This window comes from Hippocampus zosterae, chromosome 2 (genome assembly GCF_025434085.1).
Source record: "Hippocampus zosterae strain Florida chromosome 2, ASM2543408v3, whole genome shotgun sequence".
NCBI classification, from domain to species: domain Eukaryota; kingdom Metazoa; phylum Chordata; class Actinopteri; order Syngnathiformes; family Syngnathidae; genus Hippocampus; species Hippocampus zosterae.
Window position 1 is genome coordinate 6,844,791 of NC_067452.1, and position 213,711 is coordinate 7,058,501.

Here is a 213,711-nt window from a genome sequence, read left to right on the forward strand (position 1 = left end):
TGTGTGTGAGATTTGCCATGTACAGGAGAAGCATCTCTCAAGATGCACAGGAGGTGATATTCCAGTAGGACGTAAGATCCAGCGCGGTGTCATCTGATCCCAGATGAAGTTTTGTCGGCATTCTCACACATACAGCAGCTGTAGTGTGACAGTTGCGTTTAAGAGATGCGCAAGGCTCTCAATCCCACAAAGGGCCTCACAACTGCTCATAGTTTGCTGCTGTACTCTGAGGTGTTTACTTTTCATGGATGCATAGAGTAGAAAGGTGGATGGTAAAAATGAATGGGGGTTGTCGAGGCAATTCATGACTTGTTTCGTTGTTGTTTTTTCCAGCGCTGTATTGTGACAGTTCGACCTGTGAACAACCTTGCTGCTGATTAGTTTGCTCCTGTGATGATTAAGTACACCAGGCCTCTGACCAGCAGCTGTTGGGTCACAAGCTCAATTTTGTATCCCTCCGGGACTCGACACGGTCGGTTTCCTGAGCTCTAACAGAGATTTGCTGCTTGGATGCAGGCATATTCGAAAGGCTTTGAGTGCAGCCTGACCTAGTGGCTCCTTCCGCCTGTGCGGAAAGCTGATAGCTAAAGGTCTGTTTGCTTAGCTGCAGTTTGGATGGCATGTGTAGTGACTCCCATGGCCTTAAAAGAAGTTGCATGTTTACAAAACCAGATCACGGAACTGATGGAGTCATATGTACAGTAAAGTAATCGATTAAAAAAGTGAAGAAAAAAAAACAGGCAACCTTTCCAATATCTCAAATTTACTACTGTTATTTTCAATGAATTAGACCAAAATGTACTCAAAGAACTTGCGTTTTACGTCAAAAAAGAAGAGTGCCAGATTAGAAAAACATAAAATTAAAAAAAATCACAAAATACAATTGTTTGCTATTTCTGTAAAATAAAACAATTTGGGGGAAAAAAATCCATTCATGCGATGCTTGTCATTAATTACGCTACGTAAAAGTGCTGCCAATCAATGCATGTGCTATGCCCGGTCTGTTGCAGTGCACCATGCACAGACCCGACATTTAAAGATTCGGTTCCTCATTGTCTCTAGGGTGCCCACAAAATGACAAAAACAAATTGCATGTACACATAAAACTTTAGCACAACGTGTCTCTAAAATAAAGTAGATTGTCGTTCCTACAAAATACATGCCAGGCAAACACCGCATGTCTACTTTCAAATATGTTATATATGTTCAAATATGTATCGATAAATACTGTTGACTTGACTTGACTATGTTTGGGATTATTTCACAGAATCTCAAATGTATAGAAATTAGGTAGTGTGAAAAAAAAGACAAATGAGTTTTAGCTTCCTCTCTGTGCCCCACCAATGTAAATATATTCAAATACATTTGCTTAATGAGCTGATGCTTGTAGATCTATGAACAGACTTTTGATGCTGCAGTGAACACACACAACACTTCGCCATCCCCCATTTCCGAATTGCAACATAAAAGCACAAGCGTGTTCGTGTATGTGTGTGTGTGTGTGTGTGTGTCTCCACATGTGTGCACCAGCCACCAACGTACCCATCAGTGGTATTTATTGCGCAGACCTTCTGGTAAAAACCTTGTGAGATGAAATATTGATTTCCCCAACCACACTATCACTCTGGCACTCCTCGTCCTCCCTCCTCATAAAACCTCAACCTCCTCGTCGATGTCAGAGCATTTTGTGCCCTTTAGTGCATCTTATAAAGAAGAGATGGTTGGCTGGTTGCTCTAATTGACCTCTGGCCTCTTAACGCTTACCAAGCCACCTGTGAGAGTTACCGCATCTCATAAAAGTAAGGACACTGCTCGCATTTTTGCAAGTGTTTGATTCTATCTTTTCATGGGACAACCCTGAAGCAATGAGACTCAGTCTGCATCTTGTATAAGTGTGTCTATTTATTGTGCCCGTAAAATACCTCAACACAAAGTCGTTAATATCTAAATCGCTGAAAAAGAGAAGTGATTATACCCAACGGCACCGCCCCACCTCTTAGCTGAGCGACATTTCAAGGGACAAAATTCATCCAAGAATTCATCCATTCAAGCATAATCTGAACCGCTCCATCCTTACAAGGGTTGCAGGTGTGCGGGAGCCTATGTCAGCTGACTTCAGGCAAGAGGCGGGGTTCACCCTGAACTCGTTGCCAGCCAATCGCAGAAAATTCAATAGTTAAGATGAAAACAAAGAATTGCAATAAAACAACATAAAAACAGATATCAATGAATAGTATACAGTTATCTCCATGGTCGCAGCACAAAGTGCATCTTGGGACATTCTCCTAGCAAAGTTTTCACAAGTATCCCACGAACAATCTTTGGTTCGAGCAAGTTGACAAAAACGTGATTCTGTGCGTTCTTGGTTGATTCCTACTTTCAATTGGAACAGTGCTTCGGTCGCACCTGACAATGTTTCATGAGATCACGAGAACGTCAGGACCGGACAAGAACGCAAATTGGGGAAATGGCTCGACTTTCATTAAAAGTGTTTCATGCGCAGTAAGGTCCTTATGCAACGCAAACCGTCGGCTGCTGTATTCTGCCCCTCCCAGCCAAAGAAGTGTAAATGGAGTTACCGTTAAGGTCAACGTCCATTTCCTGCTCGGCCATGAGTGAGTCTTCCCAGATCCAATATGGCCGCCACATTGACTGTCCAGCTATATTTGATGTGGCTCAGCCAGGCTTCTACAGTTGAGAGTATCTCATTTTGTCTTCATAGTCAACTGAGCCAAGTCCCTTCAAAGCATCTCGATCGGACGATATGGAGCCTGGGCCACATGGATGAGAGCAGGTATGGTGGATTTATGGACTTAATCATAGGTTTCTTCAACAAAAGTGCAACTACTCTCTGAGGCTAGCTTTCAAAGGTTTTGGCCCTAAGTCACAAATGGTGACGAATAGGTGGGCATGCAGGTTTAGCGCAAATGACTTCAGCAGTGAAGGGTTATGAGCTGCTGGATGAAATGTTTACTTTCGGCTTCAAAAATTGAAATGTCTTTCTTAATTCAAATGTCTTACTTCCAGGTAGAATAATTTTGTACAAACTCAACCTGCCATTATTCATATGACACTGCACAAAACAGTCGCAGCTGTCAGAAAATGCTGTGCATAAATGACAAGAGGCAACAACCAAATAATGCTATCGTTCTTCAAAAACTGCTCAAGCCACCACAACTGTGCATGTGCAAGTCAATACTTTTTGGCATGATGAGAACAAACGCATGAAATTATGGAGAAAATGCAACATTGTTAGCAAACCCCAAATTTTCTCGACAGTAATATGCACAGGAATATGTTCTTTGTGCCTCCGCTAGTCTAAATCAGGCATTCTGAATAATATTGCGTTTGTGGAATATGAGTTGATCACCAAAATGCACCCATTTCTATTCGAACCATTTTGCCACTTGCTGTCGACTGAAAATGACATCACAGTCACTCAGGTAACGATAGATGACGGCTGACCGGTTTTCTGAAGCCGAGTGTGAATGTGGAAAGGAGAGCATTCATCCACAATGATTTTGCTTCATATTGTGGAATAGATAAAAGCGCAGATCGAAGTATTTTCACCAGTTTTCATGCAGCTTGTCGAGATTGTTTCCCACTCGACCAGTGATTGTACCTGGGAATGTGTGTGAATGTGACTGGAGACCTCTTATAGGCCAAGTCCATCGTCAGCTCAGTTCCTGAACAGGATAATTGGCAGAAAACTGAAGGATGAATTCCTAAATCCACATATTTTAAGATGAATGCTCACCGTAGACTGTCAACATTTAGGTTTGAAATCAAATTGTGAAATATATTTATTGTTCAGCTTTTTACATCTGGGTTGGATGCTAAGCGTCTTCATCTTTTGTTTGAATCCACTGAACTGGCACTTATTTTCATTTGTTTGCTGTTGGTATTGAGTAACAGCCCATCACAACTGGTCATTATATCCCGAGGTGCTCTGTCGACATCATACCAACTTTTCATGATTGGATTCAAACCTGGCATCCGTATGCAATGCAACTGTCACTTGACATTCAACGCACAGGGATATGCTCTCATTTTGGGGCATTTGCCACCATTATTTCTGGTGTCAGGACCTCTCATCCTAGTTTGGAAATTGGGCCTCCGTCTGTGTTTTTCACACAAGCGCATGGTGAGACATTTGCTCCTGCATACGAGAGGCTCAACGGGAACCTGACGCCCGCCGAAATGATCTGTCACTTCCTTGTTGCTTGCTGGCTGCAGATCCGCAGCAAGTAAAGGCCTGCGGGATTGGATGGGCGACAAAATCCCAGCAGCAGATGCTTCCATGATTCAAAAAATTGGAAACCAAATCAGTTCAGCACACATATTTATTAACACTGTAGTTTAGCTTGTGGATACAGAAACTGTGCACCAAACATATCTTCGAGGAGCTTTATTATTTTCTACCTGAAATCCATTTTTATGTCTAGTACGAGCAGCAACGATGATATTTTGTGAAATTGTGGCTTCTCTCGCTTTGATTGCGGTCAGGACGGCAGCAAATGAGCCATGACTTCAAATTTTATTAAGTAATGCTCAAATACCAAAAAGATATTGTCATTTGGCGTGATGGTAGAGGACTCAAAAAGCAGGCATGAAGGAGATGCAGGGTGCACTGAACAAAATGGATTAACCAAACACTGGAGAAACTAAGTCCAAAATCAAGAACATTCTAAAAACACCAAGAAACCGAAATAACAAACAAACAAAAACCCATGGCAGAAACAAAAACAACATGCCAGCAATACGATCCGACCTTGACTGGTCGGCGAGGCACTCCTTTTAAAAGAAAACGAATGACATGATAACCAATAAAGTTGGATTCAATTCAATTCAACAGGTACGATGCTGTAGGAGAAGCCCTCCAATGCCACCTGTTGGTCAATAAACAGAACAATCATGACAGGTATCACCATATCGGAAATGCCGCGGTAAGCGATTCAGATGGAAGATTAATGGCAATATTAAAGTTACCCTTCATAAATATTATCTGTGTGAGTCGTAAAGTCAGCCATAAGTTTTCAGAAAATTCATCTAAAAAGCCAGAGTAAGTGCCAGCGGGAGTTGTTAGAACGAGGGTGAGCCTTGCGAGCGGTCCTTCTTGCAAGGACAATCAACAAGCGACGCTCATTTCGTAAAAACTCATTTGACTTTAACTAGGCCGCACAAAGGTCAATCATGGTAATTTAGAGGGTTCCATTCACCTGTCATGAAACCCACACGGGTACGGGGAGGACATGCAAACTCCACACAGGAAGGCCGCAGTCCGGAATTGAACCCTTGACCTCTGCACTTAGAGGTGGACGTGCTAACCGGTTGGCCAACATATGCCGCACCTTGTTTTAGATGAATGCTTTCAAATTGGTCAATCAATCAAATTGCCTGAAAGCAGATTTGTTTTTGCAGCACAGGCAGTAGAGTTAACTCCAGCAAGGGTTTGTGATGCACATCGATACTGTAAGAATACAGTGTTTATTGGGGTACTTTAATGAACATTTGGGTCCGCACGACATGACCAAGGTGTTTTATAAAAAAGGGGTTCATGTGGGTATGCACGCTGAAGATATTTAAAGGGCTCCATTTTCTCACGGTACATTTACGTACCAATCATTTTTTGGGGGAGGAGTGCGGAGCGATAGATGGGGCTCAAGTAGTTTTGTGTCATTCGCAAAGGACTCCATCAAGTTAACGAGTGAGTGAACGTATGGAATGACTTCATGAACTGATTCGTTTCCCTTTCGCTTCAGTTGAGCTCAGCCGCGCGTGTGCGGCACAGGCATCACTCGAGGGGAAGCGACGGTGGCTGAGGGGACGATGCGTCTGATTTTTTGGGGCATCTCGGGCTCACCGACAAGCGGCTGTGACAGTCCATCAAAATATATCTCTCAGTAAAATTGGTCCGTGGTGCAAAACCGACTGGAGACGTCTGCCCAAGAGAACTGTGCCATATCAGATGATCGCGTGGCCCCATACTGTAAGTCAGGGATGGGCTATTCTTTTTTTTTTTTTTTTTAGATGGAGGCATTTGAGAAACTAAAAGAGTTGGTGAGAGCCGCACCAACTCAATCAATCGTTTACAATTTGAATTACCAGGAGTCTTTTTTTTTCTAAAATATTCATGATCCAAACCGCTTACCCTCACCATTCACAATCACAATAAATTGTGTGTGTGTGTGTATACATATATATGTATATATATTATTGTTATAATTTGGAAATAAACACTACAATTAAAACTGGTTAAAAAAAATCACTTTAAAATGACTTATCTGCACAAATTAACATATTACTTTATGTACCGTCCTCCCCTTAATTGACTTTTACCAAATAAATTGGGTGGTGGGTAACAGCAGATTATGAAATTAATGAATTGTTAAAGACTGATGATAGATAATAAATTAAAAAAAAATAAAGGTGGAGACTTGTGCGGTATCATACAATGATTGCAGAATTAAATGGTGCTTTCTTTGCATCCTAAATTAGCGATTGAATATGATTACATCATGGCGTTGTGTGGACATGAGTAGAAATTATGGAATAGCAATCAAAGTTTTGATAAGGCAAGCTGAAATGTCAGAAAGACAGGTCAAGAGCAGCAAACAAGCATTGGTACTCTTTTGAGAGCCATACCAAAATTGCCATGCGCACCCCTATTTTGTAAAACCAAATACATAACCATGAACCACTGGCTGCATTTCCTTGGCAGGATGTACACTACGTGGTTCAATGACCCAATTCGCTCTTCCACCCCTTCATTTGTGGCCTCGCTTGGATATATGAACAAAACCCCGACACATGGAATCTTGTCCTCGGATGCAATAAGGCCTCACTAGATTTAGGCTAAAAATGAAATCTGAATCTGCCAATGCAACTCCAGTGTAAGATGAATTCGATCGTGCGAGACAGATATCCAGATATGACAGACGTCATCACAAATCACACAAAAGCGGCAAAACAATGGCCCGCGGCGGAGTAATTCAGAGGGGATCTGCCTTTTGAGCCATTAAGAGTAAATCCAGGTCAACCTCAACGCTAAGCAATATTTTATATGTCACGTGTGTTGTCGCCGCCTAATGTTGTCATTTGTTTCTGTACTGGCCGATGCATAGACGTTGGTCACTATTTAAACCCAATGGTCACTTAAGTAGCTACACCAAAGCAGGGAAACGCAGCGTGCTGCATTTGTTTATTGCACTTGATTCAAAGATACGAAGGTTCTTCATGAACTTCACTTTTCATAAGGTCTGCCTCTCTGAAAGCAGTTTCTTCACGGGTCCCGACTTTATTGTGTAAATTTGAAGACCAACCAGCAGGGAAAATCTCCAACAAAAATGAGTTGAGGCAGACAAGGAGGAGCGAGTGATGTCCAGTCAAGAATAGCAAATGTAATTTGCCATTTCCCAAAAAATGGGCAAAAGAGAACATGTTTTGACTTTATTGAATTTCATGCAATTGCATTTTCCACATCTATCAAAGCAGCGGTACTTACAGTACACTACGATGACGGTATAAAACATTGTTTAGAATTAAACAGAGCACTGATTTCATCCATAATAATTGAACTGCGGTGTTTTAAATGAGTAGGAAATCGGCGTTGACGCCACTCAGTATTCCTCTCCTTCTTCTCCCTGGTCGTCAATGGAGTCGGCACCGACCTCCTCATAATCCTTCTCCAGGGCCGCCATGTCCTCTCTGGCTTCGGAGAACTCTCCCTCTTCCATGCCCTCACCCACGTACCAGTGAACGAAGGCTCGCTTGGCGTACATCAAGTCAAACTTGTGGTCGAGCCGAGCCCACGCCTCAGCAACAGCGGTGGTGTTGCTCAGCATGCACACTGCCCGCTGGACCTTCGCCAAGTCTCCGCCAGGAACCACGGTGGGAGGCTGGTAGTTAATGCCCACCTTGAAACCAGTGGGGCACCAGTCCACAAACTGGATGGTGCGCTTGTTTTTGATGGTCCCAATAGCAGCGTTGACATCTTTGGGTACCACATCGCCACGGTACAAAAGGCAGCACGCCATGTACTTGCCGTGACGGGGGTCACATTTCACCATCTGATTGGCCGGTTCAAAGCAGGCGTTGGTGATTTCCGCTACAGTTAGTTGCTCATGGTAAGCCTTTTCAGCAGAGATGATGGGAGCATAGGTGGCCAGAGGGAAGTGGATGCGGGGATACGGCACCAAGTTGGTCTGGAACTCTGACAGATCAACGTTGAGCGCACCGTCAAAACGAAGCGAGGCGGTAATGGAGGACACGATTTGACCTATCAGTCTGTTTAGATTCGTGTAAGTAGGCCGCTCGATGTCGAGATTCCTGCGGCAGATATCGTAGATGGCCTCGTTATCCACCATGAAGGCACAGTCGGAGTGCTCCAGGGTGGTGTGGGTGGTCAGGATGGAGTTGTAGGGCTCCACCACAGCGGTGGATACTTGGGGAGCTGGGTAGACGGCAAACTCCAGCTTGGATTTCTTTCCGTAGTCGACGGACAGACGCTCCATCAGGAGGGAGGTGAATCCAGAGCCGGTGCCCCCACCAAAGCTGTGAAACACCAGGAAGCCCTGTAGGCCGGTACATTGGTCCGCCTGGTCAAAGAGAAGGAAGGACTTCAAAGTGGAGCAAGTGGAGTGTTTGCGGTTCAGTCGGAGGTTTCTCACCAGTTTTCGGATCCTGTCCAGCACCAGGTCAATGATCTCTTTGCCGATGGTGTAATGCCCTCGGGCGTAGTTGTTGGCAGCGTCCTCCTTGCCGGTGATCAGCTGCTCAGGGTGGAACAGCTGGCGGTAGGTTCCAGTGCGCACCTCATCTAGGAGATCAAATTGTACTGTCGCTTTACAGAGTCGCTCGTCACCGAGATCCGACGCAATTTAGGGAGTTTACCAATGACCGTGGGCTCCAGGTCAACAAACACAGCTCTGGGCACGTGCTTTCCGGCTCCCGTCTCACTAAAGAAGGTGTTGAAAGAGTCGTCCCCGCCACCAATGGTCTTATCACTGGGCATCTGGCCGTCGGGTTGGATTCCGTGTTCCAGGCAGTAAAGCTCCCAGCAGGCGTTTCCAATCTGAACACCGGCCTGACCCACGTGCACCGAGATACACTCACGCTGTTCGAAATTGGCGGTGGGATGGAAAGCGGAGATAAATGATCGCAGAATGGCCGTGCCTCGGCGTAGCTCCTTCGGGCTACACTCACCATATTTCTTCAAGTTTGAGAGGTCTTTGAGATATGAGACTACAACGGAGAAGTTGCAAGCAGGAGCGTAAACTCACACAGATGGACCTGTAAAAGTCACATTTTCCATTTGATGGCTTGCATTAGCCTTCATCCTTCGGCAGTTTACACGCCCTAAAAAAGGTGGTCCTACCACTCGTTCTCTTTGTAGCTTTGACTTAAAATATCATTCATGCACTAGAATCTCATGTCACATACTCTTATGCAGATGTATCTAAAAGAAGGGCCTTTTCTTTTTTCAAGATTTTATTTTTAAACATCTTTTTGAACAAAGCGAGGAGATACATCTGCGCTTCTGAGTACTGTGGCAAAGGCAAGTGTGTGTACTCTTTGTTTTCATTATTCTAAATTTAAATGTTTTTGTTTTTCTTACCTTAAAAAAAACAGGGTGAATGTTGCTTTTGCAGGTGTTGAGGTCATGAAGTCATGTATGGCAATAAAAGGGAACAATTGCGTATGATTTCTGGTTCAGGACATCCTTGGCTTGATAAAAATTTCAGTTTTTTGACATTTTGTATTTTACGTTATCTGCTGGTGCAAAACGTCTGCTTAATTGGTTGAAGGTGATAACTCTTGTTCAGTGAAATAATGGGGAGGGTTGGGGAATTGGTTGAGTGAACACTAAACGCGCTGCAGGTCAAGTGGCACCAGTATATTAGATACAACAATATTTCAAAACCTCAAAATTGAACAGCACACTGAGAATTCTCAAAGCGGCATGAGTCTCACGAGTGCTGAGGGCTCCTTGTCACGGTTTACAAAAGAAGCATTGCCAAGTACAATTCAGTTGTGTTTAATTTTTAGGTTCAGCACATTTGCATTTAATCTTCAAGAACTGTTTTTAAATATTTAGCTACATGTTTTAATGAACCATTTTTGTGCAATATAATTTTAAAACCCTGTTTTTTCAAAGTAGCATTTCTGTAATTCAGACCTGTGCTAATGTTTAATATTCCAATGGCTTGCAATATTGAGCAAATCTAACATATTGATCCTAAACAAAAATGTGAATGCTGCATCCCAAATTGAACAGTGTTCAACCTTATTGCACAGTATGCTGCAGTCAATATCTCATATCCAGAGCGAATACCATTTAATATTATCAACTATGATAAAGCGCTAAATACCTGGGCACCTTTGGCTACTGAGGAGCGGCACACTGCTTTAAAATGATCATTTTAACATTGGTTTATTATATTAGCACTGTTTTGTTGCATATTCATGCATCATAAAATCATAATATTCACATCTTACGATGACATCCTAATGAAATCCCAACAAATAACATTGATACAAGATATGATATGGTCTGCAATATTGGCCATTATTAGGAAAACCTCCATCGTCAACGTCATTGCATACCAGGAAAAAACCCCACATGCGTACTTACTTTCTATGTGAGCAAACAAGTGTTCCGTTGAGGAGAGAGTCTTTGCAAAAGAGCGACCAGAATTTCTTTGTAACTGAGCAAGTTACTTTTTCACACAGACATGTTTCAGCAAGGACGTTCGCTCACTGAGGGATCGCAGTATTAGCCGTCCTGTGTCAGAGGGCAGGTGGAAGCCTTCATCCATCCCGGACGTCAAAAACGTTTCGCGCCAGCCGCTAGTTGCGTGGAAATGAGTGACGTGATCTGGGCCTGATGTCACCGGAAGCGGTCACGTATTCGCAAACGCGATGCGCGGCGAAAGACGTCTACTGCGAATACGTCGTTTCTTACGTAATCTGAGAAGCGGTCATCACTCCGAATCGTGTGAAGTCATTCGAATACTCTTTGATTAATTACGGCACTGTCATTTGACTCATTTTAATTCGACATACATCATCGCGAGAGCTATTTTGGACCAAATATTTACGTCACCTACGGTTCATCCTTCAAAATAAAATTGATCGATTTCCCAATCTTGGCAGACAACGGAAGTAGCCTTTTTGTTTTGCTGACATACTGCAATTATGAATAATTGTGCTATTGTTCATGATTGTATATAAACCTAAACGCATTTTCTTCAGCATATGCCAGCTGACTGACGGCAAAGCTGGTGCCCTGTCAACTGCAAGGCACAAACCAAAATATTCAGACTCACATCCACAATTATGTTTTCAATCAACCTAAAATGCACATTTTTGGAATTTGAGAGGAAGCCGGATACCTGGAACGGGAATCTGCACAAGCACAGGGTGAACATGCAAGTTTGACACAGGTTTTGAACCCAAGACCTTGGAGATGATGCGCTCACCACAAGTACACCATGTTGCCCTGCAAAGGCAATGCAAAGGTGGATCCTTGCTAAATCGTACCCCACAGCATGACCGATTTCACACATTAAAAAAAAACTACTATGTCGGAGTATATAAGGAATACAGGTATATGCAAACTCAAAACAAACACAAAACACTGGATATCATCACCAGCCACGTTTATCAATCGTGTAATCTAATCTGGTTAATGCATGCAGGCATTCTATCAAACAAGTTTTGCTCTTCCTCGGTTTGAGAATAAAAATGTCCGATTGGGAAATTCAAATCCAAATCACAATGCTGCTCCATGTAGTCATTTCTTGTCTGCAGTGATTTGAAGGACATGCTTGATCCATTTAAGCATTCTTTCTCTTTTTCGACTGGTTCAGGTTAACAGCACCGGGCCTTTAAGAGGGGACATGATTTATTTAGACCGCTTTACGTGAGGGAGCAATGCCCTGCAGAATGGTACGCCTCTAAGTCCCTTCCCTCTTTTAAAAGTCCAGATACCTCCCCTAAAAATAAGATGCACACGCTTTTTATATTCCTCCGCCGCCCACTGGTAGCAGCCCCGCTAGCCACGAAATTCGTTGTGTGTCAGTAGTCATGCATGATTCAATTAAAGTGGCCGACCTGAAGGGAGACCATGAAACAAAAGGAAAACAACATGCCAAATACATGAAACAATGGTATTAAGACAAAGCCCTCGTCCCTGTTTTGTAATATTGCGCAGGCTCTATCTCGGTGTACTTAATAAACTGACATGTGGGAATCAAAGTTACCTGCCGCATGATAAATGTTCCTATCAAAAGTGCTCTTATCGCAGCATTCCCTGCCACCGGAGCTGTCGTACTCAATCAAGTAACTTCAACAAAGAATTGATTTATTTATCTTCAAGCTGCAAAAGAAAATCCTCACTAAAGGGTTAGTGCTTAGTGTGGCTGTATTCAGAGCCCTGCTAAGACCATTTGGCTCATAGAATCACAAGCGCATTCATCTCCTGTGGACAGGAGGGTTATCCTTCTCAGGCTCAAATTAAGTTCAAAGTAAAGGTACTTGGTTGTTGCAAATCTGCAACAACGGCCCTGAGAGTGTTTTAAGGGATAGTTTTGTTTACCAGGAGTAATTCATTCACGTGTTAAGATGTGTTTTACCCCAGCTGGCTTTGCATTGCCAGTACTTATCAAATTTCTGGAGGTTTTTTTGGGGGGTTGACAACGTCAATACTGAGAGTCTTTCTGGCAGTCGATTTTTCAAACATGCAAAATGTTGATGTTGGGTGGTTGTTAAAAAGAAGAAGAATTCATCCATTTCGCTCCATCTTTGCTTCATCACCATGGTTCAGAGCAGGGGTGCCCATTACGTTGATCGTGATCGGACTGGTAGCTCCCAAGTGGATCGTGAGGGGTATAGAGTAAAAACAAAAAACAAACATTTGTGCCTCTCTGTGCATGTTAGTCATACATTTTTGTGTTAATGCGCACTGTACCCTAATCATCCAATCATTCACACTTTGACAAAAAGTATAATAAAAAAAAGAAATAAAGCAGGTCACCTTTAGCCTACGGTGGTGCGTGACCGGTGTCACTGAAAGTTGTTAGCGTTCAGCAGTCTGCAATTGCAGTTTGCGATCAGAGCTGTTATGATATAGCTTTTATTATTATTATCATTATTGTTATTTTTATTATTATCATTATCAGTCAAATTTTGTTTCGTGTACAATTCACAGAGGGTACTGGCAAGGAATAGCAATCATGAAAAAAGATCTAGCTTTAATTGTGAAGGGCTTAGAATGCCTGCTATTCATACCCCCAAACAGTATGCGGCGACAGTGTCCTGCACAGCTAATGTACTCTGGTCATTCCACAGACTGAGGAAAAGCTACATAGTCTGCATAAATTATGGACTTTCATTTCTTGAGGACAAAATAGGGGAACAGCACAGTTTTGCGCAGAGAAGTATTGGCACAAGAAGTACGAAACCTGTCGAGTACTTTCGAAGAAGACTTTAAGGTATCACCAAAGTGTCTTAGTGCTTGAAGCAGGAATAGGCAGGCATGCGTCCTACCAGATAGCAGATCGAATTGGCAGAGGATCTCCTACCTGCGACTATGAGCCAAATTCACATTATACTGGCTGAAGTAACTTTTTGGGATGAATTGTACTTATCTTTGCAGTTTTGATTCAACATCCTGTTTACTTTTACTTGAGTATTTTTCTTTAGAAGAAAGACTAGTTTTACTATGTAACATGGAGCTACATTCCACTAGTACTTATAGTGTATTTTCTTCCTCGAGTATTTATCGTTGCTTGCACCATCTATTTTGGTGTGTCATGCATGACTGTTTGATTAATCCGAAGTGTACAACTAACCTTTGACAAGTATTGGGCTCAGTGTCGTAGATACTGGCTCCAGTATATACTTGGGATCAATCAATACCGAAATCTTAGGTATCGCATCCTTTCATAACATTTTATGTAATTTGTAATTGGTCGACTGGTTAGCACAGTGGTCTCACAGTGCAAAGGGTTCGATTTTGGCTCTGGCCTTCTGTGTGGAGTTTGCATGTTTTCCCCACATTCCAAAAACATGTGTGGTACGTTCGGATCAGAAAGTGGATGGATGGATGTCATTTGTCCTATTAAATATCATGTTTTAAACAACGTCTGAAATGACCCTTTCAGTAAAATGTAATATAGACTGTAAAAACAACTACTGTGACAACCAGGTATATATACAAGGGTGACCCAAAAAAACGGGCCCCAACTCTAATTAGGCCCCGTTTCTTAGTGTCTTGTCCGAATGAAATGAAACTTTGGCCATAACTAGTTTATTATATCCAAAACATCACATCAAAATGTCTTTGGCCTTTTTTTCTTCGTTCTACAGCATATGTTCTAGATGGCCTCCATTTAGCTCTGTGCATTTCTTGAGGCGCAGCACGAAGTTGTCCATGATGTTCTTACAGACTGAATTGGTAATGGCTCTCATCTCCTCCCTGATGGCTTTCTTGAGTTCCGTGATGGTTCTGGGTTTCCCTCCGTAGACTCTGTCCTTAAGATAGCCCCAAAGAAAAAAAATCTGGGGGGCTTAGGGCTCAAAATCAGTCTTGAGACTGATCGCTCGGCCTCTTTCAGCCAATATCCTCTTATTTCTTAAAACAATTTCATTCATTCAAGAAAAGTGCACTGAACAGCAACAGTGCAGCTTCATACTCTCAAATACACTTACACTTCAGTCAATGTAACGGACGCTTCCTAAAACACAAACAGTACTCAGTTTGAATGTGTAATAACCTGTAATAAAAACACAACAAACAAACACATTAAACTAAACCAGGACTCACATTTTATTGAAGCTTATTATGGCTCTGGTCACGATTTCGAAATGCAAAATTAGCCCCCCCCCCTCCCCCATCCTTGTTTCTCTCATGCTTCTTTCTCCTGTGTTGCTGTCAATTGTGCCAAGTGTGTCTCATTCACTCACACATGCGCTGAAGCGGGAACGAAAAACAAACATAATGAAACATTACCTGTGATTTTCTTCGGGTTTATATGAGACACCAAACGCACAACGACAGACAAGAATGGCATCAGCCAAAACTTGGCATCATTTATTGGCTTTGCAAAGTCAACTCGGGAGAATCCAAACTGAAACTTACTTAACGTTCAAGAGGGAGCACAAGGAGTCCACAGGGAGAGGAAATATCCAAGGAGGAATCAAAAACTTCACGAGGTTTCTCCCAGAATACCTGATTTGTTGAATGACCCCCTTATTTTATGAAAAAATACCCCAAACAAATACAAATGGCACTTACCACATCATACCAGTATGCTGCATGTGTACAAATATTTTCAATACAATCAATAATAGTAGAGAAGGGGAACTTTCAATTTCCCCCTTTTATTTAGTTCCTTTCCTAATTTACATGGAATTCATCATTAGTAATTGTCAAATAGTAAATGTACACCTGCGTGCGTCAGTCAAACTAATTCCGCATGATTGCTTTATTGCCAATCATTAATATTGGTCAACAGTAAGCACCAGTGACCATCCTCATTCTTAATGAGGATGGCCACTGGTGTTCTTTTTCAAAACAAAATGAATGAGTGACGAGTAGTTGAGTATCCAATGTTTAAATCCTGACATCACAGAACATTGTTGTTTTTTTTTAACGTGTTTTTTTTTTTTTGGGGGGGGGTTGCATTGATGTATCAATGCAGTCTATGGAGTTAATGCTCAATGAGCACAGACAGGCTGCATTCTGACATGCCACCCTGAAAGACCTTTGCATTCTGCACTTTTGGTGGAACAACCTTTTTTGGAGTGTTTTGGGGACACTCTTTTGAAAATGTATTGTAGTAATTTCTATTATAGTATTTTTTGCTCCGTACAGAGGTAATGTGAATATACTCCATACACACACTGCCCAACCACTCAGCTCATTGCCCTGCGGCTATGTTAAACCCTCAACCCTGCCTGTGCCTCACATTTTCTCGTGCAACTTTGATTTTATACAATTTTAAAAGAGACATTTTAACTCAATTCCCTGTGCAAGGAACTCCCCAACGTACATGCTTGGGGGGGTCTTCGTTAAATTGTCTCCCTTTGTTGCATTCATACCAACATACACAACCGACGTTGTGGCATATCCGCTAATTAATAATTAGAATATCATTGTTGTCGACGGCTCTGGAGGCAGAACAAGAGGAAATTTGTTCGTAAGACCAACAAATACAAATTTGACACAAGTCCTCCCTGCAAACCAACCTCTTTACAAGGCAAACTAAAGCTTTTTTTCCCCCTAACTGTCAGCGATGAAATGGTGGGAAATTGTGTGAAGTCTTATTGTGAGAATTATTAGAGCAATTCAGGGACACCGCCTCCAGTACACATCCTCGGGATATTTACTGAAGTGACAGAAAGAAGAGGAGGATGTCCTGAAATAGATTTGATATCTATCAAATGCAAGACAAGTAAATTGTGTGGGCAAATAACATGCAGATTAAAACCCTACCTGCAGCTTTTTAAAATTTTGCTTTACTACTACTATTACTATTGAGCTAATAAGGAGATAAGAATGGAGGAGGAATTAAAGGTCCAAGGCTAGTGGTATCAGTGATGATGGGAAGATGAGAAATGGCTCACCTGCTGCACTAAATTCTTTATTTTAAATGTAGAAAATACGTCTGTAACAATGTATGACCCCCACCCCTAAAAAAGAGCGATCCATTCATTTGCATCAAATCACTGAGATTTGTCACAGAGAAGAAACATGGTCAAGACTGAATGTCCATTCAAATGGACTTGATGTGCACACCGTGTCAATAACAATATGGCCTGAGGCCTTATAAATGAGATAAGAGAATGCCAATGGTTGCTTGTGTTTTGATTGACCGAGTCCAAGTTGGAAGCTCCAGCTCACTGGTGACCCTGAACAAGGAAAGTAGTAGAAAATCAATGGATGGATAGACGATCGTCTGTAAGTTATGTTTCTAAGCTCTGATGTAATTATTTTTTAAAAAGATCTTATTACCGACGGTTGCCATGGCAAGGAAACATAATAGTGGCTGATGGCCTAACCTCCCCCAATGCATAAGGACAAGTATGGCAGTAACATTTTGTCAGACTTTCACAACAGAGCTGTGAGCTTAGGTGTCAGGTGCCATAATAAAAAGGTCACCAACCCATGCCGGAGATGTCGGCCCAAACTAAATCCAATGATGGTAATGCCTGTTGTCATCTGGCCCACCTCATAGGCAGACATCGGGCCCTATTTTGGTAGACTGGCGCTCGTGCGCTCAACGTGATAATGGGTGAAACCTCATTTTTGTGCAAACGCAAGTGTAGTCCAGCATGTATGTGGCTGTGTTACGCCCATCTGGGCATTTAGGTGCACGGAGTTGCCTCACCCCCCACGCATCCGACAATTTGGTAACTGAAAGCAGTCTGTAGAAATTTATGCAACATCATTTTCATCCGAGGCCAAAGTTCAGTGTGTTTGTGAATTTGGTAGGTGTGCTATGTCTCATGTTTCTTCAGACAAATTCAACGCTCAATGTGCATCGTGGAAGTCATGCTATTCCATTCTTATTTATGACACCAGCCTGAAACAACTCCTCTGAATCATCGTGGAAATCAATTAAACGGATTATAATCATCTCCATCTGAAAAAAATATTTCATCAGCAACTCCAACACTATTGTGGGGTGTGGGGGGAGTCATTCAGAGGGTTCGGGTTTTGCGTACCAGATGTCAGCTTGCATTGTACCCTCCGTTGCTGTTATAAGGGTAGGCGGCGGCCCAGACTTTTAACTCAATGGTTAATGGTCGGCACTCTCAAGCCGCAAGTTGTGTGGTTTTCTGTTTTTGCAGTTTTTGCGCTAGACTTGCACCCGAAAATAGTGCCCATCGTTCCAGCCCCCAACACATTCCGGGAAATAGGAAGCATGTACAGCAGGGATGTCTAACCCAGGTTCTTGAGGGCTTTTATCCAGCATGTTTCAGATGTCTCCCTTCTCCAACACGCCAGATTCAAATACTGTAGTCAGGTTTCTCATCAGGCTTCTCACAGCTTGCTGGCAAGCTAATAATTTGAATCAGGTGTGTTGGAGGAGGGAGACATCGAAAACCTGCGGGATAGGGGCCCTCGAGCACCAGGCTTGGGCACCCCTGATGTACAGTCTCTTTAATGATACAACAGGTCTCGGATAATTCTTGTCAAAAGATCACAATTCTGGTAGATTAATGATCCGGTTTGACGTGATTGAATGTTGTGCATAAAACTAGCAAAAAGACCCACTTGAGCTTCATTCCAAGAAGCACTAATATTAATGAAAGCCATTGTACAGTGATACATACTGGATTGCTTAGGTTCGTCAAAATACATTTTGAAAATTACCTTAGCGGAATTCAGTATGACTCGCTTGATGTTTAAACCTGATTAGTCCAAGTAGGAGACGCAGCCCGTTATCATGTTTCGTATTTTTATGACGTTTCTTGATAAAATGGGAAATGAAACCATTTGCGAGTTTCATTAACGTTCCAGCATTGAACCCCTTGGACTGGGTGAGGGTGGTGGTGGTGGTGGTGGTGGGGGGGGGGGGGGGTCATGTACAACTCAAGGCTGGGATATAGGACTCCAGCTGTGAGAAATTCACCACTCCTACGCCTCACTGACTTTAATCAGGAAAAAAAAAAAACCCCACCAAGAACAACAAATGTCCCAATTTCCATTTAACTGCATATACATAATTCATGTGACCTATGATTGTGGGTGTAATGTACCTACGAAAAACAAGCGGTCTGAAGGGCATTAGTGTGCTTGAAAGGTTCAAAGTCTGACTAAGGTATGTTTTGTATAGCTTTTGAAGGTTTACCTTCCCCATGATTGTCTTTGGGTACTCCGGCTTCCTCTTGCATTCCAAAAACACGCACATTAGGTTCAGACCTGAATTGATCAAAGGCAGGGATTTGGGGCTACAGGTAGGAATGTGAGTGCAAGTGGTTAGCACCGCAATGATGAGTAGCCCTTTGCATTTTACCCAAGAAGTAGCTGTTTCTAAAACAGTGGTGACCCCTGCGATAGATGGATGTTTTCCTCCTCTTAAACTTGCAGCAGCCAAAGGAGGGAACCCAGATCTCACTGTCAACACCCCGGCCAGCACCCCCAGTTCCACCAGGTCAGCTGTTAATTGTCTGACACTTTCCCAGCGAAGGTGTCTAGGAGACATTCAAAAAAGATGCCCAAGCTACATCGATTACAATCTACTAAGACAGGAAACAAAACATGACAGGAGCACATCTATGCTCACATACTCACAGCTCACAATAACCCAACAAAGACTGGCAGAAACTCAGGCAACTAAATACACGCTAAGTGACGAGACAACGAGAAACACCTGGACAACACACAAAGGGTTGAGGGAGCCAATTGGTTACACACATGGAACACTGACAACGAGAACAGGTGGTGAAAAAAGGGCACATGAGGAATCAAAACCAAACGTAGAGATCGAAACAGATCGAAACATAACAAAAGGCAAAGAAAAAAAAATAACTGTGAAATTCTGAAGCTTCGGTTCTGACTCAGGCAAGCCTTGCTGTCAGCTGCAAACTGAGTAAGCAGATGCTGAATGCATAGATGAGAATCTGAGGTTTCCACGCTGGAGAGTGTGGACACTTTTGCCGCACTTAAACAGTCTTTCCATAAGAATTGTTTAAAAAAAAAACTGAGGGTAGCTTTGCTGAATTTGTTGAAATTATCCCCAGGGAATGAGCTTGATTTACGAGTGGCAATAAGAACTAAGCTCAAAAAAAAAAATGCCATGAGGAACACTGACCTTTTAAAATGTTGCTCAACACTCCCTTTTGACATTCCAGAGGCTCTGTCCCATGCTACCATGCTGTGCTAAAAGACGTGTCAGCCGTGTGTCACACAGCATTGCTGTGCATGGGAGGCCGTATTTCATTTTTTCGATCATAATCTCAAAATACGTCCAAAAAATGTCATTTTGGCATTGCGCGTTACTGACATGTGAAAAATCGATGGGGCTTTGAAGACAGTGCAGTTTCCAAAACTGGTTGTTAGCCGGGTTATTAAATCTATAATTCCTTCATTTCAGGTGAAGGGAGTCGTGCCTGTGTGAATAATCACTTCTTTGGAGATTCATCACCTGCTTGCTTGCGCAACAATGCAGATCTCACAATGATTTATGTGGCGCTCCCACCGAAACAAGAGCAGAAACATTGGAAAGAGGGAAAAGCTGAATAGCTATCTGATTGGGATATAAATACAGTCTATGGGGTGTCTGGTTCCGCCAGATTAGCTGCAGTGCAGAGTATACGCAGACAAACAGCGTATGTTTGTGGCACACGCCTGTGACAAAAATACAAAGGGACAGAGAAAGGCAGTGCGCATTCAGAAAAAAAACATCTTGTGGCTTCAGAGATCGGGTAGGAGGCCTAAATATTTCATTTGTCTCCAGAAAGCAAGCTAAGAAATGTTCTAAACAGGCTGCTGTGTCGGCAGGATTCTTCTCCAGTTTTTTTTCTTTTTATCACTGCAAGGTAAGAAGAAATTAAACCGAATGACATTCATAAGAGAGGTGATTTTCAAATTGGATTTCCTTTTTTTGTTGTTCTTATTGTTTTTTTGGTTTCGTCTTTCCTCTTGTCCAGTAATCAACACAACTGACAAACAAAACAGACCAGGTGAAAAAAGTCACAATGTTGCCAATCAACAAGGAGGATGGTGTGATGATGCATGCTTTTTTTTTTTTGGAGGAAGCAGCTCATCAATCACTTTGAAGGTACCAAAGTCAAATAAAATCCAGCCAGTCATCCATCCATCAGTGGAAGGACAACAACAGAAGGAAGCAAAATCAAGACTGTGGAACATAACATAAATGATCCACAGCAGCTGCCTTTTTTTTTCTTTTACAGACAAGACTTTGGGAGTACAGTATGAAGTGTATGTTACAACTCCTATTGCACAAATGTTCTCATACTGTCCATACGTACGACATTCTCGTTCACCTTCACTTCCATAAGCTGGATTTAGTCAGGTCGAACCCCACACATATGGAACATGCAAGACTTTGCTCCGAGTTCCCGTCTTGACAAAGATCACATCCTGTAGTTTGTAATCAGCATTTCACACTGAGTTTTCCCCGAGCCCACGGGAAGAACTTTCAAACCGAGGAATATATCTCAACAGCAACTTCAACCTTTCAAGTTAAAAACAGCAAATATAGTTTTTTTTTTTGTCCTTTTGAAACAATGCTACCGCAAACGCTGATGGAAGTTAATGTGTCTTGACAAAATCAGAATTTAATTTCACTACAGAACCATAAAACCCCCAAAACATTTTAAACTTTCAGCAAAAACCTTTGGAAAAGGGCACTGCAACTTTTGACATGATAAGAGGACAACAATCACAAAAGTAGCTTTGGGATCTACTCTATTGCAGAGATATTTCAACAGGAAGTGTGACAAACTATATTAATCCAAGTTGTGTCCTAACCATGACAAGTTTTACACTTACTCTCCATCACGTGTTGTCTGTTTGAGGTGCAGCTAAACTCAATCCCAGAGCAGACTGCCTCCTTCAGTTGTTGGTTATGGAGTGAAATATTTTGTTCTCACACAGACACTTCACAGCAATACTTGATCAAAACAGTATTTATTCATACACGCAATGTACCACACACTAGAAAAACAGACTGATTTGTCCAGTTCAAAGATATCGGATTTCCTTTGGGAGTACTAATCCATGACCATCTTGGCTTTTTCTTTTCCCAATGATGTGGGAGAAATTACTGTGAAGTGCGTATAGGATACATTTATGACAATACTGCAAATGTCATCTATATATATATTTTTTGAACAAGTGCAAGGAGGTTGCTCATGCTGACCACAGCTCAGTACTCTGATTTAAAAGTGGCTTGTAAACACTGATCAGATTAAAAACTGTGATTTTCTTTTATTAGAGTATCTCACTGGACTCAGACACTTATAAAGTGCAGTACAAATATCAGAGGTGTGGGAGTTTTTGCGTCCAAAGACAAAACTCAGTACACAAAGTCAACACCTCCCATTTAGTAACTACGTATACTATCTCTGGATTGGACACAAACATGTTCAGAGGCCCGATGAATACGTAGAACGTTCAAAAACTGGATTTCGCTAGAAGCCGACATCCATATGGATGAAAAAGGAAACGACAGACTCATACTCTAACTCCCTTCTCTCGCCACACACACACACACACACACACACAAACACACACACACACTCAAAAAACACAACATTTAAGCTAAGCCTGGGTTTCACGTGTGTCCGTATGTCTTCATAGGTCGCATCAATTTTACATCGTGGTTGTTGTTTGAATGAGTCCATCCCCAACCATCCAGACTCCTCCATTTTTCAACACTGCTCTCTCTTTCTTTCTCTCGCTCTCTCGTGGCCTACATTGGACCTATAGTACGCATATATTTTACAGCACCTCGGCTGTTGCTGGCCCAACACGAGAGGCAGCTTAGGGTCCCACAAATGGCAGGGCAACACAAATTCCCTTTATTTTTTATAAGGGGGGAAAAAATCTCATGTGTTTATAATTTACCTTGTGAAACTGAATGGATGGAACTTCATACCATTAGCACTGCTAAGACTAATAAAAAAAATACCTGTTTGAGGAAAGATCATTTTGTAGTTATGCAGCGCTTGTGCATCCCATTAATGTAAATTGTATTGTCTGCTAGGGTCTTCAGAAAACAAGACCAATAACTCGGTGGCATTTTGTTATGATAAAGAACTACTGCACTTGTAAAGTACCACACAATGCATGGTGAGCGTCTTAGCATTTCCTGTCCCGAGAACCATGCTGGTTTCATCAAGGAGTGAAATTAAAAAATAAATAAAACCATTGGCATGCGGCGGCGTGATGGATGAGCTAATAAAAACAACAATGCTGCGGTGGCCTTGTGCACCCTTTTCTGAAGAAGGCACTATGGGTGCTCTGCCACGGTGTGGCCCAAAATACCGCGTTGCCACCCAGATAGATGTCTACAGTCTGCGTCGAGTCCTGAAAAGGACAGGTCCATTCCCGTTTTTGTCCCTCCTTCTCATCAACTCTAAAAAGAACAATGGCCCTTTCTCCACTTCATAGGAGCTCCAATGCAAGAGTGTGACTAAAGATAGAGGTAGCTGACCCAGTAAACAATGTTGAAGAGCAAGAAGGAAGTCGGGAAGAATACCCGCGAGTAGGAATCCAGTTCACGAATGTTGACATGGATGCGACCTTTCTTCCAGCCGCCTTCTTTACATTCCTCGTAGCAGCAGAAAAAACTCTTGCAATCTTTCCCATCTAGGCACTGGTCCAGGCAGTCCTCGTCATAGTCCTGCCAGAAGAGAGCATTGCCTGTGGGAATCATGTGCCGACGAGGGGGCCGACCGGTGCCGAGGGACGAATATGCCTGTAGAGGGAGAGAGAAATGTGTCGATTTTTACACAAGTCTGAGTCTTGACCTGAGTATTGACCTGCCACTGTACACTGCATGTTGCACAAGCAGTAGCAAGCACGTATGCATGGGAGTCAGCAAACACCTGCTACAATGTGCCGAGTGCCTGTGATTATCCACACAGCCACTTTCCTGATATTTTGCTTCATATCAGCAGGAGCCCGAAGGTTTCCTTTTGCCACCTCTGACTGCTATGATGCACTTTTCTTACTTCCTTTGACGACGGCCCCAGTTTCAACTGACGAAAAAACGAGCCCCAAACAATGATGCTGCTGCCATCAGGATTCGCTGTAGAGATGTTGTTGCGTTGATGATGAACAATCTTGTGTTTGCGCCAAAAAAGTTCAACTTTCATTTCAACCATTGTTGACAAAATCTCCAAACTTATTATGGCCAAAAGCAATCTTTCCCACTAAAACCATATTTGTAAAATTAGACAGTTTCACCAGAGATTAACGCGGGGTGGGGTGGCAACATGCACACCCCCTAAAAGTTATAGCATAAAGAATAGAAATGCAGTGCCCGTTTTATGATATAAGAGCCGTCGATTGACTAATTTCATATTTTGAATTGCAAGGGCAAACTGGAATACGTGTGGTGTATGGTGGAGGGTGACTCAACTCACTTCACAACAAGTGGCGGTTTGGCGGATTTGATTTTAATTTGTAAATTTTCTTCAGAAAATTAGGGTTGAAGATTATGTCAATGTCAGCTGAACTTTACTGTCAAGCTACCGTAAGCATAATATGAAGAGAATTACTTTTGTGACCCTCTGCTGACTCGAATGCTAACATATGGGAAACTCCATACACACACAAATTAGCTTTTTTTTTTTTTTTTAAGCAACGAGTATGTTCAAGCGGTGCATTAAAAATAAATACTACAAAAGATGTTGTTTTTCTTTTTTGGGGGATTTTTCAAAGGATTAATTACATTTTCGGTCAGTTCGTTGGTTAGAGATGATTCAAGTTCGAGAGTTGACAAGGAAAGAATTAATCTCATATATCACTACGGTTAGTGTTAACAGAACAGAGGAATGACTTCAGAGTAAAGTGTCAAGTCACAAGCTATGAAATGAAGCCCAAAGACTGTTGGAAACAAATGATTGCAATTACATGTAAGATATACAGTATGTGGAGATAGTTTGCATCGAAGGCTGAACAGCAGCTTGGGATTGATTTTTTTTTTTCAATCTTGGAAGCTCCACTGTAATCTGACAGGATACTGTGCATATGCTTCGCAGCTACGCAATGACATGTTTGCCCCACGTTATTTTCTCTCCAGGGTCTTGCCTTTGATTGACAGTTCATTCAATCGCATGACTATCCTCTCAACATTCACGCAATAATTACCCGTGTTCCATTATTTATGGATGGACGACGAATGAACCAAGAAAATAGCCATTTGTAACTTGTCCTCGATGGGACTCAGACAACTTAGACCACATGATTGTGGGCCTCAAATGATGAAGAACTAATACGGGACGTGATTCCCCCATCCAAATGGCAACAGAAGCTTGACAAGTAGATGTGCGCTGCTGCCAGTGAATCAATGGTGAGTGACAGGTGCAGCAGACTTGAGAACTCCCACGCAAAGCTTCTAGCGCACTTTGGGTGAGATAAGGTTCTCAAGAGGCACACTTTTGCTTCAAAACGACATACACCTTTGAAAACATGGCAAGCTAGACATGCTGCACTTTATATACGTACTAAAAGACACCTTCCTCGAGCACTCAATAGAGTTACTGCTGCCGACGTTTCACAGAACACACCGCCGACTAAATGAGTCACATCTGGAATGTTTGATCAAGCAAACATGAATAATCATAATCAAGCACTTGACACCTTTGATCAGACAGATGGGTCTAATTCCTCCGCACAGACAGCAGTAGAGAAGTCAGAACTCGGAGCATCAATTGTCTTTATAAAAAGCTTTCCTCTATGTACTTCCAAAAGCAGATTTGTTGCTATGAATACTTCATGAACCTAAAAAGGAAGCTTAGCTTTTGACCGGAATGAAGAATGTGGCTTACCAGTTTGTGCATTTTTACCGGCGGTCTGCGTAAACTAGAGGAGCAGTAGTTGAGCATGGCATACTCGATCATGGCGGCAAAGACAAACAGGAAGCAGACGGTGACAAACAGGTCCATCGCTGTCACATAGGAGACTCGAGGCAGCGAATTCCGGGCCACTGTGCTCAATGTGGTCATGGTCAGCACGGTGGTAATGCCTGAAAAGGACAAAGCAAGGGTGAGGAATGCGACAGCAGGGCTTTGGGTCTTCAGCAGGACATTGACAGTGATCACAAGTCATCCAAAAATACATTCACTTTACTTTGGAGTCAGCCAATCCTCCATTAAGCGTCTCCAGCTGGTCCAGAATGCTGCTGCTCGCCTCTTGACTGGTACTCGTAACAGGGCACACATAACTCCTACATCCCTTCACTTGCTCCCTATACATTTTAGAGTTCTTTTCAAGATCTTATTATTTGTTTTCAAATCTCTAAATGACCTCGCGCCACCTTACCTCTCTGAGCTCATCCGCCCCAACACACCTGCCCGGCGTCTCAGGTCTGCAGACCAGACATTATTAGAAGTACCAAGAACTAAACGTAGGCTCAGAGGAGATCGAGCCTTTTCCGTTGCTGGTCCCTCTCTCTGGAATGACCTCCCACTGAACATTCGGCAAGCACCCTTGCTGCCAATCTTTAAAACCCACCTCAAAACTCACTTGTATTCTTTGGCATTTGACTTAGCATGACTCAGATTTGGTCTTAGTTTTACTGTTTGGTGCCTTCTACCATCTCTGTTTCTGATTTATTGCTTTATTGTTGCATACAGTGAAACTCCTCGAGAACGAGACCTACATGGGGAAAATACCCCCTTATGTGAAAAAATCTTCATGCATTAACACAATTCTCATTCTCCTGCCACCCATACGACGAAAACCCCCCTATTGCGTTATACAAAATCATTTTCTCTGCTCCAGCCTCGCGAAGACATTCACTACAACAAAGTCTTATCCAACCGTGACCTCTACTGGTTCGTTCGGAAAAAGGCAACAGAAACCACCACACTGGTTTACATAGTGAACAATGTTTATTTCGCTCACAGCTGCGAGTTTCCTGGACTCAACGTACTCATAGCTGCTCTGCCATTGGCTTACCGAGCATCATCCTGGCCTCCGATTGGCCAAGAGGGACCTCACTGTCTATGTTGATAGATACTGATAGATACACTGAAGCTAGATCCGATTAGCTGCTCAGAGTAAATTGCTTATGGCTCGTCAGACATTCAAATAAACGAACGTTTCCTCGAATGCTTTACTTGTTATCATGCTAAAAACAGCCACGGGACACTTCGTAGTCCTTGATGGCCATAGTTAGCTCTCGAAGGCTAAAACCCTTACGCTAACTGGAGCGCTAGCCTTCGATAGCTAACTATGGCCATCGAGGACTACGAAGCGTCCCGTGGCTGGCTTAAAAGTTCATTGCATGCCAGGAAGTATTTGTTATTGTTGTTAGATTCAGATGAGGATGGACGTTGCATTGCTAAAATTGCTACAAAACGGACCATTGGATATCAAGCAGCTAAGACAAGAAGAGCTCTGATACCGAAAGAGAGGGTAAAAGTGATCAAAATGAAAAACGGAGGAAACTAAATAAAAGACATGATCCAAGAAATTGATGTAAGTAAAAGTGAATGCTGATCGTAAATTTCGCAATTTCTTTCCCTTTTCTTCTTTCTGCACTGACAATATTAAGTCTCAAATAAGTGTGTGCTCATACTTATGCACTATTGGAATAAAAATAGAGTACACATATGTTTGTGTGGGTGTGTGTGTGCTTACATCTGAGATCAAATTTGCGACAGTGAAAAAACCCCTGTTGTGAAAAAATTCTTGCTGCAAACATGATTTCGTTGTAGAGGATTTCACTGTATATATTACTTGATTCATGTACAGCACTTTGTATGCAGTGACGATTGTTTGAAAAGTACTCCATAAATACAGTTGAGTTGAGTTGCGTGGTAAGAATTCAGAGGAAATAAAGGAAATGGCTGAGTTTGACTCTACAAGCATATGGATCCCCCATCTTCCAAATCATACACCTTTTAAGGTGTTCCAAGATTCTGAAATGCCAATGCACTGCTAGATTAAAAAAAAAAACATTGCACTGATTAACTGTGATCATCATTGTTACGCTGCTGCCAGACCCAGGGGCATACTTGCAATGTTCCTCAGGTTACATATGTTTGTGTAGTTTTAGAGGTTGCACTTCTGTACATTTTGAAATCATACAATGCTGCCATTTCACCATCACTATGAACAGATTAGACCTGTTTCAGTTCAATATTGTGAATCATAACATGCCATTGTCAAAGAGACTGTTAAAAGGGTCCCGTGAACCCTGAGTAAAGAATGGTCCCAACAGAAAGGCAGGAGGAATATGGCACCGAGGCACACGGTCATACATGTGCATCTGGCCCCTTTCACCATCTCTGTTTTTTTGTACTCATCTTTTCTCTTCTTCTTGTCTCAACCTTTCTTTCCATTCTCCTCTCCCTCTCTACATGGCTGTTTTCACCCAGCGTTTCCATAGAGACGAGTTGCTCCCTTCTATTTCGAGCTACCCATTGGTCGAGTGCCTCGTCTTAGGTTTTCTCCCCTCACTCACAAGGTTGAAGGTACATGAACAACTTTCATCTGCCTCTTCCTCGAATGAAAACGCATGCGAGGTACGTTGTCCCGTGTTTTGGTGCAGTGTTGCTTCTGAACCTCAAATGAAGTCAACTAATTTTATTTTCACGGGTTCATTCCCTCTTTGGGAATTGTCTCTCTGTGATGCCATGGCAACCAAGGTGATGACTTGTCGACACAGACTATGGAGAAGATCCTGTGGTGTGACAAAATAGGTAGTGGGGTGGCAGAATACACACGTTCCTCCGAAGGTATTCCAACAGTGAGGCAGATTTCTTCATTTTTTGCCACAAACTACCTGTAAATGAATAGTTAACAATATTTAACATCAAAAGATGAATATAAAATAAGAAAATTTCAGCTTTTATTTCCAGGTGTTTACAACTGGATCCGATACATCTCCTAACGCGTTCCTTGTAGTAAAACTACATAGCAAAAGTAGTAGAACAAATCAACCCTAAAAAGATGACAGGAATTTTAATTTACAGCGAACCCAAGCATGTTTGCGGTTCAGTATCCACAAATCCACTTATTCGCAGATTTTCATTATGAATCTGTTACTTGCTAGAAAACCGATCCTATTTGTTTTTTTGTTTTTTTTTAATGTATGTTCAGGCTCCCGCAATGATATGCTTTGGCACCAACTTGTAGCATGCCTTTTTAAAAACGTATGTAACGTATTTGTAATGTTCCGCAATAGTCCGGAACAAAGGTGGATCCCACATATGTAGACTGAGAAATAATAATTATCGTGAAAAACTTTATTTCAGAAAAGCACGGAACCAAAAAAGTAGAAATTAGATCACTGATCAACAAAACCAGGAAAAAAATAAACAAAAAGCACTTGCATAAGGCAAGGAAATAAACATTGAATTGAGAGAAAATATACTATATAAAACAAGAACACTACTTTCAACAAGAGGCATGGACAAAAAATGGCATAAGCAAGAATTGCACATCTAGAAAATAAACACTTGGCACGTGGGCTGCAAGCAAGGCAAATAATCCGACGGTAAATTGTCGGCATTGTAGGCCTTCAATAATCCAATTATGATCCAATGTGTAACAGGTGTGGCGTTGGGAGGGATATGCCCACCATTCCCGGTGGAATGAAGCCCCCCAAAAACAGGAACATGACAAACACCCCCCTGAACAAATGTCCCCTGGCAGACTACCTGGTTTGTCAGGGGCCAATGCGTGGAAGTCATGCAGTAAGGATGGATCTAGGAGTGGGGGACCCACTGACGCTCTTCTGGACCGTAACCTTCCCAGTCAACCGGGTACTGCACAACTCTGCCCCGGCTAGTGGAGTCCAGTATCTCATGCACTGTATACACAGGGTCGCCATTGATGAGACATGGAGGTGGTGGATGGGTAGGCGGAGGAGCCAAAGGTCTGGATACCACTGTTATGAGCAGGTATCTTGAGGGTTGATGGAAGACGGAGCTTCATGGACACAGGGTTCACTACCGCCTCCACCTCAAATTGTCCAATGTATTGAGGGCCCAGTTTGCGTCAGGTCCCTACCAGATGCATATCCCGATTGAACAGCCAGAAATTATGTAATAATTTTCCAGCAGGACAGTCACTGGGAACTTGGATACATTCTCAGGCCTCCATGATCTTCATTTTGACTTCCATCGCAGTGTTCGCACAATGTGATGTCAGGATGACCCTTCCAACCCTTTGATGACCACAAGACGTTTGACCCTGAGAACAACTTGGACCCGGACAATAACTTTTTCAAGACCGACCGACCGTGAGGGAGCTAGTGATGACCGCGAGGAAGCCAGCGACGACTGCAGGGAAGCCAGCGACCGTGAGGAAGCCGGGAGACAACCAGCCTGCGACCACCGTGAGGGAGCCAACGACGACCGCAAGGGAGCCAGAGACGACCGAGAGGAAACCAGCGACGACTGCAGGGGAGCCAGTGACCGCGAGGAAGCCGGGAGACAGCGAGCCTGAGGCAGCCGGGTGACAACCAGCCAGCGCACGTGAGAGAGCCGGGAGGCAGCCAGCCGGCGAGCGTGAGGGAGTCGGTGACGACCGCAAGGGAGCCAGCGACCACGAGGGACCCATTGATGACGGCGAGAGAGCGAGCGACGACAGCGAGGGAACCAACGACGGTCGTGAGGGAGCCATCGACGACCGCGTGGGAGCGGGAAATTCACATCCCAAAAACATGAACTTCCAACCCTTTGAAGATATTGACTATAAGCCATTTGATCACGAGAACAATTTGGACCCAGACAATAACTTCTTCAACAACAAACAAAGGGTAACAAATTCTGACTATTACCTGGATGAACAATTCAACACTAATATAAAATTGGAAAATGCACTTTCGGTAATACACTTAAACAATAGAAGTCTCTATAAAAACTTCACAAAAATTAAAGAATACCTGACTAAATTCAATAAATTTAAAATAATTGCCATATCAGAAACTTGGCTTGATGAAGATAAAACAACTGAAATGGAAATAGAAGGTTATGAAATGTTTGCAACTAATAGAGAAAACAAAAAAGGAGGGGGGGGGGGGGTTTGCAATATATGTAGACAAAGCACTTAAATGCAGTAAAATCAAAAAGATTGACAAACACAATAGAAAACCTAATGGAATGTCTAACCATTGAAATACACAATAAAAAGGCATCAAATATCATAAGGTGCATCTATAGGACACCAGGAACATGTATTGACACATTCAATAAAAAACTAACAGATATGCTCAGTTACTACAACGATAAGAAAACACGAATAATATGTGGTGACTTTAACATTGACTTATTAAACCCAAATAGACACAAAAAAACAACTGACTTCATAAATACTATGTACAGCAACAGCTTTTTCCCAGTAATCCTGAAACCTAGCAGAATAACAGTTGACACGGCCACATTAATAGATAACATATTTATAAATAAGATTGATCATAAAATGGAAAGTGGACTTCTCATTAATGACATAAGTGACCACCTACCTGTTTTTGCAGTTTTTCATAATTATTTCGATAGAAAAGCTAAATCAACAACTCGTATAACAGAAATAAGACTAAGAACCCAACGTTCCATCGATGCCTTTAAGCAAGACCTAGAAAAACAAAACTGGACCGAGGTCTACTCAAACGGAGACCCAAATATAGCATTTGAAGTATTTCAGTCTACCATAATCTCCTTATATGATAAACATTTTCCATTAACTGAAGTCTCCAAAAAGTATAAAGACCCAAGTAAGCCATGGATAACGAAAGGCATAGAAAACGCATGTAAAAAGAAAAACAATTTATATAAATTGTTTTTAAAATTCAGAACTGAAGAAGCAGAAAAAAAATATAAGACCTATAAAAATAAACTAGTAAATATTATAAGAGGCGGCCCGGTAGTCCAGTGGTTAGCACGCCGGCTTCACAGTGCAGAGGTACCGGGTTCGATTCCAGCTCCGGCCTCCCTGTGTGGAGTTTGCATGTTCTCCCCGGGCCTGCGTGGGTTTTCTCCGGGTGCTCCGGTTTCCTCCCACATTCCAAAAATATGCATGGCAGGCTGATTGAACACTCTAAATTGTCCCTAGGTGTGAGTGTGAGCGTGGATGGTTGTTCGTCTATGTGTGCCCTGCGATTGGCTGGCAACCGATTCAGGGTGTCCCCCGCCTACTGCCCGGAGACGGCTGGGATGGGCTCCAGCACCCCCCGCGACCCTAGTGAGGATCAAGCGGTACGGAAGATGAATGAATGAATGAATGAATATTATAAGAACCAGTAAAAGAGATCATTATCATGCACTATTAGAGCAGAATAAAGGTAACACACAACAAATATGGAAAATACTTAACCAAATAATCAGAAATAGTCCTAAAAAAATGGATTATCCAGAGTATTTTATCAAAGGCAAAAATACTATTTTGGAAAAAACTGCAGAAATAGCAACTGAATTTAATGAGTATTATGTCAACATCGGCATTAACCTAGCAAAACAAATTCCTGATCCAACAAACCTGTTTGAAATAGATAGATACGTAGAAAAAAACTCCTCCACGATGTTCCTTACTGCTGTAAAACAAGAAGTATCAAATATTATAAAAACTTTAACAAATAAAAAGTCAACTGATTGCTTTAATATTGATATGACAATAATCAAGCAGATTATAGAATATGTAGAGCGACCTTTCACGCACATATGCAACCTGTCATTCAAAGCTGGTATCTTTCCATCAAAAATGAAAATTGCTAAAGTTATTCCAATCTATAAAAGTGGAGAAAGACATCTGTTTGCAAATTATAGACCATTATCACTACTACCACAATTTTCAAAAATATTAGAAAAACTATTTTCTCGCAGACTTGATAGCTTTATACAAAAGCATGCGCTGTTAAGTGAGAATCAATATGGCTTCAGGGAAAAACGGACCACCTCAATGGCAGTTATGGAGTTTGTGGAAGCAATAGCCACTAATATAGACAACAAAGAATTTACTGTTGGGGTTTTCCTAGATCTAAAAAAAGCTTTTGACACAATAGATCACAGTATATTATTGAAAAAACTAGAAAGATATGGCATTAGAGGTGTAGCTTATAAATGAATAAAAAGTTATTTAGAAAACGGATATCAGTACGTGCAACTCAACAATAAGGGGTCAGTGCTTGGTCCAAAACTATTCATCTTATATATAAATGATATCTGCAAGGTCTCAAAACTATTTAAATGTGTCCTATTTGCTGATGATACAACTTTCTACTGTTCTGGAATAAATCTGAAACAGCTCCTGACAACCGTAGAAAACAAATTAAACAAATTAAAAAACTGGTTCGACAGAAATAAATTGTCACTTAACCTGAAAAAAATCGAAGTTAATTGTTTTTGGCACAAGACCAATCAAACACCAAGCTAAAATTATGGTAAACTCAATTGAAATAGAAAGAGCGTATGAAACCAAGTTTCTCAGATTAGTAATAGACTCAAAACTATGTTGGAAACCACATATCGATAACATAAAAAGAAAAATAGCCAAGACCGTAGGGATCCTCTCCAAAACCAAGGAAGTGCTAAATAAGAGATCTTTGTACACATTATACACTTCATTATTATTACCATATATGACCTACTGTGTGGAAATATGGGGAAATGCCTGCAAAACAAACACACTCCCTATTCTCAAACTACAAAAAAAAGCAATTCGAGTTATTAATAGATCAAAATATACGGAACCCACAAATCCACTATTTATCAAATTAAATACGATGAAATTTTATGACCTGATTGACTTTAAAATCGCCCAATTAATGTACAAAGCACACAATAACCTGCTCTGCCAAAACATTCAGAAGTTTTTCGAAATTCGAGAAAGCAACTATGAATTAAGAGGTACCAACTTATTCAAAAAAATCAAAACAAGAACAAACATCAAGCAAAGAAGTGTATCTAGCAAAGGTGTTAATCTGTGGAATAATCTCGAAACGGACCTAAAAATGAGTAAATCGCTTGCTGAGTTCAAAAACAAATTCAAAAAAATAGTACAAACAACCTACATCAATCAGAGTTAAAATGATAAATTCTAAACATGAAATATAATGATAAATCAGAACTAAGTTGATAAATAGAGAAAGTTATTGAAATATCCATTATGAATACAAGAGAAAATTGACACAACAGTGCCAGGGTGAGGATGTATATAATCCCGATACAAACCAAAAGTTGTAAAAATATCACGGTTAAGGGTAAAGTATAAGCCTTAATGGAGACTTCTTCTTACTTCTTCTTTTCTGATTGAAATAAAAATGATTTAGTAGATTTAAACACATAACGGGGTAGGACTAGATACGTTTTTTACTTCATCCTACTCCCTTGAACATAATAGCTGTGTTGAATGAAGACTGATTTCTTTCTTTTTACTTTTTTTATCTACCTTATTTTCTGTCAAATTATTACTGTATATGTTTTATGTTCAATAAACAAACAAACAGAAACAAACAGAAACAGAAGTGTCTACTGCAGGGTCATGGAGTCTGGAGAGAGCATCTGGTTACTGGTTCTTATAACTTTTGCGATAGGTCAAGACAAAGTCGAATTGTGCTTCGAGCAGAGCCCACTGTGCCTGTCGGGAGTTCAACCTCTTGGACAGATGTACGATATATTCTTGTGATCTGTGCATCCTGTCAATTGGCCCTTAGCTCCTTCCTGCCAATGTCGTCACTCTTGGAGTGCGAGTACGATGGCTAGTAGTTCACGATTTTCCATGTCGTATTTGACTTCGGCTGGACTTCGACTGAGAGAAGAAGGCAAGGTCTTTGCTCAACTGGAAATTGCTGTGACAGGACTACCCCCACTCCTGAATCCGAAGCATCAACCTCAACCACAAAAGGAAGATCGTGTTTCGGATGAATCAACATCGGTAGATTAGTAAATAAGGTTTTAATATCACTAAATGCCATCTCCGCAAGCATTACATGAGAATGTGGTCTTACTCGAGGTTAACTTGGTCAGAGATCTTTTGACTATAGTTACGGATCAATGTTCTGTGGAGATTTGCAAATCCTAAGAATCTCTGCAACTGATTTTTTGTGTTGGAAGTCAGCCATCAACCACTCCCCGTGTCTTGGCTTGGTCGGCTCTGAGTTGTCCCTTTCTGACAATAAATTCCCAAAATTGAACTGAATCGGAGTGAAACCGGCATTTTTTTCAGCGTTGATATTTAGTCTATCAACGTGAAGTCTTCAGAGTACAATTCACACCTTTCCAATGTTCTCTAAGGTTTTGTGGAAAAAAAAATCCAAATGTCAAGTCAAGTCAGTTTTATTGTCAAATATGTTCTATGTAAAAATTCAGCACAGATGAAACTACATTGCTCTCTCAACCAAAGTGCAAACATGTCGTGCATCGAAACATACACAGCTAAAAATAACGGCAGCAACCTCAACCGCAGAAAAATACATAAAGACAAAAATATATAAATAGGAACAAATAAAATGAACAAATGTCATCTAGATACCCAAAGCATGTCTCTGAGCACATCATTTATCAAACACTGTCAAATGGCAGCTGCACGGTAAGTCCGAGGTACTTGAAATGTCCCAAGGGAGTTTAGAAGGCAATCTGCTCTCATCACCCTCTCGAATCCTTTCCAGGTGAGATCAAGTTTAGTGAAGACGATGGAGGATTGTAAAGGAGCAAACGCGAAGTCGAGCAAGGGAAGAGGTGATATATTCTTTATTGTGATGTCATTCAGGCCTTGGAAATCGATACATGAATGTAATGACTTGTCGTTCTCTTCAATAAAAAAAGAATCCTGCACCAATCGGGGACATGGACGGATGAATAAAAACTGTCGCTCATGAGCTTGGGATATATTAATATCAAGGTTCTTGTTCTAGTTAAGAGGCTTGATAAAGTCTAGAACTAGGAAGCGGGCATTGGGAACAAGTTATATTGTGGTATCATATGGTCGGTGAGGCGGCAGTGACTGAGCACAATCTTTGCTGAACACTCTTCTTAAATCGTGGTATTTGATGGGGATATTGTCTCAACATTTGTTTTCTGGAAGAGATTTAATGGGTGATGTGTTTCCTAGTTCGGCAGATCTGAGGAAGTTGGCAGAGCAAAAAAAAAAAAAAGCTCAGATTTTCGAGGCTTAGTTTGTTCCTATCAATGTATGGGTTATGAATTCTTAACCATGGCAACTCTCACACCATCGGCACTGCTTGTGAAAGCATAACAAAAAGAATTTTCTTTGTTCCACATGGTTGCCCGAGAGTTTTATTTGGAGCGGACGCGTGCTGTGTTTTATTTCCGGCAGAGGACGCCTGTCTGAATCCAATTCTCCGTGTCGCACTTTAATTTCTTCGATTGTACAATCACAATGCCAGGATCTACAAAACAATCGCCATGACCTCAATGAACGAGAGTAACAATCTTTAGTCCTTTACCATAGCCTGACACCTTCCCCTGGTGTTGAAGTCATTTAATGTTCTTGGTTTAGAATTGATTCTGATGGCACCAAGTCATACTCACATTGTTCATTAGAACTGGAACTGATATCATGAGTGCCTGATGTTCGATTACCAATGTGCAAGCGGTCAAGTCATAGCTAATTAACATGTTGTGTCACGTGTGTCTTACCCTCCACGGCAGTGGCTCCGTCGAACCCCTGAGAGCGACTCACTGAACCCCTGGGGTTCGATCGAACCCAGGTTAAGAACCACTGCGCTAGTCGAATGGCTAGTGAAATGAGGTCCTCTCAATGAGTAGAGTCATCTTTTACTGCCAGTGAGTCTTTAATCATGGAACTTCGTCCGTGGCAGAAAATGCTGCGCAAAGTGCAGTAATCAAAGCCACTCTTCGCAATCAGGATGCAAAACGTGATTGAGTAGTCCACCACAGACTGACTACCCTGCACTCAGTCAAGTAATTCTCCTTGGCTTCTTTCCCTTGGACCGGATGGTGAAACACGCAACAGAATTAATTCAGTTATGAAGTCAGAGAAGGATGACCGGATTTCCGGACATGCGTTGCTCACAGCCAGAGCCCAAGAAGCAGTCCGGCCAGTCAAGTGACTCATAATAAACCTCAGAACTGTCAGCGGAGTAGTTCGATGGTTGCTGGTCAAATATTAATGAACACTCGTGAATGAACTGACCGCAAAGTTTGAGTTTCAGGTTCACCACCATTTCGAGACAGTTGGGGTAGATTGGGTTCACGGGGTATGACCGGGGTTGGGTACACTTTGATCGGGACAGGACAGGGATCTGAGGGTGACGTCCCTCGGGTACCCTGCTGCTCAACCCAGGAAACCATTTGCTCAAACCGGTGGGCCAGCAATTCCACGAGTGCGGTTTTCTGTTCTCCCACCATTCGTCCTTGGCTGGCCAAAGCTTTCTTAATTTTATTCGACTCTATGGGATCCCTGATTGGTGAGAAACCGTATTTCAGCTCAAGAACAGATTTAATGTCTTTGTATTTCAAGCTAATTTCAAAGTACAATTCCATTAAACTCGCTAACGGGTAAAAACGCTCAATATTTGTTGTTTTCAGTTACTTGGAAGATGAACCAGGTACATGAAGCACATTTAAAAAAAAAGAGACCCGTTGCAAAAACAAAAAAAAGCTAGCTTCATCTCGCAATCTTTGTAAGGGAATGCAAAACTTTGCGAGGGAACGCAAATGTGTTGTTTTTTTTCTTCCATGTCACCTTAGGGGCTCTGTAGATTCTCCCATCTCAGACCCTTCTCAAGTTTTCAAAATTTTCCTTAGATAGGGTTTTTTTTTAGTTTTTCCTAGTCATCATTGGGGTTGAGATCAGGGGATGTTGTTAAGATTTTTCACCTGTGGGCATTTGAAGCCCTTTGAGACTTTCTGAATCAGGGCTATGTAAATAAATGTAACTTGACTTGACATGTGACAGAAACTGCAAGTCTGCCGCTCATTTCTTGCTATTTTAAGGTTACCATGGGAAAGTCAATCGATGTAATATGTTTTCAGAGGTTCAAGTGGACCTAAGTCGAGAAGTCCGCATCCATTTTGGGGACAATTGATCACCGTTATTTTGCCATAAATAGCGATGTATTTACAATGATTTTGAAAGGACACGGAGGGAGGGGTGGGGTGTGTGGCCATATTGCTTATTTCCAATGGATGTTACTCACGCTGTTAGTTATTGACTGATTTCTCCAAAACAAATGGATACAATTGAAAATACAAGCTAAGATAGTTTTCATGGTTAAAACAACAACAACAACAAAAAAAACATACACTGAGCCTGTTCGTGAAAAAGTCTCTCTGAAGTGAAACACGTTTTAGTTGTCGCGATAGCCTGTTTATTGGTCTGTATTGGACTATGCATGGTGTCAACTTCATTTATCTCTCTTCCACAGTTCTTTCACCTCTCCACCCTCCACTCTCACACTGTGTCTCGAGCTGGGTGATTTCCCATCAGCGGCCCTGCATCTCGAAGCTCCATCTGAGCTGCACAGATTGAAGTCGAATGGGAATCAACCCGAGCTCGGCTTCCCTACTCCCAGCCTGCTGCTCCCCAAATGTCCTGCCTGGAGGAGTAGTGGCTGAGTGGCAGCTCTTTGCAAATGCCACCTGGCGACAGTAGCGTGTTGCTTGTAAGGGTGGGATTCCATAGCATCGCCTCCCTTATTTGAGTGAGCCTCCTCCTTCCTGCTGACATTTGGGTCCCACTTTGTTTGGCATCCTCGTTTTATGCCTGCCTTTTCTTCCGCTTATCTCTCCTGCTCTTGCCCTCTGGCCTCGAGATCAGCTTTCAGACATTACTTGAAAATGGAGGCGATGAACCAGAGAAGACAGGCTAAATGACTTTGTGTCGCTGAGTTGAATAGGGATGTTTATCAGGATTCGGACACTCGCTTCGCGGTGCTGCCTGTTTGTTGTGTCCTCTGCAAGGGATCACAAGCCTTTCTCAGCGAGGAGCCGTGTATCACACCACCGCCGATACGCTGGGAAGCGTTTGCTGCCTTTCATTATGCTTGAAAGAAGGGTCGACTGAAGCTGTGTCCACACATACACAGGTATGTGTGGACCTTGGCCATCTTTGCGGCACGAAATTAAATCAGCACCCGGGATGTAATCACGGAGACGCGTTCCGCCTGATTAAGTTTTGTCGGACAGTTTTAAAAGAAACCAAATAAAAATGTTCACGAGTAGACAAGAGTTTTGGAAAATTCTGGTCAGAGTTTTCAAAGCTTCTTTTTAAATGACTTGTGAAAAACAATGTTTGCTCAAAGATGGAAGGACAAAACTCATAGAAGATCCAGTGTTGTTCAAAACACAGAGGTATGAGATGAATGTCTGTGACACGGAAGGATAAAGGGCACTAGTAACTCAGTGGACTCAAAATTCTTTCTCAAATGATTGGACTATTTATCGCATCATTGAGCTGAATAGGTACATTTGGCTTCATATTTCAATTAATTGTATATTTGATTATTCTCAGGCCTCCCGGTATATTTGCTGCATATTCCATCAATCTATTTGATCAAATTAAATGGAAAATGTGCCGCAGTAAATCTAATTAGGACAACTGAAATGACCAAATCAACCATGGCGTCACAGTTAGGACATTCAGTTATGATTTTTTATTTTTTTTGGTAGGGTTGAATGACATTTTTGGTACTCAATTGTAATGTAGTGAAACGTGGTTGAAGACAACTAATCAATGACTTCATAGATATCTTCACAACTGGTGAGGCCCATCTGATCCGACGTTCACCTTTCCGGGATGTGCCCCAACTCACTCTGAAATGTGGCAATTTCTGCAATTTCTGCAGTCCTCGGGCTACCAGTCGAGCGCAAGTGGGCACCTCTGCTTTAGCGAGATGAACATTAATGTGACCTTAAAATACCCCTACCGGAGGATCAGCCCAAAAATCAGTGCGTCAACCCTTGTGCTGACATAACTGCTCAGAGTCGTGTGCATTTGTGCTACTTTCATAGTGACACACTGAAATGATCAGACAGTTTCATAACATTTTGTTGAATTCGAATCAGTTCATGCAGTTGTGATTTTGTTTGACTTACCTTTTTTTCGATGTCATTAAAATGTTAATGACAAGGAATTAAAGTTAAAGGCATGCTTTTCGTTTTGTTTGTTTTATAGCTCAGATGCTTGTTAATCTCTCCTCTCCAAGATTTATTTGTTCAAGAAATACACTCTATTTTCAATTTATACAAATTAACAAGTTTATGCTCTGGATATACAGTTGTCTCCATAACTCCTTGTAGTGACTTGGTTGTTCGAAAACAACACGCACAAACATGCTTAAAAGTCACTCACCTCAATAGATGTCCGAGCAAAGATCATCAGCCGCGAAACAGCAAACAAACAAAGTGACGACATGCATGGCACTTCATGCAAGCAAAATAAATGATTAGTGTATGTGAAGCAGTAAGTGCCACTGATGGGATGCATGTCTTAAAAAAGAAGAGTCTCTTGTAGCCTTGCATGCAGCAATTTGAACAATGAGAAGAGATAAGCTCATCATGCCCAGCTGCACCGTGGGCATCTTACCCAAAGCTGTTCTCGCCGGTGTGGCATCACTCTTGATCCAGAAAGAGACCCAGGACAGGACCACAGTCAGGATGCACGGGATATAAGTCTGGATGGTGAAGTAGCCCATCCTTCTGCTGAGGTCAAAGTATACTGTCATCAACACATAGTCTCCTGTTGGAAGGAAATTAGAAGAGATTTGCCACTTACAAAAGGTGTCTATAGTTGTGATACACCACATTCCGACAATCTATACCGAATGGGAACAGGTGCATTAAAAGGGGACAGTATGGAATGCAGATTTTTACCCGGAGAGTAGACCTAACACGCGTGTGCAAAATTACACAACTAAGTAAATTCTTTGGGCCTTGCCGATTGGTTGAGGAGGAAATGCTGGCTCTACGAGTAAAAATACCACCAACTCCCTGACTAATTGGCGACTCACATGCGCTTGATAGTTTTTTTTTTTTTTTCGCAACTCAGGGTTGAACATTTCGTTCCACCTCCTCTTCGTCATGGTAATGATGTCGCAGTGTTGGGGAGCAGTGCGAGCAGTGGTTCATTTGCATGCGACAGGACTGTCCCCCCCAAAACAGATTAATTTTGAGTTCATTCCTAAAACATGTTCTCTCAGAGTTTGATTTACGAAAAGGTTTTGTAGGTACAAAAATAGTCCTGATGGAATTTGGCTGCCTCTGAATGATCTCAGGGCTGATTTGGAGCCAGTCCATTTTAGGGCTAATAGAACTCCACCCATCTGATGACGGCAAGGCCCATCCCCCGTTTACCGAATCTTTCCTGATGAGGCTGACCCTTCAGTCGAGTGTGGCCGTTTAAAGCTCCTCATTTTCGGCTAGGTGGTGGAGGGCATAACATTTGGAGGTGGATTTGGAGAAAAATAAATAAATCAAGCTAACCCTTGTCTAATTAAATGTTTTATATAATGACCTATGAACAATTCAGCTGATGAAAAGCCTCTTCTTGAATTGCATATCTTAGTGACTTATCAAAACAGATAGACGTGACAGAAACCGCAAGTGAGCTGCTCATTTCTTCATTCTTTGAAATCAGCCATGTAGCGGCGAATCGTTGTGTTATATTTTCAGAGGCAATTTATCGATAATCATTTTGAATGGACAAATAGTCCTTCCGTGACTGCCACCAAGGCGTGGAAGGAGGGGAGGGATGTGATATATTGATCATTTCCAATGGGTGTCACTTTAATGATTTCTCCAAAATAAATCGATAAAATTGAAAATGCAAGCGACGATAAAATGAAATGTCATGATCAAAAATGCACTTCCGCTGAAGTGGCAAAACCGGGTGACAGTTTTATGTTCCGCAGATTTGTCGGTATCTGTTGAATGTAACCATTAAAGTTTAGTTACTTTTAACATCAATTAATAAGTAATGTAACTACGTTACTTTACAGCTCAAGTTTGTCAAAGTGTAAATCATCTGTATTTTCAGGTGCCTGATGTAATTAGCAATCGTCAGAAGACAGCGCTCTGGTGAGTGAAAGGGAACCGAAGTGACAAATAAGAAATCAGCTCATTTCCTTGAGGATGTTTGGCAGTTTGTCTACATATCCAAAGGACAACGAGAGCAAGTCTGTTGAAAGGATCCAGTGGGAGATCAAGGCAGCCATAAGGATGACAGCTCATCTGTCATCATTTAGTTACCTTCGCCAATGAGGTCATGTGGACAACGAGGCGGAGTTGTCTGTTTGTGTGCAATATCCTGAATTATTTTTGTTATTTTTCCCAAGAATCCAACCATCCATCCATTTTCCGATCCGCTTATCCTCACAAATCGCGTGGGGTGCTGGAGCCTACTCCAGCTGTCTTCGGGCAATAGGCGGGGGACACCCTGGACCGGTTGAAAGCCAATCGCAGGGCACACAGAGACAAACAACCATTCACGCTCAAACTCACACCGAGGGACAATTTAGAGTGTAAAATCAGCCACGTTTTTGGAATGTGGGAGGAAACCGGAGTACCCGGAGAAAACCCACACCGGCCCTGGGAGAACATGCATACTCCACACAGGAGTTATTTTTCAAAATGGAAGAAAAAAATGTATTTATTTTTTTCATTTGAAAACTATGTACGAAGCGGAGTTCCATCTTAATGTGATTTAACTTTACCAAAGCCCTTCAACATGTCCCAACACTTCTGCAGTATTCCTGTTACTGCACGCTTGTCCCATGGAATCAGGAGAAATTCTGGATTTGGATGAAACATGACTTCCCTCTATGGGCTTCATATCTAACAGCATGCCTGTTCATTTACGGATTTTTCAGTTGAAACAGGGGGCTGAACATAAGCGTCATACAGGAGGCTCTCAGAAAGTGAAAGTCGGATCAGTGCGGTTGAGCATCAAGGCAAAAAGAGGTTTACAATAACCGCGTCATGTTCTGCGCCCGATCCACCTCATTCATAATGCTCAGTATAATCAGCTATTAAAACCAACATTAAAAATGAATTAGGCACTGGCCCACGCGCAGCCAGTCAAGGGTGTAATTTGTGCCACCTATTGGAGTGACAACATTACGACAACCGCCCCCAAAAAACAAGAGGGATTGAAATGATCACACAGAGTATGCAAAGTGAAAAGGACTGAATAATTCAACTGTCCGGTTAATATTTAATATTGATGATTAATATCCCTTTTCCCCTCCAAGCCTGAAGCCACGACATGAGTCTCCGGCTTGTTAGCTCACATTGGGGATGCACGTATGCAAAGCTGCTGCCAGCCACGACCGTGAAGCCAGATATGGTGACACTAAGATGCATGACACGGGGGTCAGCATGCTCCATTTGTACCTGCAGTCGTGGTCAATACATCGGTTGTGTTTCGGAGCCCCATGAAGTCAAATTGGTAGAGCCTCCAGTATTTCTGGTCCGAGGTCTCCACTGAGTTTCGCCTCCACTTGTACACAATTTCATCTCGTGGGTAGCCATCTAGAAACAACACATATGCTCTTAGCTTTCTGAAAGGAGGACATAATATATATAGAGAGAGAGATAAAGACAGAGAGACAGATTACAGAAGATAAGAAATATGTACTCATAAGACCTTAACACATCAACTTTAAGACATTTCCAGACAGTCGTAGCTCCTTTGTTTCCATGGTGACACCAGATAATCTTCTTGAATGTTCTGTTACTATTGGGAACAATCCAGGACACCGCTTGCACAGACTGCAGGGGTCCTCAAATCCGGTCCCCGAGAGCCCCCCATTGCCTGTTTGAGATGTCTTCCTCTTCCAGCAAACCTGATTCAAATGATGAGGATGGTTATCAGGCTTCTCAGAGCTTGCTGATGAGGTGAGCATGTTAATCAGGTGTGTGGGAAGAGGGAGACATCCAAAACACGCTGGATGAAGGCTCTTGAGGACAGGATTGGTTTAGAGTGTACATGTGGCGTGTGCTGCTTTAAAAAAAAATCCTAGAAACTAAAATGATCAGACAATATTATGTATCCATTCTAATAGACCTAATTAGTCTTAAACTTGTACATTCTTCGACAATATCTTTGCCACTTTGCTAGCACCGACCGTTTTTATTGAGCATACAGATTTTGTGTATGAGGTAGCAAAAAGCCCATTTAATTCTTACTTCTGTTTTTGTGCTGCAATTCCCTCATATTCTGTGCATCTCATGCAGAGTGAGTTGGAGCCCTATCTGAGATGACTCTGGGAGAGAGGGCGGAATCCACCCTGGACTGGTAACTAGTTAGTGAAAGCTCCATGAGGTTCTCATGAGGATAAGCGGATTGGAAAATAGATGGATGGATGGATGGATGGATGGATGGATGGAAGAAGTCACTCCTACGGACAAATTAGAATCTCCAATCAATCTAACATGCATGATTTTGAGGGAGTGGGAGCAGAGAAAACTAACACAACCAAGTGTGTCCACACAGTAGGACTTGAAATTCCTTGAACTTCCAACCCATAACCTGTCCACGGTGAGGTTGAGGTGCTGCCATTGATTTGAACAATTACATATAAAGTACAATATCACTATTGAAATATTCTCATTCATGCAGGTCATTTCATTCTCAGGGCACTGAATGCAGCGCAACTGGACTGTTCTGTTGTGCGAAAAGATGTTTCGCCTCTCATCCGAAAAGGCTTCGCCAGTTCAGACAGCAAGGCTTGATTCGTACTGCACCATCCTGAGTCAGTGTGAAGAATCCAACTATTTGAGTTCCAAATTGGAAGCATGCTTCTTGCACGGTACAGAAATAAGTCCAAATGAATCTGAATGTGACAGGGAGGCTCAGCCTGGACCGGTGACATCTACATGGGGGAAATGAGTGACAGCAATAATGAGCTAGAGAGGAACTCTTGTTGGAAACTACACTAATTAAGTGAATACTCTCATTAACGTTCAAGTGTGAAGTACTTTTAGAAAATCCCAGACAAATATTTTTAGTTCACAAGTAAAGCAATCAAACTAAATTCGTAAATTGTAATCGTTTTCCCAAAGTGAGAGGCTGGCGAGGACAACCCCGGAAGTGTCACTTCAACAACAGCAATAGCAGGGCTGAATTAGGAAAGTCTGCAAAGCCAGACAGAAATGGATTCCAATTATTGAAGGCCGACACTTTCTGAAGTGTTGGTCACAGGGTGCTCCCTTCCCAAAACAAAGGGCATGTTTATCCAGAAGAAGACTCGACATCCATAAGCCCAACAAGCAGTGAAACACAATCTCCCACACCGCTCCCTCCACAACAGATGGATATCCCCTTATCTGGCCAAACACCCGGGCCACATCCACCGCTGGATTTAAGCCTGTCTTCTTCACCTTACTAGACCGGAGTCCCCCTTGACTATGCATTGCCCTCTGCAATGACGACTCAAAACTGACATCAATGTCTATGATCGACTCCCTCCCAAATTTCACTGACAACATGAACAATCTTGTCACCACTGGAATTCACCTCACACCACATCCATCCCCTGCATTCTCACCTCTTAATCCTACTCATCGTTTGATCACGTCCACCCCCAGACTCCGCAAACAGCTGTTTGAGCAGATGGCACACAGTTATATTTATCAATGTCACCAAACGACAGCAAGTCAATTCACTTATTGTGTCACTGTCAAGAAAAAGAAAATCACAAGTGGAGGTCCTGAAGTTTTCTCCAGCTAAACCAAAACAAAAGAGAGGTACCAGTAATTGGTTGCAGCATTAAAGGAGGATTGATGTTCGAAAACATCACAGTCACTGTCTTTTGACATCTTGGGGAACGGACTAGAACAAAGAGATCAGAACATATTAGTCCAGTCCTGAAGGCTTTAAGCTGGCTCGCAATTGGCTGTAAAATCTGCCACTGGTCTATAAAACATGAATGGTTTGGGTCCTGAATACCCGAAAGACATGCTGACTGAACATAAACCCAGTCGGGCTCTGACATCTGGAAACTCAATTGGGTCAATTAGTAGAGCCTTAAATTCAAAGTAAACTTGGTAAAGCTGCATTTAGCTGTTATGCTGCACACAAATGGAATAAACTGCTAACAGAATAGAAGTCAGGCCCACGTGCAAATCATTTAAAATCCAGATTTAAAACATTTTTCCACCCCTCACCTTTGATTAAGATCTTCTAAACATTCTACATATTTTCTTTTCTTTTAGCAAATCAAGAAATCTTCTTTTATGACTTTACTTAAAAGTGGTTAGGACTGCACGACTGTCTGTGTTTTATGTTATGTGTTGTGTTTATTATTTTACTTTATGTTAACTGTTTTGTTAAGTGCTTTGTTACAGCTGCCGCTGTTGTGAAAGCGCTATATAAATCAGCATGTATTGTATTGTACTTTGCCATTTTTTAAGTTTTCAGTTGATGTGTCTAAATATCATCACAGTACATACTTTTACTAATATTTGTAAGCTACTTTTCATTCTCTTTGTTTTGCCTTTGAATGTTGTTAGATGTTTGCATCCACACACACACATGTACACGGAGTCAGGTCCATAAATATTTTCGACATCGACACTATTTTCAGCATTCCAGCTCTGGACAACACCACAGTGAAATTTTGATGAATCAATCAAGATGTGCTATCAGTGTAAACTTTGAGCTTTAATTTGAGGGTATTGAGATCCAAATCAGGCAAACGGTGTCCAAATTACAACACATTTGTTATGCGCCTTCACCTATTGTAGGGAGCACAAATAATTGAACCGTTTGCTTCACAGCTATTCCAAGGCCAGTTTAGTGTCACTCACTCATTATTTCACGTATAAGAGGTGGAAGAAAGGCCTTGAGTACATTTTAAGTGTTGTGAATTGGAATCTGGTGGGGTCATCTCTCAGTAAAGTCCATAAAGCTGTCACAATCAGTCAAGCACAATTATGCTTAAAAAAAAAAGTGAGACAACAAAAAATATTAGGTGTGGCCACATCAACTGTTTGATACATTTCCAAAAAGAGAGAAAGAAAGACCTCATGAGCTTAGCAACACCGAAAGAAGAACATGTGGTGGATGACAGACAAAAGGTTTCTTTTGTCAAGAAAAACTCCATTTGCAACTGCCCGACAGATCAAGAACACTCTCCAGGAGGCGGCGTATTTGTGTCCAAGACGACGAAGAGATGACCTCACCATAGCCTCAAAAGCAGGAAGGCCTGATTAGCATTTGCCGAGAAACATGGAAAAGACCCTGACTGTTCTAGAACAACATCTTATGGACAGAAGAGACAACGATCAACTTGTACCAGGATGACTGAAAGAGAAACGTAAGGAGAATGGAAGACAGTGCTCAAGGTCCAAAGTATTCAACTTGAGCAGTTGATGGTGTTCGTGTCATGGGGTGGGCATGTCTGTTGCCAGTGAAACTGCATCTCTGACATTTATTGATGATGTGACGACTGACAAAAACAGCAGAATGAAATCCGAAGCATCTTTCGGGCCATGTTATCCACGCATATCCAGTCAAAGGCTTCAAAACTCAATTGGGCGACACTTCACCATGCAGATGGCCTGAGACATAAAAAGCATTGACTATTATTTTGTTGTAAATCAAAACACATGAGCGATCAGAATGTTTCCAATTTAAAAAAAAAAATCAAATGAGTGCAGTTTCAACATCATGAATCAGTGTTTTCATTTGCACGTGAGACTTACAGTGCAAATGATCACAGGTGGCCTTTATACTACGAGCATCTTTTAAAAAACAAGTCATGTTCTTGAAATCCTTTGAAATCTACATCGGTTTTCATATCCTTCTGGAAATTGTGAAAACCTCAACTGACTCATCACACCATGCAAACTCATGCGGCAACCTTACAGAATGAAGGCGCAGTTGTCTCTCTGCATTGTAAATGTATACTATCCATCGACATAAATAAACCTGTTGGCACGCTAGCTGCACACAAAAAGTGTCAGCTTCATTGGGAAAATGAGTGTTGGAAACATTCATTAGCCAATTTCCCACCCTTGAAAGGCAAGTGAGGAAGTGCTGAAAGGTGACAGAATGACTCATTTTCTCTTTTCTGCAGGCAAATTACCTGCCGCTTCTCATTCTGGGTGTGGCTGCTCGCCGTACGTTTTCAGCACATAATGCGATTGAGTGTGTATGTAGAATGAGGGCAATAGAGCGACACGAGTAGGAGCACTTCAGTGAAACTGCAGCCATGACTATGATTCGAGGACCTGTATAGGGTAGCGCAACAAGCTTGTAATCACTGTTAAAAACCAATTTTGTGAGTATGCGTATTTCTGTGCTTGTGTGTGCGTGCATCTGGCCTCAATGTGTTTTTGGTTACTTCGCTGGGAAAAGAGGCTCTGTTGGGCTATGAAAAGAAAGCGGGTGAGCGGCTTCTCCAAATGCAATTTCCGTTGTTCTTTAATTACAAGGAAGATTACGCTCTGATTTAAAAATCCTGTACTAAGCACAGTTATGAGTTTTCTGGAAAAGGAAAAGATAAAACGTATAGTCTGGTCGTGGCTGGAAAAAAATGTTCCAATGGAAAATGAGTCATCTCATGATCTTCAATGCAAACAATGAAACCATCCATGCCCTGTTATGAATAAATATTTAAATATTCTAATTGCTTTTACACTTACATCTGTCCAAGGTCTTAATTCATATTAATTCATCATTTTTCCACGGAAACACCCGCTGCGTAAATTTAGATGCACACAGCGCAGCTGGTGCTGCTTCTAGTGGTTGCCTGAAATTAATTTCATTACATTTGATTCAGAGGCAACCAACCCCATCTTTAGCCACACACCTAAATCAACAATTGTGCGAGGCTGGGGCATCAGGCTCATTATGAGTCCGTTATGGATTTGGAGATGCAGCAGCTGCGCTCCTAATCCTGGCTTGCAACATCATCAGCTGCATCTTTTCGCTGTTGCAAGCCACTGGGAGGCACAACTGTCTGCTTCCATCCCAAACTTTTCCCGATCTTAACTTTCAGATCAATTTCTTGGAAATAGCTGCAATAACGCCGAATGAGGGGACGGGAATATGAAGTTACAGACGCCTTGATGTCGTCCTATATACTTCAATATCAGTCGGCTCATGTGTACGTGGGCTTGAAACTGTCAGTACTCACAACTGGAAAAGACGAGAGGACACGAGTGCTCGTCCATTGGGAAATTATGAAGCTGCAGCTGACATTCAGCGTTGATGGTCATCCTAAAGAGACAGACAGAGAAAAACGGAAAGACAATTGATCCTCAAATCACGTCCTGTTCTTTCGACAATTGACTGAAAAGAACTTACTGCCACGCAACATAATGATGTGAATTTCCTGACGGCTTTGTGCCATGAAAAATATGCACAAAAAGTGGTGCCTCAATCAAAGCAGAGAGCAGCCCTCATCTGGCTTTTCTCGGTGCCAGGTGAACATTGCTGACTTTTCTACTTGCAGATTTACTTTTTTGCCATCACAGATTGTGCCATAAAGCCCAAGTGTGGAGCTGAGGCATGAACAGCAAGCACATTTGCCGCAACATTTGAAAGAAGCTGGAAAGTGTTGACATTTTACCCCATATGTCACCATCGTCACTGTGGGATGCTGTGGGAAATTGGTGGAATAATTGAATAACCATTTGCTCTGATAAAAGAGCTGGTTCAAAAACACAACTTTACAAAAATAAATTGACACCATCAGGCAAGTGTCCCTGAAACAATCTATTATTTGAGGCATTGCTAGTTTATGCTTCACATACAGTACCAGGGTCAGGCTTATTTCCCCGTCATCGACCCATTCAATCTCATTAGCCGGTGATTAGTCAAGGGTCCAATGTCCCGCCTCTCACGCCAAATCAGGCAAGTCCAACTCCAACCCTCCAGGGCCACTTTGTGCCTGTTTTTGATGTGTCAAAATGATCAGCTCACCAACAAGCTGTATAGCGGCCTGAAAACATGATCCTGATCATTTGAATCGGTTGTGTTGCAGGAGGGACACAGCTAAAACAGGCAGTGTAGCAACCCTCGAGGACCGAGTTTGGAAACCGTTGCCCTAAATCAACTGAGATAGACTATAGCCTCCTGTGACCCTTAAACAGGATAACCGATGCAGGAAAAGGACGGTTGTTTTTTATGTTGGTAATTTTATTTTGAGCTCCATGAGAAGAGCAACCCTTAAGGGATCTTTGTCAGTATGATGAAGTGTATGCTTACATGGCTTCAGAGAACAATGGCATTCATGGAGTTAAATCAATACACGTGTGACAGTGCTAATAGAACGGTGACATTATTGTCTTTGTAACTATGGTTTTGAAGCCAATATTGGATCCATCCGTATCTTGCCCCTTGCATCATTGAACACCCTGTATGAACAGCATCATTGTTTGGGACTTGTAGAAATCCAATCCAAGGCTGTCGTTCGCCAGTCGAAATGTGGCCTTTGCAAAATCAAGAGCTTGCGTCACACACGCACAGAAAGTCTTAGACAGAAACAAAGCTATTCCTTTAACGACATCACGGTTCGAAGGAACCCACTGATGTTTTGGGATCCCAGAATAGTAGACGCCAGACAAACCAAAATATTGAATTCTACAAAAACGCACCGACAAAGTAGGAACAGAAAACGCTGATCAAGTAAGGACCAGGGAAAGAAAAACAATACAATAACCAAAAGCGCTTGCAAAAAAGCAAGGAAGAAATCAACCCGAGACTATCAAACGAAATGCCACGAATCCAATTCACGAAAGCAAGAGCAAACACGAAGCGAGAGAGAAGTCTAGAAAAATGAACACTTGGCAGTAGTGATGGGATGAGCGACACCGGTGCGTCAGCACTGTGCCGAGCGCTCAAGAATGAAACCCCGTATCGGTGCGTGTATTGCTTTAAGAAAGAATCACGTCACCAATACAGGAACTGAATCGTTTGAATGTGCTGCGCCAAAATGTGTTTATAAGGACACAAACTGTATCAACATGTCGTGGGTTTGTTGGCCGGAGTTTTGCGAAATTATGGATCGTTCTAAGAAGTTTTCCCCAGTGTGGAATAATTTTGATCTTGGTAAATCTTTTTCTCCTTTGAGCATTGTATACTGTTATATACATTTTTTTTTTTTTACGGTGGCACCTCCATAATTGAAGTCCAACGCTGCCTGTCAGAAGCAAACACACGTCACAAAGACACAATATTTCATATTCAAACTGGTAAACTTTCTTGTTTTTGGCAAATAATCATGAACTTTGAATTTTATGGCTGCAACATGTTCCAAAAAAGCTTGGACAGGATCATGTTTACCATTGTGTAACATCACCTTTTATTCAATAAAGGTTTGGGAATTGAGGACACTAATTGTTGAGGTTGTTTGTAGGTGGAATTCTTTGCTGAAATAAGCAGGGCCGTCCATGAAAAAGTGGATGGCAGCACATGCTTCTCCTGTATGTACCTTTCAGCATTCATGGTGCGTTCACAGATATGTGCGGTAGGTTTTACCCATGCCATTGGCATGGACACAAGTCAAGTCAAGTCAACTGTATTTATAGAGCACTTTCAAACAGCCATCGCTGCATACAAAGTGCTGTACATGGAGCAATTTAACATGCACAATAGACAGTAAGACAAATCGGTAATAAAGATGGTAGAAAGCACCAAACAGTAAAACCAAGAACAAAACTAAGTCATGCTGAGTCGAATGCCAAAGGATACAAGTGAGTTTTGAGGAGGGTTTTGAAGATGGGCAGCGAGGAGGCTTGCCGAATGTTCAGTGGGAGGTCATTCCAGAGAGAGGGACCAGCAACAGAAAAGGCTCGACCCCCTCTGAGCCTCAGTTTAGTTCTTGGTACTTCTAATAATGTCTGGTCCACAGACCTGAGGCGCCGGGCAGGTGTGTAGGAGCTGATGAGCTCAGAGAGGTAAGGTGGCGTGAGATTATTCAGAGATTTGAAAACAAAGAGGAGGATCTTGAAAATAACTGGGGAGCCAGAGAAGGGATGCCAGAGTAGGAGTTAGGTGCTCCCTCACAAAAGAGGTGAACCTCGCCCCATCTTTGCTTGTGTATGACTGAGCAATTCAGGGAAGTGGTTCAGATAATGGATGGATATTAGATTTCTTTTTCAATATAATTTTCTGTAGGATAGTCAAATTTTCAAATATTCAATAGCTGCATCCCTACAACTTCCTGTTGTATTGTCATATTGTTATTGTCGAACGAAATCCTTGTTTCTGGTCAAAGGGGTTAACCTGCAAAACTATTGCTCCTCAGTATTAAAAAGTTGCTCCTCAAACGATGTCACTTGTTTCGAGCCTTACAGTCACACATCCCGTGTGCAGCAATTTGAAAAATCAGTGATTCGGGTTGCATGCTAGTAATGGGTTTGGACCAAGACAAAAATGGACACATCAGACACTGACTCTCACACAATTCACTACATTTGCCAGCTTGAAAGCAGACACTGAACAAAGTGTCTGAGGAGAATGCGTGTTGGATTGATTGTTGTCTTCATTAAATGGAGCAGAACACAGCTCGGCTAACAGTCATTCCCACTTGTGTTTACCATTTGCACAAGATCGGACTTGAAATCCACGACATATCGATTCGAATAATATCCTTCAAGTGAGAGTGAACATTCAGAATCTAAATGCCACTACGATAAGAAATGATTTCGAGGTTCACATTGAAACACGCACACACAAAAAACATCTGGTGTCACGAGAGCAGCTCTCACCTCAGCGTATAGAGAATTTTTCCATCGTTGCGGATGCGGAGCAGCTGATTGGGTGTTGTTATCCAGTGAGAGTCTGCGGTCTTGGAATTCCTAAAGATGGTGTCGGGCAGCCAAATCAAACCCACCATGTTACTGGCAGATAGAGAAAGAGCATGCCTCAGACTTGTGTGCAAGGTTTGAAGCACCATCGCTTCCCAAATGCACTCCCCGGCACCGCATCACAAAAACAAAGCAAATCAATCTTATTTGTGCCATGACTGAAGGCCTTGCAAACGCATTTGATATCCACAGGTGTACCTGTTGAGAGTGAGAATCCGCATGCTACTGCTGTTATAACGTAGGCGCGTATCAATCCAAGTCTGGGCGAAGATGATATCGATCTGGTACTCCTGTGGGAGCAGACAAAGTAAAGGACAAAGTGGAAATCAGAATCTACTGAATTTTATTGCCATTCTCAGCGAAAGGTACATTCACAACTAGGATGGATGAATGAATAAATAAATAAATACATTAATGTAAAACATGATGCAGCCAAGAAATATAAAAATAAATGCAACAGACATCAGGCTATGGGTGTGATATGAGCTGATTTATGAAAGTTCACCCCCCCAAAATAAATAAATATATATATACATATATATATAACAGCAGAACCAGCACCGAAAGGTTGACAGTTGGGTTTCGGTATGGTACACAATATATTTAGCGGTATTTATATTCCCTGAAGAGGACTGTACCACTTTTTGGCATGCAGAGTAGGAGATAACAGTAGTGGTGGTAAGGCCTCTTAAAGGAGACACTTAATGTATATTTTTTCTCCACAGTTTAAAACAGCTTCCATGGCCATGACTCACTTTCATAAAAACACCCCATGGATCCACATCAACTGTCTCCATAGACAGCATATTCATTGCGATAGTTAGGGCGGCTCTGTCACACACGGTAAAATAATAAAGGTGGGCCAAATCAAACAAGTTTGATTGAATAGTGGACCGATGGCCACCCAGTGGTTGACTGGTTAGCATGTTGACCTCACAGTGCAGAGGTGCAGGGTTCGACATATATACATATACCTGTGTGGAGTTTGCATGTTCTCTCCGTGCCTGCGTGGGTTTTCTCCGGGTATTCTGGTTTCCTCCCACATTCCAAAAACATCCACGGAAGGCTAATGGAGCACTCGACATTGTCTCTAGATATGATTGTGAGCACGATGTTTGTTCGTCAATGTCTGCCCTGCGATTGGCTGGCAACCGGTTCAGGGTGTCCCCCGCCTACTGCCTGAAGACAGCTGGGATAGCCTCCAACACCTCCCCAATCCTCATGAGGATAAGCCGATTAGAAACTGGATGGACGGATGGATGAATTGAATTACATCATGAAACAAAAACACATTTTATTGTGTCAAATGAATCATACCTTTGGTGATTATTATTCATCAAAAAAAATCTACTTAGAGAAAACCAAATAAATAAAACTTACATTATAAATAAATATAAAAAATAATAATGACATAATTACAAATTAAATTGTAAAACTATTACAACACAAGATTGTTCAAGTATAGCATCATTCTTCTACACCAGGCTGCAGTATAACTCTCCCGTGAGAGTGTCCGGACAGGCACAGCGGGCTCTCTTCCTTTGAATTTTCAAATTTTGCCTTCAACATTATTATTAGTATTATTATTATATTTTAGTCGGAAGTTAATACTGTTGAAAAAAGGTTGGTATGGAAACCCAACAGCGCAGGAATAATGACTCACAAATATTTTTGTTTTTTTAATACAATAAAATGGCAACATATGAATAATATTAAATACAGAGACAGGAAAAGTCAAAAGGCCAGGGACATTGGTATGTAAACAGAGTAACAACACATCAAATTTTGAGAACCGTCAAAATGAGGGCTCCGTGCGTTTTAGTTAACAATCAGCGCCCTTGTGGTCGATGGCTGGATCACATCAGCAAGGAGAAAATGCTGAGAACAGACCAGCTGCTGTCTGTAACTACATTTTTTTCGTGCTCTCTTTTCGGAAAGAGAAAAAAAACTCAATGGAGTTGCAACGTGAAGAACCTGAATTCTGGGCAGGCAGACAGCAGTGATCATTTTATTTTCTGACCTCTCGGATCTTCTTTGATGCAATGATGAATGCATGCAACCACGAACATACAAAAAATACTCCAAACGTTGGCAATTGATATACATTCTCTCAAGTATGGCTTGAACCACACCGGCTCCTGCCATTGCTAGAAATGATGGTACCTCGTGAAAATTTTACCGAAAATACGTCACACCACTGAGTGCATTTACTCCATTCGGCCCACTTTTTTCGAGCAGTGGGGTGCAAGTGCAGGACAGTTCACTCACAAACACATTTTCAAAAATAGCCATTTAACTAAAGATTGTCTTGTTTAATTCCACAAAATGTGTGAGCAGACAGTCCAGAGACACGTATATCTGTATACTGAAGTTAAAGTCAATTTTTCAGAACAAATCGCTCAGAAGGAAGTTTTGCATATATACACTGCAGACTGTTAATCAGTCACTTGTGAATGGAATGGGAAGAACACAAAATCTTTTCGAAACATAAAACATAACTATCACAAAGTAATTAGTGTTTTTATCTTTCGGATAAAGACAACATGTGGTACACTATTTTATCATGTTCACATCTGTTCCCCCCCCGATAAGCCGAGGAGCGTTGAGGTTACGCTGTCATGGTTTCATGCCTGTATTTCATCAGGCCCAGTGAACTTCACTGCTAATCCTTCTCAATTAAAAATACATTGTATAAAAGTTTGGTAATTGGTAACACATTTTATATCTATACTAACTATGGTTAATATTCACAACCAAAAGGCGCAAATAAAAGTCCAAAATCTGCGACTACAGCTGTGTGACTGTGGGTTTGAGTGACTGATGTTGTGCCGACACGCCGCTTATATAGAGGAAAGGTGGAGATATCTCAAGACAGCACGTCAGTGTTAAAGTGAGAATGGTGCGCATGAAAGAGGACGCTAAAGGCACACCCCCAGTAGGTGTACATAGGATACAGTACGTGCATTAACATCCCGAAAATGGCACCTACTGAGAGACATGCTTACGAAGCAGAGTTTAAACTGTAAGCTATCAGTTATGCGGGGTACCAATGGAATAGAGCAGCCATGAGAGCATTCAAGATCAACTCATCCTGTGTGCTTGGTGCTTTTGTTTGATGAATCTGTGCCATCTATCCATCTGGCATGCGCTGGGGGCGCAAGGCTCTGTCAAGGATGCGCGTTTGACCTCGGCTTTTTTATTTACCGGTAGATGTTTTTTTTTAACTGTCCGAGAATAAAGTACAATTGCACCTCAACTACATTAGGGGGCAATGATGCTCTCATTGGCAGAGTGAGCGCACGGAGCATTCGCTCGGTGTTTTGTTTGCACTGAGCACGCGCGCTTTGCACACGGCACAGAGTATGAGTAGACACGAAGTCGACAGGCGGAGAGAGACGGAGGTAAGACACAAACAAAAGTCTCCCAAAAGCTAAGACTAAGCGTATGTAGCGCTTGGCTTCACTGTGACTATGGTGGGAGATAAAAGACCCATGTCTAATTACTGTGTCTCAAAATGTTGGCAGCGGACAGCGTCACTTAAAGACATTACACCCCAATCACGCCGATAAGCCGCTTGAGTCTTTTTTTCAGCGAAAACGTGCCGAATATTGCCAACAATCATCCCGCTTTGTGACTGTAGCCATTAATCCAGACATTATCTTTGATTTTAAAAAATCAGCACAAATTAACGCGAGACACGGAACACGGATATTTAAAGAGTTTATGAATGGAAAGTTTACTTTTAAAAAGTTGCCAGATTGCTCCACTGACAAGACCAAAGTTACCTGTGTCATACAGGTATACGATGTATGCCACGGACGCGATTGTAACTTGTTTGGAACTATTTTGTGTGGAAGGTGTTCCGTGTCCATAAAAATAGAGCGGGTGGAGCTTCTCTGTGTTCGTCTGACAGTGACAGTGCGCTGCAGTGGTAGTGACCTTGCGAAAATAATACGTCTCCAGTGTTGTCATCGAACCAAGTGTAGTCATCCGAAATGATGTCTACACAAAACCGTAGAGAGACTTCCGCGCAAGAAGGACAATCAACCAACACAATCAACACTGCTGTATTCAAGGCAAACTTGAGAAAATCGAAATAGGCAACCATGGCTTAAATACACTATAGGGTGAGTACTAGTTTACCTTAGATGTGCACGTTATAATATTGCTCTGTTTTGATTCCATAAAAAGAGCTGTTAAAGTTGTTGTGTGATGAAATGTTTTTTTCACTGTTGTTGATGGACAGTAATATTGTGTGAGTGATGATGTGTGAATAACTGCTCCAAGTGAAAAATGTTCATGTAAAATTGAAAATAGAAATTGTTATTTCAGTAAATATTTGCATTTTGCACAAAGCGAGCGGATTCATGATTCCATTTTGATGAGAGCATTAAAATAGGGGAAAAATAGGACAAAAATATAAAAGGAAATTCAGAAACAATAAAAAATGCATGAGTAATCACGATTAATTTTTAGCGAATTTAAGTTCATTATGACAGTTGCATTTTTAATTCGATTAAATATCGATTAAATTCGATTAAATATGTACACACACATACATACATAGACACATTTCTGTGTTGCAATTCTGCAATGAAGATTGGAAGATTGTGCCAAAATACTTTCATAGAAATGTGAAAGACTCATTGCTAGTAGGAAAGAATTGATTTCATTGCTGAGAGTGGCCCAGGCATTTATTAGGTTACAAGGGCAAGTACTTTTCTATTACATGTATTTTTTTCTTCCTATCTTCCTTTCTTTCTGGAAAGCAGCACATGGCTGTACAGCAACAAAATCCTGCAATTAAACCCTTTAGTCAGAATTTTATTGTTGATTTATTCATAGGATGGTCTTATGATGATGAATAGTAATCTTGAGGTTCCAGGAAAGGTAAGAGGTTTTGTAATTATTCTGCTTACCAGTCTGGCTCAGTCAGAAGGTATGCATTTGAAGTTCAGCTTTGGCCTTTCTGTCAGTAGTTTGCAAGTTCTTACCATGCTTGTGTGGTTCTTCCACACAAAGTGATTTTATTTTTTTGTCTGTACTGTATGTATAATTGCAATTGACTGGTGTTCCAATTCAAGGTGTACCACAACACAGTTGCCTACCCCCTTGCGTGCTCAGTTGCAAAAACGATGGGTGGATGGACAGATAAGATAAGACATGATAAGATAAGAAAAACAGTATTTGTCCCAAAATGGAGAATGTTGCAAACTACATCAGTAAAATTGAAGGAGACGGAGGGAGTAGAAAGAAAAATGAAGTATTGCATGCACAAAATAATGTTTTAAGAAAAATGAACTATACACAGTACAGAATGCAATATAAAATATAAATATAGATACAAGCATATATGCAACTGCATATATGCTGCACAAGGTTGCTGTGCTATTTACAATGAGTGAATGGGGTGAGTCCAGGTTTTCATGTGTGTTTGTTCAGCAGCCTGACAGCAATCGGTAGGAATGAGCGGCGGGATCTCTCCTTCTTGCAGCGCGGGTGTAACAGTCTTTGGCTGAAGGAGCTGGGGGTGGGGGGGGGGGGTCTGCCCATCATAGCTTCCAGTTTAGCTATCAACCTCCTGTTGCCCACCTCCTCCAGAGTGTCCAGGGAGCAGCCCAGGACAGAACTGGCCCTCCTGACCAGTCGCTCCGGTCTCTCTCTATCCCTGGCTGAGATGCTGGCTGACCAGCAGAAAATGCCATAATAGATGGCCGAAGCCACCATAGAGTCATAGACTGTCTTAAGGAGTGTCCCTGAACCCCAAAAGAGCTCAGTTACCTGAGTAGGAAGAGCGGCTCTGTCCCTTCCTAATCAAGGTGTCCGTGTTGGTAGATCAGTCAAGTTTATTGTTCAGAAGAACACCGAGGTACTTGTATGAGGTCACCCTCTCTATGTCCACACCCTGGATGTTCATCGGTGCAGGTGAGGACTGTTTCCTGCAAATCCACAACCAACTCCATCGTTTTCCCAGGGTTGATCTGGAGGTGATTCTGCAGGCACTAGTCCACGAAGTCCTGTGTAAATCCCTTGTACTCCCGATCACCTCCTTCTGTAATGAGGCCGATAATCGCGGAGTCGTCAGAGAACTTCTGAAGGTGGCAGGTTTGAGTGATGTAGCTGAAGTCCGAGGTGTAGAGTGTGAACAGGAATGGAACCAGGACAGTCCCCTGAGCCACCCCAGTGCTGCAGAGAAGCCTGCCTGACTCACAGCTCTGTGCCTTCATGTACTACGGCCGGTTCGTGAGGTCATCTGTAATCCATGATATGAGGTGGTGGTCCACTCCGGTGTGCTGCAGTTTGTCCCCCAGAGCTGGGAAGCAAACTGCAGCGGGTCCAGTGACAAGCTCACAAACGGTCACAGGTAGGTAAGGACGAGTCTCTCCAGCGTCTTCATCAGGTGATACATAAGCATCACCGGTCTATGGCTGTTGAGCTGCTTCGGGTGGGGGGTCTTTGGCACTGGGACTAGGCACGATGTTTTCCACAGCTGCGGAACTCTGCCCAGCTTCAGGCTCAGGTTGAACATGTGCTGGATAATAATAATAATATTCATTCATTCATTCATTCATCTTCCGAGCCGCTTGATCCTCACTAGGGTCGCGGGGGGTGCTGGAGCCTATCCCAGCTGTCTTTGGGCAGTAGGCGGGGGACACCCTGAATCGGTTGCCAGCCAATCACAGGGCACACAAAGACGAACAACCATTCGCACTCACACCCACACCTAGGGACAATTTAGAGTGTTCAATCAGCCTGCCACGCATGTTTTTGGAATGTGGGAGGAAACCGGAGCACCCGGAGAAAACCCATGCAGGCCCGGGGAGAACATGCAAACTCCACACAGGGAGGCCGGCGCTGGAATCGAACCCGGTACCTCTGCACTGTGAAGCCGACGTGCTAACCACTGGACTACCGGGCCGCCCATAATAATAATAATAATAATAATAATAATAATAATACATTTGCAAGCGCCTTTCATAACACTCAAGGACACTGTAAAACCAAGAGCAATAATAAAACACGGATAAAATAATAAACAAAGAAAGAAAGATTTATGGTGGATAGGCAAGTCTGAATAGGCGGGTTTTGAGCTGGGTTTTGAATCTGGAAAGAGAGTCAATATTACGAATAATGTCACAGAGCTGGTCGGAGCAGGTCCTGGGGAGCTGGGAACTGATGTTGTCCGGACCTGCTGCCTTCCTCACCTTCATCTTCCTGAGAAGATGAAGGTGAGGAACCTCAGTGGGTTCCTCACCTGCACTGTCATGACAGACAGGCAGGAACCAGGATACAGACTGAGGGTTGGGAGAGTGGTGTTGGTTGAGAGGGCAGTTGTTTGTTGTTGGAAGCTGGTCATGAGAGGAGGTGGTTCACAGTGAGAGTGGGTTCAGCTGCAGGGGGTGTTGGTGGTTGGGGGGAGGGACAGACGTCTGTCTGGTCAAACCGGTTGAAAAAACGGTTTACTTCATCTGCCCAGTCCTTGTCCTTCTCAATGTCTTTAGGCTTTTATGGTTTTCTTGAGATGGTTTTAAGGCCCTTCCAGACACCAGTGACATTACTGGCCTGTGGCTGGTCCTCCATTTTCATCCTGTTGGCCTTTTTCCCCTCTCTGATCCTTCTGCTCAGCTGGATCTGCACAGCCTTCAGATCATCTCTGTTTCTCGACACAAAAGCCTTTTTCTTCTCCTTCAGGAGGGCCGTTATGTCGAGAGTAATCCACGGTTTGTTGTTGGAAAAACACTGCACAGTCCTGGTGGGTACGGCGTTCCCCTCACAAAAGTTTATGTCGTCCGTGATGGTGTCGGTGAGTGAATCGATGTCCTCCCCATGAACCTCACTGAAGAAGTCCCACCTGGTTGGGTCGAAGCAGGCCCGCAGTTGTGGTCCGCCCTTCCAAGAGGGGGGAGATGGATGGATGCTGTCTTTTTTTCCCCTTCCCACTGCAAATTCCATTGCACGTCAAGGTGCTGTCAGTGTACATGGAGCCAGGTAATTTATTCATCCTTCAATTAGCTGAGCCGCTTATCCTGATGATGTTTACGGCCATGCTGGAGCCTATCTTAGCTGTCTTCGGGCAGCAGGTGGGGGACACCCTGAACTGCAGGGCACACATAGGCAAACAACCATGCACAGTAACGATCACATCTTGGGACAATTGAGTGTTCAATCAACCGACCATGCATGTTTTTGGAATGTCGGAGGAGAAAACCCACGCAGGCATGGGGAGAACATGGACACTCCACACAAGAAGGCCGGAGCCAGAATCGAACCCAGCACCTCTGCACTGTGGGTCGGATTTGATAACCAGTCACCACTGTCCCGCCCAGCTAGTTTATTGAAAGTTATAACGATTATTTGTTTTACCATTTATGTGGCTCAAGGTCACAGGGGAGTGTGTGGGATTACACATTTTCCTCATTATTTTTCTGCTATATAAATACTTGTTTAAATATTTTAGCCTTATAACAATTGATTAGTTGATTGCATGTGTTATCAATCTAGAAAATAGAGGTGAATTTGACTTCTTTTTTAAGTTTTTATTTGATGTTTCCTTAACCTGTCATGACCTCCAGAACGATCATAATCAAAATCTCATATTTGGTCTTGATGTACAGCAATGTCGAATAACAAAGGCCACCCGTGAGACTACCGTATTTTCACGACTATTCGGCGCACCGTACCAATGGCCGCAGTCTCATTAATGGGTGACATTTCTGTATTTTACACATATACAGGACGCACCGCACGAATAGGCGCAGTTTTAAAGTGGTAAAACATACGCTTAAACATACGGCATGCATGCATGCTAACACGTTCGCTAACACGTTAGCTTGAAGCACACACTGAAGCTCGAAGCTAAAACACGTTTTTAAAAAGGCAACGAAAGCAGAACTGAGTTCGGGTGTATTTTATTTACAAGGTACTCACGTTTTTTGCTCAAGCATCACTCAGAAAGCCATCAAAGTCGTCATCTTCTGTGTCCGAATTAAACAATTGTGCAAGTATCGGTAATCCATTCAAACCGCCGGGTTCCCCCTCGTTGTCAGAGTCACTCTCGTCGTCATGTGGCTCCACGGAAATGATGCCGGCTTTGCCAAAAGCTCGAACAACTGTACTAGGAGCAACGTTCGTCCAAGCAGCTACAATCCATTCACAGATCTTGGCGTAACTAGCCCGGCGCTGCCTCCCACTCTTCGTGAAGCTGTGTTCGCCATCGATCATCCATTTTTCCCATGCCGCTCGCAACTTCACCTTGAACGCCCGGTTGATGCCGATGTCCAGCGGTTGGAGTTCTTTCGTCAAGCCTCCGGGAATGACGGCAAGCTCGGAGTTCATTTGCTTGACTTTGTCTTTCACCGCTGGTGTGAGATGGGCACGCATGGAGTCGCAAATCAAGAGTGACGGCGAGGCATGGAAAAAGCCATCCGGTCTCTTAACATACACCTCACTTAGCCACTCTCTCATTTTCTCCTCGTCCATCCAGCCCTTATGGTTTGCTTTCACGATGACGCCGGCTGGAAACTTTTCTTTCGGCAGCGTCTTTCGCTTGAAAATCACCATAGGTGGCAGTTTCTGTCCGTTAGCATGACAAGCAAGAACGACAGTGAAAGCTGACTTCTCGTGCCCCGTTGTGCGTATCGCAACCGTGCTGGTCCCCTTCTTCTCCACAGTGTGGTTCACCGGGATGTCGAAAGTCAGCGGGACCTCGTCCATGTTGGTAATGTGGTTAGGCTGGATGCGTTTGTCGACAATCTTTTTACTGCAGTAGGTGCGGAAAACGGCCAGCTTTTCTTTGTAGTCCGCTGGAAGTTGCTGAGCCACGGTCGTCTTTTCAATTCTTCGGCTAACGTTTTCGCCCTTAGTCGAATGGTGACCGTGGAGACGCTTCTGCCGGCTGCTCTTTGATCAAGAATCCACCGCTCCAGTTGGTCTTCCAACTCTGGCCACCTCGCCTTATTTCCACGGAAACTGCGCTTGGTCTTTTTGACTTGGCGAAGCTCGTTCTCCTGCTTCCTCCATTTGCGAACCATGGATTCGTTGATATTAAATTCTCTGGCGGCTGCTCGATTCCCGTGTTTCACTGCATAACCGATGGCTTGGAGCTTGAATTGCGCTTCGTAGGCGTTTCTCTTTGTGGAACTCATTTTCGGGGGTTCTTGAAAACCAAAACCGAAGTTGTTTTGCAATAATGCACACACTCACCTTTTATACATGTGCTGGTACCTGCTAGAGGCGTGCCTTACACGCCCACCCTTCACTCATTGCCGGACCCACCCCCTGCGTGCCTGTCCTCCCTCACGTCCACCTCTCTTCATATATGTAAATTATGGAGAGAGAGATATGTAAATATAAGTGCGCGGACGCACTTCACTGATTGGCCGACCGATTCCCCGCACTTCACTGATTGGCCGACCTCACTTCCGCCTTTTCTCTATATAAACAGCATGTCGGGTCTCAGCCAGATTTTGGAACTCGGCTCATAGAAAAGACGCATCGCATTATAAGGCGTACTGTCCATTTTGGAGAAAATTTTAGACTTTTAATAGCGCCTTATAGTCGTGAAAATACGGTATATTATTTTTTTATGACCCCAGCTACTCGGGTAAGGTCTTTGTTTTGGGTAGAAAGCACAATCTCATATTGGTCAATTTGAAAATAGCAGTATCTTAATTGTAATTCCTCCTGGAAAACAATGACAATAGACTTGCTTGTGCTCAGATAAGTGAAAGCCCTCTTTGGGGATGTGAACACAAGTGTGATAATAATGAAAGTTATGTTGACAGGAATGTGCATGTGACTGGAATTAATTAATTTGACTTCGAGTGCAAGGGAAAAAGGGCCACCCGCTTATCAATCATCATCATGCAAAATCCTCCAATTTTGAATTTTTGCTCAGTCGCTGTTTTCTCGCTGAACCAAACCATTTTTACTATTCTACCTTTTTTCAAAGGAGCTTGACTGGTAGTCTATGTTAAAGTGTGGTGGAAACATTGGGTTTGAGGGTTTGAGCTTGCAGACTTTTATTTAAAATAATAAAACATAAATACATATACAATATACAATACAATACAAATAAAATGGTAACAACAAAACCTGCAGTTTACTCAGGAAATGCTCCAACTTGGTCAAATCTATATAATTTCCTGATTAACCCTCGCAAGCCCCCAACCACACAAGAAGATGTGCCTCGATATTGAGATTTATATCGACAAGTGAGCAGCGAACCCATTTCTACATTTCACCTTAAATGAGGTTTTAGTTGGTGTTTGATTTAAACTGAAAAAAAAACTGTCCAAAGCCCTCCTTCACCTCACCTCATCCCCCTGTGAGACAGCACAGTCATGCTATCGTTGCTTCAATACAGTTGCCTGTTACTCAACTGCCCGTCAAACTGATCCGTCTTGAATGCAAAATGTATCCGTGCGTATCCGTCCATCTGTCTGTGAGGCCTCATCCCAAAGTTCAATCACAGCATATCGAGCCACACTACATGTCACTCATGAGTCTCACACTATCATGTACTGTAGATAGGACGAAGGACTAGTCCATGCATGTGCATGTTTTGCGCGCACTTCATTATTGTTGCTGTCCCCTCACAATCTGCACCCCTCAGGTCTCCATGGTGATGAAGGCTCTCGTCTCGTGATAATGTAAGTGAGGGATTCTTTTCACCCACCCTCACAAATATATAATTTATCGCCACTACCAGGCAACTGCAAACTGCTACCCTGCGACGGATGATAATTTTGCTGTCAAGCTCTACTCTGTCCATCCTTGCTTTTCATTCTTTTCATGTGAAAGACTTGATAGAACTGGACATTTATCTGTGCCTATGTGCGATGGATGCTAAGGGATTGGGCCTGAAGACGTTTAAAAGTAAGGGTTCGGCTAACTCCATTCTCACGACTTATGGCAACTTAAACTGAATACAATACCAACCAAATTTCAAGGTTGAACAATACTGATTTAGATCAACACCTGATTCAACACGATTGTAGATACAGTTATGGTCGGGGGAGGGAATTTTGCAATACAATACACTGATATAAACATTTATAGCCATATAGTTTTCCAATGATAAATATCTACATTGTGTCACCTTTGAAGAATAGAAAACTTGGAAACCATGTTCTTGCATATTTACTCTACATTACAACAGGTAAACAGATGAAAGGTTGCCTAAACTACTGAACAAAAGGAAAATGACCACCGTGATGGAGCGCGGTTTGTCTAAGTGCTCCATCAAAACAAAATGAACAGAACAGAGCATGCAAATGTGTGTGTGTGTGTGTGTGTGTGTGTGTGTGTGAGTGTGTGTGAGAGAGAGAGAGTGTGTGTGTGTGTGCGTGTGTGTGTGTGTGTGTGTGAACAGCAACAACAACAGGTCAATAAAACTTGTTTTGTTAGATGTTTGGACAGCATTGAGAGTATATGGAGGAGAATATTAAGTTCTAGTACTGTTAAAAGTCACATCAAAGTCAAGATTTTAGTAATGATATTTTTCCTTGCCCTATAAACAAGACTGTCTTTAGCTATTCATCGGCCCCAGAGCAAAGCATGAAAGGCTCCAACACTAACCGAGATGCTCTTCTCATTTTTCAACACTGACAAACAGATCAGCACACACATTTATGCTATTCATCAAGTGTAAAAAATAAAATCAATATGTTCACACATAATACCTTTTGCAAACCAAGAGTGCATTGTTTTCAATCACTTCTATAAAAAGGCAATTATTTGAATAGTATTGAATTCGTATCACAAACAACGACACGAAACCAAATTAGCAAACAAAGTGGACTCATGCACCTATATTACTTGCTCAGGCCAAAACAGTTTTTATAAATGAACATTTAAAGTACAAAAATATACAAAACGTGACAGCGACATGGATGACACGCATCCCACAATGCACTGCGTAAAATATAAACAATGCCATTTTGGAAGGGTATAAACCTTATTGCTAATTGGAAGAAACACCACAGCTTTTGTGCACAACATTGTCACAACAAGAGAGGACACTAAAGAAGGGGTGAGCATTCTGCAGGTTGCCAAACAAACAACCAAGTTGTAGCACAGGCGTTTGGCTCATCCGGCCTGAGGGTCGCTCTCCAGCGCCAGGGAGGCTGTGAGCGAGCGTTACCAGCGCTGTCTGCTTCCTCATCTGATGTGCCCACTCAGAGCGAGTGATTCCAAGGACTCACCAGTGCAGTTCTCCTCATCTGTCATCGTATTTTTTGTAAAAATCACTCCAAGCACTTAAAAGGGAGCTAAAATATCCAACCTGTCCAACTTGCACATGAATCTCTTTATGTCATTTAAGTCAAAGTGAGATGTAAATTCACTTGGACAATATGATCTATCATTCAATATATTATATTGAATATATTATATTGAATGATAGATCTATAGAAAATTGTGGTCCCCTAAGAAAAGATTGAGTCCAATGAGGTGCATCTTTTGATTGCGATCTTGGTCTAACTTGAGCATCATTGCGCTTGAATACATTTTCTTCTTTAAAAGTGGCATCGAAAAAAACTCACCACTTGGTAATGATTCTCTCCCTCTTCAATAAAGACTGTTTTGAGTTCAAATCTTGAGGTCATTTTCATCGACAAAAGGTGCTTGTTTGTCTGTTACTTTTGATCTGGCTCACATTCACACAGGCATTTTGGACACACACAACAAAATACCAATGATGTGAAGTGATTGGAATTGACAGGTTGCTTGATTAACAGGTTTTTCAAAAACACATTCGACAGATCGCACATTTCGCTGCTTACAATGATCTTGGTTCTCTGGTGTGGCTGGATGCTCTTTGGAGCTCATGTTGAGCACGGTGTCACGACAAGAAAGCAGGCATCAGTAAGCCAGAAACTAATTTATGAAGCACTAGGGCACCTTTGCATGAAGGCTCTTGAAAGTGACATCAAAAGTGTCCTAAGTGTGTGTTACACTAGTATCATTTTCTCAGCTTCAAATCTGTTGGTCGAATGGAAGCTCAACAGGAAAATCCTATTTTTGCTTCAGCAAATAACACAAATAAAACATTAAAAAAGCAATTTTCGAGGTTAGAAAAAACAGCTGCTTCATGCAGTTGTACTGGTTAAGCAATTATGAAGTCTGCAACTGCCACAGTATCTGTCATGTCTGAGGGGCTCAGAGGCGATCCGCTGCGAGGGAACCCGTTGAGGTGGTTTCGGCCTCAGTTTAGGATGCACAGGCACAGTTATGATCCAAAAGACTGAGCCAAACTATCCATCCATCCATCCATTTTCCGATGAGCTTATTCTCACAAGGGTTGTGGGGGTGCTGGAGCCTATCTCTGGCATCTTCAGGACAATTTAGAGTGTTCAATCAGCCTGCCATGTATGTTTTTGGAATGTGGGAGGAAAGCAGAGTACCCAGAGAAAACCCACACAGGTCCAGGGAGAACATGCAAACTCCACACAGGAAGCGTGTTTACCAAACTGTGTGCGTGTGCGTGTGTGCGTGTGTGCGCGTGTGCGCGTGTGCGCGTGTGCGCGTGTGCGCGTGTGCGCGTGTGCGCGTGTGCGCGTGTGCGCGTGTGCGCGTGTGTGAATGCATGCAATTGTATAATTTCCTTGCCACAAAAATAGCTTCATCAGTAGAAACAAGGACCTCCATGTTTTTCGGTCTCTATGGGCTCAATTATTCAAGCATGCACTGTCCTCGTACCTGCACTATGGCTTAAGTGCATCCACAGGTGGCTGTTCCTTTGTGGAGCAAAACCTGCCGCAGGCCAACTGTACAAGACTAAATTCCTCTTTTCATTTATGAGCATGCATCTGCATGTATGTGAGATGAACGTACAGTTAAAAATAGCTCACCGTTTTTTGTTAACATAGTATTTTTTTTTTATCAAACTTAAATCACAGCTGGAGCTCAAGAGTCCCATCACCTTGATTGAGATTCCAGAGATCCAACATAGACGTGAAATTAGAACCTCCTATAGACCTTTTTTTTATTTATACGCCACAATTGAATGAACTCGGCTTACATATGTTTAGATTCATCACATTGCTTCACATTTCATACCCCATTAGCTTTCAATGACAGGAACGGCAGTTAACATTGTAAAATTGCTCAGTAGAAATACAGTTCTAGTTCAGTGCGCCGAAGGCAAAAGCAAAGGAGAGCTCAACAATGAAGAGCAAACGACAGTTGCAGCAAATTAAAACCAAGTCTGAGCCGCATTGCCCAAGTGACAAGCTTGCCTTTGGGTCATTGATTGCATCTTCAAAATGAATCTCTGTGCTGAGAGCTGAAGGCTGAGCTGTGGGGATGGTGTAGAATAACTACTCACTGTCTTCATCCTTGACCCACTTGCCCCTCTTTCTTTTAATTGTGGAAGGATACATTTTTACACCTTTGTTATATCCGGGAGTTGAGCAATTTTCAACCTGCTTATTTTGTCTTTCCAAAGGATGACCTTCATCTCAAAAGAGAAAGGATGTCATATGAACGGAGTTTCTGTCTCCATCAGCAAGCTTTGAGCTCCCTCTGACAGCGGCATTCAAAACAACAATCAAGACGATGTCAGGGTGCAGCAAAAAGCTGACAAAGGTTCCCGGAGTCACACACATTGTGGTTCAATCAACACCAGTCAGAAAAAAAAAGCATGTTTGAGCCGATAGATACAAAAGCCTTATGATCACCAGACCAGTTAGATTCCTCCATGCCAAGCGCCGGCAGCCATGCCTTTGTGGAAGTTAATTAACACATCAGAGATCAGTTCACGTCGGCTTGGTTTCGTATTCTTGCACTGCTTTATCTGGAAAGAGCTAAACGAACCCGCAACAGTAAGCCAGCGCCGTGACATGCCACTGTTTGAGAGGTATTGTTTATTGCCGTCTGTTGGTTGGACGGTTTGCTTGTTAAGAGCAAAAGCTACACAACTCAAATGTTGTGGAGGTGTGTGACATGTCACCAGAACCAATTACTGTACTGTATATGCAGGTGCAAACTGAGGCACAGCCAGGGACTTGGGGCCCAAACCAGCTCAATGCCACAAAAACAAAAAAACAAAACCAATAAATCAATACAAACTTTAAGTAGCACCATCTGTCAATCATGGAAACTTTGAGTGGTCATTACGTATAGCTCCCCTGACTCCAAATCAGGATGAAAATACTGCTAGAGGAATACCATGCATGCTGCTGATGGCATTGTAAATAACTGATCGAATGCCATCAGCGCAAACCAGAGGATATACCAGCGACTGTAACTAGCAATGTTTCATCCTGGAGGCCTTGTTTTTTAGTTGCTGCATTTTGCCGCACTGCGTTGAGTGTCTTGCATACCTCCTGCTATTTTATAAACATGTACAGTATTTGACAGGTTGCCCTTGACAGCAGTGCCATCGCTATTATCCATCTTCAGAGTGTCTTTCGATTTGTATACAACTCTGGGGAAAAGAAACACTGGATCTTTGATGGTATTTTGACCATTTTTTTCCTTTTCAACAAATATAATACTCTAAACGACAATATTTGCACATTGACAATACATTTGGGACACAGTTTTTCCGCAGTTTAGAGAAAAAAATAACCAAAACATTTACAGTGGCTCCTTAAGAGCTGATTATACAAAACATAACATTCATTTTTACCTGGAATGCACTTTTTTTCTTGAAACACTTACTAGCAGAGCTTTAGCAGTAGAAGACTTGCAGAAAAGGAGGAGAAGTAGTAGCCGTGGTGCGGTGGCAATGTTACTTACTGGTGTTAAATGTTGAGATATGTCAGAAAAACACATCATCAAGTCAAGAGGAGATGTGACTGTTGTAATGTGGACCTTACTGCAGCACAATGGCACAACTCCCAGCCAAGAAGTTTCAAAATACATGGCTAGATGCATAACGACGATACGGTGGAACTTCTATTAGGTGCAGGGGTCAGGTGATTGTCCATTTATTTGCATGATCAAAAAAATGCTGCTTTGGCCCGGTAGTGGATGCACGGCTACATAGTCGCGGTTAAACTGCTAACAACACGTCGGCAGCCAGTGCAAACTCCTCTCACATTATGATGCTTTCCACATCATCACTTGGGCGCTACTTGTTCAAATGATTGAACGGGTATGTTGCCTGTTTTGGCGAACTTAACTTGCGCAACAATTTCATTTACTGAAAGTCACTTTTGGAGATACTACCTCCTATGTAACGGTGGGCAACATTCCTGTCAAAATAGTTTCATATTGGGGAGATAATGGCAAGTTATGGCGGTCCATCAGCTACGCGTTTAGCTGCTGCGTGTTGAGATCATTGTTTTTGTCTTGTTTCTTTGACTTTGTTTTCAATTTGCAAACCAAAGTAGAAAGGAAAAGCTGGACTCTGATTGGCTGCTGTCACGCACATTTCATGTCCGATCGCTGATGCATATGCTGTGTAAAAGCTTTGCGGAGCGATAGTTGGGGACCACCTCTTTACTGGTGTGCTGCTTGTCATTCATGCGATGCAAAGTTAGCCACTGCCTTATTTGGACGTCAGAGAAGTGCTTCACTCTATGTTAGCATCTCTCTTAGCCTGCTCTAGTCTACCAAATATCTATAAAAATTGCGGTGCAACTCTGCAACATGGTTCTGTCTGATGATTTCACCACAGTGCCAGTAAACAACAGCGGGCAATTCTGGAAAAAACATTGTACAAACGTCGTTTGGACATTATTCTCTGACTGTAAATACAGAGTATGTTGGCTCTGGTTTTCTTAAATTGAGGTTCTTCACAATACTGACAAAGGGGTAGCCAGTAGAGGAGGTGGAGGAAGGTGAGGGAGTGGGGGGGGGGGATATTGTAGTTCTGATTTGTTTTGACATATGCAAGTAGGGTGGAACAATATTGCGATTTCGATTTGATTTGTGATTTTATTCAAATCAAACTTCAATCAAATATTCACAATGTACAGTAACATTTACGTATATGACAGAAAATGACCAATTGGACGCAAATCAGGGTGACGAGCCTCAGGGTGACGAGCCTCAGGCTGACGTGTGTAGTTAAGTGAGGAAAGGGAGTTAAAAAAAATAGACACAAGTGGAAGACATGCCGAGGCAGACTGAGAGTGGGAGCATTAGAGATAAATCCACTCCAGCAAACTCCCAGGACAGTAGCGGATTTGCATTGTGGTGCCCACTGCCGTTAACCCTGACAGGGTGCCGCCAATCAGTGCGACATAGAGGAAAGACTTGGAGGAATGGTGAAGACTGTGTGTGACTGAAACATTTCGGTGTCAATGTAGACCAGGAGTGCCCAAGGCTTTCAGATCAAAGACCTACTTTTCCATCAACTAACCTACCGGGATCTACCCTTACAATAAGCATCACAATAAACCACAGCAATGATGGTCTCATCACTGAGGAGGATTGAGAGGAAGAAATTTAATCTATGCTGCATGTCACACATAAAGCATATTTGACAATAAAGATGACCGTGACCTTGAAATGCTGATATGTCCTATTCGTGATTTTTTATCAACACGTTAGTACCTCTTTTCACAGTCATCACTGTATGTTTCACATTTGGGTTATTTTAAAAGGGAACGCGTCATGGCAAAAATGTACTTTTTAAGTGTTTGTATGCAAATACTTTAAGGTACTATTAAAATGAGAAATTAAACAGCCCAGAACAGTGAACCCCCGTTTATTGCTGGGGATATGAACAGGCCCACCAAGGGAAAACTCTGTTTTGATTCCTGAAAATTAACGTCTTTCTTCAAAAGAAACTTGACAAAAAGTTTTTCAGATTATCAAACGAGCCATCTTATTGGTTAACCTGCCGGCGAGGGAATCGGGGACAGCAAACCCCGCCGCAGCGATGCGTTCATGTTCATTCGTTAACTTTGAGTTTGGCACCATTTTGAAGTCTCCTCTTGTTGCTCGGTAAAATTTGCTGCTCCCCGGTGCCCAATCTTGTCCTCGTCTCTCCACGATGGTTGACAACCATTCATGAAGCAACATTATTTTTGTGATTTTTTTGTTGTTGTTTATCTGCACACATGATGAATAAACCAAAGGGTTTCTATGCCATCTAGGAAGGGGTTGAACAAAATGAAATTTCCCTAACTTTGTGGTTGTGAAAATATTATTTTACTGTCTTAAGGTTTCCCCTTAATCACATCTGGACTTCGACTTGGACTCTGACCTTGTGGACTCGAGCCTTTGTGACCGGAACCTGACTGGTACTCGATAAAGGTGGACTTGACTACAGCCTTGCTGCCAGGCCTCCAACTGTCTTTAGTTCCTGCTTGTTCTTGGGACTTTTTTTTTCAGTTTTGTCTTCGGCAAATAAAATGTATACTCAGTCAGATCCAGGCCAGGTGATGAACTTGACCATTGCATATCTTCAATTATTTGCCTTTGGAGGTTGAGTGGTTCCCTTTTCAGTGTGCTTCGGGTTATTGTCCATTTGCACTGTGAAGTGCTGTCCAGTGAGTTTGGAAGCATTTGGCCGAATATGAGCAGACATCGCCCAAATGGATCCTGCTGCTGTTGTGGTTAGCAGTCACATCATCAATAAGTACAAGGGAACCGGTTCCATCGGCAGACATGAAAGTACTATCAGCGAGGGCGGAAACACAATTCTCATAGTGGATTTGAAATCAAACCAACAAGAAGTTGGAAAAACGGACCACCTCAATGGCAGTTATGGAGTTTGTGGAAGCAATAGCCACTAATATAGACAACAAAGAATTTACTGTTGGGGTTTTCCTAGATCTAAAAAAAGCTTTTGACACAATAGATCACAGTATATTATTGAAAAAACTAGAAAGATATGGCATTAGAGGTGTAGCTTATAAATGGATAAAAAGTTATTTATAAAACAGATATCAGTACGTGCAACTCAACAATGAAAAAACGAATCAACTGAAAATCACTCACAGAGTTCCTCAGGGGTCAGTGCTTGGTCCAAAACTATTCATCTTATGTATAAATGATATCTGCAAGGTCTCAAAACTATTTAAATGTGTCCTATTTGCTGATGATACAACTTTCTACTGTTCTGGAATAAATCTGAAACAGCTCCTGATAACCGTAGAAAACGAATTAAACAAATTAAAAAACTGGTTCGACAGAAATAAATTGTCACTTAACCTGAAAAAATCGAAGTTAATTGTTTTTGGCACAAGACCAATCAAACACCAAGCTAAAATTATGGTAAACTCAATTGAAATAGAAAGAGCGTATGAAACCAAGTTTCTCGGATTAGTAATAGACTCAAAACTATGTTGGAAACCACATATCGATAACGTAAAAAGAAAAATAGCCAAGACCGTAGGGATCCTCTACAAAACCAAGGAAGTGCTAAATAAAAGATCTTTGTACACATTATACACTTCATTATTATTACCATATATGACCTACTGTGTGGAAATATGGGGAAATGCCTGCAAAACAAACCCACTCCCTATTCTCAAACTACAAAAAAAAGCAATTCGAAATATTAATAGATCAAAATATACGGAACCCACAAATCCACTATTTATCAAATTAAATACGATGACATTTTATGACCTGGTTGACTTTAAAATCGCCCAATTAATGTACAAAGCACACAATAACCTGCTCTGCCAAAACATTCAGAAGTTTTTCGAAATTCGAGTAAGCAACTATGAATTAAGAGGTACCAACTTATTCAAAAAACTCAAAACTAGAACAAACATCAAGCAAAGAAGTGTATCTAGCAAAGGTGTTAATCTGTGGAATAATCTCGAAACGGACCTAAAAATGAGTAAATCGCTTGCTGAGTTCAGCCTTAATGGAGACTTCTTCTTACTTTTTCTTTTCTGATTGATATAAAAATGATTTAGTAGATATAAACACATAACGGGGTAGGACTAGATAAGTTTACTTCATCCTACTCCCTTGAACATAATAACTGTGTTGAATGAAGACTGATTTCTTTCTTTTTACTTTTTTATCTACCTTATTTTCTGTCAAATTGTTACTGTATATGTTTTATGTTCAATAAACAATAAACAAAAAAACAAACAAAGTGCGTTAACTGCAGACTTTTAGCCCCACTTTTTAAGGGACCGAATAGGACGGGAGTAATCGCTTGTTCAGCTGTTCCATGGCCAAGTGGGCACATTTGGCTGATACAGTTGATAAAAAAGGTTGAGTAGGTGATCAAAAAAATATTAAACTAGACTTCAGAATCTGCTTCGGAAGCTGCAAGCCTCCTATTTATGTTTCTCTGAGCTTTTAATGGCCTTGCTAAGTTGTCCGTTTAATTGCTGAACAAACCCGCAGGGTTCCAGTTGGAATAATGGCGGGTTGGCAAGCCATTATTTTTTTGCTGGGCAAAGAAACATGTATACGGTATACTTGTTGTGCATCTTTGTTACATTTAAGCTCAATTTATTTTTAAAATGTCCAACGAGTATTTATCATGCAAGTAAATCAATGGACACTCTCTGTAGAGATTTTAGGCCTCGCAACCGGTATTGAAAAAAAAAAGACAAATTAAATAATTAAAAGTAAGGGTAAAGTTGTGAACTTGTTTGATTTTTTTGTGTTCTGGAATGTGGAGATCAACCACGGGACATTTAACTTACAAATGGATGAATTTAACTTAATGAGGAAGGCAAGTCATCCAATAACATTGAGAAAAATATATAAAAGGGGATTGCAAGACTGTGTACAGCATTTATGTATGAGAATTTCACAAGATGTGAGAGAGTCCATTGGTAATGAGAGAACAACACAAAGTAAGAAAGAGAAACTGCTTGAACTCACCATGTCGATGGATGACACAGGGCCGATGCTGTTGACATATATGCCCACGTCAATGACTGTTGGCTTCACTGAAAGAGTCCAAAGTATTCAAAAATGAATAAAAACTGCATTAAATATTGTCATACAATATTATACAGTACAGTGGTACCTCTACCTACGAACGACTCTTCATAGGACATTTTCAAGTTATAAAATACCTCAATTGGAAAATATTGCCTCTAGTTATGAAATAAATTACAAGAAAGGTAAACGAATACAGTAGTCGCAGCTCCAAGTTTCCTGAATGCAACATACTTATAGCTGCTCTGCCATTGGCTATTACCGAGCAACATCTGGCATCCCATCGGCTAGGAGGGACTTCTACCGTACGTGTCTATGTGTGTATATAGATAGATAGGTATGGATGTAGTGTCCTCGTCATTCGCCCAGGAGGTGTTCCGATGGTTTTACGTAAATGCGAATTACCTAGAAAAAGTGTTTCCCAATCGGGCGATCGCTCACTATGCTGATGTTGCCTTGGACATTTTCGAACGATTGTTAAACGCCGACAAAAGCAAAGGTTCTTGGATCAGTTTTTTACAAAACACCAGGCAAAAACCACTTCCGAGAGAGAACATGGACTAAAGAGGGCTAAAAACGATGAGGACACAGTTAAAGGTTAATTGGCCATCGTTTTTATTCTTTAATCTATTCTTTGTTTTTTACATTATGCACACCTATCATTTATATTGTGCAATAAACTAATGATTGCGCAATATATTTTTTAAATATTGTGCTGCATTTTTGTGCTTTAGAAAACATTTCTGTTTGAATTTAGGGGGGATTGGAACGGATTAGGGCATCTACATGGAAAACACGTCTCTTTCCAATTTTTCTAGTGAATAAATTTCTTCAGAACCAATTTATTTTGTAAGTAGAGGTACCACTGTATTATGTCTTTGGAATGGGTAGAGGCGGTGTACTTGGTGAAAATCCACGTGAGGGAACTATGGGACTGTGAGACAGACATGCTAACACGCAATGCCACACACACACACACGCACGCACACACACAAAACTGAATTTTGTAATTGTGTTTGTGAGTCCATTAGGTCAGTTAGCGGGCTACTTCATAGTACATGAAGGAGGACAAACCGAAAATATGTTGCTGATCAGCACTTTCACGCCGATTCTCACCAATATTTTTGTCCTTCCTAGTCTCATGGACCATCCTAATACAATGGTTTGTGGGAATTGGTTTTGTATTTTTTCGTGTAATCTGTCACATATGGAAACATTTTTCTGCCACTACAAGATACAATAAAGCTTCTCTGCAAAGCCTGCCAGAAAGCCAGACAGACAAGGGAACACACCCACACGATTTTAGCACCTTGCTGACAGACATCCTTAATTTTGGGGGGAAAAACAAAAAACCCGTTCAACATTTAACAAGTTAGGATGTGACTTATTTGAACAAGTTACTTTCCAATGAACGTAAGACAAGTGTGAATGAATTTGTGACAGGCTGTTGGACCCTATGAGCTGCATCTGGTCAATAGTGTTTGGAGATCAGAATCAGAATCATCTTTATTGGCCAAGTATGTAGAACACAAAAGGAATTTGTCTCCGGTACAACACGCTGCATTAGTACCATCGTAAACAAGGACATGAGAAATAAGTATGGAGAAATAACTATGGCAGGACATTCCGTGATGTAACTGAACCGTCGTGCAGTGGTACCACCCAGTGACAACTGTGAGGCAATGTGCAAAGTATCAAACAGAACTAAAGTGGTAGAATACAATACTATCGACAGTTTGTACAGTTGGTGCAGAAAATCATTGAACCATTTTAGAGTGACCAGTAGCAATATTTGTTTGTAGATGAGCAAAGTAGAGCACAAAGCCCCCAACCATGGGGCTGCAATGAGTCATTAAACATTTAATTAAGACAAGCGCTTGTAAATAATGGTGTAAATGTCCCATTAACGGAAGAAATTAAGTGGACCCAAGGAATACTGCTTACTATGTTAAAGTTTTCCGTCTTGCAGGGTTATCAAGCTGTTCACTAAGGTTCACTTAATCTAAATGACTCAGTCCACCAACATACTCGACTGAGCGCATTGACTTTTCTACTGAGGCGATTTGAAGTTTCCAAACAATAAGGCTGAGAAGGGGAAAAAAAGAAAAACAATCCGTTTCAATATCATTGGGACATGGGCACGATTTCTGTTTCTAAAGGGTAGGGATGTTGCGATACAATTCTTTTTTGGCCTTCGATACTGTTTCCGAAGAAGTGCTGTAAAAGATGTTGAGCATGATGGTTATCAATTCTGTGACCACTTTACAACATCATAATATCATTAGATGCTCTGATCACTTTTAAATTAGGTACTGTTATTCTTTTCATGTCTTGAGTGTCATACCTTAGCATCGGTCTTGCACACATTTTCACACTTTATGCTCAGTCTTGAGGTTTGCTGAGCGATGTGTTTGTTCGTAGCAAACTAAGTGCTAGCTCGCAAAGATTCAATTACATACAGCAAAACAAGCATATCCGAACACCAACAAATTGATGAAAGATGTTTTACACCATTAAAATAGTGATCATGTGTAGGCATTCTTACATATGATCAAAAAACTTTGGATTGTTATGACAGTTCTCTCCGGGCAACAATCTTATAGTTTGAATGTTTTTGTACATGATTCCATCCATGTACACATATCCAGTAACAATTTGAATCGAATGTTTTCAAAAACAACAGCCAAAGTTATTCATTGAATATCACGCTTATTTTATCATAAGCAAAACAGTTGGGAACAAAGGTCTTTGAAGTGCTTGGAACACAGAATCCTCGGCATGAAAGTCATTCGCTTTACGAGCATGAAGCTGTATCGTTCCAATTTTCTGGTGCATTTACTTGCGCAATTCTTTTCTTTTGGCCACTCAAACAGCTGTTTGCCTGAATGTCAACAATGCATCGTCACACAGCGCTGAGGCATTTTGCCAAATAACTCGATAACAATGGATAAGAAATGGGACAATCAACAATGGCTCACTGGCTACTTGGCATTCTGTAAATGACGTCACTCGCCGGAGCTTGCTGAACAAAAGCATTTTCATTGTTAAGTGTGATGCTATGAATCTAACTGTGAACTGTGTGTTACATAAAAAATATATAATAATAATAATAATGACGAGAGTACGTTTGAAATAGTTTTTGCTCTAAGTATTACTCAAAAGATGATTGGCCAAGTTTACTTTACATTTGACCTTAAAATCCATCCATCCATTTTCAGATCCGCTTATCCTCACAAGGGTCGTGGGCATGCTAGAGCCTGTCCTAGCCAGTGTGTGGGTACACCCTGAACTTCTTGCCATACAATCGGAGGGCACAGATAGACAAGCAACCATTTGCGCTCATACTCACACCTAGGGACAATTTATACTTGTCTATTAACCTGCCGTGCATGTTTTTGGAATGGGGGAGGACACCGCAGTACCTGGAGAAAACCCACACAGGCACAAGGAGAACATACAAACTCCACACAGAAAGGCCGGAGCCGGAATCGAACCCTGCACCTGTGCAATGTGAGGGTGACGTGCTAACCAGTCGACCACTGGGACAACCTGACCTTTATATATACTGTAGGTTGAAAAAGATTTGGGAATCATTGTATTGTGGTTATGTTTAATTGGAATTGGCTTTGTATATTCTCATACTGTTATCGGTCAAGCCTGTCCCCTATATCAGAAATGAAATCAAGCACTAGCCACAATGTGCTTCAATTTTAGATGCTCGTTTATCAGCGTAGTGATGCCATGAAAGGCAGGTGTGCATTGTATTAAGTATTTTGCTGAAATATGTGTGCCCTGCGATTGGCTGGCTACCGATTCAGGGTGTCCCCCGCCTAGTGCCCGGAGACAGCTGGGATAGGCTCCAGCACCCCCCGCGACCCTAGTGAGGATCAAGCGGTTAGGAAGATGAATGAATGAATGAATGAATGAATGAATGAATGGCCAAACTGTTGGACTTGCCAACACGAGTTAGCATGACACTGTATTACCCACAGATGACCCGGATTACCTCAAGGAGAGAGAGAAGGTAACTTTCAGGTATGACTGAAGGTTACATCGGGTAAAAATGAAGCTTGGTAATGCTGAGCAGAAATAAAAGAAGATGCTGGTGAACTAAAAAGAGCAGACAGCAATTGGTACCTCAAGGATACTTTGACACTGCAGTCGAATCACTTAACGAAACCAAACAGTCTGCATGTATTCTAATGAAGGAGTTGTGCCATGAAAAATTAATTGACTCCATGAACCATGAGATATTAATTTCAGCGATTCTTTGTGCTTCTTAATGTTGTAGAGTTTGGCATTTTAGCAAAAACTTTTTTTTTTTAAATCACAAATGTAGTCATTTGCAAGATACCCTTCAATAACATAATAGGCTCTAGGGACACACAGGTGTGTTCATGTGTGCGGATCAAGTGTGTTGGGACCCAAAGGACCCGACTTGCAGGGCACGCATTGGTGGATGCCTGCTGGAAGACTTGGCTCCATTCCAGGAATGTGTCACGCTACACCAACTGTCCAATTAGGGACAACAATTCTCTTGCAAAATTGGCTTTGCTACATGTCCGCCTTTCAGTTTCTGTCAGCACTCCCATATCACTGAAAGTAACATTTGCAAGTCTCCTGGTAAAGAAAACAAAAAAATACGGGACATATTCTTGATCTTTGGCCACATTAGCGCTTCAGTACTTTTATGCATAAATGTGTCTTAAAATGACACAAAACCTAACCCGAACCACAGTCTATCTGCTTAGCCGCAGCAAAAGGAAGCAGTACTGCAGTGAACATCCAAGGTGGCGGACAAAGTATTTTGACAGCCCTTGAAGATAATTTCTTTTACAATATTCCCAAACTACGGCAGAGTTTTCTTTTGTTGGCCTCGCTCACACTCTTTTCCCTTATTGTAAACGCGACTGCTGGGCATCAAGTTTCTATTCAGGCTCACAATCAAATCTTGATTTTTCATTGGGGAATTCTCTCAACCAAAGGTTACAGGACAATACATCATCAATGTTTACAAACGATCAAATCATCACTGAATGATATTAATAACTCCAAAACGAGGGCAAAGGGCAGTTACCATTTTCGTCTGAGCCTCAATGTCACCCGAATAGCATGAGAGGTCCTTTCAAAACGTAATACAGAAATGAGACTACAGAGTGGGTCGGAAACCTGCCTCTTTGGGCAGCTTCTTTGACGTCTCATCTGTCTGAGTGAAAGAGAAAAACTGCAGAAGAAAGCACAAACCGAGCTGCACGGATCAAACAACTTCCACTAATGGGAGTAACAGATCCTCAGAGGCCAGGTGAATTCATCTGCCTCCTCTTCATGTTTCTCATCTTCGTCCCAATCTTGCTTTGGAGAAGAAAGATAGCAGGTCCCTTCTGTATTACCAAATTACCCCGTGTGCCTCCATTAGGAAGAAAGCTCGGCCCATGACAAATGCATTGCACATTGCGTACATGGATCCCAGCAGACGACGCAGCTCCACTCGGGGAGAGCTGCAGGTATCAGTGATGCGGATGCTGCCTGCAACGTTAGTCTAACATGTTGAGTAACCCTTTGAAATAATAGATGACATTAGAGTGTAGTGCTATTGTATACTTACAAATATGCAGTACATAAATCCTTATCTACTTTCCTCACAGAGCAAAAACTCACTATCTTACCAATTTAGAAAAACTGTAGCCCGAATGAAAATGTATTAAAACAGACATATTGTGGTTAATAATATGGTCTGCGTGGGTTTTCTCCGGGTGCTCCGGTTTCCTCCCACATTCCAAAAACATGCGTGGCAGGCTGATTGAACACTCTAAATTGTCCCTAGGTGTGAGTGTGAGCGTGAATGGTTGTTCGTCTCTGTGTGCCCTGCGATTGGCTGGCAACCGGTTCAGGGTGTCCCCCGCCTACTGCCCGAAGACAGCTGGGATAGGCTCCAGCACCCCCCGCGACCCTAGTGAGGATCAAGCGGCTCGGAAGATGAATGAATGAATGAATATGGTCTCTGGAATGGTCCGAACAATACGCTACTGTTACCCGTTGCAATTCTGAAGCCACCATCGTGGTCGCTGGGGTTTTACACAGCCAAAAGTGACGACACACCCACTATAGCTCTCTGTCATTTAACCGAGAAGACAGTGTGAGTGAGAAAAACCTCACACTCGATAAGCAGCACTACAAAACTAAATGCATCCAGCTTTGGCGGTTCTTTGGAGAGAATAAATCCTTACAGGGGTCTGAAAAGTTAGTAAATCTAGCAACAAAGTCATATGGAAACCCTGTTCTCAGGGATTTGATTGATTGGAAGTGTCATGCGGGGGCGCTATGCCGTAAGGAAGTAGAGATGAAGAAAAGTGCTTACCCACTAGAGGCATCTGAACACAGACATATAATGCATGTCTGTTTCACCTGTTTGCATTCAGCCACAAGACAGGGAGAAGTAGAGGGAGGAAAAATCATTTTCCAGAACAACTCAAACCTTTCCAGGACATTTTACTATTATTTTTCATTTTCCATGCGTTCGACTGGAAAATGAGTCAATCATTTTCCAGGTTATCCAGGATGCCTGGGAACCCTGAATCCAGTTGACTGAGCTACATAGTGATTTAGAACCGTTCTGGAAGATCTCTGGATCATCATGCTCATCCAGGAATGCTTTTCAGCTTAACATGCATAACATTTTCCAGGATTATTTTTAAAACGAAAGGTACTTTGGAGAGGAGAGGTGCACCTGAAATACATCTTTACTGTAGATTCAGACTAGAGGTGGATATTTTTTCAGGAATGCAGCGAGTCATGGGAATCCCGTGGAATTTCCAAGGGATGCCAGTCAACTTTACCTTTAATCACACACAGGATTGGGACAATACTGGATAAAAGGTTCACGGGAGCAGGATTATGTAGTAGACAAAAAAAAGCACTTCAACAGATGTGTAGCCATTTTTTAAATATAGCTGACCTCCAAAATGGGAGTTATTTTCACCGGGAGTGGCAGTTTTTGTTTTTTTGAAATTATTATTCCTATGGACTGGGACGGGACTGAAAATCCACTCCCTTGTCGCCCTGTGGTTCAAACCGAACATGACATTTGGCTTTGCCCCCAAAAAAGGCAACGCACTCACCAAATACGCCAACTTCCTTGCTCCGCATTCTCAAATCCTGCTCCTTTTTGGGTCCGTCCTGGCCACTATCAAAAGCTGGCTTTTCCTGTACCACAGACCGCACACGCGATAAATCCATTCTTGGCGGCGATTGGCTGTTTGTGAAGCCACTTACAGTTCAAAATTTCCAAAGCCAGCAAACAGGTGAATGAGCAAATTTGAAGGTGCTCACTCCCACTCGCAATGCGTCAAACATGTCATCCACATTCCCGCTTATCACCGTGAATTGCGTTGACTTCATATGTAATTGTTCATTTCGTCTTCAGACTCATCGCAGCCTTAGTTACAGCAACTTCTGTTTGGCAAAACAAACTACGTTCATTGTTAAAATAATGAGGATATGACATACTGTCAATGAATTGGCGTGTTTGAGAAAAGAGGTGCAAAAGACATGACTGTCTTAAAAGGGGAGTTTGCATTATAAAAAATAAATAAATAAAATCAGTGCAACGTCAGAAACAGGAGTGATTTAGAGTTGTTAATAATTTATCACACACTCCAGGCCACACCCCAATGGCCTTGAGCTGACCTTTTATCTTTTTACCCAAGGAAAGAACTTTAATTGTAGTTGAGCGTTCTAATCACACCAAGGGCTCTGTTTTTGTGACCGGCATATATCTGGAAGGTTAGACTGCGTATTGTAATTTGGCAGACATGCGCAACCAACATATATATATATAAAAAAAAGAGAGGTCTGCGCCATTGTGGGAGATAGTCGCCGCCGATCAAAGCGGCTCTTCTCATTCCCTTTAAATGACATAGAAACGTCTTGCACGGAGACGTCTCTGTGCAAAAGAGCGATCCAGCTTGACAGAAGCATTGACACTGCCCTTCGCTGGCCGGTGTGGCAACAAAGAGCATGATTAAATCCAGTATGACCTGGTGATACCTGCAGGCGACTTAAATATATCAGTGGACCTCATGTATCTATCCGCACCCAGGATCGTATGTCACACTTCTGTTCTGTTCTGGTTGGTTTTCTTTGGTCACAGTGGTTTATTGTATATCAAATTAGAAGAACAACAAGGGGCCAGAGAAGGACAATGGCAAGATTATGACAAGTCATAATGGCTGTTTTAATCATTTCAAAGAATGAGTGATTTTGGGGATGATTGCAACTTTCACCTTTAATGTGATTCATATCTATGTATTTTATAGATTTTAAGTGCCCTGTCTGTCTTGATTCCGTTCCAGCTGCAGCTGATGTGAAGGGTGTTTCCCTCCAGCAGGTGCACCTGTACCGCCTTACCCCATCAAGCTTGGCTGGTGATTTTTGACCTCGCTTGCTGTTGAGGTTCAAGTGTTCTTTTCGAGACATCTCGATATACTCATAGTTTGTCATCGTTTGTTCACATATTCTGGTTTGTGAGTATGTTTGGTTAGTAACGATTTGATTGTTTTCATGTTATTGGATTTTTGACATTTCATTTTGCGTATGTTCTGTTTTCTCCTTAACCTTGCCTTGGAAGCGCTTTTTGTTTCATGCATTCTTTATTTCTGGCTCCTTGTGACCAGAAATTTCAGTTGATACTTTGTCGGTGTGATCAAACATTTTGATTTTGATTAAAATCACATTCATGCTTCATGGAGTTCAAGTGACCTAAGGCAGAGAGTAGTTTGTAAACAATATAATTCATCGCTCTCCACAAACAAAGCCACTCCGATCGCGCGCCATCTTACATGTGACTGCACAACTGCATCGTTCATTTGCGAACAAGCCCTTCTAGCTCACATCATTTCACATTGGAGTGGTAAGATTTAAAAAAAATACTGCTCGTCTGCCAACAGCAAGTCATTTGGATTTTATTTAAATGTATGGTGTTAAGACACCATTGGGACTATTACCTCTATCTATGAATTTGTCATGCTTGGTTAAGTCCCAGGGCCTCATGCTGAGTTCACCACATGCAGTACAAGACTTGGAAAAACGGACCTGATCCTTTTCAGCCTTCCTCGACAAGCTACTCAAACAACAATTCAAGCCAGCCACAGAGAAAAGTGCAACATATCATTTGATGTCATCATTTATAGTCATGTTTGTCATCACAAAACGTTCAGATCACCCTCATTCTGGTAATCACGATGAAGCCACACATCTTTCTTATTTAGGCGCTTTTTTCGCACTCTTATTGTGAGAATGATGTCTGTGTGCCTTTCAATCAAACGGTCGATTACAGAAAATATATATTTTCAAACAATGTTTTTGGGCAAACTCAGGAGAAGACAACAAGATCTAGAGGACTCTGGCTTTTTGCATAAAAAACACTAATTGACATTGATTGCAGGCATTTGCGAGATAATGGATTTATTTGCTTAACATTTGAGCTAAATGCCAAGGCACACTTCAGCTTACATCACTCTAAAATTCCCCGAAATCCAATAAAACGGCAGTATATACCTTCCAATTCAAATAATTAATTTTCCGCGAGCATGCAACACGAAATTACACTTTCCAGATATCCAAGAAATGCCAGACTGGATCCACAAAATCATTAACCATTCAGCACTTGAAATAAAAAGTGAAAACACACCACCTGTAGCAGTGGTTTTTATAGGCTTGCTGTTGATGAGAGACGGATGGTGTTCGACAAGCAATCACCCTTCTTCCTTCCTAGGGATGACATGGCAAAGGTGGATTGTGGATGACAGTTGAGGGCTACGGTACATTGTGCTTGCGCTGTACTGGTCTGTGCAAGAAAAGCATGAATTTTTCTGGGCCATCAAGCCAATCATCGCTGCACAACAGCATTTGCAATAAACTCATCATCATGGGAGCCGCCAATCTTGACAGGGTAATATCGCTGATGTGTTTAGAGTTAAATTAATGACAATTTGAGGCTCCCTTGATTTTTCAGCTAAATATTTTTTTAACAGCCACTCAAGCACATGTGACCTGGGTGGTTGCTCTAGTTACTCAAGCCAAAGGAAAGCATTTGCACTGCTGGCAAACAAATCAGCTGCAATCGCACAAACCCCGGGAAACTGGAGTTGTTTACCTTCTTCCAAAAGCTGCAGCAGACAATCAACGTAGGCAACAAAATGTTTTGCTCTAACCACGAATATCGCGACGGCAGCCTCACTGGGGCACGTAGTGTAATAGTTTTGATTTCACAAATACAAACAATAACTGTTTTTTGGTGTGGTTCTTTTGTTTTCATTTCTTCACTTTTTAAATTATTTTTTACCGAAGCGCCAATCTACAATAGATTTAGCACTTGAAAGGGCAGCAGGACAGTGTGCTACAGATGAGTTTAAAATTCATATTCACGTTTGAATTATTATTTTTTTAATGAAATTCATACTCGGTAGAAACTGCCTGTGCAACGCTTGTGTGTTTGCTTTTTGGGTGAATGAGTGAGAACCTGTTGTACCAGTGCCGGACTGCGTTCAGGTGCCACCTGCAACAAATATGTATACCGGTAATCGATCCGCGAAAGGAAGGTAGAATGAGAGGAGGGCAACAAAACGGTCTCGCTGCATGTCATTTATCACCAGAAAAACGTACTCACAGAGCCACATACAGCGGCTGTCTATGAATAGGTTGTTTCACCCATTTACCCTAATTTCAATTTCAAAAGCGACCGACACTTGCAAAGAGGGGAAGCCAGGGGTTCCATGTTTTCTTTCATTTGCTTTGAGATAGAACTGTACTCCCTTTTAAGGACCTTGGAAGAAATGGCACAGCATGCCGAAAGCAAGTCTGAAAACGGCTCAGTGAACTACCACTGCTCTGGTAAAAGTAGAGACACGAGGCAGCGTGAGGGCCAAACAGAAATCAATTAAGTGGTCTCAACTCACAAAGGCTTTGGAGGAAAGTGGTGGCCTTTATTCAGTCCTGGCATGGTTTTATCTACACATAATGCACTCAGTTGAGTAGTGGTCTTGGCATCAAGGTGCTATATTACTAGCCAGGCCATTTCTTTCTGCCGTCTTATTAACGCAGGAATTCAAAAAAGGTTAATGGTTAAAAATAAGGGTTTTCAGAAGCTACAAGACCTTCTTGGCTAAGGTGAGCTGAGCAAACTCCAGAGTGTCTCTCTCTCTCTCTCTCAATATATGTATATATACATGTATATATATATATATACATATATATATATATATATATATATATATATATATATATATATATATATATATATAAGGGCTCACGCTTGCATTTAATTGCTACTGTAGATGTATTTCTAATTATACTGAAAAAGCTATTGCTATTAAGGACTAGGTTAGAAGCCAAAACTTTCTTTGTGCATCCAATAATGATGAAACTATAGCAGGGTTTTTCAAGATGGCACTAAAAATAGGCGAAATGAAAATACTGCAGGGGGGGGGACACCCAACAGGATGATCCAGAAGGGAAGCAATCACCATGGTAACATCATTTCCCCCAATGACTCATGATGTGAATGTGTCGTAAGATTTCAAACTAAATTGTAAATCAAAAATGAATAAGAGGTCACAGGGGACATTCTGATGATAAAGTGCATTGAAAGGCAATGTAAGCACGAGCCAGTGCAATTGTGGAAACTGCAGAGTCACTTGCAATACACTATCAGCATATTTTACCCATTGTAACAATTATGCCATGATACAGCAATTAAGAAATCTGCTATGATGCATCAATGAAAGTAAAAACCCAATCAAGTTAGAAGTATAAACTATTTTACATTCATATAAACACTCATTTATTGCATATTTTGATCATTAGATCTGAGGAAACTTTCAAACTTGATGAATATGTATTATGAGCCAGAAAAGAAAGGGTTCAGTGAAGTCTAACATAAAAACTCAACACAAACGGCAGTTCTTTTCTCTGTATGGTGCATGTGTACTGAATGCGAGGAGCAGACTTCAGAACACGCACACAGACAGAGGTAATTCCACCCAGTGTTCTGTCTGAGTGTGTGTGTGTGTGTGTGTGTGTGTCTGTGTGTGTGTGTGCGTGTCTCTATGTGTTTTGCCGACTCTTCCGGCCCATAGGCACCGACCCAGCTGGCCTAGCAGTTTAAGACAAATGCGAGGAATCCAAATCTCCTCTTCATCGAACAAAATGTCACAAAACATCTACGTCGGAGACACTGAGTGGTGAACTGCGCCCTCAGCTGAGCGAGCCATAGCTGAGATTCCTGCCTGATTCCCCGATCTGAGCGAGGGAAGAAGGCCAGGGATCTTTAACACTTTGAAAGAGCGCCTTTGTCGGAGCAATGGAACCAGTTTTACTCCATCATGATGGATTGACGCAGTCAGTAGCCGAGGAGCTTCCTCAGGAACTTGGTGCCAAAGGTCGAAGTCGAAATCACTGCTTAATGTCGCCATAAAAGCAACAACGGGAACACCAGCATTGGAAGCAAAGAACTTCATCCGAAGGATGACTTTCTGAGACGGAATTGCCGTTGATATCCGGGACATTGTTAGTCATTTGGACGCCCGAGGCAACAGCCAATCATGGGGCCCTCCAATTCCGAGTACTACACTGAAAAAGTTACATTTAATTTTTATTTCCACACGAGGCGTTTTGAAATATGTTGATGAATTATTTGACAGCTTAAGTCAAGTTTGAAGTCCAAGATGGCGCCAAGTAGTCAGCCGTTGGCAAGTGTCCTCAAGAGCCTAGTTTGTTTTGTTGTTTGTTGTTGTTTTTGTGTTTTGTTTTGTCACATTGTGTTTTGTTGTTAGGTCTTGTGGACCTGATGTGGATTGTTTACAGCATTTTTTTGGCCACGACATTCGTCAAAGGAGAAGAATCTGTGCTTGGTGGTTGCGCCTTCTCGGCAGCATGCGTATACCAGCACTGATTTTGATTGGGAGGAATGTCGGTGCCATTTGACTGTCGTTGCTGGACAACCCCGCACTTGCGTTTTTTGCGCCTATAATGGGCAGCATTTTTCACAGCCCCACTTTGTTCAGCGGAAAGGTCAGTGCTGTTGGACAGCCTGCGGCTGGATGTATGGATGGCTTGTGGAGCCGACAATGAGAAGAGAGGAGCGTCGGCGCAGAGCGCCGACACATATGTGGAACTGGGAGTCGCGGATTGGAATTGAAGCGGATTTACGTGGGACAGGAGAGGAGAGCCAATCTCTTTTTCGTCAATGGACGCTACAGCTTCTAGTTCGCGTTCAAAACTTAGCTTGTAGCAGACGTGCACATTTTCAGCATGACGCCTCTGGTCCACTGGTGAAAGGACACTTTGATCCTCTCCTCTTTCATCAACAACTGCTTCAAGCAACAAAGAGTATGCAGAAAAGTGGTTGCGAATGAATAACCGTCTGTGTCTTATGTGTTGTGTTGTATTATTTTATTATGACTTCAAGATGGAACCGCGAGAGTGGCTGCCTTCACAGCAGCTCCTATACTTTTGTTTTTCTACTTTCTTCCTTTTATAACTTTGCTGCTGTCAATCGGAAATTTCTCCATTGTGAGACAAGGAAAGATTTTCTTATTGTTGTCTAGCCATTTTGATATGTTCCCCTTTACAATCAAAGATTTTGAACAGTGACATCGAACATGAACGGAAAAGTGTGAATTAAAACAAATTATCTTATTTCTTGTGCCAGATAATATCCTTCAAATTCTTCTTGAGGATTATTATGCAAGAGTGAATGAGAATTGTTGATATCAGATGAGAAAATTACTCATAATCTGGACTTGAAATGAATTACATTTACTCATGTTAAAAAAAGAAAGTCATCTTTCAAAGAAGTAAAAGTTTAAAAAAAAAGTCCAGCATGTGAAATGTATCTCAGGTAGCAGTAAAACATATTTTACTGGATGATTCCTCCTCATCTCTTTTTTTTTTTCAATTGCACCATGTAGCTTTGAAGGGAATTTAGCCGAAAGAGCTTCTCCAAACACACTCTTAAATGTGGCCAAGGAATAGTTTCCAAACTGCGTTGAGAAGAAAACCGTTTTCTTCTATTTCTTGAAACAATACATAGTTGTACATTCGTTAAACATGAACAAAGTGCATAGTAAAGGCTGCTCCATATGTACACTGAAAAAAAAGTGATGTGTTGAATTTATTTGGTTTTATTTGGTCACGTGTCTCCAGAGTGATCCAGAGACATTCTGAAGTAAATCTACTGAAAAATGCATTTGGATCCAAATGATTTTATTGTGTTCAACCACTTCACGGAATAAAATGGAGTAAATTCAACACCCCATTTTTTTCAGCGCGTGCTCGCTGCTCAATGCAAATTGTATCTGGTGGTATTTTCCGAATAGACTAAGATAGCGCTGTACAGCCTAAGTTCCTCTGTGTATAGTGTCTTGTCCCTGAGTTGAGATGTGATTAATGTAGTTTGTAAGATACAACATCATTTTTACGTTTTCACACGGATTCTCCTGTGTGGTGGTGGGTAGCCCCACACATATGTAGAGAAGACACACTACATCGGCGTGCTGTAGTAGCTGTGTGGTGGCCATGTTGTCAAAAATGTATCGAATGTACTGTATATTCAAGATAAATCATAACCTGCTCATTTCTCAACTGACTTTCATGAGGCTTCCCTTTCCAACAACAAAACTGCCATTACAATAGAACCTTTTTTTAAAGGGCCACAAACATTCAAACCTATAAGTTGATTCACAGTTCCCCTGATGTAATTGGAAAGTATTGTGTGCAACCTTGCCATCCACACAAATGGAATGCGCTGACACCATTGCCCCCATTAGCTCTGTGGCACGCAGCTCATAAGGGCCGTGTTGTATCTGTCTATTCTTCAGACCAATGGGCAGCTCTGAGTGTTTCTAGGTTTGCATGTCATGTCAGATTTAAATAGAGCAGAGCCGATCGCAAGCTAGCATGTAGGGGACCAGGAGGAACACTTCCTACGCCACTTAGGATTTTCCTTCCAGGTACAATCTTTTCTTTTAATCATTTTCAGGCAATAAAAAAAGTAATGACCTGTTTTGAAAATGTACCAGGTAAAACTGATACTGATGTTAGAAAAATTAAGTATTCGCACTTCATTACTTCCCATCTCACTCACAGGGTTGGGGAGTAATGCTCAAAATTTACTCTGTTACATTCATTCAAGTAACTTTTTGGACAAGACGTACTTGTCAGAGTAGTTTAAATAAAACAAACGTATTACATTTGCCAGTACTTGAGTATTTATGTGCAGAAGCAATGGTACTTTTGACCAGTACAAAGAGATCAGAGCAAATTAGACTACTTTTAAAGTTTTATACTGGCTGCCAGTCAGCTATAGAATACACTTTAAAGTTCTGCTACGTGTCGATAATAATAAATGGTTTTGGTCCAGAATACATTAAAAAATGCTCATGAAATACAAACCCAAGGGGGCAATAAGTACCCAGACACCGGCCACTTGAAACCTGTGTAATGCAAACATCCATTCCACACTGACTGATGCATTTCAAGTCATCATTCATTTTAATTTAGATGATTAAATCTGAAAAGTAATAAAAACCAAAACCTAATTATTCCAACATATGATTTTCTTTCAACATTTTCAATATATTTAAATCTAATCATTATTTCATTTTTATTTTCTGACACTTAAACACAGCATGAAGGCTGTATTTCACTGAGCGGCGAGCGTTAATTACTGTTTGCGCACAGCCCAAATGTTGATTTTCCGTCAGAGTTCGTTTAAGGCCGGTGAAATGCGATGCTAAGAGAGGGTCAGAGCTAGCAAATCCTTTGATATGACATCACCTAACCATCCATTCATTTTCTGATCTGCTTTATCCTCACAAGGGTCGGGGGGGCTGCAGGAGACTATCCCAGCCGTCTTCAGGCAGTTGGCAGGGGACACCCTGAACCGGTTGCCAGCCAATCGCAGAACACACAGAGACAAACAACTATCCACGCTCATAATCACACCTAGGGGCAATTTATAGTGTTCTTCAATCATCCTAACATGTATGTTTTTGGAATGTGGTAGGAAACCGCAGCACCCAGAGAAAACCCACGTTGGCCCGGGGAGAACATGCAAACTCCACACAGGAAGGCCTAGATCGACGTGCTAACCACTGGCCGCCCTACATAACCATTCATCTGCACAGTATAATATCAATGCAAAATTTGCACTGAGGCGAAGACACTTTCATTCAGCGTACGGGCGTGCACACATTTCTTCGCTCCTGGGGAGGACAAGGTTTGCAGAAATGGTTGCAGAATGGCGGGATTGGTATTTGCTTCCTGTTTATTGTGCGCAATTTATATTAAGATTAAGATTAAGATATCCTTTATTTATCCCACACTGGGGAAATTTACAGCCTACAGCAGCAAGAATGTGGGTAGAAAGAAGAAAGAAGAAAAAACAAACACTGTTTAATTCAGTGCAATATAAATACAAAATTGATAAATCACAGTGCTATTTACAATTGTTTTCACATCTTTTAATTATTATTATTATTATTGTTATTATTTTTATTCAGCAGCCTGACAGCAGTCGGTAGGAACGAGCGTCGGTATCTCTCCTTCTTGCAGCGCGGGTATAACAGTCTCTGGCTGAAGGACCTACCAAGTGCTGTCAGGGCGGGCTGGAGGGGGTGGGACGGACTGTCCATCATAGCTTTTAGCTTAGTTAGCATCCTTCTGTTGCCCACCTCCTCCAGAGTGTGAAGGGAGCAGCCCAGGACAGAACTGGCCTTCCTGACCAGTCGCTTCAGTCTCTTTCTGTCCCGGGCCGAGATGCTGCCTGACGAGCAGACAATGCCATAATGGATGGCCGAGGCCACCACCGAGTTATAGAAAGTCTTAAGGAGCAACCCCTGAACCCCAAAAGACCTCAGTTTCCTGAGTAGGAAGAGTCGGCTCTGTCCTTTCCTAATCAGGGTGTCTGTGTTTGTAGACCAGTCCAGTTTGTTGTTGAGAAGAACACGTAGGTACTTGTAGGAGGTCACCCTCTCTATGTCCATAGCCTGGATGTTCATTGGTGCTGGTGAGGACTGTTTCCTGCAGAAATCCACAACCAACTCCTTAGTTTTCCTAGGGTTGATCTGGAGGAAAAACAATTGACATTGATCGCGTGTCTATCGCGATATAAACTGACATTGACTTATCGCCCAACCTTATGTTTTTATCTCTCTGGCCAAACGTGGAAATTTCAGCCTTCGAAAGCTCGACTTGAAACTTAAGAAAGCACATTTGGGGTAAATTGATGATGGTCTTGATGATGATGGTCTTTGTTGTTGTTTTGCCAGTGTGCAAGCTAATTTTAGCACTGTTTGTGGTCAAAAGTAATTGTGACAATGTGCATTTTATGGGGTCTCAAGTCTCTCTCTCTCTCTCTCACACTCACTCACGCACTCACTCACTCACACACACGATGTACGGTTGCAGTGCAACTTCAGTTAAGTAGGCTAGCACATAACAAGCTACTAAAAACGCTATATCTTATCAAGAAACCTGGTCAACAAGCAGCTTCTTCATTCAGTCATTTTGGTGACTGGTACCATATGTGTCCCCCCCCCCCTCCCCCCCAACTAGGTCACTCAATATTCCACTATCATGTATGGTGTGCGGGTAAGTCTATTTTAAGGAAATAAATTCCCAATAGCCTCATGATGTTTTTCTGTCACCAGAGGATCCCGCCCGCCCAAGGTGAAGAAGTACACAGTCTTAATGGAGTCCCACAGAAAGCAAAGTGCCTCCTTCTCTGACAAACTTCCTATGAAGAATGCAACAATAACAAACTCTTTTGTTTTCCCACTGTGCTCTGTTACACATGCAAAGATTGACAAGCTTCTGCTAAATTTTCTACATGAAGCCAACCAACCATTTTATGTGGTTGAGACGCCATCTCTCAAAACCATAGTCAAAACATTTCCACATATCATGAAGTATTGACAAAAAAAAATAGAATGCGTCGTGTACCGGAAGGTGAAAAGAACATGAAAAGCGTTAATCGTTGAGCGCTGTGAGCGACTTTATGTCGCAACCACAACAGTCCGGTCTGCCAGACGACGTCGTTACTTAGCTGACACCTGCCATTGAATAGACTGCAACTCTCCCAAGAGTTACTCTGCTGCATTGGCCTGTAGCTATATCACAAGCTCACACACGTTTGATGTACCTTCACAGCATTAAAGGAATTACATTCAGTACCACATCAGGGAAAAGTGACCAGGATGACAACAGATAGTGACTCTAACTTCCCGAAGGCGTTTTAACCATATGTCGGAGATGTCGGAGAGGAGAAAGATGAAACGGGAGACAAAAGTGAGGTCGAGAGTAATGATGCACATAATCATGACTCTAGTCTACGGGTCACCGACTCCATTCCTTGAGGCGCCCTATCCAAACATGTTTTCGATGTTTCCTTCCTCCAACACATTTGATTCAAACAACCAGCTCATCAGGAAGCTATTCAGAAGTCAGATAACATTCTTGATTTTTTTGACCCAGGTGTGTTTGAGGAGCGACATCTCAAACATGCAGGACAGGGGTGCTCGAGGACCCAAGTTGGTGGCCCCTGCTGAGTCTTGCTTCATTAGATTTGAATTAAGACATGTCTTTGGCGATGAATATTATACAAGACTTATAGAACGTTTTGAGCTTTTATGAAGGAAAGTAATTATTAGATCATTGTTGGACAACCTGGGAAGCCAAGACACATAGTTTGCGGAGGAAAAAGCCATGGGTAACCACCAAACAAAAATAACAAAAAGTATGTATATTGCTTTGCCTCTGTATAGTCCCAAGTGCATTTACTCAGCGTGAAAGTTAGGCTTGTATAACACAAGGTGAATAATTTGCAGAGAACCATGACTCATTCAGTTGCGTGAATGGAAACAGATGGTTACACAGGTTGGTTGTAACTTTTGCCATCCAACTGAAGAGCAGTTATTTGTTATGCCTTGCACTACAGTCTCAATAGTGCACTCATTTCAATAACAATACAATAATAATAATTGATAAAAATAACCTTTTTATGATGACAAGACATCATTGCTTTTTCGAGGAGTCAATGCATATAGGACCGAACCAAAAGCCATGACCACAAAACGGAGAACCGTGAATTTTGTGAACCAGTCCATGCCCAATTTACATATACATATTTTTTTCCTCTTAATTATACATTTTAGAGGTCGTACGACTTACAGTTTGGAAAATATGGTACATAAGATTATCTGTACAGTTGAGATTCTAGATTGTGGCTTCTAATCTCGGCCTGCCTTCCTATATGCTGGCACCAACTTTGTGTGCATTTACTCTAAGTATTTCCATTTCCTTCTACATTCTGAAAACATGCATGGTCGGTTGATTGGAGATTATTATTGGGAGAATGCGGTTGTCTGTCTATATGTGCCCAGTGATTAGCTGAAGGCCATCAGCTAGGATAGGCTGCAGGCCACCTGTAAAAACAAAGATGACATGTGGATGTAGAAAATTGATGTATGGATATATTTGTTTAGCATTTAATTATCATCATTTAATTGCTTCGTTAATGTAAAATCATGTTTCCAAATTATCATCAGTCGTCAGTACGGCAGCACAAATTTGACTCCAACAGTGAGGGACTCACAGAGCTTCTGTTGGTACAGACAGACAGGTGACGATTGGTGTAAATACCCACCTCTGTTTTTTTCGGAAATCAAAATTGGCATTAAATTATATTGTTATCATCTACTGATGACCAACATCAATAAACCACAACTGAATAATCATGTTTAAGTTTAAGCTCATTTCATAGGTTTTTTTAAAAATTAAATTTAATTAATTTATTTTGCTGACATTGATTCAAATGTTAAAAATGTGGCACTGGCGCCTGCCCTTGTATTGCCGGGTTTCCGGAAAGCTCCGGAAAGAATTGGACTCCAGAAACGTGAACTCTGAAACAATTGACAAAAAGGGTTTATGAACAAAAATAGGTCACAAGACTGACCAAAGTTCAATAAAGAACGCTGGTACAACGCCAGGAAAATGAGACAAGAACTCTTGCACAAAAGGTGAGGAAAAAAACAAAAGGAAATTGCTTGTCAATTAAGAAGAAATCCCAACGTGTATATAAAAAAAAAATGAATATAAAGACAATGGAAAACGACTTATAAGCAGTTAAGCGCAGGAAACCTGGCGGAAACAAAAATGAAGAAATGAGAGAACCACTCGAGTAAGTGAAGTCATGAAAGTCATCTTTTACAATGTATTGTTGCGTTCAAAAGATTTCAGTTTTAGTTTCCCTCTAAATTCAGATCCTACTGAAGGAATAATTCATTTTATGCTTTTGCTTATGTTAACCACGCTTTATTGCTCTTTATTCAGTGTGTAAGAATATAACAGACATGTTCTCTCAGTTCTTCATCTCAGGGAGTAACGCACATAACGGCAGTTCTTTATCTCAGTGAAAAACACCAAGGGAGTGACATAACGGCCGTCCGTGCGGGCCACTGCTGCGCGGGCAGTGGCGGGAAAACACCAAGAAGACCAGAATACGCGGAAACACCAAGAAGACCAGAATACGTGGAAACACCAAGAAGACCGGACTCCAGAATGCGTGGACCAATCCGCGTTAGTCTAGGCTCATGAATAAACAATGATCTGTTGTAATATATTCTGTCTGTCCACCTGAGGGTGACGAGTCTGTCCAGTGGCGGTGCAGCTTGTCTAGACAGTTTGTTAGGGAACCTCAGGAACAGACGTCTGTATTAGATGACCTGTTAGGGAAATAAATCTGCGTGACTCCAAGCTACTGAATCCTGGTCATCACTCTACTGGTATGTGTTATTAGAATGGTAGTGTAGCATCGTTGGAATTGGCTTCCTCCTCCAGGTCTTGAACACGCTAGAGAAAATGGTCCGGTGGAATAAAAGGACCAGTTTCTACACTACAATTTCTGTTGGATAGATCAAATGACCGAAAGAGCATGGTACTGTACTGAGCCTTCAACAACCAATGCGGAAAGATATGTATTTTTAAAGCAAGAGAAAGTGAATTTGCCCTGCGATTGGCTGGCAACCGATTCAGGGTGTCCCCCGCCTACTGCCCGGAGACAGCTGGGATAGGCTCCAGCACCCCCCGCGACCCTAGTGAGGATCAAGCGGCTCGGAAGATGAATGAATGAATGAGAAAGTGAATTCTCAAAATGAGGACTCAAAAGTACAGTGTTTGTTTTTACCCAAACAAAGGGAGTGAAGTAGGACTATTGCAGGAATTCAATGAGAGCTATGAGGGACGCTCCAACATCCACCCCGGAGTGATTCGATCAAACATGACCTCTAAGTTGGGCTTTCAAGTTTTTACAGCGCACTCTTGCTTCCCATCTGGTCAAACACTGAAACTCAGTTACTTCCCCTGTGCTTTGCCTGACGATGTGGCAGGAGGCCTGTTAGCTACAGTTTTGCACATGCAAGGCTGCTCATTGGAGATAGAAGGCTTAGCAACGTTGGCCATAGTCAAGGAGGGAGATTGCAGAGAGAAAGCCGGTGTGGGGAGACGGAGCCGTCGTCTTTTTTGTCCAACTGAAAGTAACTATTTTTAAGGAGATCAGCAATCATTCGTGAAGAATTTGTGCACCCTTACCTTACAGTATGAAGCCTTGACTTCAAAAGCTCAAAAACTCAATATTATATGTACGTACAGCATAATATAATGTTGGCAGGCCGAGTTTAGTGACGGAACAGACCGCAATGCCGTGGAAGTGTACTTTGTACAGCCTTTTTATGAATTTATCAACTATTATCAGCATCTAATAAAAATGGCATTGTTAAGTAGCTTTACTTGAATTTATGTCACACAGGACTACCCCAATGAAAAGGACACTTTATGTCCTCATTGTCTGACAATACCGTGAACCATCAGTAGTCCTCTTAATTGTCTTCAAAGCCCTCCTCAAAACTCACTTGTATTCTTTGGCGTTCGACTCAGCATGACTTAGATTTGTTCTTGATTTTACTGTTTGGTGCTTTCTACCGCCTTTATTACCGATTTGTCTTACTGTTTATTGTGCATTTTAAATCGCTCCATGTACAGCACTTTGTATGCAACGATGGCTGTATGAAAGTGCTCTATAAATGCTGTTGACTTGACTTGTTTTAAATGTATTATCAATACTGCAGTATAGAATAAAATAAAATAAAAATCCAAACGCTTTCTTTCAAATACCTATGATAGTTCTTAGAAATACTGTAAAATAATAATTTTAATAGTCAATATGAGTTTGGCCACATTGTGACTCGCCCGTATTTCAAAGTTTCTCTGACTTTGTCCCTTTGTCCTGACTCCGCTCCACTGAAGCGTCCTTTTCTACTGAAGGCTGTGGTGCTGGGGTCTTTTCCGAGACAAGAACATGGTTATGGGTAATTGTTGCAAGATACACTGTATATATTTTTTATTGTTATTATTCTCGTTCACATCAGAGGTAGCCAGGTGGTCCAGTGGTTAGCGTGTCAACCTCACAGTTCAGATGTCGTGGTTTTGATCCAGGCCTTCCTGTGTGGAGTTTGCATGTTCTCCCCGGTCCAATGTGGGTTTTCTCCAGGTACTCCGGTTTCCTCCCACATTCCAAAGCCATGCATGGCAGACTGATTGAACACACAAATCGTCCCTCGGTGTGAGTGTGAGCGTGGATGGTTGTCCGTCTGTGTGTGCCCTGCGATTGGCTGGCACCCGGTTCAGGGTATCTCCTGCCTACTGGACGAAGACAACTGGGATAGGCTCCAGCACACCCCCGACCCTTGTGAAGATGAAGTGGATTGGAAAATGGATGGATGAATGGAGAGATCGTTCACTTCATGCACAATTCACCGATAGCATAGGCAAAGAATGGGAATCTGGAGAGCCAGGAGAAGATTTTTAAAAGGGGACATGTACACACACACACACACAGACACACATTTGCACATCCCATGCATGGATTCGAGTGGGTGATGTAGGGATCATGGGCAGAATCCAAAGGAAAAGTGACACAATAGGGACAAAAATCACAGTCTAATCTGAGGCAAACTGCTCGTTATCGGCTAAGGTGGGGATCAGTACTGCGTGGCGTTCGACCAGTCACCCAATTTATATGAAGATCAAGCTCGAGGCTGGCCTCAGAGGGCAAACATGGGAATTCAAAGCTAATAACCCTGCTTTGTTTTGCTGTTTGTCAACTGTGGTTTTGCTTTGCCACGGTGCAGCAAAGGAGGTCACTCTTATGATGGTCAGTCTTCAGTCAGATAAATCACAAAATAATCCACCCATCAGGTCGAACATCACGAAATAAGTCACGTATGAAGTTAAAAGTAGTGGCAAACGTTGAATGTTGGAATCAATATGTTACATATATTACATTCGTAATATTGACTCTCTTTCCTTATTCAAAACCCAGCTCAAAACCCACCTATTCAGACTTGCCTACCCGCCTTAAATCTTTCTTTCTTTATTTATTATTTTATCTGTGTTTTACTATTGGTCTTGGCTGTACAGTGTCCTTGAGTGTTGTGAAAGGCGCTTACAAATGTGATGTATTATTATTATTTCAATACAGGTTGACAACTAGAGAGGTCGGACAGCAGGGGTGCAGCTACTCTGCCTGGCCACTTTCTGGCCAACCCACACTTCGGGAAAAATATTAATTATCTGTGTTTTTTCTACCATTTTGACATATATGCAATCCTCTTAGTGCACTTGAATCTCTGCCACAAGTTAATTATATTCACTGCATATTTAAAGAACACATACAATTGATCTGAATACAAACTGTATTTTCACAACGTGGCACGCAAACAACATGGCTGAGAAGTCAATGTGTACCATCCAATCCACAGCCATGTTTTCATGAAATCAAATGCCCACATAAACACTTTTTTTCCCTCACACACTCATAATCGTTGATTGTAGAATGCCAAAAAGCATCGGCCATCTGTAACGATTGGTCACTCCGATTGTCTGTTCGCTCGTGAATCAGTGCATATGATAGATGTGGACGATGAGACAGTCCACAAAAGCAAAGCCACAGCAACGAAGATGTCACTATTGAGTAAATTAAACCCAGGAAAACATTTTTTTTTTAATTTTGACATGTTCCTGCTTGATTATGAGCTTGATGGGCCTCGTTCTAGATATGTGTTCATATTTTTACGTCATGAAAGCCTACCTGTGGATGGTAGGATAACGAATGACGTAAGTATTCCTGGCCAACGCAGTGAAAAATGTCTGGCTACGCCTCTATCTCACAGGAAGGCAAAATTACATAAAAAAGTGGGATTAAGGTTCATATATGTAGTGTAGGGCTCAAATCAGCCACAAAAGAGTTGAAGAAAATCTGGCTAATCAGATGGAAGGCATACAGTTGCTTTGCCTCGCAACAACGCAAACATCCAACTAAAGGGCACAACCTGACCTTTACCAAAGCCTCCGTTGCTTTTCTATGCAAAGGAGTTCGGCTTGTTTGAGGTTCATCATAACAACAGGTCTTTTAAAAAGCCGTAACTTTGAGTAATTGGCCTAGATGTGTCTCTGGTCCCGCGCCGCATACGATTTTGCCTCGGCATTAACAATTCATGGGTGACACAGAGATTTGTCAACTGGATCTCATCAAGCATTCAGCATTCATTATGCAAGCAGAGCTTTCGGGAGAAACTCCGTCCTCCGAAAGGTTGGCTTGCAGGTTAAATCTGGGTGACAGTTCCCAGCAGGCTTCCCAATCAAGATCAAGTGTGCTACCTCCATATTTTCGATGAGCAGATTAAACTTGGTGCATGTTTCTGATACATCTGGTAGTCTCAGCATGTTACCAAAGTTGGAAGTGTGAGGAAAATTCTTGGAATCAAGTATTAAAGGATGCCTCAAATCAGGTGCGTAATTTAAAGGGGGACACGCGGGATGAGTCCCCTGCACTTTTGCAGTTTTGGGCCCCTGCAGTCCCTTCTCACCCCCCATTCAAAAACAATGGATCAACCAAATCCAATTTCAAAATCAAGGATATTGATTTCCCCCCGCTCACAACTGCCTGTAAAGATTATTTCTATGCTTGTATTTATATGCGAAGCTACGGTCAGCCAATTACAAACCTTAATTCATATTGGCCGTGGATTAACAGCAGAGGCCAGCCAATGAGCGAGACAACGCACCATCTTCACATGCAGTGGGGAATTTATAAGTAGAGCGGAATTTATTGAGCGTCCAGAAGAAGTACATTCGAAGGATTGTGTGTCAAAAAACAAGTCACCCTGAGCTATTTTGGATTGTAAAAAAATCTAAGCGTATCTAGAGCAGAGCGAGGCGGCATGCAGCTCGTGTGAAATGACGACAAAACACGGCGGCACATCAATGTTATGTTCCTCAATGTGACGCAAACACTTAAAAGCGTATTTAGCTTTTTCTGCAACTCATCGCTGCCTCTGATTGGAATGGGGAAAACAAGGTGGTTGAAAGCTTTGAATAAAAGGAACAGTGTAGGAAAAGGCAACAAATTAAATAAGGTGTCTGTGATGTATGACATCTTTGTATTTCAAAGCCTCTCGGCCAGCGCTTCATAAACTCGACCATGCCACCTAAAAAAAAAACACTCGCCCCTCCAAGTTCCACTGCAATGACCAACAGTCATATACTGTATAATAGCTTGATCGTCCCACGTTTTCATAAAAAATAAAAAAAAAGGCAAAGATTTTAGTCCAGTACTTAATATTACTCTAAATCACTGTGACAATATGCACTGTGCTTAAATAACAAAAAGAAAAAAAAATATTTAGTGAGTTGATAAAAATGTATTGCACATGGAAGATACAGAGAAATTGCACCTAAATAAGTGTTTGAAAACGAGTATTTGTCAAGAACCAACTTTTAAGAACAATTGGTATAGGCCGTTTTAAACAGACATATTTATGCATTTGGAAAGAAAAAAAACTTGTAGTTTTGATCCATATATAAGACGCATCAGATTATAAGACACACTGTTGGCTTTAAAGCTGCGCCTTATAAAGCGGAAAATACAGTATTTAAAATTTTGGGATTTACTGGATTTTCATGGCCAATTGGCGCACTTAAAAGTCTTACATTTTCTCCAAAACGGACAAGGTGCCTAATAATGTGAGTCGCCTTGCCTATGCACCGAATTCCAAAGTATATGACTGTGGTGTGACTTCGATAATGGGTCCGCTTGACTGACTGATGTTGTGCCAACACACCCCTTATATAAAGGAAAGGCGAACAGAATGGAAGACAGCATGCGGACGTTAAAGTGGGAATGGTGGGCATGAAAGAGGACGCTAAAGGCACACGCCCGGTAGGTGGACAGTGACCCCTCGCTCTAACGTGGTTCACTTTCCGCGGCTTTGCTGTTTCACTGATTTTTTAGTGCAGTTTTTTTTAATGCTTTTAAACAGTGAATTGCATTCTGCATCCTGATTGGCTAAGGCACTGCCAAATTTACCTTTGAAAATTTTTGGTCTTTGTTCTCAGTGTATCAGTGGCAGGTGCTGGTCTGTCAAAGAGGGGAAGCTCAATTTCGGCCTACATCATAAAATGTGTCCGTTTATTTATACGTGAATTCTACTCTGCGTTCCTTTTCAAAAAAAATGAAAAGGATGCCTTCACCAAGATCGGTGATTGGCTCATTTCGCTGTCAATCAAAATGAGATTCAGCCTCACTGACACTTCAGGAGCACGAAGTGAGACGTGTGCTAAAGTCTGTGGACCCCAGGAAGGCATCTGGCACGGACAGCGTACCTGGTAAGGTACTAAGGGCATGTGCGGACCAACTGGCTGGAGTTTTCAATAGGATTTTCAACCAGTCTCTGTCACAGGCCATCATCCCATCCTGCCTCAAAGCCTCCACCATCATCCCCGTCCCCAGAAAATCAGCAGCTGACAGTATCAATGACTACAGGCCTGTTGCACTTACGCCTGTGGTCATGAAATGCTTTGAAAGACTGGTCTCACAGCACATCAGAGCCTGCCTGCCTCCCACTCTAGACCCTTACCAGTTTGCCTACGGGTCAAGCCGGTCCACCGAGGATGCTATCACCATAGCACTCCACACCGCGCTGAGTTACCTGGAGCACCCGGGAAACTACGTGAGGATGCTCTTCCTGGACTTCAGCTCAGCCTTCAACCACATCATCCCGGATATCCTGGTCCAAAAACTGACTCACTTGGGCATCTCCACCTCCATCTGCCAGTGGGTTAAAAATTTCCTCACGGACCGCCCACAGTCCGTCACACTTAGCCCCTACCTCTCCTCCACCATTGCACTCAGCACCGGTTCTCCTCAACGATGTGTACTGAGCCTCCTATTGTTCACTCTCTACACATTTGACTGCTTTCCGACCCATCTCTCAAACACCATAATCAAGTTTGCAGATGATATGACTGTGGTCGGACTCATCTCAGGGGGGAATGAGTCTGACTACAGAGACGAGGTCAACCGACTGACAGCGTGGTGCTCAGCAAACAACCTGTCACTGAACACCACAAAAACAAAAGAGATGATACTGGACTTCAGGAAGGGACGAGCAGACCCAGCGCTGCTTTACATTCATGGGGACTGTGTGGAAAGGGTGAGCTCCACTAGATTCCTGGGTGTGCAGCTTTCTGCGGACCTCTCCTGAACAGCCAACACCACGGCGGTGGTGAGGAAAGCCCAGCAGCGACTCCACTTCCTGAGGGTGCTCAGGAGGAACAACCTGGAGTAGAAGCTGCTGGTGATGTTATACAGAGCTACCATCGAGAGCACATTGGTGTACTGCATTACAGCGTGGTACGCGAGGTGCTCAGCAGCAGACAGGAAAACGCTCCAGAGGGGGATAAATCTGGCCCAGAAGGTCACTGGTTGCTCTCTGCCCAGCCTGGAGGACATTGCCAGCTCACGTTACCTCAGCAGAGCTGCCAACATCATCAAGTATGCATCCCACCCCAGCAACCACCTGTTTGTCACGTTACCCTCGGGCCGGTGTTACAGATCACACAAAACGAGCAGATTCAGGGACAGTTTTTTTCCCAGAGCCATGACTGCAATAAATAAATAAATAAACCACAGAAAATAATCAAAGCTACTGCATTTTAAACCTAAATTCACTTACCTCACTTGAGCAATAATGAGCAATATCTGAGTCATTTCATTTCATGTGCAATATATGTCCTGCGTGTATATAATATAAATATATAATATAAGCCTCAGTCGACACTACCACAACTGATCCTGTTGTTGTGTGTTGTTGAGTTTTCTATTGATTAAACCGTTATTTTATTTTATTCTATTTTATTTTTTTACGAAATGCACTAAGGAATGGCACCCAAATTTCGTTGTATTCTATACAATGACAATAAAGGCAATTCTGATTCTGATTCTGATTCAGACAGATCTTCCAATCATCATTTAGTAAAGCTGAGCTTCCTGGCCAGCCTATAAACGCCCACTGTCCATAGACTCCCGGAGACGCTGAGCGTCCAATGGGCGGGACAAAACCAGCATTTATCCAATGACTCGTCTCATTTCAATGCATTGGGACAACCTACATTGAACTCTCGAGACGCCGAGCATCCGTGCAGTTGACGCTCAGCGTCCACACAGTTTAAAGCACAGTGAGGCTACGGGAATGAATGAGAAGAGAGTAACCAGTTATAAGAAGCTGATTGGGAACAAAAGTTGAGCGGGTTGTTGCGCATATTTAGTCAATGACATGTCCAAACAATTGTACATACACACATATATTTGATCACTTACTTTTTGAGATTTTAGGGGAAGCTGAGCTTCTCTTGCAGTCTTAGAGCAACCGCCTCTGTATTGTATACATAGTTCGTGATTGTATAATAACTGTAAAAAATAAAGCTGACTATCAAGTACCAAGTACTATTTTATTGTCAATTGTGCTGTATGTTTCACATACAGCACATTTCATCCCTGTCACATGTTTTTGCTTTTTTTTTTTTTTTAATAAATCCTACTTCATGGATTTCACTTATCACTGGTTCTTTTTGGAACGTAACCCCCCGCGATAAACGAGGGATTACAGTATATAGGTATTTGGTACATTCGTTGTGCAAAACAACATTCTGAAAATGGCACCTACGAAGAAATACGCTAACGGTGCACGGTTTCAACTGCAAGCTATCAGTTAAGCGGAGGACCATAGGAATTGAGCAGCCGTGAGAGCATTCAAGATCAACTCATCCATGGTGCTTGGTGTTTTTGCTCGATGAATCTGCGCCATTTAACCATCTGGACAAGGACGATCATGGCGAGTTACAAGGGAAACCTGGCCATCTTCCAGTCCGATGGCAATAAAAAGTGTAATGATCTGTGTAACATTAAATAAAGACACTTTCTTGGAGATTTGAATCCTTACATCTGCCTCACTTGGCTTCCATTACCGTTCTCCACACATTCCCACATACCCGCTTGGGGTATGGCAAATGATGAGGGACAAGTATACTTTGCATTTTGAAATACAACAAACACAATACTACTTTTGAATGGATTCGGGTCGCTTGGTGTAACGTTTCTGTTTGCACTGTTGTTCGAGCTTTTGCAAAAGCTGGCATCATTTCTGAGGACCCGCACAGCAACGAGACTGACTCTGACAATGATACGAGGAAACCTGGCGTGCATTTTTGATTGTGAACTTGCCCAGCTGTTCGCATATTGAACATTCGGACTTTGATGGATTGATAATGAGCGATCAAAAAAATAATGTGAGAACGTAGTTACTGTATTTCAATAATGTACAACAAAAACTCAGTTTTGCTCCTGCTGCCTTTTTAAAAACACACACTAACGTGCATAGATATTCCTGTATTTTTTAAGTTAGCGTACGTTTGACCATGGCCGCGTCCAATATTACATTGCGCCTTATGTATGTGTTAAATACAGAAATAGCACCCGTAACATGGTGCACTGTATGATTGTGAAAATACGGTAATCAGACGATATTCATTCTTTTAAAATAGTAATCTTCTGATTATTTCATTAATTTACATTACATATTAACACATTACAACATAGGCCAAACATAATGACACCCCCCCCCCCCCAAAAAAAGACAACATTGGCCAATTTCTGCTGGTATTCCTCTGTGTAAAGTTAAACCAATACTGAAGGGCAAAGTGTTGTAAAACCATCAAATGATCTGCATATTCATATTTTCATTGTATTAAGAGAGCAAGAAAGACGTTATTTTATTAATTTAATTTTTTTTTAAATAAACCAGCCAATTAAATGGTCATCATTAATGCATTGCGTTCAACAACATATATATATACTACTATATATATACTGTATATATAGTACTGTATATATATATATATATATATATATATATATATATATATATATTAGAGCTGTCAGTTTAGAGCGTTTTTATTTATTGGCATTAATTTAAATGAATTTTAACGGGATTAAATTTTTTCTCGTGAGATTACGTTGCTCTATAAATACACCAGAACAAAACAACAAGCGCGCTGCAGAAGTCCACGCCCATGTCTGTTTTGCCAGCAATGGCAGCGCGAGACACCGAAAACGGATACTTAAAGAGTTTATGAATGGAAAGTTTACTTTTAAAAAGTTGCCAGATTGCTCCACTGACAAGATCAAAGTTACCTGTTCTTCTCTCTCTGTGTATCATACAGGTATACGATGTATGCCACTGACGCGATTGTTACTTGTTTATAACTATTTTGTGTGGAAGGTTACAGCGTTCCGTGTCCATATAAATACAGCGGGTGGAGCTTCTCTGTGTTCGTCTGACTGTGACGGTGCGCAGAGGCGGTGACATGACAACGAAAGTTGAGCGGTGCAGTGGTCGCGACCTTGCGAAAATAAAACGTCTCCAGTGTTGTCATCGAACCAAGTGTGGTCATCCAAAATGATGTCTACACAAAACCATAGAGAGACTTCCGCGCAAGAAGGACCAACAGAATCAACATAGCCTGACTGCTGTGTTCAAAGCAAACTTGAGAAAAAATAAGTATGCAACCATGGCTTAAATCCACTATAGGCTGAGTACTAGTTTACCTTAGATGTGCACTTTATAATATTGCTCTGTTTTGATTCCATAAAAAGAGCTGTTAAAGCAGCTGTTGTGTGACAAACTATTTTTTCACTGTTGTTGATGGGACAGTAATATTGTGTGAAAGATTATGTGGGGATAACTGATCCAAGTGAAAAATGTTCATGTAAAATTAAAAATTGAAATTATTATTTCAGTAAATATTTGCATTTTGCACATAGAATGCTCTCATCAACATGATTCCATGTTGATGAAAGCATTAAAATTGGTAAAAATAGGACAAAAAAATATAAAAGGAAATTCAGAAACGATATATTTTTTCCAATATATATATATATATATTATATATAAAAATATATATAATATATATATATATATATATATATAGCTCCTGGTTGACAGAACAGTCGCACAAGACTGCAGGTCCCGACGTACCAACCTGTGCACAACCTGGATTGATTACATGAAAGCCTATGACTCGATACCACATACATGGATCACTGAATGCTTGGAGTTGTATAAGGTGAACAGGACCCTAAGAGCCTTCGCTGCGAACTCGATGAGGATGTGGAAAACCACACTTGTAGCCAATGGCAAGTCACTTACACAAGTGTCCATCAAATGTGGCATATACCAAGGTGATGCACTCTCCCCACTGCTGTTCTGCAGAGAACTGAACCCCCTAAGCCAAGTAATCACCAAGACAGGCTATGGATACCGCCTCAGAAATGGAGCTACGATCAGTCACCTCCTCTACATGGATGACAGACATAAAGCTGGATGGTAAGAGATTTTTAAATATCTGCCAGTGTTCACATTTTCAATTTGTCACTACTAAAACTTTCCTGGGAAATTACATTTGTGCCTCACTGGTGAGCAATTTTCAGAAACAGCTACTACGGTGACCCTTGACCTCGTCTCCAAGGTCGATCTGGTTACAACGTACAGTACAGTGATCCCTCACTTATCGCGGTTAATGGGGACCAGGACCACCCGCGAAACACGAAAATCCGTGAAGTAGGGTTTGCCTATTATCAAATCTTGAATTATAAAACCTTATACAGTAACTAACATTCATCAGCATTGCCTTTATGCAGCTCTGACAGTGTAGCCTCCATTAGCCTCCAGCGAGCTGCTGGCCAGCTATCCTGCAGAGCGCAGCCGATGTGTTTATGATTAGACAGTTAAGGAGGCGAAGAGACACGTGCTGCTTATATTCGTACAAGCCCAATCACAGCCTCCCCCCCCCCCTCTCTCTCTATCTCTCTCGTGCACCTCCCCCAGTCACCACCCCCCCCCCCCACACACACAAACACTCATTCGGCATTTTTTCTGAATACAGTACTTTAGAAAAACAAAACCGCGATGCACTGAGGCCGCGATAATCGAACCGCGAAATAGCCAGGGATCACTGTACAGTACTATACATGTTTTTGTCAGGTGGCAAATTTCCATCTTTGCTCATTAAACTCAGAGTGTATGTTTCTCATTATTTATAGGTCTTTGCGCAAATGTCTTGCCTTCAAAACCAAGGTCTTCATCAGCATGCACAAATGTAGATGTTTGTCAAGATTTTAGGTGAAAAGCAGCGTCCCACCGGGTTGCAGTAAACAAAACAGCATCAAAAACCACCATCGTGTTTACCCCAAAATGTGGAGTGTTGCAATTCCCCAACGATGTCCACAGATCTGTGTATTATTCGAGTCGGGAGGTGTAAGAAAATAGAACTAAACAGACCCTACTGGGTCAATGCCTGACTATCCAGTGAAGTATTTGCCCACTTCTCAACTTCTTACCATTTTACCATAGTTTCGCCATTTTATTGTTTAAGCTCATCAGAACAAATGTAAATACAGTATTTAACAAAGATAAACTAAATGTATTTTTTAATGGTGATTTTATTTTACTGAAAAATTATAAAAATAGGGCGGCCCGGTACTCGAGTGGTTAGCGTGTTGACTTCACGGTGCAGCTCCGGCCTCCCTGTGTGGAGTCTGCATGTTCTCCCCGGGCCTGCGTGGGCTCCGGATACTCCGATTTCCTCCCACATTCCAAAGACATGCAAGGGCGATTGAACACTCTAAATTGTACCGAGGTTTTAGTGTGAGCACGTATGGTTGTTCGTCTCTGTGTGCCCTGCGATTGGCTGGCAACCGATTCAGGGTGTCCACCGCCTACTGCCTGAAGACTGCTGGGATAGGCTCCGGCACCCCCTGCAACCCTTGTGAGGATAAGCGGATCGAAAAATGGATGGATGGATGTGTAAGTACAAGCCCCCTAACTTTAATAACTCGTTTGGTCACCCTAAGCGGCGACATCTGAAATCACACATTTTCTCAGACTGGCAAAAAGTATTTCACATCTCTGAGGAAATATTTTGATCTTCCTTGCTGTTTTGCTTCCATTCATCAACACTGGAGGGTGTTCAATCACGAATGGCCTTCTTAAAGGTCATTTCATCTGATTCAAGTGCAGAATTGGACGAGGCCACTGCAAAACCTTCATTTAGTTTTTCAAGGCCATTCAGAAGTTGGCTTGCTGGTGTATTGTGGATCATTGTGTTCCATTGCAATTCAGCCTGAGGTCACAAACTGACTTGATCAGTGAGACGTCTTTTACAAAAGGAAGACTTTATTTTTGGCCTGACGCTTTTTTATTTTTTTGCCTTGGAACTCTTTCATGGATGTCATTTTTGTCCAGTCTCTTCTTTATTGTTGAGCTATGAACACTGACCCTAACTGAGCCAATTGAGACCTGCAGTTCATTCGATTTAGACGTTGTCATGAGTTCCTTGATGACCTCCTGGATGAGTTGTCGTTGTACTCTCGGGGTGATTTTTGTAGGTCAGCTGTACACCACTCTTCTTTGTCATCTTCATTTGCGGATAATGCTATCACTGCAGTCCGCTTTCGGAAAGGTTTTGTTGCCCTTTTCAGGCAATTACATGCCAATAAAATTCCATCTTCATCTGTTCTTTGGATTGTGATATTTTGTTGCAGCTTTCCAAGATCTTTCGTCAGGCTTAATAATTTTTCATAGAGCTTCTATTTACGTGATTTCTTGATTGAACAGTAAATTAGACTTGGGTGTTCTCAACTTAAAAAAAAGTGATTTGCCACACTTAAGTCTTGATTTAATAACAGGGGCAACTACTTTAACTACTTTTTCACACAGGGCAGAGCAGCTTTGATGCCCCCCCACACCCCCAATAAGTAAAATCACCATTCAAAAACTGCATTTTATGTTTCCTGTATTTGGGTTATTTTCATATGATATTTACATTTTTTTGATTGTCTTAAACCACGGGTGTCAAAGTCAAGGCCCGGGGGCTGGATCTGGCCCACCACATCAATTTCTGTGGCACGCGAAAGCAAATCACAGATGTCAACTTTCACGATGCTGGCTAAAATCTCTACCAAAATTTCCAGTTCTCACTTGTAAAAAATAATAGTGATACTGGAAGCCTTCTCATGAGCTCACCACCCATGGGAGGGGCCAAAGGGGTCGGGTGCAGTGTAAGCTGGACAGCAGCCATAGGCTGGGACCCTGGCAGTCCGATCCTCGGCTGCAGAAGCAAGCTCTAGGGACATGCAATGTCACCTCTCTTGCATGGAAGGAGCCCGAGCTGGTGTGCGAGGTAGAAAAGTTCCGACTGGATATAGTCGGATTTACCTCCACACACAGCCTGGGTTCTGGTACCAGTTCTCTCGAGAGGGGTTGGACTCTATTCCACACTGGAGTTGCCCACGGTGAAAGGCGCAGAGCAGGTGTGGGCATACTCATTTCCCCCCGGCTCAGTGCCTGTACATTGGGCTTCACACCGGTAGACGAGAGGGTTGCCTCCCTCCGCCTTCGGATGGGGGGACTGACTGTTGTTTGTGCATACGCACCCAACAGCAGTTCAGCATACCCACCCTTTTTGGAGTCCTTGGATGGTGTGCTGGAGAGTACTCCTGCTGGGGACTCCCTTGTTCTGGTGGGGTTCAATGCTGGACAACGACAGTGAGACTTGGAGGGGTGTGATTGGGAGGAACGGCCCCTCCGATCAGAACTCAAGTGGTGTGGTGCCCCACAAGGCTCTGGATGTTGTGGGGGTGTCCTGGTTGACACGCCTCTGCAACATCGCTTGGTCAGCGGGGAGAGTGCATCTGGATTGGCAGACCGGGGTGGTGGTCCCTCTTTTTAAAAAGGGGGACCGGAGGGTGTGTTCCAACTACAGAGGGATCACACTCCTCAGCCTCCCTGGTAAGGTCTATTCCAGGGTGGTGGAGGGGAGGGTCCGTCAGGAAGTCGAGCCTCAGACTGAGGAGGAGCAGTGTGGTTTTCGTCCCGGCTGTGGAACAGTGCACCAGCTCTACACCCTTAGCAGGGTCCTCGAGAATATGTGGGAATATGCCCAACCAGTCTACCAAAGCGTTGAGGGGGTCCGTTTTGGTGGCCTCAGTATTGCAACTCTGCTTTTTGCAGATGATGTGGTACTGTTGGTTCCTTCAAGCAGGGCTCTCCAACTCTCACTGGAGCGTTTCACAGCAAAGGGGGAAGCCGTTGCAATGAAAATCAGCACCCCCAAATCGGAAACCATGGTCCTCAGTCGGAAAAGGGTGGAGTGCCCCCTCCGGGTCGGGGAGGAGATCTTACCCCAAGTGGAGGAGTTCAAGTATCTTGGGGTCTAGTTCACGAGTGAGGTCAGGAGGGAGCGAGAGATCGACAGGCGGATCGGTGCAGCGTCTGCTGTGATGCGGACTTTGTATCGGTCTGTCGTGGTAAAGAAGGAGCTGAGCCAAAGGGTGAAGCTCTCAATTTACCGGTCAATCTACATTCAAACCCTCATCTATGATCACGAGCTATGGGTCGTGACCAAAAGAACGAGATCCCGGATACAAGCAGCCGAAATGAGTTTTCTCCACAGGGTGTCCGGGCTCTCTCTTAGAGATAAGGTGAGAAGCTCGGTCATCCTGGAGGGGCTCAGAGTAGAGCCGCTTCTCCTCCACATCTAGAGGAGCCAGATGAGGTGGCTTGGGCATCTGATCCGGATGCCTCTTGAACGCCTCCCTGGTGAGGTGTTTCGGGCATGTCCCACTGGGAGGAGACCCCGAGGACAACCCAGGACACGCTGGAGAGGGTCACCCAGCTGGCTTGGGAACGTCTCGGGATCCCCCGGGGAGAGCTGGCAGAAGTAGCTAGGGAGAGGGAAGTCTGGGCTTCCCTGCTAAAGCTGCTGCCCCCGTGACCCGGCCCCGGATAAGCGGTAGAAGATTGATGGATGGATGGATGGATGGATGGATGGATGATACTGTAAGCATTTTCTTGTGACCATATTGCTCATTACAGTAACTTCAACAATAAGTGAATAAACTGTTATCATTTTTTAAAAAAACATGCATGGCAGGCTGATTGGTCAACTCTAAATTGTCCCTAGGTGGTGGTGTGGGCGTGCATGGTTGTTCGTCTCTGTGTGCCCTGCCATTGGCTGGCAACCAATTCGGGATGTCCCCTGCCCACTGCCCGAAGACAGCTGGGATAGGCTCCAGCACCCTCCGCGACCCTCGTGAGGATAAAGCGGTTCGGAAGATGAATGAATGACTGTTATCATTGACTTCTTCATATGGTTTTAGTCATAACGGCCCTCCAAGGGAATCTGTGACTAAAATTTGGCCCGTGATAAGAAATGAGTTCAACACCCCTGTCTTAAACAGTTGAGGAGAGGAGAAGAAGGGACATACTTTTCTCACAGCACTATAATGGTTTCACTCCAGAACTTGCAAACTCTTCACAGGAGAGCCAGAGCCTGGATTCGAAAGCCCGACCACAGAAATGTGAGGTGGTTGCACTACTGACCTGGCCACTTTGCAGCCCCATGTCATCGTCAGTATATCATATAAATTGCTCACAAAGGTTTCTGGTGGGATAACACCTTTTAAATAGACCAGTTCAATGGCCTCTGGAGCCAAACTAAGAGGTCAAGAAATGACACAATCACATGACATGCTTCAAGCCCACTTTGTCCCCCAGTGCTAAACACTCATCCTAAACTAGAACGACTTCACTTCCAGGTATACAGTATCATGCCTCAGAGACGAAATTACACACGTGGGCTGCCCTCGTACTGTATTGCAAGTATGCTTCAATCACAAAAGTCTATCATTCAAAGCAAAACACAGCACAGTGATATAAGATAGAAACAGCAGAAATATGTCACATGCAACATGGCGCCCCCACACTTAACCCGAGAGACCAATTTCAGTGTTGTCACCCCTTACAATCATGGCTTCACGCTTGAGAAAAGACGACACAGGAGAAGGAATTCTATCATTAGAGACCATCTTTTGCACCCCTGGAAAGAAGAATATAGTATTCTCCTCCTTGGGGTTTTTCATGTGGGTGCAATCAAAGGAAATTTTGACTCCAGCTTGTCGCCACAATGCACACAGATGGATGGATGTGCGGGAAAGGTACGAGAATCATGAGTTCTCCAACCTGGTGAAAATTAACATTCCAATCAAACATTGCGCCATTTGGAACAGTCAACCCTTACTTAGCTTGTGTTTCTCCAGTAGGGCGTGGAGACTAGCGGCACGTTTGTCAACGATATTGTAATACAAGTAGCGTGACACGATAGCAACATGAGCGAGTGTAAACATACTGACAAATTCAACTGAGACGAGGGAAGTGAAACCGCAAGAATGCGACGTATGTTAACATAATCGGTACACAAGAAAAAAAGAACAAATGGATTTGAATCTCTCACTGTTGTAATTCAATCTATTATTTAAAATCACATATGTTGTTTTCTTCCATTCCCCGGTGTAGTTGATGCATGAAAGATTTTCCTCTGAACAATGGGAGGATTGATCTGCCAGTGGCATAGCGTGAAGTGATGATTGTTTTTTTTTTTCAACCCCTACCACTCCTATCCATCCGATATCTATGGATCTATGGATATGGATATGGATATGGATATGGATATGGATATGGATATCGGATCATTTCCGATATAAAATGGCGACGCGAGAGTGGCTGCCTTTCCAGCAGCTCCTATATTTTGTTGTTCTACTTCTTACTTTCATAACTTTGCTGCTGTGAATTGGGAATTTCTCCATTGTGAGACTAATAAAGGGTTTTCTTATCTTATCTTATCTTATCTTATCTTATCTTATCTTATATTCAATACCGACTGTCTTTCTTCAGTTTGAGGGTGAGCTGGAGACTATGCCAGCTCACTTTGGACAAGTTGCCAGCCAATCACAGGGCAAAAACAACAATAGTAGCAGGAACGTCAAAGACCTCATACCAGACAGCCATGAGCAAGAGGGACTCTTAAAGAAGTATGGACAGGGGGCGGGGAAGAACACCTACTGTAGGCCAATCTAAAACGCTCAGTCTTAATGTATCAAGCTTAACGTCGCTTGATATCAGAAAATTGTGATACATCGTCACAAAAATGTATGTGGACATCTTTGCTTATGCCCATTTCATCAATCGCCTCAATATGTACAATTTTATGGATGTTAATTAAGGTTTTCCTCACTAAGCAACATTTAGATGGAGTGAGCACCTATGGAGAGGAAGACGTTAATGTACAGGTACATAAAACCCAAATGATTGGTTCTGATATTTGTAGCCGTTGAAATTGGCATGAGATGCTTGCATACATTTCGGTGACGCTTGATCACAGTTTTCTGACGTCGAGCAACGTGAATTTTTTTCTGTGCAAAGGAAAAGAAAAAAAGATCCAAAATATTGGGTGATCATTCCGAGCTTGAAGTGGGCATGAGCAGACATCTGAACATCAATTTTGGTGACTTGGCATACTTTTCAGAGATTAAGTTAGTTATATTGAGCTTTTTCTCGATGGTGAGTGCCTGTAAAAGGCTTACTGTTCGTAAAATCCAAAATATTGGAGCCATCATTCTGATATTTTCAGAGGTTGGAATGAACATGAGTCCAGTCATCCATACATTATCTGAATCGCTTTATCTGCACGAGGGTCACGGGCGTGCTGGAGCCTATCCCAGCTGTCTTTGGGCAGCAGACGGGGGACACCCTGAACTGGTAGCCAGCCAATCAGTAAATGTTTTAATTCTTTAAATGAAGCGTTTTAATTTAGACCCCCCCCCCCAAAAAAAAAAATTGCTGCCATTTAATTGACAGTGTTACCTCCACACATTAAATGAGAAAGAATATAGACCCCAAGGAAATGGTCTGCACATGACAACTTCAAATGCTTCTAATGCCTCGTGTCTTACCGCCGATGTCCGGCCGAAGTGTCCTGTCATATTCCTTGAGTAGATTGTTTAGAATCAACGTGGCATCCTCCTGGTGCGACCGGGGCATCAGCATTTGATTACCAGTTGCATCGTGGAGATCTTCGTCGTCGTCACCATGTGGCAGCAAATTTGGGCTGGAAGACAACATCACACCGTGAGACCATCAACACAATGGCCAAGTGGTGCGCGCTGTTTCTGTCCATTCCCTCCTCAGCACCTTGGAAATGAGACGATTGTCGTTTGTGCGCAGCTTCTGCCGTTGTTTTTGCTTTTTTTTGGGGGGGGGGGGGCTGTGCATTTGTGTGTGGAAAGAAATGCGCGCATTCATTCCAATTTGCATGAATCAACTTTTTTTACGGTGTGCAGAAGCGTCACGGAGGTGTTAAAAAGGCTATAAGAATCGGACTCACCGAGCAGCGTGGATCAACAGAAGTAACAAAAGGATCTCCCCCAACTTGATTGTCATTTTCACCACACGAGAACAAGTCCAGTTTTATTTGTTTGTCTCCCGCTGAACGGTGATCTCTGCCGGTGCGCCACTCATAGGAGAAAAAAAAGTAGTCGCTCGATGGGTGTGTGGCTATCAATTTGAGCGCTCAACTTCCTCACCCGCCCACGCCCCCCCCCCTCCCCTCCCCCGCGCTCGTCCACAGCTGGGCTCGCGGTTTTCTCCTGTGAAGGGGGCGTGCGCGCGCTCGTGTTTGTGTGTGTGTGGGGGGTGGGGTGAACCACTCTTCCTCAGACAATCGATCGACAGTCAGTCAAGCGGGGTGGGGGTCCTTTGGATTCAGATGTACAGTACTTGCTCCAGTTGCGCCCTTCCACCCCCTTGTCTGTAAGGAGACGAGCATCTTGCGTGACTCATACACACCACACACACTAACGCGCGGATTTCAACTGCTTTCCATCAGAACGAAAAGATTGCAGACGTGTTGTAAGTGCTGCACTTTGTCTACAATGGTGTTTTTTTTTTTTTGCTTGCGTTGCCCCCTCCCCCCCACAAAAAAAACGAAATTAGCTCATTAAGTGGCATGTTATGTTAAGTGGACCGTTTTAAAGCATCCATTATGTTGCAAGCGTATGAATTAGTTTCGCATGTACAACACAAGCACTGCTTTGTCTCCTGGATGAGTAATGATTGCCATTTTAGTGCCGTTTTCGTTGCCACAAGGCCACCATCTACGAAACTGCCTGCAACACTGTCCACAAGTCTGCACACAGTGGGCTGTGTTGCAGGCAGTTTAGAGGCTTTGTTGCCCTCTAGAGGAGCAGCGTGCTATTCGAAAAATAGCCCTCGCAGTGCAAATGTAATACAAAAGCCAACAAAGTGACCTTTCGATTCGTAGAAGAAGAAAAAAACTGTGAGGACATGCACGTCAAACTCATTTAAGAAACTACACTTATTTCGTGCAGTTAAAAATACAACGGCATACTTCCTCACTTAAAAAAAAAAATAGGATGAAAAAGTTATACATCCCGACTGTGTATTCACATCTCTTGAATGTCACGTTTTGTCAGTGCTCTGTTGTTCAACAACGACTGATGAAGCTTTTGATATTTTTGGAGCAGTAGCTATTGTGCAGAAGTAAAGATGATGATAAAATATGAGTGGAGCATCTCATTAACGATATCTTGATCTTTATGATTGTAAATATGGAGAAACATCACGTTTTATAGTCAACATAAATGACTGAACCTGAATTCATGCTTCCAATATTTTTCAAATAACTTTTAATAAATGTAAATCAATACTATACATGAAATCAAACTCAAATTAGCCAACAACAGATTTGCTGCCAAACGCCTTGAATGATGTTGATGTCAGGGTTGCCATGGCAGCACTGGACAATTGTCCTTCACTGTCCATTGCCAGCTTTGCAAGGGCATGCAGCTGTGTGAACACTCACAAGCCAAATATCAATTGACACCAACTCGTACGCTTTCTTGTATGCACTGATCAAAACTAACTGTTACCCCAATTTCTGGCACTAATCCAGAGCGTTGCAACAGTGATTCTGAAAACGTAACAAAATCTTTACCAGTTAGTTGGTCATGAGACATGTCACTGATGGTCTCGTGGTACATTCCCCTGACTTGTGTGCGGGCAGCATGGGATCGGTTCCCACTCTGTGACAGTGTACATGTGAGTGTGAATGGTTGTTCATCTCTACATGTGACCTGTGGCTCACTGGCGACCAGTTCAGGGTTTAGTCTGCCTTCTGCCCAAAGACAGCATTGGTTAGGCTCCAGTACCCCCCCCCCCTCACCACACTCCCCTCCCCATAATCCTATTCAGAATAAGCGGTGCTGAAAATGCATGGATGGATGGCTATGAGAGAAAGTCTTGAGTTGCATTCAGCAGCTGCAAACACGATCCCAACATGAAAACAACAACCTTTTCCCAATACTTTATTGGAAGTTAATTCTACGAGGGCTATTGATTTTGAGGAATTTATTATCGGTCAAAATAGCCAGTCTCAGAAGAGGAGAAATTGGCTGATTACTATAGCTAGTATTTCTTGTTTCTATGATAGTCTATATCTCGTCCAGATTGTTTTATTCTTTTTCATTTATTTCATTTCCACTCATTTCTTTTTTCTTTGAGCAGGAAAAAGAAAAAAAAGTTTGAATTTAAAAATCAGCAATTCCAATAACCACTGTTTTTGGTGGAATAAATTATTTTATATACAGTATATATACACACACATATTTTTTTTACTATGGGTAGATTTTATTGAACACACAGTAACATAAATGGTGTAACCTCCACCAAGTTGTCTATCAATATGTGTGTGACATTTTGCTCGTTCAAACGGCAGCAGAGCCTTAGCTGCTCCTCGTCAATGTCAAACTTTGATGAAACTCATTGGCATGCAAAGGGGTATCCCCCCTAATATAGTTCAACCATAAAAATCTTGCATCTGCTCTGCTTCATCAGAAAGGCTGTCAAGTGAATGGGCTCGCTTCGAAGTTTCAATTCACGCTTCACATTAGCTTTGTCTAATCATTCATTGATTGACACCTGCTGCTCATCATGTTTCTGACAGAACCTTCTACAAAAGGCAGGTTCCATTGAAAAGAAACAAAGGAGCCGGTGGGAGAGTTACAAAGCGAAGCAGGTACAGCAAAGCTCGTCTTTATTGACATGGCACTGCGGGCCATCATCTTTTCATCAGCAGAAAGTTCCCGTTGACAACAAACCAAAATTTAGTTCAACAGCTGCCAAAAGAGTTCACGCACAAACATAAAAACGCAGACATCAAACGTACATTGAACAGAAATATATTGACACGATCAATCACTTCCTCCAAATTGCAAAACACATCCTTAAGACTCAGCCAAAGCAGCAGTTTTTCTTCTCTCCCGTATTGAGGAGCTTTAAAAACAACTCTTTGTTGTTGTGTTGGATTACTTCACTTATTTTTACTTTTGCAGATTTAAATGAGCGGAAAAGGGCGAGATGTTGGGGGGGACTGAAGCTTGTTGAGAATGCGGGACTTGGGAGAGACTACACACTGAAGGTCTCAGCATCAACCTTGCCGGACAATCGAGTCTGGAGCACTCTTCTGTGAATTCACTTTCACTCCCTGCTTTAACTATGCAGGCTAAAATTAAATTAAGCCCATATGTGGGAAATTTGTACTGAACGCATCATCCAAGACCGTTCAGTCATCCAGTGAAAGCAGGCCGGAGACATAATTTCATATTTTTGTTCTCCTGTCCTAAATTAAGCCTTTTTAAAGTTGTATGAGAGAAGAGTCTCCTTATTTCCCGAGGTGATGATTTAAATTGTCAGAAATCCCTTGCAATGATAGTCCTCGGCACACATTTTTGTCCTGTTACCTCCCCAGCAATGTTGCCACTGTAACCAGATCTACAGCGGATGGGTTCTAATGTGCAAATCAAGACGACCACGCACGAATGTGCCCACTACAAAGCCCCCCAACAGCCCTCGCTCAAAAAAAAAAAAAAAAACTTCAAAAGCAACCAAAAAAGAGCAAATTATCAGTATATAAGGTCCAAGGGATTTGAGTAAACAATAACAATGTTGTACGGCAGTTTCGCTGCAGTCTACTGTCGCTTTGCGCTGAACATCTCAGGCTATTTCATCCAAGGCAACAACAATAAGACGCTCAGTTGCAAAGACCTCAAATATTACGGAAAGACCTTTGTCAAGGAAGAGCAATGGCGCGCTCCTGTGCTTGAAGCTGTGACTGGCATGTACATTGTGTTCGAAGGAGTGCGTCATGCGAACCGCAGCAGGATGGATGAGCAAGAAGAATAGCCCCAACAGTTTATTGCCGACAAGCAGCACTTTTGGGCCATCAAAAACAGCACAGGAGTCCAGCAGCCATCAAAGAGTACTTGAAAAATTTCAAGCAGTTATTGTTTTTTCACCTGTAGGATGAACTTCAGTCAAAAAAAATGTGTGTTTGAATGTTCAAAAATAAGACTAGGGTGAGGCAACAACTCCCTTAATCACTGGTTCCCTGTTCAGATACGTGGCCCAGTAGACAAGGTTGAAAGTTCCAAAAAGAACAGGAAACACTATCCGGGCCATTTTATCGATCTTGCTGACACTGTTGTAGGTCTTCTTGGGGTCCAGCATCTTTACCTCAGAGGCTCGCAGCTGCATCGGCGTTGTGTTGGAGATGGTGGAGATTGAGATGTCCTTGGTGAGGTTCGGCGTGTAGTGGATGGCTGCTGAGCAAACGTTGTTGGATTTTTTCGACAGCACCATGGGGTCTCGTTTCTGCAGCGTGACAGATAAAAGCTTCGTGATGCGCTAAAGATGCTGGCTTCCCCGCGGTGACACACCGATTGCTCCGGCGGACAAGCAAATGAGGTCAAATATCGGGTGCTGAATTGGATCCAACGTCCTTACAAGTGCAACAGCCCCTCTATTTGAGTTCAGATGCACACATGCATGCTAAGCAGGTTGGCGTGTGTATATCCAACCATTCATGCATCCATCCATTTTCTAACCCGTTTATCCTCACAAGGGTTGTGGGGGGTGCTGGATCCTATCCCAGCCGTCTTTGGGAAGTAGGCGGGGTACACCCTGAACTGGTCGCCAGCCATTCACAGGTCACTCAAAGACAAACAACCATTCCACGCTCATTCTCATACTTAGGGACAATTTAGGGTGTTTCATTAACCTACCCCGCATGTTTTTGAAATTTAGGTGGAAACCAGAGTATGCGGCGAACACCCACCCAGCACAGAGAGAACATGCAAACTCCACAAAGGAAGCCGCAATCGAACCCTTAACCTGTGCACTGTGAGGCCGACGTGCTAACCAGTCGACCACCGTGCCACCTGCGTGAGTATATTTGTGGTAAAATGAAAAGCTAGCAGCCTTCGTGCAATTTGTAAAGTCAGTATTAACTTCCTAAAAGCTGCACTCAAAGATGACCATGAATTACGATGTCATCACTATCAGTTTCTCCATTGACTTGATACCCAACACACTTCGAGGTTTAACAGCTATTTGCAGCGCACCACTGAAGATGACAAAATCATCATAGCTCTGCGATTGAGAATGTTGGGCATGTTGTGAGAAAATGGTTTGGAAAGGTACAGAAATAATGGCGCTTCATAATAACGGTTGGTGGCCCTTGCGATTTTGAATGACTAAGCCCCATCAAAATGAAGACCCTGAATGTGGCCCTGCGAATGTGAATGAGCGATACCTTTGGGTGCTGTGCTTCCAGAGCTTTCTTGCCATCCCATGCCCAACTCCTCTTGGTGAAATAGTTCACCGTGGCAAATTCGATGAGGGCCAAGAAGACAAAAGCGTAACAGACGGCAATGAACCAGTCCATCGCTGTAGCGTAGGCCACTTTCGGGAGGGAGTTTCTGGCGCTGATGCTGAGGGTGGTCATAGTCAGCACTGTGGTCACCCCTGCAAACAAAGGTGTCATGTTTTTCAATTGGGAGATTGCAAGCTGCCTGGGGTGGTAACAACAGCCGTTGTGAGTCTCTCTTGTTTGAGCCGCTTTCGCTCACCAAAAACTGTCCGTGCGGGAACCGATTCTCGATTTAGCCAAAATGACACCTGGGACAGGATTACAGTCATGAAACACGGCATATACGTCTGGATGACAAAATAGCCAATCTTCCTTTTCAGGTAGAAGTGAGCCATCATCACTGTATACTGACCTGTGAGGAAACAAAGAAGAACAATGAAGAAAACGAAACAAAACATACGGACACATAAAAGTGAGTGCCCCCAAATATTATCGACAGACTGTGTGTGATTCATTATGTGTTTGTTTGAACATATTGTACTCATTTATGCTCAACAATAACTGACTCACAGTGCGGCCCATCTATTGCAAAGACCTGACAAAAAAATAAGAATACAGATGCAGATATTGATAAAACGTGACAAGAATCATAATGGGCCATTTTATCCAAAACTGTTTTGAAAATGGATATTTCTTGCTTCGACGTGCTACAGAACAATACTCCATTAACAGACAAATGATACATTTGTTGACACTTCAATTGTGAGCAAATTCTTTTAATCGCATTCATGCCACTCTGAGCCTGTGCTGTCTTCAAGTTTGAAATCTGGCTACAAATACTTTGTCCTTTACCGATTTGCGTCCAAACTAGGGCTAGTTTTATATGTGTTACAAATCTCGATTCATTGGTATGCTCTATTTCACCAGTGTCAAAGTCAAGGCCCGGGGGCCAGATCCAGCCCCTCATGTCATTTTATGTGGCTCGCGGGAGCGAATCATGTGTGTCAACTACCATGATTCTTGCTGAAATCTGTACTGAAACGTCGAATTGTCATGGGTAATAAATAACGTTGAGCTTTTGCACCGGCCCTCCGAGGGAAGCCGTCAGTCCAAAGTGGCCCGCGACAAAAAATGAATTTGACACCCCTGTTCTATTTTGATAAACAGGTGATTTAATTTTTGGTGGGAACATACTGGACCTATATTGTGTGACTTGTTACGATCTCATGTTTTGGACAGATGTGTGATACTGGCTTAGCCGCCGTGTGCATGTCATGTTGCTCATCATGCTCCAAGGAACGCTCAGGGTGTTTGTGTGGCTGCTCAGACACTTGGACAATTAGAGCCAATGTTGCCTGCAATTCAACGAACATGCACATGCATACTCGGTACATGTGTTTGTGCGTCTCACTGTGTTATTTTAGAAACCTGCCTTGGGACTGCGGCTGAAAATGAGCATTTATGCTAAGTCCGGCGCATTTACACTGTTTATTTTTGTGGTGATTAATGTGCACTGTCCCACTGAAAAAAAAAAATACTACGATGTTCCTTTCAAATTAAGCGGCTTGTTTCCTTGACAGAAAAAGGAGGCAGAAATGTTGGAAAGTTGTGACCACAAGCATGCAACGTGGTTTCATTTCTCCAGATAGCAGAGAAGAAAGGATTGCCACCAATAATCGCAGCCAAAAATGAGGTCGGGTTTGAAAGAAAACGACATACAGCGTGATGAAGCAGATCACTTCTTAACGTGAAGTTTCAAATGATGCGCTGTGAATGATTTTGATGAGATTATATCAACTGTTATGACAATGCAAGGGACATCAAGCAAAGACCACAGAAGGCAGGACTCAGTGTGCGGGTTTGTTTGGGGGCAGGGGTTTCAATTTTCATTTAAACGAGCGAAGATTGCATTTGAGGCTTAAACCAACTACGCGCCAAGAGGGGTTCCCGATTGCAAGCATGAGTCAACTATGAAAGAGCACACAAAGACCAACTAACCACAAACAGCTCTGGACCATGCGCTCTCCCTCTCGCAACCACACGCACGCACACACCGCACATTAATACGCAAGGATTTCTCCAGGCAAAATCGGATTTTTGAAGCACCCTAATCCCTGGTTACAATCTGCATCCTGCCGTCAGTAAGACTAAGAGTGGCAGTGAAGGGGGAGGGTGGCGACAGCCGTGGAAGGGTTAGCCTTCCTGTTCCGGGATCCTCACAGAGCTCCGCGCCCCGCCCACTCAGTCATGCCAATCTACATGAGGCATGATCTCCGAGCAGTGACGGCAGTGCACACCTCAGCACGTTCTGAGCAATAGGACGCATCGCTCGCTGCGCCGGGAGGATGGAAGGGGGATAGGTGGGAGAGGTGAGGGACAGCACATCTTTTTTTTTCATCAGTTAGGGTTTTCCTTTTTTTTTTGCTGAATCATAAAAGGAGGGGTCGGAGGGGGGGAATGAGAGCTGTTTTGCAGGTTGGCCCCACTGAGCTTCACTTGTCCACGTCGCCGCCTGCCATGACTTGATGCGGTGGTCCCACAAACTTTTGGTCTTTCGACCTCGTCACCAGCACCTTCTGACAGCCTGATGACTTCAGGCCACCTGTTGGACAGCAGGGCCGTCAACTTCATTTGCTGGAGGAGATCGGACACCAGGCGACGCCGACCTGGGATGCCCCAGAGTCACGTTTGATGCAAGGACCCCAGCAGGACTGGGAATAGAGCAATGAAGAGGAACATGGTCCTTTGGTGGATCTTACCACTTTTTAACCACTGCTTTTTCCGTCACGTCCAAGGAGAACTTCCTTTTATATCTGGGAACAATGCCGCAATGTTGGTCAACTGGTGAGTAGGAGCTTCTTGACTTTGACACACAGGAAGCCAGGTTGCGCTTGGCACAATAGCTCCGACGTTTCGCAGAAAGGTTGCTTGACACTTTTCATCAATTTTTAGAGGTCAGGGTTAGGGTTATTTTAAGGAACATCTGAGGTCCAAGTAGTTTTATCCTCATGAAAGGTATACACTAATCTCCGCCTCCCGACACCCAATGTGGACTAACAGTGCTAATAAAAGACCTCCACCCTGTTATTTTAGCTACTTATCTCACTCTGCATGACTTGTGAATCTTCACTTAGGCCTCAATCACAAACCTGCATGAAGAAGAAATCCCTTGTTATTTTTCAAGTGGCATTCAATATTTTCTCTGAAATACTTTTAATTCTGATTGGAGGAATATCATTGCATTTTCTGTGATTCTAATGTTTTATAACATGAACAATTTAGCTTCATATAACTTACTTGGACTTTTCCAAAATAATCTTGCCATTTGGTTAAACCGGGGATCGGCAACACACGGCTCCAGAGCCTCATGCGGCTCTTTAGCGACATCTAGTGGCTCCCTGGAGATTTATAAAAATGTTTGAAAATGGAAAAATATTTTAATAGTAAGCTAATATAGCTCAAATCTAGATGTAGATACATGTTGCAGCTCCGAAAAAGGAGAGCTGTGGTGTTGTTTTTTTTAAATGTACACTTTATTTTTGCTTTTATCAGTCTAGGCAAACACAGACACGTCTGCTTCTGACTCTGTTGCTTCTCTCTTCTTGTTCGACTTGAGAGGCGTTCAAAGATAGCCTTAGAAAAACGGAAATTAATGATTACTTCAGTGACACTAAGAAAAGCGTAAACAATGCACCAAAACAAAAAAAATCAAGGAAGGAAATTCCAAAATAAATTATATGGGGGCGTTTGTGAGAACACAACAAAGGAATGAATAACAAACAATTCCGCGACAGTCCAGTCTCCTTCATACATACAGCATTTCTTTCATTGTAAGTTTTTTGGGAGGCTTTTATTTTTTGTTGCTCCAGACATATTTGTTTTTTGTTGTTGTTTGTTTGTTGTTTGTTTTTGTCCTATATGGCTCTTTCAACATTTTGATTGCCGACCCCTGGGTTAATCGGACCTGGTTTTTCATTGGATTGTCTATGACCAAGCTCCTGCTATAAAGCAGATAGCACCAAGATTTAGAATTGACCTGTGTATCGTATGTAAATGACGGTGGCTTAGATTGCGTTAAAGAACTGACTCTAAACCCAAAGAAAATGAATTGCAATGAAGTTGAGACATTGTGTAAAATGTAAAGTATCTCCCTGGATATCAGGACTTTATTTTTAATGTTTAAGATATCCTTTATTTGTCCCACACTGGGGAAATTTACAGAAATTTAAGGCGCCATTTAAAGACACCCGCACAGTCAAGTGGAGTTTGCTCTTCCTTCAATTTTCCAAAAACATTCATGTTAGGTTCATTGAAAGTGCTTTATGTGAACGTGGTTGTTTGTCGATGCGTACCCTGCGATTGGTCAACGACCTGTCAAGTGTGTGCCCAAATTCAGGGATAGGATGCAGCTCATCCGTGATCCGAATGAGAACAAGTGCGAGAGTGAAACTAAACTTTTTTTTTTCTTTCTTGTTTGTCCTTTTGCGTATGAAATGACATGGAAAATTATTTGGAACTTATCTAACCCCCATCATAAGTTAAAAATGCCACACACCATTGGAGTGCATTCTCATTCTATTATATCAAACTCACCATGTAAAAGTATGAAAACATTTTCCCATACCTACTAGGAACTGCAGTTTGGTTTGATATGTTTGCAACTCTTCATGAAGTAAAAGCAACATTCTAAAGACTGAGAGGAGGTGAGGTAAAATATCAGGGTCACAAATTCACCCTCATTTTGCGATTCAGAATATCCCAGTTTTTCTTTAACTGACAGACCATTTCCTCAAAGAAAGGTGATTTGTACATTAGTGTCAATATAAATTTCTTGAGTTTTGCATTGAATTTAAAAAAGAACAAATACACCAAGCCAGCTTCCAGATGCTTAAATGATAAACACCAAATAAAAAGAATTGATGAGCAACCTTGTGAACATTGCACAATAAAGGAAAACGTTTTGTTTTTTGTTTTGCTTTTTCAGGTTTTAATGACAGATTTTCCAAAACAAAAATTTATTGGGCATTGGGTGTTTTTTTTGTTTTTGCTTTTCTTTCATGCATTTGTAATGGGTATCGATTCATTGAGACAGTAGAAAGCACAAAAACAGTCCAACTAAAAATCTAGTCTCATGCTGAGTCGACAGCCAAAGAATAGAAATGAGTTTTGAGATGAATTTTAAAGATGGGGAGCGAGGGGGCTTGCCCAACTTTCAGTGGGATGTCATTCCAAAGAGAGGGATCAGCAACGGAAAAGGCTCGAACGCACTCTGAGCCTCCGCTTAGTTCTTCGTTCATCTAATAATGTCTGGTCAGCAGTAGCGGTAAGATCGGGCCGCCCGGGCCCGACCTCTATATATTATATATAATACCCCCCCCCCCCCCCCACACACACACACATAAATAATGCTACGCGGTGTACAAGCCCAATTACAGCAGCTGAGACAACAAAACAGTGATGTGATTTTCGTGAGGACTCTTAAGAGTGGATGCATGTCACTTATGTTGCTACTGTAGCAACTTTGACACCATTTGGAACGTTGTGAAGTGATGTTTTTCAATTGGAATGATTTAGTCTTTAAAAGTCTTAAATTGAACTTGGCTGAACCTCAAGGACCTCTGAGCTGGCTCCACAAAAAACCTGTCGGCTACAATCACCCATTCCATGCGATGGGAAGAACAGAGAGAACCATTTGAACCTGCAGCTGTTGTGAAAGCGCTATATAACTCAAGATGGATTGTATTGTATTGATCTTAATGAAGGTGCTGGTGTGTCGAATGCAACTGTTTCTACACCATAACAACATTAGCCCCTCAAAAAGAGAATCTTCATTGACACACGGCAGGTCATTTCCAGAGAGGTAGAGGGAACCTGGATCAGCTCCTCAAGGCTGAGGCCCTCGGTGTTCCTCAATGTCCCTCCATCTTAACACCAGATGAGTTCTGGATGCCGTTTTTCCCTCTTACTGTAATTTTTTTCGTGTTGCGTTGGTTGGTTTTCAGTGATTCTCTGTTGTTTTACTTTAAATTTGTTTCGTAGGAAAAAGTATTAAGAGTTCAGGTGTAAATAGTTACAGGAAGTTTTTTTGTATTAGATATTTTTAGGTCTATGTTGAGTGAATAAATAAAGGCATGATTTTCAAATGAACTTTTAAAAAAAACTTGTATGCATAGATTTACATAATTTTTTTATCATGATTTAAGTTGCAAAAAAATGAATAGCTGTTTTTGGGAGCAAGCATGGCGGGCATTCCTAATTGGGACACCATTTTACATATGTGTACACGCGTGTGAAAGCGCCGCATCAGTGGGCAATATTGGGCTTGGCGCAGGACTTAAAAATAAAAAGCAGGCGAAATGCACACTTTGAATAATGATTCGACTACAAACTAGACAGACTTGTATTACAGTTCGCTTTTACATAAGAGTATTAAGCAGATGCCTTTCAACAACCATCAACCACCCCCGCATCACCCCCCCCCCTCCGCCCCCCATGTGTCACAGCTGGCTGTCCAATCCCGTTCTGACATCCATGCAGGTTTATGCTCCTAAGCAAGCTGAACAAATATTCCGGTTTTCAGATAATTAAATCTCACACAGGCCAAAACTAACTCAGACATTACCAGCTTGCCTCCAAGTCGTCTTCCCTCACTTTTCTGAAGTCCTAGTCAGGATGGTCATGATGACAAATCTAGAGGCTACTGCACCAACCAACCAATCCCTCACTGACCTGTGATGTCATCTTCTTATGCAAAAGCTGATGGGGTTGGTTGGATGGTGGCCGTGGGGGTGGGCGGGTGTTGCTTGAGGATTAACCCGAGGCTTCTCTCTGGTTATGTGGCATATGTGTGTGTGTGTGTGTGTGTGTGTGTGTGTGTGTGTGTGTGTGCGCGCGCGCAAGCGGCCTCACGCCAGGGATAAGTGTTGTTTTACAAGGCTGCCCAGGGCCCGCAGACAGCTGGTTGTGTGAGGGATAGGCTACTCTCACATACTGGCCTGCGCTCATTGACGCTGATCCCACGATCATGGCTCCCACATTTACTACCGGCCTCGCACGCTCATTTCTCCTTCTTTTAATCTAGAATTAGTTACATCGCTTTATCGGGTGTTCCCAATGGCACGCAGTGTACAGTATGTCTTTCAGCAGGTAAAGAATGAAAACAAAGTGTGGTTTGTTGGCTGAGAAACGGCTCTCCATCGTTGCCTTTTGACCCCATTACTGGCTGTGTAGAGAGGATTTTGTTTGGTGGACATGCACACAAATAGCTTCTGGTGGAGACATGACAACTGGATTAATCAAATGCACTTTCATCTTTATGTAAGCAAGTTTTGTAAATATAACCACAGGTTTCCCGAGTTTAGCTGATTATGGGTCATTTTCATAATGGTCCCCGAGAGGCTGTTTGCAAATCCAGATGTTTTTACGTCGGGACGAGTACAATTTTGTTTTATTTTTTGTCAAGAAAAAAAAGAATGAAATAATATCAGATACACCCTATATACTGTGTACACCTACTGATTGAACATGAATTCCATTGAAAAACTTACATTTTTATGACATTTTTGTACAGTCAGTACAGTCTGCCAAAGTAAAAAGAAAATAAATAAGTTTACAAAGATTGTGGAGGAGGGAAGAAGAGGTGGATGGAGGAGTTCAGGTCAGGACGCTGAGGTGGAAGGCCTTCACCATTGACCCATTCATTCCATAAGCATGTAAAACGATCACCTTCTCACCACAGTTCGACTTTTTGACAATGGCAACTTTTGTTCCCATAGAGATTGCCTGGCCTATCGTGCCATGACCACTATGATTGCTTGTCTCGCACTTTTTGCCACCACCACTATTATTCGCCTTAGTTTTATCAGCCGTGCTAAATAAAATGTACTTGCATGGAAACATAAATCATCCAAGGACCTGTACATGATGATGCGCTCACAGAGACGAGTGCCAGAGCAAACTGGCTGTACACATGAGCGGAAGACGCACGTGCGTGCGCAAACACACACGCACACACACTCACACACACACACACACACACACACACACAGTGAGTTAGAGAGAGAGAGGGAGGGGGACAGAGAGAGTAATGAGGTCCGTGTATGGAGGAGCGGAGCTCCTTTGTAGGGTTATGTCAGAAAAGGGAACGACAGTACCGTAATGTATGATGTGGCCCACACTTAAAAATATGAACTTTTGAATGCAATCTGGTATTTTAGGACATTTATGGCAATCTGTCGGCTGTTTGTATCTACGAATGTTTGTAAGTCGAATGTTTGTAAATTGAGGATATCCTGTCACTTGACAGAAATGTGACCTTTTGGAAATTCAATGTTAAAGCTTCAGCATTAAAGTTGGGCAGATGGAATTCTGTCCGTAACGTTCTTGTCTTGTAGCCTAATCATCAAAAGACTGTCCCTTATTTTGAGCGGTTGTTTATGATTGCTTGGCACTACTGCCAGTGATGACAGAAACTGCTTTTTGCATTCATTCTACACACCAACCTCGGCTTGTATGTATGTCCTCTGTGCCCGCGGTTAGTCCAATCAGAAGGTACTGGTTGAGTCTGGACCCATCGTCTGCCACCACTACGGACTTGGCAGCATCCTGAGTCCATGTGTAAACCACCTCAGACACAGGATAGGCATCTGACACGAAATACACAGAGAATCGCTGCATGAATTTACATACTGTAAATGAGTCAGCTGTCTTGATACAACTATTGAACAAGACAAGGAGCAATGTATCAAAGAAACCATCTGGGTCAGGGGTGAGAGTTTTCAGACGATGCCAGACCGAGTCAGATTAACGTTCATCATGTGTTGCGTCACTTTTGTGATGAGAAAAAAGAAAAAAAATTGCCAGTGATTTCATCTTGCACAAACAAATGAAGTTTATCTGTCATTTGCACCTTCAGTGAACTACAACAACACAGTTGAACATCAGCGCGTGCATTTACTTCAGGGGCGGACATTATTAATTCATCACAGACACAAATTTATGTCGTGATCATGTGGAATTTCATCGCTCAGGCGAGCATAATTTGATGTTCTTTCCAGAGGTGGGCGTTCGGTCGGTGACTGACGGATGCCCATTTTGCTGACGAATGACGACTTACTTGAAAACAAAATGACGGACTAAGTGCTGACGTAACTGGGTTTTTGTGTAATCGTCGCTAACTGAGTCAAATGCCAACGGACCCCTCAGTCAGTCAATGATGGGCCCCCACTTCACGAACTACTGACGGAAAAGCACAGCGTGGCTCTTGCGTGTTTGTTGGTGGTGGTGAATAAACAGGGCCAAAAACACCCGTAAGAGGTTCAAGCCATTAAGTGATGAGATTATTCATTTTCGACTGGTTTTTGGTCTATTGTACTATTTCAAAAAAAGAAAGTCATCTTCAATTATTCCGATAATTAAGATGTTAACCTTCAGGTTTCATGTTCTTTCTTGGACGAAAAAAAAGAGTGAGAGTGCAATGCAGCCAGCCTGAGAGCTTTATACTTTTCATAGAAGCCTCTAATGCTGCAAAACCATGACCGGTGGCCGCCAAAATATGTACGGAAATATATACATTAAAAAATAGTGTGAAAATAGAACAAAACTTGTTGTAGTTGTTATTCAGGTCACATCATAAGTTTGCCTTCTAGAGTAGCATGCTGTCAACCTTTGGGGAAAAAAAAAAAAGTGAACGACACCCACCAAAATTTATGTGAAGACACATGAAAATACAATTACCATAATTTGGGCACCATGAGCCCCATCCCCTGTGTCTGCGTGCGAGTGGCATGCAAGTTTGGCTCTTGCAGACGCCAACAGCTGAACCTGATCAGCTGTCCAGTACTGGAAGACTTTGGAAATTTCCCCTGTTTAGATTGCTTAGCTTTTGTCCTGACCTATCCATGCCCATTTGTCTTCAGCCTTGCAGTCCACTCCCCGATAGCCTGAATTCAACACACGGACACCTTTCAACCATCACGGACCATTCTCTGCCTTAATCGAGCTCGCACAGCACCCGGCCCCCTTTGCCCCTCCCACAGATGGTGAACCAATGTGAAGGGAGAAGCACATAGTAGTCCATTCGGGCCCCATGGGTGCAGGGCTGGTCACTCGGAGCTCATCAACGAGTCCTAACAAGGTGACCAAGGTGGTTCAAAAGCTTCAAAATGGCAGAGCCCGGGAGTGGATGTGATCCGCCTGGAGTTGATAGAGGCTCCGGATGCTGTGGGGCTGTGTTCGTTGACACGCCTTTACAACATCGGATGAATATGGTTGATATGTTGGGTCACCCACATTTCCAAAAACAGTCTCTGTTCAACAGGCCTTCCCAGGAATGAATGAAAAAGATTCACAAATATCAATTGCAGATCAGTTGCACTGTAAACATAAATGGTGCCTCTCTGGAAGATGAGTTTCTGTAAGCTTTTTGCAAATGTCTTCAACGGCATGTCAAGAACAAATTAGAAATTCACAAAGGAACTGCAATTGGATTAATTCATTAAGATACATAATGTATTCAATGTCACTTTTAAAAATTGTTTTGTAGAGTAACCCAGCAGTAACTGTCATAATTTTCCAAAAATATAATGATGAACGCGTTATATTACTCCATTACTGCGTAAATGTAATACAACTTCTGTTACCGCCAACATCATAATTACTTTTATTTTCACAAAAATTGCACTTTTGGCCATTTCACTTAGCATAAATGGGATACTTGTTTTGTTTTTTAAGAGTCTCTCCAGAACACATTTTTCAATAAGACACAAAATAACGGCAGTCTTTTTTACTCAACATATTTAATTATGAATGTGGTAATGGAAAAACTCTACATTGATAAGGGGCATTGTTTATATATTGTTTATATAGAATATAACCATTTAATTTGGGAACCTCCTGCAGTCCCAGCAATCTGGTGGGACTTTCTCTAAGCTTGAATGTACGCTGTAGTGCAATCCACATTTGCTTCATTTGAATTTGATACAGTGTGAGAGAAGCTAGATAACACTCAGCAACAAACCTTAAATATTTTTCTTTTTCGCCGTCAACATTTAGGTTTTTAAAGGCCATGTCAACGCGTGCAAAAACCCAAATATATTCTTTGTACCACTTTTCCAACCCGAATATTTGGTCATATAAACACGAATGGATTACCTCCATTGAAAAGGGCATTGTTCCGCGCGTGCTCTTGCTCTTTATGCAAGGAATCTTGGTCTTTGTAGTGCAATAAGTACACAGTGTGTATCCAGAAACACATTTACGTTTGTATATGTAAGTATGTTGGGCGCGCAACTCGCCGGTAATACACAAGAAGAGCTAAACAATGATGGCTAATCTCAGAGATGCAGCCCAGCAGCACACTTTTGGAGCGAGGAGAAACACTGCTTCTTTCCTATGGTCCGTGACTTAAACACAATGAGTTTCATTGACGGTCGAAAGTATTCAGCGGAAATTACGTCTATTAGCGTCACGTCCATGCGTTGCCATTTAAATCGAGTTATTCAAATGCGGGATCGGCACACGCGTATGTAAATGGTTTATTCCGAATGTTTCCGAAATAGAAACTTTGACCTGAATATTGACTGCATCGAAACATAGTCACTAAATGTAGTTCCATATTAAAAGCATGAATATCTTTCCTTCCTCTACTGATGTTTGTGTAGTATGGTATGGACGCGGGAGCACAGATGTGAGACTTGGAAAACATGCAGGACAGCGACCCTCCAGGACCTGAGTTTGACACCAATGCCTTAAAGAATACTCAGGTGTTCAGAACCAGGTGTCCTCCTGTATTTTATTATAACTTAACTATTTCCTTTTGTGTGGCCCGGTAGACCCGTGGATAGCATGTCAACCGCACAGGTCGTGGGTTCGATCCCAGCTCCGGCCTTCCTGTGTGGAGTTTGTATGTTTTCCTTGGGCCTGCGTGGGTTCTTTCCGGGTTCTCCGGTTTCCTCCCACATTCCAAAAACATGCATGGCAGGCTGATTGCACACTCTAAATTGTCGCTAGGTGTGAGTGTGAGTGCGGATGGTTGTTGGTCTCTGTGTGTGCCCTGCGATTGGCTGGCAACCGGCTCAGGGTGTCCCCCGCCTACTGCCCGAAGACGAATGAATATTTCATTTTGCTGGATGGATGGATGGATGGAGAATTATACAAATAAACACTTTCTCAGATGATGACAGCTTGTACACTCTACAGATGAACAAAAACAAACAAACCCAGCATCTTTATGAGGAAGGCCCTTTGTAATAAATACATACATGTATTGTGGTAATGCTCACCTGCCTGATGGAGGCTTGTGTGCCTATGACTTTACTGGGATGAGAGTTAGATTGGAATAACGGACTTCCACTAATTTGCGTGGCTCTCAAGAAGAGCTAATGACTTTGGCAGGCACGATGTCATGCGTGTGCCATCTTTCTCACAATTTACACTGTGTGCTGAACAATGTGTGCCAAAAAGTTGCCAGGCTTCTCACTTCCTAAACCTTCACTGTCTGTCGGCAATATCAAGGATACATATTTTGTCATCTACTCAGTTCAGTCTCATGAAGTTGTTTCCCAGACAACAAATATTTGAACACAGCTTTGGTCCCAGAACACATTTGACAACGCAACATTTTGATTTGCTCAAACTGTCTCTTTGCATGAATCCAAAGTCGGAGTACCCCTTCCGATATGCATTCAGCAAAGCAAAAAAAACAAAAAACAAAAAACAAAAAAAAATGGGCATGCTGAACAAGGCACTGTATGAATTGTAGTGATTTATCCATGCATGAACTAACTGTTGGAAGGCTCGCAGCTAAATTGGGATTTAGGTTGTGCAGGAGAGAGTCAGAGATTAATGGAATTTACCTTGGCCAAAATTAGAGCGGCTCTTTGCTTGCTTTAATTTGCACAACCTTTGGATAAACATATGCAATAGTGGGGAATGTTTGTTCTTTTTTGCTCATAAAGTACTGTGATGTTTAAACATCGCCAGATTAAGAAAACCCTTGCAGACAAAATTAAGGTCCAGTAAATGATAAATTCATTTTGAATCTCATGTTAAGAGCAAAATTAATGGCAGTGCTAATTGTATGCTTGTCTTACATGCAAAAAGTTCCCCAACAAATAAAATGACTTGAAACGGTTTGTTGGTAGGTTACATGAGGCTAATTGCTGTGGCTGCAAAATAAAGTAAAAATGCTCTGTGCCTTGGGAGTCAGGAGTTGAATTATCAAATCACAGACAGATGATGCATGGAGAGATAGACTGGAGTTCGATTTGTGCCAACAGCAGGAAATGAAGGATTGAGAGAAACCAATGCTTAGTGCTGTCAACTGTTTACTCCAATGTTCTCTTTGTACGCTGTCAAGTGCATTGTGATGAATATGTACGAATGTTAAAATGGACAATGATCTCCCATGCAATCAAAATCCCAAATGTTCCCACTGTTTTTATGCACAACATTAGTCTGTGACATGGTTTAACGTTGACATCTGTGCGGTTTGTCATTTTCATACAATAGCCTTTGAAAGGCAAAGGCGTGCAGAAACGAACAGATTTGAATTCGGCAAGAGCACATGCTGAACGGCCATCAGCTGTACCGATATTAAAAACAATGTCCTTATTCGTGTTGCTCAGTCCGCCAGAACGGTCACGGCGTGGCCGCCAGGTCACCGGGGCTCATCACGGAGGTGGAAAAATCACCTTGCCATGGCCACCTCAGATCGCACTGTGGCCAACTACAATTCTGCCGAGCACCTGATGAATTTCTGCTTTGCCAACACAACGAAGATAAATCGTGGCCACAAGTTGCCCACATATTGGGACCTAACCAATCAGAGGAAAGCTCTTTTCCATGTCAAATTATGGAGAACATCCTGCTTATTTCAAAATTATACAGCCTTCCCAATCAAAGCTTCCAGAAAAAAAACTAAATTAAAAACAACAAAAGAAAAACATAGTGGAACCTTTCAACTTTGGTCAGAAAACCTCATCAAAAGCATGTTTTGTGCATAACGGCTGCTAAAATATCATACAGCAGATTATTGCTGAAGTGCACACATTTCTCACATGCAGGGCATTGCACTAAGGTGATTACAGGTAGGTACGAGTTTGCCCTAGGATCCCAAGTGGTACACTGTAATTGGATTGTAGTCAAATGTGCTTCACATACGCAGTGACAGTGGCTGGACGGTGTCTCAGAGAAATCTGGAGATAAGCGCTTCATCTTTTTACCTCAAGAAGCTCGGAAGGTGTGGCATTTGGCCAGATCTGTTTTTATTAACCCTCCAGGGGTCACTGCAGTGTTAAACACGCCCTCGTCAGTAGGACAAGCACACAGGCCAAATTATTATGAGCAATCCCTACTGATGGGTGGCCTAATTTGTGTGGTTAACATTTAGTAATCCGCACTTCTTCACTGACTGCCAACACTACGCATGTACGACTCCCCACGAAGCTCAAATGACTGATCAACTTCATTCAGTTCAATTCAACTACAAGACTCACAAATCATAATTCTCACTGGAAGTGTTTCCTCACTTCAAATCTGCTCTTGTGGACCAAATGTTGACAGCTCTGCCTGCAGCCCTGGGCTTGAGTTCCAATTCCTTTACACGCCCAGTCCGCCGTGATGTTAAGCTTCCGTCTTGTTTGAAAGACTTTGTTCTGAAATGATTGTATGTTCCTGATGCCCTTTTTTAAAAAAAAAGTTTTTTTACCCCCCCTGTGCAATGTTAATTTGTTGTAACTGGGATTCTACATTAAGTGATCCAAGTAGAATGAGGACATTTCTCTGGTGCGACGGCGAAGAATGTGAGCTTATGTTAAATTATTTTCATTTTATATTTGAGCATTATATTCTTTTGTGTTGCAGTTACCTAGGTTATATTCCGTTTAATAATTGTCTCAACAAGTTTATGTTGATATTATCTCATTGGTTAAGGAAACCAGGAAGTGTTTTGTGTTTCCGGAAAGGAGGAGTCTCGTTCGACCGTTCGCAAGTGCAGATGTTTTTTTTCTTTCTCCTTTTTAAATAAACTGCATTAAAGGATTCCATCTCTCCATCTGTCATTCGCAAAGAAGAGCCATCCACTGACAAAGAACGAACCCCTCAACTTACACTTTTACATTTTATCCCAGTCAAAGATTGTGGGAGAAAACACTTTAGCCTGTTTTTGCTCATTTGAGCACAATGCAATTAGTTGTCTTTAATAAATCACTACTCTACAGATGACGCTCATAAGTAACAAAGTCAATGACTACTTGGAAACATTGCATTTCTGACACAATTCGCTCTGTTTTGTTTCGTCACTCTTAACCGTACACCCTTTTCGAACAGTATTCAAACGTTTATTTTTTAATGTCATTTTATGATTACAGCACGGACAAACCAATGACATTAAATTAAAAGCCGGCTAAAAAATGTATAGCCGTTGTGCCAGTATTTAGTGACCAGCTTTTCATTGCCAATAGGAATTGACAAACAAAACTGTCAAGACGTACGTCGATAATTGAAGTTCGTCAAGTTTGACATCAACGTCTGAATTCTACCTGCAGCTAACGTTAGACAATTTGCGTATATTCTTCGTGTGACTTTACTGATGTGAGAGTGAAGCAAACATTTACTCACAGCTCCCAAACTTGAGAGGACAGGCGTGAGCGTCCATGGGGAAATCCTCCAGTTGCATGGGACATTCGGCTGATATTGTCAGTCTGAGGCGAAATGGATACAAGAAACAATGACTCTTTTCACAACAGGCAAAAAAAAAAATGTAGAAGCGAAGCACGTCTGATGGCAATAATGGTGCTTCAATTTTCTTCATTCCCATGTTGTACTTGGGATGACAGCCTCGCCACCTGGTGGTCCCACCTGGTGTGTGTGTGTGTGTGTGTGTGTGTGTGTGTGTGTGTGTGTGTGTGTGTGTGTGTGTGTGTGTGTGTGTGTGTGTGTGTGTGTGTGTGTGTGTGTGTGCGTGTGTGTCACTGTCACACACACACAGTATATGCTTCACAAAAGCAAATAAATAGCTAGTAATACATCAACTGCACAAGGGCAATTTTCCACTAGAGCAGGAGATGCTTACAATTTTGAGTTTTAGATTCCTCATGATTCTTTTTTTTGCAGTATAAACATAGGCTGTAATTAATTATTATAAGTTAGTAAGTAAGTTCAGACGAAGGAGTATAACAGATAAAGGGTGAAAGGACACTTTTATCATCTGCTCTTTCATCTATAACTGCTTCAAACAACAAAGTGTATGCAGGAAAAGTGATTAAGATTGCACGATTGTCTGTCTCTAATGTGTTGTGTTATTTTGTTATTTTGACTTCAAGATGGCGCCGCGGGATTGGCTGCCTTTCCAGCAGCTCCTGTATTTTGTTCTTCTACTTCTTCCTTTCATAACTTTGCTGCTGTGAATTGGGAATTTCTCCATTGCGCGAATAATAAAGGATTTCTTATCTTTTATAATCCCGTGCTTTACATGATAATATACAGAATTTCAGTGATGCAATGGTTTAAGGTCAGTGAACTTTATTGATTCAGTGGAGCACAAAGCAATACCATAACCTCATTCTAAGGAACCTTATTTTTCCCAGGAGCTTTACACTGATCTGATAACTGTTTATTGTGCTAAAATCCACATGGGACATGTTTCTTTCAATGCAACACATCTTGCGCAGCAGAAGGCCTCCCAATTATATAACTCAAATGAACGAACTTGATCTGAGGCAATTGAATTCCACACCAGTGCAGGATTAACCAATTGCATTACTGTGTCTGTTCAAAACAACTCAAGGAGTGTATAAAGTACAAGGAATGTCTTACTTCATTTATCTTTTTCACGTGTCCTTGATTTTCTGATTGCAGTAATGGTTGAAAGCTTTTTGAAATTGCAAATAAATAAATACATAACCACAAATATAAGAATAATAAGAATGAGATAGGCATCTGAAAATTCTAAGGAAAAAAATTTTGAATATTAGTCATTCCAACGAATATGCGCCGTCGTAAGTGCATATTGCTCTATTCCCTTTGCTTTTTACTGTAAACGAGATTGTTGAGGGCAGTTCCAAATACAACCACTGGATGACGCTGTTGTTTCATTCAAAGAATGTCTTCTGACTCCCAAACTCTTTTCAGTGTACCTCTTCTTTTCAAGAACTACTCTTTGCTCGGGATATTATTTTTAAATCTATCATTAATGATAAATTATGTGAATTAATACCCACCTCATAGTGTAAAGCAGGGTGCCATCATCAGTGAGCCTCAACAGCTTGTTTGGTGTGGTCATGTTGTGAGCAATGGACTTCTTGCCATTGAGGAAGAACGTGTCAGGTGTCCAAATATTGCTGGCTAGCAGGTTGTTCAAGGACAACTTCTCCATCGGCCCTTTGAAGCACAGGCGCGCGTCCTTCCAAGTCTGACGGAAAAACACATCAATGGTGTATTCCTGGGAGGAAATACCAAAGAGAATGAGAAAAATATGACCAACAACATTAGAGACCGTTCTTCCGCTCAGCTTTATAAAATCCACTCTGACTGACATTGGAAGAGCTCAAACTGAGGAATATTAGCCTGTAAAATTTGGACTATGACCCTTATTTCCTCCAAAGATTTAAAAGGTCATATTTTTCATCAAGCAAACTAACCCTACATTTCACACACTTGATGTGGGACACACATCAAAAGGCACAAACTACACTCTAATTAATCACAAACTCTGGGACACAAAGACGAAACAAGCTAGTTTTTCCTGCTTGTATTTGTGTATTCTTGATCTTGGAAAATGATCCAGACCGTTTCCTGACAATTGGCCCCATGCGCTGCGTGAGACGAGATTGTGATGAATACCCATGGTCTATGCACACCTCTGTCAATATCCTTCTCGTTCATTGCCTTTTCCGAGAGTGTCATGGGTACTCGACCACCTCATAAAAATGTAATGATACAAGGCACCTCTTTGGGGGGAGGGGGGGGGGGTGTTTTTTAATTTTGCTTCAACAGTTGAAGGTTCATAAGAGATTAGCTTATTAAGGTCAAGAGATTAGTTTATTAAGGAAATTAATCATTTGGAACAAGTTGGAGAGGGCCATCAAGATATTAAAGCTTCATCATGGGAACAGAATCAGAAGGAAGAACTTAACTACAACTAAATGACCTCAATGAAGGACAACTCACCATTTCTGTGTCAGACACTGGGCCAAAGCTTGTGACAAAAATATCTGTCTTGATCTCTGTGACGTTCTCTGTTGAGAGAACATGGAGAAAGAATCACAACTGAGCCTAAGTTTGGCACATGATCGAAGCATTTATTTATTTCTTTTACTGTAGATGAGCAAAAAGATACATTCAAGAAATTATCTCATGCAAATCCAACTGTTTGCTAAGCACTTAGATTAATTAAAAAAAAAGAGTAGGGAGCATGAAAAAAAAACTGGAAAGAATTACTCCACAAATTAAAGCAGCAGCACTAAAATATAACAAATACAGTACAAGTTACTATATGTTATAAAGACAACACAAAGAAGGCTTAGACAAAACAAAATTATATTCACTACTTTTGACACACATTACCGTGGATGAAGATGTATTTTACTGTACTGTATTGAAAAGTCAAGCATTACTTAAAATGCATTGCATTTGCCCTTGTGCAGTCGTTCTTGTCACGTCGCGTGTCCGCCAGCAGGTGGCGGGTTTTCTCCCCCGCCATCTGCACACCTGTCCGTAATTTCGGGCTGATTACCCTCTTTTATTAAGAGACTCAGACAGTCATCTCGCTGCCGGAGAATTCCACGCCGTGCCATATTGCTCTCGCGCTCGATTTCGCTATTTGTCATTTGACCCATTGCCTTTTTGCCTTACGGCCGATTACTCTTGTTATTCGCGTTTAGGTTCTAAGATTTTGTATTAATCGTATTTCCGCCATTTCAGGCCCTCCTCGCGTCGTCTTGTTTTCCGCAAGCATTTTCAGTTGTAGTCTCCTTCTTTGTCATTCCTGGTCCTTATTTGACCAGCGTTTTATGTTACCGTTTTTTCCCTGTCGGGCTCTTTCTGTTTTTGTCATTAAAGACACTCTTTGCTTTGACAAGATTCTTTCGTTGTCTGTTTTCCGGGGATCCAACTCTTTATTTTCTTGTTCTGCACGGAGCGATCGTTATCACTTCGGGCAGAACGTGACAGTTCTTAACCTGGGTTTGGTGAATCGTCTGAGGGGTTCGATGGAGCCTCTGCCATGGAGGTTAAGACACATCCGACTCAAGATGTCAATTAGTGATGACACGTTCGTTTGGCCATCACTGGCTGCATTACATTGCTTGTCCAATCAGTGCTGCGGGAAATTTAGTTCGCTCAGTAGTCAACGTGTGACAATTGTAATAGTACGTTGTGTGATTTTTTTAAGAATGTTTTAATACATGCTAACTATGTCGAGCAACAAAAAACAAACCAACAAACAAAGTGGGCAAATGAATACGGACCACATGGATTCACAGGCATCACGGAACGTGATGGGGCGCAGCATCCTATCTGCATCATTTGTCATGACAAGTTGAGCAACTCTAGTCTTGCACCGGCAAAACAGAAAGAACACTTCTTGAATTTTTATTTTTCAGGAATAAAGGGTTTGATGAATGTGCATATGAACTTGTTGGGTTTGGTACTTCTAATAAGGTTAAGAACCACTGCCCTAGTGTTTGTAATAAGCTACAACTATTGTATGTATGCATTTATTTATTTACAGTATTTATGTATTTGCCACTCCTGATCCTGAATAGCTGAATCTGAATTGAAAGATAATTTATCACAATATGTTACAGTTACAGCCAAGCCCCCTTCAATAAAAACATGGCTGAATAGCAATTTCCTGATAAGCTGCCTGCGATTAAAGCAAGCCTTTGCACAGAACAACAAAAAAACAAAACTTTGGGTGTCAATAGAGTCCTTCTAGTTTGGGGGTAGGTAACTTCGATTCCTCGAGAGCCATATGCCCTGCCTGTTTTAGAACCCGCCCTACTCCAAACACCTGATTCAATTGTTCATGATGGTTTCAGGCCTCGAGAGAGCTTGCTAATGAGCATTTAAACAGGGTGTGTTGAAGTAGAGAGAGATCTAAAACACGCATCCGATCACGAGGAATCGGAGTTCCCTAACCCGATTCTAGTTCAAAAATACTGTCTAATTCTTAAGTAACAACAGGGTCATTTCTAGCAACAAAATGTAGGCCCCAAAATGTAGACTTTTTTTCCACTGTGAGGTGCTTGACGTAAGAATGATGTCAGCATAAAATGTGGGAATGAGTATAAAAACCATCAAAAAAACCTCCTCGATGCATATCATTTTGTTTGTCACAAGCTCAGATTGCTTGCATGTACAAAGCGGCACTTGTTTTCCAGTGGTGGACTGAGGCCTTGAATGTTTTCTGCCTCTGTATGTACTATCTCGTCAAGGATAGCGATTGTTACGAGGATGTGACGGCAAGCTTTTGCCATCTATATATATATATATTGCGCGTCGTCCCGCACGCGGTCTGTCCTTCCGTCTGTCCCTTTTCAAAACGTACCTACTTCACCGCGCCGCCACTGCGCCGCCACTGCGCCGCCACTGCGCCGCTCAGGCAGTGGCTCACTACGATCGCGCGGGCATCTTAGCGAAAAAATGTTGTCTACCCACAAGCATTGCAATAAAATTGTTAGTTATTTAGTAGAGCTAAACATCTCTTTATTTTCGCGATAAGCAATGAAGATGAACAAAAAGTTGAACCAAGCAACAACACTTTTGTGGGCCGAAGGCCCACCTTACCAGCCTTCCGCAGGAACTAGCTGATGAGCCGCCCGGAGGGCGGCGAACCACCACCTTACCAGCCTTCCGCAGGAAGTAGCTGATGAGCCGCCCGGAGGACGGCGAACCAGCTAGTTCAGTATAAAGCAGCCTCACTTTCTATAGAGCCATCTTGACAGTGCATGTGTTCATATATGCACGATGTATAAAATAACTACACGGGGACAAGGAATAACAACACACATGAAAAGATGAATGTGCTGTTAGCTTCAGGTTAGTGAAAATCAAAAGCTTTCAGCTCCTCACCTCATATAAAAAAATCTATAAATGGTAGCGTGTGTCAAATCTTTTGCTACTGTTGTCAAGGCAAACATTGTGATGAGAACACTCAGGTTGTGCTTGCAGCGAGTGACGCAAGCATTCCCCCGCCAGTGGTTTGCATTTCTCCCAAAATGACAAGTGAAAATGTCAACAAGCTCTCAGAAGTGCCAAGAGAGAATTTCGGCTATACAGTGGAATTCAAATGACACAGACAGACAGGCGGACGGAGGGACAGGCGTATAGAATGCAGAAATGTACGTACAGGCAGGCAGGCAGACAGGCAGACAGAGAGACAGACAGACAGACAGACAGACAGACAGATAGATAGATAGATAGATAGATAGATAGATAGATAGATAGATAGATAGATAGATAGATAGATAGATAGATAGATAGATAGATAGATAGATAGATAGATAGATAGATAGATAGATAGATAGATAGATAGATAGATAAAAAAGAATAAACCTGCTTTTGTATCTATCCATCTATCAATCTATATCTATGTCATACAGACGATAGATAGATAGATAGATAGATAGATAGATAGATAGATAGATAGATAGATAGATAGATAGATAGATAGATAGACAGATAGATAGATAGATAGATAGATAGATAGATAGATAGATAGATAGATAGATAGATAGATAGATAGATAGATAGATAGATAGATAGATAGATAGATAGATAGATAGATAGATAGATAGATAGATAGATAGATAGATAGATAGATAGATAGATAGATAGATAGATAGATAGATAGATAGATAGATAGATAGATAGATAGATAGATAGATAGATAGATAAAAAAGAATAAACCTGCTTTTGTATCTATCCATCTATCAATCTATATCTATGTCATACAGACGATAGATAGATAGATAGATAGATAGATAGATAGATAGATAGATAGATAGATAGATAGATAGATAGATAGATAGATAGATAGATAGATAGATAGATAGATAGATAGATAGATAGATAGATAGATAGATAGATAGATAGATAGATAGATAGATAGATAGATAGATAGATAGATAGATAGATAGATAGATAGATAGATAGATAGATAGATAGATAGATAGATAGATAGATAGATAGATAGATAGATAGATAGATAGACAGCTGTTCCAACCTCCAAGGCCAGGCCGCAGCCTGTTGTCATAACCATCAAGAAGCCCGTCCAGGATCCTGGTGAACACTGTGCTGTTGTCGCTGGCGGCCGCCTGCTTTTGAGCCCCTGCGGAGGATTGACAGCCGCTGCGAGGGGAAAGTTGTGGTCAAACACCAGTCAGTTAACCACCTTATGTTCCAAGTGCAGGCATGTCAAATGTTGCCTGGCCAACAGATGTGTTGAATTATTAAGCGCATGCATTGCCTGTAACCACAAGTTGGGACAATTTCAGCTTCAGCTTGTAAAAATGTTTTCCAAAAATCTATTTCAAAAGTATCTTTCATCAAAATCAGAAGACTGGATGCTCCTTTGGGTGACACCCATTTGGGACTACATGAAAAATAACGTGGAACAGTTACCTAGACAAAATTTAATGCATGCTCCTGAGTCATACTTGAAGGTGTTTGATGAGCCACTGATGAGATTGGACTATTCTGTTGATTTACTGACAGCACGGCCAAGGATCCTTGTGCACTTAAGGCAGGGTCTAACATTGCAGCGTAGATACGTCATCAATCAGTAAGAAGGAGACAGAGCTGAAAGCAAAGCTCAGCAAATTGTCCTCTGACATCCATGCACTTCCTTTATCAGATTAGTACACCTAAATTCCTTGCAGTCGATGTTGCTTTTGGAAATCTATACTTAGTCGGTACAGTGGATGTAAGGATGCTTGTTTGGGTGTGATGCATTCGAGTTCAAGTTTAGTTTACCTATTGTGGCATCCACCCAGAAGGAGAGTAAGTCGAAGCCACGCCATGCAGGCTGACATCCTGCTCACTTTCTTTGCTGCTGGAATATGCACAAATAACAACACACGTAAGTGCACCACAAAATTCAACCTTTTGCCCGACACATCTTTGTCAACTCAAGAGAGACTCTCCAACTTGATCAACTGTTTCCCCCTCAAAGGAATCACTTATCAAACCTGTTCTCAGTGAGGCTGTAACTCATTAACGTCTCGCCACACTTGGCATCATGCACCAACGGGGGACATAATTTCGCCGCAGCACGGTAACACATCCAGCACAAAAATCACTCCGGGGCCATCACACTCCCTCTGCTTGAAGCCATGCATCTCCGTGCCCCTACACTCTCTTCGTTCGCAACCTCCTCAAAATCCACACCGCCATTTGACAGCAGCTCCAATTGTAGAGAGACGGGGAGCAAAAATACCTGAATGCTGCTCCATTCTTCGCAGTTGTTTGGGCTGTTCCGTCCTTCTCCCCGAGGAGGGATGAAGATCTTCTGGACCGGTCCAGTCGCCGAATTCCCGGGCTTGTCGCTTGTCCCCTTTTCGTCTGTTGGCACTGCCTCCCTCGCTCCCTCTCGCTCTCCGCTCCGCTCCTTCCTTTCGCTACTTGTCAGACGCGGTTGGGGTAAAATGTTACATCTCTCTCGTGTGAGGTCGCACTCCTTACTCCTCAGCTGGACTCCGGCACTATTTCTCCGAGAACATCGGAGAGACTCCCCGCTAGTCGCTGCCGTTCGGTTTGACGCCGACTGGTGGTGGATGAAGAAATAAAAGTGCTACAATGGAGGTCAATAATTTGCTCATAAATGCTTCTTCCCGTTGGTTGGAAAGGACGCAAAGGAAGGGAAGAGGGTGGTCATATAGTCACAAGACTTTGTTCGAAACCTTCAAACGCAATGCTCTACTTAGCCTCGTGTAATTAGTTAGAGCATGTATTCAAATTAATCTTTTATTTTGACATTAAAAACAGGTTAAATAATCTGATGATGGGCCGGTAAGAATGAAAACAGCCCAAAATATAAAGTATAAGCTACTGTAGAAGCTACAAAAACAGACATGCAGTATCAGTTGAATGATTTATCCAATAGCATAACTATCTATTTCAGAATCTTAACTTTAAAACTTAACATATATCGTCTAACATTTTAACAAGTTAAAAAACGTATTCTTCTTCTGCTTCTTCTTCTCACAAAAACCTGAACGTACGCAATAAAACTATAGCATTAATGACCTTTAATTTGTATACATTTAATAATTGAAAATTCCAATGTTAGGCTGTAAAGGCCTACTAAACGTTATGTGGGAACTATTTTATGAATGTGGATTCCATTTAGTGGTATATTGGTAGAAGGCTTAATTTTGCATGTTCTCCCCGGGCCTGCGTGGGTTTTCTCCGGGTGCTCCGGTTTCCTCCTACATTCCAAAAAACATGCATGGCAGGCTGATTGAACACTCTAAATTGTCCCTAGGTGTGAGTGTGAGTGCGAATGGTTGTTCGTTTCTGTGTGCCCTGCGATTGGCTGGCAACCGATTCAGGGTGTCCCCCGCCTACTGCCCGAAGACAGCTGGGATAGGCTCCAGCACCCCCGCGACCCTAGTGAGGATCAAGCGGCTCGGAAGATGAATGAATGAATTATTAAACCGCATTTTTGTGAGTATTTTCTGTATGGTGTTAGAGCTGCCGAGAAAAAAAAAGTCCATCACCACCTCTGGGTAAATAGGCCATTTCTGTCACGTTGCGTGGTGGTGGTGGACCCCAAAAAGAAGGCAGGAGGGAGGAGCAGGGTGTATTTGAAGAATTGTATTTAAGACAAAGAAAACTAAATCGATTCCAGCTCCGGCCTCCCTGTGTGGAGTTTGCATGTTCTCCCCGGGCCAGCGTGGGTTTTCTCCGGGTGCTCCGGTTTCCTCCCACATTCCAAAAACATGCGTGGCAGGCTGATTGAACACTCTAAATTGTCCCTAGGTGTGAGTGTGAGTGCGAATGGTTGTTCGTCTCTGTGTGCCCTGTGATTGGCTGGCAACCGATTCAGGGTGTCCCCCGCCTACTGCCCGGAGACAGCTGGGATAGGCTCCAGCACCCCCCGCGACCCTAGTGAGGATCAAGCGGCTCGGAAGATGAATGAATGAATGAATGAATGAATGAATGAATGAATGAATGAAAACTAAATCCAAAACACACAAAGTCCAAAGTATCAAACAAAAACCATGACTAAAGCTAAAACATAACAATCAACTAAACATGACAGAAACCAAGAGCACACAGCAACACACATGACAGTAGCAAGAAGCAACAATGACCCAACACTGAGTGTTCGGGCTGGGAGTCCTTTTAAAGGCCTGATTACCTAAGACCAACAGGTGTGCAGCTGCCAGGGGAGCCCTACAGTGCCACCTGTTGGTCCTTAAACCGAATCATGGCAATTTCACAGCAAACTCATCCTGTTGGTTGCCATAAGAGGGTAGCCGTGTTCCATGATTCGTTGAATACAGTTTGGTGTTTGAAATGTATCCTCCTGCCGTTCACTTTTATAAAATACGTTCGAGGATAAATGAAGACCGAAACGGAGCGAGAGAACCACGCGCCTGCTTCCTCTGGGGAGGGAGACTGACTTCAGCACCGCGTGGGCAGTGGAGAGCTCCTCTGGAGTGACCATTGATCGGGGGAGAGAGAAGGAAAGGACAGGGGAGGGAGCACGGAGGCATTTTCTTTTTTTTTTTTTGTGGATGCAAGGGAAAAATCACTTTTATATTTGTTCTGCACACTGTACTTGTTCCAGTGTTTTAGACTTGAAGACGAAGAGAGACTACATTTCAGTTACATTACGAAATGTCCCTCCATACTTATTTTTCCATACTTACTTGTCATGTCCTTGTTTATGATGATACTAATATACCGAAGACAAATTCCTTTTGTGTTCTACATACTTGGCCAATAAAGATGATTCTGATTCTGATTAAAATAACAAGAGCTGTCCAGAACAAAAATTGTAAAGAGTAAAAAATGATTCGCGGGCATCTTCACAGCTATACAGCAGATGTTTAATTGATCCAGGCAATAAATTGAAAAGCTTCACTACACCTCCTTAATTCGTGTGTGTGAACTGTCTTTTTCAGGAATGCCGTTGACGGAAATAAGAAGTTGTTCGCCATCTATGACACAAGCAGGTAAGCAGGTCCATAAACATATACCACACCCACTACACTTCTCCCAAACCACCCGGTCTGACTATCGGAATTCTCCAGTTCACACCATAAATAATAGATGCTACAGGCTAAAGCCAACATCATGAAACAACCCAGGCAACAAACATTTTGCCGATCAATCACAAGTAACGATCAAATAGGTTGATTAAGGCAGCCAGAACCCCCTAACCCGGATTGTGTTTGACACCTATCATTTTTTGAGGCGATAAAGGGGAGGGGGCTTTGCAGATGGTGTTAGGAACGCTGTAAAAAGTGTCAAGGAGGAAGGGGGGTGGGGCACTGTCTCCACAAAAGACGTGCTGAAGTCAAGATAAAACGAATCTCAGTGACGATGTTAACATTGATCACAAAAGAAAACAAACTAGTCGAAGATGTCATCAGGTTTATCAACCAAATAACACATTCACCCAACATCAAGAATGAAACACATTCTTCCAAAACTTAGTTTGGACGTAACGGCAGGAGGAGGGGAAAAAAAAACAGCAAACGGAAAAGGTTTTATGAGGAAACAACTGATGTGGCTCACATGCTAAATAGCAGGAACGCCCCTGTTAGTGCTGCTGGTGGGCACTTTTTGCAGCGTGCGAATGTTAGGCTCCGTCTCTCATTTGAACGAGGCGAGTGCCTTCCCCGCCGCCAGCATCTTCAGCAGCAACGGCGGCAGCGGCATTCTCGTCCACCCTCCTCATCAATATGCGCTCGAGCTGAATGCTAAATGCTCCTTCACAGTCTGACCAGAGAACCAGTGTTGGACGGGGAAACGATGTCGGCTCATATTTCCTAATTGAGCTGTCGACTCAAAGCGCGCGCCCCTCTTTCTCCAGCAGACTTTTCTCTTCTCATGGATAATCAATGGATTTGACTGTGATTTGAAAGAGCGTTGATCGAGGAGATTCTTGTATTTCGCTGTTGCCGTCGTGTGTGCTTGCAAACATGTTGACTTTGCGCAAGGCTCGCCAATTCCGCCTCTTGTCCGCACTGGTGGTCGGCTCCATAGTGTGTTGCGCCAAAAGGTGAGCTTTTACGCCGTGTCTCGAAGTCAAGGTTACTGGTCAGGTTTGCGTGACGCACGAGTCACGGCGAGAATCTTTTGTCGTTTCAGTGTCAACGAGCCCGGTAACATGTCATTCGTGAAGGAGACGGTGGATAAACTCCTGAAAGGGTACGATATTCGACTGAGGCCAGACTTTGGAGGTATTCGCCCACCGCACCATCACCTTGATTTTTTTCTACTTTTATTTTTGGCATTAATTGAGTGTGTTTTGCTCAGGTGTGCATAATAACGAGCTATTTAACCTCTTCCAGGGGCACCAGTAGCGGTCGGGATGAGCATAGACGTGGCCAGCATAGATATGGTGTCTGAAGTCAACATGGTGAGTGGATTTACATCCTAAATGCTGCTTGCTTGTGTTGACATGAAACCATGCTCCTCGTCTTGCCTGCTCTCAAACACAAATGCATCGGCGCTCGTAATTACAAATGTAGCCGGTAGTGGTGACGGGTGCCAGTGTAAATCAAGGATTGCCTTTCAGCCCATTATGCTGTGCGACGTGTAGCAGATTGGATGGTTTTCTTGGCATTGAACATTTGAATGCCTGCACTCACACTCTCGCAATACATCATTCTCCCTTCTGTATCGGCCCCAGGAAGAAAAAGGTTCAAACTTAAGATCTGCGAGCCAATTCTGGCGATAATGCAATTGCTGGGGATGGAGATTTTTTTATCACACATAAGTGTGGAAATGTTATATTGGAGGTAGGAGGCTCGATGAGGGTTGAGACTATGGTTTATCACCGGTGTGGTTCTGGGCTGTCTTTTGGAACATTGGCAGACACTTGAGTTTTCCAGCTTGGGAAGACTGGCTTTTGTCCTGCAAAAGGTACAACCGAAGTGCCGTCCAGCAGAGTAGTCTTGATTTACATCCAAAATAAACATTTTATTTGATGGGAAAATAGTGCTACATGGAGCATATAAATCTTACTAACCTTTGCAATGAGTACTAGTAGCCGACGGAAGCCTATAGCTCACACTTGGGGCTGCTTGTTAACCTCTTGAGCGAGAGTTAATTGTATAGGAGTATACTCTCAGGAGACCCACTCAGCTGACAGCTATCACACAATTCCGACTGGCTGCACTAATGAGGTGCTGCTTGTCTGTGCTGAGACGTTTATTGTACGTACTTTTCTTCTTCTTGAACATTTGAGGCTGCTCTGAAAACAGACAATGACCTAAATTGCATCAGAAATATGATTGCTCCGTCGTGCACCGTCTCGCCCCTTTGACTGGTTTTGCAGGCTCTTTGTGTGAATTGAAAGACTTAAGCAAATATGTGTGGTTCAGGTACAGCTATAAAAAAATTACATGCAATAAGTAAGACCAGCGCTGACAAATTACAAGGGCCATTGCATGTGTGCGGTACATGGAAGCAAGGTGTCTTTTGTCCGACTCCTGGGCCCATGAGCTTCTGAAATGATTTGTTTACTCAAACACATCAGACCACTGCAGCTTGGTTATGTGGTGGACTGCAAAGGGACGTTTGCGTGGGTGGGCTCTGATCAATACTAATGACTCGATGGTTACTTCACCAGGTGGTTGCTGGCTTGTACCTTTCAACCATTTACCCCAATAGCAACCCCTGCATCCAGTAAGATTACATTTATGTGCCGCTAAATTCTTCTGATAAATAGTGTTTCTGGGATTTATGAGCGGATTAGACTCAGTCAGTATCTCACTATAACCTCACTGGGATCCAAAACCATGATTACAGAGTTATCGCTTCTGATGTAAGAGAGTTTGTACAGGAAATTATTGAGCAACCAATCGGCCAAACGGGACATGTGAATGTTTTGCTTACTTTAGAGGTGTAATAACACAATTTGGCCTCATTATTGTTTCGTAGTTAATTCAGTACTATCATTTATTGTTATATGTATTTTTGAGTTACATGCGTCTAGCTCTAGTGCAAAATTTTCATTTTCACATTCCCTCTCGACCCAATAAAAAAAAAAAAATAATGGCCTTGCCATTAAATTGGGTGAGGGGTCTTCAGAGAAAAAGAAATAACCACTGTGATACTGTCATGCTTTATACAGCCAGCAGCACAGCCGCAGCTCTCAGTCGCTTCCCTGGAGTAAAAACCCTTTCAAAATGGCCTCTTTCCTGACTTTGCTTGTGTACACTTCTCACCGCTAAATCCACTTCACCATCCAAACAGAGAGGCCCGTGGGCACTATGCACAAACTGATTATTGAAGTTCAGCAATTGTCAAAACATGTACAGCTTGCCGTGCAAAAGACAAACAAAAAAGGCAGACGGACGATAAAAACAGAGAATTTCAATGTAAAATATTTCCACTGAAACATTTGCCAATAGGTCTATGAATTCACTCTTACAGGTATGCAAATGCACACACACACACACACACACACACACACACACACACACACACACACACACACACAAATCCAGGAAACAAAATGGTTTTAGTATCATGTGGATGAACAAACAAAAAAGTGTGAATTTAAAGAGATCAACCTAAAAAAAAATCAATTCTAGTTGATTCGTTCCTCCTGTTCATATGGTACCAATCCACAATAAGGCTTTATCAAATATTCTGCCTTTACAAGGCTAATTAGCTCACTTTTGATTGGTGTCGTTAGCGAAGCATGAAAATCCTGGAGTTGGGAATATGAGAGCTGTTTCTAATATTTTGACTACCTTGTTTTGCTACACAGTAAGGGAGTCATGCACGGCGAACTACACCTACGACACAACCGCATAAATAAAACAACAAATACCTGTTTGACAAAAGAGCAAAATCGTGCACCTTCAACGCGAGCCACAGCTGCACAGTTCAACTTCTGCCTTCGATGTGGAGTTTGCATTTTCTCTTTGTGCTAGTGTGGGTTGTCTCCAGGTATGCCGGCTTCCTCCCACAAGGCAAAAAGTTTTAGTACACTCTGAATCGACTGCAAAGCAAAGGATAATGATAAAATAATGCCACTCAGTTTTACAGAGGGATTCATTCAGCAACATGTTAATTCTTACTTAGGTTGGAATTTGCACCACTGGAAAACTGAACTGCATTTTACTGAATTTTCTCATCTTTGGCCTACTAAATAGTCATGTCAAAATCGCAGATGCAGTTCTCAGCGTGAAGTCACTTTTGATAAAGCTGATTTGGATCTCGTTGGAGTTATCCTAATGAAGTGCGTGGCCAGTGAGTGCACTGTATATTCTGTCGACATTTTCCTTCTTTGCAATTCTGCCCTATGTTGATTAAATGAACTGCAGATCTCTGGCAGAAAATCCAGAGTGTAAGAAATATGGGAGGAGAGAGGAAGAGGGAGGGAGAGAGTGAGCTGTAAATATTTATTGAAACAGAAAACGGCACAGTGAGAGCATCTGGCACAGCAGGTACGCCGATGTTGCTTTCCCGCTGCCCTTTAAAGGGTGGTACAAGCTCTTCATCCAGCAGATGTGAAAAGGGATGAGGTGCACTAATTACCTCGGAAATTTGTTCGGGGTGTCACTGGGGGCATGTGGGGACAAGATCAGAGCCAGGCAAAATAGATTGGAGGAACCTGATGAGCTAGGCGGTGATCACACTAAGCAAATGAAAATACGAGCCGAAAACCATCCGCCACTCTTTTGAATGACACTTCTGTATCCTCAAGTGTTCATCAGAAAGAGAAGCAATTTTGATCATAATAGACTCAATTCGAGGAGCAAATTAGTAATTTTGGACGCTGTTTTCCTTGCGGGTTAATCACAGGCACCTGACACTAGAGTTTAGTAAACACTAAAACAGGGAGGCAGACTTTAAGGCTGCAGGAATCAAATACTTCAGTGTATGGGTATCCTGCTGGAAATCCTATAGAATAATGGTGTATTCGGATTAACTATATTCTCACTCCCTACATTTCACTTCGAAATGAACAACTGGCTGGTTTCCTTTTTTATATAATCAAAAGCTATTATGAGCAGCAAACTATATATTATTCTCTAGAAACATTTTCAATGGGGCAAATGAACACAAATATACATTTTAGCTTAAACTCAGCATTTCTTTTATCAAAAATATAAGGCATTAAACAAAATAAAGGCTTTAATAGCCTTTGTGCAATGCCAATTGAGCAGATAGCATTTCATCCTTCAACATAAGTCAGAAGGTTAAGGTTGTTTGTTTATGAATTTCGACCAGTGACCTTGGAATTACACAAATACACTTACCGATAATACAAGTTTTGGATGTGTTCAAACTACAATAAAGACACTTTGAAAGGAAACAGTTGAAATGGAAAGCTATATTCAATATCAGAGAGAGGAAATCCAGCGCCAGAAAGTAGAACGCTGCCGAAGTTTGGCTTTAGCCACATGTACCTTTACTGTACTCAACTGGCAAGTAAACACGCTCATTTGTCTCCCTGTTGAGTAAAAACATCTGTGGCTTAGGCCAAAATGTGGCAGGATGTTTACCTTCCGGAATTTGATACCTTTATTAAATATAGATTGTTCTCAGTGTGTTTAGATGATTCACTTGTTAGATAATAATCCTCAAGAAGGATTTTGAAGGACTACTGTATATCTAGCTCAAGAAAGAGGAGAGTTTTCTCAAATGAGCACCTTAGCAAGAACCAATGTTATAAACCTTTTGTGGTAATTTTTAGTAGGCTAACTAAAGCTGTCAAATAATTGTCACTGATTTCAAAAGAGGACAAAGTTATCTTAATTATTTAACTCACCTTTAGTCAAAATGTTACTAAAAGCGGCGGTGAAGTGTGTCGGTTTTAGTTACCGCAGGCGCCAAAGGCCTAGCTACGACTTGCGCTGAGCCAGTGACAACGCCAGCCTTCTGACATACCCAAAGTATAATTAGCGGCTCATGCGTTCATGAAGACAGCAGCCGCAGTAGCTGCGAGAACTCGTTTGAATAGTGCAACATATATGCATGTCGCAGCAATATGCTTTACTTCATCACAGAGAGACTCACACACCAGCGGCGCTCTTTCCACAACCGCTGATCAGGAAACTATCCATGGCCGCCGCACTCCCCGCCTCCCGAGTCCTGCACGGAGGGAGCAGGGTTAACTACAGCCGCTGGTAATTCCGTTCGCGTTTAAAAAGATCGTTTTCAATTACAGAGCTTTGATATACACGTTCCTGAACAATTAGCAAAAACAAGAAAACTGATCATTATCACTGTTGTGTGTTATGGCGTTACCCCATGTTCCTCTAGAGCACAAATCTCAAAATACTTTTCTTTTTTGAGGAGCAGCTGTGCTAATCAATAACTTTATTTTGAGAAGCAGCTTGCTAATTTTAAGGAGCCTTTTTGCAGGTCGACCACAAGGACCTGAAGCGAGGTTTTTGTTACTGTTTTTCTTTTTTTTCTCCGTTGCTTTGGTACCTTTTTCATATCAAATTGAATTTCTCAAAACGAGTTCAATCATTGTGTCACTTGTGCACATTTTCTTTGAAGAAGTTGCAAATATATTTGAGATTAGAAATTGTAAAGATGAACGTTATAGCACTGTCATTGGTTTACGTGTGACATAAATGTACACACTCCAACTGTAATGTCGAGGACTTTCTGTCGGAAGTTATCAAAGCTTCTGATCCCATCACATGTACTAGCTCCCGTTTTAGGAGAAATTAATTAACAGACCCTCATGTGGGCAAACGGTGAGCACCAAGTTACACTAACAGGATGAACAAGCAAGTCATCCCACGGCTGCATGTAGGCGAAAGAGAGAGCAATTCATTGTGGAGGGCTGAAAACATCTCTCGTTCGCCAAATGTTCATGCTGTCATTTTTTTCCTTTTTTTCCGACTAGTTAGTTGGTTTTCTCACACCATGATTTTTTGTTGTTGGTTGTTGGTTTTTTACCTCTGTTTGGCGTGTTGGGCTTTTCTGGCATCATTTGGTTACAACATATCAGCTCATACAGTTACCAAGTTACCGTAACCGTTGTATGCCCACCAGTGTAGGCCCTAACTGTGTCACCATCATTATCCTACTGTATATAGGTCTCACAGATCTTTTCTCTACAGTGTGGCTTAATATACCCACATGTCTTTTATCCAGCATCCTACTTCCAGACTGATGGGATGTAATTGGCCTCAAGAGGCCAAATGCTGTTGGATAAAGTGTCGGCTGTGAATCTAGAATAGGTGAAAGCTACGTGCTGATCCCAATGTACTGAAGGATGATGTTCCAGTGGTGTTTTTACAGGGATTGAAGAACTTGAGAATTACTAAGAACACCATCTCAAGGTTCTAAATGTGACCAAAAGGAAAAGAATGACTTTATAAACACTGTCCAGACTTCTTTCTCGACAGCTTATCCTCATTTGGGTGGCAGGTGTGCTGGACAGATTAGCAATGTGGTGCTCACGGCACAAGGTAGACCCCAAGGACCACGTGGGAAACCTTCTGGCCTTTTATGAAAATAGTGCACCAATGATGGGGCATTGTTTTTTTTTTTTTGGAATGTTGTAGAAGTCATCATTTGAAATTATGTACAGTGTAAGGGTGCACGGTATAGCCCAGGGGTGGGCAATTATTTTCCCCGGGGGGCCAAATGAGAAGCAGAAAATATTGTGGAGGGCCGGGCCAAAATAAAGAAGATAGCACAATGTCTTTGTATGCAAGTAATAATGTAACATTCTCCACCACCATCACACTCAGAACCGGTTCTCCTCAAGGATGTGTACGGAGCCCCCTTTTGTTCACGCTCTACACATTTGATTGCTCTCCGACTCTTATTAGCGGTCCAGTTTGCGGAAAGTTTTTAACCTGATAACAATCAAAGCATTCTAGGAACTGTTCATTTACTCGAGCCACAAGCAATTCACTCTGAGCATGGAAATTGCCGGAATCGGACTGTGTAAGAATCGCTTCCTTGTTTTTCAAAGTCTCGTAGATTTGAGTCTTTCCGATTCCAGGCGTCTCCTGAGTGTTTCGTACTTTGTTACCCGCTTCGTTTAATCAGATACATATCACTTTCCCTTCCATGGTCATTACTCTCTCCCTCTTTCTTCGTCTTCCCCTCCCTCCCTGTGCTCTGCAACTTGAAGTAACTGCGCCACCTGGTGTTGAAATACCTGTCATTACAAGTCCAAACGAAATGAATGCAATCAAACCTTAATTGTGCACCAATCTTTGGCCGGATCCGGCCCGCGGGCCGTAGTTTGCCCACCACTGGTATAGCCAGTATATATTTCAGGAATGAATTGGCCCCAAGGTGCAGATTAAGGCCAATTGTAATAATTCGTTTTAATTACGTCGTCGTATCTCTCTTAGTACTCACTGCTCAGTGTGTCAGAAATGCCATAAATGTATGGCCAACTCCAAAGAGAAAGTAGAAAAAAAAACCCTACATGATAAACTTGTTAAGCAGACATCACCTTGCTGTTTTCCACTGTTCATATTGAGGAATGCTTGTTGCACGCTACTTTGGAAAGCTAAAGTGACGAAACATGACATGGAGGCAACAGTTCGCTTTGCATCCGGTGTCTACATAGCATCAGCGAAAACGCTGCAATGTTCAAGTGCAGCTTTTTACCATCATCATCATTTGAAAGCATTATTGTCAGAGAGTTACGGCAAGTAGTAAGTAAGGAGAATGACAGCGAAGCCATGCTAATTGCTAAGCTATCGAAATGCAGTCGCAAAACACTGAAATGAATGTTTGTGTGAGACAGCATACTTGTCACATGGGTCTGGCTGGAACTGTGTTACAGCGGAGAGTAAGCAACAAAATGCCAGGCTACTTAATCAGTGACTGGATATATATTAAGTATATACAGCTGTGTATCCAAGAAGGATACACAGCCACCCGAAACACTTAAATGAAGTCAGAACTTCACCGCATATGTCAGTTGAGAGGAGGCGTATTTTCAGAAAGAAAGAGAAGCACTGTATAAAAAAGAGAGGTGGGCATTCCATCAATGATGGATGCCCATTTTGATGGCAAATGACACAAAATTTTAAAAACATTGAGTGGCAAAAATATTGAGAAATGGAATCCACACTCCTCTGTTTATATGCTCGCACTTCCCATCAGAAATTCCGTCAAGGAGGGAAGAGATAACAAAGGTTAACATTTGGGGTAATGAGGTGATGTATGTCGTCTTTTGATGGAGACATCTGCTAAGGATGACGTCACGTGACTGACACGTGTTACAAATGCATCGTCTGCATGTCAGAATCATTGCTATTACCCCAAATCTTCATTTTATGCTTTATGTTTCAAGTGGGATTCAATTAAAGTCAAACATCAACACTGTTATGCTTCACAAGCGTGCAAATGCCCCGGGGCTCATATTACCTTTGATTGATTGCCATGACAACAGGAATCTTTCATCTTTGTTTGAGTATAATATTTTATGGATGTCATTTTTTGCACATGAACCTTTATGCTCATGCTTTTCTGTTAAATCTTGAAATGCTTATTTATTTCAAGAATATTTTGTGAACAATTGCTTGCGGTTTGGGTCTCGAATGCCAGCTGAAGGATCAGGCAGACAGAGAGATTGCTGGAGAGAGAGCCGAGAGCGTAATGTTGTGAGATGGACTTTTATTGTCTTCAATATATCTGTGACTGGTTTACACGGTGCACAGGGTGTTATATTTTTTTTATTTATTGAATGTTTGAGTCAAAGAGGGTTGTAACTATTGATTGTAAATACTGTACGATGGCATATCTCAGTTTTAGTGTTCACGGTGTTCCATAATGAACGAGCACTAAAACGATTGTGGATATTAGCAGGAAGCGTGGTTCTTTACCGGAGTAGAGACTTTGGTTGTGCTGCAAATGCATGTGACCAAGTAAGTGTTACGTAAGACTAACATGACAATGATTGCAGCCAAAAAAAAACCCTTCTCCCTAAAAGAGACAAGCTGTGCAGTCTTGTAAATGAACTGCAACAATAAGCCATTCAATAAGTGTCACTTTGACCCTCAAAAATTACAAATACTTTTTGCCGACTGGTATGTGTCTCCTTTTTCTCAAGACTGTTTCGTTGCTTTGGCTTTTTGAGCATTTTATGAAGCTATACATCATCCATCCATTTTCCGATCCTCTTTATCCACATAAGGCTCGTGGGGGGTGCTGGAGCCTATCCCAGCTGTCTTCGGGCAGCAGGCGGGGGACACCCTGAACCGGTTGCCACAGACGAACAACCATCCACGCTCACACTCACACCTCGCGACAATTTAGAGTGTTCAGTCAGCCTTTCATACATGTTTTTGGAATGTGGGAGGAAACCGGAGTACCCGGAGAAAACCCACACAGGCACGGGGAGAACATGCAAACTCAACACAGGGAGGCCAGAGCCGGGATCGAACCCACGACCTCTGCACTGTGAGGTTGATGCGCTAACCAGCGATACATCACGCAAAATAAAAGTCCAAAGAAATTATTCTTATTATTGAAGGAATACCCTGTCATTCAGACATAAAGGGCCAAACCCAACCCTGTTTTTTTCTGAGCAAGGATTATTTTTGCCCTTCTACAGCAGACATGGAAGGTGATAGAAAAACATTCAGGGGTTTCCCCCGCCCTGTGGCGATTCCCACCTCAGGGACATCCCATGGAAATAGGCTGAAATTACATTAAAGTGACTCAAATTGTTTTAGCGAATATGGGTTCATATAGAGTACATGCTGGTTACATATCATCATTTTTCTCTCCTGCATAGGAAGTGGGGAGTTAAGGTTGAGATAAAAACAGCAAGGCTGCATTTATTTTTCATGTTTCTTTGATACACATCAGAAGTAGTGATTTCTTATAATTGCAGTTTTATCTTCGGTCATGGAATGATGCGAGCTGGCACATGCCATCTGGCAAATATTGCTCGCAGTGCCTCTCCTTGCTGCTTGTGGTGTGCAACCAATTTGGCAGTTGGTTTTGTTAATACTCCGATTTTTGTGGGCAGTTATTATTTATCTATCTGTTCATTTTTCCAGGTCATTCCAGAGAGAGGGACCAGCAACAGAAAAGGCTCGATCCGCTCTGAGCCTCAGTTTAGTTCTTGGTACTTCTAATAATGTCTGGTCCACAGACCTGAGGCGCCGGGCAGGTGTGTAGGGGCGGATGAGCTCAGAGAGGTAAGGTGGCGCGAGATTATTCAGAGCTTTGAAAACAAAGAGGAGGATCTTGAAAATAACTCTAAAATGAATGGGGAGCCAGTGAAGGGATGCCAGAGTAGGAGTTATGTGCTCCCTCTTACAAGTACCAGTCAAGAGGCGAGCAGCGGCATTCTGGACCAGCTGAAGGCGCTTAATGGAGGACTGGCTGACTCCAAAGTAAAGGGCATTGCAGTAATCGAGCCGGGATGTAACAAAGGCATGAATTACTGTCTCAAAGTGTTCATGTGAGAGGAGAGGTTTTATTTTGGCCAGCTGTCTAAGGTGAAAGAAGCTGGATTTAACAACGGCACCAATTTGCCGATCGAGGTTGAAATCACTGTCCAGTTTAAGGCCCAAGTTTGAGACTGTTGACTTAAGATAAGGAGACAGGGGGCCCAAGTCTACAGGATGGAATGTACAAGGGCCACTGGGACCAAACAATATTACAATATCATAGCAGCAAGAGGACTGTTGAGGAAATGAGGGTCACTTAACAGCAAAAACTCCACTTATCTGAACCCTCACAAAGGAATGTGTTTATCCAGGCGGCTTCATAGAATAATCGAGGCTCATTATCTACACTGGTCGCTGTTTTTTATCGCAACTGTATTATTGCCACAAATCCATCCTTTTCACAGCAAATGAGAGCCCTGCCCACACGGCAGGTAGTGGAGAGCTGCGCTAGTTCTCATCACCAATTCGTTTTGATTGTAACCATGAAAGATTGATGATGGCCATGTGTTTGTACATGGTGCATGGTTGAATTCAATTATTTACGTCATGGCATGCTTGTGCTTGCTGGACTGCCCACCTGCTGGTACTATCGAGGGAGTTGTACACGCAAACCCAATGTATGATCCCTCGTTGGGGCAAGCGGGATGGGCGGTGCCGTTTTATGTGATTGATAAAGGGTAAAGTAATGTTCGTAATGCAGGAGACATGAAAACCACATCAGCAGCATTAATTAATTATAGATTAACATACAATGTCCAATACTGTGCCACTGCCAGTAGCATTTTTCTCGGCCTCAGAAGCTCTTTGTGGATTATTACATTCAGAAAATGATGAATAGATGGTGAATGTATATACAGTGCAAGTTTAACATCAGCCATATCAAAAGCATGGAATCGCTATTGATAAAGGCACAGGATTAGTGACTGTCACGTTGCGCCCGAGGCGATGAGAGATTGCCTCGTGCACAACAAAATAACGAGGTGGATCCCAGGTAAAGCAGACACGAAAAGATCTTGTATGGAACACAAAAGGTTTTAATAACGAACAGAAAGAGCCCGACAGGGAAAACGGTAACAAAAAACGCTGGTCAAATAAGGACCAGGAAATAAGGAAAACAACCGAAAACGCTCGCGGAAAAACAAAGAGCGAGGGAGTACAGAAATCGGTAACCTAGAGCAATACAATTTAGATGCAACGCGAATAACAAGAGTAATGGCCGTAAGGCAAAAAGGCAACGAGTAATATCAATCGAGAAAATAGCGCGCGAGAGCAATGGCACGGTAAGGAATTCTCCGGCAGTGAGAGGACTGCCGGAGCCTCTTAATAAAGGAGGATAATCAGCCCGAAATTACGGACAGGTGTGCAGATGGCGGAGGGAAAAAACTCGCCACCTGCTGGCGGGCACGTGACGTGACAGTGACGTTCCAATACTCTTTAGTGGGCAAGTGTAGTGATGATAATGAAGAATCCAATACAGTCTGACATGAAAATTTGAATGCCCTGCCGGTGGTACAATTTTGGAAACTGACCAAAGATGCAAGATGAAGAAAAGCTGCAGTAAGGTATCAACATAGTGTAACACTGAGACCGGGTACTCAGGTGACTACCCTCGACTTTACTGGTCAGTTAGTTCACTACATCACATTTGGGGAACAGAACCAGCATCCTAGACCTGCCCCCTCAGTCTTTTGGGTCATCCTCAATTAGTTCATACCCCCCCCCCCCCCCCCAACACCCTTGCAAGCCCGGTTCAGCTACTACTCGTCCTTCTTCAGCGGTAGCCATTTGGATGATGTTTCTGCCTGCTTTGAAATGTTGTCCACCAGATTCTTATGGGTTAAACCTCTGATCTCAAGAACCCAGTGCTCACCACCGTGACTATCCAGGGAAGACCCTGCAATGCAGCTCAATTTGTTGGTACATGCTCTTCATCCCTCTGCTGGTTCTAGAAGATTAGGGACTTGTATCTCCACAGCTCATGTTCATTTATCTTGTCAATCAGTTCCTCTCAGGGTACCTGTTTTGTTGTCGGAAGCAAAGCACAAGGTCTCGTTGGAAGCTGGTGAGTGAAATCAAATTTGGAAACATGAGTCGCTTTCCATAGTCAACCCTCATTTCCCATAACGAAGATCGCTGCACGCCTCTTCTCCTTACCTACCTTCTCCTAGGTTTAAAAAAAATGTTTCAGAATTCGACAGACCGTGTTGTGCCCTGGGCGAGGAAGCCGCCGGCACATCTGACAGTTTGGTGGCTGAAAGTACCGGTAGACTAAATTGTATGGCTGCTGAAAGCAGGTCTAAGTTTTGGTGCAGGTGGTGATATTGCGTTTTTAAAAAAAAAATTTTTTTTAATGTGAAGACGCAGTCGAAGCAAACAGATTTTGTATACCCCGTGCACCTCTTTTGGACAGAATTTAAAGGAAATGAGAGGAACCACTTCCATTGGCTGAGAAGAAAATTAACTGTGTTCATACCCACAATGGCACAAACGCCCGTTTCTAACACACCTCAATAAAAATTCCAAAGGAAAGAAAACTGCACCCATGTACACAGTTAGACCACACCAGAATTGCGCCAGGCAGGAAAATAGGGCCCCATGTGTTTCGGGTTTACTGGTGTTCTGTGCTGCATATAGGAGGGATCCGAGGTCACTCTCCATCCTTGGAGGTTTGCTTTTCTTATCTTACAGACAAAGCCTCGGTGGAACTTAAACCGATGCCCCGCCATATTACAGATGTCCTCCCAACTGAGGGATCTTCTCTGGACACTGTCCCACTGGGTTCAGATTCCCCACTGTGTCATGACTACTGCTCTCATGACAAGAAGCAAAAGAAAGCAATCCATACCTCAAAGTCAGCTGACAAAGCAGTAATCCTCTCTCTTATTGATGATTTATGTAGCTTCATTATTTATTGACAATTAAAAACTTGAAATTACGTTTAAAACATAAAATATAAAGTTAATACAAGTCCTAGTTTGAAAAGGGTACTTTTCTTTTTCCATCCATTGTTTCTTATGGGAATGATTGTTTTAAAATAGCATCCTGGAACCAACTATGTAGCGACATTGTAGCTTAGGATGCGTATTTTATCTAATGGCATGAAGCACCATATGCATACCCAAATCAGATGACAGTGCGAATGAATCCCACTCACTCGCTTTGCGAGTTACAAAACCACAAGTGGCAGCGAAGGACTTCTACTCTCATCATTAAATAGAGAGTAGATAAGCACATTCGGTACCTGTACATCCCATAGGTGACACCTCAGCTTTGATCTCAAACCCAACATTCAGAGATTGATTCATCATTATTTTTCTTTGTTGACTGTGAGTAATCATGACATAGTGAGATGCGTGGGTGCGTGGGTGCACTTTGAGCACCCACTCAACCTAACATGGTTTATTGGCTGCTAAATATTCCAAGCTTCCGTTGGCATGTGGTCACTCCAGCACCTATCATGCAATGACAGTTATATCGCACGGAATTTCTCTTTTACTGCTACATCCATTCTTTTTTTTCCCTACATTTTCTCGACACCCCAATAAAATTTAATGGTGTGTTTACAGGTTGTTCTTCCGATTTATTCTGACGATCACATGGCACAATACCAGCTTACTTTACCTCCTCAAAAAGTGTGTACAATCTGTGTTGCCTGTGCTGACTACGATTCTCCTTGTTGGTGTCTTGTCCAGTGAGCTGTTACTAGAAATAAATGAATAACATTCAGAATGATCTAGAATCAAATACTGGTGAATGTGCTTTCAGCTTTGGATAATTCTCTTGGATTTTCGAGGCTTTCTGCAAACTGCATGTGGTTTGTGTTTTCGTCGAGTGTTTTGTAAGTGTGTGGGTCTTGCAAACCAGGGATGCGCCCCCAACCCACCAAAAAATATCTACAGTTATGTAATGAGTGTTGCTTGAACATGCCTCTTGCTTTGTTATTATGTGTCAACCTGAGTGTTACGGCAACAGCAGGTGTGGGTACCTTGCCAGCGCCAGGTTGGTGCAGCCTGGTTTCATTTCAGAGCCACAGCGGGCAGAGGGGAAAACATGGCGTTGGCTCAAGAGGGAGGGAGGAAAAGTACAGAAGGGAGCGGGGGTACAGAAAAGCAAAAAAAAGAAGAGGGCGCATGTGCCTTATGTGCTTTGTACAGTGGAAAAGAGGTCCGGTATTCACCTCTTATTTAATGAACGGCATCCTACTATAATCTAAAGGGGTCATTTGACCTCATTAAGTGTGTATTGTTTCGACATTTCTAGATTTGTCTTTTTTATTTTGCTTTATCTTTCATTAATTGTGTTAATTTAATAAGGAGAACTGGGTGGTATGTTTTCAATGTCCTGTGCAACCATGCTCTTTGGAGTCAATTTCATCCCCGGGGCTGTTTGAGCTGCATAAAACACATGAGAAACATCAACCTTTTACCCATTTGTTCCAGTTGTTGTGGTTATTAAGGTTCCTATAGCAAATAATTTTCTAACCATAAAAAATCTCTAGACCCCGAACCTAACAGAAACCTGACTGTAGTAGGGGGAGAATTACAGATACTTTACGCGACATTGTTTGACCAATTTTTAATAATTTCTGTTTGTGCTGTTTGCTCTGTGTTTTTGCTCTCTTTCAATTAAATATGACTTTGATTGAAATAAATGAGGTGCTGTTGTATGTCTTTATAACATACTATGCTGGAGTTGCTCGGCATGGAGCGGAGGAGGTGCGTCTTATCCTCTGACAGAAAAAAATATCTGCCGACAAGAATCACAAATTTACTTTTAATTGACCTTGACTTAATGGCCACAGCTGGAATCGGGAGACAGTGAATTTGGAACCCAGTTGAAACATAACACCAGGATGACCAAAACAAGGAGTATTAGAATAGGAGTATAGAATTGTATCTAACACAATGACTGGTGAGTCACCAGATTGACTTAGCAATGTTCAAACATTTTTTTTCCTGTCAAAGGATGAGGAGTCCCTCCTCCCCTGCGCTCCAATGTAGTAATTAGCCCTGCAACCAAATCCACGCAAGACACGCAGCATGTGTTTCTAACAATGGTTAGCAAAACGTACTAACCTGGTTAGTGACCATAAGGGTGATTGGACAAAAACTGTCACTTTGTCCGCCATTTTTTGAAAGTTTCCTGTTCGTCGTCAATCGGCAGCAAAACGAGTGTCTGTCAGTGACGGACTGAAGGACCTTGCGTTAGCATTTATGAAATGGCCACTTCTGGGAAAAACATATTTCTCACTCACAGTGTTTTCACCCTCATACGCGCACATGAAACCAAACGAAGATTTGACAGATACTAAAATACACACCGGCATGGTGAATAGCTGGTTAGCGTGTCGGCCTCACAGTGTCGAGGTCCAGTGTTTGATTCCAAGCTCTGGCCTTCCTGTGTGGAGATTGCATGTTCTTCCCGTGCCTGTGTGGGTTTTCTCCGGGTACTCCGGTTTCCTCCCACATTCCAAAAACATTCATGGTCGGTCAATTGAAAACTCAATTTTTTCCCTAGCTGGATGTGCCCAGTCACTATTTTGACTTTGTGTCAGCTATGTTGTTGGTCCACTCTCTCTGTGTCTGTGGGAGTGAAAAAAACCCACATTTGAAATGTTCAATGTAAGTCAATATTAATGCAGTTGTCATGCTATATTATTGCTATTTCAGGTCAGGATATATACTCAGGTTCCAAAATTCTTAATTATAAAACATGCTCTGTCTAGTTACCGTTAGATCTTTGATTCGCTCCTCTTTCATCTATAACTGCTTCAGACAACAAAGTGTATGCAGGAAAGTGGTTAAGATTGCACTATTGTCTGTGTCTCATGTGTTGTTTTGTATTATTTTGTCTTTTTTTTGTTAACTTTTCTTTTGATAGTGGTGCGGACACCCGCAGCGGCTCCTCTTGTTGTATGTTGAGATGGAAGACATTTCATCTGTGCTGTATGTTACATGTTAAACACACAGTACATTTAACAATAAAGTTTTATCCAATCCTATCCAATCTCACTGTTTAAGTGCACCTTGATTTTTCTTATTGAAAGAGTATAAGCTATTAACATGTTTAATTCCACATACTTTTTGCTTCAGTCTGTGTGGCACTCTGTAAAACAGGAATTAAACAAATGAGGCAAAGAAGAAAAGTTTGTGTCATGTCGTGTAAAGATTTGGGTTGTTTAATAATTTTTACATCATTACATTATTTTAATTCAGCTATTCGTTGTAACCACTGTTTGCAGATGCAATATAGATCTCATGAGACTTTTGTGCAGCCTCCCCCACCCTCTACAATAGGAGTACTTACATTTAACAGAACTAAAAAGTCACAAGTAATTGTTGCTCTAAACATATCACAATTTTGTCAAGAAATGTATTACTTCCAAAAGCAGCTAAAAAATGTGATTAGCCCCAGTAAACCCATGTTTACAAGAGGGGCACATGATTTTTCACACAAGGTCAGGTCGCTTTGAATAGTTTTGTGCCCTTAATAAATCAAATCAGGCGGCACAGTGATCGGCTGGTGAGCACATCCTCGACAAAATGCAGTGGTTGTCGGTTGGAATCCTGGCCCGGTCTTCCTGTGTGGAGTTTGAGTGCATAAGCTATCCCCATGAATAGTGGTTTTCCACTCTATAATGTTAAGTTGTAACATCAGTCAGGGTGGGTACCGAGCCCTGGTACTAAACAGACCCTGCGGCTGAAGTTTTTAAAAACTGCAGTATCAATAAGCTCCACCATTAAGAGTTCAATGAATAACCGGTAGTTGCGGAGAAAAGACTCAAATTAATTTTTGATTTTTAGGCTGGATGAACATTTTTCACCTTCTACCTCTCTAATCTTGTTTCTACCTCAACAATAAAATGTATATGCAGGTATTGGTCATAGATCTTCACAATTAGAAGCGCGATTCCTCTCCCCAGTGCAACGGCGTGTGCGAGAGGCACCTGTGACTCCTTCCTGTGCTCATGTTGTGCTGTGTGATCATATTGCCATATCATTGTGAAAAATACTGTATGTATTTCCATTTTTGCCATTTTTGAGATTTTTTGTCAAAGGGGTGTCTGTGTTTCAGACAACTCATTAATGTAAAAAAATAAAATAAAAATAAATGGACATACCTCCTTTTCAGCGTCAATTTGACCTGTAGTATTGTATAAAAATGTCCATCGTATTATATAACCCTTTAGTTTTTATCATAGTTGGGCAATTTGCATAATTCTGCCAGTCCATCATTCGTTTCATTTTGCACGAATGCACGTCTTTCGTCCATATTTGAAATGGCATTTTGTCATACATCTGATCATTAAGCCCATTGTCTACTCTGGCCCCCCAGTAGTGCTGATGAAAAATTACGAAATTACGGCCACACCCATTATATACGTTTCCCATCCCTGATACAGAGGAAACAGCAACTGTGAGAACACCGCACCCTGAAATGAATTTGTCAATGGTTAAGTCATCTCTACCTTACAGTATGTTGAAAATATCATCAGTTACGACACTTTTGCTCCAAACAGTACTTTGAAACCTTCCCTGAACTTAACATTCATGTTCCTTTTGTGTACTTTCACAGGACTACACCCTGACTATGTATTTCCAACAGTACTGGAGAGACAAACGTCTTGCCTATGTTGGAATACCGCTCAACCTGACCTTGGATAATAGAGTAGCAGACCAGCTCTGGGTACCAGACACTTATTTCCTCAATGACAAGAAGTCATTTGTTCACGGTGTCACCGTCAAAAACCGCATGATCCGTCTTCATCCAGATGGAACCGTTCTTTACGGTCTCAGGTAAGGTACTTGCTCCACAATGCTACTTTGTCATATTTCTTGGGAATTCCTGTCCTTGACTTGAATGGTTGCTTGGATGGCCCTATTGAATGAAACTGGGTCATGCCAAATGACTAATCCTCATCCACAAAATAAGTCTCAGAGTAAAATAAATAAATAAATAAATAAATTCTTATGTTCCAGTGTCAAATTAATTCAAAGTGTTTAATGCCCTATCATGGCACTGCACTTTGCCAATATGGAACTTTGGCAGTTACTTGTTTCAGGCCACTGAGCAACCAAAGGATTATGTGACATGGTCAAGGGCACCTTAACATTCCATTTGAAGTGTGAAAGCAGTGCCAAAATGCACACTATATTAGCAGGTTAGAAGTTGCATTTATGTCGAGCTTGTCAAACTGCTGCTTGATTTTTGTTCTTGATCTATTGATCTTTTTGTCATGCAGATAAGATTGAGCGACCGATGAATATGAACGCGTGCTTCAAATGAATAGCAAATAGTATGGAAAGACTATATGCATGTGCATATATGCAGACAAGGGTTTTTGTAGCTGTCGCCGTACGTAGTTGCAAGTGCAGTTCTGCTCTCTTTACAGCCCCGTGTGTGTGTGTGTGTGTGTGTGTGTGTGTGTGTGTGTGTGTGTGTGTGTGTGTGTGTGTGTGTGTGTGTGTGTGTGTGTGTGTGTGTGTGTGTGTGTAGATAATAGCTTTCTGGGTTCATCTTCCTGCTACCTTCATGTGTTACAACACTGAAAGTTAATGAGCACATCCCAAGAAGCAAGGCCATTGCTACCACTGAATTTCACAGATGGGCTTGGGATCATGACAAGATCTATTCCTTCTCCAACGTTCGGCCTTTCCATCACTTTGGTGCACTCCTCATAGATATGCGGCGTAGATATCTCCTAAACCATGTTCTTACTTGCTTCTGGTAAAGTAAGCCTGTTAGCATGTTAGCTACTTTCAGACCTTTGTTTGCTGTATTATGCAGTAGAGTAATCGGATGGACTGCAACAAAGCATTGCTTTCTAGATTCTGATCATTCGTAATCTAATATTTTTGTTATCAGTAATACATTGGCAGAAGTCTATATGTAAGAGGAATTTATACAAAATATAATCAATACATTATTTACAAAAAACACGCAAGCATGGGGAGAACATGCAAACTCCACACAGGAAGGCTGGGGCTTGAATCAGGCCTTGCACCTGTGCACTGTGAGGTGGACCAGCTAACCATTCGACCCTACGATATAGTTGCGTTGCTTATTAATTAGTGAATAACCCACAAATTTATTCATCGTGGCCAGAGCATGACAAAATTTATTCAATCTTAAAATGAGGCTTATTTAATGATGACTAATAATAATAATCCTCATAATAATAATAATAATAATGGAAGAGAGTCCAATTTTGCATGTTTATTGATAACTATATACTGTCTATATCTTGTGGACCTGCTATTACAACAATAATTGCTGTTTAATGTTGTCACATAATAACTTTCAAAGCTTCACGAGAGTCTTAACCGACTAAAGACAAGCGGTGGCAAACTGCCAAGCCGCCGGCTTTGTGTCGGGGTAGAGTTGGCCTCAAAATCATTGTGAATTTGCATTTCACTTTGCTGCTTATTTCCGACTCTCTCCTTATCAGCCGTTTGAGCTCGTACATCTGACAAACAACACAACACCTCATCATGACCCAAATGTCGTGAGCTCACACAAAAACTCAGCTAAGCTCTTGCCTTAATCCAATCTTCAGTTTCACATTTGTCAATTTAGCATCATTGAACAGCAAGAAAGACCTCTCAAGCATCCAGAAAGTATTTACAGCGTTTCACTTTTGAGACATTTTCTCATGTTACGGCCTTATTCCAAAATGAATTTACAAATCCTTTTGTTTTTGTTTTTTACTCAATATTTTACACACAATGCTGCATTACATTATAAACGTTTTTTCCCCCACATTTATTACAGATATATCATTTTTCTGATCCGCTTTATCGTCACAAGGGGCGCGGGGGTACTGGAGCCTATCTCAGCCGTCTTCGGGCAGCCGGCAGGGGACACTCGAAACTGGTTGCCAGCCAATCGCGGGACACACAGAAACGAACAACCATCTGTGCTCACACTCACACCTTTGGACAATTTAGAGTGTTCAATAAGCCTGCCACGCATGTTTTTGGAATGTGGGAGGAAACCGGAGTACCCGGAGAAAACACACGGAGACATGGGGTGAACATGCAAACTCAACACAGGAAGGCCGGAGCCGGAATCGAGCCCACAACCTCTGCACTGTGAGGCGGACGTGCTAACCATTCGATCATCGCGCTGCCCACAAGGCTGTTTTTTTAATACATTTGCAAAATTCTATTTTCAGGGTGTTCGAGTAAAATTTGATCAATTTAGGAATAAGGCTCTAATATAATGTGGACAAAGTGAAGACTGACTACTCTCAAAATGCACTATATAAAGTATGCCATGGTTCTTCTGTATTACCATGTTGAATTTTACTTTCGATGTGGTTCCTCGGCATTATTCTAAGTCGGTAACGCCACTAGGCCCTTCTACAGTGAAAAGTTCTTCACGGGTTACAATACATTTTTCTCTGAGCATCCCCCTATACTTCTTCTCTTTCTCCCCTCCCATACAGCTTTTGCAAATCACATACAGTACAATATCCAAAATATAGTCCTGTGTCCTCTCCTCCCCCATCCGTGTCTTCTTTTGGCAGGATAACTACGACAGCAGCATGTATGATGGATCTCAGGAGGTATCCCCTGGATGAGCAGAACTGCACTCTGGAGATAGAGAGCTGTGAGTCAAGAGACCTCATGTTTCCCGAGCTGTCATTTTGCTGCACAGGCTGAATACATCAATGCATGTGAAGTACTGCACTTGTAACTGGGACACAAAAGCTCATGTTTCAGGAAAAAATCAAGTGCAAGTCTTTCTGAAACCAAAATGAAAAATAATTAAAGTTATGAATGCATTCCTTTTTATAGCGAAAGAATTAATATCATGTGTATGTGAACTTGAGTGACTTGTCAAGGCAACATCTTGTTGTTGGAGTCAACTTCAAACATGTTTTTGTTTTTTCCAAGCGCCCGCCTTGTTGGACGATAAGCAAGGCTGCATTTTGCTCCCCCTGTGATTCTTCGGCAGATGGTTACACCTTGGTGTTCGTGTGTGTGTGTGTGTCTCCTCTTGTGCAGATGGCTACACCACAGACGACATCGAGTTCTACTGGAAAGGGGGCGAGTCAGCCGTCACGGGCGTGACGCGCATTGAGCTACCACAGTTTTCCATTGTTGATTACAAGTTGGTTTCCAGAAATGTTGTGTTTTCCACAGGTAAATGTGTGCACACACCCAAATGGATGATTGCGTCGATCTATTTTCACTGCAAATGCAACAGTGTGTCTGAAATACCGGTAGTTTTTATTACCCTGACTTACGACTGCCACATGACTGCCAGCCTACCGACATGCTGCATTCACTTACAGTAGCTCATGCCTTACATGGCCCCCTGTATGAGATACATTCAGGGGGCCAGTGTAAAGTTCAACAAAAATGGTATACATAAACACACCAACAGCGATGAATGTTCTGGTGTCCTGAGGCTTTCCAAACCAAATGATTTCCTGAACTAGATTTAGGTAAGGAACTGTTGTGCTTTTGGAGTACACCATCAAAGGTGATGCTCGATATGGGGGTTACTGAGCCAAATCATGGCACTGCTGTTGTTGAAATACAGGGTGGCCCACTTAAAAGTAGCCCGGATTTTTTTTTAAATTAAAATATTTTTTTAAATTTTTTCAAAACATGTATTTAATTACGTGAATGTTACAAGTGACCCAAGTCTTTCCAAAACCTGTTTTTATTACTTACAGGTTACAAGAGATGCTGGAAGTGTCCCCCATTGACATCTTTATCGGGCTGCTTTAGTTCCTGAACACATGAAATTCGGTATGGTTTCAGTTTCAGAGAATTCAGTACACGCTGACATGTCGTTCGTGATACACCAACTTGCTGGGATAGTCTCCGAGTTGACTTGTGAGGGCTATTTGTAATTCGCTGCTGAACATCACTGACAACTTCGGGCGTCCGGACTAATTTAGGTCTCTGCTTCTTCACGTTTGCGAGAGAGCCAGTGTCTCGCCATTTCTTAACCAGGCTCTGAACACAACGTTTAGCCGGTGGTTTTGTTTGTGGGTACTCGCGAGTGAAGGCCTCTTGTGTTTTCTTAATTGATCTGGTTCGCACATAGCCTTCCACAATCACTATTCTCTGCTGCAAGGAAAACACCATTTTCTTGAGGTATGGTACGCACCCGGAGAAGGTAGGAGCACTACTGTTCGTGTATAATCTAAAACAAACAAAAATTGGCTCAGCGCCAACGTGTATAACCGGAGCAGTTTTGGAACACTTCCAGCATCTCTTGTAACCTGTAAGTAATAAAAACAGGTTTTGGAAAGACTTGGGTCACTTGTAACATTCACGTAATTAAATACATGTTTTGAAAAAAATTAAAAAAATATTTTAATTTAAAAAAAAATCCGGGCTACTTTTAAGTGGGCCACCCTGTAGTAGTTGTCAGACTATTCTTGCCACCAAAGGCTTTTTATTTTTTGCTGCTCCAGACATATTTGTTTGTTTATTTTGGTCCAATATAGCTCTTTCAACATTTTGGGTTGCCGACCCCTGCCTTAACCTAGCGTGCATGTAGAGTTCTCTGTCATAAAATATGACACCATTTGTTAATTGGTTAACAGGTTCAATATTATTGACCAAATAATAATTTTGACCAAAATTATTTGGTCAAAAGACATCTTCTGGAAATACGGTTTCTCAAAACAACCGACAAACTGTTTCTTTTTCGCAAATGACTATTTCATATCCTATTAATCTGTTACTCTGAAATAGTTTGACAGTTTTCTTTGTAACGTAGTCGTGTTGCCCTGTCGCTGGTCCATTGAAAAGTCTTACATCGATTCATTTCTTTCACTTGACATCGATCTATTGTAATTCCCCACGTGCAGACTGTGACTGTGTTGATTAAAATTGAAATTGAATGCTTAGAATTTGACTTTAAGCCTACAATCCGCCACTTATACATTTGTGTGGAAATAATTCTTTTTCTGTTCTTCCTCATTAATAACTATTAGTGATGAAAACTTAACACCTTACCTTGTGTGATTCATGCTTGGAGCTATAAAACAACTGCTTATTCATGAAATGAAAATTAACGAGACACCTTGACTTTGGTTGCTCTTGTTGTCGTTTTAAGTTGAACTTTTCGATACTTTGTGTGCTGGCCTGCACAGATGCTTGTTCCCCCCACTCACGGACACTGTTTGGTGTCGCAATTACGGCCAGTACAGCTCAACCCCCACTCTCGCCCACACACACACACACACACACACACACACACACACACACACACACTCTCTCTCTTTATATGCGTCATGCAGAGATGAACAGTTTATAGGCGGTCATCAAAGGTGCACTAGCAGGAGACAATCAGATATTTTTAGGTCTGCGACAGTCTTTTTAGTGCGCCAAAGATGATGTGAAATTTTTTAGCTTTCCGTCACCACTATAACCGAGCATACAAAAGGCCAATCTAATGAGGGAACATACAGTATTTCATACTTTCACTGCCAGACCGATGAAAGAAATGAAGTAATTATCAGCTACATATCATTTGTTTATCCATTCATCCATTCCCTGAACCGCTTATCGTCATGAGGGTAGCAGGTGTGCTGGTGCCTATCCCAGCTGTCTTCGGGTAGTCGACGGGGGACACCCTGAACAGGTTACCAGCCAATCGCAGGGCACATACAGACAAACAACCATTCACACTCACAACCACTCCTATCGACAACTTGGATGTTGCATGTTTTGGGGATGTGGGAGGTAGTTTTAGTTTCGATTATTATTTCAATAATGAAAATTTGTACAGTAAATAGAATCACACAAGACATATTTCCCCATATGTTGACAAATTGGAGAGATGAACTCATTCGTTAACTATGGCTTATGTTAGCCTGTTAGGATGAAGTTAATCATGCTGGCATGCAGGCAAAAGACACATGGCCTCAAGAGCACTTCCTGTCAGGCAAAGCAAGGCAGTTAACATAACAAAAAGCCAAACAAAGATATTAAATTGCTCAAACTATAGTTCATAAAGTCCACGACAACCGAGGTTACAAGGTGAACAAAGAAACACAGCGAACAGATGACGATGGTTGACCTCGGAAATTTCACCTGAAATCATATGTTCTTTTGGTAGAGTGATCGAACAATCGGGGTAAATGGCTCGATTAGTGATTTTTAGCTTTCTTGCCCGCTGTAGTTTGAATGTGTGATGTGTCAGTCAAAAAGAAACCGTTGCATGAGCTAATCTACTTGGAAGGGAGATCTAAAACCAGCCACCATTTACAGATCAAAAGGTAAGTTTGTTCAAAAAATAAAGGAGATAACAGTGAGGGACAGGCTCTCAAACATATGAACCTGAAATGATATTTTCCACCATCAGCCTAAAACCAAAAGTTAAAACAGAGAACCCCATGATGGCAGGTTTTCTTCTAACATGCTGGAATTGTATTGTCACTCTGAATAAAATCCCAATGAGATGGTGTGACTCCCTGCTGTCACCTCACAAGTGAGCAGTTGTTTGGCCCAGGTGGCTTTGGCCTCAAAATGTTGCATTGAAAATCGTTGTGTACACAAATTTCAAGCTTGTAGACTATGGAGTCAAAAGTAGAAAAGGCAATAACTGGCTTAACAAGCCATGAAGTGAATTTAATCATCGGGAAGGAGTTTACTGCATGTAAACATATTGCTTGGACACCATTCCAGGCAATGCACATTAAGCTGCAATACATGTCCTTCATAAAACTGTTTTTATAAATGATGCAGATGAGATTCACATTGACAATACTGCATGCTAATGTTTAGCACTATCTTCAGTATGACATCTAATTATTCTAGTACGTGTGAGGCTTCTCACGAGTTGTTGTTTTTACCGTGGCAATGCATCTAACCTTGGCTATGGAACCATGGAATTACAATGGGTCTCCGCTCGCTCATTGAATCACACAGATGTTTTCCGAGGATCTAAGTGTATTTTCTCTTTCCATTCCTCGCAGGTGCCTACCCCCGGCTTTCTCTGAGCTTTAAACTGAAGAGAAACATCGGCTATTTCATTCTGCAGACGTACATGCCGTCCATCCTGATTACCATCCTCTCCTGGGTATCCTTCTGGATTAACTACGACGCCTCGGCGGCCAGGGTGGCTCTAGGTGAGAAGCGCTAGCGGCTATCTTGTTGTGTGGCTATTTGGCTCACTCAGATGAGGTAAGAAGCCATTCGGAACCACAAAGCATGTTGCCACGCTCCTTAATGCACTGTGAGAAAGTTACGGAATCTCCAACAATCATGGGAGCAGAGGTTGCTCCATGGAATAGATTGGAAATCGGATGCTTGAAAGAAATAAGATCAAGAGCCAAAATGTATTATTAATCATGACAAAAAAAGCTTTTCCTTGGTTAAACTTCTGTGAACGTGACAGCTGTTGCAGCTGTCATTCTTGCCTCCATGACTTATATTCTTTCCGAAGGTTTTCCCGGTTGTTTGCAATTCATGACACACGGCTGAATTGGTGGAGGGAAAATAATATACCTGTGGGCTATCGAATCATAATTGCACAAAGAATAATATGGATTCTTTGTGCACTAATGACAAGTTTCTGGATGATCGTGGATCTGGGATCATTAAAAATCCTGATCTGCCAAACCCCATTTTTTTTCTCTAAACACCAGCATACACCTTTGATGTCCCCATCTTGTCTTAATGTAAAACATTGATAATACCTCTGAAACAACACAAACTGGTTGTTTTGACTGCACGCAAACTCGCTCTCACAAATAAAAATGAAAAGCCTGTTGGTCATAACAGAACAGAAGAGGACAGTGGCTGACTTTTTCATGCCTCTGCAGTGGGAGAAAAGGTCATGGAGAAGATTGGTTTTATTTTGAGATTGGCCGATCACCGTTCCCCACAAATTTAAGGAAATCTGTGTCGATCCTAGCCAATCAATCGATGCACCCCAATTAAAAGCCTATCAAAGGTATGGTGACTCACTAGTTGACTAGGTTGACTTACCAAACAGACAAATAGACCCAAAGCCCTGCTCCACTGAGAACCTCCCAAGTGTCACATTCACAGTATGTCAGTTGCTTTTGGGTCATTTGAAGGCAGGAATGCAAAAAACTGCCACACAGGGCCTCAACCATTCATCGAGCCTGCTTGTGTGGATTATTGATCAGGCCAGTCTGATATTGGGAATTGGAGGGTGCAATATGCTCTCCTATCTCTCTCCCTCCCTCTCTCTCCCTTTATGTATACTCATGTATTAACATAAGCAGGGTTGTCTGCAGAATGTAACTAATAAAGTAAATTGTATTCATTTACTCTTTCAATGTAACTGTGGCAACACTGGTTATATCCCTCAAAGTGTAATCCTCACAGCTCCAGCAGGACCCAGCTATCTTCGGGGAGTAGGCGGGGTACACCCTGAACTGGTTGCCAACCAATCACAGTCAAACATCCATTCGCTCTCACAATAGCTAATAATTAACCGACCTCAAACGTGTTTTTGAATTGTGGGAACAAACCAGAATACTCTGAGAAACCCCACGCAGGCACGGGGAGAACATGCAAACTCCACACAGGGAGGCCTGAGCCGGAATCGAACCTTGCACTTCTGCACCGTTAGGCGGACGTGCCAACCAGTCAATCACCCTGCTGCCCACAGCTCCATAATGTGCAGTGAAATAAGCCACAAACTGTAATATTTATACGACCAGAACTACATTATCGTGTGAGTCCTTCCTCCATTCCTAACCCGTACACTTCCTGAATCTTGCTCCACCAATGTAATTGTACCTTTTGCTCTTTACTCTATATCATCTTCGTGTGAATCGATCATCGATGAGTAATAAACGACCTTAGCACAACCAGCCACTCTTTTGAGATCATGAGTTCATTTCAATTACCATTCTCCAAACATCAGTTTCTTACATACAGTTGCTTAGTGACTGAATGGATGAGTGGGGTGGGCAGGGTTTGTCACACCTGATTCGTATGACAACCCCCAATTTTGCCGGCTGGGGTTTGTTTTCCATTGTTGGGACATGCATGGACTACCTAATCATTGAGTAATGAGTGCCTTTGTGGGTTTGTTTTCATTTTTGGAAGGAGGATGTGTGCTAGGGTGAGGTGCTAGTGGAGCTGCAATAGCCGTGGGGTCCAATCGCAATTTCTGCTGGCTTATGACCAACTTTCTGCATCAACCTTTGTGAGTCGGCGCACGTGTGGTTGTGTGTAAATGCACATTTGTGCTGGAAGGTAATGATTGGGTGTGGGCATGCGATTGGAAGAAAATAAAATAAACATTACATTATTTGAGGAGGAATCTGACTACAAGCTACTGTCAGGCCTTGCAAAGCTGCAATGGACCCACTTGGCGCTATAATCTTTTCAAAATCCATTTCCTGCAGTCAGACCCCTCATTCATAATCATGTTAAACTGTGGGCATGAGATACAGTTGGCATTAGGACTCCTTTTAGTGTAATGTTAGACACACACTTTGACGCACACCTCAAGACGCTCCCTCGGGTACCATTGAACATGCTCTTTGAAAGATGTCTGCAAGGCTGCCTGTGCATTGCAATTAACACTCAATGCAATTTGACACATTTTATTGCACTTTTCATTTGATACCTTTTTTTTTTTTTAATCATGGTAAGCTGGGCTGCTAATGGCACGCAGCCGCCTCTGATTAAAGCAGATTTGATTGCTGTGTGCCTTTGTTTTCAGCTTTTAAGGCTGAAGAAAGACTCAAGGACATATACTGTAAGATCAAAAAAGATGAGCTGTGGGAGGGGTACACTATGAGCCACCGCTAAATGATGGCAAGATATGGGGTGGAAAGAAAAGAGGTAGACATAAAAGAAGAGGGAATGGGGAAGGTGGCGACACAATAAATGGGTGAAATGAGAGCAAGAATTGAAGGGTGACACAATGTGATGCGACAGAGAGAGACAGACAAAGACCAATGCGAGAGAAACTATATTTCTCCCGAAAGACTCTAACGACGTGATGAAAGAGTGGGGAGAGGCCCATGGGCGCGTCCATGGCCTCTTGATTATGTTGTCCAAACAGGGAGGGAAAAAGAAAAAGGGCTGGAGTGGATGGAGTGAGAGAAGGTGGGCGAGGAGCGTAATGGCAATGTTGACAGGACACCCATAAAAAAGAAAGAAAAATAATTTTAAAAAACAAAACAAAACAAGACTGAGGTGTGGTGGTACAGCCCTCATACAAGCTTGCACGCATGCTCTCTTTGCTTTCCTGGTAAGTGTGTCGCTAAATCAAACGAAGGGTTAGATTGACCTCAGTTGTCCCTCGTCCCGACCCACTGACTGTTCCCTGTCTCTTTACTCAATTTTATGACACTCGCCCCGAGCATTGCACCCCGATTGCTGACCGGCTCCGCTTGTCCAGGACAAATACTTCGGATTCATCATCAATGTTTACCGATAATAAAATGAGATGAGTACTAACTCAGGACAAGAGGTCAACAATTAATTGCATGCCTTTATGAATCACTTGACACATGTCTGCCAATTCAGTTCAAGGTCGTGTGTGCGAGATGTGAGTGTGCGCTTGTGTGTTTGTGATGTTTCGGCACGCTGTCATTGTTAGTGGTTAAGGTTATTTAGCGCTAGCGGCATGAGATGATTCTAATGAGTTATTTCTACATGATGACCAAAGGGCAGGCCTTTTGAATTTCAATGAAGCCAAGCCAAATGGTACACATGCCTGTAAAATGAACTCGCGAATGAAAAAGCCCTCAGGAAAGGAGCAAAAATGCATGAGGTGATATTCTATATCCTCATACCCTACATTGCCTGAGAATCCTCCGCTAAACTAGGAGAGGAAGCAGCCCCTGGATAGACCTGTTTTCCATGAAGCTGTTCTTGTTTCTATGGTAACCTCTGAGACGTTTGTCGGAGATACAGTAAAGTGTAATGTGCAGGGCTGTACATAAGCGATGCTCGAGTGTGCATGCATACTGGAAATAGTCTTGTGCCCGCCTGTTTTGATAGCCTTAGTGCGCATTTGCATTTCAAGCATGCTGCAGCCACGCATGTGTGATTGCAACTAACTGCCCACAGTCAAAACGTCTAAGTCAAGTTAGCAGCACAAAAATGACTTCTTCGGGATAACTTGAGAATGAATGACAACAATGGTATTGATGTCCATGTACAGTAGAGGTTGTGAGGCCTTTATTTTGAAGTTGGTTTCGCAGTGCATTGTATAGTATGAACAACTGTTGCAGGATGGCTCGACTTTGCTGCCACTCACGGAAATGGCGGCTAGACTTGAGCAGTGGCGGCATACAAATGATGCGGCGACACCACAGACGAGGCAGTCATGTCGGTATTGTCAACATACGTGAAAGCGGTCTGTTGTGAAAAAAGATTGGGCACCGAACCGCTCCCCATAACTATGCTGAATCAGCTAGGTCTCATATCATAGCACGTCGGCTTCACAGTACACAGGAGAAGTACCGGGTTTGATTCCAGCTCCGGCCTCCCTGTGTGGCCACCGTCACTTCCGCCTTTTCTCTATATAAACAGCGTGTCGGCTGTCAGTCAGATTTTGGAACTCGGCGCATATAAAGGACGCTCCGCACCATAAGGCGTCCTGTCCATTTTGGAGAAAATTTAAGACTTTTAATGGCGCCTTATAGTCGTGAAAATACGGTAGTCTTTTGTGCTGTCTCCTGTATACCCTAGCCTCCTACCGTACTTTCATCCGAAGAACTAACCATGGAATTAGTTGGCTGGTCTCTCGATATAATCGACAACATTTTTTTGACGAAAAGAGCTGACAGTGGGGAGCCCGCTTGCCCTCCGGGGACACTTGCTGCCGGGTACGCCCTTGACTCATGGAGAACGTGGAGACCGGTGTGCCTGACAGTGCTGTCCGTGGAGGATGTGGAAGACATCTACATCATTGGCCTTTTGATAACAGGTATGCTGCTGTTTGGTGTTGGCAGCTTACTGTTCTATCGGAAAATTCAACCGACGGGAGCGGCTCTATTGGAGGTGAAGAAGCTGCCGGTCACTCTGGATGGCTTGCCGCGAATGTCCAACACTCAGACTCAAGCGGTGACTGATCTCAATAGCAATATTGTTGCGGTTCTGGAATGGCTCCGCGCGATTGAAAATACCTTGGAGACGTTGGGATCCGCGCTGCGGAAAGAAATTTCGGATTTGGATGATCGGCGCCAGTGAGAGATAGGCTGTCTGGAACTGTTGGCGGCCGTCTCTCCAAAACAAACAACACTATCTGGCCTTTCCCCTGGATGGAAATACGCATGGAGTCTAGGCCCCCCCCCCCCCCCCCCTCCTTCTCGGCCATGGACTGATAAGCCGGGACTGTCTTCATGATGAGCAGACCTCGACGAAGCAGCTGCGGCCTGTTCACGCATACACAACCAGACAATCACACACGCATACACATCCTTGTTATCACCGTCTTCATCGCTCCGGTTCTTTTTCCCCCGTGACGTGGCTTGACCTGCGGAGCGCACGTGGCCGTGCAGCTGGTCAGGGGGCCGCGTCGTGGTCACCCCTCCCCCCCCCCACCCCCTTCCCATTCATCCTCCCCCTTATACATGTTATGTCTTGTGACTTGTTGTAACTGTCATATGCTTATACATCTGCTAGGGTCTTTTTTTATCCTGGACTTAAATTATCCTCGAAGAGGATAGTCTGAGCGTGTTTTTTTTCCCTCTCCTTACCCAGCGTTTTTCCTTTCTGAATTCTGATTGTAATTTCCCCATTGCGGGACAAATAAAGGATATCTTAATCTTAATGCCAACTGCATACAGAATTTCAAGTATTGTAATTGACCATAAAATCTTATTGTATTGCAGAAGTGCAATAAAAAAAACAGTATAATGTCTGTGACAAGCTTTCATCAAAATACTCCAATCAAGACTAAGAATTACAGCAGACTTTTTTCCCTATTTTTTAAGCCTTGCAGAACTCAGGCTGTTTTGAGGGGTCAAGTACAGATTTTGTTCCAATGATTACTATCGGCAGAGCGAGTCGAGATGGGTGAAGTAAATGGTTTCTCACTTAGTGTCAAGAGAAAAGCGAGTGTACTGAAAGACAGTCAAAGAATAGTTTATTTCCACTCATGGAGGTAGTCCTTTATCACCAAGCCATTGAATTTATCCGCGTCAATTTGTCTGCGCATTTGTGGTTGTGGGCACCCAAAATATAAAAAGTCATATGTACACAACATGTCTTCTACAGCTTCAGAGAACATGAAAATGAATTTTGCTTGTTAGTAGAGATTCCAATTGAAATAGCTTGTTCTGGATTGTTTGGAAGTAACCTCTTTCGGGTACTTGATCCACCATCCTTTTTGTAACGGAAAATTACTTTTATAAATAGGCAAAAGAAAAGAAAAGTGGAATCAAAACAAGCAAAATTCTGTTTGGATGAGCTCTCTCACAACGGATGTCCTGTTTGTGTTCCTTTCAAGGAATCACCACGGTGCTGACCATGACTACGATCAACACCCACTTGAGAGAGACGCTGCCCAAAATTCCCTACGTGAAGGCCATCGACATGTACCTGATGGGCTGCTTCGTCATGGTCTTCCTGGCCCTTCTGGAGTATGCCTTTGTCAATTACATCTTCTTCGGAAGAGGGCCTCAGATGCAAAAAAAGCTGGCAGAGAAGGCCGAGAGAGCCAACAATGAGAGGGCCGCCAAGTATGACGCTGCAAGGGTAAGTTTGACGGGATCGCTGCTCACAGTATCAGTGAATGAGAAATGCTTTTTTCTTTTTGTTTTGTTTTTTTTAACCCAAGAAAACAGGTTGCAGATCAGCTAGACGAAATTATAATAATGGCATTTGTTTTCCTTTCCAGGAACCAAATGATACAGTAAATCAACTGTTATATTCCAACCCCCTTAAAATTAACTTTTGTTCACTCTTGACAGACGCTGTGAACAGAACCCGTTGTGCATGACTGAACTGAATGACATGTTTGCATTATTGACACATGTCGATATATAAAGTATGTGTTGCTGAGGCATCAGTATATGGCAAAAGCAGTATTGAATTTTGTCGTCTTCTCAGGAGGCAGGTAGTAGGGCTGCATCGCTAAAACGGTCCAATCAGATTAGAGGCCTTCGCCACTCACGCTCGGTGAGTTGTTTCAATTGAGATCGGCTCCATTGCCAACATAGATCTTTCTTTTTTTTTGTTACTTTTACCAAAAAACAATACACATCCCCTCCCACCCCGCCCCCATCCATGGATGCAATGCTGTTCAGCATGACAATCTCATTCATTTAGTTGCAATTTTTCTTCACCATCAAATGTAGCATTGTCAAAGTAAAAATAAATGTGTAAAATGAAAAAAAAAAAAACAAATGAAATATATTTTTTTAAATGGGCCCCTCTAGATGTCAACCAATGGGATTTTGACTGTAATGTGCATCTTCAAGCAGAAAAACATCAAAATGAACCCTTTGCACAACAAATTGTAAATAAACCCTTAGACAGAGACGTCTCAATATTACATGAGCTCAACCATGTTACATTAAAATTTGCTGCCAAATTCACAATCAAACGTGGCCCGGGCAATTAATCCGCCCACCGATTGATTATATCATCCAATATTAATGAAGTGCCGATATTCAGTTGTCTCACTTTCTCATAACTTGTTCATTAGGTATGAGAAAGAAGTAAAGGGCCTGCATGGCTGAGATGATGCTATTCTTTGTTGCATGCATATACTGTATATATACAGTATATATACTGTATACAGTTTCAGCCTGACATCTGTGAAAAGTGAAATCACTCACCCAAGTACTAAATTGCAGTGTTAAACGTGCTAGTTATGTCATTCTAAGGTGAGCTTAGCTTTTAGCATGACTTCTCCGTATTTTCTCATCATCCCTTCATTGATGAACGGCAAAATAAGTGCACATTCACGGGGCAATGTTCATGCACACTCTTCAAGCTGTTAGAATGGTGCTAAAAACTCAAGGCTCGAAATAAGCGGTTTTGCATCACGGTCGGCGACTTTTAAACATGTTTATTTTGCCATGCAAACGAACCCACTGAAATGCCAAACTGGGAACAGGGTGGTGTTTGTGTCAAAACGCAGAGCTGTCAAATGTTACGGAATCACTGAATGAATGCTAACTTCTTAAGCCTGTTACACGTCAAGATTGTTCCAAATATAAAAACAAAAACATCGCTGTGACTTGGGATTGACATCACAAGATAATTATGAAACAGGAGCTCAGAAAATTTACAATTTTATTTTGAGGTATTTACTGCACATCTGATACACAACCTTAAAGAGAGCAACTTTTGTTTTAAACTCCCTTATTTTTCTAAAACCAAGGTGCTGTCTATGGGCAGAAAAACAAGCTGTCTTTAAGATGAGAGAAAATATAAAATTAATCACGCCAATTGTACAGCTATAGCTCTGGTCATTACAACCATTCGAAATGAAAAAAAGAAGCCCGTGGCTGGTGTCCAGCAGACAAATGTGTAAATCAAGGAAAGCAACAGCAGGTGATGACATCAAGCTTTTTGAGATGTGTCAAGAAAGACCTTAAGATAACTGATGATCAGCAACAACCTCACAGGGCAAGAAAGAAGGTACAGTATTACAATCTACTTTTCGCCGAAGATGTCATGAACAAAAGTGCAGCAGCCACAACAGAAATGCAGACCACTCATTAACAAGACGAAGACTAAGGCACTAGCCTAAAAATTTCTGATACAACATTTTATGAATCGGTGACAAAAAAAAGTTGATCCCCAGCTTCTAAGCTGTGAAACTCAGCTGAGGTAATGTCATGGCCTGTCGTATTTTACAGTATATAACACTGAGGAAAACATTCAGGGCGGCCCGATGGGCCAGTGGCGTCGACCTCACAGTGCAGAGGTCGTGGGTTCGATCCCGGCTCCTGTGCGGAGTTTGCATGTTGCCCCCGGGCCTGCATGGGTTTTCTCCGGGTACTCCCCTTTCCTCCCACATGACCCTTGTGAGGTTCAGCGGTTCGGAAAATAGATTGGAAAGCACTCAAAAAAAAACATGAAAACCTCGACGAATGGAATCATAACCAGTTTAGCTGAGGTCAAAAATGAAAACTTTATAATCAAAAGAAACAAAGGCGAAAAATGTTGGACTTGTTCAGCCGCTACATGTGCATGAACATCATCGTGCATCGCTACCAATTTGGAGCCTGTCACCAGCACACATCATAGGCATGCAGTGTGTTGTATGTGCTGTGCGGTCAATGAAATTGTTCAGTGATGATGTGTTAGTGGAACAATCAGCCAGTAATGTCAGTCCTTATTGTTGTGCACGCCTGCTTGGATCTGCTCCCTCATCGACTTCCTATGAGAGTCTTTAGGCTGTGAGATGATGCTGAGTCACCAGTGAATTGCGGTCACAACATACCACATTTCATGGCATTGGATTCTCTGACCAAGAGTTTCAACGTGGATCCATCTAACGTTTATTATTCCACTCGCTCAGGCGGATCCGGGACATGGGAACATTCTGCTGACCACCTTGGAAATCCATAATGAAGTAGCCGGAGGGGAGATCACCACCAGCGTGGCGGACATCAGGAACTCTCAGTCCATGGTGCAGCTGGACAGCACGGCCTCATCGCACATCCAATATCGCAAGCAGAGCGGTGGAATCGGTCCACGTTCCGCCAGTCGGCACTCGCTGGATCGCTCCGCTCAGATGAAACGCAGCCGCCTGAGAAGGCGATCGTCGCAGCTCAAAATCAAAATCCCCGACCTGACCGACGTCAACGCCATTGATCGTTGGTCGCGGATCATCTTCCCCTCGGTTTTCTCCTTTTTCAACCTTATCTACTGGCTCTACTATGTCTGATTGGACACTTTTGCTCTTTGTCATTTTCTTTCTTTCTCTCCCATTTGGTTCGGTTTACTTCCTTTTTGTCTGTGCTTTTATACATGCATTCAATCTCTCAACTTCAGACTAAAGACTGAAAGACTGAGAAGGTTCTGGACCAAGTTCTTGTCAAATATCTTTTTCTATTTGCCATCTTTGAATCTGTTTTCTTTTCTGTAGTATGTACTGTAACTGGGACTTGGGTGGTAGTCATTTCCCATAAAATAAGGAGACAAAATGCCAGCGGTTGATAACGTACAGTTTTTGCAAAAAATATCGGAGTAAAACAAATCACAAAAGCAGTATTCTAATCCAAAAAAGAGATCTTTATACCACTTAGGTGATCGGAAAATGCAGGCAGATTCTCTAAATCCATTAAACATTCTGTTTGATTGGTACCCTATGCACTGTAAACGCATGTAATGATCTTCCAATGTGGTCAATTTTTACCGACAATTTCTACTTCAGGATTCTCATGACTCTCAGGCTTCCAGGTTTTTACTGTTCTTGTCATCATTTTTTGGCCGAGGAGAGGGACGACACAACAGCACAAGAATGAACAACACTGCCATTTTATTTTCAGTACACTTTTTAATGGCTCCTGAAGCAAAAGCAAAACATAATTTTTATTCCAATTGATCAAACTGCCAAAGTGTTTCCGGGATGCATTGTTACCCAGCCAGCTTTGTTTCACAAACAGTTTGAATATCCAAGAAAAATGTTAAGCATGACATTTTTCTGATTCAGAAGGTTTACAGATAACCTTCATGAATGTACTGTATGTGCTTTTTTACTCGTTTCAGTGAGATTTTTTATTTTTAGTTAGGTATCCAACAAATTGCTCTTCCGTCATATCTTGGGTTACGATTGTACTCTTTGTCTTTGAAGTGTTCATTTAATTTCCCACCTTGTCTTGTTGCGAAGTGAAACACCGGAGAAGTTATGTGTATATTTAAAAATGTAGATATAAAAAACATATATAACGTGTGCACAACCTTACATGAAAAAAAAGATGATTAAATAAGCATTGAGTTTGTGATGCCCGTCTATTTAACTCCCCAAAAGAAAAAAAAAGAAAAAAAAGCATCCATCTATTTTCTTCTCCAAAATGTGACCATGCCGAAGTTCCAGTTGAAGCAAATGGATTTCAATGGACTCCACAGTCGGACCACGCAAGCCGCCTGATGAGCATATGCTTGTGTTGAATGTATCTGATCCATTGTTCTTCAGGTAGAGGAGAATGAGCCATGGTCATAGTTTCCTTCCGTCTGAATGTAACCCCTATCTTGCACGTGAGCAGGGTGTGAGGGAGCATGTACACATGCGGGACGGACAGGTTGAGAGCGGCTATTGAAATGTACTGACTCGATTGCTGCATGTCGAACCGGATTGTGGTTTGAAATAATCAGCCACTTCCAACTAACTCATGAATGATCAATCTGAAACATTCTGTCTTTTTCATGACCACGGGTACCCCCGACCGTCACTCTCGCATAGCTTTGTGCATGAACATGTATGAAATAGGACTACTAAGAGATACTTAAGAGTACAACTTTTAACTTGCGACGGTCTTAAAATAACTGAATGTAATGTACTTGGATTGTTGCTGTCTGGCTGCAATTATTTTGAGATCAAATATTTCCGGTGGTGGAGGGGGTGATGCAATCCCCCAGTTGATCCTGTTTTCTACTGTGTAGATGAGGCTTCACGTCAATGTGAAGTGGTTTTAAGGAATCCTCAAGTTCCAGATAAAAAAATTAAAAAAAGAACATTTGTATGTCTATTGTATAAAACAGTGAATGAAGGCTCATACTCTAGGGCCATTTTTTAAGTTAAAAAAAAGGATAGAAAAAACACCCAAAAGCAAATAAACTGCTGACACTTAAGTTATCTAAGTTATTGTGTACTGTGCATGCAACAACACATTTGGACAAACCTTTAGAACTAAGAAAAATTGAGGCTGAGGGGGGGGGAATCAACCGACGGCTCTCTCTTGAAATGACACTCTATGCTTTATAGCTGACTTGGAAAGAAAGAGAAAAAAAAGTCAGGTGTTGAATGGCCTTTGTCCCATAATGGAATGTGAAATGTTCTGTGCTGCCACAAAATGTATTTAGGCTTAGGTTTATCTTGTATATCTCTGTATCTTTCTCTCCCTTTTTCAAAGGATGATTTTGTGAAATCATCAAATAAATGATATACATTGTAGATGTTCTGTTTTTGAGCGTGCTTGACACTCACAGAAAGTTGACATAAAACAACAAATACCCTTTGTACCAATAACAATTAAGGGTAACGAATCTATTAAAAACAAAAACCTAAAATGTGTGAACTGACAGTAGAAGTGAGATACTCTTGAAAATCACACTTGAATATTGATCTCACACAGCAAACAGTGTCATGTCTTTCATTTAAAAAAAAGTGTGCTTATTGAACTACACATCAAAATACCGATGTCAAAACAAAACAAAAATCTCTTACATCTTTTAAAGGAAATAGACTAAAACAGACAGCCATGAAGGTAAAACAGTATTTGTAGTCAAATATGAGGCAGCTAGCATTTCACTCATTATCCAAGCCATTCCTGTCTGGGGTAATCTCTGTGACTTTAGACAAATAATATTGTCCATAGCAGTCTATCTATATATTTTACAACTATCCCAAAGCCAACTTTAATTATTGGGGTCATGTGTATAAAGTACAGGTATATGCTTACTCCCTTGATGTACAGCACAGCTCACGGGAAAACAAAGCCAACAAATCTTGTCAATCCTATAAAGAAGTGGAATCAGTTGGCTTGCTTAAGTAATCATACAAAACAAAATCAAGCATGACATTGATTACAACATGTCAGCCACTTCCTGCTTGTGCCATCTTCATTCGCAAACACCTTCTTCACTACAAGGTTTGTAGAATCTTGCTTTAGGTGATGACTGTGTGCTAGCAGGCTCAACATGAAATATGAAGTCCAGTCTGTCTTTTCTCTCCTCAACCGCTACCTCAAAATACTGGCTGGACTGGGCAAGAAGAGAAGGAAAGATTGTTACAACTTATTAAGTGTCTTTTTTATTTTATTTTATTTTTTTTACTGAATTAAAAAAAAAACATTTGAACAAACATATTTAGAACTGCCTATCTTTTGTTCAACAGTCCAATCCATCAAAACACACTGATATGGCAATTCCACACTGATGCTTGGAACTGATGGTTTCTATCTCTCAATAGCTCAATTCAATAACATAAAGTTACAGTTTTGTTTTGATAATAATTGGGAAAATGTCACAGTCACGCATAACAATATCCATGCAGTTCCAAAAAAGCTGAGACAGGAGCATGTTTATGATAACGTTACATCACCCTTTTCTTTTAGCAATGCTCAATAAGCATTCGGAAACTGTGATTTATCCATTTTGTGTTCATATTGCATTTAATTGAAAGATGTTTGTTGTTTTTTTTCTCTTTCTTCTTTCTTCTTTCTACATACATTCTTGCTGCTGGAGGCTGTAAATTTCCCCAGTGTGGGACGAATAAAGGATATCTTACTTGCTTAATTGTTGAAATTAATTGTTGAAGCTTTGGAGGTGGAGTTCTTTCCCATTTTTTCCTGATGTATGACCACAGTTGTTCAACAGTCTGGGATGTCAGACTTTGTGCTTCTGAAGGTGCCACGTATTTTCAATGGGAGACAGGTATGGACTGCAGGCAGGCCAGTCCAGTGCTCTTTCACGACAGTACGAACACAAGCAGAATGTGGCTTGGCATTGTCTTGCTGAAATAAGCAAGGACATTCCTGAAAAAGACGTTGCTTGGCTGGCAGCAGGTGACAGCGGCACGATGGGCACTAACACGCTCCCATTCCATCACATATACCTGTAATGACTTTTTAATTTAGTGCTGATAACTGTCTGGATGGTCTTTTTCATCTTTGGCCCGGAGGATACAACACCCATAATTTCCCCAAACCAACTCAAATCACATTCTTCCTGACGAAATGTGCATGTAGCACTTATCCCAAACTTAATGGTTCAACCGCATACCCCATATTTTTGCATTTTGCAATAATGTGAAAATGCTGCAGAGAAATCACTGCATTCAAGTTAGGCGAGCTTAGCGTTTGGCAATGTAAAATGGCTGCCGGTGGCTCCCCTTCTCACAACGCCACTGCGAATGCATGTGACGTAGTCAGGAGTATGTCCCCGATGCCAATTGGCTGTCGCTGACACAATGCCGCCGAAGAAGAAGAAGACAAAGAAGCGGAAGAGCTGATGGTCCTAAAATAATGATGAAGCGCAGTTAAAATAACGATAACGAAGTGACAGACTGACGATGACAGATTTAGTCGACTTGAAATAATGACGGATTGATGATGACGGACGGGTGAACAAATGACAAAACAGCAACATTTACTGACGCACCCACGACTGGTGAATATGTAATGAACTCACTGTTGATGAATGAAAGACACCTGGATGCATTTAACATGCAGAGAACTTGGCAATATACGTTCGATGTATGTGTTGCACATTGAGCAATTATGATTTCACATGTGAAAATGTATACAGTACGTTACTGCAGTGTCCAGGATTTTATTCCTCAGATCCAGGGGGGAATTGTTTTGCAAGTAAATGCAGAACAGTATAAAAAGATGATCTGAGCTATTGTTTCCAGGAGCAAAGCTGGATAAGTCTGTTGGAGAAAGAGCTACTTTGATGTCGCAGAGTGTCATGGAAAGAAGTAGAATAATTGTCCAAGATGGAGACGAGTTTGCTTAGTGGCCCGGGGGCACGGCGGATGCCTGGGAAGCACATCCACTTCAGAGTTCAGAGGTAATGGGTTCGAATATGGACTCTGCATGTTTTCATTGTGTCTCTCTGGGTGTTTTTCAGGTACGCCAGTTTCATTCCATACTGTATTCCAGAAACATGCATGGTACCTTAATCATCGACTGCCAGGGATGATTTTTCAAAGGAGCCACATGAGCAATGAACATGCCAACCTAAACTTTGTCTTTATTATTTTGAATGTATTTAGAAAAAAATAAACATTGTCTCGTTTCAATAAATTGCTATGTGTTTTAATATGGTATGTATTGTTACAATTAGGAAGTACGAATTGCATCTTATAACATTAATTTTATGCACCAACCGCCAACTCATAGTCATTTCAAGTCAGGACTCCCAAATCTATGAAAAAAAGTGGGATGTATGAAATTATTGACAGTAATGTATAATCATATAATAATGTCTTATAATACACACAATTCTTACAATATATGAAACTGTAGATTTGCATATGGTATTATTGGCTAAATCCTCTTTGCCCGCCGCCCACCACCATGCAAGAAATACGAATGTTGACAATATAAGAACCATTGTTGTCATTTTTGCTTGTCTCTTTTTTGGAAAAATAGTTGCAAGAGTGAATACTGAATTATGACATCTTGCAATATCTTTGTTATTACAAAGATATTGTGAGATATTGATCTCCATACTCTCTGGATCATTTTTAAACCACTTGCACAGCAAAGGGTTAAGAAGACAGTTTCCTCGCTTTGTTTGCATGTACCCAAAATATATCGCACAATGTATGCATGGAAATTACTTCAGAAAATGCTGAGCTTGGCATTTCCTGTCCTTCCTTCTTTTATGCAAGTATGCAACTCCCATTGGGCATGTGTGAGATTTTTAATCTCCCCTTCCTTTATAATACATGAAAGGGTTGTACTGCACAGTTAATCTGTTAACAAGTCATTTGAGAATATAATTGTGAGTGGCTTCAATCAGCCTATTGAATCAAATGTATGTGTTTCAGAAAGGGTTGGGGGTGGGGGTCCAGGGTCGGGGGACTGCTCTAAAAAGTTCAGTGCATGTAGAACATCCTTGCCAAGCTCCGGCCATTAAAATCTATGCCTGATAGGAGATAATATTCATGTCTGCCTATGGTTATTTGGAGATGGGGGCCGTAGGAGTCGCTACCTCAGTGACGTGCTCCCTGGTATTGTCTTTATTTTAGTCATTTTTGTTTGTTTCTGGCGACCCTATGCCGCTTACTTACTCGAGAGAAGACTTGCGAAGCATTAGGGAGTCTAGGCTCTAGTCTACACCAATGTGCTAACGCAGCCGCATCAACCTACTGAAAGGTTTTCTTTTTTAGTTTAAAATAATTTAATTTTAAACTCCAGGATACTTTGCAGTATAGTGGACAATGGCAGAACCCAGAGTGTTCTTTCGAACCAATTTTAACTCCAGGTAGCACTCATCTAACGCCGCCGCGAGTAATTTGTATTTTATCTCCCTTGCTAGGATGTTGTGAAAGTCCAAGTAAACAAAGCGAGTAAACAAAGGAATTGGTACAATGCTTAGCTAGGCTTCATTGCCTGACCGCTTAACAGTTGACTTTAATGTTCATTTGAATGCAGCATGCTTCCACACGCAACATGCTCTCCCCCACATACACACTGAATGAAGTTCTGTGGCTTCCTCTCATCTGGGCTGGCCTCAAAGGTAACGAGAGCAAAAACCGAGATTGGGGGAGAGAGAATGGAGAAATGATGAAGCTACGCATCAGTTAACATTGTTTTTGGTGTGGTTACGGCCAACAGTATTCCCTTTTTGTTCTCATTAAAGAGTTTGTTGCTTGCTCGCTGCTTGGCCTGACTCATTCTGCAACACCCCAATAGAGACTGACTGAGATGTGAAAATCACCGCTCAAACATACACGCTACGACCCGTTATGAACAATTCCAAAAATTCCAATTTCGCATCTCTATTTGAGTCACCACCGATTCGTGTACAGTCCTACTTATTATGTTGAGAATGGCAAACAAGATAATGAGGTGCAGCATAGTCCACAAAAGACATTATGGCCCAGATTCACATGTAAAAACTCTCAGGTGCCAGCAGACCGGTGCTGCCATCAAGCTTTAGTGATGCTTCCCTCAGAGTGGAGTCGCATAGCAACAGCAGCTGCTTGCAGCAGAAGTGTTGAGTGTCTCTCGTTAAAAACAAAGCACCTAACACTGAAGCTGAGATTTTCCGAATATGAATGCAGCCATATGAAACATCGCCATTGTACTTGTCCTGTTTTTGTCAAGATGGGTGAAAACTGTTTGGTGAACAGAGCTGCCCCCAATAACTGACCCAAATAACCGCATGCAAACCACAAAAAGCCACAAAACAGCCGAGCCCGGGCCCATGTTGGAGAAACTCACGGAATGAATTCTTTCTGATGTCTTCCTCCTTCCTCCCCGCATGGCTGCCAAATGACATACTTTCTTTTAATTCATCAGCAGCAGGCAAGTGATGGCGGGAGCGTGGGAGAGAGAGGCGGGATGCCGAGGGAAAGAAAGTGTTTCAGCATCAAACACCCGGTCTTGGGTACCATGGGGGAAATCTTGACTTTTCTGTACACTTTTACATTATTCACTTATATTTCCATGATCTTTTGAATGAATACACAACAGCGGTCATGCTCAGACTACCAGTAAAGTCCATCACTCCTCTGTTTCATTATGTCATTTATTTCATAATATGTGAGAACAGAATCAATCCTTTTTGCTGACATAATCAGCTTTTTTTCGGAAACAGTCATTACACATTGAAACGAAGTGGTGTTTACAGTCCCTGTGTGATTTAGAAACAGCTGCTTGTTTGCACCATGCAACTGCACAAAAAGATAACTTAAAAGAAGGATGATCTTGCATATAGTCATATCAGCAACCACACACGAACATGATTAGCGTTATTTTGAAATTTACATGGCAGCATCTTTCCGCATGCAAGGACGCCCAGCTGTCTCTGTCCCTGGAGAGAACACTTCTATGATTGACTAAACCACATCCGTGCACCCAAGTCAAAAGTAATCACACGGCTAAGTGCCAGAACAGCTGTCTGTTGGCAAGGAATCACACAAGCATGTTCAAATGGCAAATTAATAGTGTTGGCTCCATACAGGGCATTTATTAAAACATTCAGCTTCGATACACTCCTGTGTTTTGAACATCATGGGGAGATTCAGATTAGTGTCAGCAACGTTATAAAGAAAACACTGCTTTGTCTACAATATGGTGTTGTGTCCACCACAATCATTTATAAATGTATCAATTACTTTCGAAGTCATCTTGAGGTACAGTACTGCAGAAAAAAGGTTCCTCAATTTATAAACTAATCGTGTCTGCCCTCTGCTGGACATGAATGTTCCCTCATCTCATCTTCCGAACCGCTTGACCCTCAGCCTGCCACGCATGTTTTTGGAATGTGGGAGGAAACCGGAGCACCCGGAGAAAACCCACGCAGGCCCGGGGAGAACATGCAAACTCCACACAGGGAGGCCGGAGCTGGAATCGAACCCGGTAACTCTGCACTGTGCAGCCGACGTGCTAACCACTGGTCTACCGGGCCGACTTGACATGAAAGTTATCTAATGAATATATGGCTCCCTCAAGTGTGAAGGAATAGTTGGACCCATCGGCCTCACATTCACAATTGGAAGCTCGCTCGATAGATCGCTGGATAGACGTGTGGAGATGTCCCATTTAGGCCTTCTCATCATCTATCCGTTTGGTGCCAGACATGGGTCCGCTTTCTCTTCCTGTATCGGTCTCTGATGCAAAACATGATTACTGTATTTTGGCTTCGCTTTTTCCTACATGTCTGCTTCCAAGTGTGTGTACATGTGAGTAGTTTCTGAATGCTTGTGGTTTTGGTGTTGTCGTCATTTCCTCTTTCTTACTGCAGAACAATATGAACTGAATAAAGGTGTGACATCTATCGTGTCTAAGCGATGTGACCTTTTTTTGTCATGTACTGGTTGCGACTATTTGATGTTTAAGGGCCAAAAAGTGTGAATAATCTTTATTAATGAAGACTTGTTTCACCTTTATATTGTATTGATTTACTTTCATAATGGGGTCAACTGTATGGCTGTATTAGTTTAATTGCATTTGTTCATTCACATGACATCACATTGTCTCAATAAATGGCTGTTGGATTTAAAAACCGGGTTCTGTAATTTGTAAATAATCAGGAAACGGAATCATATCGGTTTTTTTGGGGGGTGAAGAACACCGCACAGAAGAAAGACTTAACAACGACAAACAGCGAATTTTGCTGAATTAAAACCTACCGTAATTTCTACCTGTGCTCTGCACAAAAAGCTCCGATGAACTAATATATTTAGTGCTTGGTGAATACGGAAACAAAGTTCAGAGTTAAGCATATGTTGGGGAAACTAAACGTTAGAAATGAACTTTTTTATTGCCCGAAAATAGCACAATTTTTACTCGTTAATGTTACGTTGAGGAGTAATTCCTCTTATACGACCAAAGATCTAAAGATTTCTACTTGGAATGGAAAAACGTTGTGGTTAACCATTCATCATTTCGATTTGTATGTGCGTCATCTGGTTCGTCCAATCACTCGGCCTTCCGGAAATAAAAGAACGATGTAATATCGGAAATGCGGCTTGCGGATTGCAAAATAAAATGCGCAAAACTAAACTCAATTTGATTCAAAGTACTTTATACACGAGAAAAAGTAAAAAATATATTCACCAACGTTTCTATCAATACGTGAATGTTTAAATGGAAGTCTTTAAAACTGTCCAGGAAATGTTTATTTTAATGTTCGGGCGGAAATGTTCGACTTTAATACGAACTTGACACTATGACAATTTTTTTGAAGCAACAACGAAGCGACTGTTCTGTAAACTGCGGCCATTTCTTATGCTGACGGTTTTAGTATAGTTTTAGGTGTTTGTGAGATAAAGCATTTTCTGTTTTGTAAACGGGACAAATTCGGAACTCTCTTGCCTGGCTCGCTCGGCAGTTGTATATTTTCACGATGGACCCAACAAGTCGATACCAAGTGGTAAGTTCTGAGTATTTAATGTTGTGGTATTTGGCCTACATGACCAACCACAGTAAACCAACGGGGCCCTGCCACCAAGTTCTACCATTTAATTAGGACGCCTTATATGTTGTTCTTTCCGATATCCAGCCTGGTTTGGCGCTGTTAGAAAGAAAGGTTTCTCGAATTCCGTTGCGCGTTTGTTACAACCAGTAAGGTGAACACTTCCGCGTATGCTAGGCTAACCGTAGCAAATTGGTTCTGCCAACAATACACTAGTTCACCTGCGCTCATTGTATTTTGCAGTTTGTTGTTGTTGTTGTTGTTGAAAGTGCCAACGCCTTTATGTCCATGGATGGCGTCTTGATTAAAGATATGATGGAAAGACACGTTTCATCGGCAGGTGCCAATGATGAAACATCGTATTTAAACATGGTTGTCCAATGCCCATGTCGTAAGATGCCTGCCTTCACCAGCTTGAAGCGGGGGTTGGTTCCAGTTACACAACACGGTGATATGAGCTCTTACTGTTGAACTACAATAGCATCTATAGTGTGGTTTGTTAGATGCATAACCCGTTTTGTGCTGTTTTTGGCCGAGACGAACTTGTGTGAGTCTTTACCAGCAGCTTGGTACAGCAGCTCAATTAAGTTCTCCCCTGTTAGGCTGGGCAGCCTTTTGTTCATGGTATTTTATTGACCAGAAAATATCAGCGTTATTGGACGTTTGCCTCTTCACAGGCCTCATACTACAGGAAGCTTCACCTCCAATATCCATTTGACCAAGCTTGCATCCGGGAAGTCGACATGGAGAGATGGATGAGAGCTGGCGCTAAAATGAAGTGAAACTGTAGCGAGGACTAAATCGGACAGGGGAGTTACAACAATCCTTGTCAACTGCCCAAAAAACCGAGCTGGTAGAAAACAGCAGTTGTTTGTTTACATGCAAACCCATCTGGTAGCAACCGTGAATGTCATCATATACGGTGTGATTTTGAGATGATTATTTCAGTATCCTGGTCCTAGACATCTGTAATCCCGGTGCCCTCATACTGGTCGCTGCTCCTCTCTCTCATCGAATAGTAGCCTCACACAACAAGTGCAACACGGGAATAAAACTCTGCACCTCTACATACTATTTTGATTGTTGACTTATGTTTCAAATAGCCCTTTGTTACAGCTGCGGATTTTGGTAAAGTGCTTGAAAATTGAGTTGAATTGTTTAAAAACTGACTGGGTGTATTTGTGTTAATAGAGAGACAAATGTGGAAATGCATGAGCCTTATTCAGTGAGTAGTTCAATTGTCACGTTTCAAGTACAGTCGTCAAAGGCAGACCAGCATGTTGTTTGGGCACCGAAGTAGGCTCGTGATGAAGCTTTGAGGATTTATGTAGTATGTGCGCCTTGACCAGCTGCCATTTATAATTAAATAACATTTTAATCTCCACGGTGTTCATTATGGCTTCTAAAAAATGGTCCGTAGATCATCATCCCTGTCACCAGAGTCCGGCGGTGTTAAGGGGGTTACTTACTTCCCTTTGGGCAACAGTATAGCTGTTAATGCGGAGAGAGAGGTCTAATTGTGGAATCAAATTGAAAAAGAAGGCAAGTCAGCATGCTGCGTGACATTTCCAATGATAGATTGATTTATGAGTCAAATTTCTCCTGTGACCAAGCTTGTAACTCAAATTACTTGTACATTCGATAAATTTCTCCATTGAAATGGGGGCGGGGTAAAAAAAAAGAGTGTGTGTGTATCTATCTATCTATCTATCTATCTATCTATCTATCTATCTATCTATCTATCTATCTATCTATCTATCTATCTATCTATCTATCTATCTATCTATCTATCTATCTATCTATCTATCTATCTATCTATCTATCTATCTATCTATCTATCTATCTATCTATCTATCTATCTATCTATCGAGAGAGAGAGAGAGAGAGGGGGAGAGGGGGAGAGGGGGAGAGGGGGAGAGGGAGAGAGGGAGAGAGGGAGAGAGGGGGAGAGGGAGAGAGGGAGAGAGGGAGAGAGGGAGAGAGGGAGAGAGGGAGAGAGGGGGAGAGGGGGAGAGGGGGACAGGGGGAGAGAGAGAGAGAGAGAGAGAGAGAGAGAGAGAGAGAGAGAGAGAGATAGGTCTATCTATAAATAAATAGACACACACACACACACACACACACTCACACACAGTATATGTAAAATCTGGGGCGACCCGGTAGTCCAGTGGTTAGGACGTCGACTTCACAGTGCAGAGGTACCGGGGTCAATTCCAGCTCCGGCCTCCCTGTGTGGAGATTGCATGTTCGCCCGGGCCTGTGTGGGTTTTCTCCGGGTATTCCGGTTTCCTCCCACGTTCCAAAAACATGCGTGGCAGGCTGATTGAACTCTCTGAAATTGTCCCTCGGTGTGATTGTGAGTGTGGATGGTTGTTTGTCTCTGTGTGCCCTGCGATTGGCTGGCAACCGATTCAGGGTGTCCCCCGCCTACTGCCCGAAGACAGCTGGGATAGGCTCCAGCACCCCCCGCGACCCTAGTGAGGATCAAGCGGTTCGGAAAATGGATGGATGGATGGATGTAAAATCTGATCCACTTGTCCTCACAAGGGTCACAGGTGTGCTGGAGCCGTGTCTTCGAGCAGCAGTCGGGATACATCCTGAACTGTTTGCCAGCCAATCGCAGGCCATACAAAGACAAATAACCATTCACGCTCACAGTCGCACCTAGGCACCACACCTGTACTTGGCCCATTGCCTGTGGTGTGTGTCTGCGCTGTGGTAGTGTTGTGTGAGTAGCATAACACTAGGGTAGGGTACCCTACCCTACTAGGGTAGGGTAAAACTAACCTGTCTCACGACGGTCTAAACCCAGCTCACGTTCCCTATTAGTGGGTGAACAATCCAACGCTTGGTGAATTCTGCTTCACATGAATATGCTGCATTCATACATTCGGCGCATATTGCACATTTCTATGTTCGAGAATTAACAGAATTTGACAGATTTTGCTTTTCTTTGCCGTTATGGCTATGAAATGGGTATTAAGTGGAAAAAAAGGTCTTAAATGGGTATTAAAGGTCTTAAATTAAACTTGAAGAAACCTGTAGGATCCTCGTTTGTTCAAAGATCCACTAATGTCTAGAGACTTATGCCAAAGTTTGTTTGATTGCTCTGATAAACACGTTTGTGTCTTTTTTGGTTTATTTGAGTTTCCCTGACCAACAGAGTCCAGCCATCCTGTCACATGTTGTCCTCATGTTGGTCATCTTTGTCAGCTGTACATAATTCAAATACCAAAACATGGAATTACTGAGGGTTTCCTGTAAAAAGAAACAAAAAAAACCAACAACAACCAAAAAAAACGTAATGGTTTCTTATTTTAGTTGCTTCCAATACTGTGCCAGGCCCAAGTCATCCCTTGTGAATTGGATGGTGTTCTCACAGCTATTGTCTGAACTTTCAGCTGCATAACGAGGATGACTCCTCTGAGGCCTCCGGCAGTGAGCAGCAGCCCTGTGCCACCCCCCAGGCTGGACCGTCGCAGGACCAAAGCCAGACGCAGATCAGCGTGCTACCTGCATCTCCACCTGCAGAAGCTGGGGCTGCAGATGCACCTCCGCCTCCTTATGCCCATATTGACCTGGGTGCGACTGCCGCGGTGCAAGGTGTGTACTGTACCGCCCCTTTTCCACCAACAAGTCCCGTTGCATTGAGTTCCTGGTTATATAAATTCCTGTTAATACGCAGTTCTTGTGGCCCAGCTAGTTGGCATTTCCACGGTCAGGTAGTGCAGGGCAGGAAACACAAATGAGACTGATGTCGTGTTCAGGGGGAGGCATTGTGCTACTGTATTACACTGCAGATGACTGCCACCCGATGGCTATTAAACGTCAATGCAGTTACCAGAAAATGATTCAGACAGTGACTTTTGCAGCTTGTGTATTTCAGTATATCTTCATCTAGTGTTTAAAAGGGCACACGTCAACATGAATGAAATTTACCAAGGCGGCTGTGGCGTTGCAGGAGACTCTGAAGGTCCCTGTAGCATATGATGGACAGCTCACAATGCCTTTATATAATAATAATAATAATACATTTTATTTATAAGCGCCTTTCAAGACACCCAAGGACACTTTACAATAACAAAAAACACAAAACAATCTTGAAACCGTCTCAAAATGTCCCTCCAGAACAGCTATTAATCAAAATCCAAGTTAAAAAAAATCAATGCAGCGCGCCCATTTAAAAGTTACAGCTATGCCCAGAAAGAGCCTAATGGGTCAAAGGTGCTTAGAAAGCCTCTGGGAATCTCTGTACCTGGGTAAACCGTTTTGGTGGAGACAAAGGGCCACGATAAATTGTTTTTCAAAATGTTCCTGTAGTGGGGTTCATGTAGCCCCATTGGTTGTTTTGCTGTTGAAATCTCTGTTGACTGATTGCTGGTTTCCCTTATAGTGTCACACTAATATGGCCTGTGTACTTTAATGTCTCCTCTTAAATTATTTTACGACAGAGACAAGTTTCCAAAGTGACTTCCCAGTGCCACCACCTTATAGTGTGGCCACTTCGTTGCCCACATATGATGAGGCGGAAAAAGCCAAAGCCGCCGCCTTGGCTGCTTCCACTGTGGAGGTGATTTCGCGGGTGCGAATCCATTTTAGTGCTTGTTTTCTTTCCACAAATTTTTGTTGCATTTGTTACTGTGTTTTTCTCATAATTACCTGTGCATGAATCACCATCAGGAGGATGAATTTATTCCCAGAGATGATTTCAACGATGCTGACCAGCTTCGAGTTGGGAATGATGGAATCTTCATGCTGGCCTTTTTTAGTAAGTGAGAGAAAAGAAAATCCTTAAATGTTAGGAAAAAAATTACCATAGTACCATAACATAGCATATAGCAGCAAACATAATTACGTGTTTTATAGTTCAAATGACATTGGGAACATTGTGAAGTTGTTCTTAAATTTCATTTCGAATGTGGTTCAATGAATTTGCAACACCATGATGCTCCACAGGGCCAACGCCCTGCTGTGTTTAAAGCTACTCATGAACTTTAAATTTCTTTAAATAATCTTTAAATAATAATTAGCTCTTTAGTTTCCTATTTATGAAGACTTAAACACACTTTCAACAGTTAAGATCAGCGGTTCTTAACCGGGGTTCGATCGAACCCTAAGTGTTCGGTGAATCGTCTCAGGGGTTTGACGGAGCCTCCGCCATGAATGTTAAAACATAGCCGACTCAATATGTCAATTAGTTATGACACGCCCGCTTGGCCATCGCTGGCTGCAGATGATCACATGACATTGCTTGTCCAATCAGTGCTGTGGGAAATTTTGTTCACTCAGTTGTCACCATGTGACTGTCATGATAGTACGTCATACAATTGGGGAAAAAAACTATACTTATGCCATGTAATTGTATTTACTTTTTTTCTATTTTTAATAAATGTTTTTTGATGTCATGTATTTGTAAAAAATCATATTTATTTTTCACTAATGAAGGATTCGGTGAATGTGCATATGAACTGGTTGGGTTTGGTACCACTAACAAGGTTAAGAACCACTGATTTAGATGGCGTTACTTGTATTTGTGAAGAAAAAAGCTTGACATGTCAGATTGTTTTTGGTTCATCTTGCAGGTTTTTGCTCAGCCCACCTCATCCTTTTGTTTTTGTCTCCCTCTAGTGGCCTTCTTGTTTAACTGGATTGGCTTCTGTTTGTCCTTCTGTTTGACCAACACCATTGCAGGGCGCTACGGCGCCATCTGTGGCTTTGGCCTCTCCCTCATCAAGTGGATTCTCATTGTCAGGGTATGTGATGATGTTACGCCTAACTTGTTGTGGTCTACATAAATATTTTGCATTTTTCTTTTCCAGTTCTCTGACTACTTCACTGGTTACTTCAATGGTCAGTACTGGCTGTGGTGGATCTTCCTGCTGCTCGGTAAATTCAGAAAACTTCAGCCATCCAAATTCACTTTGGATGGCTATTCCATATACTTTGTTGACTTAAAACCAAGCCGTCCTATCCATCAGTATTTGAAAGGTCACCCTAATTGCCCTCTCCTTTTCAGGTCTCTTGCTGTTCTTCAGGGGTTTTGTCAACTACCTAAAGGTCCGCAATATGACCGAGAACATGGCCTCCTCACACAGAACACGCCTCTTCTTCCTGTATTAACCAGGTAAAAGAAAATCTAATTAGTCTAACTGAAGGGTGGGGGCACAATTACTGTGGGGCCACATGGGGCACACGCTTTTTAGGCAGCTGTATATGACAAAAATGCCATTTTAAATATGGACAAAACCAAGTGCATGGCGGTGTTTGTTTTGTTTTTTTTATAAATTAATGGCCGTCACAGTATCTGAATATATTTGTCCTAATACATTTCGCTATTCATGAATTAAAGACCTAGCCTTCCAACAACAAAGGGTTTGAACAAACAAACAAAAATAACGACAATCAAAAAACAATCATGAACTTTGATTCCCCAACAATGCAAAGGGTTGGCAAGCATAAAAATGACCATTCGACGAAGGCACAGAAATTCTATTATTCAGGTACTATTTTAGAGGTCATTCTATATCGGCAAAAAAGATATTTGGCTTACTAAGGTCGTTGTTTAAGATGTGCCCTGTTAATGTGCAACTAAGCAATGTCTGCCATCTAGTGGTGACTGGTGATATTCCAACTTAACACTGTACAGTGGACCCCCGCTATTCTCGGGAATAACAAGCTGGGCCGCGAATAGCAAAAGTCCACGTCGAATTGACTGCCATTGAAATGCATTGGGAATGTATTTCTTTTTATTTTTTGACCAAGCCTGGAAACTCTTTAAAAAAAAAAAAAAAGAACCCACAAAATTAACCTTCAATATACATTGTCCATGAAAAGTGGGTGTTTTGTTGCCCCAAAAAACAAAAACAAAACAAAAACCAGATGAATCCACGGATGTCATACTGCGAGTATGCGCGGGACCACTGTCGTAGAAGTTTATAATATCCCTATCCTCCCATCCCACAGGCTGCCATTTGGCAATGTCTGGGCTACCTGCTACTGTGGGCCCTCATGATTTTTTTGGTGATTCTCCGCAGGGTTCCGCCCCATTGCCATTCCCTTCCATTGAGAAATCCTACAACCACCACCCACCCGCACCCTCGAATGACCTGCCAGGCCATTGTTGCAGGGAAGAGGAAGAAGGGCAGTAAAGTAAATGTACAGAGGCAGGTACAGTTGAAATGCATAGCAAATAGATGTAGATTGTAGTTGTGCCGGCCAGCCAATGAACTATTCTGATCAAGTCTTACGCCATCCAGGATGTAGCTCTTTAACTTGCAGTGGCACTGCCTACATCCTTAACACCTTAGTCACTTTCACGTCGGTCAATTTTGGGCTATTCATAAATGTGCATGTAGGATCGGGTTACATATCCCGTGGTGGTTTACCATGGAAGACTGAACATTAATCAGATTTTTGGCATCAGCCAGTTGAATTTGACCCGAATCCTTTTGATGTTAGGTGAACAAAATAGCATTTTAGCATGTAATGGTTATAACGAGATGAATTTCAGGATTTTATTCCTGACCTATGCAGCACAAGCCAGGCAATTAAACTGGAGGAGGGCTACTCTCACTGCTGCCATTTCTGATACGAACAAAAAGAAAAAAGATCTGACCATCGGCTCTGGTCGTGGGGGTTCTCACGGGTGATCATCGAGCATTGAGGGGAAAAAAAATGAAACAAAAAAGCTTCTGAGCCATATTGTGCTTCAGGAGTACTTGTCAGACATGGCCAGGGAGCAAGAAAGTTTTACAAGTCCTATGCAATTTAATTACCTACAATAGTAGTTGTGGATTATGAAGTTATGGTAATGATTGATGCGGAAGGTTGGCAATACAACAAAAAATTTCACTGGCCATGCATTTAACACGGATATTGCTTTGTAGTATTATTACTATAAATGTCCGGTCCTTTCTTTTCAAGGAAGTTTTTGGTGGCAATGGGAACACCCCAAATGACATGAACACCTACCATTTGCTAGTTTGTACTTAAAAAAAAAAAAAAAATCAGATGCCATTGTTCAGTGTGTTGAGAGCATGTGATGAGCTGAGCCTGTCTGGACAAAGTCAACATCAACCTGAAAATCAAATGTAAATACCAACTTAATACCAATTCATATTTGCACTTTGAATTTCTGTACAGTGTAATTTGAGTCTGCCTAAATTGATGTGGTGGTGGAGCAGTTGAAAAATTAAAACTGCTTTCCATGTTTTTCAACTTGAATTCTTAATTATGTGAAATACTGCTGTTTTGTTTTTTCCATTTTCTTTTGCACTTTTTACTTTTCACACAGATTTTTTCTCTCTTTCTTTTCTCATCTGAACTGTGACTTTTTAAGTATTGCCAAACTTATAATCGCCTTTTTCCGCCCTCGGCCTTTTTCAGCGATATCCAAATTTGCTGCATGATTGATGTGCTTGAATGATTAGCAGGGATATCAGGAGTCAACCATTTATTTACAAAGCCATGAACCAGTACAAAGAGCAAATGAAATAAAATAGCACTCATTTTGTTGTTGCTTTAGCATATGTAACTTGTCATTTATTGTAACTGGAATTAATTGATGTATTGCAAAATGCCAATAAAGTTTGAAAACAAAGCAAGAATGTTTATTTCTCTCCCAGTGTGGTTGTCGATCCTTGATTGAGGCATTGTTTCCATAGCACAAAAAAAAAAGATCCCATCGTCAACAAATTTATAATGGGAAAATGTTCAGTGCTCTTCATCTGTGATTTCCTGATTTACTGTGAATGAAGTACAGATGTTGCCATTTTGAATGTAGAGAAATTCCTCCAATTGCTTGGCCAATGTGCCAAATACCGTCAGCAGAACGTCATGGAAATCAACGTGTTTATTTTCTCTACTGCTTATCATCACTTGGGTCATGGGTGAGTTGGGCCCTTCCCATCTGTCTTTGGATGAGACTGGCTCATTGGAAATTGGAATTACTCTCTGGATGTAAGATTGTAAATTCCCCCATTGTGGGACAAATAAAGGATATCTTCATCTTCTTCAAGACTACCGGGCCGCCCATATATATGTGTGTGTGTGTGTATATATATATATATATATATATATATATATATATATATATATATATTTAATTCCAGCTCCGGCCTCCCTGTGTGGAGTTTGCATGTTCGCCCCGGGGCTGTGGGGGTTTTCTTTGGGTATTCCGGTTTCCTCCCACATTCCAAAAGCATGCATGGCATGCTTATTGAACACGCTAAATCAGGGGTGCCCATTACGTCAATCCTGATCGATTGGTAGATCTCGGACTGGTCCCAAGTAGATCCGAGGGTTGTAGAGGAGAAAATAAACAAACAACCATCTGTGTGTCTTTGTACATGTTAGTAATATATATCTTGTGTTAATGTACACTGCACCCTAATCATCCTATCAGTCTAATTTTCACAAAAAAATATTTTAAAAATAAAATAAAGCAGGTAAATCTTTGACCTACGGTGGGGCGTGACCTACGTTACCGGAAGTTGTTAGCACTCAGCAGTCTGCAATTGCAGCTTGTGAACAGAGCTGTTGCGCTCTACCTTTTGTCGTCATTCTCATTCAGAGTTTGCTTCGTGTACAATTCACAGAGTGCATGGGCAAAGAATAGGAATCTAGGAGGGCCCAGGGAAGCACTTCAAAACGGTACGTGTGAGCTACGATAGTTAACAGGCTGCAAAAGTGTGTCGCATGCCACCTTGTCAGGCTGTTTCTCATCATGGCGTGCATGCGTGCGGTTGTGTGCGTGCGCGGTAAGGGGCGATCCCGGGAGGTTGGTTGATGGAAAAGTCAATCTTTGGTCCAAAACGTTTGGGCACCCCTGCTCTAAATCATCCCTCGGTGTGAGTGTGAGCACGAATGGTTGTTGGTTTCTCTGTGCCCTGTGATTGTCTGGCAACCGGTTCAAGGTGTTCCCCACCTACAGTCTGAAGATGGCTGGGATAGGCACAAGCACCCCCACAACTCTTGTGAGGATAAGTGGATGTGTATTTCTTCTCTCAAAGACTCCAAAAGGTAGATTGTGATACCTTCACCTCTGCCCTGTGGAGATTAATGTCATTGACGGTGGTCTTGGGATGTTTCTTCACAGCTCTCTCAATGTTTCTGGCATCAATTGCTGTTGATACCCTTGGTCGACCTGTTCAATGTGTGATGCTCAATACCCCCCTAGTTCTTTCTTTTTTTTTTTAGGACATTCCACATTGTTGTATTGGCTATGCGCAATGTTTGTCAACCAACTCTGCTCGATTTTCCCTCATCTCTCGGTTTGCTTTTCTCCAATAGACATGTTTGCCCAAAGAGCAAATTTGTTTTTCACATGTCAAACCCAAAGCCAAATACAAACACGATCGCACGTTTAAGCAGTCGATTTCAAACTCAACACCTGAGCAACGAGAAACATTCATCAGTTACATGTTCCAATACTTTTTCACACTGTAATCGTGGGTAGCTTCAAACAAAAGTTCGTCGCTACTGAGTTACTTAGCACAACATCCAACTGTTATCTGAACCGCTTCTAGATGAATTGTGATGATTAGATGATGTGTCTCCATTTATCTTTTCATCTAAACTCGAAAGTCTTCAATATGAAACAAAAACAACAGACCTTGCCATCCCAATACTTTTGGTTTAATGTAAATTACATATGGTGGTGCCTTGAAGTATCAGTTTATATTCTTCCGCGACCACGATTGTACACTGTCGAAATCATGTCTGCATTGAAAGGAACGCAATTGGTCATCTGCGCCGGCCTCCCCTCTCAATCCCACTACCCCCGACAGCCGGTTATACTGTACATGGAGACAGTCTCAGCCCCTTAACATAGCACGAATATTGTTCTTCACAGAGGATAAAGCATTTATGACTTAGTTCTTTAATGTCTGTGTACATGTGTTGCTGTACCGTTTGTGGTCAAACATCCATTGCTAAAAGGAACACTGCAGATTTCAAAGCACCAGCCAGATTTGAATGTAGCCTTGTTTATTGAAGACTCTTCACCTTTAATAAAAAAGGCTGGTTCAATTCTGAATCTCTCAAATCGCAATTCATGCCTCAGTGGGTGTGGTCATTGGGGTTGGTCAACCAGAGGACGCTGCAAGTACAATGACTCACCTGAGGCCGTCTCTGGGGGGGGAGCTTACAGGACGATAGGGGATGCCTCAGACCTCCTCCTCTGTTTCGAGATTTTTGTTTTGTTTTTAAGTTTGGCATGAATGGCTTCTTTTACACCTGCTTTGAAAAAGTCTTCTTAATATTAAATGTGACAGTTTAACTTGAGTGGCTTTCTGATGAGATGACATAACTGAAATTTTAAAAGGGGTTCTACAATATCGATTGAGTACACATTTCATTTTGTATTTATATATATTATTAGACATTTTATCGTCTAGTTCCTGTTTCCTTGTGGCTGTAAATGTTAATGGTTTTGCTCTTCAGTGTCACTTTTGCTACACTGCACCAGCAATTTGTGAGGTTTTCACTCTGTCGTTTTGTTGATGTTTAAATTAAAGCAAGACTGAACTATCGTGCTCTAGGTTCACTGAACAGCGCACCTCTATCTCCGAGCTAGATGACCAAAAGGTGTCCTCAGGCATCAGGCCATTAAATGCCGCCATTCTCAACTCAACTCAACTGTATTTATAGAGCACTTTCAAACAGCCATCGCTGCACACAAAGTGCTGTACATGGAGCATTGAACATATACAACAGTAAAGCAAGAAATCAGTAACAAAGACGGTAGAAAGCATCGAACTGCAAAAGCAAGAACAAATCTGACTCATGCTGAGTCAAATGCCAAAGAATACAAGTGAGTTTTGAGGCGAGTTTTAAAGATGGGCAGCGAGGAGGCTTGCCGAATGTTCAGTGGGAGGTCATTCCGGAGAGAGGGACCAGCAACGGAAAAGGCTCGATCCACTCTGAGCCTACGTTTAGTTCTTGGAACTTCAAATAATGTCTGATCCGCAGGTGTGTAGGGGCGGGGGAGCTCAGAGTGGTAAGGTGGCGCGAGGTCATTTAGAGATTTGAAAACAAATAAGATCTTGAAAAGAACTCTAAAATGTATAGGGACCCAGTTAAGGGTCTCAGTAAAATTTCTCATCATGTTGCATGTAGCAAAATCTGCAACTCATTGGGTTGTTGCTCAGGATAATTTTGGTGATGCACTCATGGTCGGAGAGGAACTCTCTTTTGAAGCAAGTGGGATTCATTCATTGGTTGGTTATAACATTACAGCAGGTACAGCATTTGCTCCTTTATGCTTACCTGTGTCGCATTGACCGTTTCTCCAAAGTTGACAACATTTTTTGCCACAAACTTGAAAAACGACCAACAACGTTTCACATAGACATCTCCATCCAGCCATTCTCTCCATGTCTCCAGCTTATTCTTGTCAAGGTCATGAGTGATCCTAAGTGCCTTTGGTCAAAAGACACAATGACTACAGCCCGTACTCGTTGTCAGTCAATCGCGGGGCACATATGGAAACAACAATTTACAACCCACATTCCCACTGTCACAGAGTGAGAACTGAACCCAAGACGCCTGCACAAAGATCACACTCACTTGTAACGTCGTCCTACGTTCAAAAAGTTTGGTTTATTTAAGACTCAAAATTGTGCTTTTCTGTGAACGTGAGTGTGAATAGTTGCTTTTGCCCATCGATCGGCTGGAAACTCAGCAGGATGTCAATTATTTTCTTCATGTCAGTAGTTTGAACTTGACCATATCATTTCTATTTCAATTCTTTAATGAAGAATTATTATTTTAAGATTTTTAATGAGGGAGAGAATGAATTCAATCGTACCAGGGATGTTTTACACAAGTCCTCTTTTCAAGTGTTGGTCAACCAATACGGCAAAATCTGCATGAAACCTTGTAATAATTTCTGTGAACCACAAAGAGGCAGTATCGTCAAATCATAATCTTTTTCATCCTTCGGGTGAGTATTAAAGGGATTCCCAACCACTGTGGTCAGGTGTGACGCAGAAAATCTAATTTACCTCTAAACGTTGACAGAAAACCCCCAATCACACTCACAATCACACATAAGGACAATTTAGAGTGTTCAATCAACCTACCATGCATGTTTTTCGAAAGTGGGAGGTAACCAGAGTATGTGGAGAAAACCACGGGGAGAACATGCAAACTCCACACAGGAAGGCCAGGGCCAGATTGTATCTACATATTAGGTTGGTGGTGGTATTAGTGTGTGTGTGCGCACGCGGGATTGGGTGGGGAGAGGGGCGGTCATTGTATGAATTTACCAACTCTGTTATGAAACACGTTATCCACGCCAGAGGCGATTGCTCTAAGACTGCAAGGGAAGCTCAGCTTCCCCTAAAATGTCCAAAAATAAGTGATCAAATACATGTGTGTACATACAATTGTGTGTAGATGTAATTGACTAAATATGCGTAACAACGCGCTCAACTTTTGTTCCCAATCAGCGCTCTTATAACTGGTTACTCTCTTCTCATCCATTCCAGCAGCTTCACTGTGCTTTAAACTGTGTGGACGCCGGCGTCTCCAGCGCGGATGCTCGGCGTCTCAAGAGTTCAATGTAGGTTGTCCCAATGCATTGAAATGAGACGAGTCATTGGATAAATGCTGGTTTTGTCCCGCCCATTGGACGCTCAGCGTCTCCGGGAGTCTATGGACAGTGGGCGTTTATGGGCTGGGCCGGACACTCATCTTTTCTGCACGATGATTGGATGATCTGTCTGAGGCTGAATCTCTTTTTGATTGACAGCGGAATGAGCCAATCACCGATCTTGTGGTGTCGGCATCCGTGGGAGCGTTTTTCAATTCTCATTCTCTTCTGAGTTGAACTGGAGACTTCTTCTATCATCTTAGCGGCACTCGCTTTGTTGAAAACGACTAGCGACAAATTCATATTTTTATTTCTGGTGGGTTTTAATGTAGTTGCTCTAGTTGTAGGACACTAATTAAGTCCCTGGAAAAGACTCTTGTTGGTATGACAGGGTCACAGACCATTTTCTTGAAAAGGAAAAGGAATTCACGTAAAAATAAACGGACACATTTTATGATGTAGGCTGAAATTGAGCTTCCCCTCCTTGACACAGACCAGCATCTGCCACTGATGCACGCAGACCATTTGACTGAATGACATGCAGTATGTCTTTTAAAGGTTGTGGTGTGGGGCTTTCAAGTACGTATTAAATGTGGTGCATATTCCACTTTTGCATGCTCACACAGGCCTCTTTGATCACACAGCTAGGAGTCACACGGCTAGGCCTTTGGGGTGTCATTGTACATACTAATATAAGAATAAGAATAAGAAATCTTTTATTCGTCTCACAATGGAGACGAATAATGCAGGAAAGAATGGTTTTGGAGCAGCTTTCAGGACACGTGCCTGTCTTTGATGGCTGATGCGTCATTCTGCAACGCAGGGCCACTTATTAATAGAGAGTAGTTGGGAGGACCGATAGCTGGTATCAGTATCGGATCGATACCGGCCTCATTTCGCTGTATCTAGTACTCGCGAAGTCTAATGATAGCAGTCACTGGTATGAGGCACCATTTGTGTTCCTTCTATTCGGAAATGAATCGCATGCAACATGTTCTCAGTGAACCGCTTCTATGCGAATCCTCTGAAATGCCCATTAAGATGACGTTTCTGTCCATGTATGTTTGTTTATCAGCTTCATATTAATGCTGACAGAGAATTATTAGTGTGTTGCTACCAAATTTTAGATGTTCTATATATGTGAAGTCAATTCCTTCCGGGCTTACAGGGTGTTTTTTTTTTCTTTTGAATTCCATCTATGTCCATCCTCTCATATGCCCATTGAGATGCGATTTATGTCACTATCTTTATGCTTGTAAGATTTATCTTAATGTTTTGCGTGCATTATTACTGTGCTGCGTTGCTACCAACATGTACACATTCAATTTGAGTGGCATGATGATTTTCCGCATTACGGTCTTTAATGCATACGTTATAATGACTTCACACATTTACCTGCTGTCATCGACTCATCAAGAGAATGTTGATAGCCTCATGCTTCACGGTTAACGGTCACACCTGTATTATTTTACACTTCAATTTCATTTTGAACAAAGACTAAAAACTCAGGGAGATGTCAGTTTTATTTTGCGCACTTGCTAATTTATTAAAAAGGAATCGTAAAACAGCGAGTTGTCTTTTATTTTGAACTTAAATTCTGAATTGCAAAGTGAGTGTTCTGCATTTTGCCCAAAATAAATGAAAAGTCTTCCTTTCAAATGATCTATCACTGGTTTAATAGAAATTTGATCGAAGAAATTAATAGTGGTGTTGGCTGTTTGGTATCGGTACCGGTGAGAACCCAAGACTTGAGTACTCCTGGTATCTGGATTGAAAAAAAAGTGCTTTCGAACATCCCTAAATAGTAGTCACTTCATGAGTACATGATGCATTTGTGTTCAGGTGCTTCAATCAACAATATATCAATATCTTTCATTGAAAAATGCTTTGAAAAAATGACGAGCTGGAATGCTCATTTTGAACAAGCTCATTATTGACTTGTGTCAGTAGAGCCCACTTTACACTTGATGACTTTTTAAGATGAAATCTGGTCTCTCCAGTTACTGCATGCCCTTGAACTCCTTCACGTGTGGAAAGCCTTGACATGTGGAGGTGCAGAACTCCTGGAGAGCGACCTTGTCTTGTTTTCTCAGTAAATAGCCTCTCTGCACGTCTTGCACACTCTCCTCCACCTCTGAACACTGGCCTCCTTTCAGGGCCATTGCTTAAGGGCCCTATTAATAATTTGACACGTTTCCTTAAAGATTAATTATGGCCATCTTGGAGACTGCAATTATGCAGGGTGGAGACACTTCACCCCAAAAACCTTCTCCACCTCCATTTCCAGACCCAATTTTCCACTTATAAGGACCGTGAGGACGTTAGAGCTTGGGTACACATTAAGAAAAAGTTGCGCTAACCAGCAAATGCCCTGAAATTTCCAAGCAGATGGCAACATGATGAAATGGCCAGATGAAATAAATATGGAATGAGTCACACTAAGAAGGGGGGGATATGTTTTACAATTTTTTGAGTGGCATCCAGTGAAATGCCCTCTCTCCAATGAGTCTGTAATGCACGTGTGTATGAGGCCGATCTCACGCTGCAGGTCCAAGTGCACAGAACAGAGGAAACGCATGCATAGATGCCCCAATTGCATGTCAATGACTAGAAAAAAGCATCAACGCAGAGCAGTAGCAACAGAGGCGTGAACAATTCTAAGCAAATAGTACACCTATTCAACTAATTTAGATGAGGGTAACCCTCACCTTATTTCTCTTTTAAAATGATGGACTCCTTTTGAGAGCATATTCCATTATCTATCACTTTAGAGCTGCTGTTCTTGAATGGGGGCTCATTTGGGTTTTGGGCTGCAGATGTGTGTGTTTTTATTCAAATTTGGAAGTGGCCTGATCATGAACTGAAGATTTTGTGTGTCTGGTGAACCAGGCAGTGCAAATCCAGCCATAGTGAGAGGGCAATACAGTAAAGTGAGTGTCCCAAAGTGTGGTGGTCTGGCATAGGTAGGATGCCACAGCCTCACATGTATACCACAATGCGTACCATTAATTGAACATAACTTCATGCTTTGTATTTGCTCATATGATGCAAATATTCAAATGGTTGCATCCCAGGGTCTAACATCATCATCTATGTATGCAGATAAGAATGAATGAGGATGGGGGTGTCGGTGCACAAGCACAAGGCCCACACTGTTGCTTCCTGCTGTCTACATGTGATAACAATGAACCATTCATTTGCCCCACGAAGGTGCCTCGACCAATTCCAGCTTTACATTCTGACCCACACTCAGCCTGCTGCTTCTCCTTTCTTTCCCACTAAGAATCACCTCACCAAATGAGTTTTTATCGTGGCTCTTATCCACCCCAAACACTTTTGGCCTGGGACATTTGTGAGACCATCGGGAGGATCAATTATGCGGTTTCCGTATTGGGGATCCTCTACTTTCTCATCCTCTCCTCAGCCCTGCTCTACGGTGGCCCTGAAGTGCAGACCACAACAGCAAATACTGTAATTAAAACCCGGTGGGCACGGGCAGGGATGCCAGCGAATGATTCCAATGTAGCTGCAGCTATCCAAAAATATTTTAATTCATACAGAAGAGCTGTTATGTTGAGGAAGAATCACAACATTCACTGTGCCATCTACCCATTCAGGGTTCAATTCAACACCGCCAGTGTTGCTGTCTCAAAAGCAGAACATGTGATCGCTAGTCTAAAAGCCTGGGCTGCCAACTCGGGGGCTAGCACCCTCTTTGAAAGGCTCAGGAAATGAGGTTTTTGCTGATATGAACACGATGAAGCCTCATTCATGCCTACACACGGTAAAAATACATTTTGGGGTTTTAGTCAAGCGGGATCGACATGGTGCCTCCAAGTCAAAGAAATTGAGTATGTATTGTTCACATATCTTGTGTTTTACAACAATGCTTCGAATTTCACACAGACCTATGGGTGATCTAGCTCAGTGAACAGTCCGTCCAGGGCTAGGTGCATTCAACTGGTCCAACTTGAGTTTGGAAGCGTCGTGTGGTGTACGGCAGCCTGAAATAGACGAACGAATGGTGCCAGATTACATATAACATGTGGATGACTTTGATCAACTGAAATCCTTTGGCTTGGCCCTGTCGGAATGTATAGATGGTGTCTCAAGGGAAATCATGTGGCTTGTTTGTGGAACACCAAACAACAATCTGTCTATAATCGCTCACAATTACGCATATTAATTGTGTCATTAGTCTTGGTGGCATCCCAATGACACTTCAAACAGACCTTGGGGCGAAGGATGGGATGATAGCAGCAATAGAGTGTACCCGCCGTCATGCACATTTATAGATTATTGTGCAGGCTTTACCAGCAACGATTGTGGCTCATTAACATGGAATCAGTTCATTGAATCATGGAAGCTAATCTTAACCAATCAGGAATGAGACTGATCTCTCCACCTGTATTGGTAGGCTAATGTCTTGATTTTTCATGGTCTGTGGTGATGTTATCGTATTTAGTTATTTGTTCTTGTGTTTCTTAATCTGCTGTTGTGTTTACCTGTGTTTTGCTGTTCAGGGCCATTGTACTACACTCCTCTTGCTTTGCAGTCGACATTCCTCACTAAACAGTTCCCATCGCTGCCCTTGTGTCAATGGCAGCTTGGGGCAAATGTCACCTTCCTAGTCCACATCCGAATGGTGAAAACAGGGAGTAAAAGGGAAGATATGGGAGGCGGGTGAAGAGTGCAGTCTGTGAAAGATGGGAAAGGGTTGAGGGCAAGAACAAGAAGGCTTGGGGCCGTCTGTGCTAAAGGGGAGAGACAGTGCGAAAGAGAGAACAGAGGCGGCTTTGTCATTAGCGGCAGCATTTTTTACAGCCATCATTTGCCACCGTCGCACCTCAAAGAGCAGTGGACTGTGTGCGAGGGTCAAACTCAGAAGGACTTCTTTGACTCCTTCCAAGATGGACATGACACATTAGGCTCAGTTGGATTAAGACCAAGGCGATCCAAAAAGAACAAGGCCAGAACTTTGTTTTGAGCCTTCCAGTTGATCGAGAGGTTGGAAGGCGAGACTTCTCACGAGAGGCAATTGTTGCGGAATGTTTCTAGGAGTTTTGAGATCGACCAACTCCCTTTTGCAACCTCAGTGTAGGTTTTCTCTATTCTAATTGATCCATTCTTCCTTCTTTATGTGGCAGTGGCTAATCTGTAAGGACCTGTGCTTCGGTATCGCAGGGTCACGTGTCAAATACCACTGTGGTCGAAAATTTAAACTGCCAGCAGTTCAGTTGTTGAAGAGAAGCCAGTCTTTCTCCTGGCTACTGTCGTCTGCCATTGAGCAAGGCACTGTGCCCGCAACCCCAGCAAAAGAGGTACGGCATTGTTGAGATTGTAAATTGAATTTCTCCGTGAGGGAATTTTAATCGGTTAAAAAAAACAAAACAAAACAAAACAAAACAAAAAAAAACATGTCAAAAGCTTTGGACAAAACTCTGTCCAAAGCATTGGAAAAATAGTGTCTGTGTGTTTCTGTTTGCACACAAGACTGCATTTTGATATGTCGTTCTCTTTCTGCAGGGTTGTTGAACAAATGGCAAGCACAGGAAGTTGTTTGCGCTTTGCTTGGTGCTGGCACTCATGGCAACTTCCCCCGTGGGAATACCTGTACACTTTAACTCCTCCCGTGTGGACATGCATCACTGCGACAAAATTCAGGTTTATTCAGTTGGAGTTGGGAAATGAATGTGAATGGGTGCAAAAATGCAAAATGGGTGCAAAAATTCAAAAATAAACAGCCCGTTTAAATGTACATAGCAAATATTCAGTCACATCCTCCTTCACCTACGTGCTGAGGCTTCTCAAGATTCCAGGATTAAGTCCCTTTGCACTGACTTTGAATCCAATTTTATTGTCATCTCAGTGCCAGTAAGGCATGTGAAGTATAGCTTGGATGAACCATACCAATTTCAAGAGCGTTCAAAGACAACTACAGTATTTGATCTATATTGAAAAGTCCCGGCAGACGTCAGACTGCAGCTCCTAAGAACAGAGCGATGCACAGCGTGAGGAGACACCACCGAGAGGAAGTCTTGCTCGTAGAAATAAAAGCCAGGCAAAGGAGAAGGTGGCTAAATCAAGTGAAGGCTAACAAGCCAACGATACGATCACTTTTCTGACGTTTGCTCAGTGGACAATAAAATGGACTTACTTCGTCTGAGGTTGAGTGGTTCCAGCGAGATAAGGAATTGTTGTGTGCTTTGTTTCATGGAAAGGTGGCCAAATGACAACATGACTGACTCACTCAGCCCTTGAGATCGATGGACGACAGCTGTTTCAAACAGACTGTGACTCCTTCTCAGGGAAGAAACATGGAGGTGGGCTCTGTATTTATTGCGACACAGGTTGGTGCCCAAACAACGGACTTCATGAGCCATCGCTCCAAGGAAATAGAGCATTTGACTGTTCGTTGCCAGCCACACTATTTGCCTCGTGAGTTCATGGCTGTTTACGTCTCTGCTCGTTACATTATTCTGAATGCTAATGCTAACGCTAGCATGGTGCTATGGAAGACTTACAACACCATTAGCTTGCTGTAACCCATGCCCCCAGAGACAAGTTTTCACCAATATGTCATAATACTAACATGGTGTCACAATACGCTGGACTGTGTGCCCATGACCATACAATACACATGTGCTTGATGGAGCAAGCCACACTGAATTTGGGAACTGTGTTGTCACAATTCAGTTAATTTCTATCAATCACCTGCCTCCCCCTGACCTTTGAAGATCCACCGCTCACGTTCAAGACCTTACACTGTCTTAAAACAATATCAGGTCAGTTTTTGGGAAGCACAGAGGTGTTAGCGTCTAATAAGTGACACGAAAACCGCTGTGGGAATGGGGCATATCCGACATTACTGTTTGCCGATGGATGTGTCTGCCGCGTGATGAGCCACGTTTACGAATGCACCAAGTGACTATGTTTTCATTGTCTTCGCGGGTGCCTGTTTTTGTTTATGGACACGGGGCTCCACTTCTGCAAGTAAAAGCCACTTGAGTCATTCAGCCTCTTTGCACTATCCTGGTTGTCATGGCAACACAAGACACCCGTCAAAAAAAAAGAAACGGAAAAAAAAGCACCACACAGTCAGGACCTGGTGTGACCATTTTCCTCATGCAGTGCAACATCTTTTTTGCACAGGCGTGCCTTAGGCTACCCACAGTAAAAGGCCACTCTAAAATGTTCGGTTTTACTGTATTGGAGGGAATTGAGGTTAGCGATTGAAAAAACAAACAAACTGTATCTTCTTTGACCATCTTTTGCCTCACACAATCAAACACAACTTCTTTGCAGAGTGGTTCAGTTGTGCGGTTCCAATTCATCCTCATTGCAATGCACAGCTCTCTCTAGCACAACAGCCACAATTTTTAAATATCCAGCAAAGCAAAAGTGAATATTTGTGAACCATGTGAGAGAAATAGGCCTTTTGTGTATGTATAAACAAACAAAAAAATCTTATGTTTGAGTTCAGCTCATGACAAAATGGTAAGAAAAAAAAGCAGTGTGGCATCAACTTTTTTTTTTCAGCACGCATATAGCCGACTGCCAGGTGTCCCAGTACTTTTGTGTATGCGGTGCATATTGACCTTAGATTATTTGGTTTCAACTTGCACTGAACACACTTTGAACAGCTGCACTTTCACAGGGTGGCGGGTGTCTCCCCTCACCATGACGCAATTTCTTCTAAGCGCTGCTGTTTGATTGCTTAAAGCCCACCGGACGTCACATCACACACACACAAAGCAGCCATGAAGAAAAGCTTTGCTTCCTTCCTGCCTTCCTTTGCTGTGTTCGGTTCCGCCCTGGTGAGCAGCCTCAATAAGCTGCTACATCCAACAGCTGCCGGAGACAGCGGGCGCCGTTGCATCTCAAAACAACGAAGGGTGCTGACACGGTGGAGTTTTTTCTTCTTTTTTTAAACTCTGTAATGAGGAAAGAACTAGGCTTGGTATAAGAAGTGAATTATGATTGTCTCAATTGTTAAGAAGAATATTCCAAATGTACTTACATTGTGCCATCACATTGTCATACATTTAAACCTAAAAACAAAAGTACAGTGGTGGGGGGAGGCTGGTTCTCAACCTTGACTGAGTCAGGGAGCCTTATTTTGAAGGTTTCTTGACCTGGTCAGCTGTTTTTTAGACAGGTCACAAGGAAGCAGTGACAGCTCAGACGAACGCTGAAGTGACAGCCAAAACTGTTGGGAGGTTTTTTTCTTCACACACACACACAGACTATTGTCTGATAAAAAAATAACCCTTAACCTATTTCAACTAGACATGAAGACAAGCATTTCTCCAATTTAAAATCCTCAGCTACACCATCAGCGCCTCCAGCAGAAGGAGTCTCCGAGTGAAGCTAACGCCTGTACGAGTCAAGTGATACTGTAGCCGCCACCAACACAAGCCTCTTCGCCTCACTCAGTTGATGAAGGTTA

General features: G+C 42.2%; 4 protein-coding genes across 13 annotated transcripts; 2 read left to right on the plus strand and 2 right to left on the minus strand.

Moving 5' to 3' along the window:
• Nucleotides 1–7,434: 7,434 nt before the first annotated feature.
• Nucleotides 7,435–10,901, minus strand: tuba8l2 (tubulin, alpha 8 like 2). 2 transcript variants are annotated; one of them, XM_052053011.1, is made up of 5 exons: nucleotides 10,634–10,881; nucleotides 9,205–9,291; nucleotides 8,893–9,115; nucleotides 8,670–8,818; nucleotides 7,435–8,597 (listed from the first exon to the last, which is right to left on the minus strand). In XM_052053011.1, the coding sequence occupies exons 2-5, from the start codon at nucleotides 9,205–9,207 to the stop codon at nucleotides 7,620–7,622; spliced, it is 1,353 nt and encodes a 450-aa protein (XP_051908971.1). In that variant the 5' UTR covers nucleotides 9,208–9,291; nucleotides 10,634–10,881; the 3' UTR covers nucleotides 7,435–7,619. The 2 variants fall into 2 exon arrangements, with proteins under 2 accessions (XP_051908971.1, XP_051908961.1); XM_052053001.1 differs by having other exon boundaries at nucleotides 7,435–8,818; nucleotides 10,634–10,901.
• An 11,386-nt stretch (nucleotides 10,902–22,287) lies between these two features.
• On the minus strand, nucleotides 22,288–119,455 carry LOC127592311 (gamma-aminobutyric acid receptor subunit gamma-3-like). 4 transcript variants are annotated; one of them, XM_052052963.1, is made up of 12 exons: nucleotides 119,278–119,455; nucleotides 118,200–118,337; nucleotides 113,564–113,718; nucleotides 74,206–74,273; nucleotides 52,648–52,739; nucleotides 52,351–52,482; nucleotides 48,774–48,856; nucleotides 43,024–43,161; nucleotides 40,409–40,448; nucleotides 40,220–40,335; nucleotides 25,534–25,730; nucleotides 22,288–23,456 (listed from the first exon to the last, which is right to left on the minus strand). In XM_052052963.1, exons 1-12 carry the CDS (start codon nucleotides 119,310–119,312, stop codon nucleotides 23,172–23,174), a joined length of 1,479 nt encoding a protein of 492 aa, XP_051908923.1. In that variant the 5' UTR covers nucleotides 119,313–119,455; the 3' UTR covers nucleotides 22,288–23,171. The 4 variants fall into 4 exon arrangements, with proteins under 4 accessions (XP_051908923.1, XP_051908948.1, XP_051908931.1 ...); XM_052052988.1 differs by lacking the exon at nucleotides 118,200–118,337; XM_052052971.1 differs by lacking the exon at nucleotides 40,409–40,448 and having other exon boundaries at nucleotides 40,220–40,372.
• A 2,315-nt stretch (nucleotides 119,456–121,770) lies between these two features.
• LOC127592243 (gamma-aminobutyric acid receptor subunit beta-3-like) lies at nucleotides 121,771–183,971 on the plus strand. 4 transcript variants are annotated; one of them, XM_052052813.1, is made up of 11 exons: nucleotides 121,771–122,178; nucleotides 145,467–145,517; nucleotides 146,659–146,750; nucleotides 146,862–146,929; nucleotides 164,499–164,719; nucleotides 167,452–167,534; nucleotides 167,933–168,070; nucleotides 171,871–172,023; nucleotides 178,347–178,594; nucleotides 178,949–179,017; nucleotides 181,374–183,971. In XM_052052813.1, the coding sequence occupies exons 1-11, from the start codon at nucleotides 122,060–122,062 to the stop codon at nucleotides 181,740–181,742; spliced, it is 1,611 nt and encodes a 536-aa protein (XP_051908773.1). In that variant the 5' UTR covers nucleotides 121,771–122,059; the 3' UTR covers nucleotides 181,743–183,971. The 4 variants fall into 4 exon arrangements, with proteins under 4 accessions (XP_051908773.1, XP_051908782.1, XP_051908791.1 ...); XM_052052822.1 differs by lacking the exon at nucleotides 178,949–179,017 and having other exon boundaries at nucleotides 121,779–122,178; XM_052052831.1 differs by lacking the exons at nucleotides 121,771–122,178; nucleotides 145,467–145,517 and adding an exon at nucleotides 145,882–146,569.
• A 7,290-nt stretch (nucleotides 183,972–191,261) lies between these two features.
• Nucleotides 191,262–200,267, plus strand: ndfip2 (Nedd4 family interacting protein 2). 3 transcript variants are annotated; one of them, XM_052053332.1, is made up of 8 exons: nucleotides 191,262–191,629; nucleotides 195,070–195,271; nucleotides 196,120–196,238; nucleotides 196,349–196,436; nucleotides 197,297–197,421; nucleotides 197,488–197,554; nucleotides 197,685–197,792; nucleotides 198,703–200,267. In XM_052053332.1, the coding sequence occupies exons 1-7, from the start codon at nucleotides 191,603–191,605 to the stop codon at nucleotides 197,786–197,788; spliced, it is 732 nt and encodes a 243-aa protein (XP_051909292.1). In that variant the 5' UTR covers nucleotides 191,262–191,602; the 3' UTR covers nucleotides 197,789–197,792; nucleotides 198,703–200,267. The 3 variants fall into 3 exon arrangements, with proteins under 3 accessions (XP_051909292.1, XP_051909283.1, XP_051909274.1); XM_052053323.1 differs by having other exon boundaries at nucleotides 191,263–191,629; nucleotides 196,120–196,250; nucleotides 198,632–200,267; XM_052053314.1 differs by having other exon boundaries at nucleotides 191,266–191,629; nucleotides 196,120–196,250.
• Nucleotides 200,268–213,711: the final 13,444 nt, after the last annotated feature.

What these genes read in the sequence shown, in the direction of transcription:
- LOC127592243 (XM_052052813.1), top strand. Translation starts at nt 122,060, where the DNA reads ATGAAGAGGAACATGGTCCTTTGGTGGATCTTACCACTTTTTAACCAC. An exon ending in CACTCTGGAGATAGAGAGCT is followed by an intron (nt 167,535 to 167,932) that starts GTGAGTCAAGAG and finishes CCTCTTGTGCAG; the next exon opens with ATGGCTACACCACAGACGAC. An exon ending in GGCGGCCAGGGTGGCTCTAG is followed by an intron (nt 172,024 to 178,346) that starts GTGAGAAGCGCT and finishes GTTCCTTTCAAG; the next exon opens with GAATCACCACGGTGCTGACC.
- ndfip2 (XM_052053323.1), top strand. Translation starts at nt 191,603, where the DNA reads ATGGACCCAACAAGTCGATACCAAGTG. An exon ending in TGCGACTGCCGCGGTGCAAG is followed by an intron (nt 195,272 to 196,119) that starts GTGTGTACTGTA and finishes ATTTTACGACAG; the next exon opens with AGACAAGTTTCCAAAGTGAC. An exon ending in AGTGGATTCTCATTGTCAGG is followed by an intron (nt 197,422 to 197,487) that starts GTATGTGATGAT and finishes TTTCTTTTCCAG; the next exon opens with TTCTCTGACTACTTCACTGG.
- LOC127592311 (XM_052052963.1), bottom strand. Translation starts at nt 119,312, where the DNA reads ATGGCAAGAAAGCTCTGGAAGCACAGCACCCAAAG. An exon ending in TGCAGCTGCGAGCCTCTGAG is followed by an intron (nt 113,719 to 118,199) that starts GTAAAGATGCTG and finishes GTTGTCTTCCAG; the next exon opens with CCCAAATTTGCTGCCACATG. An exon ending in AAAATTCTCTATACGCTGAG is followed by an intron (nt 48,857 to 52,350) that starts GTGAGAGCTGCT and finishes CTGTCTCTTTAG; the next exon opens with GATGACCATCAACGCTGAAT.
- tuba8l2 (XM_052053001.1), bottom strand. An exon ending in CCTGGAGCCCACGGTCATTG is followed by an intron (nt 8,819 to 8,892) that starts GTAAACTCCCTA and finishes TTGATCTCCTAG; the next exon opens with ATGAGGTGCGCACTGGAACC.